This window comes from Oncorhynchus keta, chromosome 22, assembly GCF_023373465.1.
Source record: "Oncorhynchus keta strain PuntledgeMale-10-30-2019 chromosome 22, Oket_V2, whole genome shotgun sequence".
Classification (NCBI taxonomy): domain Eukaryota; kingdom Metazoa; phylum Chordata; class Actinopteri; order Salmoniformes; family Salmonidae; genus Oncorhynchus; species Oncorhynchus keta.
In genome coordinates this window covers 28,066,017-28,347,975 of record NC_068442.1, presented here as the reverse complement: position 1 = coordinate 28,347,975, position 281,959 = coordinate 28,066,017, and the positions used below count along the sequence as shown (strand labels likewise).

Genomic DNA, 281,959 nt, shown 5'->3' with positions numbered 1-281,959 from the left:
CTCTCTGTCATCACACCACTCTGACATCTATCCCGACTCTCTGTCGTCACACCACTCTGACATCTATCCCGACTCTCCAAACAAACAATACTTCTTCTTCCCTGGTAACTAACTGTCCTCCCTCGTCTCTCTCTCAGGATCACACCCCACACCTCAGGTTCTTTACTAGGGTTCCATTGCAAGAAGTATTCACATTTCCACTTTACACCAGGGATAAAGAGAAAACTAAGCCCATTCCAACTGCCTCTGAAAGCACTGAATCAATCGATTTACACAGGTTTAAATTAATCAAAGCAAATATTCCATCTTTTCACTATCAACTGAATAGATCTAGTACACAAGCTGCACCTAATACACACTACACGAAACTACACTAAACTACACTATACTAACTACACTGAACTACACTACACTAAACTTCACCACACTATAACACAGTGTTTGACAAAGGCATATAGGCTACATGCATTAATGTGAACTAATGTGAAATCTGCACCACAGCACAGGCACATGGTTATGCATGAGATGAAACGCAAGGACTTAAATGTGCACCATAAGTGGTTCTGAGAATCCATACACTATGGGGCAGTGAGTTTAAAATAAACAGATGAATGTCTGGTTACATATATGTTTATCATTTTGGACTCCATTTTGGACTCCACCTTTTTGTCCCCCACCGGCCAACTTAAACAAAGCTTCCCCCCAACCAATGCAGGCCTTTTAGCCATCAATAACACATTTAAACAGTCTTTCTCTGGTCTTTCCAGAAGGAACATTCAGAACTCCATCACGCTAAACACACAGTTTTTATTGGGGGGATCCCAACAATGCAGACATGAGAAAAGCAGTTATACTCAAATCCTACCCCTCTTTCCCCCAGGTTCATTTGAGGTGATATATATACTGTAGACATACATACATATATTCTCTATACACCAGAGAAGCTCAACCCATCCCCCCCTCACAACTAACAGGGCACTGTGTTTAACAGGAAGGCTTAGTGATATCAGAGAAAATCTGTTATAGCTATATGTATACATATATGATTTGTAATTTGATGTGTATGAACGGAACTCTCTAACCCTGACCTACTGTCTCACACTAACCCTACTGGGTTTTATGTGGAGCCAGACCATGCAACTTAGAGAAAGGAGAGTGAGGAGTGGGACAGATTGAGTCTGGTTGAGGGGAGGTGGTGTTGCAGTGGTTTATGGCCTGTTGAGTGGTCACTGGTGTCCTGGAGAGATAATTGAGTTTGACTGCAGGGAGTGAAACACAGGGGGGTTTATTGGTACACAGGGGTTTATTGGTTGGGTAATGTTATAGTTAATCTACAGTACCTTCTTATCACAGACATAATGCCCATAGACTTAAAGGGGAAGGATGGAGACACGGGAAAGCTGAATAACAATAGTTACAATACAGAGGAAGATAGACACAGGCAGTGTGGCGCAACAAGTTTGGTGGAAGGCTGCTTGCTGCCTGCTCAGAGAGAGGGTGGGACTGGTTTAAGGGATCACACACAGAGGATCAGTGTGTTTGTGAAGATGGGTGGGGGAGTGTGTGTATGTTTGTGTGAGTGTGTGTATATGTGTGGGTGTGTGTGTTTGAGTTCCTGAAAGAAAGAGGGCGAGAGAGAGAGGGTGGGGGTTAATACTGGGATTCAATTCATGGGAAGCTTTTGATTCATACAGCCAAAACAATCCTGATCTTCTCTTTGAGACACTATTTGCTCATAAATGCCCTCAGGGACCAGGAGCTCATTTAGATGCATCTGCTCCTCTCAGTCTCTGTCTTTGAAAAATGCTTTGAATAAGTGCAGTGAAGTGAATAAAATGCTTTGAATAAGTGTTCCATATATTCCCGTCCAGTGCAGCTCACAGGTGTATTTTCCTTTGGCTCAGGACGTTATGTACAGTATGTGTTTATAGTCAGGACGTTATGTACTATATGTGTTTATAGTGAGGATGTTATGTACAGTATGTGTTTATAGTCAAGACGACCCAGACTCTGTAATGATATAGTTACACAAGACCACTACAAACAAGAAGCACAAATGAATGTGCTCATGAACAAATAACATGGGTGGATTTTCGACACAAAGGCATATATGAGTAACAAGCTGAGACACACAGAGAATAAGACAAAGCTGAGGCAGAGAGGTCTGAACATGTTGGTCCCCTGGGTCCTTATACGTATACACAGAGGAGTAGTGAGAGGCATGGTAGATATGCAGACTTAATGAGATACATTAAGTCACACTCAAGGCAGTGTGTCTGAGATGAGAGAGAGTGGTGGGGCTGACTAACCAAAGCATACCAGAGTAGTCATAACGGGGCCTTCATACTAGAGAATGTAACAATGCACTTTTACACTTAAGACGACTTGACTCTGTTAAGGCTAGATACTGTATAGGCCTATATGTCCTCCGCCAATCAACCACACCCACAGTATAAAGAGCAGGAAGTAGAAGACAGACATGTGCCACCCAATGTGACATCCTGTTTCCCACGAGGCAGTTCCCTACAGAGCAGAGCACAGGAGACAGACTCGAGGCAGATGTCATATCCTCAGGCAATGTGGAAGTGATCAATGATCAATTCATCCTATTACACTCACCCTGGAGAGTGGGGAGTTACCCTCATCTGCAGTATCTATCTCAGAGACATTAAGGAGGTGTGTGTGCGTGTGTGTGGACATGTTTAACTACATTTGTGGGGACCAGAAGTCATGGGGACATTTTGTTAGTCCCCACAAGGTCAAATTCTATTTATAGGGGGTTTAGGGTTTCGGTCAGAATTAGCGTTAGGGTTAGAATTAGGTTTAGAAGCTAGGGTTAGTTTTAAGGTTAAGGTAAGGGTACAGGTTAGGGATAGGTTTATGGTTGTACAAGACTGTGTGTGTGTATGTACAGTGCATTCAGAAAGTATTCACACCCCTTGACTTTTTACACATTTTGTTACGTTACAGCCTTATTCTAAAAAAATATTTTTTTCCCTCATCAATCTACATATAATACCCCATAATGACAACGTGAAAACAGACTTTCAGACATTTAAAAAAAACTAACAGAAATACCTGATTTACATAAATATTTAGACCATTTGCTATGAGACTCGAAATTGCGCTCAGAGGCATCATGTTTCATAAGCAATCGGGGGAGAAGGGCTTTGGACAGGGAGGTGACCAAGAACTCGATGGTCACTCTGACAGAGCTCCAGGGTTCCTCTGTGGAGATGGGAGAAACTTCCAGAAGGACAACCATCTCTGCAGCACTCCACCAATCAGGCCTTTATGGTAGAGTGGACAGACGGAAGCCACTCTTCAGTAAAAGGCACATGACAGCCTGCTTGTAGCTTGCCAAAATGAACCTAAAGACTCTCAGACCATGAGAAACAACATTTTCTGGTCTGATGAAACCAAGATTGAACTCTTTGGCCTGAATGCCAAGCGTCACAAGTGGAAGAAACCTGGCACCATCCCTACGGTGAAGCATGGTGGTGACAGCATCATTCTTTGGGGATGTTTTTCAGTGGCAGGGCTTAGGAGACTATTCAGGATCGAGGGAAAGATGAATGGAGCAAAGTACAGAGAGATCCTTGATGAAAACCTGCTCCAGAGCGCTCAGGACCTCAGACTGGGGCGAAGGTTCACCTTCCAACTGGATAACGACCCTAAGCGCACAGTCACTGTCGGAGCTAGGACCACAAGCATTTCACTACACCCGCAATAACATCTGCTAAATATCTGTATGTGACCAATAACATTTTATTTAATTTGATTTGATTTGAAGCACACAGCCAAGACAACGCAGGACTGGCTTTGGGACAAGTCTCTGAATGGCCTTGAGTGGCTCAGCCAGAGCCCGGACTTGAACCTGATCGAACATCTCTGGAGAGACCTGAAAATAGCTGTGCAGCGACACCCCCCATCCAACCTGACAGAGTTTGAGAGGATCTGCAGAGAAGAATGTGAGAAACTCCCCAAATACAGGTGTTCCAAACTTGTAGCATCATACCCAAGAAGACTGAAGGCTGTAATCGGTGCTTCAACAAAACATTCAGTGAAGTGTCTGAATAGTTATGTAAATGTGATATTTCACATAAATTTGCTAACATTTCTAAAAAACAGTTTTTGCTTTGTCATTACGGGGTATTGTGTGTAGATTGATGAGGGGGGAAAAATAACTTTATCCATTTTAGAATTTAACATAACAAAATGCGAAAAAAATGTCAAGGGGTCTGAGCACTTTCCGAATGCACTGTATGTGTGTGTGTTTGTGCGCTTGTGCGTATGTGTTTGTGTGCGTGTGTTTGTATGTGTGTGTGTGTGTACATATATCTAGAAAGAAAAAAAAATATGTACATCCAAGTTATCAGGTGCAGGACAGAAGAACCTATCAAATAAAAAAGGAATGCCTGCAACTCTGGTATGTTCTCATGCTCATTTATTCAGACGGACAATACATATATACCCTTGCCCAAAGTGTAGACACTGTCAGACAAACATTGAGGGTAACACAGTGCCAGCTTTACAGCTGGGGAATGCAGTATTTTTTATCTAGTAAACAAATGATCATGAATACATTTGAAAATGAAAACACAAACACACGCAGTGTTAGTTGCGGATTCTGTTGGTTTTCTGTCATATACATGGCCAGTCCCACATTGTTGCATTTCCTTACAGCCTGGAACAGGGGCTTTATTTACGAGAAGGCCAAGCCTAGACCTTCTCATGCTGCCTTGGGGCGAGGAGGGGGAGCCCAGACCCAGCAGCATCTCAATGCAGAACAAAAACTCCTCCAGTCGTTACACAAGCACTGCTGAAATGACTTCCACATCTGTAAGAAACTGCATGGCTTTTAAAAAGCACGGCTACATGGAGAGGAAAAATGTGAACGGGAGCACAGAACCAGTCTAACCACAAACTTCCTCTGCAGAAATAGATGTCAACCCCCACATCCCCCACACCCCCGTGACTGACACACCATCATGTGTATGCAGACACACACGCATACACACATGCACACAAGCATGCAAACACACACACACACACGCACACACACACCCACACACACGCACACACCCACACACACGCAAACACACACACCACGCACACGCAAACACACACACACACAGACACACAGACACACACACACACATACGCACAAGTGCACAAACACACACACATACAGTGCAAAGATGGGAACACAAACACACAACCACTGGTTGGGCCCACAGGCTCTGGCCTGAGAGGTCCACTGTTCACACATCCACACAGGAAATGAGATGAAACCACCACAGCCATGATTTGTGAGACAGACCCAACTGTGGACCAAGTACCTCCATAAAGATGGCCGAAACCACTGGGTGGAAGGGAGCATCCCTGACCTCTAAAACACAAAAGATTATATGTAAGACCTGGAATTGCATTTTAGTTACACTGTTAAAAAAAGTATTATTATTATTATTTGTGTACTTGCTTGACATTTTACTGCATTGTTAGGAGCTAGGTAACATTTCACTGCACCCGCGAGAACATCTGCTAAACTGTGTATGCAACCAATAAACTTCGATTTCAACTTTGACTCTACAGAAATGCCATAGATGGAGCCACAGGGAGGGAGGACACAGGATACTAGCGTAATGTCCCAAAGTTAAGTTTGGATTTGATCAACATTCTGCTGTGGTCTAAGCAACCGTATATCATATTAGAAAAGCACACAATGAGTGGGACTGTATACTGCTCTGTGGTCAGTGTGGTGTCCCAGCCCTGACCAGCCCTGACCAGCCCTGGGAGACCCTGACCCCATCCCAGGTCAGCTTCACTCCACTGGGCCACTCCGTCCCTCCCTCCCCTCTACAGCCCAATCACAACTGGCCTGAGGCTGAGCCAACCCATCCCATCCCAGCCACCCTCAGTCTCTCTGTGAGACTATGTGCTTATAAAAGCAGTTGCACAACAATTATGCTCTTAGGGAACGCCTTTGATATGAAAATCAACAGATGCAGGAATGTAGGGACTGGAGATCAATCACTCAATATCACACAGTAGGACAGTGTGACCGGAGGGATAAAAATCCCATATTTCTGAGGCCTTGTTTCGAATTTGTCAATAACAATCATGTTGGATGACAACAGGACGCTGGTATACTCAGAGGAGAGTGGAGGAAAAGTTGTCTCTTTCAGGCTGTGCCTATGGTGTGTTGGCAGAGCCTTGGCACAGTGGCTGGCAGTGAGCGTGATGCAGCCTGGCACGTTGGCACAGGGCTCCTCATTTAGACACGTGCCAAAAGCTCGTCAGCAGATCTGGATGCTCTCGGGGTAGAAGAAAAACAGAGAGTGCTTGAAAGGAGAAGAGTAGGGCTGCTGTCCCAGCCGCAGGGGGCAGAGGGCAGAGAGCCCGCACACAGAGGACCATTGTCCTCACACACCTCGTGGGTGTTAATATGTGTGAATCAGTCTGTCTGTCTGTCTGTCTGCCTGCCTGTCTGTCTGTCTGTCTGTCTGTCTGTCTGTCTGTCTGTCTGTCTGTCTGTCTGTCTGTCTGTCTGTCTGTCTGTCTGTCTGTCTGTCTGTCTGTGTGTGTGTGTGTGTGTGTGTGTGTGTGTGTGTGTGTGTGTGTGTGTGTGTGTGTGTGTGTGTGTATGCAGGTGTGAACGCTAACAGCCAACTGATATAACACAGTACTAATTATGATATTAGCAGAAGGAATGCTACATCACTGAGTGTCTGGGACGTGTGTGAGTGTATTATTCACACAGTGAACATGAGTGTGTGGGAGTGACTCAGATCCCACTCAGGGCCTGAGCTCTCTCTCTCTTTATGTCTCTATCTGACTCTCTCTTTCTCTCTCCCTCTGACTATCTCTCCCTTAATCCCTCTTTCTCTCTCTGTGTCTCAGTGTAAGTATGAGGTGGTTCCCCCTGTGGTAAGTGTGTATTTCCAGGCAGTCACCATGCTGTTTCATGGCTGTTTTGATTCTAGTCTCATGGCGCGACACCCTCTGACCCCCACCACAACCCCACAATACTGTGCTCTGGGCAGCAGGGCTACATCTGGGCTCTGAGTCTTCAGGTTCCGATCCACAATCACACATAGACAGATGCCCTTGTTCCCTTCACCTCTCCTGTCCTTTTGCCTCCAGGTCTGTGGAGCCATGCCAGCTGCCTCCCCCGCACCCCTCTCACCCCTTCCCCCTCACCTTGCCCCCTTGCTGGGCTGTGACAGCTGCCTCTGTGACCCCCTGGTGACTCAGCCACCCCCACTGGGCCAGACAGCAACCGGCAGGAAGTGACAAACACACTGGGGCCCAGTTCTGGTACCCAGCCACCTGCCCCCTGGCACCACCACCTCCTCACCACATACTGTAAACTCCCACCCACATAGCCAGCCTTAATTAATGAGTAAAACAGGAGTCACAAACCCCTTTATGAACTTAAACTCTCACTGATGCAAGGTCTTGAATAGGTAGAAGTGCCCACATACTAATACTGGCGATGGTAACTAGAGAATAGAAAACCCATACATATAGGCTGTAATGCCATACTACACAGTGTGAGTGACGTCACCTCTGCCCCTGTGATAACTGGTGTGTGAATGTGTACAGTGTAAGAGTTTGTGAGTAAGGCCCCTCCAGGCCCAAGCCATCAGCCTGCCCCCCTACAGACGAGGACCCAGAGGGGCCGGCTAGGGACTCCTGGTGTGGGAGGGAGGGACCCTACTAGACTGTGCTGACTGACACTCATTGTCTAGAACAACAGATCTACAGCTGCTTCTCAACCTGGCTACCCAACCACCAGCCTCTTTCTACACCTCTCCCTCCATCCCTCTATTCCAGTATCTTTATCTGTTCCCTTCCGTCTGCTCAGCTAGATATGGAGAAGCAGGAAGTTCCTGGGAGTTGAGTCAGCACAATTCCCTTACGGGAGCAGTGTGTGCAATCCTGCAATCCTAGCCAGTGCTGAGCTGTTTTTCCAATATATACACATCTATGAGCACACACACATCCTTGAGATCACACACATCCACACATCACCCCCCCCCCACACACACACACAAACAAACACACAGCACAGGTGTGACCAAGTGAGGTGAGACATACATAGAGAAAGCAGGTTGAGCTAGAAGTTCGGCTGAAGTTTAACATTTACCCGATTGTTTCAGGCACATATACCCACACAGACCCACACATATACCCACCCACACCCACACATATACCCAACCCCACCCAGACATATACCCAACCCCACCCACACATATACCCACCCACAACCACACATATACGCAACCACAACCACACATATACCCACACAGATCCACACATATACCCCACCCACACATATACCCAACCCCACCCAGACATATACCCAACCCCACCCACACACAACCACACATATACCCAACCACACCCACACATATACCCACACAGACCCACACATATACCCACCCACACCCACACATATACCCAACCCCACCTAGACATATACCCACCCACAACCACACATACACCCCACCCACACATATACCCACCCACAACCACACATATACCCACACAGACCCACACATATACCCACACAGACCCAGACATATACCCACCCACAACCACACATATACCCCACCCACACATATACCCACACAGACCCACACATATACCCACCCACACCCACACATATACCGAACCCCACCCACACATATACCCAACCATACCCACACATATACCCAATACCCAACCACACATATACCCACCCACACCCACACATATACCAAATCCCACCCACACATATACCCACCCACACCCACACCCACACATATACCCAATCCCACCCACACATATACCCACCCACCCACCCACACATATACTCAACCCCACCCACCCATATACCCACCCACACCCACACATATACCCAACCATACCCACACATATACCCAATACCCAACCACACATATACCCACCCACACCCACACATATACCAAATCCCACCCACACCCACACATATACCCAATCCCACCCACACATATACCCACCCACCCACACCCACACCCACACATATACCCAACCCCACCCACCCATATACCCACCCACACCCACACATATACCCTACCACACAAATGCTCAGACACAGACACACACTCAGAGACAAGTCTCTGTTCCTCCATACACACCACCTGCCACAGAGACGGCTGTATTAGACTTGTTGTGCCCCGTGCGCTCACCCATTCTCCTGCCCCTTGTCCGTCCAAGCCCTAAAATTACCCCTAACCACCGAGTCACGACACCCCGGTTATAGTCCCCTAACTGACCCCCCTCAAACCCAGTTATAGCCCCCTAACTGACCCCACCCCAAAACCCAGTTATAGCCCCTAACTGCCCTGCATTCACCTGACACCATGCCAGCGCAGAACTCACAAACAAACAGACAGACAGACAGACAGACAGACAGACAGACAGACAGACAGACAGACAGACAGACTGACTGACTGACTGACTGACTGACTGACTGACTGACTGACTGACTGACTGACTGACTGACTGACTGACTGACTGACTGACTAACTGACTGACTGACTGACTGCCAGACAGACAGACAGACTGACTGACTGACAGACTGGCAGACTGGCAGACAGACAGACTATTCCTCTGATATATGTTCCTATTCAGAGAAGAACTGGGCCTGCTAAGCCTGATTATGTTATGCAGTAACACTGACTCATTCAATAAAGCTTCCTCTATTAGGTCATTTTCCCAATTTGATTGTAAAAGTAATACAAATGTATTTGATTGCTTCTAGCTTGCCAATCCAACCAGTGATATAGCTCTACTTTATCAATTATATTTTAAAAAAGTGATAAAATGTAATAAAGACCAACCCAGTCTTAGTGATAAGAAAAAGTTGGTCTGTGTCACTTTGTCAGTCAGATTATAAATCAGATTGGTTGTGATGCCACTTGATGGAAATCATTTGTACTTTTATTGGGATTAAGGAATAGGGTAGTTGGGGACACCATGTACACTATGTCAAATAAGTTCTCACATGAACACCATACAAAGGATATCCATTTCTCTGTTTTTACAGATGGCTGTTTAACTTAAGTAAATATCATGCAAAGGCAAATCCAGTATTTGGATGAAGTTTCTAACCACAGGAGAATGGGAGAGCAGGGACATACTGCAGGGGCTGCTGGGACATACTGCAGAGGCTGCAGGGGAGTCTACAAAACCCCAGAGGACTCTGAGAAGTCACATCAGATAGTCACAGACACTAATATACACATATATTTTGAATATGGAATCGTTATAATCTAAAAGTAATCAATTAACTACATTTACAACAATAAATGAACAAATTAATAATATACTGGTTAGAAATACACAAGAAGAATATTTTCATTTCAAAAGAAAGTAATGGCTCGGTTTTCATGGGAAGAGGTGAGGATAGACAAAATAAAGAATCGGCAGGCTTGCCAAGAGCATCTTAAGGGACTTGAATTCTCAGGCACTCTAGCTATACTTGGACCCAAGTCCAGTTTCACATCTGCCATTTTCCCTCTCTGTACAGGAAATACTGGGTTGTAGGTGGGCCCTTGGCCCCTCCCACTCAGGCACCCATCACAGTCAGGTTGGAGGCAGAGAGACGGCCCTCCAGGCCAGGTAACCACCCTTGTCCCCCCCCTGCGGCCTGGAGAGAACATAGTTCCTGGAATAGTGACCAGGAATGCAGTCGGCACATACACGCTGTATTTCTCACCTGTGTCCTGACAGTCCTGGAGAATCAAATCCCCAAGCAGGATGCTTCCCTCTCCTCCCTCCTAGACAACGCTGTCTGACTGCTCCCACTCAGTGGGATGTAGGGAGGGTGGGGAGTCTCAGACTTACTTCAGTACAAACATAGACACTGAAGTCTTTCACCTACTCATCTGGGCTATCCATCCATTACATTTACGGACGAACAATTTAGTGTAATTCATATTTAATCCCTTCATGAAATGGTGAATAAGTGATCTGCTCAGATGCAACATCACCATCATGTTAGGTGATTTACAACAAGTCCCCATGTTCCAAACTCCCATGAATCAGAATCAGTTGAGTAATTCCACAGCATCATGGAATGTTTATTACTCTGGAGGGCAAGGTGAAGGGAAAACAAATTAAATTAAATGTTTTAATTGGCAGGAGGAGAGAGAAGGAGAGGAAGGGGTGAGAGTGGTCAACTGCAACACCTCCATCTGCAATGTCAGCACTCCTGGTGGAAAAGAGTGATGTCTGCATAAAGAAAACAAACTAAATCAAGAAGTCTAGTAACTCTCGCTATTAGCTAACCCTCAGACTGAGAGATATATGTTCGAAGACCCAATGGGGTCTGTATGGACCGATGATGTCTCAAACAGCTTAATGGGATGAGAGGCTGTTTGTTGCACATTAACAGCCCTCAGTTTCTATCAGTTTCACATTGTTAATATAATATGAGCTCATTTAGAAGCGTTGAAAAAAACTACTTCCTGGTGCAGAAAGACTCTTTCTCCAGTTATGAGTGAACACACTCTCTCATTTCATTGTGAAATTAACACTGCTACTGTAGGTAGCAGAACCGTAAATCATAGGGAAATGTCACATTTATCCTTAGAAAGTAGTATTTGTATTTTTGTATTATTATTATTATATATTTTATTAACCTTTATTTAACTAGGAAAGTCCGTTGAGAACAAATTCTTATTTACAATGATGCCCTACCCCGGAGAAGCCCTAACCCGGACGACACTGGGCCAATTGTGCGCCGCCCTATGGGACTCCCGGTTGTGATACAGCCTGGAATCAGACCAGGTCTATAGTGACACTTCTAGCACTGAGAAACAGTGCCTTAGACCGCTGCGCCACTCGGGGGCCCAACCAGAGCTCCACTGTTTAATTTTACTGTAAGATGAACCTTTTCAGGAAGCCATGTGACATTTAGTATATTTGCACCCCACAATAAAGCGTGGGAGTGGTCATTGATCTGAGGCCTGGGATAAAGGAAGTGGAAATTTGAGCTGGGAGCTATAATGAAAACCCTATGGCAAAAATAGAGGCAGGAGTATGATTGACTAGTGCTGGGAAAAACAAAGCTTCTCTTTCCCCAGCAGAGACAGTTCTGTCCCAACAGGCAGTCAAAAGAGGAGCATTTCTGTTTTTTTTTAAATCAACAAAAGGACATGGCATAGCCAAGGACACAAAGAACCCCTCTTTTTAACAAACATCAAACAATCAACATCAGATGAGAGGAACACGAGGAAGGCTCAGTGAACAATGGGCATGACAGAGCAGCATGAATCAATTAGTGGGCTCACTTTGATGATGTCATTGACAAGTCATCTGCCAGTGGAGCGGCTTCCGTTTGAGGGAGATGGAAACAACAGCCCCCGTCGCAAAACGAGCCCGACCACTGCGCTCCTCACAGAAATGCTCGTCCATCATCCTCCCTCCACCCTGGCCTTTGCCCAGTCGCCTCTCTCCTCATCAGTGTCAGGAGTGAGGGCTGATGCCTCCCTACCCCCTCCCCCATCATACACACATTACTACCAGGTTCACTTCAGCTAGACTTGAGTATAAACTACATTAACTAAATATGGAGTAACTACAGTAGCTTTATGACATTAAGTTCATAACCTTTACACTTAGCAACCAACTAATGTGCATTTGTGTGGCTCTGTGAGATAATTCAGAGCCCCTCCCAAACACCACACCCTGCTTCATGTTGGGGCTGAAGATGGGAGAGATTCATCTGCTCCTCATTTTTTCCCCTTCAATAACCACCAGCAGCAGCAGTGAGCTGTCCCCCCTCTCTGGCTCTGTAACAGGGTTAAGTGTCAAGCTGTTCCCCCTCTCTGGCTCTGTAACAGGGTTAAGTGTCAAGCTGTTCCCCCTCTCTGGCTCTGTAACAGGGTTAAGTGTCAAGCTGTTCCCCCTCTCTGGCTCTGTAACAGGGTTAAGTGTCAAGCTGTTCCCCCTCTCTGGCTCTGTAACAGGGTTAAGTGTCAAGCTGTTCCCCCTCTCTGGCTCTGTAACAGGGTTAACTGTCAAGCTGTTACATACATACATACATACATACATACATACATACATACATACATACATACATACATACATACATACATACATACATACATACATACATACATACATACATACATACATACATACATACATACATACATACATACATACATACATACATACATACATACATACATACATACATACATACATACATACACAATACACAGACACACAAACACCCTGGCTGGTCTTGGGAACAAGCTTTAACACCAAACTATTAAAACTCCAATTCCTGTGGTGACGCCTCTGACTGAAGTCCCTTTCATAATGGATTCATTTACTGTGAATCTTCCCTGTGCTATCTGCCCCGAGCGAACATTCTTACATCCAGAGACAGGCTGAAGATTTATAGTCTGCTGCCTCGGTATGGCTGCACGTTAAGGGCCTTCTCTCTCTCTCTCTCTCTCTCTCTCTCTCTCTCTCTCTCTCTCTCTCTCTCTCTCTCTCTCTCTCTCTCTCTCTCTCTCTCTCTCTCTCTCTCTCTCTCTCTCTCTCTCTCTCTCTCTCTCTCTCTCTCTCTATATATATATATATATATATATATATATACCAGGCTGAAGGTGAAAGGTTTACCAGGCTGTAGCTAAAAGGTTTACCAGTCTGTAGCTGAAAGGTTTACCAGGCTTTTACCAGTATTTATGCTGCAGTAGTTTATGTGTCGGGGGGCTAGGGTCAGTTTGTTATATCTCTAATTCTTTCCTTCTCTCTTTCATTCTCTCTCTCGGATGACCTGAGCCCTCGGACCATGCCCCAGGACTACCTGACATGATGACTCCTTGCTGTCCCCAGTCCACCTGGCCATGCTGCTGCTCCAGTTTCAACTGTTCTGCCTTATTATTATTCGACCATGCTGGTCATTTATGAACATTTGAACATCTTGGCCATATTCTGTTATAATCTCCACCCGGCACAGCCAGAAGAGGACTGGCCACAACACATATGCTCTCTCTAAATCTCTCTTTCTTTCTCTCTCTCGGAGGACCTGAGCCCTAGGACCGTGCCCCAGGACTACCTGACATGATGACTCCTTGCTGTCCCCAGTCCACCTGACTGTGCTGCTGCTCCAATTTCAACTGTTCTGCCTTATTATTATTCGACCATGCTGGTCATTTATGAACATTTGAACATCTTGGCCATGTTCTGTTATAATCTCCACCCGGCACAGCCAGAAGAGGACTGGCCACCCCACATAGCCTGGTTCCTCTCTATGTTTCTTCCTAGGTTTTGGCCTTTCTAGGGAGTTTTTCCTAGCCAATTGCTTCTACACCTGCATTGCTTGCTGTTTGGGGTTTTAGGCTGGGTTTCAGTACAGCACTTTGAGATATCAGCTGATGTACGAAGGGCTATATAAAGAAATTAGATTTGATTTGATTTGTAGCTGAAAGGTTTACCAGGCTGTAGCTGAAAGGTTTACCAGGCTGTAGCTGAAAGGTTTACCAGGCTGTAGCTGAAAGGTTTAGGAGTCATTCTATAACTTTCTTCATGTAGAGTAGCAGCACACTCTGGAGGGTCTGTAACAAGGGGACTATATCAGGAGCTCTCCCCCAATCAGTGGGCAAACCCAACCTTCTGGCATGGCTTCTGGATGGACCCAATTTATGCTTTGCATAAAAGGAAACCACACACAAGCTCTACAGATGAACAGAGCAGAGGGGGAGCGGGAGAGAGGGGAATATGGAGAAGAGGCCAAACACCAGATCTCTTAAACCCTTACAGCTGAACCCCGCTCCAAAACCCTAAAAGTCTCCAATTTAAACAAGATTGAGTTAAAGTTGAGGAGTGTTCATATATAAGAGCAGTGGCGACCCGTATTTCAGGGCAGGAAGGGCAGAACTCGGAATTGTAAGTCGGGAACTCGGGCCTCTTTCTAGAGCTATGACCTGAAGATCACTGACATCATCATGATTCGACCTTGTTTTTTTTCAGAGTTCCCAGTTGTCTTGAAAGCAACATAAATGCAGAGAATGCCAGACTTTGAAGACAAAGTTTAATGATAAAATTTGCCCACGTAGGACCACCGCGCCACCTTCCTGTTCAAGTGAGCACAGCACAACAAGGTGAGTCCAAAATGTCTTGTATGCTGCATAAATTATGTAATATTACGGCGAGATATGTATACTGTAGCTAAGAAAGTAATACTAAGTGTATGTTGTGTAGTAAGCTGTTAGTAGCCCATGTGCCTCACCCTAATAATTTGGTCCCTTTTCCCCTCCTAATTTCACCTACTGTTCTGACTTGGTGGTGCACATGTAGCCTATAACCTGCTTTAGAGAAATGTAATCATTGAATATTGTAAGAGCTTTCATTGTCGGCTTATATGCACCCTTTATTTATCCTACAGTTCTGACTTGGCGTACAGTGAGAACACTGTAAGAACAGCCCATGTTCTGAATTCTGTCGCTGTACATTTCAAAAGTGCTGAACAAATAGTTATATTGACTACGTCCATCCTAGCTCGCTCATTAATGTCTTAATCAAAATTACGGATGGCCTCTTATCCACTTGTCGATCCTTTATGCCATAGTTTGTACATCTCAATTGTCAGTAGAAACTACATTAGTTTAAAACCTCTTAAGGATCAAAGGTGCCCCTATACCGGGACAGTTGTTGCTAACGTGCGGTAAGGTGACTAGAATGACGTTGTAAATAACAGCAATCTTTCCAGGACATAGACATGTCTTATATGGACAGAAAGCTTAAATTATTGTTAATCTAACTGCACTGTCCAATTTACAGTAGCTATTACAGTGAAATAAAAAATACCATGCTATTGTTTGAGGAGAGTGCACAACAACAGCAAACTTGTATCACGGCAACTGGTTTGATACATTCACCTCTGAAGGTAAATAATGTACTTACATTCAGTAATCTTGCTCTGATTTTTCATTCTGAGGGTTCCAGAGATTAAATGTAGCATAGTTTTGTTTGATAAAATCCATTTTTATATTCAAATGTAGGACATGGGTTCCTATATTTGGGTATGTTATATTAGATGAGAATTGAAAAAAAGTGTCCGATCCTTAAGAGGATCAACCATATCAGCCAAGTTTTTTTAAAGGCAGTAAATGAGGCTGAATGAACTGTTTCGCTGCCAGACAAGGCTCCACTGATAGCCAGGTGTAGCAGTGGTAAGGTGTTGGGACTGCTGTCAGGACAGCTTTATGTAGGCCCTAACAGTTTGCGGGCACCATTTGTCACCGTTATAGTGCAATTCATGTATTGTTTAGTGTTGTGCTGTGTTGTGTAGTGGCTTTTCTGGCATGCATACCCCAATTTTAGTTTCTGTTTACCCCACCAGGATGTACATGCTAAAATAGCCACTGTATAAGAGTCTGTATTGCCTTCTCTCTCTGTTAGAGTAAAAACCCTATTACATCAAATGGGCAGGACTTCAGTCCAGGTACTCACTGTACTCTGTGTAGAGGTTCTTGACAAATACAGTGCCTTGCGAAAGTATTCGGCCCCCTTGAACTTTGTGACCTTTTGCCACATTTCAGGCTTCAAACATAAAGATATAAAACTGTATTTTTTTGTGAAGAATCAACAACAAGTGGGACACAATCATGAAGTGGAACGACATTTATTGGATATTTCAAACTTTTTTAACAAATCAAAAACTGAAAAATTGGCCGAATACTTTCGCAAGGCACTGTATATTCTTCAATCCCATGGTGAGTCATCAGTATCCATGGAGTTCCATTACAACAAAGCACCAATGGAGGATCTTCATCAGAGACCCACTACCTCTCTGAGCTCTTGTCTGAGCTAAGCTAACTTCACTTGGAGCAGATTAATAATTTACTGAGACACAATGAATCATCCCCCTCCTCCTGTCTGCTACTGTAGCAGTTCAAACACTCTGCACTTCTGCTGCCTGTCACAGTAAGAAGACCTGATTTAAGGACTCTACTCCACTGGCCTTCTCTCAATGTTCCTGTGGCAGTTATACAACTTCCTGTTCTGCTCTGTGAATTTTGAACAGTATGCTGCTGTGTATTCATTTCTGTCTGATGATTCTCTAAAGGCACTGTTAGATATCATTTGTCCCTCCAATCTAATGAATTTAAGGTTGGACTCAGAGTCAGAGTCCATGGCCATTAGGGCAGTGTGGATGATTCATGGGACTGACCAGTGACCCGGTACGAGGCAGTCCACTACCGGGAGCCCCTGGCTGGGACAGGGTTAACTGCTCCTCCCCAGTCCCTGCTAGCTACCGCTAAAATTAACCTCCCACACAGCTGGTTCCCATTAGCCTGTAGTGACACTCAGAGCCTGTACTTAAGTTCTACTGCGGGGGCTCCAGTGGAGCAGGGCTCACCGCCCCACTCAGATAATACTACTGTCCCCCGCCAGCGGCCAAGTTTAAACTGGCCCCGTTCCGCTGGCACCGCCTGTGTTTTCAAATGAGGGAGGAGGAGAACGAGGGGGTGTGGGGGAAGGATGGAGAAACGCAATGGTTTATTCACTCGCGCACGAGGGAGAAATGAGAGAGAGACCTAAAAAGCGAGTGAGAGAGTGACCAGAAGAGAGAAATCGAGACCTAAAGAGAGACCAAGAGAGAGTGAAAGTGAGAAAGAGAGTGAAAGAGAGAGAAAAAGAGAGTGAGAGAGACAAGAAGAGAGAGAGAGAGAGCGAGTGAAAGTGAGAAAGAGAGTGAGAGAGACAAGAAGAGAGAGAGTGTGTGAGAGAGAGGGAGAGGGTCCCAGAGAAAGGAGACAGACAGAGACAGCGAGTCCCTGGGCTCACACTGGGCTGGGGTTGGTTCTGACTCCATCAATCAAAAACGGCAAGACCCATAAAATCACTACCTTTTCATGGAAAGATTATTATAACTGTTCCCTATTCATCTGTTACTCTGGACTGGCATTGGGTGGTGGTGAGGAGAGAGCTGTATGCTATATGCTCTTTATGGACCTCACTCTTCAACTGGGCATAGGGGGATCATGCCATAGTGAGACATGGCTGATGTATCTATAGGCTACACCTCGACAGTTCCCTCATGAAAACAGCTTGGCCAGGATGCTTTGTCAAATCATACAGTGCAGATTCCACTAGCTAAAGGACTTCAATATTTCACCTCTACAATTTGCTATTTTATTTCAGACTTTTTACAATTGATTCAATTCATAGAGCAACAGCCTGTTGACCTGGAATATTTCAGTAACATTTCACATTTCCTCTTCCGACCCCACGGCACACACTTTCACTTTCACTGCAGACATTCTTTGGGGTTTTCATTCAGTCTATTAACATCTCCTAGCCAGGCAGTGTGAGATGTGTTTGTGTAAAAGGTTAACAATCAGAGTAATTAAGAGCAGAGGTTGCAGCGTACGCAACATCTCTTCCAGCCTGACACCACTGGTCTGCAGGGAGTTAGAGAGAGGGAGAGAGGGAGGGATGGGGGGTAGGTAGCCCAGAGAAAAATCAGACGTTCTCCAAATAAGTTCCACCTCAGTTCCTAAAGATAAGTATTCATGTCAACGAGCAGAGCAGTAGCACCTGTCTAGGGATTTACTCACTAAATGAAGAAGCCTGAATACACAGCATTGTGGAAAGGGTCGAGAAAAAACCCAAGCCAATAATTGAGCCCTGTTCTCCAATGTTGCAACATGAGAATACGACGCGTGCTGATAGTTCACTGGATACTGAAATGTTGATGGAGGGGGTAAGTGTGTGTGTGTGTGTGTGTGTGTGTGTGTGTGTGTGTGTGTGTGTGTGTGTGTGTGTGTGTGTGTGTGTGTGTGTGTGTGTGTGTGTGTGTGTGTGTGTGTGTGTGTGTGTGTGTGTGTGTGTGTGTGTGTGTGTGTGTGTGTGTGTGTGTGTGTGTGTGTGTGTGTGTGTGTGTGTGTGTGTGTGTGTGTGTGTGTGTGTGTGTGTGTGCTTCTGTGCATGTGTGTGTACGGTGACAGTGCTGGTGTGACTGGGAGCTCCGTGGGGTTTATGTTGGATGTGGAGGGGCAGAAGGACGGAGGGCCCAGGGCTCATTAAAGCTGCATGGCCCTGAGCCTGCTAGAGGTGACAAGGGATAGGATTACTATCAGGCCCTGCCCCAGACACCCATCGCCTCATCTGTAAAGTGCCCGGCATGCCTGACAACTCCCCGTCACGCCTTTTTAAATAATTAACGGGCAAAGATTAGTCCGTCAGCCTTGGGCCGAAAGGTCCATCGATTTCCCAAGGATGCATTTTTAATGAGCACATTTCAGCGAGGCACTGTCCGTGAACAGGGGCCTCTGGCACACCATACGTACGGCAACAACTACGAGGTCTCTAGGGGACCAAATGAATACACAAACAAAACAGTAACAAAAAATACAATCCTTCTAAACACTGCACCATTAAAACAAAGGTGTCAAGGGGGAATTCAAGTTTTAAGAGTCCATATCTAAACTTTTGGTAAATCATTTTTATCTAAAATGTTATCGCTTTAGGTCATCTTTATACAATGACTAGTAAAATGTTCAGGGCTAAAATATTGAGCATTTCCATAGTTTTATTGAGGTCTCTCTGGGAAATGGAAGGGATGTGATCAGACAGGGGTGTTTAATGGTTCAGATAATCAATTTATGACCCACTTTATTCGGTTCTTTGGTGACACTAACAGAGTTGGCAGGACCTGGAGAAAGGCCCATGGGCTATCAGGTGTCATGGCTGTATCACCTTAACACGCCTGTAGTAGGATCTGAATCACAGGAGTAGCAAGGCTTTACTATATAATTACTAGAAATATATTGTACTATACTATATTTATATGATTACTATAGGATTGTATTTCTATGGTTGGAACATGGTCACCATCTTCCATCCCTATGGCTTTGAAAGAAACCACATACTGTAGTCGTGTATTCATTGAGTTGGTAGATTGTGTTGGAATTACAGAAAAATGGGCATGTTTAAAAAAATAAACAAAAGTAGGAACAGTGAAATATTTAATTGAGGAGAAAGGTGTTTTTTTAGTGGACGGCAGGGTGATGTTTAGCGTGCTCCATGTGAAGCGATAACATCTTACAGAAAGCATAGAGTTTATCCCAACCAGAGAACATATCACTCTGAATCAACAGCCTGCATTCAATCAAACTGTCGTGAGATTCAACCTCAATTTTGAGTGAAAAATGCTAGGAATACCTCAATGCCCATACCAAGCTGTTTACGGATCATTATCGTGTGGTTACACGAGTTTACAGAAATGCCAGAGAAATAAAAAGAGTGTCATGGATGAGTACGTCAGAGACAAATCGTGAAGAGGTTAACCTAAATCACCTCTCAAGAGAGATGAACAGATGAGATTAGAGAGAGGAGAAAAGAGAAGAGAGAATAAGAGAGAAAAGAAAAGAGAGAGATGTCAGGATTACCTTTCCCGTCTCCCGATCAAAGTCCACATACTCTCGTGTGGGCGTCTGCCTCTGCTCCCCGTGCAAGTTGGCTGGGAAGAACTGCAGCGAGAGGTTGGTGCCCGTCGCCACAAAAGCCTTTTAGAGGAAAATCAATACAAACAGGATCAGAACGCTGGGCCCGAGCATAAATTATGCAGCCCGTCATTTCTATTTCACATCAGAGAGACGAGTGCCTGGAGCCTGGAGCCAGGGCTCCCAACACTCAGAAAAACAGGGAAAAAACACAAGAGTCATCATTTTCTCTATTTGAAGTATAGAGTTACGCACATCTGATTCTATTTTACCAACACAATGTTGGAATACTGGGCTACAGTGAACTGACTTTAGGAAAGACAGAGAGACTGAAGGAGAGGGTGATGGAGTGAGTGAGAGAGAGGAGGAATACAGTAAAAAACTCAGGACAAGAAAATCGATAATAGTTTAAAAGCAGACCCTGCACTGACACATCATTTATTAAATTAGGATTTTTACATGACTTGGCTTTCCAATGATTCCAGGCTCCCTGTGCTTGGTTGATGTCATGGAATTTACTGGCATATAGACAAAGATTTAAAACAACTGAGCTCCAAATATGGACACAATGTTTTGTATTGTTTTCATAGCATTACTTCAAACATAATATAGGAAAAAAACAACACAGGCAGAATGCACACAACATATACTAACACAAAATACAGTGTCATTACCATGTCATTGCTAAGGCTATAGGAACATAGCACATGTTCATAATAAAAGTAATACAACTATTGTGTATTCCTATTCTGCCTTATTGAATTAACAAAGTCCTTTGCATCTATTTAATTTACAAAAATCTGAGGTACAGTGAGGATCATTTCTCATGTCTTTCTCTGTCGGAATAATTGCATTTTGAAATAGACACACTCTGGTGAATGGTAGGGTTTGGACAGACAGTGACAGTAACATATCAAACAATTGCCATAATGCTTCAAAATACTTCAATCACAGAAAATAACTGATTATACAAGTAGGCCTAGTCACAATGTTATTATTGTGAATATCTTTTCGAATCTGCTTGTCTGAAAATTGAATTGAATTTGGATACACTACCTTGTCACTTTATTATTTCATGCCATAATCAGACTCAACAAGAGTGTAATTTTAGGCTACTCTAAGAATAAAAGTGTTAGGCCTACATAAAATGAATAGTACATTTTACTTTATTACAGCACATACAGTAGACAACGTGAAAATATTACGACTGAAAAAGGGAGTGAGAAGAGGGGCCGTTTTAAGTAGCCACCGGCAAGCCCGCCAGCCCAGCTCAGTCCTGACTTCACTCATTGTCAAATGGCCATGTCGGGTTTCTCTCCTCAAAAGACTATTGAGACAGACGCAGACCTTAATAGCTTTGTCTGTAGGACACCTGATACACAGGCTTATGGCATTTCTGGACAGTGAACTAATCATATTATAGTATAATGTAATTTTAGTGAAATGAACGTTAAGAGGATGTTTTTGTGTTGTTTGTCAGAGAATAAAGGAGGAAGTAATGTTTTGGCTGATGTAAAATGTCTAGTTCCGGTTGTCTATTTACGCAAAATATTGACATAAACCCAAGGTTAGTGTAATGATGTCTGATTATAGTGTTATTATCTCAAGAGTTGTATGCTGAACAGAAATGGTTTACTCACTATTTCTGAACGACCGTCCCTACAAGCGGTGTGAAACCTGGCTTGCCTCTCCTCATGCGGTCTGTCTCGGAACCCTGTGTATTTTATCTGAAAATATGAAGGATCAAATGCATCAATAAAGTTAATCTCAGAGAAGAAGAAAAACACAAAAAATAATAAACTTTACTGTGAATGTCATTGATCATGGTTCACGTTCAAGATTTTGAATTTGAGACACCTTTCTTTTTATGAAGTCTAAGTGTCCCGAGGCATCAAATAAAATTCCCTCAAATTCATCTCCATTTAGTCCTTTGAAATGATAAATTATGGGAAATGATTGTAAACTACATTAGCCATGAGTCAGTCAACGTAAATGTCAGAGCATCGGGCTGAGGTGATACGCGACTCAGATGAGTTGACAGACTTACAACAAACCAAAACGAAACACAATTTCATAACTGTCTCCTTCCTCTTTTTTGAAAAGTGTATTTAGACATTAAAATATGAAAAAACGTATCACATAAAATCCACAGTGCTTTCATATTGATATTTGGAAAACATCACTATATTTCAGTAAAAGGCTAGATAGAGTTGGGTCTTTATCAGCGCAACGTGCATTTCCACGTTATGAGCTACTTTGTTTCGCCACCAGATAAAATGTATCCAATGAATAGACTTGCCTCGCACTCCCGACTGAGTTTCCTGAAGAACTCTTCGTTTTCAAACTTGCTCCTTTGATCCGGGACCACCCGAGGCATCTTGAAGATTTTCTGATAAACTTTTGTTAATATTAATTGTTTGTGAGAAAGAAAAACCTTTGCAACACTGATTTTATTCTCTTCCGTCTTTTTTGATGGGGTGTGTAGCAATGTGCTAATGTAATATTTACCTTATTGTAAGCAGAGTGGTGATCTCTCCCTGCTCTCAAGTCGGAACTACTGAGCGGTCAGTCTCTGCCACTGCAATGGATTAGGCTCAATTTCGCAATTGGCTATAATTCCCTTTCACCCTGAAGCGTATGATCCCTGTCCACTGACAACAAACGCCCGCTCTCTCGACTTTATCAGTCGCGCTGCATGGTTCTGAGTTACTTCCTGGCTCCTCGGAGTCCGACTTATGACTGTACACCCAAAATACTCCCCCCATTCACAATTCTCCTCACTACTGATCCCTAGTGCGCAAGCGTATAACTCACCAACACTTCAGAGAGCAAGAGCTTTCATGCTATGTATGCGTCCATGTCTCATGTTCCTTAGCCCAGAGACAGACAAAACAAATTTACATCTCTCTTTGTAAATTGTTTGGACCATAAGCCTACTTCGTGAATAACTTTTTCCATAGGCATAAGACTTTTGGAAAAAGACAAATCTTCTTAAACTCTGCAATTACACAAGGCTCATTTTTTGATGGGAGGCACATGAAAAGGCATATATGAAAGTAGCCTAATGTCTTAGAAAATTAGAATTTGCTGCATATAAAGCTTATGTTTTGAAAACTTAGTCCTCTCCTTATATCAATCAAGGCCAAGGGCAGCACCCTCTTGGTGATACTTGGGACTGTTGAGACACTGTGATCTACAACCCCCCTGCGCGCTCTCTCTCTCTCTCTCTCTCTCTCTCTCGCTCTCTCTCTCTCTCTCTCACACACACACACACACACACACACACACACACACACACACACACACACACACACACACACACACACACACACACACACACACACACACACACACACACACACACACACACACACACACACACACACACACACACAACTTTGTGTGAAATATCATCTTTGTTTTTACTGTCCTCTTAATGATGATGATTATGATTTGTATGATCTCGTAGAACATATTGGCAAACTCAAGCCCTCCCTTAGGAATGATTGCAAGATTATGCAAGGCATATAATAACTTGCCGGTGAAATTAAATGTAGCAAAACATCATTCCAGTTAATAAACAGCACCAATCATGACTCTTTTACTGTAAACAAAACAATTAACTTAGAGGAGTTTATTACTATACTTAACCACATATACTAATTCATTACATTTCTGTAGATTATTCTGATTAAAAGAAACTCATAGAAAATAGATGACTAATGTTGTGAAATGTTTGGAGTATGTGTTTTTAACTAGTCTCCCTGAGGACAGAGGGAGGGGACAGGGAGTGGGAGCAAAACACTGAGGGAAAGCAAGAGCAACACAATGACGAGAGACCATGTACAGACGTCCTCGTCCTGTTCCAAGGATTTAAGTTATTACTTCACTCAATAAAGTTTTCCACTGCTTTCAATGTTGTACAACATGAATTATCTAAAGCCTCGGACACACTTGTGGTTACAATGTTTTGAAAAACAATGTTTGCTCCAAGTGTGATGATGAACTTGACCACTGACAAACAGTTTAGATGTTGTCCAGTGTGTTTGGTGTGACTTCTGCTGTGGTGTACAAATCTATAAGCACTATGTCCTTGAGTAGGATATGGGTTCAAAATAGACATATCAGTGGCGAAGGGCGAATGGCCCATTCCATAATTCCAATTTTAAAATCAACATAAATTATAGAACATTGAAGAAATATGAAGAAACATTTCATCACTTGGGTTTGTGATGTCTGCATACTTAGCACTTACGTAAAAGACAACTCTTAACCAAGGTTTGTGATGTCTGCAAACTTAGCACTTACGTAAAAAAGACAACTCTTAACCAAGGTTTGTGATCTCTGCAAACTTAGCACTTACGTAAAAGACAACTCTTAACCAAGGGGAAGCAGTTATGTGGCAGACAACTAGACTGACTATGATTGGGCAATTTGAACCAATCCCATACAGTATGTGTTTTCTGGGCATTGCTGCTTTTAATTGCAGATTCATTTATTTGATGCACATTGGATTGAGATTCTGAGTGAGTAAATGTGTTAAAAGGAAAGGCTTCAGGCCAAATGGGGCGTGTGAGTGCTTTAATAGCACCACAAAATGCTCATTAAGTAATTAAATATTCTTGGGTCACCACCGTTCTGACAGACGGCCTCCCAGTCAGGAGCTGAGTGTCTGCTCCAATCCTCCTCAACAGGATGGACACAGAGGCAGAGCTCTGGTGGAGAGGGAGAGACAGGCAATACACTGGTTCTGCTATAAAATATCCTACTGCAGTTGAAATGTTCTGACTTGTATTAAAATGATTTACTATCATCATATTTTATTGCTATTCAAGGCCCTATTTACAGCCTGTTTTCTTGTTTTGCAAAAACTATAGTTCAGGTTTGGTATTAAATATTAAATAGCGTCAAGTCAAGCAAGCGGCTGTGCTGCACAGACAGAGCTGAGCTGACTAAACACATTCCCCTTTACTGAACTAAAGAGAAGTATTGTATTTGTGCGGCTGTTAAATAATGATCATGTGAAATCTCGATATGAAATGAGGTGCTTTGAAGTATCTTGACTGCTAACACTCCAACTTGAAGCTAAACTCAAAGGATCTAAACTCAGCTGTACATGTCTGAACACATCTTCTGCAGTCACCGCCAGGTAGACAGCAGAGAACAACTAAAGGGGAAACGCTGTAAATAAAAACAGAAAGGTAAAAAGGGCAATAAAAAAAGAGAAAAAGATAGTGTATATTTGTCATTCACTTTGTAGTATGAAATGCCTGAAAACCTAGAACCCCATAGATAGGCTTAAAAGTCATGTCTATCTGATAATTCTACTGGGACAATTTCATTATTTATATTTCACTTGGCCCTGACTGATGCAGTCAGAAAGGCAGATTGAGTTGGTGTGAATAGTAGTATTGGCCCGGGTTTTAGGTCATATTCTACTTGATGAAACTGTTGTTGTCATGTATGATTGTTGATGCAGGACAAGATGGTAGATAGACGGTGGGAAATGAAGATAACATCTGAATATTGTGGCTGCCATGGGCATCACAAGGTATTAACCCGAGCATATCGAGCTACATAAGAGGCTGAGAATCACGACGTCTCAGTGCCGGGGATAATTAATGATGTTACCGAATCTCCTCGGCTTCCCTGCCTCCCACGCACCGCACAGAATAGTCGCGCAAACTGCAGCTAGAGCGGTGCCCTCTGAAACTGAAGGGAAGGGGTGTCTCGAGGTCAGACGGCTAGACTGGACGAGGTTGGGGTCGTGCGCAGCGGCAGTCTGTTAGTCTGACGATCTCCTCGTGAGAACAAAAATAACATCACACACTGATACAAAATATAGATTAGACTTCATGACTTTGAGCGGGAAATCTTTCATGCTAGAACAGGACATAGACTTTTAGAATATGTTGATAGATGTAGGGTATAATGGCTGAAAAAATAAAGTTGGGAAGTTATTTGATTGGCCAATCTAAATACACCATTTGCATTCCCCATGATATAACGATCAATTACATATCAAAATGTTGACTTAGATGTTGATGTGCAATTATTATTTAATAGGGTGGATATGCTTATTTTACAAATGATTTTACAATATTTGGAAACTTATTAAATAACAAATCAAATTTATTTACATCAGCTGATATGTCAAAGTGCTGTACAGAAACCCAGCCTAAAACCCCAAACAGCAAGCAATGCAGGTGTAGAAGCACGGGCAGGTGGCTAGGAAAAACTCCCTAGAAAGGCCAAAACCTAGGAAGAAACCTAGAGAAGAACCAGGCTATGAGGGGTGGCCAGGCCTCTTCTGGCTATGCAGGATGGAGATTATAACAGAACATGGCCAAGATGTTCAAATGTAATAACATGAATCATTAGTGATGCATACCCTATGCATACCCTATTTCACAAAACTTAAATTTTATTATGTGTTTTGTACACTTCTGAATTTCCATTAGAATTTAATATAATATATTTTCATTGTAAGGAATTGTAGTAGCATTTCTGTCCACCAGAGGGAACACAACCATACCATCAGTTATTTCCACTGTGCAACTATAGACCAGTGGCCTGTCCTGCAAGAGAGAACTTCCCACCAACATCTCAAGAGAAATGTATCGTCATTTTGGTTCATTAGCATAGCTCCAGGAAGTAGTTTGGGGGTGGAGGTGTGGGTTTATCTTTTCAGATTTTTTTATTCAGATTTTTCAGAGGGTGCTGCACCCCTACTTCCCACAGCTATGCCCATCAGGTATATTGTAAGCTCAGCTCGACTGTTTATATAAACTAATGTCTATTCAAAGCAGGATTCAATGAGGAGTTCTCCCAGGAGATACAGCACAGATTGAGGGAGGGCAGGGAAGTGAGAGAGAGAGAGACAGCACAAACATTAATCTTGTTCACTGAATTTACCTTACTGAGGTAAGGGGCGGCAGGTAGCCTAGCGGTTAGAGTGCTGGGCCAGTAACTGAAATATTGCTGGATTGAATCCCCGAGCTGACAAGGTAAAAATCTGCTGTTCTGCCCCTGAACAAGGCAGTTAAAACTTACTATGGCTGCAGGGGCAGTATTGAGTAGCTTGGATGAAAAGGTGCCCAGAGTAAACTGCCTGCTCCTCAGTCCCAGTTGCTAATATATGCATATTATTATTAGTATTGGATAGAAAACACCGTTGACGGGATTTCAGCCCTAAGACGTTTTAACCCACTGTTCCTAGGCCATGTAAATAAGAATGTGTTCTTAACTGTCTTGCCTAGTTAAATAAAGGTAAAATAAAAAATTCTGGAAACAGTCAAATATGCAGCAAGCAGCACAAACCAAGAACAATCAGTGTGTTACTGAGCTTGGGATGAAGCAGACATCCAGGTAGTTTCCCTAGCAACCACAGGTTGAGGGCCCTGACTCTTGAGAGATAAACATTTCTCTTCATTCATGGATCATTCAATAACGATGACACCACCCTCCCCGAAATGTGGACACACCTTCAAATGAGTGGATTTGGCTATTTCAGCCACACCTGTTGCTTGTGTAAAATTGAGCACACAGCCATGCATTCTCCATAGACAATCACTGGCACTGAAGATCTCTGTGACTTCCAACAAGTCAGTTCGTCAAATTTTGGTCAACTGTAAGTGCTGTTATTGTGAAGTAGAAATGTTTAGGAGCAACAACGGCTCAGCCACAAAGTGGTAGGCCACATAAACTCACAGATCGGGACCGCCGAGTGCTGAAGCACGGAAAGCATACAAATCGCCTGTCCTCGGTGGCAACACTCACTACCGAGTTCCAAACTGCATCTGGAAGCAACGTAAGCACAATCCATTTTTCTCGTAGCATCATGAAATTGTTTTCCATAGCCAAGCAGCCGCACACAAGTATAAGATCACCATGCAAAATTCCAAGCGTCGGCTGGAGTGGTGTAAAGCTCGCCGCCATTGGACTCTGGAGCAGTGGAAACGCATTCTCTGGAGTGATGAATCACCCTTCAATCTGGCAGTCCAACGGACTAATTTGGGTTTGACGGATGCCGGTAGAACAATACCTGCCCCAATGCATAGTGACAACTGTAAAGTTTGGAAGAGGAAGAATAATGGTCTGGGGCTGTTTTTCATGGTTCCGGCTACACCCCTTAGTACCAGTGAAGCAAAATCTTAACACTACAGCTGTCAAACCCTGACCATAGTTTGCTTTGTATGTTTCTATGTTTTGTTTGGTCAGGGTGTGATCTGAGTGGGCATTCTATGTTGTGTGTCGAGTTTATCTGTTTCTATGTTTGGCCTGATATGGTTCTCAATCAGAGGCAGGTGTTAGTCATTGTCTCTGATTGGGAACCATATTTAGGTAGCCTGTTTGGTGTTGGGTTTTGGTGGGTGATTGTTCCTGTCTCTGTGTTTGCACCAGATTGGGCTGTTTTGGTTTTCCACGTTTGTTTTGTATTATGTTCATGTTTAGTTGTCTTATTAATTAAACATGAATAGAAACCACGCTGCATTTTGGTCCGCCTCTCCTTCACCACAAGAAAGCCGTTACAACAGCATACAATTACATTCAAGTTGATTCTGTGCTTCCAACTTTGTGGCAACATTTTGGCGAAGGCCCTTTCCTGTTTCAGCATGACAATGCCCCCGTTCACATAGCAAGGTCCATACAGAAATGGTTTGTTGAGATCAGTGTGGAAGAACTAGACTGGCCTGCACAGAGCCCTGACCTTAACCCCATCAAACATCTTTGTGATGAATTGGAACGCCGACTGCGAGCCAGGCCTAATCGCCAGTGCCCAAACTAACTAATTGTGGCTGACTGTAAGTAAGTCCCAGCACCAATGTTCCAACATCTAGTGGAAAGCCTTCCCAGAAGAGTGGAGGCTGTTATAGCTGCAAAGTGGGGACAAACTCCATATTGATGCCCATAATTTTGGAATGAGATGTTCGATGAGCAGGTGTCCACATACTTTTGGCCATATAGTGTATGACACAAACAGGGGACTTGCTATAAACATGTGATCAGATGAAGTCTTACAGGCAGCAGTCTGACTTTCTATCTAAGAAGACTCCCAGGACATGCCATTTTCAGAGGAAACACTACTACCCATGTCCATTAGTGGGCAGTAATCTATTTATTTGTGTGAGTGTTAGGCACTGTTTTAATGTAGTAGACTACTGTTCAGAATGTTGAGGCAAAAGCCCTGTGGCTTGGAGAAATAGGCCTACAGCTCAGATGCATTCACACCGTACAGACAAATAAATGGGTCAGGAGAATATACAATGATTGGAAATAGTGGCAATTTTCATGGAACATCTCACTTTGTAGACAAAAAGGTTACCGCTTGCTTGAGAATTCTGCAGCAGGCGGTTTCCTAGCAACAGGCAGACAGCTCTGCTGTGCTATAAATATCCTGTTGGTTAGTGTGTGATGTAAGGCTGGGGGACGGATGGACAGGAATAAGGGAATGAGGTACATGAGTTTTGGGGCATTCCGAGACTCTAAATTCACTCGCCCCACACTCTGACTGTTCCCTTTAGACACAGCATGCTGGGATCATCAGTTAGATTCAGCCGTCGGACCACTTTTTCTTGAGCTGATTGTCAGGGGGCTGGAAGATAATTACAAATAACTGGCAGACTGCTAGTTGACCGCAAGAAGCCCAACCAGATATAATATTTGACTAAAACATAATCATTTCGAACCTTGCTTACATTTGTATACGATCACGTGTCTCTATTTTGCATGTGAATACTTGGGAACAGATTCCCAACACTAAAATCACATGGAGCTGATGTCCTGTTGTTTTTACAGTCTTTTACGAGCATGAAAATTTACATTTAAAAATAAAAAAAAACCTCGGAAAACTTCGGGACCAAATAAAACCATCTGTGGCTGCCAGGGAACCCTGGCCTACTGTATTGAGCCTCAAGAACCAGAGAGAACAGCTCTTTCTCAAATAGCATGTGATGCAACCTGAACTTAGGGATAGATGTAGCAAAGTAAATGAAAATCCGGGACACTCAAAGTAGTATGATATTTCTATGTTTGGTATGGTAGCCTATGTGTTATTTTGTAGCTCTACATCATCCATTTTGTATGATATGTTACGATTTACAATTTGTATGACATGTTACGAATTGCAATTTGTACAATATGTTAGGAATTTACAATTGTATGATATGTTAGGAATTACTATGTTATGTCTCGTCTATGGGACCAACCTGTGTGATAATACTGCATCGACTTTTCACCTCCCACCCTGAGCTCAAAGATGTCTCAGCCTTTCCAATCACAAACTAGTCTTGATAGATGAGCGCATAGTGTTTGTGTGTGTGTCTTTGTCTTATGTCTCTATGTCTACGTGAGTGTAGGTTATGTGGCGGACAGGTGAGTAAATGCAATGCTCCACGTTTTAAAAGTGTATGTCACTGTTTTTGTTAATATACTAACGCTCATTGACATAGTATGGTAATAAGCTAGCCAAACAGCCATGTTTACTGGTTTAAGTGTTTAAAAATAAGTATATTGCAATTGATTTGCAATGATGACACAAACATTATATTAAGCATGACATTCATATGAGCCTTACAATCTAATTATAATCCAAAAGAATGGGAATTGGAGGCTTTTTTTGATGGCAGTCTATGAGAACTCCCCCTTGTGAATAGGATCTAGGATATACATACACTGCATGACCAAAAGTATGTGGACACACCTTCAAATAGGGGATTCGGCTATTTCAGTCACACCTGTTGCTGATACATGTATAAATCTCCATAGACAAACATTGGCAGTAGAATGGCCCATACTGAAGAGCTCAGTGACTTTCAACGTGGCACCGTCATAGGATGACACCTTTCCAATAAGTCAGTTCGTCAAATTTCTGCCCTGCTAGAGCTGCCCCCGTCAACTGTAAGTGCTGTTATTATGAAATGGAATTTTCTAGGAGCAACAACGGCTCAACCGCGAAGTGTAGGCCACACAAGCTCACAGAATGGGACCGCCGAGTGCTGAATCGGGTAGAGCGTAAAAATGATCTGTCCTTGGTTGCAACACTCATTACCGATTTCCAAACTGCCTCTGGAAGCAACATCAGCACAAGAACTGTTCGTCAGGAGCTTCATGAAATGGGTTTCCATGGCTAAGCAGCCACACACAAGCCTAACATCACCACTCACAATGCCAACCATGTAAAGCTTGCCACCATTGGACTCTTGAGCAGTGGAAACACTTTCTCTGGAGTGATAATTCACACTTCACCATCTGGAAGTCAGATGGACAAATCTGTGTTTGGCGGATGCCAGGAGAACGCTCCCTGCTCCGATGTATAGTGCCAACTGTAAAGTTTGGTGGAGGAGGAATAATGGTCTGGGGCTGTTTTTAATGGTTCTGGCTAGGCCCCTTAGTTCCAGTGAAGTGAAATCTTAACGCTACAGCATACGATGATATTCTAGACGATTCTGTATTTTCAACTTTTTGGTAACAGTTTGGGGAAAGCCCTTTCCTGTTTCTGCATGACAATGCCCCCATGCACATAGCAAGGTCCATACAGAAATGGTTTATCGAGATCGGTGTGGAAGAACTTGACTGGCCTGCACAGAGCCCTGACCTCAACCCCATTGAACACATTTGGGATGAATTGGAACGAGCCAGGCCTAATCACGCAACATCAGTGCCCGACCTCACCAATGCTCTTGTAACTGAATGGATGCAAGTCCCAGCAGCAATGTTCCAATATCTAGTGGAAAGCCTTCCCAGAAGAGTGGAGGTTGTTGTAGCAGCAAAGGGGGGACCAACTCCATATTAATGCCCATAATTTTGGAATGAGATGTTCGACGAGCAGGTGTCCATATACCTTTGGCCATGTAGTGTAGCTACAGTACTTAATCACTGAGTTAAGCACGTGTACATGGAACATAATTCCCTTTTTATTCCCTTTTCTCTCTATGCGTATTCTGATCTTGGATTTCAGCACGAGAAAAGCATGCTATTCACCCACTCACTATTCCTTTGGGGTGGAGTATCTACAGATATGCTGTATTCTGACCTTCACTTAATTCCCTAATAATTCCACTACCTTTACGCGCAAGGAAACCTGGAATCATTTATAGTGAACCTACCGGTTCCAAGTGGAAAAAGCATCTACTTAATTTTTTCACCATTCTCCATGCACTGTAATTTGCAAATTGATAAGAGTTATTGATAAGACCTAGGTAAATGAGTAATCCGTTTGGATAAGGGAATTGTATATATAAATGACACTCGTTTTTTAAATCATTTGACCTTATAGTCGCTGGAGACAAAAAGTAATACGGAAGCAAACTGAAGCATATCAACATAGCAACTTTCCCACTGTAAAGTTTATGAAATTCTGTGCCATTATGCATCATTTAAATTGTATGGCATTTTAACTTGCAGTCTCCTGTTTCTATCATGTAAAATATTATCCACTATCAGTATTGATCGTTAGTAGGCCCAATAATCACACACATTCAACTGCCAATCATTCCATTTAATTACATTGTTTCAGTACCATAATTGACTTCCTCTATAAAAGCTGTCACGACCGTGTGGTTGTTGCTGAGGATCATTAGTAACAGTTGATAATATAAAAAAAGACATGTCGGTTAATGAAATCGTTATGGAGGGGAGCACAGACAAAGCCATAAAAGTTTGAACCCGACACGACACAACACTTGGCTGTCATCACACAGCTCCATAGTTAATCTAGGAAATAGACAAGGGTAATGCCCACTAATGTACATTATTCTCCCTATTATAATTCTATGTAAACACTAATCATCCAACATTACCATGGGTTGAAGAATCAATCAAACTATTGTTTTCTTTCTTTCCTTCTGAAAGGCTCTCCAACGCTGTTTTTATATGATTCATAAATACTTTCCTAAACCTACAGTAAATAATCTACAAGATCAAAGTATTTCTAAATCTACCAATTGGTGCTGAAACAATTTAGATGACTTTCTTTAATTGATTCCTTACATTCTGAACACGTTCTCTCTGTTGGCCAGCAATTCGGGGGGTTTTCAGTGGTTGAATGAAATGTATTCAGAGCACACAAGGTAGACACACCTGCAAAGCATGTTTCGCAAATTAATAAGGTAAGTCTGAATACCAAATACTGAGAAGTGCGTAGGGAAGGTGTGCATAGGAAAGGTGTAAATTCCTAAGTCGAAATCGGCTCCCAAGAGAGGTAAGGCGACAAACCAACATTAGGCTACCCTTTTGACCAGAAGGTGGTGCAGTTGATACACAGAGCTCAGACCTTAGCACCCATATACAGTAACCTACCCACCCCTCTGCTAGTGCCATCTTTGAAACAAGGCAACAGCAAAGATGTTGTCCTCCACAAGTCTCTTCCCCAATTTAATCGCGTGGAACAATAAACACCTCTTTCTCTATCTCTCACTCTCCAACAGTGATAAAACAGTCTCTCACGCTAAGCAAAGGGTTTCTTAAACTCGGTCCTTGGGACCCCAAGTGGTGCACATTTAGATTTTTACCTTAGAACTACACAGCTGATTAAAATAATCAACTAATCATCAAGCTTGGACAATTCGAATAAACTGTGTAGCATTGGAGCAAAAACCAAAACGTGCACACCGTGACACTCTAAACCCATTCGAAGATGGCCAGAGATACAGTGCCTTCAGAAAGTATTCATACCCCTTGACTTATTCCACATTTTGTTGTGTTCCAGCCTGAATTCAAAATTGATTAAATATTTTTTCTCACACATCACACAATTCAGCAATAAGGCACGCGAGGCAGTGCTGTATCATGGATATGGTCACAGGTAAATTTAGTTGTTCGGCCCGACGCAATAGCCATTCTACTTCCAATGTTTGTCTATGGAGATTGCATGGCTGTGTGCTCGATTTTAGACACCTGTCAGCAACTGGTGTGGCTGAAATAGCCAATACCACTAATTTGAAGGGGTGTCCACATACTTTGTGTATATAGTGTATTTTCATTAAAACTTTATTTTGATAAGTCCGACCATTTAATTCTTCCACAAGAAGATATAGTCCGGACATAAATCAGGTTGCTACAGGTTGCTACAGATGCGACCCAGTTCTTCATTATCTTTGCATAGCTGCTATGCAAAAGGACTTTCTAAACCAAATGGTTACTTTGCAGCCTAGATAACATTCTTGTCACTTGCTAGCTAGCTAGCCAACTTCAGCTAACTCGAACATTGAACTTGGAATGACAATACAGTAGCTGCATTTTCATTTGTTTGAGTTTTTTTTTCAATTGGCATTTACTTGGATATGTCCATGATAATGACGTTGATGCGTGATTTCGACTGGCTCAGAAAAAGTTGTCTCGTCTGGGAACTGTTCACTCTATGTATATATAGTACTACAGACAGGCAGACAGCGAGGTTTATATTAACTAACCCCCGCTGTACCAAACTAAATGCTAGGCTGGAAACAACGGGAAATAATGCGCAAGTTCAGATAAATACAAGAGATTATTTGGACAGCAACATGAACATGATATTCTTATGGAGGCACAGTGATCATTTTCAGATGGAACTATTAGCAGGCATCGGTGTCTGTGATGGCCAAAACAGCACAACTTGGAATGCTGCTCGTTCAATCAGCATCCAAGATCCAAACAACCAGTTATATAATTAATCAATAAGGCCTGAGAGGCAATGTTGCCAACTCCTCAGTAAGGAAAGCAGCTATTGGTTGTCCTAAAAGTCGCTAGAAGTTGCTAAATGACGGCATCACCTAATTTGCATAATTGGCCATGTGCATGTAATTGTGATGGACGCTGTAGGAGAGAGGAATAACGTCGTGGGAGAGACAAAAAGTGAGTAAAGAACACCCTAAATATGTTTAGAACTACAAATGGGCAAGCTGCAGGGTGTTGCACACACAGCGAATAAGAACCAGATATTTGAGGCCATACTCCTCCTTCAGCACTTTATGGACCCCATTGTTAATCTCTGTCATAACAGAGGCATTGTCAGTCCCTATCCCCAGGAGTTTCTCTTTTTTAAGACCACTTCTCGAGGAAAGCCACAACAGCACAGGCTACATAGATTTGGCATCTCCTCCCTCCAACTCAACAAGCCCCAGAAATGTTGTTACAATTGTCTGCTTGGTGTCACTAAAGTACCTTATAACAGCCCCCAGGTACTTAGAAACACTGAGAAAGCAGTCTGAGAAAGCAGCTCTACATGCTTCTCCAATGTGATCACATGCCAGCATGGAACAGTGTTCAGCGATAGCTAATGCCATGGTGGCCTCAGCCTTTTCTGCAGAGTCAATTTTTTAACCATAAATGTCAGCTTGTTTTGGGTGGAACTGTTATAAGGCTGTGCCTTTTGAGTATGTTTTTGAGTTGTCATGTGTTTTTTTACATCACTAAGTTTGGTGTTTAAATCAGCCTTACAATACAGGCAGTATGCTCGTGTATCATCTCCAATAAATGGCCTCAACCAGCCTTTGAATTCAGGGTTTGATTCCCACTCCTTTCTGTATTTTTGAGAGTACAGTTTAGACTGAGACATGATGAGATAGCCAGCCAGATGTTTAGCTTATGTCACAGAGGCACACACACAGTGGATAAGGTGAGTAAGTGACTGAGGCTGTGTGAGTCAAATGCAGTGATTTATTTTTGTGCAGTGATTTATTTTAGACAAAGAACATTTTACATTTACATCCCGCCCTGAATGTAAGCCAGGGCGTGATCAGCCAGCGGCAGCTTCCCGCATGCAGATTCATTTTCAGTCTGGACATGGAGGGGTGAACATCTTCTGCTCTGACTGCTGCGCCGCCTGTGAGTGCTTTGGGGGTGGGGCCGTCGCTAGAGGGGTCTGAATACTTGCTAAATATAGCGACGAAGTCGCTAAGTTGGCAACACTGCTGAGAGGGTGTGATATATGGCCAATATACCTCGGGCTGTTCTTAAGCACGACACATCGGAGTTGCAGGACTGATGGCAGGTTGACTTTTAAAAGATGCATCTCTCTTCTTGATCAATTAGACCTAACTGCATTATGAAAATGGCAGAGAGCTCATAGTGAGGATGACTACTGCTCTGGACTGATGTGTGGTGGGCTTTTTTGCGCTATAGCAGCAGCAGAGGCATCACCCCAGTGGATGCTACATGTTAGTTGTGGTGGAGTTTAAAGTCCAGGTTATAGAGCGACTGAGCTGAGGACGACATCAGGGCCAGCAAGCCAACCCCATCACCTGGCATCACAAGGCTACATAGAGACTGAGCTGAGGACGACATCAGGGCCAGCAAGCCAACCCCATCACCTGGCATCACAGGCTACAGAGAGACTGAGCTGAGGACGACATCAGGGCCAGCAAGTCAACCCCATCACCTGGCATCACAGGCTACATAAAGACTGAGCTGAGGAGGACATCAGGGCCAGCAAGCCAACCCCATCACCTGGCATCACAGGCTACATAGAGACTGAGCTGAGGACAACATCAGGGCCAGCAAGCCAACCCCATCACCTGGCATCACAGGCTACAGAGAGACTGAGCTGAGGACAACATCAGGGCCAGCAAGCCAACCCCATCACCTGGCATCACAGGCTACAGAGAGACTGAGATGAGGACGACATCAGGGCCAGCAAGCCAACCCCATCACCTGGCATCACAGGCTACATAGAGACTGAGCTGAGGACGACATCAGGGCCAGCAAGCCAACCCCATCACCTGGCATCACAGGCTACATAGAGACTGGGATGAGGACGACATCAGGGCCAGCAAGCCAACCCCATCACCTGGCATCACAGGCTACATAGAGACTGAGATGAGGACGACATCAGGGCCAGCAAGCCAACCCCATCACCTGGCATCACAGGCTACAGAGGCAGAGGATAACATCAGCTCCAGCAAGCTAACTGTAACACCATCATCTGGCATCAACTGCATCACCTTTATCTGGCATCACCATCATCAAACCATCATCTAACACCGTTTAGGAGCCTGAGATCGCTGATCTACTGTTCCAGGATGATTTTTGTGAAGTCAAGCGTTTAAAATGAACGGCCTTCTGGTAAAACTATTAATGATCTGCACTGTCTAAGCTCAAGTCTCTAATCAACAGATTAAGACACTCAACTGCAACTCAACACACCCCTCTATTTAATCTATCACTCAATCAATCACCCTGTCAATCTCCATCCCCGTTCACTTCCTATCTACCATCTCCCTCTTCTCAGCCACCATCATTTGCTCTCTCCATCTCTCTCTGTGCCATGGCTGAACCTACTGAACTTGCAGCCTCAGCAGTCTGCCCAATCAGAAACTGAGCCCCATTTATGGCATGTCTCTCTGGCTTATTCCACTAAATACTTAATTTATCCGATTTGCCGTGCCGTTTGCGCATCCATGAAAAATGGCAGAATTGATACTAGAATGTTGATATGTTTTAAGTTACCATGTATGACCAGGGAACTCTGGGCTCATGGATAGTCTGTGTTTTAGTTTCATGGATGGTGTGTGTGTGTGTGCTCACATTGTGTGTGTATGTATGTGTGTGTGTGAGTGAGTCAGCGTAATGCATAGTGCGTGTAGCCTATGTGTGAGGTGTTGCTGCCCCCCCTAGGTTGAACCAGCTCCCTCTACTCCCATCCCAGCAGAGACATCAGCTAGAAGCAGGACATCCTCCCTGCACGGGGCAGGAAGCAGGGGAATGGATGGCGCCGAAGTGATCATTTCATCCTCTCTCACCCTCCCTCCTCAGCCTACAAATATACTGCACTTAACATGGGCCACCATCACACACTCATTCTAACGTAAAATTCAGATCCAACATAGTTTAACATTGTGGAATGATTGGTAGTTAGTTAGTTTCCTACATTCCTACTTTCCTCCCTTGTTCAGTTTGACAAGGTTTTGTATATCTTATTAGCTGTTTGTCAGTAGCCAGAAGATATCAGGTCTGTGAAGAAAAGGTGGTACTTATGAATGATAATAAGAATCAGAAGGCCCCAAGTTGTAGTCATGAAAACGGTGGGTTTTAATGTAAACACTACATTCGATTGGTATTCCAGCACGAACATCCCACATGAAAGAACAACCATTCACTAAAAAGGAGGGAGAAAAAAGCAGCACAGAAAAGCATTCACTGGGATAAAAAGCAGGGATAATTTAAAAAAGGAGGCGAACAAAGGAAAGATAATGCCAAACTGGTATGTGTAATAATACACAGTATTCTTAAAAAAAAATGTAAATCAAGAAAGGAGATATACATCTTTCCAAATCTTTGTGTGAAGTGAGAGCTGTGCTTTTCTATGAAGACCTGGAAAGTGTTTTGAGTACAATTCCCCAAAAGTAAAAGAAAGAGCTTGAATCTGTACAGCCATGTGGACACCCCGCCCAGCAACGGGGCAGGATGTGCTCCAAAGTGGTTCTTCCAAAATAAAAATCAATTATATGATATATATATATATATATAAGTCAGGCTAAGTAAAGACACTGTACTGCATGGAGAACAGGCAAAAATAATCAGTACAGTTCATAAACATGGGTAAGTCAGTAAGAACAGCTCAAGAATGGATCACGGGAACCCTTGTCAACTGTTTTCCTTTAAATGGAAAGAGAGAAAGAAATGTTCTGTAGCTACAAAGCACAAGAAATATACTTTAATAATAATACAGAAACATCATTATCATTGATATTGTAATTATTATCATTGTCCTTTTCGTTATTGTTTTTATTGTCATAATCATACTTTTTTGTAGATTTTTTCTTGAATAGTTCTACATTGAAAAGATCCCAAGGATCTACAGATTTCTACCAAGACACACAGCCCAATGACCCTTGACCTCAAATCTCCACATCACTGGTCAGCACGGCTGTTGGTTCGCCTCCCTAACTCCCTCCCGTCTCGGCCCTTCCCAGTCCATAAGATGGTTGTCTCTTTATGATGCTGTTGTCTTTAGATTTTTTTCTTCTTCGGTTTTTCAATTTTCTTTGACCTTTGTTTTGGATAAAAAATAAAAAATCTCAATATTTTCTATGTGAAGCATTTAACTGTCTCTTTATACAAAGGCTGAAGGGTCGATCATGCTATCTGTGTCAGGAGGAGTGACAGGGACACCACTACCAACCAAGTGGACTACCCAAAACAAGAAAACCATGGGGGCGCTAGAAAAAAAATAAGGATGATAAAGTAGAGGAATAAAGTACAAGGTGTGTGGTGTGTGGTGAGTACAAGGTGTGTGGTGAGTACAAGGTGTGTGGTGAGTACAAGGTGTGTGGTGAGTACAAGGTGTGTGGTGAGTACAAGGTGTGTGGTGTGTGGTGAGTACAAGGTGTGTGGTGTGTGGTGAGTACAAGGTGTGTGGTGTGTGGTGAGTACAAGATGTGTGGTGAGTACAAGATGTGTGGTGAGTACAAGGTGTGTGGTGAGTGTGTGGTGTGGTGAGTACAAGGTGTGTGGTATGTGGTGAGTACAAGGTGTGGTGTGTGGTGAGTACAAGGTGTGTGGTGTGTGGTGAGTACGTGGTGTGTGGTGAGTACGTGGTGTGTGGTGAGTACGTGGTGTGTGGTGAGTACGTGGTGAGTACAAGGTGTGTGGTGAGTACAAGGTGTGTGGTGAGTGTGGGACAGACGATAAATAAATGAATCAATGCTAATAAAAAAAGTAGAAGTTCCTTACATGATAGTGTTAATAGGTATTCATTACAGTAACAAAGTGTTCCTAGGGCCATCTCCAAACCTGTCATTTTCAGGGGGTTGGCAGCTTTCAGATATCTGATTGGTTTAGAGGCTTGTGGTCACGTGCTGTGACTCACTGCTCCAAAATCCACACAGCCAATGGCAAAGGCCCACCGGAGTGACAGGAAGGGATTGGATAAAACAAAGAAAAAAGATGGGTGCTTCTGTTGATCTCAACGATCAAATAGCTGAACAGAATTTCTAGGATTACCATGACAACCAAGTTCGGTACATAAGAAAGTAAAGAGGACAGGAACACACAAACACATCAGCTTGTTTCAATTGATCTTGACCGTGGTACTCATGACCATCATACCTGTCATAGCCATTGTTAGAGCAAGAAATGTTTTTTAGCGTCATTACATCATTACTACAGTAACGTACTCAGGCAAACGTGTACAGGTCAGTCAATGGACTGAGATTCATGTAATAAATATACATATGATAAACAAAAACATACAAGAATGACAAAAAGAAAGACATTATGTAAAGTGAGGGTTGTTTTGTTAAAAACAAAAAGACACAGTTGGGAAGTGGAGAAAACAAACATTAAACAAGTTCTCAACTTTGTTCTAAAACTTTAAAAGCTGGGTTTCTATAAGAAATCAGTTCTGTTGGCAGCTCTTTGAAGTCAAACTAAAAACATTATATATATATATATATATTGATATATACGTATGCCTATTTTAAAACAATCATTATTATTATTTACCAAGTTGCATTTTCAATTAGAATAATTTCCAGAGGTGAGGCGAGGGGCGGTCAGGGCTCAGTACAAACCACAGCCTCGCAGGTTGTTGGCGATGATGATGTCAGTGACAGCGTCAAACACCACCTGGATGTTCCCTGTATCTGTGGCACACGTCAGGTGACAGTAGATCTCCTTATTGGGCGAGCGGTTCTTGCTCTCAAATTGTGCTTGAATGTAGGCAGCTGCATCATCATAGGTGTTAGGACCTGTGCAGGGAGGCAGTGCAGAACGTGAAAGAGGGAAAAAGGAGGGAGGGAGGGAGGGAGGAAAGAGGACGGAGAGAAAGGCAACAAGAAAGAGGAAAAACTTTCAGGGCCTAAACTAATTCCATTGAATAAGTTTTATATTATCCTATGTAAATGATTAGCTCTATTACAATCACATTCTGGTGTGGTAACCCATGTGACTTCAGTTAACATGAGGATACAGTCACAATGGCTTGGCTGTGTGTGTCAGATGTGGAAGGCAGAATAATGTGTCCCTGTGGGCAGCTCTCTAACGCTGGGAAAGGAAATGGTATGGTGTCTGTCTGACTGTCTGTCTGTGCCTAAGCGTACAGCGATGGGGACAGCTCTCACTGGTCATCCTTTCTCCATGACTGCTCAAGCGTGGCTGTGATTTTATTCTCTCTCGGGCTATGGTTGACCATCTCCCCTTGTCAGAGAGGGGAGGGAGGAGGCTGAAGGCTGAAGAAATTTGGCTTGTCACCAAAAGCACTCACAAACTTCTACAGATGCACAATCGAGAGCATCCTGTCGGGCTGTATCCCCACCTGGTACGGGCAACTGCTCCGCCCACAACCGTAAGGCTCTCCAGAGGGTAGTGAGGTCTGCACAACGCATCACCAGGGGCAAACTACCTCCCCTCCAGGACACCTACACCACCCGATGTCACAGGAAGGTCATAAAGATCATCAAGGACAACAACCACCCGAGCCACTGCCTGTTCACCCCGCTATCATCCAGAAGGCGAGGTCAGTACAGGTGCATCAATGCAGGGACCGAGAGACTGAAAAACAGCTTCTATCTCAAGGCCATCAGACTGTTAAACAGCCACCACTAACATTGAGTGGCTGCTGCCAACACACGGACTCAACTCCAGCCACTTTAATAATGGGAATTGATGTAAAATATACCACTAGCCACTTTAAACAATGCTACTTAATATGATGTTTACATACCCTACATTATTCATCTCATATGTATATGTATATACTGTACTCTATATTATCTACTGCATCTTTATGTAATACATGTATCACTAGCCACTTTAAACTATGCCACTTTGTTTACATACCCTACATTACTCATCTCATATGTATATACTGTACTCGATACCATCTACTGCATCTTGCCTATGCCGTTCTGTACCATCACTCATTCATATATTTATGTACATATTCTTCATCCCTTTACACTTGTGTGTATAAGGTAGTAGTTTTGGAATTGTTAGGTTAGATTACTCGTTGGTTATTACTGCATTGTCGGAACTAGAAGCACAAGCATTTCGCTACACTCGCATTAACATCTGCTAACCCTGTGTATGTGACAAATACATTTGATTTAATTTGATTTTGAGATACTAAATACAGTATTTGTAATCCCCTCAGTTGTATGTACCACAATGTCAACTCATTTCAACATCACATGGTCAAGACCTAAGTGGATTTTGCAGACTAAAGAGCAGGCTTTCAGCTAGCAAATATGTTTTGGCCATTTCTGACATTTACAAAGGTACAACATCTTACCTGTATACTCAGGGAAACAGATACTCAAGGCAGATTTCTTGATCTTTTCAGCAAATAGATCTTTCTTGTTGAGGAAGAGAATGATGGAAGTGTCAATGAAGAATTTGTTGTTACAGATGGAATCGAACAGCATAAGAGACTCGTGCATGCGATTCTGCAGTGGAGAGAAAAGGAGGATAGAAGCAGAGGGAGGAGGAAGAGAGAGCAAGGATGAAGAAGAGAGGGAGGGAGAGAGAAAAGGAGGATAGAAGCAGAGGGAGGAGGAAGAGAGAGCAAGGATGAAGAAGAGAGGGAGGGAGAGAGAAACAGAGAACGTGGAAGGTTAGCCTCAGACCAATAAAAACCAAGCAGGAATAGTTGAACCGAGCTTCATGACTTGAGGACAGTAAGCCGACAGTAGAGAGAGTGAGCATCGCAAAGCACCCGGATAGAAACTGCTACGTAGGAGAAGGGTCTATGTGACTGAGTTGAACCAATCAGAATAATTGAGCTCTGCGATAAAGAACATGGAATAGTTAGAATCAGAATGAGGCATAATGAAAGGCAGCTGGCAGCTGCTGCTTTGGTCAGTGGATGTGTGTCTGACAATGATCCTGTTGACAGACAGGGGGCAGGGGAGAGAAAGAGACCAGACGACTTATCCATTCACTGCCATTCTTATCAAGATTCATACAGGGAGAGAGAAAGGAAGAGGATAGAGAGAAATAGTTCAATATTGTGTTTCTGTAAGTGTGCATGGTGTGTTACTGAATGAGGCATTGTGTGTTAGTGTAAAGTGTGTTACTGTGTTAGTGTAAAGTGTGTGTTACTGTGTGAGGCATTGTGTGTTAGTGTAAAGTGTGTGTTACTGTGTTAGTGTAAAGTGTGTGTTACTGTGTTAGTGTAAAGTGTGTGTTACTGTGTGAGTGTGCTGTGCAAAGGACAGTAGTTCAGTAGCATTCCCATTGGACAAGAGAAAACAGAGAGCGAGAGAGTTTTTTAAATGATTTATTTCACTTCTGTTAATTATCTATTTCACTTGCTTTGGCAATGTAAGCATACATTTCCCAAGCCAATAAAGCACTTTGAATCGAATAGAAAGAAATAAAAGAAAGAAAGGAGACACAGACAGACAGACAGACAGAGACAGATAGACAGGAAGAGCAAAACATTCACTGCACAGTGCATACACAAACTTGATCAGAGAGAGAGAGCGAGTGAGAGGGGAGGGAGGGTCAGACACAGTTTCATGGGGTGCTTTATTATTTCCTTCATATAAACACAGCCTTCAATAAATAATCACAACAACGAAAGAAGCGAATGAGCAAACAACAATAATTACAGCAGTGAGACACAAACACCTACTAGAAAACAGGTACTTCAATCATATCATGACGTACTGTACTGTCAGCATCCTCGTGCTGCTTGTGTGGGGTGTAAATTGAAATTCTTCATGGGGGTTGTGGCAAGCTCCAGAGAATAGTTTCCAATGTATTCCTCCCATGCTGATGCAGAGGCAGTCTTTGTGTAACACAAGGTGAAATGCATTCGGGGAAAGTCGAAGGAGGATTTAAGAATTCTGCTTTTCAAAGTTCTATTGTGCCGACTGTTTTATTATTTATGGCTGCAGTCAAAATACTGGTATGTTTTGCCTGCTGTGATATGGAGCTTGTGTGTGTGTGTGTGCGTGTGTGTGTGTGTGTGTGTGTGTGTGTGTGTGTGCGTGTGTGTGTGAGAGAGAGAGAGAGAGAGAGAGGATTGGGACTCACAAACTGGGGACTCGGAGACACTGACACCCAATCAACTGTACTACAGCTACATACCTGCAGTACATGAACTATCTCAGCCTTCACCAAGGTACATCTCTACTACATCAGGGGACTCCACTGCTGTACATGATATTCACTACTATTTCTCTCTCTCTCAGTACCCACTAGACCTGAGATCCAGTTTAATCAGGGCAACATATTGTACCTCCCATCTGTTTCTCTCCAGCAGACAGACACACTTACACACTTTACCTTGGCCCTAAGACTTCATTATCCATCAGTCTCACTACTGTGGACATAAACTCTATTACCCAGCGTTGTCTCTGCCCTGGACATAGGTTTTATTTGCCATCAGTCAGGTTTAAGGCAATGCTATAAGATGAGCAGAGAGACAGACTGTCTGGGTGTGTGCTCTGGGACATACACATGCCCTCCAGAATCTGAATCTGATGGCTTCTGTCTTAGTTTAGTCTCTGGTAAAGAACAGATTATAACTCCAGCTGGGAATCTGAGAGCTTGCTGACAGCGCAGCACGGACATGCTTCTTATCAATGAGTACGGTTACATCTACACAATAATTCCATTATCGTGGATAGTCAGATTCATATAATAGTTTGATTAAAACGTTTAAATGCTTTGCAAGAAGAACGATTTTCCTAATAAACCTGTTTACATGAACACATCTGAAATCAGGCTGCCTGATGGCACTCTGATAAATGTAGAAAACCGCCAATCAAAATAAACATTCTACCACATTGACCATGTCATTTTTGGGAAACATATTTTATTCTGATTTCAGTCATAAAAAGTTTACATATGAAAACTACTTAAGGCGCTTACATTCAGTTGTTCCGCTCACTTCATTCGCGGAAGAGGGAGGCTCGCTTGGCAGGTGCTAGAACATGCACAGATCAAATACACAGCTGGAGCGCCGATTAAGATGTTTACAGGTCCTAATGATTCAGAAGATTGCTCAGAAAACCAGCATATGCCTACTTTGATTTTGACCTGACACCGATTTAAGATTAGCAGAGTAAGGTGTTTTCATGACTATTGCATAATCTGCCTACTGCCATAATCAGTTTAATATCTAATTATTACTGTGCATGTAAAGATACTCAATGACTGTATATATGAATGGACAAGGCCATTGATCATGTGACACCATTATTTAAGATATAGATATAACACAAGATATAACATGCGTAGTTTGAGCAACTCCAGGAAGTGGCATTGCAGGATAGCTCAGTGTTGCCCCCTCTCACTGAGTAACTCCAGTAGAAGGTCGACCGGGGTACTGCAGGCTGCAATTAGCAACTGAATTATACTTATAACTTGTTCTGTGTGCGATTGTAAAATAATCGGTTTAAGGACATACATCTGTTGTATTAGAAGCAATTATTGGTACCAAGATTGTCTTAAAAAATCTGTTTCTTTACATGAAGATTCACCACAAGTACCACGGTAGGCCTTGAACTTCTGTGGCTTCAATGAAAGGGGGCAGTCATTCTCCCCTGCTTCTTATTGTTCATAAAATGTCAAATGTAGCACATGAACACTGTCTCAACAGATTTGGCACAGAATGAGAACTTGTCTGCTCATGGCAATTTAGAGTTCATGTCCTGTTGTGGAGAACTAACTGGCCTGAGGGTTGGCACAAGCATTTGCCTCCCATGTCCTGTGTATCTACCGAAGCAACACACAGTATCTTACGGCAATGACATTTTAGTGTACAGCAGTACAGTCAACAAATCTTTTACAGAGCCCCTAGAATCACTGCAGTGACTAGAGTATCAGAGTCATCTAACACACGAGGCTGTACCTACCAGCTAAGGCAGGCGTGGTGATAAGAACGATCATCATGGTAACATCTTCCCTACCCCCATTCACCGGGTACCTACATGGGTGTGATGCTGTGAGGCAGACAAATTAGTACTTTCTAAGAGATGGCGATTCCTACAGCCATGACAAGAAACGAGTACAGGTTTTTGTACAGCTAAACGAGGAGGGTGGTATCAGACCACCCCCTGATTTAGGAAGCGGCATATTATTTGGCAAGAAACCAAGAAGTTTTGACCCTTCTTAGAGTGGTTTGGCATTATTTGGCAGAAGAACAGGGAGGGTGTTGTGACATTTGGTGTCCTCCCTGAGGGTCTGTGTAATGGGGAATGGAGCAGCTGTTTTCTGGATAATTATTCCACAGATACCTAATCCGCTCTCTTACAGTATACCACAAACAGATACTACTTTATCTGCTCTAACACACACAGAAACGTCCTGCTCCTTAGCCTATTCACTCTCCCATTAAATATGGCATTGGCACCAGTAAGATAAAATAGCTACTGACATAGCCAAGCCAATCACCATAAGGTAAACAACTCCAAGTGCTTGATTGAGACTGCTGAGGCACCTAAATTGCAACAGGAAATGATAGACTAAATATGACAGTTGAATATTTCTACATCTCTAACTATCAGCTCTAACTCAACTTCAGGCAGTGACTATGTTGATTGTCACTCCTGCCAATTTGCATGATAAATGGTCTCCATTTCTTACCCAATTACACTGTTTAGTAAAAATGTACCCTTCAGGCCACTATAGTGTAAATTAAATATTTGGTTGTACTTTCAAACCTTACACATTTCAAACCCAATCATTGAATCTCACAAAACTTATAGTGACAACAAAAAAAAAGCCTTCCAAGACTAAAATCTCAGAACCTACATGACATATGAGCAGAACAGAAGAAAAAATATCCACCCAAAAATTCACATTATTTATACAGTACCATCTTCCATTAGCCGCAAACAAATCCCCAACTCATCAACTCCAATTCCAACTTAAGTGTTTCACAAAACCGTCCAGGCACAAATTCCTTTCATATCAGATGACTATTACTCAATAAGCAAAATGCCAAATTATAATAGATACTTTGTTGGTAAAGATGAGCAGTTTTCCTTGTAACCTGTAGATGATGGTTTATCTTTGGTGGTGACCCAATGCCACTTACACACGGTTACACAACAGCAATAACTGCCTTAGTGTTTTAGTAAAACAGCATATCTTCTGAAATAACCTACCGCTAACATGACTTTGCTACAAATGTATCAAATGCATGTCTATAATATCTGCATTCTTTCTTCGGAAATGTGGTTCACCATGGATGTCCAGATTGTCTTGAACAGTTTTGCAGGTGAGTGATTGTCAAAATGTATATTCTTTATGACACTAAACTAATTGTTCCAGTCAAGGATTTTCTCTCTTTCCTGTATTCACTTCGACGGATGATGTTCAATGCCTGAGGCACAAAATACAGCTGTCTCTCTTTATACAATGGAATTAAAATGTCTTAATATTTAACAAATCTAAAAGGTGAATTAATTTGATATGTGGGTGAGGGAAAAGTGGAGGAGAAGGGTCAATCCAGGGACACACTGGGTCTATCCTCTGGGTTAATACAGGCCACAACCACGCAGGTTGTTGGCGATGATGACGTCGGTGACAGCGTCAAACACAAACTGGATGTTGTTGGTGTCGGTGGCACAGGTGACGTGGGCATACACTTCCTTCTGGAGGGACTTGTTCCTGCTCTCGTACTGAGACTGAATGTGGCCCACTGCCTCTATGAAGGTGTCCGCGCCTGCAGAAAGGTTTGAAAGGGCAAGACAAAGAGGAAATGGAGAAAATATATTTACAGGACCAGAGAGAGGCAGGATGTGGAAAGAAGGTGGGGTGAATAAAATATAATAGAAATAGAAAGAGGAAAATAAAAGTGGAAGAAAAGCAGACAAAACAAAATAAGGATATGAGGACAAGAAAAACTGAAGAATGGATTAAAAAAAATATATAGTTTTTTCAAATATTTCACACCTAATGTAAAACCAAATGTCTTTCTAAGTGGCTGGATTAGTAACTGCGGAGGGAGGCCTTGGTTTACACAGAGAGTACAGCAGGCCAGACAGACTCCTTGGCTGCTCTGCACTATAAGCCCTAAGATGATAACATGGAGTCATGCCAGGTAAGGGATGAGTAACTTCTGATTCCAAATGCTAATCATCCCTCTTCAAGCCTTTCTACACATTATCCCTCCCTCCCACACTAGCCCTTCTTCTATTTGTCCCTCCTGCTGCTACAACACCCCTCTCTTTTCTCCTAGCTCAGCAGCCTCCACTCTTCATCAATTACCTGTGTACTCCGAGAAGCAGATACTAAGGGGAGATTTCTTAATTTTCTGCTCAAATATGTCCTTCTTGTTGAGAAATAGAATGATGGAGGTGTCTGTGAACCATTTGTTGTTACAGATGCTGTCGAACAGCTTCATAGACTCATGCATGCGGTTCTGTGGGTAGAGAAAACAACATGTCAGGCAGTCTGCTGTGTGGCTCTCTTTCTAACTATGTCTCACACACACACACACACACACACACACACACACACACACACACACACACACACACACACACACACGTACACGTACACAAAATGAGAAGAATCAAGTGAAGACAGGAAACTACAAAGCAGAACAGAAACTAAACTTTAGATGCCCTTTCCAGGAGTTTTCTGTAAGAGCCCAGAACATTCTAGAATACAGTGTCTACATTATTTCATTATCATTATCCTGTTTGCCACAGTGTCATGGTAATATGTTAAGTATGACAAGTACGCAGCATCCTGGGAGGTTAGCCAAGTTCATGCACAATGTTATTGGGTAGGTCGTTCCACGAAAAGAGTGCCTTTTGCGTCCCTTTAATATTTTAAGTAGAAATAGTGCACCAATATTGAATTTTAAAAGCCTATATATATTAAATTAAGTGCCCTTTTAATGTAGACTACATGGATAATTCAATCAATCGGATTTTAAAAATATGAATAAAGGCTTGCCAAAGTACCAAAATGTAACATCTTCAAATGTCCCTCCGTCAACACTGTGTCACTTCTAAGATTTTAACCCACTACATCCTAAAATAAGTCACCATCACTCTACTTATTGTGTTGCTTTGAAAAAGTAATTTCTAAAGATGATAATTTATTTAATGTGATTAGTGGTTATTTTATGTCTGTCCCTCATTTGAGGCCAACCCTTTTATGTGAACTGAACTTTCGGTTTTAATATGGTGAAACTATTCCTTTTTAAATATATTATTTTAAAGAAACACTGAACATCTAATAGTCAAATCATAGTTTAAAAGCAGGTGAGCTGGTTCTACTCTTTTTGGCAATTTTCAGGTGTTTTGTGGTGGAAAACTGAGCCGGTCAAGCATAACAGGTCAACCCTGATACCCATAGATAGACAGCATAGACAGGTTTTACAAATAAAACATTTTGTGAACCTTGCATTCAAGTAAATTAAGTGAAATCAAAAGTTTGTTTTGATCAAGTTATACTTCTCAAAAGACACAGAATTGGTGGAACGACCCAGGTAGCCTAAGTCTAGGACAAACCCTGTATGCTTCTCTCTAGAACAGAGATGGGAAGGCATGCAAATACATTTCTAGGTATTTTATGTTATTTAAAAATTGTGTTTGCCCGTTTAAATATTAATTCAGAGTTGAAAGCAGACACTCTCTCTGATGTGAGTGAATTGTTGCCTTGTTCTCAATCACAGTGGAAAAGACAGAGAACACAGTCATGACACCTCCTTCACAGCCAATCACAATCCACTTAGAGCACCAGAGAGGGCTCGCACAGCCAATCAGATCAAGAGCAGAGGAAAGCCCTGAGACAGCCAATCAGATTAAATAGAGCAGAGGGAATCACTGAAAGAGCCAATTACAGAACAACCCAAAAGAGTACATAAGATAAGTCAGACTGGAGTTCTTGTAGAAAATATAAGAGAAAGAAAGAGAGGAAATAAGAAAACGAATAACCATAATTAAACATGTATCTCATGAGGTGAATCAGCATCTGATGTGTAAAACTTTGAGAACAAGGCAACACATACATAAACCAGTGTCATATATACATTTTTACAGACACTCTTATCCAGAGCAACCTACAGGAGCAATTAGAGTTAAGTACCTTGCTCACGGCACATTTACAGATGCGTCACCTAGTCAGCTCAGGGATTCTAACCAGTGACCTTTCCGTTACTGGCACAACGCTCTTAACAGTTAGGCTACCTGCCGCCCATATACATACAATCATATCCTCACAGTGAAAATCCCAGGTAAACACACACACATGCTGAACACACACACATAATTACATCACAACCAAAAGGAGTGCTGCTTTCAACTCTTTCCAGATGATTTTGGATTCTTTGTCCTTGTGAAAGGTTTCATACCTGTGCATATGTTTGGTGGGAGGACCCTCTGTGGAACCAGGTGGGTTTTTAGCATTTGCCGATTGGTTAGAGAGGACAGCCGATGGCGAGAGATGACAGGAGAGGAGCTGAGACGAGAAGACGTTGAAGGAGAGACGAGAGCTGCTGGGGGGTTGGGGGAGCGCAGTGGAACAGAGATGGACATGCACGAGAGCCCAAATCAACTAATCTCCCCCCTCTCAAACACAACGCATGTATGCACAAACAAAAACACACGCATAGTCATGTGCACGCACGCATGTACGCATGCTTGCTCACGCGCACCCCCCCACCCACACACACACACACACACACTCCCCCCAACGGTGAATGGAAAAAATTGTAGAGCAGGCAGGAAGAACCCAAACCAAACTTCGCAGTCAAATTAATGGACAGAATTGCTGTAGAAAATCTGCACTGCTGTGCACATCTTTGAGGGTGTGCCAGTACTTGCATGAAGAGGAAAAACAGGAGAAGACAGCCAGAGAGCGAGAGATAAATGCAAATTTGTTTGTTGAAGTAGTGTGTGTGTGTGTGTGTGTGTGTGTGTGTGTGTGTGTGTGTGTGTGTGTGTGTGTGTGCAGTCGCACACGCGTGCGGGCCTGTGCATATGAGTCCAGGAGTAAACAAATATGACTTTGATTTAGGAGTCTGTCAATCTGTCAGACGCATAGTTCAATAGAGACTGTCAGACGCATAGTTCATATTTCAACAGAGCCTTCCTTTTTTGGTTTATCATGTCTGTAAATCTACTCTGATACATTTAGTTGTGTTTTCAAATAGGATTATCCTGACCTCGCTATATTAATATTTAAAAAATGAACCCATAAACGCACGTTCTCCTCTCCTGACTGCATGTGCTGCCATAAAAATAGAATGAATACATGGACATCCCCATTCCAGTCAATCATGACATAATGGGTGGACTGGCGGCCATTGCCAGTGTACCGATAGCAGCAAAGCAGGAAGTAAAATATGAGCTGAAATATGTGCTGCGATTTCTTAATTCAACTCAACTGACATTACAAAAATACATTAAATTGTATGAGCCACATCAGTTAACATTTGAAAGAACATTGCATCGCAATACCAGGCAGCCATTGCAAGTGTACCGATGAGTTTACCTGTGAAATCAATGTCTATCTGCAGACAGTGGTTACTGCATGCTGTGCCCACAACATGCCGCGCCCACTGCTAGCGCTGTCTCTGGCCCACACTCCAGCACAGTAGGTGGCGGTAATGCACCAACCGCCAAAAAAAAAACACAGAAGAAGAAGGAGGCTTTTAGCTAGCTAGGGGACACGGGTACGCCGTGTCTTTCACCCCGCCTGCAGAGCACTGCTTTCTGCAGTTCTGTTAACGTTACTGATAGGAAGGTAACGTTAGCTAGCTAGCTAGCGTAGCCATCCCAACTCTCGCATGGCACTACCCTAGTCTCAATCAATGGCAGTGGGCACGTGGTGGGCGTGGCATGTAGTTTTCTTTTTTTTTCTTTTTAAATGTACCTTTATTTATCCAGGTAGGCTAGTTGAGAACAAGTTCTCATTTACAACTGCGACCTGGCCAAGATAAAGCATCGCAGTGCGACACATACAACAACACAGAGTTACACATGGAGTAAACAAACATATAGTCAATAATACATTTGAAAAAGTCTATATACAGTGTGTGCAAATGATGTGCAGAAGATGAGTGTGCAAGTAGAGATACTGGGGTGCAAAGGAGCAAGATAAATAAATACTGTATGGGAATGAGGTAGGTAGATAGAAGGGCTGTTTACAGATGGGCTATGTACAGGTGCAGTGATCTGTGAGCTGCTCTGACAGCTGGTGCTTAAAGTTAGTGAGGGAGTCTCCAGCTTCAGTGATTTTTGCAGTTCGTTCCAGTCATTGGCAGCAGAGAACTGGAAGGAAAGGCAGCCAAAGAAGGAATTGGCTTTGGGGGTGGCCAGTGAAATATACCTGCTGGGGCGTGTGCTACGGTGGGTGCTGCTATGGTGATCAGTGAGCTGAGATAAGGCAGGGCTTTACCTGGCAAAGACTTATAGATGACCTGGAGCCAGTGGGTTTTGCGCTGAATATGAAGCGAGGGCCAGCCAGCGCGAGCATACAGGTCGCAGTGGTGGTTAGTATATGAGGCTTTGGTGACCAAATGGATGGCACTGTGATAGACTGCATCCAATTTGCTGAGTAGAGTGTTGGAGGCAATTTTGTAAATGACATCGCCGAAGTCAAGGATCGGTAGGATAGTCAGTTTTACGAGAGTATGTTTGGCAGCATGAGTAAAGGATGCTTTGTTGCGAAATAGGATGCCGATTCTAGACTTAATTTTGGATTGGAGATGTTTAATATGAGTCTGGAAGGAGAGTTTACAGTCTAACCAGACACCTTGGTATTTGTAGTTGTCCACATATTCTAAGTCAGAACCATCCAGAGTAGTGATGCTGGACGGGCGGGCAGCAATTGGTTGAAAAGCATGTATTTAGTTTTACTTGCATTTAAGAGCAGTTGGAGGCCACGGAAGGAGAGTTGTATGGCATTGAAACTGGTCTGGAGGTTAGTTAACAGTGTCCAGAGAAGGGCCAGAAGTATACATAATGGTGTCGTCTGCATAGAGGTGGATCAGAGAATCACCAGCAGCAAGAGCAACATCGAGCCTGCCCGAGAATTGTACCCTGTGGTAGTCCCATAGAGACTGCCAGAGGTCCGGACAACAGGTCCTCTGATTTGACACGGCAGTCCGACCGCAGATAGACCCTACTCAGTCAAATTGCCAGGGTTAGAAGTTCCAAGCCTGTTCTAGTCATTCTATTTCTATTTGTGATGTTGCTGCTTCATTCCAGGGGGAGTTGCCTAGGCAACCCAAGACTCATTTTCTTGTTTCAGCAAGGAGGAACAATTTCATCATCTTGAAAAGAGTCCATGTTACGACAGAGACGTACTCAAACGCAGGAATGCCCGGCCCTCCAGTCTTCAGTCAGTCCTTTGTTCCATACACACACAGCAAAAATGTTTTTTACAGTTATGACGGTTTATTTTATTTTCATGACGGTCTACACCATAACCTTCTGTTACAAGGTTATACGGTTATGCCAACCCTAGCACAAACACCAGCTGATACAACTAGAGGTTATGGTAAAGGACTGGGTGGAACCAGATGGGAAGTGTGACTGCTGTGTTTGCATGGAGAGAAATAAAGTAGCCTAACTGTGTGGTCTAATTTATAATGTTATGTTATGGACAGCACCTCACATATTTTACGTATCAAAAAATGTAAATTCAAAATGAATCTATACTTACATGTAAATGGTCATATCATTAAAAGCTACTGTACATTTTCAATGTGTTTCGTAGCATAGCTAGCTAAACCTGTTTACAGTTCAGGAAGGAGGATCCACGGATAAAAGGCATGGTAATTGTGAACCCTAACCTCAACATGAGTAGCAGGAAACCAGGGATGTGTACAGTACAAAGCTCCTGCTGTTCATTATGTTGATGTCTTCAACGAAGGAAACATATATCACTAATATGCTGCACTACCGAGTGCTGTACGGAGATATGGACACAATTAATTAATGGGTTGTTTGCGTGTGTGTGTGTGACTTACCGTGGTCTCATCTTCATGCAGGACCTGGTCATACCCACTCAGTGCCACACAGAAGATAATGGCTGTCACGTCCTCAAAGCAGTGGATCCATTTCTTCCTCTCCGACCTTTGTCCTCCCACATCAAAGAGCCTACAGAACACACACACCATACGTTACACGCTCACAGAAAAACACATTTTTATTTACAATACTAGGCCTGCCCTAGCCAAACCCGGGCAACATTGGGCACCGCCCTATGGGACTCCCAATCGTGGCCAGATGTGATACAGCCCTGATTCAAACCAGGGACTGCAGTGACATCTCTTGCATTGAGATGCAGTGCCTTAGACCGCTGCACCACTTGGGAGCCCAATTTTGAGCCCCTCCCTACATCTGAAGAAACTTGGGGTTTCAAAGTGTTTGCACTTATTTTCTTTGCATTATTCGAGGTATACAACACTACATATTTTTAGTTATATATGACCAGTTGTCATTTTCTGCAAATAAATGCTCTAAAAGACAATATTGTTATTTGGAATTTGGGAGAAATGTTGTCAGTAGTTTAAGGAATAAAACTCAATTTTAATTTTACCCAAACACATAGCTGTATATACAGTATTTAAGGTCAGGACAACCTCGAGCTGCTGGGGTAACTGGAAAAAGTCCTGGACCACTAAACTAAAACAGTCTTTCTTCAGTACCGGAACATTATGTTAGCGTTAGTAAAAAGCCTGTCAGAGAGACAGTCTTAGGATCAGGAATGAATGGAACACTACAACCCGACAGCTCTGCAGCCTCTCTCTGCACACCAATGATTTAAACATATTATATTAACACTTTATTTTCATCCTGTCTTTTATGTTCTCAATCAGCTGACTAAGTGAGGTGAAGGAGATAAACAAAGAGCTGCTTTGTGCTAGCACTTAGTAGGCAGCCAGGCAGGCCACTGTGAGGAACAGAGGAAAAATACAAGCTCTCTGACATTTTTTTTTATAGTAACATGATTGTGTTAAAAAATCTGTCATTTCTAGCTACAATAGTGATTTACAACATAAACCATGTCTACACTGTATTTCTTTTCAATTTTATGTTATTTTAATGGACAAAAAAAATGTTTTTCTTAAAAAAAAAAAAAGAAGACATTTCTAAGTGACCCAAACTTTTGAACGGTAGTGTATATATTTTTTTCTTTGCTAAGAAAACATGGGTGGCCAAATAAAATCCCCCATGGGCCACCAGTTGGGGAAACCTGCAGAAGAATATTTGAGAAGGAAGAGGAGCACTGAGCTAGTGTCTCACCTGAAGTGCAGGTTCTTGAAGACAAAGTGAGTTTCTACGATGCCAGTGGTCTTGACTCGGGTTCTGAGAATGTCCTGCTCTGTGGGCTGGTAATCAGGAGCACCGATCCGGTCTAAACTGTCTAGGTAGCTGGGGAGAGAGATGCCAGTTAGGATAAATGCATTGGACTCTTCTTCTGGGGCCACAAGTGCACAATGGTTTCATTCACCACAGAATTTAATTAATTTACTTAAATCATCGATTGGAGAAGGAGTAGTCTGCCCTGCTCCCCTGAGCCTGGATGAGGGACTGACAAAAAGCTTATAGCCTAATGACAACCTGGCATTGGAATCTGAAGAGCTGGAGCAGTGCACTACAGTTACGAGGGCCATCGTGGACATTTTGGATAGGAAATGTCGAAGACTATGCTACATTTGAGCTATGGGCCCACATCAGCTAGAGTAGCTGGGATTGCTTAGGACTGGGTGCAAACCTGCTGCTCCACATGCAGGAGAGGTAACAATCAAGAGAGGGAAAATAGACAATGATGACATCCATCTTGCTAGGGGTCAACAAAACATTACAGGAAGTACCTCATGATGTTTCTCACACAAATGCACGCACACACACGGAGACACATTTTTTACAAACATATTCTATTTTCATTTTCTAATCACATAGGGATAATAACAAAACAATAACAATTCACAGAGTGCCTCACGTTGTTTCTCTCGCTCACTCACTCACTCACTCACTCACTCACTCACTCACTCACTCACTCACTCACTCAAATAGAAACATATTCTCTCCCGCCATCTGTGTTTATGTGTAATGGTGTCATTCACTGATCTGAGTCCAGTTGAGAGCCGTGGGGTTTCGCTTGGCAGCTGCAGTATTCAGCAGCAGTGTGTGAACATTCCAACCTGGCCACAGCCTGGTGACACAACCAACTGAGGGGGGCATTTACACTGCATATAACGCAACCATAAGCTGCATGGAACCACAGTGCAGCATGTTGCTGAATGGTTTTGAATGTATGTACATGTGAAATGAGTGATAAATGAGTGATAAATGAGTGATAAATGATTAACAAGTCGATGTCCAGCGGTAGATGTGCTGCATCCGTTGCCAAGCTCTCAGTTCGGGTGGCAGGGTGCCAAGCACTAATGCAGCTCATTAACAGTAGTGCCTAAATACCTGGGCTGTGTCCACACTGTCTGCCTGTCTGTCCATGACATAGGGAGGGGGGCAGAGAGAATGACGCAGAGAGAAAAATAGGAAGAGGCCCGAGGTCAGGGAGATAGAGGAATGATATGGTCAAAATATCACATCACTGTATTTGACGGTATTTTAGGTTTTTTAATAATAAAAGTTCTAAATGTACTTCATGAGTAGTGTGTGACCCTAGGGTGTCAACACATACATTCAAAGTGATTTCAATGGGTCTTTCTCCATTCTGATTGTTATAGTGTTCTATTCAACCCCACAAATATTTCAGCATTTTCAATTCCTGCACTCATTTGAGATAATTTCCACTCTGCCACGTGGGGTTGCACTATATCTGCAAACAATCTAGGCCTTATTTTTAACCAAATGTTACTTCCGGCGCCGACAGATGGCCGCCTCGCTTCGCGTTCCTAGGAAATTATGCATTTTTTTTTTTTCACGTGTTATTTCTTACATTGGTACCCCAGGTCATCTTCGGTTTCATTACATACAGTCGAGAAGAACTACTGAATATAAGAGCAGCGTCAACTCACCATCAGTACGACCAAGAATATGACTTTCCCAGAGCGGATCCTGTGTTCTGCCTTCCACCCAGGACAACGGAATGGATCCCAGCCTGCGACCCAAAACAACGACCTCGTAAAAGAGGCAAACGAAGTGGTCTTCTGGTCAGGCTCCGGAGACAGGCACATCGCGCGCCACTCCCTAGTATACTACTCGCCAATGTCCAGTCTCTTGACAACAAGGTTGATGAAATCCGAGCAAGGGTAGCATTCCAGAGGGACATCAGGGACTGTAACGTTCTTTGCTTCACGGAAACATGGCTCACTCGAGAGACGTTATCGGAGTCGGTGCAGCCAGCTGGTTTCTCCACGCATCGCGCCGACAGAAACAAACATCTTTCTGGTAAGAAGAGGGGCGGGGGCGTATGCTTTATGGTTAACGAGACGTGGTGTGGTCACAACAACATACAGGAACTCAAGTCCTTCTGTTCACCTGATTTAGAATTCCTCACAATCAAATGTCGACCGCATTATCTACCAAGGGAATTATCTTCGATTATAATCACAGCCGTATATATTCCCCCCCAAGCAGACACATTGATGGCTCTGAACGAACTTTATTTGACTCTTTGCAAACTGGAATCCATATATCCTGAGGCTGCATTCATTGTAGCTGGGGATTTTAACAAGGCTAATCTGAGAACAAGACTCCCTAAATTGTATCAGCATATCGATTGCGCAACCAGGGCTGGAAAAACCTTGGATCATTGCTATTCTAACTTCTGCGATGCATATAAGGCCCTCCCCCGCCCTCCTTTCGGAAAAGCTGACCACGACTCCATTTTGTTGCTCCCTGCCTACAGACAGAAGCTAAAACAAGAAGCTCCCACGCTGAGGTCTGTCCAACGCTCGTCCGACCAATCTGATTCCACGCTCCAAGACTGCTTCCATCAAGTGGACTGGGATATGTTTCATTGAAGATGTCATTCCCATAGCAACGATTAAAACATTCCCAAACCAGAAACCGTGGATTGATGGCAGCATTCGCGTGAAACTGAAAGCGCGAACCACTGCTTTTAATCAGGGCAAGGTGACCGGAAACATGACCGAATACAAACAGTGTAGCTATTCCCTCCGCAAGGCAATCAAACAAACTAAGCGTCAGTATAGAGACAAAGTAGAATCGCAATTCAACGGCTCAGACACAAGAGGTATGTGGCAGGGTCTACAGTCAATCACGGATTACAAAAAGAAAACCAGCCCAGTCACGGACCAGGATGCCTTGCTCCCAGGCAGACTAAATAACTTTTTTGCCCGCTTTGAGGACAATACAGTGCCACTGACATGGCCCACTACCAAAACATGCAGACTCTCCTTCACTGACGGCATCCCAGACGGCATCCCCAGCCGCGCCCTCAGAGCATGCGCAGACCAGCTGGCCGGTGTGTTAACGGACATATTCAATCGATCCCTATCCCAGTCTGCTGTTCCCACATGCTTCAAGAGGGCCACCATTGTTCCTGTTCCCAAGAAAGCTAAGGTAACTGAGCTAAACGACTACCGCCATCATGAAGTGCTTTGAGAGACTAGTCAAGGACCATATCACCTCCACCCTACCTGACACCCTAGACCCACTCCAATTTGCTTACCGCCCAAATAGGTCCACAGACGATGCAATCTCAACCACACTGCACACTGCCCTAACACATCTGGACAAGAGGAATACCTATGTGAGAATGCTGTTCATCGACTACAGCTCAGCATTTAACACCATAGTACCCTCCAAACTCGTCATCAAGCTTGAGACCCTGGGTCTCGACCCCGCCCTGTGCAACTGGGTACTGGACTTCCTGACGGGCCGCCCCCAGGTGGTGAGGGTAGGTAACAACATCTCCACCCCGCTGATCCTCAACACTGGGGCCCCACAAGGGTGCGTTCTGAACTGCGTGGCCATGCACGCCTCCAACTCAATCATCAAGTTTGCGAACGACACAACAGTGGTAGGCTTGATTACCAACAACGACGCTTACAGGGAGGATGTGAGGGCCCTCGGAGTGTGGTGACAGGAAAATAACCTCACACTCAATGTCAACAAAACTAAGGAGATGATTGTGGACTTCAGGAAACAGCCGAGGGAACACCCCCTTATACACAGCGATGGAACAGTAGTGGAGAGGGTAGTAAGTTTTAAGTTCGTCTGCGTACACATCACAGACAAACTGAATTGGTCCACCCACACAGACAGCATCATGAAGAAGGCGCAGCAGCGCCTCTTCAACCTCAGGAGGCTGAAGTAATTCGTAAGGCTCTCCAGAGGGTAGTGAGGTCTGCACACCACATCACCGGGGGCAAACTACCTGCCCTCCAGGACACCTACACCACCCGATGTCACAGGAAGGCCACAAAGATCATCAAGGACAACAACCACCCGAGCCACTGCCTGTTCACCCCGCTATCATCCAGAAGGCGAGGTCAGTACAGGTGCATCAAAGCTGGGACCGAGAGACTGAAAAACAGCTTCTATCTCAAGGCCATCAGACTGTTAAACAGCCACCACTAACATTGAGTGGCTGCTGCCAACACACTGACTCAACTCCAGCCACTTTAATAATGGGAATTGATGGGAATTGATGTAAAATATATCACTAGCCACTTTAAACAATGCTACTTAATATAATGTTTACATACCCTACATTATTTATCTCATATGCATACGTATATACTGTATTCTATATCATCTACTGCATATTTATGTAATACATGTATCACTAGCCACTTTAAACTATGCCACTTTGTTTACATACTCATCTCATATGTATATACTGTACTCGATACCATCTACTGCATCTTGCCTATGCCGCTCTGTACCATCACTCATTCATATATCTTTATGTACATATTCTTTATCCCTTTACACTTGTGTGTATAAGGTAGTAGTTTTGGAATTGTTAGCTAGATTACTCGTTGGTTATTACTGCATTGTCGGACCTAGAAGCACAAGCATTTTGCTACACTCGCATTAACATCTGCTAACCATGTGTATGTGACAAATAAAATTTGATTTGATTTGACTTGCGATTTAGAGCAAAACACTTGGGTGAACTGTTGGAATCATGGAAATATAATGATTATTTTAATTCTATAGTTAGAATATAATAGTGAGCACTTTGAATACAGTATTGTTTGACATGACAACAAATTAAAATGCCAGGGAGGAGTTATTGTGACAAAGTAGGAACCAAAGTGTTGATAAGTGTTTCCTAGGGGATCCTATAATCTTTGGCTACATTGAATGTTTACTCTTAGCTACTTCATGTAGCTAACATATTCTTGCTTTGTGTATTCCTCTTTGATTTAGAGGATACTGTTGCACAAACAACATGCTGATTTAAGCCTACAACATCACTGGTATCATCAGGCTGTATAGCTAATTACATTTGCTCTGACATTTATTAGCTAGCTAGCGAATAGCATTAGGGGCTAACAGGATGTAGGCCAAACTTGCTAAGAAAAGACAAACTAGCTGTTTGCAGATGTTGCGAAGAAACAAACAAATAGTCCATTTATATTAAGAAGCAAAGTAAAAACAGCATTGTTGGGGGGGCTAGGTCTGTGTCATGTGGCATGGAGAGAGATTAGTAACATTTTACATCTGGCTAGAAATGATTAAGGAAATGATTTCTCAACAGAGAACAATGTCCTCATGTATGCTACCTATATCCCCCCAATAGAATCCCCATACTTTAACAATGACAGCTTCTCCCTCCTAGAGGGGGAGAGCAAAAATGTCCAAGCTAGGGGGACATGTAGTCTGTGGCGAACTAAATGCCAGAACTGGACAAGAACCCAACACCCTCAGCACACAGTGGGGCAAACACCTACCTGGAGGTGAGAGCATTCCCTCCCGCCCCTCTAGACAGAACTACGACAACATAACCAACAAAAACGGGTCACAACTTCTGCAGATCTGTCAGACGCTGGGTATGTACATAGTCAATGGTAGGTTTCGAGGGGACTCGAAACTTATGATAGGTACACCTATAGCGCATCTCTTGGCAGTAGTACTGTAGACTAATTTATCACTGACCTCAACCCAGAGTCTCTTAGAGCGTTCACAGTCAGTCCACTAACACCCCTATAAGATTACAGCAAAAACACACTCTACTTGAACAGAGCCACGCTCAATTACGAGGGATCAAAGCCAAAGGAACTGAATTAAAAAATGTGATAGATGGAAGGAAAATAGGGTGGAAATCTACCAAGAAACAATTAGGCAACAACAAATTAAATTCCTTCTAGACAATTTCCCAGACAAAAGGTTTCACTGTAATAGTGAAGGTGTAAACTTGGCAGTAGAAAACCTAAACAGTATTTGACCTCTCAGCTTACCTATCAAATCAAGAAACTCAAGCAGACAACCTATGAAAATGAACAACACTGACAAATGGTTTGATGAAGAATGCATAAACCTAAGAAATTGAGAAACCTATCCTACCAAAAACATAGAGACCCAGAAAACCTGAGCCTACACCTTCACTATGGTGAATCACTAAAACAATACAGAAATACATTACGGAAAAAGATGAACAGCACGTGAGAAATCAATTCACTTCTGGTCAAATTGCAAAACTCGAAACAAACAACAACACAAATAGTTATCAAAAACGGAGATGTATGGATAAACCACTTATCTAATCTTTTTGGCTCAATAACAAAGAACAAATAGTAAAAACATATACAGTGGGGCAAAAAAGTATTTAGTCAGCCAATTGTGCCAATTGTGTAAGTTCTCCCACTTAAAAAGATAAGAGAGGCCTGTAATTTTCATCATAGGTACACTTCAACTATGACAGACAAAATGAGAAAATAAATTGAAAATAAGTATTGGGTCAATAACAAAAGTTTATCTCAATACTTTGTTATATACCCTTTGTTGGCAATGACAAGTCTTCACAAGGTTTTCACACACTGTTGCTGGTATTTTGGCCCATTCTTCCATGCAGATCTTCTCTAGAGCAGTGATGTTTTGGGGCTGTTGCTGGGCAACACGGACTTTCAACTCCCTCCAAAGATTTTCTATGGGGTTGAGATCTGGAGACTGGCTAGGCCACTCCAGGACCTTGAAATGCTTCTTACGAAGCCACTCCTTCGTTGCCTGGGCGGTGTGTTTGGGATCATTGTCATGCTGAAAGACCCAGCCACGTTTAATCTTCAATGCCCTTGCTGATGGAAGGAGGTTTTCACTCAAAATCTCACGATACATGGCCCCATTCATTCTTTCCTTTACACGGATCAGTCGTCCTGGTCCCTTTGCACAAAAACAGCCCCAAAGCATGATGTTTCCATCCCCATGCTTCACAGTAGGTATGGTGTTCTTTGGATGCAACTCATCATTCTTTGTCCTCCAAAGACGACGAGTTGAGTTTTTACCAAAAAGTTATATTTTGGTTTCATCTGACCATATGACATTCTCCCAATCTTCTTCTGGATCATCCACATGCTCTCTAGCAAACTTCAGACGGGCCTGGACATGTACTGGCTTAAGCAGGGGGACACGTCTGGCACTTCAGGATTTGAGTCCCTGGCGGCGTAGTGTGTTACTGATGGTAGGCTTTGTTACTTTTGTCCCAGCTCTCTGCAGGTCATTCACTAGGTCCCCCCGTGTGGTTCTGGGATTTTTGCTCACCGTTCTTGTGATCATTTTGACCCCACGGGGTGAGATCTTGCGTGGAGCCCCAGATCGAGGGAGATTATCAGTGGTCTTGTATGTCTTCCATTTCCTAATAATTGCTCCCACAGTTGATTTCTTCAAACCAAGCTGCTTACCTATTGCAGATTCAGTCTTCCCAGCCTGGTGCAGGTCTACAATTTTGTTTCTGGTGTCCTTTGACATCTCTTTGGTCTTGCCCATAGTGGAGTTTGGAGTGTGCCTGTTTGAGGTTGTGGACAGGTGTCTTTTATATTGATAACAAGTTCAAACAGGTGCCATTAACCTGTTACTCGTACCCCCACTTTTTTGAACATTCTGTTAAAAATCGCGCATATGATTAGTATGTGTGGATACAAAACACTCCGACGTTTATAAAACTGGTTAAATCACGGCTGTGACTATAACAGAACGTGAGTTTCATCGAAAAGTGCAGGAAAATCTGATCACTGAAAATTGAAAAATATATCCATGCGCCACTTCAACCGATTGATAAAGGTGAACCGCATTAAATGGGGCCGAGGTTGCAATACCTACAGCTTCCAAACGATGTCAACAGTCTTGTCATTTGCCTACGATTTGTTTCTTGGTCAAACGAACAAGAGACAGCGCATTTCTTCAGGTCTCCGACCGGATATTTTGGTTGAGATTTACCCGGACATTATTTCCAGACTTACAGCTATAGAATATACATCGCCTCGTGATCAATTTGATCGCTTATTAACGTTTACTAATACCTAAAGTTGCATTACAAAAGTATTTCGAAGTGTTTTGTGAAAGTTTATCGTCGACTTTTTTCATTTTAAAAAATGACGTTACGTTATAAAAGCGCAATTTTTTTTCGTTGATCACACAGTCTTCATAGATCGATATCTAGGCTATATATGGACCGATTTAATCGAAAAAAAGACCCAATAGTGTCTATGGGACATCTAGGAGTGCCAACAAAGAAGATGGTCAAAGGTAATGAAGGTTTTATATTTTATTTTGAGTTTTGTGTAGCGCCGACTATGCTAATTATTTTGTTTACGTCCCCTGCGGGTCTTTTGGGGTGTTACATGCTATCAGATAATAGCTTCTCATGCTTTCGCCGAAAAGCATTTTAAAAATCTCACTTGTTGCCTGGATTCACAACGAGTGTAGCTTTAATTCAATACCCTGCATGTGTATTTTAATGAACGTTTGAATTTTAACGAGTGCTATAAGCATTTAGCGTAGTGCATTTGCATTTCCAGATGTCTAGATGGGATGCCTGCGTGTCAGGTAGGAGCAAGAGGTTAATACAGGTAATGAGTGGAGGACAGAGGAGCCTCTTAAAGGCCTCTGGCCTGCTCGCCTCCCTACCACTGAGGAAGTACAGTTCCCGCTCAGCCCAGTCAAAACTGTTCGCTGCTCTGGCCCCCCAATGGTGTAACAAACTCCCTCACGACGCCAGGACAGCGGAGTCAATCACCACCTTCCGGAGACACCTGAAACCCCACCTCTTTAAGGAATACCTAGGATAGGATAAGTAATCCTTCTCACCCCCCTTTAAGATTTAGATGCACTATTGTAAAGTGACTGTTCTACTGGATGTCATAAGGTGAATGCACCAATTTGTAAGTCGCTCTGGATAAGAGCGTCTGCTAAATGACTTAAATGTAATGTAAATGTAAAATGTTAAAGAAGAAGTTACAGGTCTGTGAGAGCCAGAAATCTTGCTTGTTCGTTGGTGACCAAATACTTATTTTCCACCATAATTTGTAAATAAATTCATAAAAAATCCTACAATGTGATTTTCTGGATTTTTTCTCTCATTTTGTATTTCATAGTTGAAGTGTACTACCTATGATGAAAATTACAGGCCTCTCATCTTTTTAAGTGGGAGAACTTGCACAATTGGTGGCTGACTAAATACTTTTTTTGCCCCACTGTACATGATCAAATACAAATCTTAGAATCAACTATTAAATACTACCAGAACACACTGGATTCTCAAATTACATTGAATGAACTACAAGACAAAATACAAACCCTCCAACCCATAAAGGTCTGTGAGGTTGATGGTATCCTAAATTAAATGGTAAAATATACAGCACACAAATTCCAATTGGCTATACTTAAACTCTTTAACATCATCCTCAACTCTTGCATCTTCCCCAATATTTGGAACCAAGGACTGATCACCCCAATCCACAAAAGTGGAGACAAATTTGACCTAGTTGGTATGTTGAATGTTACGTTCCTTTTGATGGCATAGAAGGCGAATCTTGCCTTGTCTCTCAGATGGCTCACAGCTTTGTGGAAGTCACCTGTGGCGCTGATGTTTAGGCCGAGGTATGTATAGTTTTTTGTGTGCTATAGGGCAACGGTGTCTAGATGGAATTTGTTTTCGTGATCCTGGCAACTGGACCTTTTTTGGAACACTATTATTTTTGTCTTTCTGAGATTTACTGTCAGGTTCCAGGTCTGACAGAATCTGTATAGAAGGTCTAGGTGCTGATGTAGCTCCTCCTTGGTTGGGGACAGAAGCACCAGATCATCAGTAGACATTTGACTTTAGATTCTATTTGGGTGAGACCGGGTGCTGCAGACTGTTCTAGTGCCATCACCAATTCGTTGATATTTTGAAGAGGGTGGGGCTTAAGCTGCATCCCTGTTTCACCTCCCGGCCCTGTGGAAAGAAATTTGTATAGCAGACCCTCAAGCCAAATTGAATCGAAAGCTTTTTTGAAATCAATACAGTATGAGAAGACTTTGCCTTTATTTTGGTTTGTTTCTTTGTCAATTAGGTTGTGCAGGGTGAATACATGGTCTGTCGTACGGTAATTTGCTAAAAAGCCAATTTGACATTTGCTCAGTACATTGTTTTGGCTGAGGAAATGTACGAGTCTACTGTTAATGATAATGCAGAGGATTTTCCCAAGGTTGCTGTTGACACATATCCCCCGATAATTATTTGAGAAACAGATGCTTCACAAATCAAATCAAATGAAATGTATTTATATAGCCCTTCGTACATCAGCTGATATCTCAAAGTGCTGTACAGAAACCCAGCCTAAAACCCCAAACAGCAAGCAATGCAGGTGTAGAAGCACGGTGGCTAGAAACTCCCTAGAAAGGCCAAAACCTAGGAAGAAACCTAGAGAGGAACCAGGCTATGTGGGGTGGCCAGTCCTCTTCTGGCTGTGCCGGGTGGAGATTATAACAGAACATGGCCAAGATATTCAAATGTTCATAAATGACCAGCATGGTCCAATAATAATAAGGCAGAACAGTTGAAACTGGAGCAGAAGCACGGTCAGGTGGACTGGGGACAGCAAGTCCTCAACTGGCAGCGTCATTAAATAGTACCCACAAAACACCAGTCTCAACGTCAACAGTGAAGAGGCGACTCCGGGATGCTGGCCTTCTAGGCAGAGTTGCAAATAAAAATAAAATATTAAGATTAGCAAAATAACACAGACACTGGACAGAGGAACTCTGCCTAGAAGGCCAGCATCCCGGAGTTGCCTCTTCACTGTTGACGTTGAAACTGGTACTATTTAATGAAACTGCAGGTTGAGGACATCTGAGGTGTCTGTTTCTCAAGCTAGACACTCTAATGTACTTGTCCTCTTGCTCAGTTGTGCACCGGGGCCTCCCACTCCTCTTTCTATTATGGTTAGGGCCAGTTTGCGCTGTTCTGTGAAGGGAGTAGTACACAGCGTTGTATGAGATCTTCAGTTTCTTGGCAATTTCTCATGTGGGATAGCTTTCATTTCTCAGAACAAGAATAGACTGAAAAGTTTCAGAAATAAGTTATTTGTTTCTGGCCATTTGGAGCATGTAATCGAACCCACAAATGCTGATTTTGTATTTATTTTTTATTTCACCTTTATTTAACCAGGTAGGTTAGTTGAGAACAAGTTCTCATTTGCAACTGCGACCTGGCCAAGATAAAGCATAGCAGTGTGAACAGACAACAACACAGAGTTACACATGGAGTAAACGATAAACAATAAACAAGTCAAAAATAACATAGTAGGGAAAAAATTATCTATATACATTGTGTGCAAAAGGCATGAGGAGGTAGGCAATAAATAGGCCATAGGAGTGAATAATTACAATTTAGCAGATTAACACTGGAGTGATAAATGATCAGATGAACATGTGCAGGAAGAGATGCTGGTGTGCAAAAGCAGAAAAGTAAATAAAATAAAAACAGTATGAGGATGAGGTAGGTAAATTGGGTGGGCTATATACCGATGGACTATGTACAGCTGCAGCGATCGGTTAGCTGCTCAGATAGCAGATGTTTAAAGTTGTTGAGGGAGATAAAAGTCTCCAACTTCAGAGATTTTTGCAATTCGTTCCAGTCGCAGGCAACAGAGAACTGGAAGGAAAGGCGGCCAAATTAGGTTTTGGCTTTAGGGATGATCAGTGAGATACACCTGCTGGAGCGCGTGCTACGGGTGGGTGTTGCCATCGTGACCAGTGAACTGAGATAAGGCGGAGCTTTACCTAGCATAGACTTGTAGATGACCTGGAGCCAGTGGGTCTGGCGACGAACATGTAGCGAGGGCCAGCCGACTAGAGCATACAGGTCGCAGTGGTGGGTGGTATAAGGTGCTTTAGTAACAAAACGGATGGCACTGTGATAAACTGCATCCAGTTTGCTGAGTAGAGTATTGGAAGCTATTTTGTAGATGACATCGCCGAAATCGAGGATCGGTGGGATAGTCAGTTTTACTAGGGTAAGTTTGGCGGTGTGAGTGAAGGAGGCTTTGTTGCGAAATAGAAAGCCGACTCTAGATTTGATTTTGGATTGGAGATGTTTGATATGAGTCTGGAAGGAGAGTTTGCAGTCTAGCCAGACAACTAGGTACTTATAGATGTCCACATATTCTAGGTCGGAACCATCCAGGGTGGTGATGCTAGTCGGGCGTGCGGGTGCAGGCAGCGAACGGTTGAAAAGCATGCATTTGGTTTTTACCAGCGTTTAAGAGCAGTTGGAGGCCACGGAAGGAGTGTTGTATGGCATTGAAGCTCGTTTGGAGGTTAGATAGCACAGTGTCCAAGGAAGGGCCAGAAATATACAGGATGGTGTCGTCTGCATAGAGGTGGATCAGGGAATCGCCCACAGCAAGAGCAACATCATTGATATATACAGAGAAAAGAGTCGGCCCGAGAATTGAACCCTGTGGTACCCCCATAGAGACTGCCAGAGGACCGGACAACATGCCCTCCAATTTGACACACTGAACTCTGTCTGCAAAGTAGTTGGTGAACCAGGCAAGGCAGTCATTAGAAAAACCGAGACTACTGTGTCTGCCGATAAGAATAAGTTGATTGACAGAGTCGAAAGCCTTGGCCAGGTCGATGAAGACAGCTGCACAGTACTGTCTTTTATCGATGGCGGTTATGATATCATTTAGTACCTTGAGCGTGGCTGAGGTGCACCCGTGACCGGCTCGGAAACCGGATTGCACAGCGGAGAAGGTACGGTTGGATTCGAAATGGTCAGTGATCTGTTTGTTGACTTGGCTTTCGAAGACCTTAGATAGGCAGGGCAGGATGGATATAGGTCTGTAACAGTTTGGGTCTAGAGTGTCACCCAGGCTGGTAATAGGGGTTGGGACAATGGCGGCGGAAAGTTTCAGAAATAGAGGGTCCAGATTGTCAAGCCCAGCTGATTTGTATGGGTCCAGGTTTTGCAGCTCTTTCAGAACATCTGCTATCTGGATTTGGGTAAAGGAGAAGCTGGGGAGGCTTGGGCGAGTAGCTGCGGGGGGGGGCGGAGCTGTTGGCCGAGGTTGGAGTAGCCAGGAGGAAGGCATGGCCAGCCGTTGAGAAATGCTTGTTGAAGTTTTCGATTATCAATGATTTATCGGTGGTGACCATGTTACCTAGCCTCAGTGCAGTGGGCAGCTGTTAGGAGGTGCTCTTGTTCTCCATGGACTTTACAGTGTCCCAGAACTTTTTGGAGTTAGAGCTACAGGATGCAAATTTCTGCTTGAAAAAGTTGACTGCGTGTATTGGTTCCTGACTTCCCTGAACAGTTGCATAATCGCGGGGACTATTCGATGCTATTGCAGTCTGCCACAGGACTGATGCTCCAGATACTAAACTAGTCTAAAGAAGGCCAGTTGTATTGCCTCTTTAATCAGGACAACAGTTCTCAGCTGTGCTAACATAATTGCAAAAGGGTTTCTAATGATCAATTAGCCTTTTAAAATTAGCCTTTTACACAACGTGGCATTGGAACACAGGAGTGATGGTTGCTGATAATGGGCCTCTGTACACCTATGTAGATATTCCATAAAAAAATCCAGCTACAATAGTAATTTACATCATTAACAATGCCTACACTGTATTTCTGATCATTTTTTATTTATTTTAATGTACAAAAAAAAGACCTTTCAAAAAGAAGGACTTCTAAGTGACCCCAAACCTTTGAACTGTAGTGTATGTTTCCCATGTCAATAATGCCCCTTAAATTCAATTGAGAGCGGAGAGAGATGACCCAAGTAGCAAAGTAAACTATAAAAATGGACGTTACACATGGTGTATCACATTTAACAAACTAAACATTCAAATACCGGTATAGAAGGTAAAGTAAAAACCCAAACCGTTCCGTGCATCAATACCGGTATATCTTAAAATACAGTATACCGCCCAGCCCTACATCCACATCATATTCACACAGCAATATTATTTACACAATATATGAACCAGCACAAACAAAAAGCTAATTTCCCCTCTGGAAGTTCAACTTGTAACCCCAAATCCAATAAACATGATGAGAATATAGGTTACAGCCTCCTGTGCTTCCTTGAATTGACTGTTTCATTATTCCAAGGTAGCACACTTTCCTCTCCAACCTCTCTGTATCTCTCCTTTCTGTCCATCACTGATATGTTCTCTCCTTTTCTGTTTTCCTCACCCAGTTGACCATTGCTCTTATCTGTATTTGCCTTACCTTTCTCCCCCATTGGGATGTATTGTTTAACCTCAAATAGGAGCTGCCAATGCAAATTTCAGCCGGCTGTAAGAGAGGGATTTCCATAAAGGACTGTGAGTGGTCTGTTGCAGTCTAGTCTCATACAGTGTCATAGTCTCAGTACCAGCTACAACAAGTGCTCTATGAAATTAAGTGTGAATCTCTGTTTACTTTGGAACAGAAAGGGCACAATCCAATGAGGAGTAAGCAGCAGAAAGTGTGTTTATTCCTCTGCCATGACACAATTGACATTTTCTATCCAACTGGATATCAGTGTGCTCTTCAATGAAATACTATCTCTCCAGTGTCTTCCAGCCAAACCTCCCTTGAAATATCTACTGGAGTTCATGAAACCAACATCCATATTTTCCACCAGTAACTAATATGATGAATAAAATCCCAAGGGAAGTCTTGGGGATTTGAAGTCTGGTATTTTATAATAATAATATATGCCATTTAGCAGACGCTTTTATCCAAAGCGACTTACAGTCATGTGTGCATACATTCTACGTATGGGTGGTCCCGGGAATCGAACCCACTACCCTGGTGTTACAAGCGCCATGCTCTACCAACTGAGCTACAGAAGGACGTAGTATGTCACAAAAATGTAGTTGCTCTGTGGCTCTGCAACCCAGTGGTGTTCTATAGAAATGAGGTTCTGTGCTGTTAGGATTAGGCTGGGTCATCTGGGGTCTGTTCAAGTGGTGTAGAGGTGGAGTGCAGAGGGAAGGGGGCTCTCTCTTTGGTATGGGGGACTCATATCTGTCCCTCACTACTTTGGCTCCCTGCCAGTAACATCCTCCCCCTCCCACACACCATCCCCCCTCTTCCGTCACTCTCCTCCCTCCTCTCCTATCCCTCCTCTTCATAATCCAGTTTGAGTGCTCTGCCTGGCAACACTTCTCAGCATCAATCCTGCTGTCGGCTGCTTCCCTTACATAGCAGATAATTAATGTTGCAGGTTAGGATAATTAGGTTAAGGTTAGGAAAAGGGTTATGGTTAGCTAAAATGCCCAAAAATGCAACTTTTGACATCAATTTGACTTTAAGAGAAGAACAGAGAGAACAGAGATAAATAAGTGTCCTGTGGTACACCACAGTGGCATGGTAGGGCTGGAGGTGGGGGTGAGCCACACATGGTTACAACCTATCTGATGGGTACCTCTGGTAAAGTTGAAAGTTGATGTGGTAAAACACAACACTGCTTCAGTGAAGTTGATGGGTGGTGAGCTCTGTAGCACAAAATGGCTGCCATGCATGGTTTTGTTGGGAGCTATGATATGCTTGTTCATGGGTATTCTTTCAGTATCAGCTAATAGTTTTAGTTGATAAGATGAACACTGTATTATTAACTGGGAATCTTCAAATGGGTTATTTTGGTCCCTTGGGGGAGAAGACATACACTACCATATAAATAGCATTCTAATGAATATGCACATTGTGAATAAATGGGTCACAAATGAAGGGCATCCACGTTCAGAGAGAGAGACAGAGACGACTGTCATGTGGGCTACCTTCAGACATATACAACTCAATGAGTTATACAACGTTTTCATAAAGCAGACTGGGATAAAACAACCCAATCTAATCTGTACGATAACATAATCATGCCAGACATTGGCATATCAAAGTCTACATGGTGTGTCTTGAGTTTCATGTAAATGTGAAATAAATGTGTTTCATAAACATATTGTTGATTGAAAGAAAATGGAATGCGATACTATGGGCTTAAGCTACCCACCTCCTTTGAGAAGCTGAGCCACTTGCCACAATCATTGTCTCTCTCTCCTGCTCCGGTGTCATGGTGTATCGCTGGAGCTCTCCATACTAGTCCTCATGATGACTTACTGAACCACCACACTCACAAAGACAGCTGCCTTTAAATGTCTGATGTTTTGCACTTAATCAATGCAGCATTCATTGATGATTCAGATTGGGTTAGCTGGGATGGGAAAGGGGATACCTAGTCAGTTGTACAGCTGAAAACATTTAACTGAAATGTGTCTTCCACATTTAACCCTCTGAATCAGAGAGGTGTGGGGATGATGTTTATGTATGTGTGATCCACAAACAGGAGCATCGTTTGAACAGAGTAATGAGAGTTGTATTGATCCTGCAGCACCCGGCCCTCCTGTAGATGCCTCCTGTAAGGGGCGGTAGAGGTAGAGCAGTACTCACTATTGGGCGGAGTCATTGAGCTGATATTCTCGGGCGCGGCTGAAGCACTCCTGGATGCCGGAGTCGGACCACAGGTGGATCATAGCCCCCAGGAGCTCAGGAGAGTATGGCTCGGTGTCCTCCATACGACTCACCACGTCACACACCAGCTTAGCATCAGCCTGAGGAGGGAGAGGAACAACAGGTACATTACAGCACCTACAGTACAACCTATACACACAAGCCTGTAGAGAGGAACAGGCAAAGCACTCACATTAAGTATTCATACCACAGAATAAAACCAGAGAGGTATTTCCTGTGCAGAGATAAAAAATACTCCTAAAATAACAGTGTAAATAGAAAATAGATACAGTTGAAGTCGGAAGTTTACATACACCTTAGCCAAATACATTTAAACTAAGTTTTTCACAATTCCTGACATTTAATCCTAGTAAAAATTCACTGTCTTAGGTCAGTTAGGATCACCACTTTATTTTAAGAATGTGAAATGTCAGAATAAAAGTAGAGAGAATTATTTATTTCAGCTTTTATTTCTTTCATCACATTCCCAGTGGATCAGGAGTTTACACTCAATTAGTATTTGGTAGCATTGCCTTTAAATTGTTTAACTTGGGTCAAACGTTTTGGGTAGCCTTCCACAAGCTTCCCACAATAAGTTGGGTGAATTTTGGCCCATTCCTGACAGAGCTGGTGTAACTGAGTCAGGTTTGTAGGTCTCCTTGCTCACACCAGCTTTTTCAGTTCTACCCACACATTTTCTATAGGATTGAAGAAGGTAGGCCTTGAAATACATCCACAGGTACACCTCCAATTGACCTAAATAATGTCAATTAGCCTATCAGGAGCTTCTAAAGCCATGACATAATTCTCTGGAATTTTCCAAGCTGTTTAAAGGCACAGTCAACTTAGCGTACGTAAACTTCTGACCCACTGGAATTGTGATACAGTGCATTATAAGTGAAATAATCTGTCTGTAAACAATTGTTGGAATCACTTGCGTCATGCACAAAGTAGATGTCCTAACCAACTTGCTAAAACTATAGTTTGTCAAGTGGAGTAGTTGAAAAACAAGTTTTAATGACTCCAACCTAAGTGTATGCAAACTTCCGACTTCAACTGTTCATCCAATCTAGGCGCTGAAATGAAATAACTGTTTTCATTCCACTAGTGTCAACAAATGCAAGGGTCACAGTAGAGGAGCATCCTGGAAGGAGTGACCAAACACTAGTCACGATGCCCCGAACTACACAAGGGTTCTGGGAAACCTGAGAGTGTGTTAGCCCTTACTGCCGACTCTCCACTGCCTGGCCAGAGAGGCCTGCAACAGTAACTCAGTTACAGGCTGGGCATCCTGTGTGTGTGTGTATGCCCCACTACTCTGCCTCTCTCCTCTGCAGCTGCTAATCGCACCCTGTGGCCTGTGGGCTCGGACCCCTATTCCCCACTAAAACCTGACACACACACCACACACACACACACACGATACACACGATACACAGATATAAAGGACACATTAAATAAAAATTACAAATAGAGACACTGAGACAGCGGTCCTCTGTAGCTTAGTTGGTAGCGCATGGCGTTTGCTATACCAGGATAGTGAGGTCAATTCCTGGGACCGCCCATACTTAAAAAGTGTCTGCTAAACAGCATAAACAATATATACAGTGGGAGGGTCACCACGACAATAGAGTGCAGCTGTAATCTCTGTTCCTCTCTGAGGACAGAGTGAGAGAAGGCTGGAGGAGGGCAGACACTTGTTCCTCAAAGGCTTGAGATCAGAACCCAGTGGTTTCTCTGTAGTGAGTATTGGGGTGTGATAACATGGGAGTGTAGAGAGTCATTGACCTGTATGCCCTCTCTGAGTGACCATGTGCAGTTGACACTAGAGGTCGACCGATTAATCGGAATGGCTGATTAATTAGGGCCGGTTTCAAGTTTTCATAACAAACAAACATATTTTACATGGCACATGCAGGGCACATATTTGATATTGGCACATATTACTTTCTTCTCCAACACTTAGTTTTTGCATTATTTCAACCAAATTTCATTATTTATTTGAGGCTAAATTGATTTTATTGATGTATTATATAAAGTTAAAATAAGTGTTCATTCAGTATTGTTGTAATTGTCATTATTACAAATACATTTTTTTTTAAATCGGCCGATTAATCGATATCGGCTTTTTTGGTCCTCCAATAACCGGTATCGGCGTTGAAAAATCATAATCGGTCGACCTCTAGTTGACACCAACCATAGTACTTGACTAACAGGCTCTAGTCTGTCCTGTGACATGTTCTCCAGCCTGTCTGCAACTCACAGCACCAATAAGGAGCGTAGTTACCAACAGAGCAAAGGTTATGGGGCATCACTAAGAAAAAAAGAAAACCCTCCTCAGCTTCTGTTTCACCACCTGCTCCTGCTCTGAAGCTGATCAATACCCAGTCATTGATAATGACCTACACACTGGATACACATGTTGTGTGCACACACACACACCCACCTTCTAGCTGCGATCTCCTCTATAATGGTAGAGAGGATGAGGCAAGAAGATGTTACAGAAAAAAAAGATGGCGGGAGAAATGGCTCTTTCTCTCTTTTTCACTTCCTCTAATCTCCTCACTTGCTTAACACTTCCCCTCCTTACGTCATTTCACCAATGTCCTTCAGTCCTCTTTATGTAGCATCGATCCAAAGTTACACTCAAACACAAAGCCATGCAGTGTCTGCAGCCAAGGCACTGAAAAGAGTGTTTTGTTCCTTTAAGCAGGAGAGCCAGGCAGCTTAGCTTTGACAAAGCCCAGCGTTTTAGGGCCAGACTCCCTCAGCAGTCCTAACCTGGGGGAGAGAGGCTAGGCCAGCCAACTGAGCAGGGAGAGGGAGGAACACTTCAACCCAAATCAGCACAAAAACAAGTGTGAGAAATGGAAGATAGAGTGTTGATAGCAGAGAGAGAACTGAGAATCAGGTTGGAATCTGTGATCTCCGTAGATTCTCTATGCTATACAGTGTTATCCCTGGTGGGAGACAGAGGCTGCATTGTTCACATCGGCATGAGAGCACTGGAGACATCTGGAGCCCAGCACAGGAGAAGTGACAGGAACTGCTATCACCAATTAAAGTATGACACTAAAATACCTCTCACTGTGAGATGAACTGAGACTAGGAAACCAAGAAGCTGCTGTTGTAGCTTAAATGATTATACCACCTGTATTACCACATTACCTGTTCCAAGATGGCTGCTCAAATAAAGCTTGCCAATATACATTCAGGACGTGTCTGAGAGCATCAAAACTGTGATGTATCATGGGTAAATTGTGACTGACTGATCACCAAATAATATTGATGAGTTATTTATGATGCAAGGTGATTTGACTCACCTTTAAAGTTGACTGCAATGTCGAAAGCTCCCAGTCTTTCGACAGATCAACATGGTGATTGATGACAGAGTTGGGTAAAATGTTTTTGATTGGACAGGGGAGACTCTCTCTCCTCCTTCCTAGTAAGCCTCAGCTTTAAGTACAGGCCCTGTGAACTCTGTAGGTCGCACCTCTTCCACTATAGACGGTTTCAACAGTCAAAACAAAAACAAACCCACGCATGGCCTGAGAGGAACCAACTGCACTGACCCCTGACTGATATCAGCCTGAGTGGGCATTTATCCACATTCCTTACCCCAATCCTAAATGGATGTTTTCCAAAGTGAAGAGAAGAAACGTGAATAGCCCAATACAGGGAAAGGCTGATAGCACCTTCAAGCATAAACCTCATCCCACCTTTGCAGCATGGAAACCTAGGGACCGTGAAATGTAAAATTCTGGACTGTGAACTGTGGCGCATTATAAACTCCATGGGCCCAGTCTAGTCAAGATAGCCTCCATTGATTTAGCGTTAAGCAAGTGGAGGCTGCTGAGAGGAGAACGGCTCATAATAAAGCTGGAATGTAGTGGTATCAAACACAAACACGTGGTTTCCATGTGGTTGATGCCATTCCATTGACTCCATTCTAGCCATTATTATGAGCTGTCCTCCCCTCAGCAGCCTCCACTGGTGTTGAGGCAGCGACAAAGGCAACCTTTCCTTCCTAACTAGGGCAGGGCCATCAGAGACGATCTACTTACTGCTGAGATACTGTATATATGGTCCCTGGTCCCTTCCTGAGCCTGGCTGCTACCTGCACCCTGCCTGCCTCCTGGTCTTGTGTGGGCCCACATCAAACAGGTGTCTCCCTGCTTACCCTTCTCACCCAGCACCACTACACCCCAGCACCAGCACAGATTAGGATTAAAACAAGGCCGCAAAGTGCCCGTTTATTGGTATGATGATAATCCCTTCTCAGACTGTGTCATTACGATGCCTCGTGTCCTACTGTACTCCCATTCTAAGCTACTGCTACCTTGTTATCTTCAAGAATAAACCTTTTGACCACAGCTAAAAACAGAGGATTAGAATAGGGATGGGGATAAAGGGGTGCAGGTTAAACATAGTTTAGGATATGTTTAGGCTACATGCAATACTATACTAGCCTGGTCCCAGATCTGTTATGTTTGGCATAACAAGGACCATACTGTATGACTTGGCTATACAGCACAAAGAGATCTGCGATCAGGCTAGTAGGCTAGTACTTTACCCCTGGGTTACATAACTTCCTGTTCCAATGTAACAGTATGTGTGGTGGGTGAGCTGAACAGCACTCCATTCCATTGATGATCCTGAGAGGATGTACAGTAATTATGGATGTGATGCTGTGATGACTGTGTGTGTGTGTGTGTGTGTGTGTGTGTATTTGTGCTTGGACATGGATCACTGGGCCTCATGGCCCTACACAAGGTACAATACAGGGAGATACTGTGGCAGCCGCCTGCACTGAGCTCCTCAAAGGAGAGATGCTACTCTGATTACAGCAGAACCACAGCAGAGGCTGTTAAAACCCCTGGAGCCTCTATTATTGGCCTGTAACAGATAAGGAAAATATTGATCACTTCAGTTTACGTCTCTCTCTTTACCACATGTTGTGTCCTGTACTGTACAGTAACTATACAAACAGATGATTGGTCTGTGGACAAACCGTCATGACACATTACAATTAGACAGTGGGCTAATCAGAGCCAGAGAGATAGAGGGGTCAGCTATGGGCCATAGACAGGCTGGGAGCCTCTAAACCTAGAACATGCAGGAAACAGAAAGACAGACACATACGCTTGGCAGGTCAAATGGCTGCTTCCTCTGCCTCTCCCAGGAGAGACCAGTGGCCTGATTCAATTTCCTGAGACCAAGCTCTGATACTACTGTTATTTACATAAACCTCTCCTTTCTCTTTCTCTGTCTTTTCCTTGTCCTTTATTCCCCTCTCTGTGCTTGTGAATTTGGCCCCACAGCTGGAGTGTGAGGCCAATGAATGGATGTCTTTCTGTGAGCAGCACACAAAGTTGAATTAGCCTTGGAGGAAAAGGTCAAAGATCAATGCTCAATAGCATTAGCTGTCCTGGGGCACAAAATGGGCCCCAAAATGGGCATTCTTCAGGAAGCTCCATATGAAAACAAAACTGCATTCGGTATCAACATCTATGATAATCACCTGGCCACACATAACTGTAGAGCATAATCCAGCAGAGAAGAATGTAGCTGAAGGTAAACCAGCATGAAGCCAGAGAAAGGCCACTCTGATCAATAGCTCTGCGTGGAAATCCTATAGCCAGCATATTCAATAGAAAAGAACACAGTACATTAGAATACGGGTCATTCCATGTCATTTCAGCAGGCCATGACACCCACCATCTCAGATTGTTCTGAAATTGTTTCTGTAGTTAGAAACAGATAAGATTAGCATTCCTGCAAAATTATTTTGTTGAAATATAATTGGATCTCTGAGAAATTAAGCTAATTGATTGCACACAAATTGGCATTTTTAATTTATAGGATTCATATAATATTCAATAAATATATTCCCTAACTTTTGATTTGGACCAAAGGTTTTTTCTAACAATGAGTAAGACGAGGAATCCAAAGAAATGGTCAAAAGTCCCCCACGGACTGATGAACCCATATACAGATAAGCATATGTTGGTCACAGTAGGGGCATGGAAGACCAGTCGGTATCAGAAAACCAGTCAGTATCTGGTGTGACCACCATTTATCATGCTGAAACATGAGGTGATGGCGGTGGATAAATGGCACAATAATGGGCCTCATGGTCTCGTCACGGTATCTCTGTGCATTCAAACTGCCATTGATAAAATGCAATTGTGTTCGTTGTTCGTAGTTTATGCCTGCCCATACCATAACCCCACTGCCACCATGGAGCACTCTGTTCACAATGTTGACGTCAGCCAACCACACACCCACACATGATGCCATACACGCAATCAGCATGTCAATTGCACACTCCCACAAAACTTGAGACATGTGGCATTGTGTGGTGTGACAAAATTGCACATTTTAGAGTGGCCTTCTATTGTCCCCAGCACAAGGTGCACTTGTGTAATGATCATGCTGTTTATTCAGTTTCTTGATATGCCACACCTGTCGGGTGGATGGATTATATTGGAAAATATAAATGCTCACTAACAGGGATGTAAACAGATTTGCACAAAGAAATGTAGAAAAATACGCTTTTTGTGCATATGGAACATTTCTGGGATCTTTTATTTCAGCACATGAAACATGGGATCCTAAATGATTTTCCAATCGTTTTTTTTTCGGAACAGAACCATCAATGTTTTTGTTCCGTTCCACTGTTCCGACCAGCCAAATAAAGTTCTGAACCGGTTCGATCCCCCCAAAAAATACATTTTGCTTGACATTAAATGACTCCACCAATCAGTGCAGATAGAGCAGCTTTCTATGGAGCGGGCAAGCTATAGTTGTTTACATGCATTGGACAAACAGAAGTGTAGGGTGCAAGATGCGACTGAAATTGTGTGGGTGGGGAGAGAGTGAGAGAAAGTGGTGGAGGAGGCTTTTCTTGAAGCGCCGGGCATCTTGTTATGACAAGCATTATCTGAATTAAAACCACAAAATTATACCTATGGAGGAGTGGCTTCTATGAAGGAACTTTGAATGTCTTTGAACTTCGGAGAGTTGACTTAACGTTGGACCAGAGCTAGCTAGCTAGCTAGCTAACAAGCTTGTGTGTGCAGAGTGGCACCAGAATTGAAATATAAACACGTCTTACCTTAATTAATAAATCCAATGTGAAAAGTGATAACCATAGTATCCTTAACTAGTTAACCATTCTTCTCTAATTAAAAATCTCTCTCTCTAATTTCTGAATGATGTTTGTAATGTCAGTAGGCGACAGTAATCTATGCTTCAGAGCGGGAGGAGCAGGTAGCCTACACATGCACACACACTGGTAAAGATTTCCAACTGGCAGGCAGACACTGGAATAAGTTTCTGAGTGACAGAGTGAGGGCTTTAAATAGACCTTCTCGCTTTTGGGGGGCTGGAAAAAAATGCCCGGAGCATAAAAGAATGGTTCTCATGATTTTAAATAACTGTTCTGTTCTGGAACAGTATAGATCACTTTCGTTCCCGGTTCTGATTTTCAAAAATATTTGTTATTTTTCTGGATTGAATAATATTGCAGGAGTGCTAATCTTTGGTTTCCAAAAACAGAAAGAATTTCAAAACAATCTGAGATGGTGGGTGTAGAAATCCTCTTTCTTGTGTTTTTTGAGGTGGAATGACCTATACAGTATCTACAGTTATTCTCAAAGCACACAATACTGTACCATCCATGTTGAAGAGGAGGTTTGTCCTTGTCTCTGTATGAACACTATATATTCAGAGGTATGTGGATACCCCTTCAAAACAGTGGATTCAGCTATTTCAGCCACACCTGTTGCTGACAGGTGTATAAAATCAAACACACATCCATGCAATCTCCATAGACAAGCTCAGTGACTTACAGGGTGGCACCATCGTAGGATGCCACCTTTACAACAAGTCAGTTAGTCAAATTTCGGCCCTGCTAGAGCAGCCCCAGTCAACTGTAAGAGCTGTGAAGTGAAGTGGAAACGTCTAGGAGTAAAAAAGGCTCAGCCGCAAGCTCACAGAATGGGACCGGCGAGTGCTGAAGCACGTAGTGCAAAAATCGCCCGGTCCTTGGTTGCAACACTCAATACCAAGATCCAAACTGTACCTGGAAGCAACATCAGCACTAGAACTGTTCGTCGGGAGCTTCCTGAGATGGGTTTCCATGGCCGCACAATGACAAGCGTCGGCTGGAGTGGTGTAAAGCTCGCCGCCATTGGACTCTGGAGCAGTGGAAACTCGTTCTCTGGCGTGATGAATCAAGCTTCACCATCTGGCACTCTGACAGACGAATCTGGGTTTGGCGGTAGCCTGAAGAACGCTACCTGCAAGAATGCATAGTGCCAAATGTAAAGTTTGGTAGAGGAAGAATAATGGCCTGGGGCTGTTATCCATGGTTTGGGCTACACCCCTTCGTTCCAGTGAAGGGAAACCTTAACAGCATACAATGACATTCTAGAAGATTCTCTGCTTCCAACTTTGTGGCAACAGTTTGGAGAAGGCCCGTTCCTGTTTCAGCATGACAATGCCCCCGTGCACAAAGAGAGGTCCATACAGAAATGGTTTGTCGAGATCGGTGTGGAAGAACTTGACTGACCTGCACAGAGCCATGACTTCAACCCCATCGAACACCTTTGGGATGAATTGGAACGCCGACTGCGAGCCAGGCCTAATCGCCCAACATCAGTGCCCGACCTCACTAATGCTCTTGTGGCTGAATGGAAGCAAGTCCCCGCAGCAATGTTCCAACATCTAGTGGAAAACCTTCCTAGAAGAGTGGTGTTATTGCAGCAATGGGGGGACCAACTCCATATTAAGGCCCATGACTTTGGAATGAGATGTTCGACGAGCAGGTGTCCACATACTTTTGGTCATGTAGTGCATGTATGTATGGTGATAATGACATCACAGTAGGCTGTGTCCACTGAGACATGACTGGAATTCTGAAACAATACCAAGTGGCCTCCTTCATTCCCCATTTCTTCACCTTTCTCCCTCTATCGCTCTCTCTCTCTCTCTTCATCTCTATCCCTCATGTCCTTCTTCACCTGTCCCTTCTGCTTTCTTTCTTCACCCCTCCCTTTCCATGTGTGTTTTTTTCCATTTACCTCTCACCTCTCTCATCATCTTTGGATAGACCAGATTGTTATGTCATCACACTCCACGGGGCACTTCTGATTCACAGATAGGCATAGAGCCTTTTCTAAACGGACACTGAGCTGAAACTCAGATATTTACTACCCCCCCTCGCTGCTGCCAGCCCTCCTCTTCACTTCATTATCGTGTCTCTCTTTCTCTGTCACTGGCTCACAGGTTCCACCCTCCCTGCCTTCCTCTTCACTCCTCCGCATCATGTGACAGTCAGCAACAGTTGCCATGGTTACCAGGCCCTTCCTGGGGAATGCAATCTTGGGTCTCTCTCTGTCTCTCTTGTCTTTCTCTCCCTCCCTCTCTAAATTATTGATCTGATAGAATATTTAACTGGTATTCTGCTTTCTTGCTGAATGGTCCAGTTGTGGCCTAATGGCTGCCAGCCAGGCCTTAAAGGCCCTTCCATGTGGTAGGGTACTTGGCGTTGTGGCTCAGCCTCTGTTGCCACACTAAGTGGAGCCCATTGGCCATGCCCACCATGGATGCCTCTCATCTCACATACACAGAGCTGAGCTACAGAGCTCCAGAGCCACTGCCAGCCCCGACCCCCACATTGCCTCACCATTAACCAGCCAAGGGTGGCTCCTTCTCCTGCTTCGCGCTGCTATATCACCCAGCACAGGGAATACACACACTCCCCACATCATGTCCAAAAGGACATGTGGTGATGATACCTGTCTGCGTAGTGAGACATTTCTGTGCATGCCTACGATAACAGGTATATATATCAAAGAGTGTCTCTAGCTAATTCAGGCACCAGATGATGTAGGGTTAGTAAAATGAGACACAGAAGCTAAATGGTGGATAGAAACACATGAGCCAAATTAGTCTTCCATGTGCCAGATGTTCACAATCAGAGCAATCCAGAAGCCAGTATGACCGCAGACTGTTTTAGTGAAACATATCAAAGAAACATTAAGTTCATATTCAAACAGACCAGAACAAAACTAGAAACATCCTCAATGAAACGTCACAAGGCCAGGTGATGTGCTGTTTTTGTGCTGTTTGGTTTTCTGTTTCCATACTAACGTTAACCAGACGTTCATTTCACCATGCATGTCATGTCTTGTTTCACTTATGTACCTAGAGTTTGAACCTCTATTGTCAGATCTATGTCTCTTTCTCTCTGTAATAATATAATCAGGGACATTATCCTCATTGTCAGAGACCTACAGTACATGCACACCACTGAGTGGCTGGAAACTAGATCTGGATCTGGATCACACTGCCATGCTGCCTGCTCTGCTGCCTGCTCTGCTGCCTGCTCTGCTGCTAGCTCCCTGACCTATGAGATGCCACAGAGAAACTTGTGGAACTCTGGACTTTTAGAGTTAAAGAGCGCTCCACACTGCTCTGCTTGTCTGAGTCTCTCCACTCCACTGCTGTCTCCAACAACATCAGCCCGGCCCGCTCCTCCCCACTTCTCTCTGCTCAGTTTTCATTTCAGCTCCTCTCTGTCTCAGAGACTTCATAGACTTCACACAAGCCTCCACCTTCACCCCTCTGAAACACACCTTAGTGAGACTCCGCCCTTTTAGGTGTCAATCTTTCTCGCCATTCTGCACAGACAATAGGCTATGTGGTTAATATTACACCTACTAGTAGGCAGGTAGCTACATGGCTTCAGTAGGGTTGCTGGATGCACCATGAACATTACCAGAGGATCTCAGCGATCTCACTCCTCACTCTCTGTCTAGGCGCAGGGCCACAATATGCAGGATATACAGCATGCAGGAAAAACATGACACCATTCTGTTGCACCCCCATACGGAACTATCCCCAACCCTTAACCCCACCCCTCTCAGGTGTCCCAGAGAAATTTGAAGGGGGAAATCAAATTACATTTTTTTTCGATTGCTAAACGACAGTGGGCACAACTGGAGTCACATGTGCAAAACTCTAACTACAGTCTGCACTACCAACAGTCACCTGAGCTAAACAGTTCACATCACCTGCAAAACTCATTCCAAGCAACACAACTCTTAACACATGGCTCAAAACACGCTCAGTGCAGCCAAACACTATGCACAACCCTCACTGAGGTAACACACACTGTCACTCAGAACACACTGAGAGTAAAAACACTAGCATCAAACACCAATACAGAAAATACTAACGTTTCATCTTTACAGTTTGAACGATTTCAGTGACTTCATACAAAGTAATATTTTCTTCAAAGAAAATAGTGACATTCTTTTACATGATTTATTAAAATTTTTAGAACATAACAATTCTTTAAGGTAAATGAAAATTAGCAGTTTGCTTCAATAGTCTGTAGTAATTTACGGAATTACAGTAATGAGAAAAAAAAGGTAGAAACTAAAAGTACATACTGTAATTCGAACAAATAATTGAGGGGCTAATCCTGCCTCTCTCTAGCATCAGGCCACAGGTTTTCTTCAACATCACATCTAATGTTTTCTCTTGCCATGCACCTGGGGAAGAACCTATTGGAGTGCCTTATCCATCCCTGGCAGTCCTCTGGACTCGTGTCCTCACATCCGGCACGCATGGCTTCCAAAAGAGACATTTGGTCATGTGGGTGGTGACCAAACACTTTCCACCTCCAGGCAGAGAAAAACTCCTCTATTGGGTTGAGGAAGGGTGAATATGCAGGCAGGTACAAAACCATAAATCTGTGATGTGCTGCAAACCAATCTGTGACAGCTGCAGAGTGGTGAAAAGCAACGTTATCGCAAACTATGACAAAAACTTGGGGGTTTCTTACTGGCTCCCCCTGTTCTGCTGGCACTAGCTGAGCATAGAGCTGTTCTAGGAAAGCTATAAGCCTTTCTGTGTTGTATGGGCCAATGAGTGGTGTGTTGAGAAGCAAACCATCATTGACATTGCTGCACACATGGTGATATTTCCCCCCCTTTGGCCTGGAACCTTCATCGATAAATACAAATGAATGTGGTCTTTCCAGTGCTTCCACCTCAATTACTCTCTGAAAAACAGTAAGTGCACAGTTTTACTGTAGAAATGATAGTGTTTTTTTTACTGTAAATATTTTGTATAGCTGTGTACGTAACCTCAGACATCTTACCTGGACATATTGGTATCTTTGCTCTTTTACCCGTTCACTGTTTCTCTCGAAAGGTACAGTGTATAACTGTTTCATTGTAACTTGGTGTTTCTTTAGGACTCGAGCAATAGTTGTTGTGCTGACAGAATTAACATTTTCAAATATATCATTATCAGCCAGCACTCTATCTTGAATCTCCCGCAGTTTTATTGCATTGTTGACAACAACCATGTCAACAATAGCATTTTCCTGCGCATCTGAAAATATTTTTCCTCTTCCCCCTGTTGGGGGCAGCCTTTGGGTCCTGTTGTAAAAATATATTTTACAGTCAAACTTACTGTAATATATATCTGTGTAAATATTCTATAATTGCAATACAAAATAGATTCCTGTAATGTTTTCATTTACTGTAAGGATGTAACTCTCACCTGTTTGCATGATGGAAAATTCACATTACAGATGCTACTGTGGATCTTTGCAGATTGGGTTGCACCCTCAACCGTGCCTCTCTCAATGAGAGACCATGGTTCACGTCATGGTCTTTAAGTGTAGTCCTTATTTCATCTGAAATAACAGCTCTTTGTCTTCTTTGTCTTCCTCCACGCATCCGCCCTCTCCCTGCCACCCTTCTCCCTCCACGAACCCATCTTCCTTGTTCCATTTCCAAAATGAGTCTTTCTGAGCTCTACCTATATATACTGTAATATGTGTGTGACTAACAAGTCTAAAACAAGACACCTGCTTAGCCTTTCAGCTGAAATTGCAATCAGCAGTGTTTGAAAGGCACAAGGCTGAAATCCATTCCGTTTTGAATGTGTGGTTCACAGTTTTGACAGCAGTGTGTTAGCATTTGAACAAAGTGCTGTAAATCCACAGTGTTGTGCAGGTTGTGGTTAAAGTCATGGGATAAGTGTGTAGAGTTTTGAAAACTGTGTTCAAGCAATGAAAAACGAACTAGAGTTTGGTCCACATCAACTGCTGCTGTGCAGACTGTAGTTAGAGTTTTGCACATGTGACTCCAGTTGTGTCCACTGTCGTTTAGCAATCGAAAAAAACTGTAAGCCTGCGAATAACAAACAACATGGGCGTTGGCTCATTGCTATGGCAGGCTGGCCAGTAATTAGACAGGCTTGTGTACCCAGCCAGGTGGAAATGACGTGCCCACAGGTGGGGGTGGAGTTGGCCCACAGTGGCGCCCGCCTGACAGGACCCCCGGGACACCACATACGGAGGGGTAATTAGACAGAGTGCAACAGGATCCATATCTTCTCCTGTCTTAACGTTATTGCTTTGTCATCATCCTGACCTATAACTTTTCATTTCATACTCAGGTTGTAGTAGTAGTGGTGGTCCATTAGTGAAGTAGGGAGTGAGAGACGAGTGCAACAATGGAGAAGGGATGTGTTTCCATATTCTCTCTATGTACAGTATGTAAGTATTGAGGTACCGATCACAGAGGATAAACTCTGATTTAAAATCAATCCAATGCAATTCCACCCCTTAAACCACTCCAAATAGCACCAACAGGAAGCCATAGTATCCCCCCACTTAAGCCTCTGAGAGAGATGGTGTTATATAGGGAGAAGGGAAAAGAAAAAAAAGCAGAGAAAATGTAAAAAGAAAGAAAGTCCGGGCCCTATTCAGAGCCATCCCGGCCAATGAAAGGCTGAGATCACATAGATGTACTGTTCCTGTTCCTCTTCAAGTGTCCGATGAGCTGTGTCTCTGTGGCAACCGCCTGTTTCCTAGCAGTACAGCACAGCTTATGGAAAAATGAATGAAAATCCACCCTGAGAGAGCGGGAAGGCCAGAAAACAAGATGTCCATAGTGTTACTGACAAACCAGGAAAAACAAGCTGGTGCTCCCTCTGTGTGGCGAGAGGAACATAATCACACCCAAGACTAACAAACCATCAGTAGCCAGTGGTGTGGAAGAGAGGACTGGACACACAGCACACTTAAACTGGCACACACACACATACACACACAGACAGCAGAGACAATTGCTGCTCATCAGCTAAATATACATCTCAGCTCTGAATGCATTAGTTTGATAGCTGTAAGATAAGAATTAGATTCTTATTTTCTCAGTTTGTTAGGTGAAAAAGTACACACAGTACCCTTACAGTGAGAATGCTAATGCATCTATAAAACACTGAGAAAAGTAGTCACTCAAACCACCATTGTCCCAAGTGCTCTGTCTGTAACCCACACACAAACACACTAAAACACACATGCATATCTCAAATCAAATCAAAGTTTGTATGCATACCCGTGTGTGTGTGTGTGTGTGTGTGTGTGTGTGTGTGTGTGTGTGTGTGTGTGTGTGTGTGTGTGTGTGTGTGTGTGTGTGTGTGTGTGTGTGTGTGTGTGTGTGTGTGTGTGTGTGCAAGCAGTGTATTCCTGCTGTCTTTGCGAAGCTCTCAGGCAGACAATTAAATACAGTATAAGCGTTTATTGCCACAACTACCCACCTCCCACACCAAGCCTAGGCTACAGCTGCCTTTTCTGGAAGTAGCATTAGCCACACTGTGGCAGTCAATCACCAGTTGAACTGGAACATACTGTTGGGACCAGGGGAAACAGGGCAGGATAGGACGTCTCCACTGGACATCATCCATCTACTACTTTTAGCTACTACTGCTAATAGCCTACTGCTACTGTTACATCTGCCCCTGCCACGCCCTCTACTTCTCATCCTGTGTCTCCCTAATCTGCCCCCACTCCCCCAGTGCTCTCTCCCGCTCTGTGTGGGTGTATATGATTGTGTGAGTGGAGACAGATGTGCTGGAGTCAGAGCAGATCCCCACCAGCTGCAACTTGTTCCATAATCAAGACCTCTACAAATACTCAGCCCTGCCACTTCCACGCTGCCAGATCGTAGCCTCTGCTCAGTCAGTCTGCATTTCAAGTCGTTTGTTCCTGCATAGATCTTGTTATCCTGTGGTGCCTGTTTTCCCTAGCCTGGCGCTGCTTTTCTCTCCACTACAGTTCCGTCCACTCTGACTCTGGTCCCTGCCTCCAGTCCCTTGTCTCATCAGTCCTGCTTCCCTGCCCTGGACCCCCGCTCTACTGCTTCCTTGGATTCCGCTCTGGACCTGCTTCCCCTGCCCCTACTCCCCTCGCCCCGGCCGCAGCCTCAGTTCCTGGTTCTCTGTTACCTGCCTGAGCTCCCCCTGGCTCCCCCCACTTGCAATAAATACCTTGGTTAACTTATCCCTGTCTCCTTGTCTGAGTCTGCACTTGGGTTCACCAGCTACTATTACTACTATTACTACTACCACGACTAATAGTGCTACTAATAGCCTACTACTTTTACTACTACTACTACTAGCCTACCACTTTTACTACTACTACTACTACCACTAACTACTCGAGGTGCTAATACCCTACTACTACTACTACTGCTAATATCCTACAACTTCTACTACTACTACTACTACTACTACTATGACTACAACTAACTACTCCTGCTAATAGCCTACTACAACTACAACTATGACTATAACTATAACTACTACTACTACTAACTTCTAGTGCTAATATCCTACTACTACTACTACTGCTGCTACTACTACTACTACTACAACTACTACCGCTACTAATAGTCTACTTCTTTTACTACTACTACTACTACTACTACTACTACTACTACTACTAGCCTACAACTTTTACTACTATTACGACTACTACTAATTACTAGTGGTGCTAATAGCCTACTACTAACACTGATAATATCCTACAACTACTACTACAACTAACTACTACTGCTAATAGCCTACAACAACTATGACTATACATATGACTACTACTAACTACTACTGCTAATATCCTACTACCACTACCACTAATATTCTACTATTACTATTACTACTGCTTATAACTTATTTCTACTACTACTACTACTATAGTATTAGTAATCATAGTTGTAGTCATAGTAGGTTTGTTGTAAGGCAGGACGGGTACCACATGAGGGAGGAGGATGTCTTCCCTATAACGCACAGCATTGAGATTGCCTGCTATGACAACAAGCTCAGTCCGATGATGTTGTGACACACCACCCCAGACCATCATGGACCCTCCACCTCCAAATTGATCCCGCTCCAGAGTACAGGCCTCGGTGTAACGCTCATTCCTTCGAAAGATAAACGCGAATCCGACCATAACCCCTGGAGACAAAACCGCAACTCGTCAGTGAAGAGCACTTTTGCCAGTCCTGTCTGGTCCAGCGATGGTGGGTTTGTGCCCATAGGCAGCATTGTTGCCGGTGATGTCTGGTGAGGACCTGCTTTACTCCCTGTAGCGCTGTCTTAGGCGTCTCACAGTAACATTGCAATTTCTTGCCCTGGCCACATCTGCAGTCCTCATGCCTCCTTGCAGCATGCCTAAGGCACGTTCACGCAGATGAGCAGGGACCCTGGGCATCTTTCTTTTGGTGTTTTTCCAGAGTCAGTAGAAAGGCCTCTTAGGTGTCCTAAGTTTTCATAATAGTGACCTTAATTGCCTACCGTCTGTAAGCTGTTAGTGTCTTAACGAATGTTCCACAGGTGCATGTTCTTGAATTGTTTATGGTTCATTGAACAAGCATGGGAAACAGTGTTTAAACCCTTTACAATGAAGATCTGTGAAGTTATTGGGATTTTTACAAATTATCTTTGAAAGACAGGGTCCTGAAAAAGGTACTTTTCTTTTAGTGCTGAGTTTACTACTACTACTAATAATAATAACCTACTACTATAACTACTGCTACTAGCACACAACTATTTACTATTACTACTATTACTACTACTACGAGCCAACTACTAAGAGCATACTACTACTACTACTACTATGACTACTACTATTAGCTTACTCATACTAATATCCTACAACTACAACAACAACTACTACTACTAGCCTACTGCTACTACTAATAGCATACTACTACTACTAACACTACTACTACTACTACTAACACTACTACTACTACTACTAATAGCATACTACTACTACTACTACTAACACTACCACTACTACTACTAGCCTACTACTACTACTACTTCTACTACTAATAGCATACTACTACTGCTACTACTACTACTACTACTACTACTACTACTACTAGCCTACTACTGCTACTTCTACTACTAATAGCATACTACTACTACTACTACCACTACTACTACTTCTACTACTAATAGCATACTACTACTACTAGCCTACTACTACTACTAATAGCATATTACTACTACTACTACTACTACTAGCCTACTATTACTACTAATAGCATACTACTACTACTAGCCTACTACTACTACTAATAGCATACTACTAACACTACTACTACTACTACTACTACTACTATTAAGCTTACTAATACTAATAGCCTACAACTACAACACCAACTACTAAGAGCCTACTACTACTACTAATAGCACACTACTACTACTAACACTACTACTACTACTACTAGACTACTACTGCTACTTCTACTACTAATAGCATACTACTACTACTAACACTACTTCTACTACTAATCGCATACTACTACTACTACTACTAGCCTACTACTACTACTTCTACTACTAATAGCATACTACTACTACTAGCCTACTATTACTACTAATAGCATACTACTACTACTACTACTACTACTACTACTAGCCTACTACTACTACTAATAGCATACTACTACTACTACTAACACTACTACTACTACTACTACTAGCCTACTACTACTACTACTACCACGTCTACTACTAATAGCATACTACTACTACTAACACTACTACTACTACTACTAACACTACTACTACTACTACTACTACTAGCCTACTAATACTACTAATAGCATACTACTACTACTACTACTACCACTGCTAGCCTACTACTACTACTACTAATAGCATACTACTACTACTAACACTACTACTACTAGTAGTCTACTACTACTACTTCTACTACTAATAGCATACTACTACTACTACTAATAGCATACTACTACTACTACCACTACTACTAGCCTACTGCTACTACTAATACTCTACTACTACTACTACAAATACTACTACTACTACTAACACTACTACTACTACTACAAATACTACTACTACTACTAACACTACTACTACTACTAGCCTACTACTACTACTTCTACTACTAATAGCATACTACTACTACTACTACTACTACTACTACTATTAAGCTTACTAATACTAATAGCCTACAACTACAACACCAACTACTACTAGCCTACTACTACTACTAATAGCATACTACTACTACTAACACTACTACTACTACTACTTCTCCTTCTAATAGCATACTACTACTACTAATACTTCTACTACTAATAGCATACTACTACTACTATTACTAGCCTACTACTACTACTTCTACTACTAACAGCATACTACTACTACTACTACTACTACTACTATTAAGCTTACTAATACTAATAGCCTACAACTACAAATACTACTAATAGCATACTACTACTAATACTACTACCACTGCTAGCCTACTACTACTACTACTAATAGCATACTACTACTACTAACACTACTACTACTAGTAGTCTACTACTACTACTTCTACTACTAATAGCATACTACTACTACTACTAACAGCATACTACTACTACTACCACTACTACTAGCCTACTACTACTACAAATACTACTACTACTACTAACACTACTACTACTACTACAAATACTACTACTACTACTACTAACACTACTACTACTACTAGCCTACTACTACTACTTCTACTACTAATAGCATACTACTACTACTACTAATAGCATACTACTACTACTACTACTACTACTAGCCTCCTGCTACTACTAATACTCTACTACTACTACTACTGTCTGATCCTAAGTGTCTAATGGTAAGACGAGCTGTCCCTTGATCATGGGCAATCCCATCCACATTTCATTGAATTCATTGTTCCCTTATGCTTATTTTAATCTGCAAACAATTTTGATTACACAGAGGCCAGATTATTTGTGATGACAATTTCGATTCAATCTGGATGAAAGCAGGGTTTGGCGATGGTATTTAACTGTTTAGGTTTAGCAATTGCTTTTTAATTCGGAGTGATTGTCATTGATTGCTGATGATGGCTTCTTTTCTCATCTGCCCATTGAGAGTTATGGTGCAGTAGAGCTGACCCTGGTGAGGCTTTAGATATTGTATCTGCTGCTTTTCTAATGTTTCCCATGCATTTTCCATATTGAACATGACTAAAAATGACTTTATTTGGAATACTGACAGAAAATGACTTAAACTGAATAAGTTAAGTGGGCTGAATAACATCTACTGTGGCTGCCAAACACAATGTAATTAATTGAAATAGTGGCACAATTTGCTTGGTCAAAAACCCTCCAACAAAAACTATTGAGTGTGTCTGTCTCTGTGTGTGTTTACAGTATGTGTGTATGTGTGGTTTGCGCCCATGCATGTGGTTGTGTGTGTGTGCGTGCATATCTGTGGCCGTGTGTGAGTGTGAGAGAGTGTATGTGTGTGTAGAACTCCTGGAAGACAGCCCAGGGGCTCAGCTCTCTGCAGCAAATGGTTAGAAAGCACCAGCTGGCCGGCTAGCTGGGCACTTTGAGACTACATCTAGCCCCACCCCTCCCCAACAAATTAAACATCTTCCATCCTTTTCTGTCCTTTCGCTTCCATTCCATTCCTCTCCTCCCCATCCCCCACTCCATTCCTCAGCCAACCCATTCACTCCAGCTCTATTCAGCCTGGGCCTCACACTAGCTACCCACACTCTCTATCCAGTCTGCTCTCAGCTGGGCTCTGCATGGAGCACTGCTGTCGGGGGCTAGATGGAGAAGATAAAAGAGTTATACATTAACCCATAGCTACCGGCAGGAACTGTTTTCACACAAAAACACACACACACACACACACACACACACACACACACACACACACACACACACACACACACACACACACACACACACACACACACACACACACACACACATTTGCAGAGCAGTGCTATTGTTCAATTCACTGGATGTGAGCACGAACAACTGACTAAGATAATGTTAAAATATTCGTTGAATAATGCAGAGAGATCATACTGCAGAATGCCTGAGTTTTTCACCAGGGCCTAGGGTCGGGTTTTAAAGTGATGGGTATGGCTGAGTTGATGTGGTGTTAGAACTGCTCTGCTCCTCTAGAAGTTTTAAATACAGCTTCTACATCAGCATGAACTGCACTTATCCTGATCTATAGTCAAAAAGCTGGCAGAGGGGATACATACTTCCATAAATATTGTTGTCTTTTGGCGAGCAGTGGACAATTCAACCATGGCCGGCAGTATTGATGGCCCACTGAACCACAACTAGATCTGTATATCTATCACTATGCTGATGGATGGCTCGTATGGTTGACCAATTCTTTCCATGTGTTTTAAATGGTATCCATGGGTGGCAACACGAGTCAGATTATTTTCAGTTGCATATTTTCCCAATCCTTTTCAGACTGGGCAAAACTCCGTAAACCGTTTCAAGGAGACTGCTATTTGATTGTTTGCTCTTCCATAATTCAAACAGCATCTAAATAAGTAAACAAGTGGGGTCTAGCATCAGAAATCTGTGAATGGTGGCATGGATGTTCAGATAGGAGTGCAAACAGGTCAATGTAGGCCCGAAGGTTAGGAGCAGGTCACTGCCTGGTCTAGCTGCCTGTCATCAACACTGCCCAGAGGGTTCTGCCTAATACCAGGGTGTGTGTGTGTGTGTGTGTGTGTGTGTGTGTGTGTGTGTGTGTGTGTGTGTGTGTGTGTGTGTGTGTGTGTGTGTGTGTGTGTGTGTGTGTGTGTGTGTGTGTGTGTGTGTGTGTGTGTGTGTGTGTGTGAGAGAGAGAGAGAGAGAGAATGTGTGTGTGTGTGTGTACTAAAAAAGTACAATGAGAAACAGAGAAAGAAAAATTGGAGAGAAAGTGAGAGAGAGAGAAAGAGGGTGAGAAAGTAAAAGGGAGGCGAAGTAGAGAGAAAGATACTTGTAGAAAAGCACTCCATTAAGAGTCCAGACATGTTGGGGCCATCTTCTTATGTCATCTTACACTCCCCTTCATTCCCCCTTCAGCCTCTTCTCCTCCCCTTACACACCCCTTCATTCCCCCTTCAGCCTCTTCTCCTCCCCTTACACTCCCCTTCATTCCCCCTTCAGCCTCTTCTCCTCCCCTTACACACCCCTTCATTCCCCCTTCAGCCTCTTCTCCTCCCCTTACACACCCCTTCATTCCCCCTTCAGCCTCTTCTCCTCCCCTTACACTCCCCTTCATTCCCCCTTCAGCCTCTTCTCCTCCCCTTACACACCCCTTCATTCCCCCTTCAGCCTCTTCTCCTCCCCTTACACTCCCCTTCATTCCCCCTTCAGCCTCTTCTCCTCCCCTTACACACCCCTTCATTCCCCCTTCAGCCTCTTCTCCTCCCCTTACACTCCCCTTCATTCCCCCTTCAGCCTCTTCTCCTCCCCTTACACACCCCTTCATTCCCCCTTCAGCCTCTTCTCCTCCCCTTACACTCCCCTTCATTCCCCCTTCAGCCTCTTCTCCTCCCCTTACACACCCCTTCATTCCCCCTTCAGCCTCTTCTCCTCCCCTTACACTCCCCTTCATTCCCCCTTCAGCCTCTTCTCCTCCCCTTACACTCCCCTTCATTCCCCCTTCAGCCTCTTCTCCTCCCCTTACACACCCCTTCATTCCCCCTTCAGCCTCTTCTCCTCCCCTTACACTCCCCTTCATTCCCCCTTCAGCCTCTTCTCCTCCCCTTACACTCCCCTTCATTCCCCCTTCAGCCTCTTCTCCTCCCCTTACACTCCCCTTCATTCCCCCTTCAGCCTCTTCTCCTCCCCTTACACACCCCTTCATTCCCCCTTCAGCCTCTTCTCCTCCCCTTACACTCCCCTTCATTCCCCCTTCAGCCTCTTCTCCTCCCCTTACACACCCCTTCATTCCCCCTTCAGCCTCTTCTCCTCCCCTTACACTCCCCTTCATTCCCCCTTCAGCCTCTTCTCCTCCCCTTACACTCCCCTTCATTCCCCCTTCAGCCTCTTCTCCTCCCCTTACACACCCCTTCATTCCCCCTTCAGCCTCTTCTCCCTCCCCTTACACTCCCCTTCATTCCCCCTTCAGCCTCTTCTCCTCCCCTTACACTCCCCTTCATTCCCCCTTCAGCCTCTTCTCCTCCCCTTACACTCCCCTTCATTCCCCCTTCAGCCTCTTCTCCTCCCCTTACACTCCCCTTCATTCCCCCTTCAGCCTCTTCTCCTCCCCTTACACACCCCTTCATTCCCCCTTCAGCCTCTTCTCCTCCCCTTACACACCCCTTCATTCCCCCTTCAGCCTCTTCTCCTCCCCTTACACACCCCTTCATTCCCCCTTCAGCCTCTTCTCCTCCCCTTACACTCCCCTTCATTCCCCCTTCAGCCTCTTCTCCTCCCCTTACACACCCCTTCATTCCCCCTTCAGCCTCTTCTCCTCCCCTTACACACCCCTTCATTCCCCCTTCAGCCTCTTCTCCTCCCCTTACACTCCCCTTCATTCCCCCTTCAGCCTCTTCTCCTCCCCTTACACACCCCTTCATTCCCCCTTCAGCCTCTTCTCCTCCCCTTACACTCCCCTTCATTCCCCCTTCAGCCTCTTCTCCTCCCCTTACACTCCCCTTCATTCCCCCTTCAGCCTCTTCTCCTCCCCTTACACTCCCCTTCATTCCCCCTTCAGCCTCTTCTCCTCCCCTTACACTCCCCTTCATTCCCCCTTCAGCCTCTTCTCCTCCCCTTACACTCCCCTTCATTCCCCCTTCAGCCTCTTCTCCTCCCCTTACACTCCCCTTCATTCCCCCTTCAGCCTCTTCTCCTCCCCTTACACACCCCTTCATTCCCCCTTCAGCCTCTTCTCCTCCCCTTACACTCCCCTTCATTCCCCCTTCAGCCTCTTCTCCTCCCCTTACACACCCCTTCCCTTCCTCCAGCCTTACAGCAGCACAGTACTCTACCATTTAACCAATAGCAACAGAAAAAGCAGCCAGGGAAAGGCCTAACTGCTCATTTTGCTCATAATGTAAGAGTTTTGGAAGGGAGGGATAGCTCTGAAGATGGAGTATGGAGATTGAGTCCACACACCATCCGGAATGACGCTCCCACAGATATTAAACATTATTATTACCACTACTGAAAGGTCCATGATGATCCGGAGGGATACAAATATTGCCTACGATAGTGTAAATGCTGCTGAAGCATCATGATTATATTGGAGCATGTTTGTGTTGTTGTATACTGAGAAATTCTACTGACTATATTCAGTGGTAGTGTGTGAATCAGCAGCCAGCAGGTTTTCTAATTGTGAACAGCTCCACAGTTACACAGCATTGATATTATCTCAAACCACAACAATCAATAGCCTACCATTTATCATTCTGTTCGAGGGCAATATCAGCTAATAGGCATTCTACTGGGTTCACTGGTTTAGATAAGCAAGCAAGGTAATTTATTTCAAACAGTAGGATACTCAAATTAGCTTCACAATCATTTGTATTTGTCAGCCAGTTGGCTAATCACACGGTAATGGGAATTATATCTGCCAAATATCTGCCTTTGAATTATTCTGGAAAATGAGTCAGACTTAGAGCACAGATCTCTCTTGGTGTGGAGCTGTGGACTGGTGGTGAGAGCAGAACAGTATAGCACCTATCTAAGAAGAATATTACTGGGCTCAGTAACGAAAGGCTGCAACATTCACACGTGTTTCTCCAGCCCTGTCGGCTCTGATCCTACCACCACTACCGCTAGATCTCCCCTGTCTGCTGGGTGGAAGGATGGATGGAGATCCAGTATACAGAGTATTCAGAAAGTATTCAGACACCTTGACTTTTTTCACATTTTGTTACATTACAGCCTTATTCTAAAATGTATAAAATGCTAAATTTTTCTCATCAATCTACACACAATGACAAGGTTTTGACAAAGTTTTGGAAAGAAATACCTTATTTACATAAGTATTCAGACTCTTTACAAAGAAACTAGAAATTGAGCTCACGTGCATCCTGTTTCCATTGATCATCCTTGAGATGTTTCTACAACTTAATTTGAGTCCACCTGTGGTAAATTATATTGATTGGACATGATTTGGAAAGGCACACACCTGTCTATATAAGGTCCCACAGTTAACAGTGCATGTCAAAGCAAAAACCAAACCATGAGGTCAACGGGATTGTCCGTATAGCTACAAGACAGGATTGTGTCAAGGCACAGATCCCAGGATGCGTACCAAAACACTTCTGCAGCATTGAACATCCCCAAGAACACAGTGGCCTCCATCATTCTTAAAATGAAGATGTTTAGAACCACCAAAACTCTTCCTAGAGCTGGCCACCCGGCCAAACTGAGCAATCGGGGGAGAACGGCCTTGGTCAGGGAGGTGACCAAGAACCTGGTGGTCACTCAGACAGAGCTCCAGAGTTCCTCTGTGGAGATGGGAGAACCTTCCAGAAGTACAACCATCTCTGCAGGACTCCACCAATCAGACCAGACGGAAGCCACTCCTCAGTAAAAAGCAGACGACAGCCCGCTTGGAGTTTCCCAAAAGACACCTAAAGAAGTCTGACCATGAGAAACAAGAATCTCTGGTTTGATGAAACCAAGATTGAACTCTTTGGCCTGAATGCCAAGCGTCATGTGTGGAGGAAACCTGGCACCATCCCTAAGGTGAAGCATGGTGGTGGAAGCATCATGCTGTGGGGATGTTTTCAGCGGCAGGGACTGGGAGACTAGTCAGGATCGAGGCAAAGATGAATGGAGCAAAGCACAGCAGATCCTCAATGAAAACCTACTTCAGAGCTCAGGACCTCAGACTGGGGCAAAGGTTCCCCTTCCAACAGGACAATGACCCTAAGCACACAGCCAAGACAACACGGGAGTGGCTTCGGGACACGTCTCTGAATGTCCTCGAGTGGCCCAGCCAAAGCCCAGACTTCAACCCAATCTAAAATCTCTGGAGACCTGAAAATAGCTGTGCAGCGATGCCCCTAATCCAACCTGAGAGCTTGAGAGGATCTGCATAGAAGAATAGGAGAAATTCACCAAATACAGGTGTGCCAAACTTGTAGCGTCATACCCAAGAAGACTAAAGGCTGTAATCACTGCCAAAGGTGCTTCAACAAAGTACTGAGTAAAGGGACTAAATACTTATGTAAATTAAATATTTCAGTATTTTTTTATAAATCTGAAACAAAAAATCTAAAAACCTGTTTTTGCTTTGTCATTATGGTGTATTGTGTGTAGATTGAGGAGGGAAAAAAACAAGTTTATCCATTTTAGAATAATACTGTAATGTAACAAAATGTGGAAGAAGTCAAAGGGTCTGAATACTTCCTGAATGCCCTGTATGTGGCTGGCTGATCCCCCTGGTACACCCTCCTCTTCTCTTCCCCTGGTACACCCTGCTCTTCTCTTCCCCTGGTACACCCTGCTCTTCTCTCCCCCTGGTACACCCTGCTCTTCTCTTCCCCTGGTACACCCTGCTCTTCTCTCCCCCTGGTACACCCTGCTCTTCTCTTCCTGCCACTCCTCCCCTCCTCCCCAGTGAAACACATTTTAAGAGTAAATAATTCATCTGCAGACAGATGTTGCTTTTTGTTGAGTTAATAATTCAAAGCCACTCCCACCAATGTAGATCTGTACTGCCTGAGCCTCGGCAGCAGCCCCCTATCCTAGTCTCTCCCTGGTGGGGCCTGCTCAGTGAGAGAGGGAATGCAGGCCTATTGGTGCCTCAGAACTCACAACTCATCATGGTGCCCCTCCCTGGCTGCTGTTTCATTTCCCCTTTTAACTTCACTTGCTGCACATAATGAACGAGAGGCTCCTCCACTTCTTTGTTGCTCTGTGTTTCCCCTCATTTACTAGCTTATGCAAATACATCTGTGGCTTGTTATCGGACCAGAAAACACACACACACACACACACACACACACAAATGCATGCATAAACACACAGATACACAACAAGCATAATGCACCCATCTTAGTTAAGTCATGGTGAGCGCCTGCATTTTTTTCACATAATACAACACTGTACAAGTGTGTGCATTTCCCAGCCATGATTCTGGGGTGTGTCTATTGTTGACAAGCTAGTCAGATGGATGGGGGTATCACACACTGAAAGCTATGCATGAAACCAAATCTCAAGAGCAACTGCAGTCATTAACCAAATCCAATTATACAACACTGTAATGGTCCAATTCACAACAGCCATTTCCATGCAATTATGCACTGTCTCTCTTTTTCATTGTGGGAGTGTGTGAGTGAAGGAGTGTTTATTCTGACAGTGTGTGAGTGAGGGAGTGATGGAGTGTTTATTCGGACAGTATGAGTGTGTGTGAGTGGGAGAGTGAGGGAGTGTTGACTCTGACAATGTGTGAGTGAAGGAGTGAGGGTGTGTTGACTGACAGTATGTGTGGGAGAGTGAGGGAGGAAGTGTTGACTGACAGTTTGTGAGTGGGAGAGTGAGGGAGTGTTGACTGACAGTTTGTGAGTGGGAGAGGGAGGGAGTGTTGACTGACAGTTTGTGAGTGGGAGAGGGAGGGAGTGTTGACTGACAGTTTGTGAGTGGGAGAGTGAGGGAGTGTTGACTGACAGTTTGTGAGTGGGAGAGGGAGGGAGTGTTGACTGACAGTTTGTGAGTGGGAGAGTGAGGGACTGACAGTTTGTGAGTGGGAGAGTGAGGGAGTGTTGACTGACAGTTTGTGAGTGGGAGAGGGAGGGAGTGTTGACTGACAGTTTGTGAGTGGGAGAGGGAGGGAGTGTTGACTAGATTCTCACTGTAGTTGGTTGGATGAAATAATGAGAGATATACAGTTATTTACTCTTAAGCACCACTGACCTGGAACCGAAATGACAGCATGCTGACAATAGGTTGTCAGATTAACCTCACACAGTTAGACATATTGTGCCATAACTCTTAGTCACACAAAGACAAGGCCAGTCAGGTCCGTTCATTTGTCTTAACATCTCACCCTATGTCTCTATCTAGATTTGGTCTATTCCTCTTCTCTCTCATTCCCTCCAATCTGAGACCCCATCTAGAAGCGGAGGGCAAGAGAGAGAATGCTTCCAGGTGGTACGGTTGCCATGGAAACCACCAGCCATCAGAATGAATCATCAGTCACCTGCAGCAGGGTTTTTTAAATCTGTTTCTCTGCTGCTGCTGACACCGTGCAGCATAACAGTCCTATCACAGCCAGCAATCATTATTCTCTGTGTTCTGCCCATTTTGTCAGCAGAGAATTGACAGCTCAAATTCATTTGTAAACCCCTGGATCACGTGACCAGCAGTGGTGAGGTAGCCCAGAAATAAATGGCTATGTAGCCTACACTGAGTGTACAAAACATAGAGGACACCGTCCTAATATTGAGTTTCACCCCCCTTTTTGCCCTCAGGAAAGCCTCAAAGCGTTCCACAGGGATGATGGCCCATGTTGACTCCAATGTTTCCCACGTTGTGTCAAGTTGGTTAGATGTCCTTTGGGTGGTGGACCATTCTTGAAACACACGGGAAACAGTTGAGTGTCAAAAACCCAGCAGCGTTGCAGGTCTTGACACAAACCGGTGTGCCAGGTACCTACTACCATACCCCGTCTTTTGTCCTGACCACTCACCCTCTGAATGGCACACGTACACAATCCATGTCTCAATTGTCTCGAGGCTTGAAAATCCTTCTTTAACCTGTCTCCACCCCTTCATCTACACTGATTGAAGTGGATTTAACAAGTGACATCAATAAGGGATCATAACTTTCACCTGGATTCCCCTGGTCAGTCTATGTAATGGAAACAGCAGGTGTCGTTAATGTTTTATACACTCAGTGTATGTATTGATTTCAAAGAGAAGGAAAAATGTCATGGATATGAGTGTGTGAGGGAGAGGCTGTGGCTGGCAGTGTTCTGCTCTGTTCCACAGTGAACACCGGCTCATGCTGCTGTTATATCTTAACCTTCCATTAGCAGCGCCAGGCAGCGCTGGGGAATGATTAGGTGCTAAATGCCAGCGCGCACCCGCACACCAGCTCTACTCTCAGCCACATAGGCCATGCATTATTAAAGAGCAGCCACTAATTGCAGCGCCAGAGAGGAGAACAGAGGCACGAACGCACACACACACACACAATAGCAAACAACAATACCAATACTAACATGCTCATCAACACATCATATCACATTCACATCTTTGAACATAACACATAAAAATCACTTGCACTGTCAATCACAATACATGAATCACACAAACAAGCTGGCTTGAATGCGAGGGCTTGCGTGGCATCAGCCTCAGGCAAACAGGCAATGGATGTAAGAGCCTTCCTTTTTACATTTATTATTTTTTGGTTTATTTTTTAATGTCATTTTACCCTTCACTCAGCAACTTCACTCCCACTCATCTACGGTTCCAAATTCCAACCCTCGGTTTCCCTCAGCCCATCCCACCTATTCCTGCTGGCTAGAAGACTCTTGTTTCTTTCTCCTTTATTTTAGAACCATCAAATGTGCTTCTATAATGATTTGTGAGGCGGATAGAGAGCTAACTCTGGGGATGTACTGCATCTCATTCTGGACGTGAGCAGCGGGCCTTGGAAAGCACTGAGTCAGTTTGTTCATTACCTGCAGTAGCACAAGGCCAAGGATCATTAAACTGCCTGTGCTGAATCAACTTTACACACACATCTCACAAATGCAGGGACGAACACACACACACACACACAGAGAAAACAGAAACAATACATACTAATGGTATCATCAGGGAAACTCTACAAACATCTTGATAACAATAAGTACAGAATATGCCTCAAAAGACAGGCCCAAAGACTACAGAACCTGTGTTTAGATTCACTGAAGGCATCCTAGAAATGAATCATTCTGACATTGGAGAAATCCAGTGGAAGGTCGTATTAATAAAGCTGAATAGTAAGTCAAGGCTGATCTGCTCAGAGGAAGAGCTCTAACCTCTGCCCTGTGGAAAGCTGGGAAAATGAACGTGTTTTCTTATCATGAAGGAAGTTTAACAAATGGTCACATGTTCAGTTCTCTTTTCCCCACAGAAGATGGTAAAGACCCCTCAATTTAGTCCCAAACCAGACGCAGATGTTTCTACCGGTCCAGTCTACAAAGACAGCATAGTGTCCCTTACCTGCCTACCTCTTACCCAGTGCAGTCAGACTGTTCAATATGCATATCACTGCTGAGAAGTGTGTGTGTGTGTGTGTGTGTGTGTGTGTGTGTGTGTGTGTGTGTGTGTGTGTGTGTGTGTGTGTGTGTGTGTGTGTGTGTGTGTGTGTGTGTGTGTGTGTGTAGTTCTCAGGAGACTTAAAATGGCTTAGAATCCAAAGCAAAGACAAAAGAAAGAGCAAAGAGTGTGGAGAAGTGGTACACAATGACTTATCCACTGTACTGCGGTTCAATAACACTGTCAGGGTCTGAAAGTGATCCTGGCAAGATGAATTTGTTTGTCTTTGTCAAGGACGCTGATCTATCAATCAGTGTGGGAGTGGCAGAGGTGGTTCTAGCTTGTATGGCTCCCTCAGTGACATCCCCATTCTGCACTAATTGTCATTTTTATTCAGATATTTGGAACAACACAAATAAATAATCATAACATTTAAAACAACATAAACATATACAACAATAAGACTCATTAATATCAAAAAGAAATAACAAAGACAAATAGAAACAAATGTGTGTTGACTTGGCATTTGAGCATCAATACATTACCCATCCCCCAACACTGTCAACCAAGAGTCAAGACTACATTACCCATCACCCAACACTGTCAACCAAGAGTCAAGACTACATTACCCATCACCCAACACTGTCAACCAAGAGTCAAGACTAAACCAATTCACCTTTGTGGTGTGCAGACTGGTTTTATAATGTTAACGATTTCACACAAACCAGAAAAAAATGCAACAATATTTCTGTGAAACTATATATTCACAGTATTATGAATTAATTGTGGTTTATTTTTGACTTCCGAGAACACAGACACTCACATCTGTCATAGAGAACTAACGAGGGACGGAGAGAGAGGGGAGGGGACAGTACAGACAGGTCGGCCACCGAGTCAGAACCGCAAGTCTATCGCCAATCAATTGCTGTATTTTGTCATTTCTTGGCTTGCAATGTCAGTAAAGCAGGGTCTATCATCAATGAACAGGCTAGGATATTTTACACGCAACATACCGAAGACGTAACACATATTCGCATTGTTAGCAAAGAGAACGAGCAGGTGAGAAAAAATTATCCTTAACGTTAAGGATCCCAATCTAGTTTAAATGGTCACACCCCAATTGTACACAGATACACATACACATTAACACTCGTGCAAGTGTCTACATCCTGTATGGTTGATGGCATTTCTTGGAAAATGTAGGTTACGGTAAATCATCTTCCATCATCATAATTTACATTTTTTATGCAATATTGGAACAGCTACTTAGTATTTAATATATTCAGCTCCTGTGAGTAACCCTCCTCCTACAGTCATCCCCTGTACTGCATACCCTCTACAGACAAATTATTCTACAGACATGTCATGGCACGGGAGGTGACAGCTAAGCATCATTTGGGAAAGACACTGGTTGTTGTTAGGTAGAAAGGCAGTCTGATCTGTGGGTCCGACAGAGATCATTGCAGCGCTGTCTGCATTTTATGCTGCGGTTGGGAGCAGGTGGTCAGAGTCAGACAGGATGAAAAGACTTTAGTTGTCCTGCAGATGATGTGGAAACGGTTGTCCTTCTGCTTTGTACTCGTTATCCTGCCTATTGTATTCAATGCACATCTTCTGTCGCATTCTTCACACACTCACAATTCGCTGCTTCAAGTTAAGTAGCCTACCTTTCCCCCTCGCTGGGCGCACCAGATCAAGTGCTCCTAATATATGTGTGGTCTCAATGAAATAAAGTATAGGCTGCCTATATGGGTGGAGAATCACATTGCATTTATCATTCCAAGGAAATGAACTTAAATATGATTAGACTATAGTTTACTACAGTGTCTGTACTGTACTGATAATGGAAAGAAGTGGAGGGCGCTCAACATTTGGATCATCACTGAAAAGGAAAAGGCCTTCTTAATTTCAATAAATATTGATTGGATACCCATTTGTTTGTCTCTGCCTGCAAATCCTTCCCATAAAAGGTAGGCGAGCTATATCCTATATGCAAAACGTAGCTCAAGAGAAAGTGCAAGTGTCCGTTCTCATCATTCTTGCTGCTTCAAGTTCACTAGCCTTAACATGCCACATCAGCTGTGCGTGTGGTCTCAATTAAATATAGTAGGTTATAGCATGGGCAGAGAAGCACGGGGCAGTTATCTTTCCAAAGAAATGTACTTCCTTAATATGATTAGGCTATAGTTTACTACATTGCCTAGAAATAAATATTGATCATCCAAATTTGTCTCCTGAAAATCGCCCCACTCCTAAAAGGTTGGATATAAAACGTAGCTCAAGAGAAAGTGCAAGTCTTTCCAACTGTGCTCTCTTCAAACTAGGTCTAGCCTATTGGCTGATATAGTTCAGTAATACAGATAGCCTAATATAATGGTCTGCGTGAGAATCTTTGGTAGTTTAAGCTACACTATATGTCCAAAAGTATGTGACACCCCTTCAAATTTGTGGATTCGGCTATTTCAGCCACACCCGTTGCTGACAGGTGTATAAAATCGAGCACACCGCCATGCAATCTCCATAGACAAACATGAGCAGTAGAATGGCCTTACTGAAGAGCTCAGTGACTTTCAACGTGGCACAGTCATAGGATGCCACCTTTCCAACTAGTCATCTCTGCCCTGCTAAATCTCCCCCTGGTCAACTGTAAGTGCTGTTATTGTGAAGTGGAAACATCTAGGATCAACAATGGCTCAGCCGCGAAGTGGTAGGCCACACACACGCTCACAGAACGGGACCGCCAAGTGCTGAAGCGCGTAGTATGTAAAAATCGTCAGTCCCTCGGTTGCAGAAATCAGTCCCACGCAGACCTCTAGTCTGAGGCTCTCTGGAATAGGCTGGAGGGGAGAGCTACAATACATCACATACACATGCACTGTACACAATTGTTTACACATGCACAAAACCACATTGCCCAAAGTCCCTACTGTGTAGTGCATTTTGTGCCCGTAACAAATTAATCTTAGCCCCCACAAGAACATACAACATACTGACTGACAGAACACTCAGTCTGCCACCGTGACAGGGAGCCAACCTTCAGAACAGAAACAGTAACTGACTGAAAGAACACTCAGTCTGCCACCGTGACAGGGAGCCAACCTTCAGAGCAGAAACAGTAACTGACTGACAGAACACTCAGTCTGCCACCGTGACAGGGAGCCAACCTTCAGAGCAGAAACAGTACCTGACTGACAGAACACTCAGTCTGCCACCGTGACAGGGAGCCAACCTTCAGAGCAGAAACAGTAACTGACTGACAGAACACTCAGTCTGCCACCGTGACAGGGAGCCAACCTTCAGAGCAGAAACAGTTACTGACTGACAGAACACTCAGTCTGCCACCGTGACAGGGAGCCAACCTTCAGAGCAGAAACAGTAACTGACTGACAGAACACTCAGTCTGCCACCGTGACAGGGAGCCAACCTTCAGAGCAGAAACAGTTACTGACTGACAGAACACTCAGTCTGCCACCGTGACAGGGAGCCAATCTTCAGAGCAGAAACAGTTACTGACTGACAGAACACTCAGTCTGCCACCGTGACAGGGAGCCAACCTTCAGAGCAGAAACAGTAACTGACTGACAGAACACTCAGTCTGCCACCGTGACAGGGAGCCAACCTTCAGAGCAGAAACAGTTACTGACTGACAGAACAATCAGTCTGCCACCGTGACAGGGAGCCAACCTTCAGAGCAGAAACAGTTACTGACTGACAGAACAATCAGTCTGCCACCGTGACAGGGAGCCAACCTTCAGAGCAGAAACAGTACCTGACTGACAGAACACTCAGTCTGCCACCGTGACAGGGAGCCAACCTTCAGAGCAGAAACAGTAACTGACTGACAGAACACTCAGTCTGCCACCGTGACAGGGAGCCAACCTTCAGAGCAGAAACAGTTACTGACTGACAGAACACTCAGTCTGCCACCGTGACAGGGAGCCAACCTTCAGAGCAGAAACAGTTACTGAATGACAGAACACTCAGTCTGCCACCGTGACAGGGAGCCAACCTTCAGAGCAGAAACAGTACCTGACTGACAAAACACTCAGTCTGCCACCGTGACAGGGAGCCAACCTTCAGAGCAGAAACAGTTAGTGACTGACAGAACACTCAGTCTGCCACCGTGACAGGGAGCCAACCTTCAGAGCAGAAACAGTTACTGAATGACAGAACACTCAGTCTGCCACCGTGACAGGGAGCCAACCTTCAGAGCAGAAACAGTTACTGACTGACAAAACACTCAGTCTGCCACCGTGACAGGGAGCCAACCTTCAGAGCAGAAACAGTAACTGACTAGGCACAGACACACATGACTTTAACCTTGTCTCCTCTCATTCTTCTATTCAGATCCAAATGTATCAGCCAGTTTTAAATAAGATTAAATCATTATAGAATTCTGTATTATTTAGTGCTACAAGAACAATCCTCTTCCATCGGCAGCTCAGTCGGGACACAAATTGGAGACAGGGGGAAAGGAGGAGTTTAGGTGGGATGGAGGCGGGGGATACGAGCGTCATGAAGTAGGAAACTAGGGTAACGGGACAAGCATGGCCAAAAAGCTCCTTCGCTCAGCGTGCTCTCTCCTGGTCCCCATTTTCCCCGTTCCAACTCTGGGTTTACTAGGCCCAGTCAGAGGGACGGGGGAGATTACTCGCCTCTCTAAACCCCTCCTTCCACCCCCCAACCCTTGCCTCAGCCTCAGTAATGGAGGAGAGCGGTTCTCTCCACTCCTCTTTTATCTTTCCTCCCCACCTGCTGGGAGTTGCCTTCACTTCCTCTCTGTGATGTGTCGGCCTTCTCAGACTCCTCAGAGCTCCAGCCAACACCCCATCCCTGCCTCGCCCCACAACCCCCTTCACCCCTCTCCTCAGCTTCCACAACACCCCATCCCTGCCTTGTCCCACTACCCCCTTCACCCCTCTCCTCAGCTACCTAAACACCCCATCCCTGCCTCGCCCCACTACCCCCTTCACCCCTCTCCTCAGCTACCTAAACACCCCATCCCTGCCTCGCCCCACTACCCCCTTCACCCCTCTCCTCAGCTTCCTAAATACCCCATCCCTGCCTCGCCCCACTATCACCTTCACCCATCTCCTCAGCTTCCTAAACACCCCATCCCTGCCTTGTCCCACTACCCCCTTCACCCCTCTCCTCAGCTACCTAAACACCCCATCCCTGCCTCGCCCCACTACCCCCTTCACCCCTCTCCTCAGCTTCCTAAATACCCCATCCCTGCCTCGCCCCACTATCACCTTCACCCATCTCCTCAGCTTCCTAAACACCCCATCCCTGCCTTGCCCCACTACCCCCTTCACCCCTCTCCTCAGCTTCCTAAACACCCCATCCCTGCCTCGTCCCACTACCCTCTTCACCCCTCTCCTCAGCTTCCACAACACCCCATCCCTGCCTCGCCCCACTACCCCCTTAACCCCTCTCCTCAGCTTCCACAACACCCCATCCCTGCCTCGCCCCACTACCCCCTTCACCCCTCTCCTCAGCTTCCACAACACACCATCCCTGCCTCGCCCCACTACCCCCTTCACCCCTCTCCTCAGCTTCCACAACACCCCATCCCTGCCTCGCCCCACTACCCCCTTCACCCCTCTCCTCAGCTTCCACAACACCCCATCCCTGCCTCGCCCCACTACCCCCTTCACCTCTCTCCTCAGCTTCCTAAAGACCCCATCCCTGCCTCGCCCCGCTACCCCCTTCACCCCTCTCCTCAGCTTCCACAACACCCCATCCCTGCCTCGCCCCACTACCCCCTTCACCCCTCTCCTCAGCTTCCACAACACCCCATCCCTGCCTCGCCCCACTACCCCCTTCACCCCTCTCCTCAGCTTCCACAACACCCCATCCCTGCCTCGCCCCACTACCCCCTTCACCCCTCTCCTCAGCTTCCACAACACCCCATCCCTGCCTCGCCCCACTACCCCCTTCATCCCTCTCCTCAGCTTCCACAACACCCCATCCCTGCCTCGCCCCACTACCCCCTTCACCCCTCTCCTCAGCTTCCACAACACCCCATCCCTGCCTCGCCCCACTACCCCCTTCACCCCTCTCCTCAGCTTCCACAACACCCCATCCCTGCCTCGCCCCACTACCCCCTTCACCCCTCTCCTCAGCTTCCACAACACCCCATCCCTGCCTCGCCCCACTACCCCCTTCATCCCTCTCCTCAGCTTCCACAACACCCCATCCCTGCCTCGCCCCACTACCCCCTTCACCTCTCTCCTCAGCTTCCTAAAGACCCCATCCCTGCCTCGCCCCGCTACCCCCTTCACCCCTCTCCTCAGCTTCCACAACACCCCATCCCTGCCTCGCCCCACTACCCCCTTCACCCCTCTCCTCAGCTTCCACAACACCCCATCCCTGCCTCGCCCCACTACCCCCTTCACCCCTCTCCTCAGCTTCCACAACACCCCATCCCTGCCTCGCCCCACTACCCCCTTCACCCCTCTCCTCAGCTTCCACAACACCCCATCCCTGCCTCGCCCCACTACCCCCTTCACTCCTCTCCTCAGCTTCCACAACACCCCATCCCTGCCTCGCCCCACTACCCCCTTCATACCTCTCCTCAGCTTCCACAACACCACACTGTCTTAATATTTAGCAGGAATTCAGTTAGAGAGGTTTCATATCTTAATTATATTCCAGTTAGAGTTATCTTTAGGCTCCTTAATTAACGGCAGGCATTCACATTCATTAACGACACACTGGTTTTATATTTAGATCGGCTGCTGGCTGGTTGAGGGCTAATGCATTATTAAAAATACATTTCTCTGTTGCTGGATTCTGGAAAATCCACTCTTTTCTGTTCTCTCCCCCCACACACACCAAACACAGTGAGGCACTTAAGAGATCACAATGATCCATCTCTGTTTTGTTCTCTAGTCTTCTGTACTGTATTTCTCTCTCTCGTTTCTATCTCATCCATCATCTCTTTCCCTCTCTCTCCCTTCACTGTCTTCCTCTGCTTGCTCTCATCTTCTCCCCCTGTCCCTCTCTGTAACTCTCCTCTCTGTGTGTCTCATGGCTGAGGCTGAGGGAGACAGAAGCGGAGCCCTGTAGTCCCCAGTGTGTGGAGCCGAGCGTGTAGATCCATTGAGAAAGCACTGTGGCCCCCTTGTCCTGCCAGCTCTGGTTAACAGTAGGAGCCATGGAGGCTCAGCTGTTTTTTAGGGGGATTAATCCAGTTCAGCAGACAGCTCTGTTTCCCCCTGACCTCCTTGATATGACAGTGCCAGTCAGCAGCATTGTGCGGAGCAGAGTTGTGTGATGAGGAACTGTTCACCGGGTGCACTTAATTCTGGAACGCATGCCGCAGCCCAACCAAAGCCCTTACTCTTCAGAGGAATGGCCAATTGGGTTCTGAGCTCCATGTCTCATGGGAGAGAGCAATGTTCATCTTTCCCTGACTGTCGTCAACTACGACCATCCCTGATGGCATGTTATTCCCCATAGGTATCTGACCTGACATACACTAACACACACTGACGTCAAGACCCCACCACACATATGAAACAGACATGGGATACAACCCGGAGATGCTGTGTGCATGTCTTCTATGAATGACCAGAATACTACAACTGACCACGTCTGACTTGCTACATCGACTGTTCAGAGCCAGAGACATTGAATAAATAATGAGGGTATCATGTTCTGTATAGATCTGGACCAACCACTACTATACACTACTCCATAGTGGGTTGGCGCCTGCGGCACTTTAATAACTCGCGAATTTGTAAGTCGCTCTGGATAAGAGCGTCTGCTAAATGACTTAAATGTAAATGTAAATGATGTGGATCATTTGGAAAGTCCTTAAAATTTCCAGTCTAATGAGTGACAGGGTGAAGGAAGGAGTGCCAGGCAGTGTCTCCTCCTACTTCTCTTCCTCCTCCTCCTGATCTCCCAGAGGTCCCAGCAGTAGTGATGTGGTGACAGAGAGGCCCCAGCACGCAGTGGGCAGAACTGGGCCTTGATCCACAAAGCGTCTCAGAGTAGGAGTGCTGATCTAGGATCAGTTTAGCTTTTTAGATCATAATGACTTTGATTATATGGACAAAATCCTAGATCAGCACTCATACTCTGAAATACTTAGTGGATACGGGCCCATCACTCTGCTGAGGAAAGGAGCTGAGGTGTACATTGTCTAATGGTTTGACTGAGCTGTGAGCCCACTGAGCCATGGGAGAGCTCTTCAGAGACTGAGCCACAGCACTGCCTCCAACAAACCCACCGCTACAGAGTAAACAAGGAAATAAAAAAGAACCAACAGGGATAAGAAGGAAAACAGGCGGTGTCTGACAGTTAGTCCACACCCCCGCTCTACTCTGCCTCCCCTCCCACAGTCTACCTCCTCTCCTCCCTCATCCCATCGCTCTGCTGTCCATTAGGATGCAGCTCTTCAGCTCACTCAGGCCACATGACTGATAGATGGCATGCAATAAACACAGGAGAGGCTCAGAGACCCTGAACACAGGGAACCAATCACATGGACATGAAGGCCAAGGTGGCTAATGAAGGGAATCCGTCACCTGGGGGGTAGATCTGAGACAAGCAGTCAAAGGAGGAAAGGGAAAGGGGGATACCTAGTCAGTTGTCCAACAGAAAGGGGATACCTAGTCAGTTGTCCAACAGAAAGGGGATACCTAGTCAGTTGTCCAACAGAAAGGGGTATACCTAGTCAGTTGTCCAACAGAAAGGGGGATACCTAGTCAGTTGTCCAACAGAAAGGGGATACCTAGTCAGTTGTCCAACAGAAAGGGGTATACCTAGTCAGTTGTCCAACAGAAAGGGGGATACCTAGTCAGTTGTCCAACAGAAAGGGGATACCTAGTCAGTTGTCCAACAGAAAGGGGTATACCTAGTCAGTTGTCCAACAGAAAGGGGTATACCTAGTCAGTTGTCCAACAGAAAGGGGGATACCTAGTCAGTTGTCCAACAGAAAGGGGGATACCTAGTCAGTTGTCTAACAGAAAGGGGGATACCTAGTCAGTTGTCCAACAGAAAGGGGGATACCTAGTCAGTTGTACAACTAAACGCATTCAACTGAAATGTGTCTTCCACATTTAACCCAATAAGGAAAACATGCCTTAAGGGAAACGTGCCTCAAGGGAAACGTGCAACGTGCCTTAAGGGAAACGTGCCTAGATGAACTAAAAACTAACACAGTCACAACAAAGCAGTGGTGGAAAGGGGCTGATTTACAGTGGGCTGATTTACAGTGGGCTGATTTACAGTGGGCTGATTTACAGTACTGAGCAGGTTTGGAGCTTTGCATACCCCTCCTTATAAGGTGTGGAGAGTGACTGTGGCTCACATAAACATGTAGAGTGATGTAGAGCAGAACATCCACCATCTGCAGCACTAACCCACCTCCAAAACTTCCCTTCCTCTCATCTCCTCTCCAAAAAAAAACACCTCCTGTTTCTCCTCTGTGAACCCCAGCTAATTTCACCACCTTGTGATTGTGTCTGGCAAACAAGGAGAGACAGGAGCAAATCATCAGGGGTCTGTTTTTAGCAGGAATGTCCACATTGGCTTGGATGTACTTTTCATGAGTAGATCATATGATGTGAGCGGTCGTTCCTGGCAACAAAGACAAAGATGTCTCTCAGGCAGCTCCAAAGAATAATCCTAAAAAACAAGTCAGAGTCGATTCAACTCAACCTGGCCTCCAGCCGGAGGGGTTGTTCTTACAGGATAAGTGCACATTGATTTCTGAATGAGGGCTGAACCCACCACAACCCAACACTCCAAACCTGTCACGACACAGACACTCAGCAGACACACAGGAGCAGATCTATGACCCAGACTGTCCATGACTTGAGCTACACCTGAGTTAATAACACCACAACCACAACCAAGGTGCTGCTGACTGATGAAGGTAACAAATCACTGTTTTTTCTTATTTGCATGGTATCTGTGCAGTGGTGGAAAAAGTACCCAACTGTCATACTTGAGTAAAAGTAAGAAACCTTAATAGAAAATGACTCAAGTAAAAAAAAGTCACCCAGTAAAATATTACTTCAGTAAAAGTCTAAACATATTTGGTTTTAAATATACTTAAGTATCAAAAGTACATGTAATTACTAAAATATACTTAAGTATCAAAAGTAAAAGTATAAATCTTTTCAAATTCCTTATATTAAGCAAACCAGACGTCACCATTTAAAAAAAAATTACAGATTGCCAGGGGAACACTCAAACACTTAAACATAATTTACAAATTAAGCATTTGCGTTTAGTGAGTCTGCCAGATCAGAGGCATTAGGGATGACCAGGAATGTTCTCTGTTTAGTGAGTCTGCCAGATCAGAGGCAGTAGGGATGACCAGGAATGTTCTCTGTTTAGTGAGTCTGCCAGATAAGAGGCACTAGGGATGACCAGGAATGTTCTCTGTTAAGTGAGTCTGCCAGATCAGAGGCATTAGGGATGACCAGGAATGTTCTCTGTTTAGTGAGTCTGCCACATAAGAGGCACTAGGGATGACCAGGAATGTTCTCTGTTTAGTGAGTCTGCCAGATCAGAGGCATTAGGGATGACCAGGAATGTTCTCTGTTTAGTGAGTCTGCCAGATCAGAGGCATTAGGGATGACCAGGAATGTTCTCTGTTTAGTGAGTCTGCCAGATAAGAGGCACTAGGGATGACCAGGGATGTTCTCTGTTTAGTGAGTCTGCCAGATCAGAGGCAGTAGGAATGACCAGGGATGTTCTCTGTTTAGTGAGTCTGCCAGATCAGAGGCACTAGGGATGACCAGGGATGTTCTCTTGATAAGTGTGTGAATTGGACCCGTGCTGAATCCTGCAATATTGTAGGTGTAGAGTTAGGCAGTATAAACTACCATGTCCAAGATGCTTCCATCCTACCCTGTCTGTCTGCCTTTCCCACAGCCTCTTCAGCGACTGACAGAACTCTAGTGGATGTTGACACGACCAGTGAAGAAGGTCTTGTAAAAACAAGAGACATTCTGTCCTGTCATGTCCTTGGAGCACTAAAAAGGCGAGCTCACGCCTACATCTATCGACTTCTTATTACCAGCAATTTTTTCTCATTTGTGTCATTCTGCTTTTGAAGCTGGGCCAGCTCTTGGCCACTCTCCATGACAGTTTAATTTAATGCAGAACGTTGGTTCGCCTGGGGAAGGATGGAAGAAAGACCCTGGCCTCGTCTACCACTAGGGCTGGGAATTTCCAGGGACCTCACGATACGATATTATCCCGATATTTAGGTGCCGATAAGCTATGAATTGCAAATCTCACGATTCTCAAGATTCTATGTATTACGATTCGATACTGCGATTTTATTGCGATTTGATGTTCCAAACATATTGTTCACTGTATGTCTGATGCAGAGAGACGAGAGAGCATGAGAACGTTTGTTTTGATCAGTCATGGAAATAAAAGTCCTGAAAACATGTTGGCTCACTTTTTTTTTTTAAGTTGGAGAACAATCTATAGGACGAAAAATTCTGGCAAGCGCAAGCTACCGCCACATTGCAAAGATCTTACACGTTTTTTTAAACAAATGATTTCACCTTTATTTAACCAGGTAGGACAGTTGAGAACAAGTTCTCATTTACAACTGCGACCTGGCCAAGACAAAACAAAGTAGTGCGACAAAAACAACAACACAGAGTTACACATAAACAAACGTACGGTCAATAACACAATAGAAAAATCTATGTACAGTGTGTGCAAATATAGAGGAGTAGGGAGGTAGGCAATAAATAGGCCATGGAGGCGAAATAATTCGAATTTAGCATTAACACTGGAGTGAGAGATATGCTGTAGGGCTGTAGACCCTGCCACATACCTCTTATGTCTGAGCCGTTGAATTGCGACTCTACTTCATCTCTATACTAACGCTTAGCTTGTTTGATTGCCTTGTTTGAATAGCTACACTGTTTGTATTCGTCATGTTTCCGGTCACCTTTCCCTGATTAAAAGCAGTGGTTCACGCTTTCAGTTTCGCGAGAATGCTGCCATCAATCCACGGTTTCTGGTTGGGGAATGTTTTAATAGTTGCTGTGTGTACGACATTGCCGATACACTTGCTAATAAACTCACTCACCGAATCAGCGTATTCGTCAATGTTGTTGTTTGACGCAATGCGGAACATATCCCAGTCCATGTGATCAAAGCAATCTTGAAGCGTGGAATCAGATTGGTCGGACCAGCGTTGAACAGACCTGAGCGCGGGAGCTTCCTGTTTCAGCTTCTGTCTAGGTGGTCAGCTTTTCTGAAAGTAGGGAGGGGGAGGGCCTTATATGCGTCGCGGAAGTTAGAATAACAACGATCCAGGGTTTTACCAGCCCTGGTTGCACAATCGATATGCTGATAGAATTTAGGGAGTCTTGTTTTCAGATTAGCCTTGTTAAAATCCCCAGCTACAATGAATGCAGCCTCAGGATATGTGGTTCCCAGTTTATATAGAGTCAAATCAAGTTCGTTCAGGGCCATCAATGTGTCTGCTTGGGGGGGAATATATGCGGCTGTGATTATAATCAAAGAGAATTCTCTTGGTAGATAATGCGGTCAACATTTGATAGTGAGGAATTCTTAGTCAGTTGAACAGAAGGACTTGACTTCCTGTATGTTGTTATGATCACACCACGTCTCGTTAATAATAAGGCATACCCCTTATATCCAAAAGTTCCTCCCGACTGTATGTAATAAGATTACCTAAGATTACCTGGGGTACCAATGTAAGATATAATACGTAAAAAAAACAAATTACTGCATAGTTTCCTAGGAACGCGAAGCGAGGCGGCCATCTCTGTCTGCGGGGGAAGTAGTATGGGGATGAGGAAGTTGGGTGTGCTATTTACAGATTGGCTGTGTACAGGTACAGTGATCGGTAAGCTGCTCTGACAGCTGATGCTTAAAGTTAGAGAGGGAGATATAAGATTCCAGTGGGTTTGGCGACGAATATGTAGTGAGGGCCAGCCAACGAGAGCATACAGGTCGCAGTGGCAGTAGTCAGTGTTACGAGGGTATGTTTGGCAGCATGAGTGAAGGATGCTTTGTTGCGATATAGGAAGCCGATTTTAGGTTTAATTTTGGAATGGAGATGCTTGATGTGAGTCTGGAAGGAGAGTTTACAGTCTAAACAGACACCTTGGTATTTGTAGTTGTCCACATATTCTAGGTCAGAACCGTCCAGAGCATTTAAGAGCAGTTGGAGGCCACGGAAGGAGAGTTGTATTGCGTTGAAGCTCGTTTGGAGTTTTTTTAGCACAGTTTCCATAGAAGGGCCAGATGTATACAGAATGGTGTCGTCTGCGTAGAGGTGGATCAGAGAATCACCAGCAGCAAGAGCGACATCATTGATATATACAGAGGAAAGAGTCGGCCTGAGAATTTAACCCTCTGGCACCCCCATAGGGACTGCCAGAGGTCCGGACAACAGGCCCTCCAATTTGACACACTGAACTCTATGTGAGAAGTAGTTGGTGAACCAGGCGAGGCAGTCATTTGAGAAGCAAAGGCTATTGAGTCTGCCAATAAGAATGCGGTGATTGACAGAGTCGAAAGCCTTGGACATATCGATGAAGGCGGCTGCACAGTACTGTCTTTTACCGATGTCGGTTATGATATCGTTTAGGACATTGAGCGTTGCTGAGGTGCACCCATGACCAGCCCGGAAACCAGATTGCATAGTGGAGAAGGTACTGTGGGATTCTAAATGGTCGGTGATCTGTTTGTCAACTTGGCTTTCGAAGATTTTAGAAAGGCAGGGCCGGATGGATATAGGTCTATAACAGTTCGGGTCTAGAGTGTCTTCCCCTTTGAAGAGGGGGATGACCATGGCAGCTTTCCAATCCTTGGGGATCTCAGACGATACGAAAGAGAGTTGAATAGGCTAGTAATAGGGGTTGTAACAATTTTGGCAGATAATTTTAGAAAGAGAGGGTCCAGATTGTCTAGCGCAGCTGATTTGTAGGGATCCAGATTTTGCAGCTCTTTCAGAAAATCAGCTGTCTGTATTTGGGTGGAGAAGCGAGGAGGGGGGCCTTGAGCAAGTTGCTGCAGGGGGTGCTGAGATGTTGGCCGGGGTATGGGGTAGCCAGGTGGAAAGCATGGCCAGCCATAGAAAAATGTTTATTGAAATTATCGATTATCGTAGATTTATCGGTGGTGAAAGTGTTTCCTAACCTCAGTGCAGTGGGCAGCTGGGAGGAGGTGCTCTTATTTTCCATGGACTTTACAGTGTCCCAAAACGTTTTGGAATTCGTGCTACAGGAAACACATTTCTGTTTGAAAAAGCTAGCCTTTGCTTTCCTAACTGACTGTGTATATTGGTTCCTGACTTCCCTGAAAAGTTGTATATCGCGGGGGCTATTTGATGCTAATGCAGAACGCCACAGGATGTTTTTGTGCTGGTCAAGGGAGGTCAAGTCTGGGGTGAACCAGGGGCTATATCTGTTCTTAGTTCTACATTTTCTGAATGGGGCATCCTTATTTAAGATGGTGAGGAAAGCACTTTTGAAGAGCAACCAGGCATCCTCTACTGACGGGATAAGGTCAATATCCTTCCAGGATACATGGGCCAGGTCGATTAGAAAGGCATGCTGCTGAAGAGTTTTAAGGAGCGTTTGACGGTGATGAGGGATGGTCTGGGGGGGGTTTGACCGCGGACACATTACGCATGCAGGCAATAAGGCATTGATCGCTGAGACCCTGGTTAAAGACAGCAGAGGTGTATTTAGAGGGTAAGTTGGTCAGGATGATATCTAAGACGATGCCCATGGTTACGGATTTAGGGTTGTACCTGGTAGGTTCCTTGATAATTTGTGTGAGAATTGAGGGCATCTAACTTAGATTGTAGGACGGCCGGGGTGTTAAGCATGTACCAGTTTAGGTCACCTAACAGTATGAACTCTGAAGATAGATGGGGTGCAATCAATTCACATATGGTGTCCAGGGCACAGCTGGGGGCTGAGGGGGGGGTCTATAGCAAGCAGCAACAGTGAGAGACTTGCTTCTGGAAAGGTTGATTTTTAAAAGTAGAAGCTCGAATTGTTTGGGCACAGACCTGGATAGTATGACAGAACTCTGCAGGCTATCTCTGCAGTAGATTGCAACTCTGCCCCCTTTGGGAGTTCTATCTCGTCGGAAAATGTTATAGTTAGGGATGGAAATTTCAGGATTTTTGGTGGCCTTCCTAAACCAGGATTCAGACACGGCTAGGACATCCGGGTTGGCAGAGTGTGCTAAAGCAGTGAATAAAACAAACTTATAGGGAGGAGGCTTCTAATGTTAACATGCATGAAACCAAGGCTTTTACGGTTACAGAAGTCAACAAATGAGAGCGCCTGGGCAATGGGAGTGATGCTGGGGGCAAAGGTCCTGGGTTAAACCTCTACATCACCAGAGGAACAGAGGAGGAGTAGGATAAGGCTATAAGAACTGGTCGTCTAGTGCGTTCGAAACAGAGAGTAAAAGGAGCAGATTTCTGTGCACGGAAGAATAGCTTCAAGGCATAATGTACAGTACATTGGAGGTAAACCTAGACATTGAGTCATGAAGAGAGGCACCATTTAAGCCAGGTGAAGTCACAGCATGAGCGGAGGGGTGGAACAAAAGGGCTAGCTAAGGCATATTGAGCAGGGCTGGAGGCTATACAGTGAAATAAGACAATAATCACTAACCAAAACAGCAATAGACAATGCAAAATGACATTAGGGAGGGCATGTGTAGCCGAGTGATCATAGGGTCCAGTGAGTAGCTAGGCGAGCTGGAGACACAGCGATTCAGACAGTTGGCAGGCCGGGGAGAGCAGGCTAGCAGATGGGCTTCAGGGGGACGTCGCAACGGGAGAGGCTGTTGAAAACCCCTCAAACGGTTATGTCGGCAGACCAGTCGTGAGGGATCGGCGGGGCTCCGTGTCGGCAGCAAAGGGTCCAGGCCAATTGTCAAAAGAGGTATTGAAGCCAAGGAAATGTCTGATTTGATTTCTTTGGCTAGCCGGGAGATGGGCCTAGCTCGAGGCTAGCTCCAGGCTAACTGGTGCCTGCTTCGGGACAGAGACTTGAAGTCAAAGTATTGATACAATTCCGAAAGGCCAAACAAAATGAAGAGATCCAAAAGGCATCCAATGATGGAAGCAATCCAATGTTGAATGAATGCAGAGTAACCTTTACAGTAATTCCTGCTCCATCATTCCCATCACAAAGGCTCTACATCAGAGGTGGGCAAACTACGGCCACATCCGGCCCGCAAGCGGATTGAACACGGCCACATCCGGGCCCGCAAGCAGATTGAACACGGCCACATCCGGCCCGCAAGCAGATTGAACACGGCCACATCCGGGCCGCAAGCGGATTGAACACGGCCACATCCGGCCCGCAAGCGGATTGAACACGGCCACATCCGGGCCCGCAAGCGGATTGAACACGGCCACATCCGGGCCCGCAAGCAGATTGAACACGGCCACATCCGGCCCGCAAGCGGATTGAACACGGCCACATCCGGGCCCGCAAGCGGATTGAACACGGCCACATCCGGGCCCGCAAGCGTATTGAACACGGCCACATCCGGGCCCGCAAGCGGATTGAACACGGCCACATCCGGCCCGCAAGCGGATTGAACACGGCCACATCCGGCCCGCAAGCGGATTGAACACGGCCACATCCGGGCCCGCAAGCGGATTGAACACGGCCACATCCGGCCCGCAAGCGGATTGAACACGGCCACATCCGGCCCGCAAGCGGATTGAACACGGCCACATCCGGGCCGCAAGCGGATTGAACACGGCCACATCCGGGCCGCAAGCAGATTGAACACGGCCACATCCGGGCCCGCAAGCGTATTGAACACGGCCACATCCGGGCCCGCAAGCGGATTGAACACGGCCACATCCGGGCCCGCAAGCAGATTGAACACGGCCACATCCGGGCCCGCAAGCGGATTGAACACGGCCACATCCGGGCCCGCAAGCGGATTGAACACGGCCACACTTGAACGTTTAAAACTAGATAGAAAGTATGTAAAATGATAATTGACCTATATATTTTCAAATAACTGCCTTTTTCTTGCCCGCAAATAGTTTTTGACAAACAAATCGGTAAAAAATATACATCTGTGCGACCCACCGTTGAATTTGGAAATCCTGAAGCCAAAAAGTTTGCCCACCTCTGCTTTACATTAACCCGATACCACAGAGGTGAATAAGCACCTGCCCTCTGATTGGTTGAAACGGTTAGATGTAGACCTAAGCCTGGGATGGTGGTTGCCTGGTGATAGCGCTAGTCTCTGTGAAGAAGGGAGGCCTAAAGGAAATATTCTACAGAGTCTACTGGAGATATCAAACAGCTGCAGAAATAAGATATTTATTTCCTTAAAAGTGCCTCTTTCTTGCTCAGGCATCTGAGAGAGAGAAAACTCTTCCTAAATGAAGCAAAACCGCACCCTCCATTTCATAGAGTGGTTACTACAGTAGTACCATGACAAACACACACACACACACACTCACACACACACACACACTCACACACACTCGTCAGCACTCAGAAGACCATCTGGACGAGGTACCGTTTGTTGCTCTGACCGCTTTATTTTTGTCCCTCAAATTAAAATCCCCATGGCAGCGGCATCATCACTGGCAGAGTCCCATGAAAATCACTGAAGGTGCCTGATACCAAGCTGAGAAAATCGCAACTCTCCAAGTACAAGTGCATTGCCACACTGTCATCGTACATAATAATTTATTCTCAATTGACTTGCCTGGATAAATAAAGGTAAAACGTTATTTCATTTTTTTGTACAAGGGAGTAGAGTGGTGATGAGTGTGGGGGGACGGGAGCTCCGACTACATCGAGTAAGCTGTCCGTCGGTACTTGTACATTTTCTTTACATCTTAAACCCTTACTGCGTACCTACAGTATGTTTCTCATTGGGGTGGCAGTGGTTAGAGCATTGGACTAATAACCGAAAGGTTGCAAGTTCAAATCCCCGAGCTGACAAGGTACAAATCTGTCGTTCTGCCCTTGAACAGGCAGTTAACCCACTGTTTCTCGGCCGTCTTTGAAAAGAAGAATTTGTTCTTAACTGACTTGCCTAGTTAAATAAAGGTCAATTAAAAAATACAATGTGTAAAGTCGGGCCTGTCTTTGTTTTCCGAACTGTATTATTTTTAATAAAACTTTCATCAAATCAACCACAGATGTTTTCTTGTCAACTCAGTGTGAATGTGCATGTGCCAATTGAATCTGATTACGTAGAATCTGATTACTCTACATTTTAGAGACATTTTAGAGCAACAGAAACTAGGTAACGGTCGGTGGTTGTATTTGATGAAAGTTTTGTTAAAAAGCATTGATTACTTAATAAATATGAATAGATCTAATGTAGGGTTAGGATAAAGGATTCTATAATTAAAAACCTGCCTCGGCTCTCAATTGGTGTAGGCCTATACAATCCTAAAATAATTGGTGTCATTATCCTTTTACATTTAAATAAATAAATCTCAATAATAAAATGTCAAGGAAATATTATTGTTCCGATATACACAATGGCAAATGGCTAGGTATTGTCAACAGGGCTATTGTCTCTTATAAGTGTGTTTTAACTGGTTAACTGGTTGGTTAACACTGGGATAAACTGATTAAAGTTAACGGTAGAACCAACACAATAACTGGCTTATGGAAGCACTTCTCTAAGCGAGAGGTATATTATATATTTCTATACAAGCTATTTAACACTACCTTTCTAAATGATCGATCCTAATGATATAGACCTAGGTGTAAAACAACCCAGGTGATAGAGCAACCACCCTGGAATATAAACAAGATGTGTGTGGGTGGAGAGAGGGTTGGTTTTTACAGATTTACTCACTCTGGATTGTCAGTACTGCATGTATTCTTGGCTATCGTGCCATAGCTGTGTCCGAGTCGATTGTAAGTTCAACTTAGGTGTTCCTTTATGGGCAGTGTGATGCCTAAGACACATTTTTACTGGCAGTCATTAGCGGCTGTGAGAATCTATGTTCCTTTTTCCTTCTACCTTTTTTGTCTGAATAAAACAGGATATAATACGGACTACATGAAATATGTCTTGCATGTAATGGACATAAAGAACTGGTCTTGCGATGTACAGTACCAGTCTAATGTTGGGACACACCTTCTCATTCAAGGGTTTTCCTTTATTTTGACTATTTCCAACATTGTAGGATAATAGTGAAGAGATCAAAACTATGAAATAACACATATGGAATCATGTAGTAGACAAAGTGTTAAACAAACCAAAATACATTTTATATTTGAGATTCTTCAAAGTTTGCCTTGATGACAGCTCTGTACACTCTTGCACACTAATTATGACAACAACATATCACGTATTGGATCGTTAAAAGACAGTGTTTACACTACCTTGTAGTTTACCAATAAAATGGGCTTGGTATTCACATCTCAAAAAATATAAATCAACTTATCACAATCCATTTCAATAGAAAGTTAAGATAGATAAGATTCTGCAACAATAGAGAGGTAAGTACTTGTCTATAAATGGAAAAATCACATTGATTAACTCTTTGGTTCTATCACAGTCTACTTACTTACTAATAGTGCTGCCTACTCCAGACAACTCATATTTGAAATCATATGAGCAAAAAATATTTCATTTTATTTGGAATGCTTAGCCAGACAAAATTAAACGTGCCTATTTATATAATGAAAATGAGTTTAGTGGCTCACTCATACATAAGTTATACTTAAACCCAAAATGTTTATTTAGTAGACTATTAAGAAAGGCTCATCCTTAAGGATCCACCCATTTCTTTCATTGTAGCTCAGGCCCTGAAGCAAGGCTATGCATATTCTTGATACCATTTTGAAAGGAAACACTTTGAAGTTTGTGGAAATGTGAAATGAATGTAGGATAATATAACACATTAGATCTGGTAAAAGATAATACAAAGGAAAAAACAACCGTTTTTATTTTTTTTGTACCATCATCTTTGAAATGCAAGAGAAAGGCCATAATGTATTATTCCAGCCCATGTGCAATTTAGATTCTGGCCACTAGATGGCAGCAGTGTATGTGCAAAGTTTTAGACTGATCCAATAAACCATTGCATTTCTGTTCAAAATTTTGTATCAAGACTGCCCAAATGTGCCTAATTGGTTTATTAATAACTTTTCAAGTTCATAACTGTGCACTCCCCTCAAGCAATAGCATGGTATTATTTCACTGTAATAGCTACTGTAAATTGGACAGTGCAGTAAGATTAACAAGAATTTAAGCTTTCTGCCAAAATCTGATATGTCTATGTCCTGGGGAATTTTCTTGTTACTTACAACCTTATGCTAATCACATTAGCCTACGTTAGCTCATCCGTCCCGCGGATGGGACACCGATCTGTAGAGATTCTTATGAGCTAAATAAATGGCCTTTTTGCCTTCATACAGATTACAAATGATAATTTCCGACTAATTGAAAATGACATTTTGTTTAAAGTATCGCCCTTTTTTAATTAAACAAGCCAACCTGTACGAAGCTGGTTAAAGTGTCAGTTTTATCCTCCAGATAAGATAGAACAAATATTACAACAAATGTTATAGTTACTGATTAATAAAAAAACATTATTAATGAATTTTTTTTATTTTAAATGTATTATATTTATGAATTATATTATGAATAGATACGGTGGAGTTATGTCACATATGCAGCTATAGAAAATATATGGGAATGTCTGCTCAATTCAAACTTATAACCAACTGATTACAGCATTACCACAAGTGGAAAAGGAAGAAGGTAGGGAACTTGTTTGCCTGACATATATTAAAGATACAAATTGGCTGAAAGGAATTAGCATAAATAGACAAATATACCAATTTCATTAGAGGACAAAAATGTTGGCAGCAAAATAAATGGGAGGAAATTTTCGATGTTCAGATTCTATGGCACATTGTTTATGAACTGGTATAAAAACACACCACTTGATTCAACATTTAGAGTTTTTCCATTTAAATTATTATACAAAATTCTTGCCACCAACAGAATGCTATATATATGGGGCATATAACAATCTCAGCTCTGTAGATTCTGCTGCGAAGAGACAGAATCAAGAGATATTCTGGTATTGCCCCTTTGTAGCTTGCTTCTGGTCACAGGTACAGGAATGGTTCAAAAATCACAACATTTACTGAGCAGTGCTTGGCCATTTGGATAGCCAGAGTCAGTCAATAAATAATATAATAATAATACTCCTAGGAAAGGTTTTCCTCTTTAGCTCACAATCTGTGGATACTATACGATTAGAAAGGTTCAACATTGATGTAAAACATTATAGCACAATTGAAAAATATATTGCACATGGTAACCAAACGAGGGTGGTCTATGGTGATAGGTGGGGTGGCTGAGGGGTGGGATTAAAGAGCTTATGTTTGGTAATAAAAAAAAAAGAATTGTAATTGCTTTTTATAAAAGTATGTAAAATGTGTATGCAAAATGTAACCTTTTGTTTTCAAGCAATGATTTCAGCAAATAAAGACCGGCCCGGCTTTACACAGGACAAATAGGTACATGGTAGGAATTTAAGATTTTAGTATCGACTGACAGCGACTCGATATAGTCGGAGCACCAGGGACCAGATGACCATACAGAAACTGAACACCAGTCATCCCCTGGAGGAATATTACGAGGGTCTGGGCTTACCTTACCTTACCTTACCTTACCTTACCTTACCTTACCTAGCTGAGCTCCATACATTGGATGAAACTATTCTGATAATTAGAGGACTGTGGATTTCCCTCTCAACCCTCTTTTCATACCTATTACTGATTAGTTTACAACATCTATTCTGATAATTAGAGGACTGTGGATTTCCCTCTCAACCCTCTTTTCATACCTATTACTGATTAGTTTACAACATCTATTCTGATAATTAGAGGACTGTGGATTTCCCTCTCAACCCTCTTTTCATACCTATTACTGATTAGTTTACAACATCTATTCTGATAATTAGAGGATCTGTGGATTTCCCTCTCAACCCTCTTTTCATACCTATTACTGATTAGTTTACAACATCTATTCTGATAATTAGAGGACTGTGGATTTCCCTCTCAACCCTCTTTTCATACCTATTACTGATTAGTTTACAACATCTATTCTGATAATTAGAGGATCTGTGGATTTCCCTCTCAACCCTCTTTTCATACCTATTACTGATTAGTTTACAACATCTATTCTGATAATTAGAGGACTGTGGATTTCCCTCTCAACCCTCTTTTCATACCTATTACTGATTAGTTTACAACATCTATTCTGATAATTAGAGGACTGTGGATTTCCCTCTCAACCCTCTTTTCATACCTATTACTGATTAGTTTACAACATCTATTCTGATAATTAGAGGACTGTGGATTTCCCTCTCAACCCTCTTTTCATACCTATTACTGATTAGTTTACAACATCTATTCTGATAATTAGAGGACTGTGGATTTCCCTCTCAACCCTCTTTTCATAGCTATTACTGATTAGTTTACAACATCTATTCTGATAATTAGAGGACTGTGGATTTCCCTCTCAACCCTCTTTTCATACCTATTACTGATTAGTTTACAACATCTATTCTGATAATTAGAGGACTGTGGATTTCCCTCTCAACCCTCTTTTCATAGCTATTACTGATTAGTTTACAACATCTATTCTGATAATTAGAGGACTGTGGATTTCCCTCTCAACCCTCTTTTCATACCTATTACTGATTAGTTTACAACATCTATTCTGATAATTAGAGGACTGTGGATTTCCCTCTCAACCCTCTTTTCATACCTATTACTGATTAGTTTACAACATCTATTCTGATAATTAGAGGACTGTGGATTTCCCTCTCAACCCTCTTTTCATACCTATTACTGATTAGTTTACAACATCTATTCTGATAATTAGAGGACTGTGGATTTCCCTCTCAACCCTCTTTTCATACCTATTACTGATTAGTTTACAACATCTATTCTGATAATTAGAGGACTGTGGATTTCCCTCTCAACCCTCTTTTCATACCTATTACTGATTAGTTTACAACATCTATTCTGATAATTAGAGGACTGTGGATTTCCCTCTCAACCCTCTTTTCATACCTATTACTGATTAGTTTACAACATCTATTCTGATAATTAGAGGACTGTGGATTTCCCTCTCAACCCTCTTTTCATACCTATTACTGATTAGTTTACAACATCTATTCTGATAATTAGAGGACTGTGGATTTCCCTCTCAACCCTCTTTTCATACCTATTACTGATTAGTTTACAACATCTATTCTGATAATTAGAGGACTGTGGATTTCCCTCTCAACCCTCTTTTCATACCTATTACTGATTAGTTTACAACATCTATTCTGATAATTAGAGGATCTGTGGATTTCCCTCTCAACCCTCTTTTCATAGCTATTACTGATTAGTTTACAACATCTATTCTGATAATTAGAGGACTGTGGATTTCCCTCTCAACCCTCTTTTCATACCTATTACTGATTAGTTTACAACATCTATTCTGATAATTAGAGGACTGTGGATTTCCCTCTCAACCCTCTTTTCATACCTATTACTGATTAGTTTACAACATCTATTCTGATAATTAGAGGACTGTGGATTTCCCTCTCAACCCTCTTTTCATACCTATTACTGATTAGTTTACAACATCTATTCTGATAATTAGAGGATCTGTGGATTTCCCTCTCAACCCTCTTTTCATAGCTATTACTGATTAGTTTACAACATCTATTCTGATAATTAGAGGACTGTGGATTTCCCTCTCAACCCTCTTTTCATACCTATTACTGATTAGTTTACAACATCTATTCTGATAATTAGAGGACTGTGGATTTCCCTCTCAACCCTCTTTTCATACCTATTACTGATTAGTTTACAACATCTATTCTGATAATTAGAGGATCTGTGGATTTCCCTCTCAACCCTCTTTTCATAGCTATTACTGATTAGTTTACAACATCTATTCTGATAATTAGAGGACTGTGGATTTCCCTCTCAACCCTCTTTTCATAGCTATTACTGATTAGTTTACAACATCTATTCTGATAATTAGAGGACTGTGGATTTCCCTCTCAACCCTCTTTTCATAGCTATTACTGATTAGTTTACAACATCTATTCTGATAATTAGAGGACTGTGGATTTCCCTCTCAACCCTCTTTTCATAGCTATTACTGATTAGTTTACAACATCTATTCTGATAATTAGAGGATCTGTGGATTTCCCTCTCAACCCTCTTTTCATAGCTATTACTGATTAGTTTACAACATCTATTCTGATAATTAGAGGATCTGTGGATTTCCCTCTCAACCCTCTTTTCATAGCTATTACTGATTATTTTACAACATCTATTCTGATAATTAGAGGATCTGTGGATTTCCCTCTCAACCCTCTTTTCATAGCTATTACTGATTAGTTTACAACATCTATTCTGATAATTAGAGGATCTGTGGATTTCCCTCTCAACCCTCTTTTCATAGCTATTACTGATTAGTTTACAACATCTATTCTGATAATTAGAGGATCTGTGGATTTCCCTCTCAACCCTCTTTTCATAGCTATTACTGATTAGTTTACAACATCTATTCTGATAATTAGAGGATCTGTGGATTTCCCTCTCAACCCTCTTTTCATACCTATTACTGATTAGTTTACAACATCTATTCTGATAATTAGAGGACTGTGGATTTCCCTCTCAACCCTCTTTTCATAGCTATTACTGATTAGTTTACAACATCTATTCTGATAATTAGAGGACTGTGGATTTCCCTCTCAACCCTCTTTTCATAGCTATTACTGATTAGTTTACAACATCTATTCTGATAATTAGAGGACTGTGGATTTCCCTCTCAACCCTCTTTTCATAGCTATTACTGATTAGTTTACAACATCTATTCTGATAATTAGAGGACTGTGGATTTCCCTCTCAACCCTCTTTTCATAGCTATTACTGATTAGTTTACAACATCTATTCTGATAATTAGAGGACTGTGGATTTCCCTCTCAACCCTCTTTTCATAGCTATTACTGATTAGTTTACAACATTGTTGAGGGAGATGGCACAAGCATTCCACTGCACCTTTAATACCTGCTGTAAACTGTGTGTGACGATGTGATAGGACATAAAACATCTAAAAGCAGTACGAGGCAGGAACCTGCTGTAAACTGTGTGTGACGATGTGATAGGACATAAAACATCTAAAAGCAGTACGAGGCAGGAACCTGCTGTAAACTGTGTGTGATGATGTGATAGGACATAAAACATCTAAAAGCAGTACGAGGCAGGAACCTGCTGTAAACTGTGTGTGACGATGTGATAGGACATAAAACATCTAAAAGCAGTACGAGGCAGGAACCTGCTGTAAACTGTGTGTGACGATGTGATAGGACATAAAACATCTAAAAGCAGTACGAGGCAGGAACCTGCTGTAAACTGTGTGTGACGATGTGATAGGACATAAAACATCTAAAAGCAGTACGAGGCAGGAACCTGCTGTAAACTGTGTGTGACGATGTGATAGGACATAAAACATCTAAAAGCTGTACGAGGCAGGAACCTGCTGTAAACTGTGTGTGACGATGTGATAGGACATAAAACATCTAAAAGCAGTACGAGGCAGGAACCTGCTGTAAACTGTGTGTGATGATGTGATAGGACATAAAACATCTAAAAGCAGTACGAGGCAGGAACCTGCTGTAAACTGTGTGTGACGATGTGATAGGACATAAAACATCTAAAAGCAGTACGAGGCAGGAACCTGCTGTAAACTGTGTGTGACGATGTGATAGGACATCTAAAAGCAGTGGGAGGCAGGAACCTGCTGTAAACTGTGTGTGACGATGTGATAGGACATAAAACATCTAAAAGCAGTGTGAAACTAGGACATAAAACATCTAAAAGCAGTGGGAGGCAGGAACCTGCTGTAAACTGTGTGTGACGATGTGATAGGACATAAAACATCTAAAAGCAGTACGAGGCAGGAACCTGCTGTAAACTGTGTGTGACGATGTGATAGGACATAAAACATCTAAAAGCAGTGGGAGGCAGGAACCTGCTGTAAACTGTGTGTGACGATGTGATAGGACATAAAACATCTAAAAGCAGTACGAGGCAGGAACCTGCTGTAAACTGTGTGTGACGATGTGATAGGACATAAAACATCTAAAAGCAGTACGAGGCAGGAACCTGCTGTAAACTGTGTGTGACGATGTGATAGGACATAAAACATCTAAACATCTAAAACCTGCTGTAAACTGTGTGTGACGAGTGATAGGAACATCTAAAAGCAGTGCTGTAAACTGTGTGTGACGATGTGATAGGACATAAAACATCTAAAAGCAGTACGAGGCAGGAACCTGCTGTAAACTGTGTGTGATGATGTGATAGGACATAAAACATCTAAAAGCAGTACGAGGCAGGAACCTGCTGTAAACTGTGTGTGATGATGTGATAGGACATAAAACATCTAAAAGCAGTGGGAGGCAGGAACCTGCTGTAAACTGTGTGTGACGATGTGATAGGACATAAAACATCTAAAAGCAGTACGAGGCAGGAACCTGCTGTAAACTGTGTGTGATGATGTGATAGGACATAAAACATCTAAAAGCAGTGGGAGGCAGGAACCTGCTGTAAACTGTGTGTGACGATGTGATAGGACATAAAACATCTAAAAGCAGTACGAGGCAGGAACCTGCTGTAAACTGTGTGTGATGATGTGATAGGACATAAAACATCTAAAAGCAGTGGGAGGCAGGAACCTGCTGTAAACTGTGTGTGACGATGTGATAGGACATAAAACATCTAAAAGCAGTACGAGGCAGGAACCTGCTGTAAACTGTGTGTGACGATGTGATAGGACATAAAACATCTAAAAGCAGTACGAGGCAGGAACCTGCTGTAAACTGTGTGTGACGATGTGATAGGACATAAAACATCTAAAAGCAGTACGAGGCAGGAACCTGCTGTAAACTGTGTGTGATGATGTGATAGGACATAAAACATCTAAAAGCAGTGGGAGGCAGGAACCTGCTGTAAACTGTGTGTGACGATGTGATAGGACATAAAACATCTAAAAGCAGTACGAGGCAGGAACCTGCTGTAAACTGTGTGTGATGATGTGATAGGACATAAAACATCTAAAAGCAGTACGAGGCAGGAACCTGCTGTAAACTGTGTGTGACGATGTGATAGGACATAAAACATCTAAAAGCAGTACGAGGCAGGAACCTGCTGTAAACTGTGTGTGACGATGTGATAGGACATAAAACATCTAAAAGCTGTACGAGGCAGGAACCTGCTGTAAACTGTGTGTGACGATGTGATAGGACATAAAACATCTAAAAGCAGTACGAGGCAGGAACCTGCTGTAAACTGTGTGTGATGATGTGATAGGACATAAAACATCTAAAAGCAGTACGAGGCAGGAACCTGCTGTAAACTGTGTGTGACGATGTGATAGGACATAAAACATCTAAAAGCAGTACGAGGCAGGAACCTGCTGTAAACTGTGTGTGATGATGTGATAGGACATAAAACATCTAAAAGCAGTGGGAGGCAGGAACCTGCTGTAAACTGTGTGTGACGATGTGATAGGACATAAAACATCTAAAAGCAGTACGAGGCAGGAACCTGCTGTAAACTGTGTGTGACGATGTGATAGGACATAAAACATCTAAAAGCAGTACGAGGCAGGAACCTGCTGTAAACTGTGTGTGATGATGTGATAGGGCATAAAACATCTAAAAGCAGTGGGAGGCAGGAACCTGCTGTAAACTGTGTGTGACGATGTGATAGGACATAAAACATCTAAAAGCAATGGGAGGCAGGAACCTGCTGTAAACTGTGTGTGACGATGTGATAGGACATAAAACATCTAAAAGCAGTACGAGGCAGGAACCTGCTGTAAACTGTGTGTGATGATGTGATAGGACATAAAACATCTAAAAGCAGTACGAGGCAGGAACCTGCTGTAAACTGTGTGTGACGATGTGATAGGACATAAAACATCTAAAAGCAGTACGAGGCAGGAACCTGCTGTAAACTGTGTGTGACGATGTGATAGGACATAAAACATCTAAAAGCAGTACGAGGCAGGAACCTGCTGTAAACTGTGTGTGATGATGTGATAGGGCATAAAACATCTAAAAGCAGTGGGAGGCAGGAACCTGCTGTAAACTGTGTGTGACGATGTGATAGGACATAAAACATCTAAAAGCAGTGGGAGGCAGGAACCTGCTGTAAACTGTGTGTGACGATGTGATAGGACATAAAACATCTAAAAGCAGTACGAGGCAGGAACCTGCTGTAAACTGTGTGTGACGATGTGATAGGACATAAAACATCTAAAAGCAGTACGAGGCAGGAACCTGCTGTAAACTGTGTGTGACGATGTGATAGGACATAAAACATCTAAAAGCAGTGGGAGGCAGGAACCTGCTGTAAACTGTGTGTGACGATGTGATAGGACATAAAACATCTAAAAGCAGTGGGAGGCAGGAACCTGCTGTAAACTGTGTGTGACGATGTGATAGGACATAAAACATCTAAAAGCAGTACGAGGCAGGAACCTGCTGTAAACTGTGTGTGACGATGTGATAGGACATAAAACATCTAAAAGCAGTACGAGGCAGGAACCTGCTGTAAACTGTGTGTGATGATGTGATAGGACATAAAACATCTAAAAGCAGTACGAGGCAGGAACCTGCTGTAAACTGTGTGTGACGATGTGATAGGACATAAAACATCTAAAAGCAGTACGAGGCAGGAACCTGCTGTAAACTGTGTGTGACGATGTGATAGGACATAAAACATCTAAAAGCAGTACGAGGCAGGAACCTGCTGTAAACTGTGTGTGATGATGTGATAGGACATAACACATCTAAAAGCAGTACGAGGCAGGAACCTGCTGTAAACTGTGTGTGACGATGTGATAGGACATAAAACATCTAAAAGCAGTACGAGGCAGGAACCTGCTGTAAACTGTGTGTGACGATGTGATAGGACATAAAACATCTAAAAGCAGTACAAGGCAGGAACCTGCTGTAAACTGTGTGTGACGATGTGATAGGACATAAAACATCTAAAAGCAGTACGAGGTAGGAACCTGCTGTAAACTGTGTGTGACGATGTGATAGGACATAAAACATCTAAAAGCAGTACGAGGCAGGAACCTGCTGTAAACTGTGTGTGACGATGTGATAGGACATAAAACATCTAAAAGCAGTGGGAGGCAGGAACCTGCTGTAAACTGTGTGTGATGATGTGATAGGACATAAAACATCTAAAAGCAGTACGAGGCAGGAACCTGCTGTAAACTGTGTGTGACGATGTGATAGGAAATAAAACATCTAAAAGCAGTGGGAGGCAGGAACCTGCTGTAAACTGTGTGTGACGATGTGATAGGACATAAAACATCTAAAAGCAGTACGAGGCAGGAACCTGCTGTAAACTGTGTGTGATGATGTGATAGGACATAAAACATCTAAAAGCAGTGGGAGGCAGGAACCTGCTGTAAACTGTGTGTGACGATGTGATAGGACATAAAACATCTAAAAGCAGTATGAGGCAGGAACCTGCTGTAAACTGTGTGTGACGATGTGATAGGACATAAAACATCTAAAAGCAGTACGAGGCAGGAACCTGCTGTAAACTGTGTGTGACGATGTGATAGGACATAAAACATCTAAAAGCAGTGGGAGGCAGGAACCTGCTGTAAACTGTGTGTGACGATGTGATAGGACATAAAACATCTAAAAGCAGTGGGAGGCAGGAACCTGCTGTAAACTGTGTGTGACGATGTGATAGGACATAAAACATCTAAAAGCAGTACGAGGCAGGAACCTGCTGTAAACTGTGTGTGACGATGTGATAGGACATAAAACATCTAAAAGCAGTGGGAGGCAGGAACCTGCTGTAAACTGTGTGTGACGATGTGATAGGACATAAAACATCTAAAAGCAGTGGGAGGCAGGAACCTGCTGTAAACTGTGTGTGACGATGTGATAGGACATAAAACATCTAAAAGCAGTACGAGGCAGGAACCTGCTGTAAACTGTGTGTGACGATGTGATAGGACATAAAACATCTAAAAGCAGTACGAGGCAGGAACCTGCTGTAAACTGTGTGTGACGATGTGATAGGACATAAAACATCTAAAAGCAGTACGAGGCAGGAACCTGCTCTAAACACCAGAGGTGATTGATCATTGACTGATTGTTTAAAATACTATTGGATGAATTTAGGGACTGTGTGCTACTGTGGACATCTGGAACCTTCTCTGGCAGATAGCTGCGGAAGAGTAGAGGGGAGGAGAGGAGGAAATAGGAAGGCAGAGGAGTGAAAGGGAGAAGAGGGGAGGGAAGAAGGGAAGGATGGGAGGGAAAGGACAGATGAATGGTTCCCACCTCTGCTGGACTACAGCAGGTTGCACCACACACTTAATTTTAAAACAAACATGAGCCCCCTAAAAATGTGGAGGGCTTTTTCTTAAAAAATTACCTTCATTACCTGGTTAGAGAATCCATACTGCTTTCTAGGGATGTGCATCTCTCATTTCATGAATAATTCGATAAGTATCTAGATACACGGGCTCTGATACACTACAGGAACGATACATTTTTTAGTTTGAAATGATTCGGTGCAATTCGGTCTGAATAGAGGAACAAATTGATGCGATTCGATTCACACATTAATTTTGCATGAACACATTGACTTTCTATTTTAAATGAATATCTGCTGCTGAATGGAGTTCAGGAGCTGGGCCTCTCTGAGCTGGGTCTGTCTTAGATTACTTCTCTAAACTGAGTGGCCCTCTTACTGTCAAATCTCATTTTAAATACAATGTTTTTGTTGTCTCATGCTTCGTAAACAACAGGTGTAGAATAACAGTGAAATGCTTATTTAAGGGCCCTTCTCAACAATGCAGAGAAAACGATAAGCGACCGACACATATCAGTTTGCTACTAGCAAATTTTGCAGTCTGGTCGACATGGATCGATTTATTGTAAAAAAATAAACATAAATCTATTGACAATGAGCTGGAGAACAACGTGACAGCTATGAACATACAACCACTGGAGAACCAGGACAAATCAGGAAGATGGCGGCGGGGAAATGTAGCTATCGAACGTAGCTAACATGGCTCCAGTGGTGAAGACAAGGATACGGTCGATTCAAGAAGAACATAGAAAAGTTCCAAGAGAAATGGACAGAAGTATTTTATTGTACTGCATGATGGGACTTGATCACTGTCTTATTTGTTTTCAACGAGAAAATGTAGAGCAATTTCCAGTCACACCATGCCCACTTTGACAAAACATATCCACCTCAAAGCAACCTCAGAAACAACCAAATAGAGCAACTCAAAGGACAACAACCAATGATGGACAGATATAGCACTGTTGCAGAGAAATCCACAGAGGCAACATATGAGATTGCTTGGCTACTCGCGAGAAACAAGGCCTTCACTGACGCAGAGATGGTCAAATAATATTTTTTGGCCTCAGCCTTAACATTGTATGGTGATTTACATTTACATTTACATTTAAGTCATTTAGCAGACGCTCTTATCCAGAGCGACTTACAAATTGGTGCATACACCTTATGACATCCAGTGGAACAGCCACTTACAATAGTGCATCTAGATATTTTTAGGGGGGTGAAGCAAGGAAGCTATTTTAAATCAAATTAAGGGACTGCAACTCTCAGACTCGACCATCCTCATGGGGATAGGGCTGTCTACTGCCCCCGCTGGAGTAATTGTGTGCCCATAGTAAACATAATTTTTTTTTGTCAAAAGTTGCTAATATATGCAAATAAATATTATTGAATAGAAAACACTATAAAGCTTCTAAAACCGTTTAAATTATGTCTGTATGTAAAGCAGAACTCTCAGGGCAGTCATTCTCCCAAACTCTCTCTTGTCATCATAAAAGTTGGCCCAACGTTGACGTCATCGCCCCCACCCTTCCCAAGCAGTTACAGTTCTGGGAACAGTCTCTCTGTCTTCAGCGCGATCTCAGCTTTCAATGGGGCTTCTCATTGTGAGAATCGCGCGCTCACGAGAGTTTTGGCGGGCCGAAACCTTTTGGTCACGCGAAAAAACAGGTCACTTTTATGCGCGCTCTGGTCAGGTCCTGTCTTTTTTCCAAGATCGATTAAACGGTGCCTGTGTTTCTGTTTGTCCTCACGATTGCTGTACACCTTTATAACATGTTAAAGCTTGATTATGAAGTTAGTTTGACAAGTTTAATCGACATATAATATGTAAGTTCGACGTTTTGGTGCGCATCCACTTGACTTTTGGCTACATTTCAACCGAAATGTGTCGTTTTTGAGAACCGAAAGACACAGACTGCAAAACTAAACACTGTTTTTGGTAAGTATAATTCCTTCCAGGTCTTCTGATGGAAGAACAGCAAAGGTAAGGGAATATGTATGTGGTAAATTTGGGTTTATGTGGACTCCAAGATAGAGGAGCCATAATGCTACTTTTTGAGCCCTGACTCATAGTATAGCCTAGTGAACGAAACCTGTAACGTTAAAAATAAATATAACACAGCGATTGCATTCAGAAGAAGTGTATCTAACTATATATATGTAGAACATGCATATTTAGTCAAAGTTTATGATGTGTATTCCTTGTTAGCTGACGTTATCTGCCGGAGCTATCGTCATTTCTCAGGACATTTGAGTAGCATGTTTTGAACGATGCATCATTGTAAACAGAGATTTATGGATATATATAGCATATTATTGAAAAAAACATAAATGTACTGTGTAACATGTTATATTACTGTCATCTGATGAAGATTTCAAAAGGTTAGTGCATTATTTTTCTTTTAATCCTGCGTTTGTTGATTGCATATTTTTTTCAACTTGGCTATGCAAATTAGCCGTGTCTTCGGTGGTGGTTTGACATAAATATGTGCTATGTTTTCGCTGTAAAACATTTTAGAAATCTGAATCTGACAAGGTGTTTATCTTTCATTTGAGCCATTGGACTTGTTAATGTATGGAGGTTAAATATTTTTAGGAATATTTTTGCGTTCCATGCGCCACCTTCCAGCTGAACGTGGGGGGTGTTCCAAAATTGTAACCCTAGTCCCCAACAAGATAACAAAATGCATAGAAGACATCGGCGAGGACGTCGATAAGCATATCCGTGGCGCCTGCTTTAGTATTGCGCATGACGAAAGTAGTGATGTAAGTGACATTGCCCAATTATGTGTTTGTGTCCTCTTCCCTCAAAACGAGTTGTTCAGAGAGGAACTTTTATGTTTACTGCCCCTTCAGGGACAAACACGAGAAGAGGCTATTCTGAAAGCCCTTGTTACATTTTTTGCTGATAATAATATTGACTGGTCAAATCTGGTATCTGTCTGCACTGACGGCGCCCCAAACATGCGAAGGAAGGAGAAGGGACTCATAGGCCTGATGAGAAAGGGAGAGGATATTCCCCAATTTGTTACTTTTCATTTTATCATTCATCAGGAAGCACTTATGGCTAAACTCAAAGATTGTGACTTACAGAATGGACATTTTCGCTCATCCAACTACTGAGGTAACCCTTAATATGGGTCTTTATACATGTGATGTAGCCTATTTGATGTGTGTATGTATATATTTGTGAGGACCGGGCTGATGTCATGACCAGGCTGATGGAAAAGGGATATGCCGGTACAATTTCACAAATGCCGACAATTTGGCCGTTTGACATGGTGCGATCTTTTTGTGTCTGTAAAATTAATTATGCAAGAAACAGCAATGGCTTTATGCACAAACATTGATACAATAACCATCATATTGAAGTAAACTTGGAGTATGTTGTGTGGTCCTCCCACTACGACTTAGGCTACAGATGGAATAATATATGATGAACTTCAAAGGGTGGTGAAAGTGCACTTGATTAGCTTGATGCTTCTTTAAATTATCAAGGGTCTTATTCTGTTGACATGGTCAATGCTTGGCTGCCTTTTGACAAATAAAAATAATATCGCTCTAATCCATAACAATCTCATAATGTAGGTAGCCTACCCACACTGTATCTGTGAGCTGTTGGCTGGAGTGCACGAGCCAAGACCAGAGTGGGGTCGTTTACTATATAATGCAACACTTTTTGTGACAAAACCATCAATTGCATTGAAAATACGATGGAAACCCATTTGACTGGTATTTTTCATTTGGTACATTGGAATTTAACCGCAGATTGATGGAAACACATATCTGGTGGGAAAATGCGCGTATTGTTTTATACACATTTTTGAATATTCACATGAACATTTTTCGCAAATTGGATGGAAACCTAGCTAGTGACACAGCAAATTATGTTGGTTGTCACTCAACTAATAACGCCGATGATTTGACATTGCGAAAGCCATTTTACATGCCTACATGCCATTTTACATGCCTAAATGTTTGATGGGCTACTGAACTGAAGGAGAGGACGCATCATTTCAGTCACAACAGATAGGAGGTATTTCCGGAATAAAACAATATGAGTAAGAAACATTACTGAACCAAAAATTCGTAACACATCTAACCAATGCGTTCTTAACTTCTTGGTGACAGGGGGGCAGTATTGAGTAGCTTGGATGAATAAGGTGCCCAGAGTAAACTGCCTGCTACTCTGTCTCAGATGCTAATATATGCATATTATTAGTAGTATTGGATAGAAAACACTCTGAAGTTTCTAAAACTGTTTGAATGATGTCTGTGAGTATAACATAACTCATATGGCAGGTGAAAACCTGAGACAAATCCAACCAGGAAGTGGGAAATCTGAGGTTTGTAGTTTCATTTAAGTGATTGCCTATCCAATATGCTGTGGCTATGGGGCCAGATTGCACTTTCCAAGGCTTCCAACAGATGTCACCAATCTTTAGAAAGTTGTTTGAGGCTTCTGTTGTGGAAGGGTGTCGAATAAGAGCTGTTTCAACAAGTGGAATAGGCTGAGGCCAATCAGTTGTTTACTGCGCGGTCACGCGGGTGCGCCGTGCCTTCTTTTTCCTCTGTAATGAATACGCTATTGTCCGGTTGGAATATTATTGAAGATTTATTATCAAAAGACCCTAAGGATTGATTGTAAACATCGTTTGACATGTTTCTACAAACTGTAATGGAACTCTTTTGACTCTTCGTCTGGATTTTGTGCTTACGCATTGTGCCTTTGGAATAGGGAACTAAACACGCAAACAAAACAGAGATATTTGGACATAAATATGGACGAAATCGAACAAAACAAACATTTCTTGTGGAAGAGGGAGTCCTGGGAGTGCATTTCCGGCGAAGATCAGCAAAGGTAAGTGAAGATTTATAATGGTATTTATGACTTTTGTTGACTCCACAATTTGGCAGGTAACTGTATGGCTTACTTTTGTGGCTGAACTCTGTTCTCAGATGATTGTGCTTTTGCTGTAAAGCTTTTTTGAAATCTGACACAGCGGTTGCATTAAGAACAAGATTATCTTTAATTCTATATAAAACATGTATCTTTCATCAAAGTTTATGATGAGTATTTATGTTATTTGATGTGGAGGCATTTCTGCACAATGGGGTTTTTGGATATAAATATGAACTTGATCGAACAAAACATAAATGTATTGTGTAACATTGAGTCCTGGGAGTGTCATCTGATGAAGATCGTCAAAGGTTAGTGATTGATTTGATCTATATTTCTACTTTTTGTGACACCTCTCTTTGGTTGGAAAATGTCTGAATGCTTTCTGTGACTAGTTGATGACCTAACATAATGATATGTTCTGCTTTCACCGAAAAGCCTTTTTGAAATCGGACACTGTGGCTGGATTAACGAGAAGTGTATATTTAAAATGGTGTAAAATGCTTGTATGGTTGAGGAATTTTAATTATGAGATATCAGTTGTTTTGAATTTGGCGCCCTGCAATTTCACTGGCTGTTGGCGAGGTGGGACGATCCCAGAAAGGTTCATTTGGATCGGTTTGGGCTCCTTAAACATATCGTGAACATTTGAACCTGGGACCGATGCGTAATGGTGAATCGCTACATCCCTACTATTTTCACTCCCACAGGGGCCTTCAAAGCACCACACACACTCATCAATAGCCTCCACTGTCTGTCACACACACGCAGGGACGCACTCATACCAGGAGGACATTTTCCAGGTGAAAACTTGACTAATAATTCAACTCCTACAATGCAATTGGCACGAAGCATGGGTTTTCAGTAGGAGGCAGGATGTCAACAGAACAGTGATATATGAACCAATAAACACAAATAGGCTGTGTTCCCAGGGGAGGGACAAAAGTCTGGCTATACCAGGGAATTATATTTTGACAGGTTTTGCAGTATATGCACAAACAAAGCCTTGGTGATAACGGAAAAGCGAAGCTCTCATAACAAATAATAACACATAAAACAAATGTTTGCAAAATACAAAAGATATGGGGGCCATCTTTCAGGCTGAGCAGGCAGTTGCTCTCAAAATGAAGACTGATTTGTGTTGCTCTGACAGAGCGAGTTGTGTGTGTGTTTTTACCTCACCCTTTGTCTCTCTGTCGGTGGTTGTTTCCTCTAATGAGGAGTGGGATCATTATCAGCACCAGGGTGTCCCTGTGACATGTGGGAATAGACAGCCTCCCCAGGCATGGCACCCAATCTGCCCTCCACCCACCTAACACATGGGGGAGGCGGGGGGGAATGGCAAGGAGGGGCCAGGAGCTAAAAGTCAGCAGCCAAGAGGGCAAGCAGGATCCAGGGGCAGTGGGGAGCAGGATCCAGGGGCAGTGGGGAGCAGGATCCAGGGGCAGTGGGGAGTAGGATCCATGGGAAGTGGGGAGCAGGATCCAGGGGAAGTGGGAAGCAGTATCCAGGGGCAGTGGGGAGCAGGCTCCAGGGGCAGTGGGGAGCAGAATCCAGGGGCAGTGGGGAGCAGGATCCAGGGGCAGTGGGGAGCAGGCTCCAGGGGCAGTGGGGAGCAGAATCCAGGGGCAGTGGGGAGCAGGATCCAGGGGCAGTGGGGAGCAGGATCCAGGGGCAGTGGGGAGCAGGATCCAGGGGCAGTGGGGAGCAGGATCCAGGGGCAGTGGGGAGCAGAATCCAGGGGCAGTTGGGAGCAGGATCCAGGGGCAGTGGGGAGTAGGATCCATGGGAATTGGGGAGCAGGATCCAGGGGAAGTGGGGAGCAGGATCCAGGGGAAGTGGGAAGCAGTATCCAGGGGCAGTGGGGAGCAGGATCCAGGGGCAGTGGGGAGCAGGATCCAGGGGCAGTGGGGAGCAGGCTCCAGGGGCAGTGGGGAGCAGGATCCAGGGGAAGTGGGAAGCAGTATCCAGGGGCAGTGGGGAGCAGGATCCAGGGGAAGTGGGGAGCAGGATCCAGGGGAAGTGGGAAGCAGGATCCATGGGAAGTGGGGAGCAGGATCCAGGGGAAGTGGGAAGCAGTATCCAGGGGCAGTGGGGAGCAGGATCCAGGGGAAGTGGGGAGCAGGATCCAGGGGAAGTGGGGAGCAGGATCCAGGGGCAGTGGGGAGCAGGATCCAGGGGCAGTGGGGAGCAGGATCCAGGGGCAGTAGGGAGCAGGATCCAGGGGCAGTGGGGAGCAGGATCCAGGGGCAGTGGGGAGCAGGATCCAGGGGCAGTGGGGAGCAGGATCCAGGGGCAGTGGGGAGCAGGATCCAGGGGCAGTGGGGAGCAGGATCCAGGGGCAGTGGGGAGTAGGATCCATGGGAAGTGGGGAGCAGGATCCAGGGGAAGTGGGAAGCAGTATCCAGGGGCAGTGGGGAGCAGGATCCAGGGGAAGTGGGGAGCAGGATCCAGGGGCAGTGGGGAGCAGGATCCAGGGGCAGTGGGGAGCAGGGTGGATTCTGCTCCAGATTCTCCAACCCAATAGCGCCGTAAGGTAGCCTAGCCAGAGGAAACGCTGGTGTTCGAAAACGGTATGAATGATTATTAGATCTGTTACCCAGTATAACTATTAGGCTAGGTCTACTGTGTTGTGTTGTTCATGTTTTTACATGTTTTCAAACTTTTTTGTGTCATCCTCGATGACTTTAAATGCATTATCCACTTCTGTGGTTGAATTGTGCTATAAATGGTCAAATAAATCTATGTCTGTGTATATCGGCAGGGGGGATAAAAGCAGAAGACACATTTCCATCTCACATGGACTAATAAACTATAGTTTATCTTACTATACCATTTAACCATCACACCACTCCCCCTTCCAGATCTCCACCCCAGACCACAACACCACTCGTCTCCAAAACAACAGCAGACACCCAGACTCCCTGGCTGGATGAGCCACGTCTGCCACCCCCTCTCCTCACTGGGGAGGCCGCCTCTCCTCCCTCTGTTCACCTGTCCACAGGGTAAAGTGTATAAACAAGATAATAAATGGCGCCATGAGCAATTGCATGTTTCAGTCAGAGTCAGTGACTCTACTGGGGGAATTATTTAGATGGTGACTCTCTCTGAGTCAAACTCACAATTCAAGAACTGTTCCTATTATAATGTCAGTGCTGCCAGGTCTATTTCAGATCCCTTCTGCATATATTTGCATGTGGAGCACACAGTCTGGAGCTTCCCAGATGGGGGTGTTGGTCAACCCTGTTTCCAATGAAATGAAAGGCCATATGGATGCCATCGGATGGCCAGCAGTCGTGACCAGTGCCAGAGACTGGCTTTCTGACTAGGTTATCATGGCACGGCACCAGGCCACTACCACCGACACAGGCAGACCACGCTCCAGGAATACAGAGTGAAAGTATAGGGGTTTGCCTCACCTTAACTTAACCTTCCAGGGCAGATTTGCAGTCTTGAATGCTCCAGTATGGCTGCTTGAGTGAGCAGAGCCAGAACAGAGATGAGATGAATGTGAGACAGAGTCAGTTGGCTGGACAGAGGCAGCGAGCCAAGGAGGAAATGGATGGAGGCTGGCTCATTGGGGTTTTATTATGTGTGGTGAGCACAGGGAAATGAATCATAAAGAGTGAAGAGCTCCGGAAGGTAGAACAATGGAGAGAGCTCTGCCAGCTATTGGACTTGAGATATCCACAATCTCTAATGAGCAGGGAGAGGACAAACTGGCAGCCCACTGGGCAAAAACTGGTTGAATCAACGTTGTTTCCACGTCATTTCAACCAAAACATGTCATGTGATGACGTTGAATCTATGTGGAAAACTGATTGGATATGCAAAAAGTAATCAACTTTTAACCTAAATCCAATGACACAGTGACAGTTTTGGTGGATTTCACATTGAATTCACGTTAAGTAATGTAAATCAAAATTAGACATTGAACTGACGTCTGTGCCCAGTGGGCTCAAGAGTCAGAACATCATGACATCATGCTGATCGAAACACATCCAAGTATGTATGGCTACATACATAGAGGAGTGGGTGTGTCATGGCTGCGTACATAGAGGAGTGGGTGTGTCATGGCTGCATACATAGAGGAGTGGGTGTGTCATGGCTGCATACATAGAGGAGTGGGTGTGTCATGGCTGCATACATAGAGGAGTGGGTGTGTCATGGCTGCATACAGAGAGGAGTGGATGTGTCATGGCTGCATACATAGAGGAGTAGGTGTGTCATGGCTGCATACATAGAGGAGTGGGTGTGTCATGGCTGCATACATAGAGGAGTGGATGTGTCATGAATGCATACATAGAGGAGTGGGTGTGTCATGGCTGCATACATAGAGGAGTGGGTGTGTCATGGCTGCATACATAGAGGAGTGGGTGTGTCATGGCTGCATACATAGAGGAGAGGGTGTGTCATGGCTGCATACATAGAGGAGTGGGTGTGTCATGGCTGCATACATAGAGGAGTGGATGTGTCATGGCTGCATACATAGAGTAGTGGGTGTGGCATGGCTGCATACATAGAGGAGTGGATGTGTCATGGCTGCATACATAGAGGAGTGGGTGTGTCATGGCTGCATACATAGAGGAGTAGGTGTGTCATGGCTGCATACATAGAGGAGTGGGTGTGTCATGGCTGCATACATAGAGGAGTGGGTGTGTCATGGCTGCATACATAGAGGAGTGGATGTGTCATGGCTGCATACATAGAGGAGTGGGTGTGGCATGGCTGCATACATAGAGGAGTGGATGTGTCATGGCTGCATACATAGAGGAGTGGGTGTGTCATGGCTGCATACATAGAGGAGTGGGTGTGTCATGGCTGCATACATAGAGGAGTGGATGTGTCATGGCTGCATACATAGAGGAGTGGGTGTGTCATGGCTGCATACATAGAGGAGTGGGTGTGTCATGGCTGCATACATAGAGGAGTGGATGTGTCATGGCTGCATACATAGAGGAGTGGGTGTGTCATGGCTGCATACATAGAGGAGTGGGTGTGTCATGGCTGCATACATAGAGGAGTGGATGTGTCATGGCTGCATACATAGAGGAGTGGGTGTGTCATGGCTGCATACATAGAGGAGTGGGTGTGTCATGGCTGCATACATAGAGGAGTGGGTGTGACATGAATGCATACATAGAGGAGTGGGTGTGTCATGGCTGCATACATAGAGGAGTGGATGTGGCATGGCTGCATACATAGAGGAGTGGATGTGTCATGGCTGCATACATAGAGGAGTGGGTGTGGCATGGCTGCATACATAGAGGAGTGGGTGTGGCATGGCTGCATACATAGAGGAGTGGGTGTGGCATGGCTGCATACATAGAGGAATGGGTGTGGCATGGCTGCATACATAGAGGAGTGGGTGTGGCATGGCTGCATACATAGAGGAATGGGTGTGTCATGGCTGCATACATAGAGGAGTGGGTGTGGCATGGCTGCATACATAGAGGAGCGGGTGTGGCATGGCTGCATACATAGAGGAATGGGTGTGTCATGGCTGCATACATAGAGGAGTGGGTGTGGCATGGCTGCATACATAGAGGAGCGGGTGTGGCATAAATGCCAAAATAGATGGATGAGGTATGCTTGGTCAAGCAGCACTAAGTGACTGCATGGCCTGCCTCCACAGTTTCAGGCCTGATGTTTTCGAGTGGTTTCTCCCTTCATGTGAGTGACATTGCCTTTGGACACGGACTTGCAGAATGTGTTGAGAGGAATGCAAAACACAGGGTAGCCATGGCAACAGGCTTGGACTCAGAGAAAGGATAGGTTGAGAGATACTAATGAGGGAGGGAGACAATCAGAGATGATTAGTGAGAGGGCAGGAGAGAGAGAGAGGCAAAGGATGAGGATAGCAGGAGGGGAAAATAGAGGAGAGAAGGAAAGGCAGAGAGAGAGAGAGAGGCCAACCAAGGAGGGCCTACAGCACCACCTAGATCTTCTGCACAGATTATGTCAGACCTGGGTCCTGACAGTAAATGTCAGTAAGACAAAATAACGGTGTTCCAAAAAAGGTCCAGTCCCCATTCCATCTAGACACACCGTTGCCCTAGAGCACACAAAAAAACGATACATGCCTCGGCCTAAACATCAGCACCACAGGTAACTTCCACAAAGCTGTGAACCATCTGAGAGACAAGGCAAGAAGGGCCTTCTATGCCATCAAAAGGAACATAAATTCAACATACCAATTAGGATCTGGTTAAAAATACTTGAATCGGTTATACAACCCATTGGCCTTTATGATTGTGAGGTCTGGGGTCTGGTCACCTACCAAGAATTCACAAAATGTGACAAACACCAAATTGAGACTCTGCATGCAGAATTCTGCAACAAATATCCTCTGTGTACAATGTAAAACACCAAAAAATGCATGCAGAGCATAATAAGGCCAATACTTGATAATTATCAAAATCCAGAAAAGAGACGTTAAATTCTACAACAACCTAAAAGGAAACAATTCCCAAAACCTTCCATAACAAAGCCATCACCTACAGAGAAATAAACCTAGAGAAGAGTCCCCTAAGCAAACTGGTCCTGAGGCTCTGTTCACAAACACAAACACACCCCACAGAGCCCCAGGACAGCAACACAATTAGACCAACCAAATCATGAGAAAACAAAAAGATAATTACTTGACACGTTGAAAAGAATTTACCAAAAAACAGAGCGAACTAGAATGCAAACTAGAATGCAGAATACCTTACCACTGTGACTGACCCAAAATTAAGGACATCTTTGACTATGTATAGACTCAGTGAGCATAGCCTTGCTATTGAGAAAGAAGGCAGACCTGGCTTTTAAGAGAAGACAGGCTATGTGCACACTGCCCACAAAATGAGATGGAAACTGAGCTGCACTTCCTAACCTCCTGACAAATGTAAGACCATATTAGAGACACATATTTAGATGCACTATTGTAAAGTGGCTGTTCCACTGGATGTCATAAGGTGAATGCACCAATTTGTAAGTCGCTCTGGATAAGAGCGTCTGCTAAATGACTTAAATGTAAATGTAAATGTAATATTTCCCTCAGATTACACAGACCCACAAATAATTTGAAAACAAATCCAATTTTGATAAACTCCCATATCCTCTTGATCTTACCCATCCCGGATCCGGGATCGTGAATACACCCTCAGGCTCATTACCATAACGCAACGTTAAACGATTTCTAAAAATCGCAAATGAAATGAAATAAATATGCCTGCTCTCAAGCTTAGCCTTTTCTTAACAACACTGTCATCTCAGATTTTCAAAATATGCTTTTGAACCATAGAAAATCAAGCATTTGTGTAAGAGTATTGATAGCTAGCATAGCATTTATCGTAGCAATTAGCACGCAACATTTTCACAAAAACCAGGAAAGCAATCAAATAAAATAATGTACCTTTGAAGAACTTCAAATGTTTTCAATGAGGAGACTCTCAGTTACATAGCAGCAGATGTCCAGTTTTTCCTGAAAGATTCTTTGTGTAGGACAAATCGCTCCATTTTGTGCATCACATTTGGCTACCGAAACGAACCGAAAATTCAGTCACCAAAACGTCGAACTTTTTTCCAAATTAACTCCATAATAGCAACAGAAACATGGCAAGCGTTGTTTGAATCAATCCTCAAGGTGTTTTTTCACATATCTCTTCATTGATATGCCGTTTGTGGAAGCATGCTTTCGTCTCAGAATCCCATGGAAAAATACCAGCCGCTGAGTTTTGCGCACCAATTTCCACACAGGACACCGTGCGGACACTTGGCAAATGTAGTCTCTTATGGTCAATCTTCCAATGATATGCCTACAAATACGTCACAATGCTGCAGACACCTTGAGGAAACGATAGGGCAGGCTCATTCCTGTCGCATTCACAGCCATATAAGGAGATAATGAAAAACAGAGCCTCAGAAATCCTGCTCATTTCCTGGTTGCAGTTTCATCTTGGTTTTGCCTGAAGCTTCTGTTCTAGGGCACTCACAGTGAATATCATTGCAGTTCTGGAAACATCAGAGTGTTTTCTTTCCAAATCTATCAATTATATGCATAGTCGAGCATCTTTTTGTGAAAAAATATTGCGCTTAAAATGGGCACGTCTTTTTATCCAATAATGACACAGCGCCCCCCTAGGATGAACTGGATATCTATTGGGTGAAATACCACAGTGTGCCATCACAGCAGCAAGATCTGTGACCTGTTGCCACAAGAAAAGGAAATTTGCACATCATTACCACTGTATATATACATAATATGACATTTGAAATGTCTTTATTCTTTTGGAACTTTTGTAAGTGTAATGTTTACTGTACATTTTTAATGGTTTATTTCACTTTTGTTTATTATCTATTTCACTTGCTTTGGCAATGTAAACATACGTTTCCTATGCGAACAAAGCCCTTGAATTGAAATTGAATTGAAATTGAATTGAGAGAGACAGAAGGAGCGAGAGTGGCTGCTTGGCTGTTGAGAGAGCAGCTCCAATAAAAGCTTCACACTTCAGATTAAAGAGGTGTGAGCCAGCTGGCCAGCCCAGTAAGGAGCAGAGAGATGGGGAGAGAGAGACACATTGAGATAGGAAGAGAGAGACACAGAAAGAAAGAGAGAGAGAAACAGAGAAAGAGGGAGGGAAAGAGATAGCGAAAGAAGGGGCACTCTGTTCCATGCTGCCACACCCGTCTGCACATACAGGCTATATCCACACGCTGGAGAAACATTCACACTAGGCTTGGGCGGTATACCGTATACCGAGGTATTTGGAAATAGCCACAGGATGGTTTTTCAATATTGTTAATACCGTTTAAACTACTTATTTGAAGTTTAAAAAAATATATATATATATTTGTAGCTTTTTAGAAAATAACTGCAGACAACTTGTGCGATACGTTAGGAGATAAAACAGATTGCCATCTTAATTTCTGTCACGCCCTGACCTTAGAGAGCTTTTTATGTCTCTATTTTTGTTTGGTCAGGGTGTGATTTGGGTGGGCATTCTATGTTCCTTTTTCTATGTTTTGTATTTCTTTGTTTTGGCCGGGTATGGTTCTCAATCAGGGACAGCTGTCTATCGTTGTCTCTGATTGGGAACCATACTTAGGTAGCTGTTCCCCACCTATGTTTTGTAGGTAATTATTTTCTGTTTAGTGTTTTCTGCACCTTACAGGACTGTTTCGGTTTCGTTCATTCTCTTTGTTATTTTGTTATTCGTGTTCAGTTTAAATAATAGCATGAACACTTACCACGCTGCGCTTTGGTCCGTTTATTCTTCATCAGACGAGGGTTACAATTTCACCTGTCACATTATTTTACATTGTGAAGCTCATGGTAGTTCCCCTGAACAGTCAAGTGTTTGTTTGTAAATAGCACAACAAGTTAAAGTGGGAGCAGGTGGGTCCAGCTGTGTGTTGACAGAGGTCGCACTTTATATTGAAAGTCAGCAGTGGTTTTTTGCTTCAATAGAGTGATCAGGGACGTAACTATAGTTATTCTTCACAGAAAATACATTAGTGCAACACATTCGGCAGAAAATAGCTTCATTTTCATCAGACGACAACAGAAGCGCAAAACTTTTGGCTGGCAGCCACACAAGTAAATAAGCAAGGTCTTTTTTGCGAAACGATGCATGGCCATCATATTTCTATATTTCTATATATTTCTAGAAATAATGTAGCCAACTACATTTCCTAATGTTTTTCTTAAAGTTAATCTTGCATTTTACTGGAGAAAAGTAGGCTCGCTACACTGAGAAAACCGGAGTAGCTACACATCAGTTAGAGGGTTGTCTGCTGATAGAATGCCATTGGTGAATTCTCATCTGAGTGGAGAAGTTCAACTGAAGCACAAAATGTGTCTGATGGCGAGCAGAAATTACAATAAGAAGAATTTTAGATGCGCGTTTACAAAACGCAGCAAGATATTTCTTGTTTCTTTCCTGTGTGAAAAATTAACAATTGTGCATTAACGCGACCCCTAAGTTTAACTTGCTAGGTATCTAAGTAAGTGGCTAGATTAATAAGGTTAAGGGGTATCATATTGTGATATCTTTCTGCTGTGTTTGAGAAGTCAAAGCCCTTTGGATGAGTTAGTTATTTGTACAGCTGCCACTGCTATCTTGATTTCCTTGCATTCTTTCTCCTTTCTGTTCTTGGCCTGTCTGCTCCTCCCCCATCTTTTCAGAGCAGAGCAGGAAGTCCCGTTTCCCTAGCGACTCCAGACTCCACACAGACACAGCATGTACATATGCTGCTCCAGAGCCAGCACTGTTCTTCCTTCAGACAAGCATGAGTCAAAACTTTGTTCACTTTGTTCAATGTCTCTCGTTCACATTTGCTTGGAAATGTCCAAACGCACCAAAAATTACATTTGGTAGCTCCTATCTATATATGTATACCTTTATGAGCTGGATTGCCTGTCTTTGCAATTTGTTTATTTTCGTTTCGCTCATTACATATTTTTCTAGCAGCCTCCATGGAAATTTGTGAATTTTGTTACCATTCTGTTAATAGACGGCCAATGATTTTTTCTTTTTTTTTTGCACCCTTGTGTACTAAGCCAGTAATACCGTAAATCTCGGGATGCGAGAAGGACGGTAATGATGATAAGAAAATCTGGATACCGCCCATCCCTAATTCACACTAACATACAGGTAAACAGGGGTCCTCAACAGGACACACCCCAGTTAGGAACTCACCTCCCTGCATTCTCTCTTTTCTCCATTCTATTTCTCTCTCACACTTATTCTCTCCTCTCATTCTCTCTGCACGCCTGAGCTTTTTTCTCTCTTTCTGTGGCGGTCCTTCGTTTTCTCTCTCCATTAGGCAAAGAGATTCACTGCTTTGGGACAGTGACCTCTGACCTATTTCACAAATTACTTTTGAGAGGTTACTTTTGGGTCACATGCACAGACGCACACACGCACACACACTGAAGCACTCTAAATGATTTCTCTGAGAATGACACAACCATAGAGTTTGTACACAACCCCTGCGGCTGTCAACTCTCAAGCACTCCAGTTTATTGGGACAGAAATACAGTTATTGTCTAAAGAAGCGCTCTGGTTCTAGCAGAAGAAAGAGATAATATAACAATCAATAGCAGCTGGGTATTTCAGACGACTTGTCCCAGGGTATTGATAGCATTGGTTTGATTCAAATATAAAGACCTTCCTGGAAAGGTCAGAGTCAGTGGTGTGCCTCCTGTTTTAGAAAGGGAACAGAACACAGCAGGGGAACAGATACCAACACAACACATGAAAGGATGCATTAGGACAGCAGCTCACATATCCTACTGTACACCTTCCTTCACCCTGTCTGTCATCTTAAGGTCACTCTGAGGCCATGTACTGACACAGCTGATGACCCATGACCCCTGAAAGAGACATGACTCACACTCCAATCCAGCCTGTCAGCAGTTTGACATTGTGGACTGAACCAATAACCAATGCCAAACTATTCCCATCATCTTCATCATTCATCATCATTATTGTTGGCACCGCCATCATTTAACAATGCTGTTATATACAGGGTACATGTATGTATCATCAACACTATGAATGTCATCTCTACTAAACACATTCACCTTCTCCACTAGAGTGTTCATTCATCATGGTCTGAATACATTATTCCAAACCTGTCTGATTCCCTCCTTGGTACAAGATGCTCCCCTCCTCTCAGTGGGTGATTTATAGAAGCCAGTCAACAAGCTGAGACTAATGTGCTCTGTTCCACATCCTTTCAGAGCCTTGTGGCCAATTACCTGTTACAACACTGGGGTTATGGATTTTCATAGATGGATAAGCATGAATGGTTGTGTTTATGAACACTAGATCTCTAGAACCGCTGAGGCTCCAGGGTCCCGCCTCCAAGCTAATGAGCAGTCATTTTGACTGCAACATTCTAATAAATGTCATATATGCTATTGCAAAAATTATAATTTGGTTATGTTTATGAAGGCCTTACGAAACATTAGAATAATACAAAAAATGTCATTAGTTTATGTTACTGTAGGCTTTATGTAAAAACAAAAAAACACAAATTACGTTGAACCAACGTGGAATAGACATTGAATTGATGTCTGTGCCCAGTGGGATGTGTTGGAACACGGTAAAAACATATTTTATGACCACAAAATAATACAAATTCCCGAACCACAAAGACGAATGGTCAGCGAGGTCAAATTATGAAAATATCAGTAGCCTAAACATAATTATAAGCGCCAAGTGTGAAAATGAGCAGAAGAGCAATAATGCCATTATAATGAATATAAGTGTCGATATGACAGCTGTCAAAAATATTACATTACTGTCAGCTCGTGCTGACATGGTGTACGTTTTCATGCAATGGCATCAGTTGGATTTAATTTAGCAGCGATCCCTTGTCCAAACAATGGACACATCTTTGCCACTTTCACTCGATTGACACACTTCCCACAAACACATGGCTTGCAGGTGACACAGGTGTCTTGGGTTCTGTTCTTAGCTCATCTGTCCACCTGACACTGTCTCCTCCCCGGGAGCTGTGCGCAATTTGCCTTGCGTGGAATCTTTGCTGCTGCCTTGGACCTCATATCTCTCATGCACTGCTGCCATATACCTCATATCTCTCATGCACTGCTGCCATATACCTCATATCTCTCATGCACTGCTGCCATATACCTCATATCTCTCATGTACTGCTGCGTTGGACCTCATATCTCTCATGCACTGCTGCCATATACCTCATATCTCTCATGTACTGCTGCCATATACCTCATATCTCTTATGTACTGCTGCGTTGGACCTCATATCTCTCATGCACTGCTGCCATATACCTCATATCTCTCATGTACTGCTGCCATATACCTCATATCTCTCATGTACTGCTGCCATATACCTCATATCTCTCATGTACTGCTGCCATATACCTCATATCTCTCATGTACTGCTGCGTTGGACCTCATATCTCTCATGCACTGCTGCCATATACCTCATATCTCTCATGCACTGCTGCGTTGGACCTCATATCTCTCATGCACTGCTGCCATATACCTCATATCTCTCATGCACTGCTGCCATATACCTCATATCTCTCATGCACTGCTGCGTTGGACCTCATATCTCTCATGTACTGCTGCCATATACCTCATATCTCTCATGCACTGCTGCCATATACCTCATATCTCTCATGCACTGCTGCCATATACCTCATATCTCTCATGCACTGCTGCCATATACCTCATATCTCTCATGTACTGCTGCGTTGGACGTCATATCTCTCATGTACTGCTGCCATATACCTCATATCTCTCATGTACTGCTGCGTTGGAGCTCATATCTCTCATGCACTGCTGCCATATACCTCATATCTCTCATGCACTGCTGCCATATACCTCATATCTCTCATGCACTGCTGCCATATACCTCATATCTCTCATGCACTGCTGCGTTGGACCTCATATCTCTCATGTACTGCTGCCATATACCTCATATCTCTCATGCACTGCTGCCATATAACTCATATCTCTCATGCACTGCTGCCATATACCTCATATCTCTCATGCACTGCTGCCATATACCTCATATCTCTCATGCACTGCTGCCATATACCTCATATCTCTCATGCACTGCTGCGTTGGACCTCATATCTCTCATGCACTGCTGCCATATACCTCATATTTCTCATGCACTGCTGCCATATACCTCATATCTCTCATGCACTGCTGCCATATACCTCATATCTCTCATGCACTGCTGCCATATACCTCATATCTCTCATGCACTGCTGCCATATACCTCATATCTCTCATGCACTGCTGCCATATACCTCATATCTCTCATGCACTGCTGCGTTGGACCTCATATCTCTCATGTACTGCTGCCATATACCTCATATCTCTCATGCACTGCTGCCATATAACTCATATCTCTCATGCACTGCTGCCATATACCTCATATCTCTCATGCACTGCTGCCATATACCTCATATCTCTCATGCACTGCTGCCATATACCTCATATCTCTCATGCACTGCTGCGTTGGACCTCATATCTCTCATGCACTGCTGCCATATACCTCATATTTCTCATGCACTGCTGCCATATACCTCATATCTCTCATGCACTGCTGCCATATACCTCATATCTCTCATGCACTGCTGCCATATACCTCATATCTCTCATGCACTGCTGCCATATACCTCATATCTCTCATGCACTGCTGCGTTGGACCTCATATCTCTCATGTACTGCTGCCATATACCTCATATCTCTCATGCACTGCTGCCATATAACTCATATCTCTCATGCACTGCTGCCATATACCTCATATCTCTCATGCACTGCTGCCATATACCTCATATCTCTCATGCACTGCTGCCATATACCTCATATCTCTCATGCACTGCTGCCATATACCTCATATCTCTCATGCACTGCTGCGTTGGACCTCATATCTCTCATGTACTGCTGCCATATACCTCATATCTCTCATGCACTGCTGCCATATAACTCATATCTCTCATGCACTGCTGCCATATACCTCATATCTCTCATGCACTGCTGCCATATACCTCATATCTCTCATGCACTGCTGCCATATACCTCATATCTCTCATGCACTGCTGCCATATACCTCATATCTCTCATGCACTGCTGCGTTGGACCTCATATCTCTCATGTACTGCTGCCATATACCTCATATCTCTCATGCACTGCTGCCATATAACTCATATCTCTCATGCACTGCTGCCATATACCTCATATCTCTCATGCACTGCTGCCATATACCTCATATCTCTCATGCACTGCTGCCATATACCTCATATCTCTCATGCACTGCTGCGTTGGACCTCATATCTCTCATGCACTGCTGCCATATACCTCATATTTCTCATGCACTGCTGCCATATACCTCATATCTCTCATGCACTGCTGCCATATACCTCATATCTCTCATGCACTGCTGCCATATACCTCATATCTCTCATGCACTGCTGCCATATACCTCATATCTCTCATGCACTGCTGCGTTGGACCTCATATCTCTCATGTACTGCTGCCATATACCTCATATCTCTCATGCACTGCTGCCATATACCTCATATCTCTCATGCACTGCTGCCATATACCTCATATCTCTCATGCACTGCTGCCATATACCTCATATCTCTCATGCACTGCTGCCATATACCTCATATCTCTCATGCACTGCTGCCATATACCTTATATCTCTCATGCACTGCTGCCATATACCTCATATCTCTCATGCACTGCTGCCATATACCTCATATCTCTCATGCACTGCTGCATTGGACCTCATATCTCTCATGTACTGCTGCCATATACCTCATATCTCTCATGCACTGCTGCCATATAACTCATATCTCTCATGCGCTGCTGCCATATACCTCATATCTCTCATGCACTGCAGCCATATACCTCATATCTCTCATGCACTGCTGCCATATACCTCATATCTCTCATGCACTGCTGCGTTGGACCTCATATCTCTCATGTACTGCTGCCATATACCTCATATCTCTCATGCACTGCTTGAGCAACACGTGTGCGTTGATAGCAACCAAGTCAAGCATGTTGTAGAACACAGCAACAGGCCAGCAGTGGGTGCCTCCTTTCACCGAGTACAGACGTGCCATCTGATCCAAAACATTCACACCGACCAGAAATACTCTCTTTCCACTGAATGCTCCACGGAGGATTCCAGCTCAAAAATTACACAGCTATCACTGTGTACTCCAAGTAGGCCATAGTAGACTGATAAGATGTGTTGGACTGATACAGGGTACATACCATTTTGAGATTATGATAAGAATGTAGAATACCCCTTCTTCTTCTTCATTCACAATTGGTGATTACATAATTATAAATCTCTCGCTTCCCCTCTCCAATCAACTCCCCCATTCTCCCCCATCATGCTTTACTTCATCTGTTATATACTGTATGTGTGAAATTCATTTCAGTATAGTTTTGGTTCAGTTTCGAGGCAATTATCGGGGTGATTATCAACTGGGCACAGCACCTTCCACTGTCGGGAAAAAGAGTGGAGCAGGCCTGACAGTCGGGAGAAAGAGTGGAGCAGGCCATACAGTCGGGAGAAAGAGTGGAACAGGCAATACAGTCGGGAGAAAGAGTGGAGCAGGCCATACAGTCGGGAGAAAGAGTGGAGCAGGCCATACAGTCGGGAGAAAAAGTGGAGCAGGCCATACAGTCGGGAGAAAAAGTGGAGCAGGCCATACAGTCGGGAGAAAGAGTGGAGCAGGCCATACAGTCGGGATAAAAAGTGGAGCAGGCCATACAGTCGGGAGAAAAAGTGGAGCAGGCCATACAGTCGGGAGAAAAAGTGGAGCAGGCCATACAGTCGGGAGAAAGAGTGGAGCAGGCCATACAGTCGGGAGAAAGAGTGGAGCAGGCCCTACAGTCGGGAGAAAAAGTGGAGCAGGCCATACAGTCGGGAGAAAGAGTGGAGCAGGCCCTACAGTCGGGAGAAAGTGTGGAGCAGGCCATACAGTCGGGAGAAAGAGTGGAGCAGGCCCTACAGACGGGGAAAAAGTGGAGCAGGCCATACAGTCGGGAGAAAGAGTGGAGCAGGCCATACAGTCGGGAGAAGGAGTGGAGCAGGCCATACAGTCGGGAGAAAGAGTGGAGCAGGCCCTACAGTCGGGAGAAAAAGTGGAGCAGGCCATACAGTCGGGAGAAAGAGTGGTGCAGGCCCTACAGTCGGGAGAAAGAGTGGAGCAGGCCATACAGTCGGGAGAAAGAGTGGAACAGGCCCTACAGTCAGGAGAAAGGGTGGAGCAGGCCCTACAGTCGGGAGAAAGAGTAGAGCAGGCCCTACAGTCAGGAGAAAGAGTGGAGCAGGCCCTACAGTTGGGAGAAAGAGTGGAGCAGGCCCTACAGTCGAGAGAAGGAGTGGAGCAGGCCCTAAAGTCAGGAGAAGGAGTGGAGCAGGCCTTACAGTCAGGAGAAGGAGTGGAGCAGGCCCTACAGTCGAGAGACGGAGTGGAGCAGGCCCTACAGTCAGGAGAAGGAGTGGAGCAGGCCCTACAGTCGAGAGAAGGAGTGGAGTAGGCCCTACAGTCAGGAGAAGGAGTGGAGCAGGCCCTACAGTCAGGAGAAGGAGTGGAGCAGGCCCTACAGTCGAGAGAAGGAGTGGAGCAGGCCCTACAGTCAGGAGAAAGAGTGGAGCAGGCCCTACAGTTGGGAGAAAGAGTGGAGCAGGCCCTACAGTCGAGAGAAGGAGTGGAGCAGGCCTTACAGTCAGGAGAAGGAGTGGAGCAGGCCCTCCAGTCGAGAGACGGAGTGGAGCAGGCCCTACAGTCAGGAGAAGGAGTGGAGCAGGCCCTACAGTCGAGAGAAGGAGTGGTGCAGGCCCTACAGTCGAGAGAAGGAGTGGAGTAGGCCCTACAGTCAGGAGAAGGAGTGGAGCAGGCCCTACAGTCAGGAGAAGGAGTGGAGCAGGCCCTACAGTCGAGAGAAGGAGTGGAGCAGGCCCTAAAGTCAGGAGAAGGAGTGGAGCAGGCCCTACAGTCGAGAGAAGGAGTGGAGCAGACCCTACAGTCAGAAGAAGGAGTGTAGCAGGACCTACAGTCGGGAGAAAGAGTGGAACAGGCCCTACAGTCAGGAGAAGGAGTAGAGCAGGCCCTACTCGAGAGGAGTGGAGCAGGCCCTACAGTCAGAAGAAGGAGTGGAGCAGGCCCTACATTCGAGAGAAGGAGTGGATCAGGCCCTACAGTCAGGAGAAGGAGTGGAGCAGGCCCTACAGTCAAGAGAAGGAGTGGAGCAGGCCCTACAGTCAGGACAAGGAGTGGAGCAGGCCCTACAATCGAGAGAAGGAGTGGAGCAGGCCGTACAGTCAGGAGAAGGAGTGGAGCAGGCCCTACATTCAGAAGAAGGAGTGGAGCAGGCCCTACAGTCGAGAGAAACAGTAGAGCAGGTCCTACAGTCAGGAGAAAGAGTGGAGCAGGCCCTACAGTTGGGAGAAAGAGTGGAGCAGGCCCTACAGTCGAGAGAAGGAGTGGAGCAGGCCCTAAAGTCAGGAGAAGGAGTGGAGCAGGCCTTACAGTCAGGAGAAGGAGTGGAGCAGGCCCTACAGTCGAGAGACGGAGTGGAGCAGGCCCTACAGTCAGGAGAAGGAGTGGAGCAGGCCCTACAGTCGAGAGAAGGAGTGGAGTAGGCCCTACAGTCAGGAGAAGGAGTGGAGCAGGCCCTACAGTCAGGAGAAGGAGTGGAGCAGGCCCTACAGTCGAGAGAAGGAGTGGAGCAGGCCCTACAGTCAGGAGAAAGAGTGGAGCAGGCCCTACAGTCGGGAGAAAGAGTAGAGCAGGCCCTACAGTCAGGAGAAAGAGTGGAGCAGGCCCTACAGTTGGGAGAAAGAGTGGAGCAGGCCCTACAGTCGAGAGAAGGAGTGGAGCAGGACCTAAAGTCAGGAGAAGGAGTGGAGCAGGCCTTACACTCAGGAGAAGGAGTGGAGCAGGCCCTAAATTCAGGAGAAGGAGTGGAGCAGGCCTTACAGTCAGGAGAAGGAGTGGAGCAGGCCCTACAGTCGAGAGATGGAGTGGAGCAGGACCTACAGTCAGGAGAAGGAGTGGAGCAGGCCCTACAGTCGAGAGAAGGAGTGGAGCAGGCCCTACAGTCGAGAGAAGGAGTGGAGCAGGCCCTATAGTCGAGAGAAGGAGTGGAGCAGGCCCTACAGTCAGGAGAAGGAGTGGAGCAGGCCCTACAGTCGAGAGAAGGAGTGGAGCAGGCCCTACAGTCAGGAGAAGGAGTGGAGCAGGACCTACAGTCGGGAGAAAGAGTGGAACAGGCCCTACAGTCAGGAGAAGGAGTGGAGCAGGCCCTACTCGAGAGGAGTGGAGCAGGCCCTACAGTCAGAAGAAGGAGTGGAGCAGGCCCTACATTCGAGAGGAGTGGAGCAGGCCCTACAGTCAGGAGAAGGAGTGGAGCAGGCCCTACAATCGAGAGAAGGAGTGGAGCAGGCCGTACAGTCAGGAGGAGTGGAGCAGGCCCTACAGTCAGAAGAAGGAGTGGAGCAGGCCCTACAGTCAGAAGAAGGAGTGGAGCAGGCCCTACAGTCGAGAGGAGTGGAGCAGGCCCTACAGTCGAGAGAAGGAGTGGAGCAGGCCCTACAGTCAGGAGAAGGAGTGGAGCAGGCCCTACAGTCGGGAGAAGGGGCATGAATGACATGCCCTCCTAAAACTGGATATTACTCTAGTTCTGTTTGTAATATTTAGATTCTAACAACGGCAGTGTGCTATATAGACTTATTTAGGAAAAGTCAAGGACAGAGGGGAGCATGACTTTAAAAATGGCAGTTATAAATAAAATACAATTATGAGCAGTAAAAATAACTGCTTTAGCAGTTCTTGTGTTAAAATTCAGTGGCTGAATATATTGGTGTCTGTCGGTGTGACAGTTTGTGTATTTCTTTCAATAAATGTGTTTGGGAGGCCATCGCTACAGTAGAGTGGCAGGAGCACGCAATGCTCTGCTTACTAATGTGTGTGACTGTGTGTGTGTGTGTCTGTGTGTGTGTGTGTGTGTGTGTGTGTGTGTGTGTGTGTGTGTGTGTGTGTGTGTGTGTGTGTGTGTGTGTGTGTGTGTGTGTGTGTGTGTGTGTCCATGCGTGCGTCTGTCTGTCTGTCTGTCTGTCTGTCTGTCTGTCTGTCTGTCTCTCTCTCTGTCTGTCTGTCTGGCTGTCTGTGCTGTCTGTGCCTGTGTGTGTGTGTGTGTGTGTGTGTGTGTGTGTGTGTGTGTGTGTGTGTGTGTGTGTGTGTGTGTGTGTGTGTGTGTGTGTGTGTGTGTGTGTGTGTGTGTGTGTGTGTGTGTGTGTGTCCCTGTCTGTCTGTGCCTGTGTGTGTGTGTGTGTATGTCCATGCATGCGTCTGTCTGTCTATCTGTCTGTCGGTCTGTACCTGTGTGTGTGTGTGTGTACGTGCGTCTGTCTGTCTGTCTGTCTGTCTGTCTGTCTGTCTGTCTGTCTGTCTGTCTGTACCTGTGTGTTTGTGTGTTTACGTGCGTCTGTCTGTCTGTCTGTCTGTCTGTCTGTCTGTCTGTCTGTCTGTCTGTCTGTCTGTCTGTCTGTCTGTCTGTCTGCCTGTATGTCTGTCTGTCTGTCTGTCTGTCTGTCTGTCTATCGGTCTGTCGGTCTGTACCTGTGTGTGTGTGTGTGTGTGTGTACGTCTGTCTGTCTGTCTGTCTGTCTGTCTGTCTGTCTGTCTGTCTGTCTGTCTGTCTGTGCCTGTGTGTGTGCAGTTGTAGTCCATTCCCTCAGTGCTACACTCTACAGAGTGGTAGAGAGACTCACTTTTCTCTCCTTGTCTCCGTACTCCAGGCCAAGGGTGTCCATGGCACGGACGATGGCAGCCAGGGACTGGATTGTGTTGCTGTAGACCACAGGCTTGTACTGCTTCACATCATCACCAGAGAAGCCATCCTCGTGGATAATCCTGCAAACATGAACATGATTCATAGGTCAAATAGGCATTTACCTAAACAGGGACATCATGTCCATGGCACACTGTCGACAGGCACGCAGAGGCACACATGCTGTATCACACATAAAGCACGCAGGTACAACCACATGCATGCCCCTCCCCCCCCACACACACACAACCCTGAGCTCCTCTCCCTTCCTCAGCCTGGCTCCATTTTAATTCTGTTTTCCTTTCTTTTGCTCTGTTGCTGCTGTAACTGGCCGGGGGAGAAAGGGGCAGATCTGAGAGTTTCTCCCCCACCCAGCAGACAGAGACAGAACCAGTCCAGGACCAGATGTAGAGAGTGTGCCCCATTAGGCAGAGACACATCGACCCCAGGCCTGAGATCTCCTCTTCATGACACAAACAGCACAGCAGGGAGAGGCTCAGCCTATTAAACCTCGGCTCCACCAGAACACTACAGGCACCATTAACACCTGAGCCCCACCCTCCCATTGGCCCTGATATCCAGTCTCCCATTGGTCCTGATATCCAGCCTCCCATTGGCCCTGATAGCCAGCCTCCAGTCCACTCAATGGGTCAGATAGAGCATGATCTCCTATCAAGAAAGAGTAAAGTCTGAGCATTGTGTTTGTGAAAGTGAGTGTGAACTTTGTAGCAGGCCAAGCATATAAAAAGAAAGAGCAGAGAAATGTCAGTGCCCTAAGCCATGACTTACTGCGTGAGAGAGAGGGAAAGCAGCCCAGCTGTGGAGCCTGCCACTGCACACAGATACTGTTTGTGATCCTCCGACAGCAACCTGCTTGCTCTGCGGTGGCCTTTCCTGAGACTCTTTCCAATGACTTCCAATGAATCACTACTCTCTCAATACACTGACAAGCCTAAACGTGCCCTGTTCCCCTACTGCTGTGTGTGGGTGAGTATGTGTGTGTGCGTGTTTGTACGCGCATGTGTTTAGTGACAGCGACTTATCAACAGCTCAGTAGTAATGCTGCTGTGACTCAGACAGGTGTGTGTCAACGGCAAGGGGACACTGCCTCTTATCTCCCCTGTGCTTTCCCTGTCGTCTCTGTCTCTCTCTCATTCAATAATAATCACCCCATCATGAAGGCTTTATCTCTGGGTGTAATAAACAGCAGGGCACACACTGATCCTGCACTGCTGGGACCTGGGGACCTGAGAGGGGAGAGGGTTCCTACTCTTCCCAGCACAGAGCACACGTGGAAGGGGTGAGTAGAGAACAGGTGGGATGGGAGCCTATTGTCAACTGTGTGTAGTTGTGACTCATTACTTTGACATCACATAATGCTGTGGTCAATGACTCTGGTATCGATCACATGACCTTAGGTCCTCTCCAGGAGAAATGAAAGCTCTGTAGGTTGGACAAACTGTTTTCCTTCCTCCTTAATATACAGTGGGGCAAAAAAGTATTTAGTCAGCCACCAATTGTGCAAGTTCTCCCACTTAAAAAGATGAGAGAGGCCTGTAATTTTCATCATACATACACTTCAACTATGACAGACAAAATTAGAAAAAAAATCCAGAAAATCACATTGTAGGATTTTTTTATGAATTTATTTGCAAATTATGGTGGAAAATAAGTATTTGGTCACCTACAAACAAGCAAGATTTCTGGCTCTCACAGACCTGTAACTTCTTCTTTAAGAGGCTCCTCTGTCCTTCACTCATTACCTGTATTAATGGCACCTGTTTGAACTTGTTATCAGTATAAAAGACACCTGTCCACAACCTCAAACAGTCACACTCCAAACTCCACTATGGCCAAGACCAAAGAGCTGTCAAAGGACACCAGAAACAAAATTGTAGGCCTGCACCAGGCTGGGAAGACTGAATCTGCAATAGGTAAGCAGCTTGGTTTGAAGAAATCAACTGTGGGAGCAATTATTAGGAAATGGAAGACATACAAGACCACTGATAATCTCCCTCGATCTGGGGCTCCACGCAAGATCTCACCCTGTGGGGTAAAAATTATCACAAGAACGGTAACACACTATGCCGCCAGGGACTCAAATCCTGTGGTGCCAGACGTGTCCCCCTGCTTAAGCCAGTACATGTCCAGGCCCGTCTGAAGTTTGCTAGAGAGCATTTTGATGATCCAGAAGAAGATTGGGAGAATGTCATATGGTCAGATGAAACCAAAATATAACTTTATGGTATAAACTCAACTCGTCGCTTTTGGAGGACAAAGAATGCTGAGTTGCATCCAAAGAACACCATACCTACTGTGAAGCATGGTGGTGGAAACATCATGCTTTGGGGCTGTTTTTCTGCAAAGGGATCAGGACGACTGATCCGTGTAAAGGAAAGAATGAATGGGGCCATGTATCGTGAGATTTTGAGTGAAAACCTCCTTCCATCAGCAAGGGCATTGAAGATGAAACGTGGCTGGGTCTTTCAGCATGACAATGATCCCAAACACACCACCCGGGCAACGAAGGAGTGGCTTCGTAAGAAGCATTTCATGGTCCTGGAGTGGCCTAGCCAGTCTCCAGATCTCAACCCCATAGAAAATCTTTGGAGGGGGTTGAAAGTCCGTGTTGCCCAGCAACAACCCCAAAGCATCACTGCTCTAGAGGAGATCTGCATGGAGGAATGGGCCAAAATACCAGCAACAATATGTGAAAACCTTGTGAAGTCTTACAGAAAACGTTTGACCTCTGTCATTGCCAACAAAGGGTATATAACAAAGTATTGAGATAAACTTTTTTTATTGACCAAATACTTATTTTCCACCATAATTATACAACCATAATTCATTAAAAATCCTACAATGTGATTTTCTGGATTTGTTTTCTAATTTTGTCTGTCATAGTTGAAATCTACCTATGATGATAATTACAGGCCTCTCTCATATTTTTAAGTGGGAGAACTTGCACAATTGGTGGCTGACTACATACTTTTTTGCCCCACTATACTTGGTTTACCATTGCTGATACAGTGTCTGGTAGACCAGGTGTGCCCTGGCAGAGATATGTGTGTGCCAGCCAAGCCTCTGTGCCAGGGGCAGGTGCAATGGTTTTCTTTTCGGAGGATATATTGAGCCATGCTGCACAAAGACACCCCTCCCTCCTATCGTTCCACTGGGGGAACTAAGAGGCAGGTTAACACCAACCAACCCTGAGTCTGTTACTCTGCTCTGAACAACATGTTCCAATGGACCACCATCACCCTGGACATTACATTTACTAAACAAACACTGCTGCTCAATGTTTTAACCCCAGAAACAACAGAAAGCAGAATATACATCTCTTCACACTGACCCATTGGGGTGTCCAATACTGACCACAACTCTACTTGGACCATGACCCCACACAACCACATGTCTCTAAATCACCATTAAAACAACCCTCTACAGCTGCCACCTTGCCAACCTTCAGTCAATATCAAGTTATATAGTCAATATCACCCAGCACTGCTGCCAGCTGTGCCTCTGTTTACCAACATGCTGAAACTGAAGTCAGTGCACCCTCTCAGGTGACTGATAAATGATTCAGTTAATAAAAATAAGACATGTTTAAGTCATCTGTAAGTCACAATAAAGCGAAGGACACGTTCCAGAGGTTTCTGATTCCCACACGGGTTGACTGGCTCATCGATCTGTTTCTGATAGGAGACAATGAAAGGACTGCAAGGCCTTAAGGCGTCTTCATACTAGGTTGGTTTGCTCCTAATAAAAACACGGCTAGGCGTAAGCCAACGTCGGTGCTTCCAGACTCCCTTAAAAGACCTCCCTCTTGAGACACAGTAGCAACAACATAGCCAGTAACACTTCCTCAAAATAGTCTGAATTAATGTAAGATAAATCAAGAAATCTATTTTTGCCGAGGTCTTGGTCACGCAATTTTACATGTAGCTAAGATATTTGGTGCAGTATTTCGCAAGCAAAACATTTGCATGAAAACGAGTCATCTCTCGTTGAATGTCAACAAACAATGAATTGAAGAATCTTGTCCGTAGTTCCTAACCCCTCTACTGTTGACCAATCATAAACGAAGGGTCGTAGACTTTGGCTACCAAACTTCGACTTGCCTCAAGAAAATAATGTGTGTGCAAACAGCTGAAAAAAAAACCCTGCTGAACAACAAAACAAACAAAAACGTAACAAAATGTAATTCTAATATATGTCCGAACTGGCGCTCCCCGTTTTGACTGGGAAGCTTTATACCAGACCACCTGAAAGAGCAGGCCCAGGCCCACACAGGAGAGCATCCTGACTGGTTGCATCACTGCCTGGTATGGCAACTGCTCGGCCTCCGACCGCAAGGCATTGCAGAGGGTAGTGCGTACAGCCCAGTACATCACTGGGGCCAAGCTTCCTGCCATCCAGGACCTCTATATCAGACCGCACAGCAAGCGGTACCGGAGCGCCAAGTCGAGGTCCAAAAGGCTTTTTAACAGCTTCTACCCCCAAGCCATAAGACTCCTGAACAGCTAATCAAAGGGCTACCCAGACCTCTCTTTTACGCTGCTGCTACTCTCTGTTTATAATCTATGCATAGTAACTTTAACTCTACCTACATGTACTGTACATATTACCTCAATTACCTCGACTAGCAGAAGTGGCCTCACTTGTTATTTTACTGCTGCTGTTCAATTATTTGTTACTTTTATTTTCTATTTTTTACATAAGACTTATTTTTTATTGATATTTTCTTAACTTCTTAAAGCATTGTTGGCTAAGGGCTAACACCTGTTGTATTCGGCGCATGTGAAGAATAAAATCTGATTTGATTTGAAAGGTCAGCTAGCTGCAACACACAGTGCAGTCTGCAGAGAGCATGTCAGGAGTTGATACAAGGGTGATAACATGTTGCTCTACTTACAGGTATTGTTTTTACCCCTGCGTCCCCTCACCCATCACTCCTGTTACAGATGTAGGGACCTATGAAATCAGTTTTATTTTTCCCAAATTCAATTTTTACCATTTTGTTTTTGGTTTTGTTTCCGTTTTCACTGTTGTTGTTTATTTTTTTTTGGGGGGTTGCTCTTAAAACCACACTTTTTAAATAGAAAAACAACTAAATAGGATGTCTTAAGCCCACAACAATGCTTAAACCACATCAGGAGACCACTTTTGAGGTCAGGAAACATTAGAAATCAAGATTTTTGGGTGTAGCTACCCTTTCATCCCAGTGTGCACCAACCAAGCAAGAGTTTGTTGTTCAGCGATATTTTTGTAGCAGACATTTTGAGAGCCTTTGTGGCTTTCATTAGAAACACCGCAAGAGAGCTCAAATCATTATTACTGTCTTCCCTTCTCACCAAGTATATAAAGGAATCCTCATTAAGTCACGGATAGAGAGCGAGAGAGTGTGAGGAAGGAGGGAGTGGGAGAGAAAGAGAGGGAATATATGTACAGAGTAATGGCAGCGAAATTTTGGGGGTCATTAGGGCTGGCACGGTAATTGTATAATAGTGTAACCGATGATTACGGATGAGGACCGCCCTGAAAATGTACTGTTTTAATAAAAATTATATATATATATATATATATATACACACAGTGGGGAGAACAAGTATTTGATACACTGCCAATTTTGCAGGTTTTCCAACTTACAAAGCATGTAGAGGTCTGTAATTTTTTATCATAGGTACACTTCAACTGTGAGAGACGGAATCTAAAACAAAAATCCAGAAAATCACATTGTATGATGTTTAAGAAATTAATATGCATTTTATTGCATGACATAAGTATTTGATCACCTACCAACCAATTCCTGACATTTAATCCAAGTAAAAATTCCCTGTCTTAGGTCAGTTAGGATCACCACTTTATTTTGAGAATGTGAAATGTCAGAATAATAGTAGAGAGCATGATTTATTTCAGCTTTTATTTCTTTCATCACATTCCCAGTGGGTCAGACGTCTACATACACTCTATTAGTATTTGGTAGCATTGCCTTTAAATTGTTTAACTTGGGTCAAATGTTTTGGGTAGCCTTCCACAAGCTTCTCACAATAAGTTGGGTGAATTTTGGCCCATTCCTCCTGACAGAGCTGGTGTAACTGAGTCAGGTTTGTAGGCCTCCTTGCTCGCACACGCTTTTTCAGTTCTGCCATCCAATTTTCTATAGGATTGAGGTCAGGGCTTTGTGATGGCCACTCCAATACCTTGACTTTGTTGTCCTTAAGCCATTTTACCACAACTTTGGAAGTACGCTTGATGTCATTGTCCATTTGGAAGACCCATTTGCAACCAAGCTTTAACTTCCTGACTGATGTCTTGAGATGTTGCTTCAATATAGCCACATAATTTTCCTCCCTCATGATGCCATCTATTTTGTGAAGTGTACCAGTCCCTCCTGCAGCAAAGCACCACAACATGATGTTGCCACCCCCTTGCATCATGGTTGGGATGGTGTTCTTCGGCTTGCAAGCCCCCCTTTTCCCTCCAAACATAGCTATGGCAATTATGGCCAAACAGTTATATTTTTGTTTCATCAGACCAGACCATTTCTCCAAAGTATGATCTTTGTCCCCATGTGCAGTTGCAAACAGTAGTCTGGCTTTTTTTATGGGGGTTTTGGAGTAGTGTCTTCTTCCTTGCTGAGCAGCCTTTCAGGTTATGTCGATATAGGACTCGTTTTCCTGTGGATATTGATACTTTTGTACCCGTTTCCTCCAGCATCTTCACAAGGTCCTTTGCTGTTGTTCTGGGATTGATTTGCACTTTTCGCACCAAAGTACGTTCATCTCTAGGAGACAGAACGCGTCTCCATCCTGAGCGGTATGACGGCTGCGTGGTCCCGTGGTGTTGATACTTGCGTACTATTGTTTGTACAGATGAACGTGGTACCTTCAGACTTTTGGAAATTGCTCCCAATGATGAACCAGACTTGTGGAGGTTTTGGCTGATTTCCTTTGATTTTCCCATGATGTCAAGCAAAGATGCACTGAGTTTGAAGGTAGGCCTTGAAATACATCCACAGGTACACCCCCAATTGACTAAAATTATGTCAATTAGCCTATCAGAAGCTTCCAAAGCCATGACATCATTTTCTGGAATTTTCCAAGGTGTTTAAAGGCACAGTCAATTTAGTGTATGTAAACTTCTGACCCACTGGAATTGTGATACAGATTAAACAATCTGTCTGTAAACAATTGTTGGAAAAATTACTTGTGTCATGCACACAGTAGATGTCCTAACCAACTTGCCAAAACTTTAGTTTGTTAACAAGACATTTGTGGAGTGGTTGAAAAATGAGTTTTATGACTCCAACCTATGTGTATGTAAACTTCTGACTTCAACTGTAAATACAGTACCAGTCAAAAGTTTGGACACACCTACTCATTCAAGGGTTGGCTACTTTGAAGAATCTGAAATATAAAATATATTTTGATTTGTTTAACACATGGGATCTTTACAGCGTGATCAAAATGTGCTTCAGCAAGGTGTCATAGCAAACGAGTATCATGAAATACATGCTTACCAAAAACAGGGCACACTGTGACTTGACCATAGATCGTATATATAAAGGACTTGACAGAGAAATGTCAGCTAGTTAGGCTAGCAAACTTCAGCTAGATATACCTTGCTAGCTGTCAGCTTGGCTAAACAGTAAACACAGAACATCACGTCCCTGATTTGAGTCGTCGGCATCGCATGCAGTCAGGAGCGGAGGTCAGGAGCAGAGGACAGGAGCGGAGGACAGGAAAACATTAAATGTGTTTTTAATCTGCTGATTATAATAGTGACCATGGTCATATGGCTGACAAATAACCGTCATCCAAAATTCCATGACCATCGCAAAAGGTCTTTGCTTTTCATGAATGAGGACGTTTCTCATTTGGGTCTCTCTGGGCCGTCTGTCAGGTAGAGGGAGGGGAGATGAGGGGAGGGAGTGGGGAAGGTAGCCACTGGGGAGGACAGAACAAAGCACATGAAGCCCTCCTGTGTCTCTGGAACGTGGAGATCTGTGACCTGTTACCTCTACAGTACCACCACATTACTCTCACTGCCTTTCACCAAACACGGAGGGAGGGAGGGAGGGAGGGAGGGAGGGTGGGAGGGAGGGAGGGAGGGAAAACTAAGGCTGAGGAAGTGATAAGAGTTCTTCCAGGAAGTGGTGGTGATTTTGCATTCTAGCCATGTACTGTACTGACTGACTAAATGCTATACTTGTTTTCCCCACAGGAAAAACTGTTTACATATTGCTTTTTGTCTTGCAGTAAATTAGAGCTTTGCATTCTGTTCAGGTTCCTTCGACCCATTTCACTGTTGAGAGAAGTACGAGGAGAGAAGTGTGGATTTTTGAGCCAGAAATCTTGAGTTTGCAAATCATCATGCCACACAATTATGCAGTATGCATGAACACACAAACACACCCACCGACACCCATTCAAGGGTACACACACACCCTCCCTGTTAGTCTTTATCAATCTTAGTGCCATGTGGTTTCCGTGCTGCTCACTAAGAAGACCCTTTGTCCTCACAGCACGCTCGAGTGCTGTTGCTGTCATCAGCCCCAGGACACAGCTACTTATCCCCCGTTTCATTCCCTACCAGCGTGGGGGGGCTATTTATAACCTCTGCAATCAGAGGAGCGCTACCTCCCTAGCATCAGCTGCTCCAGCCTTTAGCACCAATCTGTCCCCCACACCCTGAGGTCGACCCACAGACACACACACAATGGCACCCTATTTCCTATTAAGTGCACTACTTTGATCAGGGCCCATAGGGGTCTGATTAAAAGTAGTGCGCTATATGGGGAATACGGTGACATTTGGGATGCACGACAGACACAGCCAGGCCTACGACAGCACCACACTAATCCCACGACAGGAACAGGCACACAGCATCACTCCCTCTCTGCTGTCAACTTCCATCTCACATTGACTTTCTGCTATATTCATACAAACACACAACACTAATTGTGTATAGGGTGTTCCTAAGGACCCACTGTATTTTCTCCTTCCCCCATCTCTATCACTCACTCTCCCTCTCCATGACTGTGTCTGCTGATCCCTCCTCTCACCTCCCAGTCATCCACTTACACCACTTTGACAACACATATCAGTCCCAGGTACTTTTGTATAAAATAAAATACAAATCTTCCCACAAGTGAATCTAGCGGATCACTGCTCTAGTCTCTCCCTAGATTTAAATTTCTAATTGAGAGATGTCTTCCAGCCTACCTCCGGAGGTAGTGTTGGAGACATCTACACCACATACCCTCCTCTGAGTGGTATAGTGTAAAGACAATGGGGGTTTCTCGTTTGGGCAAAAGACCGTCCTCCGTCCTCTCTCCTCCGTGACCCAGGAAATAAAGTGGTTGAGTGGTCGAGGAGTGTGTCAATTCGTTAGTAGGCAAGCGGTAGTGTCCTCCCCTTCTTGACAGCCACCTTCCATCAAGGATACTCATGTGTATCCTACTGTGGATCCGCCCCCCTTTGAATCAGCTTTTGTTTTGTCAGAGGAGAAAAACATGCACACATTTAAGAACAATATGCTACTTATCATTTTATCTATAAATGTCTTGCACAACTAATTTGTTTTGATCACTTTACACATTTATTTTGGGATAAGTGTTGCAAATCTGTTGTTGAACAGAGATAGATCTTACTACACATATTTTACTAATGTAAATCCACCCTAAGAGACAAATCCTGCAATTGAGATGATGAAGTGTCCTCCATGAGTTGGGACGTGGAAGCAGGGTGCTGGGTGCTAGAGAGGGTGACAGTGATTTGGAGTTTGCTTCATACTCGGCCTTGAACAGTCACAAACACGGAATAATTAGTCAGAGGTCTGCATGTGTACAGCTATCATTAAATACTTCTATCTCCCCAGCCCCTCCCTAAACAGCAGCTACTTGTTCCCTCATTCACAGTCCTCTGCCTCAACCTCTCCTCTTCTCCTCTCCTCCTTTCCCTCATGGCTGTTTGTAATCCTGTAATTATATCTGCCATTGTCATCTCTCCTGGAACCCAAGGAGGAGGAGAAATAGTCTGTGTATTGCTGAGACAGCAGAATGTCACCCTAGAGGCCTGCAGAGTTTTGGGCTCCAACCCACCAGCCTGTTCTAATCACAGCCATATTTAACCAGCGTGGAAGATCCAGGGTTCCATCTCAGCCCTGCAGACACCAGAGACCACACTGCCACATAGGAGGAGGACGAGGAGGAGGGAGCTGTTCACACCTACTCTGATGCCCCTAAACAGGACATACCAGGCCTGGAGTGTAGAGGTGCTGGTACAGGGCAAAGCACTGTGACTCCACATAGAATTGACTGCCTCTGCTCTGCCCCTCACCACACCCTCCTCTCCTCTAGGCTGCTCCACCTGCATCTGCAATTAACAATTAAGTAAAAACAGCCAGAGTTAATTATAGCCTCTCCCCTGGAGGCTAGGCGCTGCTGGGAGGGCGTCGCCTTCCACACAGGCCAATTTATCTCCCCACACCCAGTAAACACAGTCACAACCTCCTCCAATTAACGCTTCTCACAGCAACACCAACACAGACCAGAACAACTAAGTAACTGACTATTACTCAGAGCAGCTACAGAAGCCTGTCAACAAATACATTTACACCATTCTGATTAGTCCACACCTAGAATGTCAACAATGTCAAACAGCTGTTCAAATTCACACAGTGATATAACAGCCCCGTGTTGTAATGTACCTCACTGTGTACAGCATATAATTAGACTATTCACAGTGACAGTAGGTATGTCCAGGCTAAGTTCAAACATCAGACATTACACAGCCATGTTCCGGATCACCTGACCTCAGATCAGCTGAGGGGCCCAACACAAACAGACATTCCAACAAAGCCCCTTTGTCTGGCCTGCACAGGACCTGACCTGGGATCTGCTGCGTGCTGCTTCCCAACACAAACACATCCCAGACCACAGACAAAGGCCCTTTATTCCCCTGCAGGGACCTGACCAGCACATGGACTCACTGACTGGCCGGTCGGTCTGCTCTGGCTCTGCCGTGTCGGCACTCTGCAAGCTACCACTGCATGTGGACTTACTGGACCCACCACAGTGAGAAACGGAGGGAGGAAGGGAGAAAGGGGGAGAGATTTAACCATTTGTACATGGTTACAATACTGTATATACTGTATACATAATGACATTTGCAATATCTTTATTATTTTGGAACATCTGTGAGTGTAATGTTGACTGTTAATTTTTATTGTCTATTTCACTTTTGTATATTACCTACCTCACTTACTTTGGCAATGAGAGAGTGAGAGAGTGAGAGGGTGGGAGGGAGGGGACAGAGAGAGAGAGAGAGAGAGAGAGAGAGAGAGAGAGAGAGAGAGAGAGAGAGAGAGAGAGAGAGGAGAGAGAGAGAGAGAGAGAGAGAGAGAGAGAGAGAGAGAGAGAGAGAGAGAGAGGAGAGAGGAGAGAGGAAGAGAGAGAGAGAGACTGAGGGGAGAGAGAGAGAGGGAGAGGAGAGGGGGGATAGAGAGAAAGAGAGTGGTAGATACTGTAAGGGTAGACACAGGAAAACCTGGCTCCCTGTAGAGGAAAGGCTGTGCAACCACTGCACAACAGCAGAACCTGAGACAGAGCTGCCTTTCCTGACAAAATATAAAAAATATAAAACAATTAGTGTCATATACCCAAATTTGAAACCCTCATTCAAGGTTTCAAAGACCTCTCTGATGAGGATAGGCTACCCGCACTGTTGGGGGAGGACGCAGAGAGCTGTGGGTTGGAAGCGCACTACATTGTTGCCTGCCATAAGATGAGGGACAGTGTCTAACAGAAAAATCAACTTGCACATGTCCTCTACTGTATGCTTATTATTATTGTTCAATGTATGGTTATTGTTGTTACTGTTGTCCTTTTGGCAATTTTGATTCTTATTATTTTAATATTGTAAATCTCCAAAGTAAGCTTTGGCAATATGTACATTGTTATGTCATGCAAATAAAGCAAATTGGATTGAATTGAATTGATTCACAGATTAGACCATGTTGATACAGTATGATCCCCTTTCAAACAACCCCATCTTTAACTATTTCTTGTCGGAATTCACCTTTTATATAGCTATTACATAGGCAGCAAGTGAGCAAGAGACATTCAACTTTGTCCTTGTTGTTGCGACCATTGTCATGGTAACCTGACAGAGCAAGCAGCATTAATCCAGTTCTAAATTCCCCCGATAGGACAGAATGCAAAAGCACTGCTTTCATTTCTGCACATTCACAAACAGTAAGTCAGCAGCTCCAGATACTTAATTTGTAAATAATTACCTTGTAATGGGTTTTAAATTAAACTTATGCTTTTTTTTGTGCAAAAAAGAGCCGGTAATATTGCTATTTGGGCCAGGCTTCTGCATGCAGACTGCCATTTTGATTATACTTTTTCATAACGACAAGGACAAATTTGATGTTGGAGAACAAATATAGAATGTTCCGGATTGAATGCGTGCCAAAGCCGGTAAGATGATAGGGGACATTTCTACTGAGGGGTTGGCAGGATGTTTAAACATACAATATTACTGCAATCAGGACAAGGTCAGTTCGGCGGAAATAAATGTAAAGGTTTTATACTTTTCAGATATAAAGAAAAGTAATCAAAAGTTGGCGGCATGCTAATGTTGACGACAAAACATCTTGGTTTGAAAGATGTATGAGAGTGACACCCCACAGACACAGAGAGAGACAGTGAGAGTAGCAGAGATATGGGGAATATGACACATGCCTCTTGACCTTTCCAGATACTAATCATACCCTCCAGGCAGCCTTCCCGACAGTAGCAGCAGCAACAGAGCCAGCCAGAAGTGAGTCCCCCGGCCCAGACTTCAACACCCTGTCCCACTCCATCCTGTTACCAGCGCCTTGATTTACACACTGATAAATGAACTGTGATACGCTGTAGTGGAGATCAGTGGGGAAAGAGCGTGGCCACTGACCTAACATTAGCTAAACCCTCACAAGCAGTGTATCTCCTCACTCCGTTTAACCTATAGATGAGCAAGAGCATAAATATGAGCCGGATGAGGTAAAGCAACAGAGTGCAGGACTAAGCCTATATTGCACTGTAGCTCCTGGCTACATATCTCACGTGAACTACAGAGGAAAACATTTGTCCACAGAATGAACGCTGATGATTATTGTGAGTTATAATGCAGTGCAGACAGACACAAGGGGAATCTCTTTAAGCGAATCTCAGATGAATATCTGGCTGAGGTGCAGTGAGGCCATGAGTGGCTCCAACAGCTTAAGATTCCTTTGAAGCAGGGGTTCTCCACCTTCTTCTCTCTCAGACCCAATGACATTCCTCCAGAAACCTGGGGCCCCATTACGGACAACATCTTCATCCAAATTCTATGAATGCTATAAAGTGCTGGTTGAATTCATTGTTGGCCCAAAATGTGAGTAAAGATTGTGTTATTGTGATTTTCACTGACCCATTGAAACCCCAATCAGGTCCCTTAGGGATCTCTAACCATCTGAGAAAAGGTTAAGAGGACGCAGGAGGCTGGAAAAAGTCCAGGTCTGAAGTGATGATGTGAGGTCTGACGTGTTTCTGGTTCCACTATGGTTAGAATTAGTTCTAAACCAAACATTTATTGCACTGCGTTTTGCATGACTCTCTCTATGACAGTAGTTAATGCAAAGTGGATGCAAATAGGGTATGATACGGCAACACAAGGGCAGCTATCTAGAGATACTGTATGTTACCATGAGGTCAGTGTTCTGTAGCCCTGGTGTCTGTTACTGAATCAGCAAACAAACACACACCTATGGGAGAACTCAGGCAATGTGTGACGAGCATGGGACTGGCGACTCTGTAGATGCAGGGTGTGAGACAAGCATGTAGGCTACATTCAATTTGTGACTTCCCTTTATGTAACACTGGAGTTAATGTGGCCATCCTGGCATACCATCACCCCCCTTCTTCCTGCCGATAACCCCAATTTTGGAAGGAGGACAGACCCTCAGTGCCAGAGCGGATCAGCACCCGCTAACCCCCCACCGCTCCAGGCCTCACTGTGGGAAAATTACAGTACGGGGATGGGAATGGTGCAGCCGGGCCGGTCGGCTCTTGTTTGTTCTTGCTCCGGTAAGTCGCCTCCAATCACGTCATCAGAGGTGGTTGGACTGGCCCTCTTAACACGATTAGCATCCCCACACTGAGTGTGTGAGCGGCACGGAATGAGGAACAGAGAGAGACTACAGAAAGACACGGCCAGGAGCAGGGTTGGGGAGTAACGGAACCCTTTACATGTAACTGATTATAAAAACAACTGTAACTGTAATCATTTATGTTACCAGCAAAAATATTGCATTCAGATTACAGATACTAAACTAGATGATTACTTCTAGAATTATGTTTAAATACAGAAAGGATGTTTACGAAAAATATGCTGTTTCTGTTTTCTCAATGACATTCAAATCGGCATTGAAAAAAGTCTCAATTGCTTATTCCAACTGAGTGTAACAGTTTAGCTTCCGTCCCTCTCATTGCCCCTAACTTGGCTCAAACCAGGGACCCTCTGCACACATCGACAACAGCCACCCTCGAAGTATCGTTACCCATCGCTCCACAAAAGCCGCAAGGGGAACAACTACTTCAAGGTCACAGAGCGAGTGACGTCACCGATTGAAACGCTATTAGCGCGCACTCCGCTAACTAGCTCGCCATTTCACATCGGTTACATGAGCACCTGACCACAAGTCAGAGAACACTATGGATGGATCGCGGGAAAAGGGCTTTTGTAGGCTACAGTCCAAGCTGTCTTCCAATGGTATGAATGCTGTCGACATCCAAAGATTATCCAATTTGAATAAACGCTTGGAGGTAAGGACGACAACACTGGTGTTGTGCCAGGACAACAACCTCTCCCTCAACATCAGCAAGACAAAGGAGCTGATAGTGGACTACAGGAAACTGAGGGCCCAACACGCCCCCATTCACATCGACAGGGCTGTAGTGGAGCAGGTCAAGAGCTTCAAGTTGCTCGGTGTCCACATCACTAAGGATCTATCATGGTCCACACACACTAACATAGCCATGAAGAGGGCACGACAACACCTCTTCCCCCTGAGGAGACCGGAAATATTTGGCATGTGCCCACAGATCCTCAAAAAATTCTACAACTACACCATTGAGAGCATCTTGACTGACTGCATCACCACTTGGTATAGCAACTGCTTGGGTATTGTGTACGGCCCAGTACAACACTTGGGCCGAGTTTCCTGACATCCAGGACCTCTATACCAGGCGGTGTCAGAGGAAGGCCCTAAAAATGGTCAAAGACTCCAGCAACCCAAGTTATAGACTGTTATTTTTACTGCAAGGCAAGCACTACATATGCACCAAGTCTGGAACCAACAGGACCCTGAAGAGCATCTACCACCATAAGAGCCATAAGACTGTTAAATAGTTAGTCAACTGGATACCCAGATTGGTAGCACCATTGCTTGTTTCCAACCTCTTTTGTACTGCTTTGACAGTACTACTGATAGTAGAATTCAGCACACAACATTCTAGAACATTCTAGAATAGAATTGTGTTATTTGACATGTCAAATTAAAAGCTTATAGAGTTATATGACATGTATGTTTTTTGACACGCAAAGACCCAAACAGAGTTCAATGTGCCTCACCCTAATATTTTGGTCTATTTTCACCTCCTAATTTCGCCTACTGTTCTAACTTGGTGGTGCACATGTAGCTTATAACCTGTTTTAGGTAAATGGAATCATCGAATATTGTAAGAGCTTTCATTGTCTGTTTACATGCCCCCTTTATTTATGCTACAGTTCTGACTTGTTGTACAGAGAGTACTCTGTAAGAACGACCCATGTTCTGAATTCTGTCATTGTACATGTCAAAACTGCTGAACAAATGCTATAGCTATATTGACTATGTCTGTCATGGCTCATTAATGTCTTAATGGGGACAAAAATCATACTTTTTGGAGAAATGTCCTCTGATCTGGTGAAACAAAAATAGAACTGTTTGGCCATAATGACCATCGTTATGTTTGAAGGAAAACGGGGGAAGCTTGCAAGCCGAAGAACACCATCCTAACCATGAAGCACGGGGTGGCAGCATCATGTTGTGGGGGTGCTTTGTTGCCGGAGGGACTGGTGCACTTCACAAAATAAATGGCATCATGAGGAAGGAAATTTATGTGGATATATTGAGGCAACATCTCAAGACATCATTCAGGAAGTTAAAGCTTGGTCACAAATGGGTCTAAAGCTTGGTCGCAAATCACAAAGCCCTGACCTCAATCCCATAGAAAATGTGTGGGCAGAACTGAAAAAGCGTGTGTGAGCAAGGAGGCCTACAAACCTGACACAGTAACACCAGCTCTGTCAGGAGGAATGGACCAAAATTCACCCAACTTATTGTGGGAAGCTTGTGGAAGGCTACCCAAAACGTTTGACCCAAGTTAAACAATGTAAAGGCAATGCTACCAAATACTAATTGAGTGTATGTACATTTCTGACCCACTGGGAATTAAATGAATGAAATAAAAGCGGAATAAATCATCCTCTCTATTATTATTCTGACATTTCACATTCTTCAAGTAAAGTGGTGATCCTAACTGACCTAAGACAGGGAATTTTATTAGGATTAAATGTGAGGAATTGTGAAAAACGGAGTTTAAATGTATTTGGCTAAGGTGTATGTAAACTTCCGACTTCAATTGTATGTTTTTTTTAAAAGGCACTACATGAGGCTGAATGAACTGTTTGGCTGCCAGACAAGGCTCAGCTGAAAGCCAGGTGTAGCAGTGGTAAGGTGATGGGACTGCTGTTGGGACTCTGCTGTTGTACCTTAGGAGAATGGAAGAGTGGCCATAGAGAAACAGGAGGAAGAGAGGGAACAGAGGGAGTGAACGAGAGCAGAGCGAGTGCTTTAAAGAGAGCGAATAAAGTGCCAGGGAGAAAAGAGAGAAGTTCAAGAGATGAGAGAGGTAGAGTAGGCATGGGGGAGTGGCCAGTGCTTAGTGACAGAGATAGCAGTGGTGGAGAAATTTCAATACAGACTTTACAGAACAGAGTATCCCAAACCAGCAGTATGCCACGCTGCATCTCTCTGCTTCCTTCTCCTTCTGTATGTCAGCTCAGCTCAGTGAGTCAGAATTTCCTCTGAAGGCAGAAAGAGGGAGTGTTCCTACCGCCCAACCACAGCATCACCCCCCTCTCAACCCTCCACCCTTCACCCAGTAACTCTACCCAACCCAGGGCAGCTAGGCCACCCAGCATGGCCACACACTGGTCCTCCTAGCCCTCTTTTTACACAGGGTCATCCAGATGAGAACAAACACATTTTATGGTGTCTATTTGTTTTGTCCCTTGCACATTTCCCCATAGAAATGAGAAATGAGCTCCTGCTAAAGCATGCTGGTTCCATACTCCCACACGTCTTCACATAGTCTGCTCTCCACATAGTGTTCCAAAGCTTTTCATCTCGGCACTGCATTGTGGAAAGATTTCAATTCACATTTGGGACTGTCCTCTGGGACTAAAAAAGGGCAATTCCACGGTAACAAAGTGATGGCTTGTGCGGTTCGTGCCGGCATTCTGTTACCAAACTTTGTATCTGCACTGTTCTTCAACTAAATGTATTTTTGTAAACCTTTCAGGTTAAATTGTCAAAAGTCGTACTTGTGCATTGAGTTGTATGGTTTGTTTAACTGTGCAATCATTGTTTTTTGTTTGGCATTCATTTTAAAGTGAAAAATATGAGTCTCAAATTACTCTGTTATTGTGGAATTTCCCAGAATCCACTCATTCCACAGTTCTCCTTTTTATACTCAAGAAAAGGGAACCATCCCCATTGTGTTCAATGAACTGATTCTTCAACTAGACTTTCTATTAGACAATAGGCAAACTAAAGTGGGCGAGTGAACAGAAGTGAGAGGATCGACAAGAGTGCGTATATGGAAAGCGAATCAGCTAATTGGGCAGAATTGTTGCCACTCAAGACCGTTTTTCTTGGCTGATTGTGCTGCACGACGAGTCGATTGTTGAAAACTGAATTTTAGCTAAGCCTAACTAACCCTTTTCCTAATTCTCCTAAACTGCCACGTTAATTATCCTAACCTGCTACGCATTTTAGCTAAGCCTAACCCTAAGCCTAACCCTAACCCTAAGCATAACCCTAAGCCTAACCCTAAGCCTGACCCCAACCCTAACCCTAACCCTGGCGCTGGAGGGAATAGCGGACGTTTTACGTACTCCTGACCAATTGTGCTATTTTGTGTATTTTTTTGTGCTGATCTTAACGTTTTTTGTTTCCACCATTGTTTCCTATGATCGGAAAGAGCTTCTGGACATCAGAACAGCTATCATTAACCTTGATTTGAACAAGTACTTCTACTTCAATGAGTCAGAGGTGAAAGACATAGTGATTATCCCGGATCAGGCCCAAATCCCTGACACTCGAAGAAAGAGGGGTGTCCGTAAAATGTATATAGTATGTATAAGCTGGAACTAGAAGCCTAAGTATTGTTGTTCATTAGTTTACTCCAATTATGGGAGGGGTGGTAGGGTTAGAGGAAAATAAGAAAGAAGGAAAACATGAAAAAAAATATATATAAATGCAACATGTAAAGTGTTGGTCCTATGTTTCATGAGATTAAATGAATGATCCCCAAAATCTTCCAAGTGCACAAAAAGCTAATTTCTCTCAAACTTTGTGCACAAACTTGTTTACATCGCTGTTAGTAAACATTTGATCCTTTGTCAAGATATTTCATCCACCTAACATATGTGGCATATCAAGAAGACGATTAAAAGGCAAGATCATTACACAGGTGCACCTTGTGCTGGGGACAATAAAAGTCCTCTCTAAATGTGCCGTTTTGTCATGCAACACAGATGTCTCACGTTTTGAGGGAGTGTGCAATTGACATGCTAACTGCAGGAATTTCCACCAGAGCTGTTCCCAGATAATGTAATGTTCATTTCTATACCATAAGCCGCTATAACGTTGTTTTACAGAATTTGTCAGTATTCACAACCAACCTCACAACCGCAGACCATGTGTAACCACTCCAGCCCAGGACCTCCACTTCCAGTGGGAGGGCTGAGGAGTATTTCTGTCTGTAATAATGCCCTTTTGTGGAGAAAAACTCATTCTATACCCTCACAGACATAGACTGGGCACCCCTGCCCAGTCATGTGAAAGCCATAGATTAGGGCTTCATATTTATTTTCTCCAAATAACTGATTTTCTTATATGAACTGTAACTCAGCAAAATCTTTTAAATTGTTGCATTTTGCGATTATATTTTTGTTCAGTATATACTGTATACACTGTATATAGATATATTGCTGAAAGGCCCAGTGCAGTCAAACATGTGATTTCCTGTGTTTTATATACATTTCCACACTATGAGCTGGAATAACCCTATAAAATTGTGAACATGATGATAATGCACTTTTAGTGTAAAAGCTGTTTAAAAAGACCACCGGAAATTTCAGCCTGTTCTGGTGCAATGGAGTTTTGGCCTATTGAATAGACCAAACCTCTCTGCCAATAACAGCTAGTTTTCAGTTGTCCCCTCCTCACTCAGACCACTCCAAGACAGTACTAGAAAAAGTATTAGTTGAGAAACTGCTCTTTGCTAAGAAGTTATTTTTGTTTCTTTTTGACAATTTTAACTGAAAACAATCACAGTAAGGTACTTAAAGAGCGACCTCCCCTAAAAACCAATTATGCTCTTTGAAAACGGCCTATGTGGCATAGATATGAGTCAGAAACATTTATTCTAGTGTCAAAATGGACTACAAACGGTAAATAGGATCATTTTGGTCATAAAGTGAGCCTCATCTAAAACAGAGTTTGGAACATCAGTGCGTCACAACGATTAAATGAAGGTTGGGTTTGGATTTAAATTATGTCAATAAATCATGCCCCCTTTTGCCAAAAGCCCCATGTGAAAATCACCCCTCTGCCTACTTTGCTGAATTTTTCATCGCCCCAAACGCGTTCAAAGGATCACGGCCGTTATAGGATTGGCCATCCAATGCATGCTTCCAGCACGATGCACAGCCAACTATGGTTTGCATGCCCTGCCGAGGACTATATCATAAGGAATAGGCGGTTGGAGTTTATTGGTCCCCAGTGGTGGCGAGTATAAACCGCTAGACCATATACCGCTGGTTATGTATCTGGTTAAGTATATTTTGATAATTATTATCCCTATCATCGCAAGCAGACTTTGCTCTAGCTAGCCACCACCTAGCTAGCTGGCTAACGTTGGCAAACCTCAATACAATTCACGGTATTATCTTAGTCAGCTAACTAACATTGAGGGGACCACCGTATTTTAGCTCGCTAACATTAGCATTACTAGCTATATTTGACAAACTTAGCTACTAACAGTCATCAAAAAGTAAATTTGATGATATCACAATATGGCAAAGTTGTTTAGCAGGCTTCCAGCGGCTTCAGGCACCGACAGAGATGGCCACCTGCTTCGCATTCCTAGGAAACTATGCAGCATTTTGTTTTTTTATATGTGTTATTTCTGACATTGGTACCCCAGGTCATCTTAGGTTTTATTACATACAGTCGGGAGGAACTATTGGATATAAGAGCAACATCAACTCACCAACATTACGACCAGGAATACGACTTTCCCGAAGCGGATCCTCTGTTTGGTCCACCACCCAGGACAAAGGATCGAATCCCAGCCTGCGACCTAAAACAACGACACCATAGAAGGGGCAGACGGAGCGGTCTTCGGGTCAGGCTCCGGAGATGGGCACATTGCGGGTAGATGGAATCCGAGCAAGGGTAGCATTCCAGAGAGACAGCCTAGACTGTAACGTTCTTTGTTACACGGAAACATGGCTCACTAGACACGCTATCTGAGTCGGTACAGCCACCTGGTTTCTCCACGCTTCGCGCCGACAGAAATAAGCATCTCTCTGGTAAGAAGAAGGGCTGGGGTGTATTCCTTATGATTAACGAGACGTGGTGTGATCATAACAACATACAGGAACTCAAGTCCTTTTGTTCACCTGACTTAGAATTCCTCACAATCAAATGCGACCGCATTATCTACCAAGAGAATTCTCTTCGATTATAATCACAGTCATGTATATTCCCCCAAGCAGACACATCGACGGCCCTAAAATAACTTTATTGGACTCTATGTAAACTGGAAACCACATATCCTGAGGCTGCATTTATTGTAGCTGAGGATTTTAACAAGGCTAATCTGAAAACAAGGCTCCCCAAATTCTATCAGCATATAGATTGTGCTACCAGGGCTGGTAAAACCCTAGACCACTGTTATTCTAACTTCCGCAACGCATATAAGGCCCTCCCCGCCCTCCCTTCGGAAAAGCTGACCACGACTCCATTTTGTTGCTACCAGCCTATAGACAGAAACTAAAACAGGAAGCACCCGTGCTCAGGTCTGTTCAACGCTGGTCCGACTAATCGGATTCCACGCTTCAAGATTGCTTCGATCACGTGGACTGGGATATGTTTAGCATTTCGCAAACACCAACGCTGTTGTACCCACAGCGTATTAAAAACATTCCCCAACCAGAAACTGTGGATTGATGGCAGCATTCGCGCAAAACTGAACACGTGAACCACTGCTTTTAATCAGGGCAAGGTGACCGGAAACATGACCGAATACAAACAGTGTAGCTATTCCCTCCGCAAGGCAATCAAACAAGCTAAGCGTCAGTATAGAGACAAAGTGGAGTCGCAATTCAACGGCTCCACTTCAATTCAGATGCTCACATGCTTCAACAGCTATGGTGGTACTAGCTAACTCATGTCTAGAGCACAAATAAATATAGACTGCAGCTATGGTGGTACGAGCTAACCCATGTCTAGAGCACAAATAAATATAGACTGCAGCTATGGTGGTACTAGCTAACCCATGTCTAGAGCACAAATAAATATAGACTGCAGCTATGGTGGTACTAGCTAACTCATGTCTAGAGCACAAATAAATATAGACTGCAGCTATGGTGGTACGAGCTAACTCATGTCTAGAGCACAAATAAATATAGACTGCAGCTATGGTGGTACTAGCTAACGCATGTCTAGAGCACAAATAAATATAGACTGCAGCTATGGTGGTACTAGCTAACCCATGTCTAGAGCACAAATAAATATAGACTGCAGCTATGGTGGTACGAGCTAACCCATGTCTAGAGCACAAATAAATATAGACTGCACCTATGGTGGTACTAGCTAACCCATGTCTAGAGCACAAATAAATATAGACTGCAGCTATGGTGGTACGAGCTAACTCATGTCTAGAGCACAAATAAATATAGACTGCAGCTATGGTGGTACTAGCTAACCCATGTCTAGAGCACAAATAAATATAGACTGCAGCTATGGTGGTACTAGCTAACCCATGTCTAGAGCACAAATAAATATAGACTGCAGCTATGGTGGTACTAGCTAACCCATGTCTAGAGCACAAATAAATATAGACTGCAGCTATGGTGGTACTAGCTAACCCATGTCTAGAGCACAAATAAATATAGACTGCAGCTATGGTGGTACTAGCTAACCCATGTCTAGAGCACAAATAAATATAGACTGCAGCTATGGTGGTACTAGCTAACCCATGTCTAGAGCACAAATAAATATAGACTGCAGCTATGGTGGTACTAGCTAACCCATGTCTAGAGCACAAATAAATATAGACTGCAGCTATGGTGGTACTAGCTAACCCATGTCTAACCCTGCATGTGGTACTAGTCTAGCACAAATAAATATAGACTGCAGCTATGGTGGTACTAGCTAACCCATGTCTAGAGCACAAATAAATATAGACTGCAGCTATGGTGGTACTAGCTAACCCATGTCTAGAGCACAAATAAATATAGACTGCAGCTATGGTGGTACTAGCTAACCCATGTCTAGAGCACAAATAAATATAGACTGCAGCTATGGTGGTACTAGCTAACCCATGTCTAGAGCACAAATAAATATAGACTGCAGCTATGGTGGTACTAGCTAACCCATGTCTAGAGCACAAATAAATATAGACTGCAGCTATGGTGGTACTAGCTAACCCATGTCTAGAGCACAAATAAATATAGACTGCAGCTATGGTGGTACTAGCTAACCCATGTCTAGAGCACAAATAAATATAGACTGCAGCTATGGTGGTACTAGCTAACCCATGTCTAGAGCACAAATAAATATAGACTGCAGCTATGGTGGTACGAGCTAACCCATGTCTAGAGCACAAATAAATATAGACTGCAGCTATGGTGCTACGAGCTAACCCATGTCTAGAGCACAAATAAATATAGACTGCAGCTATGGTGGTACTAGCTAACCCATGTCTAGAGCACAAATAAATATAGACTGCAGCTATGGTGGTACTAGCTAACCCATGTCTAGAGCACAAATAAATATAGACTGCAGCTATGGTGGTACTAGCTAACCCATGTCTAGAGCACAAATAAATATAGACTGCAGCTATGGTGGTACTAGCTAACCCATGTCTAGAGCACAAATAAATATAGACTGCAGCTATGGTGGTACTAGCTAACCCATGTCTACAGCACAAATAAATATAGACTGCAGCTATGGTGGTACTAGCTAACCCATGTCTAGAGCACAAATAAATATAGACTGCAGCTATGGTGGTACGAGCTAACCCATGTCTAGAGCACAAATAAATATAGACTGCAGCTATGGAGGTACGAGCTAACCCATGTCTAGAGCACAAATAAATATAGACTGCAGCTATGGTGGTACGAGCTAACCCATGTCTAGAGCACAAATAAATATAGACTGCAGCTATGGTGGTACTAGCTAACCCATGTCTAGAGCACAAATAAATATAGACTGCAGCTATGGTGGTACTAGCTAACCCATGTCTAGAGCACAAATAAATATAGAATACAGCTATGGTGGTACTAGCTAACCCATGTCTAGAGCACAAATAAATATAGACTGCAGCTATGCTGGTACTAGCTAACCCATGTCTAGAGCACAAATAAATATAGACTGCAGCTATGGTGGTATTAGCTAACCCATGTCTAGAGCACAAATAAATATAGAATACAGCTATGGTGGTACTAGCTAACCCATGTCTAGAGCACAAATAAATATAGACTGCAGCTATGGTGGTACTAGCTAACCCATGTCTAGAGCACAAATAAATATAGAATGCAGCTATGGTGGTACTAGCTAACACATGTCTGACTTCAACAGTGTACTAACTACAGACTATCCAGGCTGCATCACACCCGGCTGAGACTGGGAGTCCCGTAGGGCGGCACACAATTGGCCCAGCATCGTTTGGGTTTGGCCGTGGTAGGCCGTCATTGTAAATAAGAATTTCTTCTTAACTGACTTGCTTAGTTAAATAAAGGTAAATATATATATATATATATATTTATATATATATATATAAGTATTCTGCCCCCTTGAACTTTGCGACCTTTTGCCACATTTCAGGCTTCAAACATAAAGATATAAAACTGTATTTTTTGTGAAGAATCAACAACAAGTGGGACACAATCATGAAGTGGAACGACATTTATTGGATATTTCAAACTTTTTTAACAAATCAAAAACTGAAACATTGGGCGTGCAAAATTATTCAGCCCCTTTACTTTCAGTGCAGCAAACTCTCTCCAGAAGTTCAGTGAGGATCTCTGAATGATCCAATGTTGACCTAAGTGACTAATGATGATAAATACAATCCACCTGTGTGTAATCAAGTCTCCGTATAAATGCACCTGCACTGTGATAGTCTCAGAGGTCCGTTAAAAGCGCAGAGAGCATCATGAAGAACAAGGAACACACCAGGCAGGTCCGAGATACTGTTGTGAAGAAGTTTAAAGCTGGATTTGGATACAAAAAGATTTCCCAAGCTTTAAACATCCCAAGGAGCACTGTGCAAGCGATAATATTGAAATGGAAGGAGTATCAGACCACTGCAAATCTACCAAGACCTGGCCGTCCCTCTAAACTTTCAGCTCATACAAGGAGAAGACTGATCAGAGATGCAGCCAAGAGGCCCATGATCACTCTGGATGAACTGCAGAGATCTACAGCTGAGGTGGGAGACTCTGTCCATAGGACAACAATCAGTTGTATATTGCACAAATCTGGCCTTTATGGAAGAGTGGCAAGAAGAAAGCCATTTCTTAAAGATATCCATAAAAAGTGTTGTTTAAAGTTTGCCGCAAGCCACCTGGGAGACACACCAAACATGTGGAAGAAGGTGCTCTGGTCAGATGAAACCAAAATGGAACTTTTGGCAACAATGCAAAACGTTATGTTTGGCGTAAAAGAAACACAGCTCATCACCCTGAACACACCATCCCCACTGTCAAACATGGTGGTGGCAGCATCATGGTTTGGGCCTGCTTTTCTTCAGCAGGGACAGGGAAGATGGTTAAAATTGATGGGAAGATGGATGGAGCCAAATACAGGACCATTCTGGAAGAATGGTGGAGTCTGATGGAGTCTGCAAAAGACCTGAGACTGGGACGGAGATTTGTCTTCCAACAAGACAATGATCCAAAACATAAAGGAAAATCTACAATGGAATGGTTCAAAAATAAACATATCCAGGTGTTAGAATGGCCAAGTCAAAGTCCAGACCTGAATCCAATCGAGAATCTGTGGAAAGAACTGAAAACAGCTGTTCACAAATGCTCTCCATCCAACCTCACTGAGCTCTAGCTGTTTTGCAAGGAGCAATGGGAAAAATTTTGGAATGGGGAAAAAAAATTCAGTCTCTCGATGTGCAAAACTGATAGAGACATACCCCAAGCGACTTACAGCTGTAATCGCAGCAAAAGGTGGCGCTATAAAGTATTAACTTAAGGGGGCTGAATAATTTTGCACGCCCAATTTTTCAGTTTTTGATTTGTTATAAAAGTTTGAAATATCCAATAAATGTCGTTCCACTTCATGATTGTTTCCCACTTGTTATTGATTCTTCACAAAAAAATACAGTTTTATATCTTTATGTTTGAAGCCTGAAATGTGGCAAAAGGTCGCAAAGTTCAAGGGGGCCGAATACTTTCGCAAGGCACTGTATATATATATATATATAGCAGCAGAAATTCAAACCAACCCAGGGCCATAGCAAAAACATGTCAGTTGGTTGCATATTAAAAACAACATCACCGGCCTGAATCTAACCCAATCTGGAGCCAGTTAGTCTACATCGGTAAAGCATAGTTAGCTTCCAAATGAGATTAAGTTATTTCTTAAACTATGTTTATAATTGAGGGATGATGACAATCGTTGACCCTGTTTTTCTGTTCGACAAAGTGCAGTCTGGGTGCCAGACCGATCCCCTGGTTATGAACGGATGTGAGACCTAGGAGGAAAGGTGGGTATCATAACATGGCCAGCAATGTGATTGCAGTGGTTTAGCAACCTCCAAAAATGATTTCATTCACTGTTCACTTGCTATTTTCACAGCTTGTCAGGCAAGAGTGGGTCATGCGACACAAGTAACCTTGTGACACCTATTCCATTGTTGCCAGAGTCTCCCTTGACTTTTATGAAAAAGACACGCCATCATGAGGCCTCTGATAGTGACCAGAGTTACTGCTCTGATTGCACAGACTGCTTCATCAACAATGACAAGTAATGTGTGTTATGTGAAATGTGAAAAGTTGCATTAAAAAATACCCCCCTTGATAAACTAGTAGGCTAATTCCCCAGCCAAGCAGATACAACTCGTAGTCATTTTGGTTGTGAAGTGCATTAGCAAAAAGCTTTGTCCTTTCTTTAGAACAAAATGCTATTTACCACTTGGCTGTCTATTATATCCCCCTGTCACAGGCCCTCCCAGTCAACACCACCTCACAAGATTGCCTGCTGCAGTTGTTCGAGAGATGTCCAGTTTGCAGCCGAACATACAGCATAGAGAGGACCAGCATGGAGGCCCTCATCAGCATCATGCAGACATGCCCTCGCTGTGAACATTCCAATGAATGGAACAGTCATTAGATGTTGGCAAATATCCGGCCAGCAACCTTCACCTGCCAGCGGCAATAGCTTTCACAGGCTCATCATTTGTACAAATACAGAAGGTAACCCACTTCATTACTTTGATACATTTAACGGGTGATCTACGCTGCTATGCCCATCAATGGGGCTCTGGCAAAGACCTCACCTCTTGCCTGCTCACCAAAGGTCATCGAATGGGAGAACAGAATAAGGTAGATTTAGTCTGACTTGTTCAAACTTTAACATAGTATATGTTTGTGTATCAGAAATCACCTATCCCTAACTGCCTTTGGTAATAAAACAGGGACTGTGCATGTGTGTGCAGAGACACCTGACACTCAACACATCCACTCAACACATCCACAATGAGCTGAATGCTAATAATACAGTACAGCACAAATGTCCAGTAATAGCAACACCCTTTTCATTCCATGTGCCCCTGATGAACTCTGCCTTAGCTTTGCCTATTTCTACAGATAGACTGGAGATGCTTTCGCCAGACTGCAGCCTCAGTCATTTGACGGGGAAACCATCATTTTACCTGACCTGTTCACACTTCAACATAGTACCTGTTTGTGTGTCAGATATTGTGTGTCACAGCCTCACAGTAGCAACATAACTTGGTGAACTACAAGATAATATATTTCAGGCATTCACAGCTTATATTTGTAAATGCATTTTGTCTTATTTTACTGTTAAATGAATCTTGCATTCTTATACATAGATGCTATTTTTTGTAAATTTGACATTTATCTCAAGTGGGCTTAAAGGGTACAGTAGCAGAAAAATCACTCCCTCTATACAGAATGTAAAGGTCAATACATATTCAATGAACATGAGCATAAATACATGGTCACATTTAAGTTGATTCAAACACACAAATACATATTGTGCATCTAGCCATGGTGCCTTTACCAAGATTATAAATAATGAGGAATAATTAGAAAGCTCTGTACTCTCTCCAAGACGTTTGGAGTGGACTGGTATTCGTTAATGCAGTCGTTAATGGTAGAATAATAAGATCAGGGTTGAGGTGTATTAGGGATTGAAGAACAACAAGTGGTGGATAAAAATGCAAACAAATGAGAGACAAGAAGATTACTATTGGGCGACTACTCATGCACTTTTGGGTGGGGACATTGTCATATTGTTGTCTTTCATTCATCCAGGTGATTCTTTTTTGGGGTCCACCTTTTTAATACAGTAGAGAGGGAGATGTGAAGCTGTCCTCAAATATAGTTTAGGAAGACATGTTGAACTAATTAAAAATAATAGCAGTACAACAAATGTGAATCAGCTTTCAGATAACTCACTGAAAGATGTGTGTATTATAGTCTTTTTATCCACAGGAGGCCAGTGTGGGTGCAGGTTTGGGTTGTAAACCAAGCAATAACACACCTGATTCAATTAATCATGTCTTGATTGAAGTCTATGATTAGTTGAATAAGGTCTGTCTGTACTGGTCGGCAAAGAACAAAAGTCCACATTGATCTCTGTGGATACGATTGGACACGCCCCTGTTATGAGTGCTACTTACATGATGAATAGTAATGATCCGAATTAGGCCAGTATATGTTAGAAATGTTTCAACTTAGATTTTTAGTGGGCTTAATAGGTATATTTACATATTCAAAGCTTCCTTAGGCATCTCGCCATACATCTTTACTGAACTCAACCTACAGGAGGTTTGTTTGTTGTGATTGAATGGGGGAAACAGCTGCGGGCAATGTTTTGAAAGGTGGGTGTTTCTTGGGTGTGTCCTTGCCAGCCCCAAGACACACCCACATCAAACCACACCCCCAAGCTAACTCATGCTTGGCTTCTGTCATGGCTGCCAGCATTTCTTGAAGAGCAAGTCAAAAAACAAGACCAAATAAAAGGGTGCAGTTCCCATTTAATTGTTGTTCAGAAATGATTTGATATTGAGATAAAACGGCTGCATTGGACCTTTCACTTCTTAAAAATATGAACTGCCCATGTTGGTGCTCATGGGTCCTTTTACATGGAAATGGCCAACATGAACACACAATCTCTTTTTCTGATATGGTGACAGTCGGCTCAGAAAGCTTGAGTTATGAAGTGTGTTCTACACCGAGATGGTGGAGACTATGGTATACTGTGGACGTTTTAGGATGACAGACAAGACACTAGTGGTGTGTGTGTGCATGCATATGTTTGAGAGAGAGAGAGAGAGAGAGAGAGAGAGAGAGAGAGAGAGAGAGAGAGAGAGAGAGAGAGAGAGAGAGAGAGAGAGAGAGAGAGAGAGAGAAAGGGAGACTGGACCACAAATGGAGGATACCTCAAACAACAGAGCTTGCTAATGTGCAGAACAGAGAACCATGGTGACTAATACAGATATATATGCTGAGGAGATGTCAAACCTCTCCTACTGTTCTTACTGTTTTCATTAACAAACGAGGGCTGGGCGATATATATTAATTTGATTAATTCAAATGCATGTTTTAGTGCAATGTTCCAAATGCCTGTGTCGCAAGAATCTAGGGTTTTATTTGTTTTATCGTTTTTATGAGCGTTCTGCGTCTTTTTGGTCTTGCCTCCTTCGCTCCTTCTGTGCTGTGCACCTTCCCACTTGTACACAGACACCAAGCCCCCTCCCTTGCCACTTACAAAGACGGACAAGAAGGTGTGTTCATAACAGTTCAACTGTTCTACCTTCTTAGCAAGCAAATAGATCCATTTGGCTAGACTTTAAATATAAAGATTAGCTGGCTACTCACTAGCTCGTGGGATTGTTAATTTTCTATAATGCCTGCTACAATAAGTGTGTCATTATTAGTGGATGTGCATTGTGCACGATTCTGTTTAAATGTGTAACAAAAAGGCATTTTCATAGACAGATTTGAAAGCCAGATCAGTGATTATTGCAAAAAAAAGCATGTTAAACTAATTTGATGAATGAATAAAATTATTAGTGGAAAGTTTATATTTTTCCGAGGTATAATTTCACAGGCCTTGAATTCATTAGGTTATTCCTGACTGTTTGAAATGCAGTGTACAACGGAAAGTCTTGAGAATGTCTGAAGAGATACAATTGAGCACACAGGCTGTGGGGGATGTCCACCACCAAAACCACCTGAAATTGTGACTCGTTTCAGGAAACTAGGCGTATGTTGCGGGTCACTACTTCACAGGAGAGCCGTTTGAACGTAAACGTTCTCTTTTTTTCAGGTTGTGTGATCCTCCTAATGTTACGTGGAAAACACAACTAATGGGACGCAGATTTAAATCTATATCACACTCGCACAAATGTGACCAGTTATTTTTTGTATTTGCATTTCATTTCATTCACTAGCAAATTCGAGTGAACTGCTGGCACTTTAGAGCCCACTGAATGTCCGTTTTATGTTCGCTAACGTTAGCTTGAAATAATTAGTTTACCTTTCCACAACACACGGAGTCGAAAGGGATTTGTCCATGTGTTTATGTACAGTTGACAGTCGACAAACTCAGCATCACAACAAACAGGAGGAGGGGCAGACACGGGGTAGCTACGTTGAATAATTATGTATTAATCTCCATGTCCGTGTGTTGCAGCTCGAGAATCGGGATGTTAGATTTACTCAGTGGATGTATTTTTGTATTAAAATGCAAAAAATTAAATAAATAAAAAATCAGCCCTATTCATTTCTGCGTACTTTTAACTCTGATCTCGTACCTGTGTACATGGACAGAGAATTGCATAGTTGGTACGCAAAATGCGTACATGTTGGCAGGTCTGGAACTTGCTTAGGCAGGGAAGAAGAAGAATTTCATTAACTGTTTTCAAAAATGTAGACAGATCACCAAGGGCAAGGGGATAACTAGTCAGTTGTCCAACTGAATGTATTCAACTGAAATGTGTCCTCTGCATTTAACCCAACCCCTCTGAATCAGAGAGGTGCAGGGGGCTGCCTTAATCAACATCCACAGCACCCAAGGAACAGTGGGTTAACTGCCTTGCTCAGGGGCAGAACAACAGATTTTACATTGTCAGCTGGGGGATTCAATCCAGCAACCTTTTGGTTATGGCCCAATGATCTAACCACTATGTCCATTTTTATGGAGCAGTCTGGGGCTGCTCTCAGTCTTTACTGAAGACTCATCTCTTCAGCATTGATTGAGTGTAGTCTGGCCCAGGAGTGCGGAACCGCCCTTGCTGTCTCTGCCTGGCCGGTTCCCCTCTTTCCACTGGTTCTCTGCCTCTAACCCTGTTACGGGGGCTGGGTCAAAGCTGCAATATGTAGCTTTTTGGGTGACCTGACGAAATTGACATAGAAATGTGTGTTATAGATCTGTCACTCATATTGAAAGCAAGTCTAAGAAGCGGTAGATCTGTTCTATGTGCGCTATTTATATGCTTCCCGTTCTTAAGTCTTTTACTTTTGGTTTTGTACACCAGCTTCAAACAGCTGAAAATACAATATTTTTGGTAATGGAAAATATGTTTAGATGGTACAATGATTCTCTAAATGATTCTTGCTTTTATGTCACATAAACTGAACTATTAGAATTTGTGCAACCAGGAAATAGCAGAGTGATTTTTGCATAGTTCATCTTCAAGGAAAGGCACCACAGGCTGAAAATACATTTTTGCATCAACTTATCAATTCTGAGATTTTGGGGTATTTTGGTCCTTTAATATCAGTACTTTCAAAACGTTTACATAAAAATGACAAAAACTTGGCGTGAATATATATTTCCCAAATTTCATGAATTTTAACCACATTAAAACTAACATAAATTGATAATTTCATAGCTCACTACATTTAATCATCTATCATTCAAAAGCCCAGCTTATAGAGAATGTTACAAACTAGACAAAATGTAGTAACTTACTTTGAAAATATTGTGTTTGGGTCTAAATAGGCATTTGGCAATTGGTAGGCTAAATAAATACCCTATTAGGGTATGGTGACAGAGCTGGTGTCACTGAGTCAGGTTTGTAATTTTATATAGGATTGAGGTCAGGGCTTTGTGATGGCCACTCCAATACCTTGACTTTGTTGTCCTTAAGCTATTTTGCCACAACTTTGGAAGTATGCTTGGGGTCATTGTCCATATGGAAGACCCATTTGCGACCAAGTTTTAACTTCCTGTTTCAACTTCCTTTCTTGAGATGTTGCTTCAATATAGCCACATAATTTTCCATCCTCATGATGCCATCTATTTTGTGAAGTGCACCAGTCCCTCCTGCAGCAAAGCACCCCCATAACATGATGGTGCCACCCCCGTTCTTCACAGTTGGGATGGTGTTCTTTGGCTTGCTAGCCTCCCCCTTTTTCCTCCAAACATAACAATCGTCATTATGGCTAAACAGTTCTATTTTTGTTTCATCAGACCAGAGGACATTTCTCCAAAAAGTAGGATCTTTGTCCCAATGTGCAGTTGCAAACCGTAGTCTGACTTTTTTATGGCGGTTTTGGAGCAGTGGCTCCTTCCTTGCTGAGCGGCCTTTCAGGTCATGTCGATATAGGACTTGTTTTACTGTGTATATAGATACTTTTGTACCTGTTTCCTCCAGCATCTTCACAAGGTCCTTTGCTGTTGTTCTGGGATTGATTTGCACTTTCTTTTCAAAAGTACATTCATATCTAGGAGACAGAGCGTGTCTCCTTCCTTAGCGGTATGGTGACTTGCATACTATTGTTTGTACAGATGAACGTGGTACCTTCAGACGTTTGGAAATTGCTCCCAAGGATGAACCAGACTTGTGGAGGTCTAAAATACAAATCTGAGGTCTTGGCTGATTTCTTTTGATTTTCCCAGGATGTCAAGCAAAGAGGCACTGAGTTTGTAGGTAGGCCTTGAAATACATCCACAGGTACACCTCCAATTGACTCAAATTATGTCAGTTAAACTATCAGAAGCTTCTAAAGCCATGACATAATTTCGGGGAATTTTCCAAGCTGTTTAAAAGCACAGTCAACTTAGTGTATGTAAACCTCTGACCCACTGGAATTGTGATACAGTGAATTATAAGTTAAATAATCTGTCTTTAAACAATAGTTGGAAAAGTGACTTGTGTCATGCACAAAGTAGATGTCCTAACCGACTTGCCAAAACTATAGTTTGTTAACAAGAAATCTGTGGGGTGGTTGAAAAACGAGTTTTAATAACTCCAACCTAAGTGTATGTAAACTTCCGACTTCAACTGTACTTCTCAGTTGTCTGAAAAACTACCAAACAATTACTAAGTCAGTTTTCCTAGCCTTGGCCCAGGCCTGGTTTCTCATCAGAATGACTTCTGATAGTTCTGTAGAGAACCAAAGATTCATTCTATTTTTGACTTTGAGACCTTTAAAAGGGGAATGTTTATCTTCTAGAGGAATACATATTGATGAGAAGTGTTCTATGGCCAATTCAGGGTCAGGAATGCAGGCGATAGTGGAAAGACAGAGTAGAACATGCCATATAAAAACCCTTAAGGATAAAACATTTTTAAGTTTCTCTTCAAGGGATAGTTCACACAAACTCCAAAATTACATATTTGTTTCCTACCCTGTAAGCAGTCTATGGACAAGGAATGACAGCAATCCATGCTTTGGTTAAGTTTCCCTGGCACTGTTTCCACATGCTAACGTTTTAGCATTTGTGGAACAAATCCTATTCAAGTCATAGTATCGATATTAGCCATTTTTGTGCATCATGTTGTGTGTGTGTGTGTGTGTGTGTGTGTGTGTGTGTGTGTGTGTGTGTGTGTGTGTGTGTGTGTGTGTGTGTGTGTGTGTGTGTGTGTGTGTGTGTGTGTGTGTGTGTGTGTGTGTGTGTGTGTGTGTGTGTGTGTGACAACAGCAAACCAAGACGCACAGACTACATTCGGTAACACAATTTTAAGGGATCCTTAAAACAGTGTCATTACATATGTAATGACACTGTAACAAGTATTGTAATTAATTGTGATAATTCATAGTTACACTGAACTAATAACATGTAACTAGTGGTAATTGCAGTCTGCGATCAGAGGAGTAACAACGAATGCTTATTACTAGGGATGTAACTTACTAGGGATTCACTACTATTACTAGGGATTCACCGATAAGCATCGTTCCCCAGTTCAAATGTTTATGATGTGAGTGAATTGGTCTGTGGGAGCCCAAACTGATCCAAATGAAGCATTCGTCAGTAAGAAAACTGATTCAAATGTTATGAATCAAATGTTTTACTCATATTATTTATTTCTGCCTTAATCTGAAAATATTTCTAATCTGTTGTGACTGAATTAATGTGTCCTCTCCATCAGCCTATCAAACTGTTTTGTATGTAACTGCCTATGACATTGATCTACAAGTCAAATAACAACTGTGCGCACAGCACAGGAGACGCAGCTGCTCGCGCCAGCGAGAGGTAGGCCTACCCTATACCTGTTCTAATATTTGTCGGCAACATTTGCAAAATTGCAGATGTTTGTCAAATGGCATTCGCAATATTAAATCATAGGCTTAATTAATTGAGGGACAACCAATGTAATTTACTGGGTCATTGTTACCAAACACACTGTATAATACTGTGTTTTACCAGCACAGCTTTGAAGGCTACAGGAGTGGACAAAACTCACATCTTACTGATTACACATCGATTGCCAAGTTCACCGTACTAAATATTTATGGTAGTTTTTGGTAGTTCTGTTTAAACAATCAGTGTATTTGTTCATTTCTACATGAACAGGATAAATATGTAATTTCATAACAAGGGCAGCAATCATTTCTGTGACACGCAAATGATCAAAGCCATTCGCTTTGCGATGGGGGTGAAATCCCAAAATGTGTCAATGAATTAGCTATGTATGACAGAACATTTTTTATGATAGATATTGACATATTACTAGCTCAAAACATTTTCATCTGCTATATGACAAGTTAATCATTGGGTTTCAGATTTTAAAAAGTGGGGGACATTAACATAAATCCCCCCCGATAGGTGCATTTAAATGTGTTGTTTTACAGGATCAGCTATAGTAGTACGGCGCCCCTGAAGCAAATTAGGGTTAAGTGCCTTGCTGAAGGACACAACGTCTGATTTATCATCTTGTCGGCTCGGGTATTCGAACCAGCAATCTTTTGGTTACTGGCCCAAACCCAGCGTTTCCCAAACTGGGGATCTCAAGGGGTGAACTCATCATCAAGCTTTGATTATTTTAATCAGCTGTGTAGTGCCAGAGTAAATCAGCTGTGTAGTGCCAGGGTAATTCAGCTGTGTAGTGCCAGGGCAAATCAGCTGTGTAGTGCCAGGGTAAATCAGCTGTGTAGTGCCAGGGTAATTCAGCTGTGTAGTGCCAGGGTAAATCAGCTGTGTAGTGCCAGGGTAAATCAGCTGTGTAGTGCCAAGGTAAATCAGCTGTGTAGTGCCAGGGTAAATCAGCTGTGTAGTGTCAGGGTAAATCAGCTGTGTAGTGCCAGGGTAAATCAGCTGTGTAGTGCCAGGGTAAATCAGCTGTGTAGTGCCAGGGTAAATCAGCTGTGTAGTGCCAAGATAAATCAGCTGTGTAGTGCCAGGGTTAATCAGCAGTGAAGTGCCAAGATAAATCAGCTGTGTAGTGCCAGGGTAAATCAGCTGTGTAGTGCCAGGGTAAAAACCAGAACGTGTGTCCCTTGGGGTTCCCAGGGTCAATAAGTTTGGGAAACGCTGCTCTAACCGCTAGGCTTCCTGCTGCCCTATGGCTCAGCTCACACACACACACACACACACACACACACACACACACACACACACACACACACACACACACACACACACACACACACACACACACACACACACACACACACACACACACACACACACCGCCAATCAGCTCAGAGAAGTCAGCTCAATCAGTATTAGATATTAATTGAGAATGGAAGAATGGAAAATAAATGTGTTCATTCAACAATTGTTAGTGCATCGATTCATTCCACAAATCAAATCGAATCGCTTAAAACTAAAAGTATCGTATCAGACGCCATTTAGCTATATGCGTATCGAATTGTGCTTTGAAGGAGAGGAACATCTCAGTGTGCAAAGCTGTCATCAAGGCAAAGGGTAGCTATTTGAAGAATCTCAAATATAAAATATATTTTGATTTGTTTAACACTTTTTTACTTACTACATGATTCCATATGTGCCATTTCATAGTTTTGATATCTTCACTATTAGTCTACAATGTAGAATATAGTAAACATAAAGAAAAACCCTTGAATGAGGGTAAAACTTTTGACTGGGATTGTATATCTTTAAGCTTTCTTATATCTCTCAGATATACAGTGCCTTCAGAAAGTATTCACACCCCTTTACCTTTTCCACATTTTGTTGTGTTAGTCTGAATAAAAAAATATATATTTTATGTCACTGTTCTACACACATAATTTATTTTCGAAATGCTGAAACATCTTGAGTCAATAAGTATTCAACCCTTTTCAGTAGTAAAAATGTGCTTAACAAATCACATAGTAAGTTGCATGGAATCATTTCAATTATGCTGTGTTCAATTATAGTGGTTTACCCCAAAAAATGTATGACTACTCCATCTCTGTACCCCACACATACAATTATTTGTAAGGTCCCTCAATCGCCTAGTTAAATAAAGGTTAAATAAAAATAAAAAATATTGAGTACTGAATTTCAAGCAGAGATTCAACCACAAAGACCAGGGAGGTTTTTCAATGCCTAGCAAATAAGGGCACCGATTGGTAGAAAAAAGCAGACACTGAATATCCCTTTCAGCATAGTGAAGTTATTAATTAGGCTTTGGATGGTCCTTCCTAACTCAGTTGCCGAAACTCCCGGAGAAACTGCTCAGGGATTTCACCATGAGGCCAATGGTGATTTTAAAACAGCTACAGTGTTAAATGGTTATGATATGAGAAAACTGAGGATGAATCAACATTGTAGTAACTCCACAATACTAACCTAAATGACAGAGTGAAAAGAAAGAAGCCTGTACAGAATAAAAAATATTCCAAAACATGCATCCTGTTTGCAACAAGACACTTAAGTTATACTGCAAATAATTTGGCTAACAAATTCACTTTTTGTCCTGAATACAAAGCGTTACGTTTGGAAGAGTACCACTCTTCATATTTTCCAGCATAGCGGTGGCTGCATCATGTTATGGGTATGCTTGTCATTGGCAAAGACTAGGGAGTTCTTTAGGGAGTTCTTCCAACAGACACTGGGAGATTAATTAACCTTTCAGCAGGACATTAACCTAAAACACAAGGCCAATTCTACACTGAAGTTGCTTACCAAGAAAACATTGAATGTTCTTGAGTCGCCTAATTACAGTTTTGACTTAAATCAGCTTGAAAATCTATGGCAAGACTTGAAAATGGTTTTCTAGCAATAATCAACTACCAACTTGATTGAGCTTGAATAATAAATTAAAAAATAATGGGCAAATATTGTATATATCCAGGAGTGCAAAGCTCTTAGAGACTTAAATGATGACCAATCTGGCTCTGCATATATGCGTCCGCATGCGCATGTTGATTTTGTCTATCCCCACTAGACTTCATGACACACAGGTTAAAATACCAAAACCAACTGTGTACTATATTCATTTCGGGAGAGGTCGTTAACACATTTGAAACATTCATGGACATTTAGCTTGCTGTTGCTAGCTAATTTGTCCTGGGAGATAAAGATTTGGTTACTTTACCTGAAATCTATTTGCTTGATGTTTGTAGAATTTTGACCCATTTTGAGTCACACAAAATTGTGTTCTCTCTACTCTGACAATAAATCCACAGATAAAAGGGGAAACCGAATGAGCTTTTAGTTAGTTATTTTTTATTTATTTTTAATAGGGGGTAGATCAGCTTTAATATTGCAGATAGATTGTGGCTTCTATCAATGTAATTGTCTGCATTATTTCCAATCCCCATATCTTTTTTTGTAAAAAATATACACTACCATTCAAAAGTTTGGGGCCACTTAGAAATGTTCTTGTTTTTAAAAGAAAAGCACATTTTTTGGTCCAAAAAAATAATAATCAAATTGATCAGAAATACAGTGTAGACATTGTTAATGTTGTAAATGACTATTGTACAGTGGTTCCTCCTTTAGAACTTGCGTCATACTGGGGCACACCTTGCGTGCTGTCACAGCATTCTGTGGCATGTCATTTAATTCTCAGCGATTTTTCTGTTAGTAGTTTGACTAGCATATTTGAGAAGCATTTGATAGTATTCCATATTGGCATTACCAGATCATTTAAAATATATTTTTTTAATAACATAGTATATGGGATTGATTTGAAGAAATTTGGCTTAATTAATTTGATTAATATTATGGTGTTTTTATGGCGCTGTGCAACATGAAGTTGGGAGTAGGCTACAGGATTGGAGGATTCTAAATTGTTTGCCTTCATTAGACAACTTTGTTCCAATATTTCTGTAAATCAGTAATATTTATTCCCATAGTAATTTGTTATGGGTCCATAACTAAATCAACATCTGCATTTTGAAAGAGTATTTTTTATAATTATTTTATTAACAAAATGTGTTTATTTGTTTGATAGCCTACTGTGCAGTCTACAATACATACTGTAGTAAACATGAGAAAGTGCAAGTGGGAGACCAGCATTCAAATCCCTGTTGGGGAGGAAGGAGTAGGCTGTCCCCGTAAATAAGAATGTGTTCTTAACTGGTTCCATATGTGTTATTTCATAGTTGTGATGCCTTCACTATTATTCTACAATGTAGAAAATAGTACAAATAAAGAAAAATTCTGGAATGAGTAGGTGTGTCCAAACTTTTGACTGGTACTTGCTTAATTAATTGGAGGATTCTAAATTGTTTTCCTTCATTAGGCATTACTCAACACTAGTGAGACTCATTTCACCTATGGTAGGCCTACAGTATATCGAAACATTATTTTGTTAATGACGTGACTCTGTCAATAATTACATTTAGAGGATTGGAGGACTCTAAATTAACATCTACGGGGCATTTTCCGTTAGATATTCTCACAGATCCTAAGCAGGTTTTATATAATTCTAAATTAATTAATAATAATAATCACTTTGTTTAAAAAGTAACAATATTTTGGAGATTTCGTTTTTCATTTAATTTAGAGCGAGAAAAAGGCAAAAACGCAGACATCACTTCCTTATATTCAGTCAACACATATCTCAAGAATATCATGGCATATTTGAACAAGTAATTCGTTATGGATCCATAACTAAATAAACATCAGAATTTTGAAATAGTAGTTTTAGATATTTTATTAACAAAACATAGCATACAGTACATACTGTAGTAAACATGGGAAAGTGCCTAATTCCTTACATAAGGGAGAGCAGGCCATGTCCAGACTTACTCTGTGAACTCAAGTGCTCATTAACTCTGTCTTTAATGCTTTTTCGGGTTGCATCAGTCATGGCTGGAAACTTCTGAGACACAGTATTAATGATGAACACCCAGAGGTTCACTGGTAAGCCACATTTGCCTCGGGATCCATCCCAGTTTGTATTCTGTGCCCACTCGTGGTATCTCTCTTCGGTTACACATCTCCACCTGACTCTCCGCTAATGAGGAGTGACTCTCCTCCAATACCACCTGGCTCTGGACCTTCTGCTGGGCTCCCTTCAATGACTCGATCTCGGTCTTCAAAGTTTGAATCTCACCCATGAGCACCTTCATCAGATGAGCAGAATGGTACCGCCCTGAGCCCCCATCAATTACAGTGGCCTATGATAGAAACGGTAGATCAATTAAGAATTAAAAGTGACTCCAACACACAAATGCTGCCTACACATTTTAAGAATCTAGCTTTACTAACTGGTTTCTCTCGGCTACCATGTGTTTTTTCGGTGTGGCCCGTTGTCCAGCCCTTTGTCAACTGATCTCCACGGATGGTTGTCGGCATGGTTGTAAGCACTGCAAAAACACATTCATGTTTTTAGTACACAATTATCGATTTTATTATACAGTATGCATACACATTGATAGGCTATATACCTTCTCTTTTTTATATAAAATGGTCTGAAACCAAAATACCTTTCGTTTTGGTGATCCTCTCAGCTCCAGCTCATTTTCAAGTCCTCTGGTGGTTACAGTCCTAAACCTGGAATGGGTAGCACCATAGAAAGAAGCTGGTGGTTACAGTCCTAACCCTGGGACGGGTAGCACCATAGAAAGAAGCTGGTGGTTACAGTCCTAACCCTGGAACGGGTAGCACCATAGAAAGAGGCTGGTGGTTACAGTCCTAACCCTGGAACGGGTAGCACCATAGAAAGAGGCTGGTGGTTACAGTCCTAACCCTGGAACAGGTAGCACCATAGAAATAAGCTGGTTTTTACAGTCCTAACCCTGGAACGGGTAGTACCATAGAAATAAGCTGGTGGTTACAGTCCTAACCCTGGAACGGGTAGCACCATAGAAAGAAGCTGGTGGTTACAGTCCTAACCCTGGAACGGGTAGCACCATAGAAAGAAGCTGGTGGTTACAGTCCTAACCGTGGAATGGGTAGCACCATAGAAAGAAGCTGATGGTTACAGTCCTAACCCTGGAATGGGTAGCACCATAGAAAGAAGCTGGTGGTTACAGTCCTAACCCTGGAACGGGTAGCACCATAGAAAGAAGCTGGTGGTTACAGTCCTAACCCTGGAACGGGTAGTACCATAGAAATAAGCTGGTGGTTACAGTCCTAACCCTGGAACGGGTAGCACCATAGAAAGAAGCTGGTGGTTACAGTCCTAACCCTGGAACGAGTAGCACCATAGAAAGAAGCTGGTGGTTACAGTCCTAACCCTGGAACGGGTAGCACCATAGAAAGAAGCTGATGGTTACAGTCCTAACCCTGGAACGGGTAGCACCATAGAAAGAAGCTGGTGGTTACAGTCCTAACCCTGGAACGGGTAGCACCATAGAAAGAAGCTGATGGTTACAGTCCTAACCCTGGAACGGGTAGCACCATAGAAAGAAGCTGGTGGTTACAGTCCTAACCCTGGAACGGGTAGCACCATAGAAAGAAGCTGGTGGTTACAGTCCTAACCCTGGGACAGGTAGCACCATAGAAAGAAGCTGATGGTTACAATCCTAACCCTGGAACGGGTAGCACCATAGAAAGAAGCTGGTGGTTACAGTCCTAACCCTGGAATGGGTAGCACCATAGAAAGAAGCTGGTGGTTACAGTCCTAACCCTGGAATGGGTAGCACCATAAAAATAAGCTGGTGGTTACAGTCCTAACCCTGGAACGGGTAGCACCATAGAAAGAAGCTGGTGGTTACAGTCCTAACCCTGGAACGGGTAGCACCATAGAAAGAAGCTGGCTTGATGAAAACGATGTCCATTCCGTCTGTTCTTTTTAGTCTCAATGTGATTTTTACATTTTCATTAACAACTCGTTTTGGAATAGTAACTGTTTTTAGGGTGTCGTTTTGGGCGGGGTGAGGAAAGGCATGACTTTCAGGTTACAATAGGCTATAAGTATACAGCAGATTGCAGACGGCCATTGAGCAATTTGCTCAAAGATGAACTGGTCAAGGCCATCAAGATGTTTTGACTAGAGAAATTGACAATACAACAATACAACAAATACATTGATCATCTCAGTAAGGTTTTACCTGTGGTCGTGGAGCTGGGTGGAAGTGCGACTAAAATTTAGTTTATATAAACATCCGCATTTCAATGTCTTTTTCTCATTATTTTATTTTATTAACAAAAGCATAAAGATGTTGCTGAATAAATACTGTACTGTTGCTTTGAGTTAGAAATGTAACACTTTAGAGGATTTAAGCATCGAATACTTTTCAATGACGGCCTGGGAACAGTGGGTTAACTGCCTGTTCAGGGGCAGAACGACAGATTTGTACCTTGTCAGCTCGGGGGATTGAACTCGCAACCTTCCGGTTACTAGTCCAACGCTCTAACCACTAGGCTACGCTGCCGCCCCATGATGGGCTACACCTGCTACAGATGTGAAAAACAAGTGTTTGAAAACCTGTTTTCAAAATGCCTCCAGTTGTCCATCACTACTGTAAATAAAAACACAGCATCTTGTTTACATCTTGTTTACATTCTGTATTGTGTCACACATAATTGGCCTTTCCAATTACTTTTAGAGTTTGGGATTTACAAATGTGCGCTTTTAATTATTAGTTACATTGTTTAGATCTAAAGTGCAGACTTTTTTCTTTAAATGATTGTTTTATGTAGCATGCTCCAATTTTGACCAGTTGCAGTTTAGTTGTAAGTTGTCCTAATAAAGCCTCATAGCCTGCCTCAGCCAGTTAAGTTCATTTATATAGGTCTATGCCCCAAAGAAATAGACTCCAATTAAGCCCTCTTATTGTTCGTGAGGTCAAATTAAAATGAAGATTATTGTTGAAATTAATTTCTCAACTGGTGTAGGTTTTCTCCATCTGTTGGTGTGCAACACTGGCATAACAAGTTAGCTATATTTTCAGCACCAGCCTACCCCAGCACCAGCAGACCCCGGCCAAACCTGCTGGCCAATTGTGCGCCGCCCTATGGCACTCCCAATTACGGTCGGATGTGATACAGCTCTGAACTCAGACAAATAGCCTGGATTGTTACTCCTATCTCATTCCTCACTCTCTTTTCCACGCGTCATTCAGCACGCTTATGGGCGTGCTGGCAGGATGTACTGTTTTTTATTCTGTATATGAATTACAAAATAATGTTTCAAGTCTATTGCATAGCTACAATGTGTAATCATTGATGTCCCAGGATCAGGAGTGGTAAACACTGTTGAAGTGTATAATTGTAATACATACATGCAGACACATCATTCACAGAATGGCGTTTGATACACCTGGTGTTGGATATGACAGAAGAAAAATGTGCAAAATAGCGATTTTTGTAAATTAACTTTATGACAAAAAAATATGTACATTCATTTGTTTCTACATTAACTAACATATTCCTCACAATTGTATTTTTTTTTGCTTGACTCGTTATGACGTTATAACTACTTACATTTGCCTCCCCGTAATGTTTTGTCAGCCATCTTTGCTGAAAAAAGTCACCAGAGAGGGGTGGCTCCGTGTCAAATTCGTCATTGGAACGACTCGATATGATTGGTCATATAAAAACCTTGGGACCCAAATGCGTAATGAGTGCTCTAACTCCCCCTTGTGGTGGTCTGGAGCAATGAAGCCGTGACGCTGGGTACCTCGAAGTCCTGCGGTGTAAGTTCGCAACTTTTGTAGGAGGAACCACTGTAGCTGGAAACGGCTGATTTTTAATGGAATATCTACAATTGCCAAGAAACTGAAGATCTCGTACAATGCTGTGTACTACTCCCTTCACAGAACAGCACAAACTGGCTCTAACCAGAATAGAGAGAGGAGTGGGAGGCCCCAGTGCACATCTAATCAAGAGGACAAGTACATTAGTGTGTCTAGTTTGAGAAACAAACGCCTCATAAGTCCTCAACTGGTAGCTTCATTAAATAGTACCTGCAAAACACCAGTCTCAACGTCAACAGTGAAGAGGCGACTCCGGGATACTGGCCTTCTAGGCAGAGTTCCTCTGTCCAGTGTCTGTGTTCTTTTGCCCATCTTAATCTTTTATTTTATTGGCCAGTCTGAGATATGGCTTTTTCTTTGCAACGCTGCCTCGAAGGCCAGCATCCCGGAGTCGCCTCTTCACTGTTGACGTAGAGACTGTTTTTTTGCGGGTACCATTTAATGAAGAACACAGACACTGGACAAAGGAACTCTGCCTAGAAGGCCAGCATCCACTTGCAAATTTAAGGAAAGTTGGTGGGTGCACAGTGCACTGTTCGGATGCTGAATTATTTTGGATGAATGTGCGAAAGTAACCTTTTTTAAGTGATTTTCTTGACAATCAACATGTGTTTATGGCACACTAAAAGTGAATAGATTTTAACAATTAAAGCATGTAAAGACATGAGACGAGCTGGGGGGGTTGCTTGCATGCTGGCTGTGTGGGAGTGCTTGACGCGCTTGCTGAGGCAACAAGTCGGGCGAGAGGCAGCGCTGCATGGCACTGGCTGTATTATGCCAGCAGCAAATTTTGTAAGTGATGGTTTTATTCTTTCAAGTAAAAACTACCTATATTCAGTGGCTAAAGCCCTACAATCGCAATAAAAATATTGCTAAATACCAGTAATTTGAAAATGTGTCCTATCTATCTTTCTGTGCAGCTGGCTAGCAGGTAGCTCACTCAGTCTATTCTGTGCCTAGGCTAATTATTTTCTGCAGTTTATTCTCCCATCACTATAGCAACTCATCAACACCAAAAATAACCCTACAATGTAACCTAACCAAAGAGGTTCTTCTCCAGCGAGGAATGTTTGTATGGAGGTCAATGAGAGTATCAAATTTGGTGAACAAAAAATGTAATGGCTTATTTGGTACGTGTGGCTTATTTGATAGAATAGATTTTTCGTAATGATTAGGTTGTTACGAGTGTACTGATATAAGTAGGACACGTGACATCCCGGCAACTTTGAGAAAAAACACTTTATATTAGAGGTGTGCCTGGTCGTCACTTTACCACAGCCACAAAGTCATTAACCGTGCCTATTTCTAGAATTTCTCTTCTTAAAATGTGATTTTAAACCTAACCCTAAACTTTTATTTATTTTTGTATACGTTTTTATATGACCCTAACCTTAACCACACTGCTACCTTATACCAAACCCTAACTTTAAATTAAAACCCTCAAATAATTTTTACGACATAGCTAACGTTGTAGCTGGGGTAACTACTGCACCAGTTGTTCAAGCGCATATCTACCCTCTCATTGGTTAGGACAGACCTACCTGATCTTGCCTCCTCCCGACTGCCTCCATTTTTTAAAAACATGTATTTTTATTGTCACAGCGGCCACTAGAGTATCTGATCAATACCATGGATAATCTGTGACCCAACTCAGGTGTAGGCCTACTTAAAAGTAATCTATGCTATTAGACTAGTAGCCTTCTGTGTTGCAGTTCAGACTTAGTGAGAAAAGTTAGGCTGTGTGTGTCAGTGTTAGGCTTTGTGTCTGTCTGTCTGTCTGTCTGTCTGTCTGTCTGTCTGTCTGTCTGTCTGTCTGTCTGTCTGTCTGTCTGTCTGTCTGTCTGTCTGTCTGTGTGTGTGTGTGTGTGTGTGTGTGTGTGTGTGTGTGTGTGTGTGGGGGTGTGAGAGTGTGGGGGGCTGTGTGTGACTGTGTTGGTGGGGGTAGTGTGTAAGTGTGTGGGGATGCATAAAGTAGTATATTTTTTCAATTCTAATTTCATAAATTATTTAAAATTGTTATAAACTCTCAGTTTTTCACAAAGCATGAAGATTTGTTAATAATATGACGACCATATCTTAAATTATTGGGTTTAAATTATTGTAATTATGTATCCCCGTACCTCCTAAATTGCATATTAAGTGCACAATTTGCATAAAATAGCATTTTCATTTAAGAATCTTTACTTTTATTTGAATCATCTCTGTGTTCGACATCAGCCCTGAAAATATAATAACAATAATACCACATTATCTTGAGATATTGGACAAAACGTGTTGAATTTAAGAATCCAGACAGGTGATTTGGTGCCATTTGGTGCCATTATTGACTAGGGCTTAACATTGAACTGTCCGTGACCTTTTTGACGTTTTCTGATCACTTACAAATTAGATATTGAAACAATGGTAAGTCCTATCCTCATGAATTGAAAGGGTATGTTCCTGAGAAGCTTCTCTGTAACACCAGTTTAATTTTGTCCCCTAACACATCAGTATGCTAAATCCAGACAAAAGATTCAGTCAGCAAAAGAAACAAAGCACCAACACAGGAGAGAGAAGGTATGTTTTTCATGCAATTTATTTTGCTTCATTGGATACAGAAATGATGCTGGACGATTTCCCATAGGTAGTTAACTAGCTAATGTTTGCCAGCTCGCTTAGTGTTAGACTTTCCATGCAACTAGTAGAGTTTTTTGTGATTAGCTAGCACGCTAGCTAGTTTTCTAACCAGGGCCGTTTCTAGCTCTTTGGGGGCCCTAAGAGAGATTTGGTTGCCCCCCCCCCCATTTTAGTGACCCCCTCTTGACGGTGGAGAAAAACATTTTAGTTTTTATGCAATTCTACTCATTTTGCCATGGGGCAGGGAGAAGGGAAAAAAACAGTTTTACAGCTTATTTCCTACCATTCTACCCATTTTGCCATGGGGTGGAGAGAAATTTGCAGTTTTAAAGCAAATATCCTTAAATGTTACACATTTTGTAATGACATATGCCATGTTAATAGTTAATAGTTAATAGTGAGAATGATTAATGGGGCCCCCTGGAGGTCAGGGCCCCTGGGCACGTTTGGCATAGAAACGTTTGGTGATCAACTACGAATGTCTCGGAGATCAACCAGTCGATTGCAATTGACCGGTTGAAACCACTGTTATAAGGTTAGATAGCTAGCTACCTTTTGTCAACAAACCTATGAGTAAGGTTAGTTCATTTCCAATATAAACACTCGCTACCTTAATGTTAGCAAGTACTATTATTGCTAGCTGTATAACGCAACATCTAGTTAGGTAGCTAGGCCTAGCTATAGGCCTAAACTATAGAAATCATTATAATGATAACTAGTATAAGTAGGTTAATGTAGAGTGTCTATGCTAAATTGTCATACATTCTTCTTCTCTACCGCAGATTCACATAAGGTTTTTTTGTAAACATTTTATTTAACCTTTATTTAACTTGGCAAGTCAGTTAAGAACAAATTCTTATTTCCAATGACGGCCTACCCCAGACGACACTGGGCCAATTATGCGCCGCCCTATGGGACTCCCAATCACGGCCGGATGTGATTCAGCCTGGATTCGAACCAGGGACTGTAGTGACGGCTCTTGCACTGAGCTCAAGTTCTCAGACTGCAGAATGGGAAAATGCTTAGAAGAAAAGAAACAGATGAAGACAGAGACGTTGTTGATTTCCATTGTTACTTGTTACTTCCATTGTTACTTGTAATGTTAAAAAGGAGATAAAAAGAAGGGCTGTCCCCGACTAAAAATAATCTTGGTCGACCGAGAGTCGTCTGTTTTTTCGACCAATCGATTGGTCAAAACTTTAAAATGTGTATTTTTCCATATATAGACACACCCTAGGTTTGAGTAAAATCAACTGCTGAGCTTGTTAAATGCTTTAAGACACGCAAATTACTAGAGAGGGAGCTAGAGATCAAAAACCAGAAGAAAGAAACCTGTTCCCACCCTCCTCCTCCTGCTGCCCGCTGCTGGCCTTCACAGATTCTGCCTTTAAGCTCCTGAAGTTGCCGGTAATAGGCCACACCAGCGGTCGGCAACCTTTTCCATTTGGAATGCCCAGTTATCTAAACATTTCGACTGATCTGTGTGCCAGTTATGATTTACATATTCACATTTTTATGGAACAGTTTTATTTAATTTATAATAAGGTCTTCATATCTCAAAATCAATGTAATGTGGTTAAACAAAACTCTATCTAAATGAAAATGATACAAATATAAAACGAACTTCTATTTCCATTGCCAGTATGTAAAAATAGCCTATATAAAGCAAACAAATAAAAATATTGCAGCCTGCAAATTTCCTGATAAAAATAAATATCTTACAAATCACATTGGCTACGCATGGCCTGTCTGCAAGGAACTTGAAACATTGTATCAACTATTAACTTCGTCAGCCCCAAAGCTCATGCTAGCAAACCTTCAACATTGCATAAAATATTCTTGGCCTTCAGAGTTTCCTGCCCCAGTGAGCTCCAGACAAGCAGACACAGCTGTAGGCTATTTGCGCAAGGGATAAGAAGTAATCAGGAAGGCCAATTTTATGACGTTTCCACCCGACCAGAGTATAACATTTGTCCCCCTTTCATTCTGAGTGGTTATCGAAAGGGAGAGAGCTGTAAAGATTTTTCAAATTGGCTACTTGAGGAACTATTTTCATTCTTAATGGATGTAAAAGCAGACTTTGTTTACTTACAGTTAGAGGTGAAGAAAAAAGCCTAAGCCAAGTTTTATGTGTAATCAAGTGCGTGTCCTTACTCAAGATTGACAGAAGCCCAAATTGACAACTTGTAAATGGAATTAAATAAACCCCCCCAAAATTCTCCACGGCCTCTGCAATGGATGAGTCCACTCAGACAGGCGCGAATCAGACAGATTTCTCATGTGCCATCATTTCTTTATATACAGTGGGGAGAACAAGTATTTGATACACTGCCGATTTTGCAGGTTTTCCTACTTACAAAGCATGTAGAGGTCTGTAATTTTTTATCAAAGGTACACTTCAACTGTGAGAGACGGAATCTAAAACAATTTTTTTTATGTATGATTTTTAAGTAATTAATTTGCATTTTATTGCATGACATAAGTATTTGATCACCTACCAACCAGTAAGAATTCCGGCTCTCACAGACCTATTCGTTTTTCTTTAAGAAGCCCTCCTGTTCTCCACTCATTACCTGTATTAACTGCACCTGTTTGAACTTGTTACCTATATAAAAGACACCTGTCCACACACTCAATCAAACAGACTCCAACCTCTCCACAATGGCCATGTCCAGAGAGCTGTGTAAGGACATCAGGGATAAAATTGTAGACCTGCACAAGGCTGGGATGGGCTACAGGACAATAGGCAAGAAGCTTGGTGAGAAGGCAACAACTGTTGGCGCAATTATTAGAAAATGGAAGAAGATGACGGTCAATCAACCTCGGTCTGGGGCTCCATGCAAGATCTCACCTCGTGGGGCATCAATGATCATGAGGAAGGTGAGGATTCAGCCCAGAACTACACGGCAGGACCTGGTCAAGGACCTGAAGAGAGCTGGGACCACAGTCTCAAAGAAAACCATTAGTAACACACTACGCGGTCATGGATTCAAATACTGCAGCGCACACAAGGTCCCCCTGCTCAAGCCAGCGCATGTCCAGGCCCGTCTGAAGTTTGCCAATGACCATCTGGATGATCCAGAGAAGGAATGGGAGAAGGTCATGTGGTCTGATGAGACAAAAATAGAGCTTTTTGGTCTAAACTCCACTCGCCGTGTTTGGAGGAAGAAGAATGATGAGTACAAACCCAAGAATACCATCCCAACCGTGAAGCATGGAGGTGGAAACATCATTCTTTGGGGATGCTTTTCTGCAAAGGGGACAGGACGACTACACCGTATTGAGGGGAGGATGGATGGGGCAACCTCCTTCCCTCAATAAGAGCATTGAAGATGGGTCGTGGCTGGGTCTTCCAGCATGACAACGACCCGAAACACACAGCCAGGGCAACTAAGGAGTGGCTCCGTAAGAAGCATCTCAAGGTCCTGGAGTGGCCTAGCCAGTCTCCAGACCTGAACCCAATAGAAAATCTTTGGAGGGAGCTGAAAGTCTGTATTGCCCAGCGACAGCCCCGAAACCTGAAGGATCTGGAGAAGGTCTGTATGGAGGAGTGGGCCAAAATCCCTGCTGCAGTGTGTGCAAACCTGGTCAAGAACTACAGGAAACGTATGATCTCTGTAATTGCAAACAAAGGCTTCTGTACCAAATATTAAGTTCTGCTTTTCTGATGTATCAAATACTTTTGTCATGCAATAACATGCAAATTCATTTCTTAAAAATCATACAATGTGATTTTCTGGATTTTGTTTTAGATTCTGTCTCTCACAGTTGAAGTGTACCTATGATAAAAAGTACAGACATGCTTTGTAAGTAGGAAAACCTGCAAAATCGTCAGTATATCAAATACTTGTTCTCCCCACTGTAGCCTATATTTGCCACTGCTCGACTAAAACTATATTTGCCACTGCTCGACTAAAACAATCTCGGTCGACTAACAGCTTATTGACCAAACAATCGACCAGTCGACTAAATGGGGTCAGCCCTAATATTTTTTAGGTATTAGGTATTTTCACTTGGTAATGAGTAGTAAGTAATTATATGGTAATTATAAAGGTAACTAACTATAAACTTACTTTAAATAGCTAAATCCTGTGTAACAACTAGCGATAGCATTGTACTTATGCAGATATGTAGTCTGTGGTCTATTAGTGTGTTTACCTTACCACTTGGGCGGCGCTTTCAGAACCTGATGATTGGATTGTCAGGATGGGTAACATACTATGTAGGTACACAATAATTACAAGTAAGTGTTCCTCAAGATACACTTCAATTTAACTAGCTAAATCCTGTATAACATATTGTAATTACATAGTACTTATGCAGAAATCAAATGTACTCTGTGGTGTACTAGTGTATTATTTTCTCACTTGTGTGGTGCTTCTAGAAGCCTCAAAATTAGGTCCAGGTTGTCAGGGTGGGTAATCCACTAATAGGTAACAATAATAGATACACATAAATTACTAGTTGTTTTGAGTAAAGTATAATGCCATTCACTTGGTATAAGTTTATAGTGAATCCCATTCCCAAATCTTCAAAACATTTATTATAGAGGCATACGAAGTATGGTAAGTACAGTCTATAAATTACAGTATATTCATCCATCCTCAACAGTAAATTAATTACCTTTTTGGAGGATCAAAACATTCTGGTGGATGAACAAATTGTGTTTTGTAAATCCAGGACATGTATCGATCATATCTTCTCGGTCTGCACAATAGTCAGAAATAGACTACAGGAAAATAAGCCTACTTTTGCATGTTTCATTGATTTCCAGAAAGCTTTTGATTTCATAAATAGGGATCTTTTAGCCTATAGTTTGATAAAAACGGGTTGATTGGACATTTTATCACGCAATCCAGTCCCTCTACCAAGCACCAACTGCCTGTGTGTGAGTTAATGAATTTCGTACAGATTGGTTTCCCACACCGTCGGGTGTAAAACAAGAAAGAAAATGTTATTGGTGCAAAAGATGGAGACTCATGATCAATCAGAAAATAACAGACAATGCATTTTCGAAAACCAGGTACTAAGAAAAGTGTTTTTCAGTTTTGTTTTGGTGAAGAAATGATTGAGTTCACTAGCAATTACAAATATCTGGGTCTTTATTTTGATGAACATATGACCTTTATATACGTCACATCTGCCCTGGCCGACTCAGCAAGTAGAGCTCTTTTTTTAACCTTTACTTAACTAGGCAAGTCAGTTAAGAACAAATTCTTATTTACAATGACGGCCTACCCCAGCCAAACCCGGACGACGCTGGGTCAATTGTGCACCGCCCTATGGGACTCCCAACTCGAATCAGGGACTACAGTGACGCATTTACATTTACATTTACATTTAAGTCATTTAGCAGACGCTCTTATCCAGAGTGACTGACGCCTCTTGCACTGAGATGCAATGCCTTAGTTGGATATGACAATTGCCAGAATAGCCAGTTTTTCAATGGCAATTTCAATAAAACACACACACAATACACACACACACACACAATAACATACGCACTATACATATTGGCCAGTCTGAGATAACTCTGCCTCTTCACTGTTGACGTTGAGACTGGTGTTTTGCGGGTACTATTTAATGAACCTGCCAGTTGAGGACTTGTGAGAGGTCTGTTTCTCAAACTAGACACTCTAATGTACTTGTCCTCTTGCTTAGTTGTGCACCGGGGCCTCACACTCCTCTTTCTATTCTGGTTAGAGCCAGCTTGCGCTGTTCTGTGAAGGGAGTAGTACACAGCGTTGTACCAGATCTCCAGTTTCTTGGCAATTTCTCGCAAGGAATAGCCTTCATTTCTCAGAACAAGAATAGACTGACGAGTTTCAGAAGAAAGTTATTTGTTTCTGGCCATTTTGGGCCTGTAATCGAACTCACAAATGCTGATGCTCCAGATACTCAACTAGTCTAAAGAAGGCCAGTTTATGGCTTCTTTAATCAGGACAACAGTTTCAGCTCTGCTAACATAATTGCAAAAGGGTTTTCTAATGATCAATTAGCCTTTAAAAATGATAAACTTGGATTAGTTAACACAACGTGCCATTGGAACACAGGAGTGATGGTTGTTGATAATGGGCCTCTGTACGCCTATGTAGATAATTGTTGCCGTTTCCAGCTGCAATAGTAATTTACAACATTAACAATGTCTACACTGTATTTCTGATCAATGTTATGTTATTTTAATGGACAAAAAATATATATATTTTAAAAACAAGGACATTTCTAAGTGACCCCAAACCTTTGAATGGTAGTGTATGTAAATAAGGTATTTCTGTTTTTTTGTTTTATACATTTGAAAACAATTCTAAAACCTGTTTTTGCTTTGTCATTATGGGGTATTGTGTGTAGATTGCTGAGGATTTTTATTTATTTAACACATTTTAGAATAAGGCTGTAACATAACAAAATGTTGACATTTTCAAGGGGTCTGAATACTTTCCGAAGGCACTGTACCTGCACTAGCTGTACCTGCATATGCAATGGTTAGGAGATGAAGCAGATTACGTTTTTTCATTTTACATTATGAAGCTGAAGTAGTTCCCCAGAACAGTTGAGCAAGTCACGTGTTTGTTTGTAAATGGCACAGTGGGAGAAAGCGGGAGCAGGTGAGTCCAGTTGTGTATTGACAGGGTTGGGTTTTTTGTTGTTGAATAGAGTGATCAGGGACATGCAGCTATAGTTTTTCTTCACATAATATACATTAGTGCAACACCTTAGGCAGAAAACAGCTTCCTTTTCATCATATGACAACAGACGTGCAAGACTATTTGGATGGCAGCCACATAAGTAAGGTATTTTTTTATGCATGGCTATCATATTTCGAATGTTTAGGCCTATCATATGAAGAATGTAGCCATATACAATTACCAATGTATAGCTTAAAGTTAATCTAGCATTTTACTGGAGAAAAATAGGCTGGCTACCGAGAAAAGTACCAGAGTAAAGTAGCTACTATCAGTCAGAGCGCTGTCTGCTGAGAGAATGCAGTTTGTGAATTCTCATTAGAATTTAAAAGTGCAACTGAAACACAAAATTAGTCTGATGCTGAGCAGAAATTCCAATAAGCATTTTAGATCTACGTTTACAAAATGCAGCAAGATATTTTCTTATGCATTTGATCTTTTTTACGTGGCTGAATTAATAAGGTGACGGGGTATCATATTGTGTTAGCTTTCTGCTGTGTTTGAGAAGTGCTATCTTGATTTCCTTGCGTTTTTCTTTACTCCATTCTCGGCCCATCTACTCCTCCCCCTCTTCTCCGAGCTTAGCAGGCAGGCCCATTGCCCTAAAGAAACATCTGTAGACATGCTGCTGGAGAGCCAGTACTGTTCTTCCTTCAGACAAGCATGCGTCAAAACTTTGTTCATTTGCACAATGTCTCTCGTTCAAATATGCTTGTAAATGTCTGAACTCACCAAAAATTACATTTGGTATCACCTACCTATACTTGGTATCACCCATCTATACTTGTATAACTTCATGAGCTGGATTGCCTGTCTTTGCAATTTGTTTATTTTTTCGTTTGTGCTCATTAGCATATTTAGCTAGCAGCCTCTATGGAAATTCGCTATTATTTGTGCTAATTTTGTTAGCATTTTTGATAATAGATGCCCAATGGGCTTTTTGCTGTTCTTTTGGCAACCCCTTGTGTACCAAGTCGGTAATACCTTAAATCTCGGGATTAGAGAAGGATGGTATAACGATATGAAAATCTGGATACCGCGCAACCCTATCACCTAGTAATTACTTATGCAGATAGTACATGTACTCTGTGGTGTACTAGTGGATTTATCCTCCCACTTCAATGGCAAGGAGGTTCAGGTTGTCATAATGGGCAACATACACATTATTTATAAGTATTTTTTTATATATATAATCTTGGATGACACCCGTATGGTAGACCCCAGTCAGTGAGGTAGACCTAAATCTGATCTGTTTTTCAAACTCAACCGAGTTAACCAAGATGGCAGACTTTTGGGGGCAACGGCTAGCAACAACACTGAGGGGAGATTTTGTAGAGTGCGCATTCATGGGTTGGTAATTAGAGCCTATCCAACCTTTCTAATCTTGGACAGCCAGCGCATCTGTCCACAAGAGATTACAACCTTGCAACAGTTGTTACTGAATCGGATGTTGCTGATAGGAAACAAAACACTAAAATGGTGAATGTAGTGGAAACTTGTCTATTTTTAACAAGCATTTTAATATGGAATTACAGACTGCAATTACCACTAGTTATGAGTTATTACAAGTAACTATAACAATGTAATGAGGACCCCTTAAAATGACAGTCATCATAACATTAATCTGAATTCTTAATTAGTTGAATATCTGAAATGGCATGATTGATTGATTAATTGATTGATTAAAGGCAAGAAAGGATGTTGGCTATAAGGCAGGCAAATAAAAATTGCAGTGTGAAGTTCCCACCCAATTATTCACTCAGATAGCCTACATAAATGTGTTTGAGAAAAAAATGATTTAATCTTTAACATTCATCAATTACAGTAGAGGCTCCAAAAGTATTGGGACAGTGACACCTGTTTTGTTGTTTTGGCTGTGTATTCCAGCACTTTGAATTGATACAATGACTATGGGGTTAACCTGCACTCTGTCGGCTTTAATTTGAGGGGTATTGTCATTCATATTAGGTGAACCGTTTAGAAATTATACCACTTTTTGTACATAGTCCCCCATACTAGTGGACCAAAAGTATTGGGTCAAATGTACTTACATGTGTATTAAAGTAGTCAAAAGTTTAGTATTTGGTCCCATATTCCTAGCAAGCAATGGTTAAATCAAGCGTGTGACTCTGTTTGCTGTTTGTTTTGGTTGTGTTTCAGATTATTTTGTGCACTAATGGTCAATAATGTCATTTTGGAGTCACTTTTATTGTAAAGAAGAATCGAATATGTTTCTCAAGACATGCTAACCTCTCACCATTACAATAACAGGCGAAGTTTGCATTTTATTTTGGGGGGGTATGATATAGCGTCTGTAACTTTCTCACTCATCATTATTCATAATTAATTCAGGATTATCCATAATCATGGTAGCATCCACATTAATGTAGAGGTGTTTAGAAACATATTATATTCTTATTTACAATAAAAGTGACTCCAAAATTGCACAATACATTATTTACTATTGACTTTTATTGGACAGAAAATAATCTGAAACGAGCCTGAGTGCCTGTTTATCGTTGCCTGCTAGGAATAGTTTAATACATATAAGTGAATTTGACCCAATACTATGTACAAAAAGTTCTGACATTTCTAAACGGTTCACGATATGGTAAACAAAAATCTCAAATGAAATCTAACAGTCTGCATTTAAACCTCATAGGCATTGTATCATTTCAAATCCAAAGTGCTGGAGTACAGGGTCAAAACAACAACAAATGTGTCACTGTCCCGATACCTTTGGAGCTCCCTGTAGTCTGCTCCCTGTAGCCTGCTCCTGTAGCCTGCTCCCTGTAGTCTGCTCCCTGTAGCCTGCTCCCTGTAGTCTGCTCCCTGTAGCCTGCTCCCTGTAGCCTGCTCCCTGTAGCCTGCTCCCTGTAGCCTGCTCCCTGTAGCCTGCTCCTGTAGCCTGTACCACTTGGGTTGACTTCACAAAATCAACTCATTTTCCATTGACAGCAGTCAAACGTTAAAACCAGCAGATATCTCCCACAAAAGCTCTCCAGTCTCAATATACACCAGTTACATGTATAGCTTATAACATTCATATTTCTCTCAATTATGAGGAAATGTCGAGGACCAAATAAACCTTTCTCACGCTACTACTGTGTGTGTGTGTGTGTGTGTGTGTGTGTGTGTGTGTGTGTGTGTGTGTGTGTGTGTGTGTGTGTGTGTGTGTGTGTGTGTGTGTGTGTGTGTGTGTGTGTGTGTGTGTGTGTGTGTGTAGCTCCCTGTAGCCTGCTCCCTGTAGCCTGCTCCCTGTAGTCTGCTCCCTGTAGCCTGCTCCCTGGAGCCTGCTCCCTGTAGCCTGCTCCCTGTAGCCTGCTCCCTGTAGCCTGCTCCCTGTAGCCTGCTCCCTGTAGCCTGTACCACTTGGGTTGACTTCACGAAATCAACTCATTTTCCATTGACAGCAGTCAAACGTTAAAACCAGCAGATATCTCCCACAAAAGCTCTCCAGTCTCAATATACACCAGTTACATGTATAGCTTATAACATTCATATTTCTCTCAATTATGAAGCAGTTTGCTTGCCTGATCAAACATTGAAGGGGCAGGAGACATATCTGGGAGATACAACATGCCGAATTGAGAGAGGTGTATTCTCGGGAACTGGTCATTGCACGGTTTATTAATTTAATAATACAGACTGACACAAGCTGTCAGTGAAAGCTAACGTGCATTAGCTGTATAGGCAAAACAGCTTCCGATTTCATCGATATTTCCCTTAACCCGCAACGCTGTCGGTTTAAGCTCTTCTCACCAGAAAAGATCAAACATATTTGGAAATGTCGAGGACCAAATAAACCTTTCTCACGCTACTACTGTGTGTGTGTGTGTGTGTGTGTGTGTGTGTGTGTGTGTGTGTGTGTGTGTGTGTGTGTGTGTGTGTGTGTGTGTGTGTGTGTGTGTGTGTGTGTGTGTGTGTGTGTGTGTGTGTTAAGCCTTTCATGAGTATACATCACACACATTCAATGCAAACAATTATTAGACCGTGGCACTTACTTCATCTGTTTCACGATGGTACTTTTCCCTGACTCCCCAGCCCCTGAAGGGATGAAAAGAGACAAGGGTGTATTAAGTAACGTTACATCAATGCTGTGGTTTTCATTTATATTCATAGTCTAACCAGAAAGCAGGTGTGTGATTTGGACACTTCAGACTATGGACAAGCAACCAGGAAGCCGATCGACAGGGTCCGGCCACCCCTCCTTCCGAAGAATCTTACCGAGCAGGAGTAGTTTTACGTCTTTCGCGGCTGTGACTCCATCTTCTTTGAGGTTTTTCTCGATAGCCTTGCTCCTGTCCAAAGCCGCTCTCTCCTCGGCGCTCAGTGTACATCCCATGGCTACACAACCTCTGATCTTCTTGATATCCAAAGTAACGGTTGGCGAGGACCGAAATATACGAGCAATTATTTCCCCCCTATTCCTTCCTTATCCGTCTCTAGGCTGACTCGCTCTCGTTCTCCCCTCTCGCTCGCGCTCTGCCGATGACTGGTTAAAGCATGAATAAATTCGCCACGACAACGTTTGACACTTGTTTGAAAAAAGGACTTGTCTTCGTATCTTGCGCTCACGCTCTCGTTGTCAGTGTCGTTGTGCTTGGTCCTCGGGCGGGGAAACTCTACTGGGCGGCGGCAACAGCTACGAGCGCTCGCATCGTTCAGCTTGCCACTCACAATGAACGGAGGAAGGAGAGTGCGTTTAGATCCGCACTACACTTGCTGACGTCAGGACCAAAGCGAGCATGCTCGAGCAACCATCCTGGTGGCAGAGTACCGTTATACCTGTTTGGCAGTCTCAAGTCAAAATAATTGTATTTATTCTACAGGGGTTTCGTTTTCGGATGGGCCGCAAGCCAGGTTGTCTGTTAGACGTTGGGCTAGATGTGATCTTATTAAATCATAACTGGCTTGCAATTCACTTATTATGCAAATAGCACACAGTTTATCTAATTATTGGTCAATCACCATCATAAGTCCATCATCACCATCATAAAAACATCATTAGGCCTATCCTATTTGATATACATTTTTTAACTGATTCTTTTCAGGAAAAATAGCTAACTTCCTGCATTTCAACACATGTTGTGATTGGGCACGTAGCGAAATGTGCTGTTTTATAATGCTATTTTACACATTTTGTCATGAGTCTGAGAGAATATTTTGCCATTTTAAAACTAATTTGCTGCAATTCTACACATTTTGCCATCTGGATGAGAGAATGGTTTGCTGTTTTAATGCTGATTTCATGCTACTCAACACATTTTGCTTTGAGGCTGAGAGAAAATGTTCCAGTTTTAAATCTCACTTTTAAAAGTGCTTGTTCTGTTAACTCATAAACAAATAATGTTGTTGACTCATCCTATACTCCCGAGGCATTGCATCTCAGTGCAAGAGGTGTCACTACAGTCCCTGGTTTAAATCCAGGCTGATTGGGAGTCCCATAGGGCGGCGCACAATTGGCTCAGCGTTGGCCGGGGGAGGCAGTCATTGTAAATAATAATTTGTTATTTTGTTCTAAACTGACTTGCCTAGTTAAATAAAGGAAAATAATATATACTTGTATTTGTGACCAAAGCATGAAGTGGAGAAAAAATAACCTTAAAAAATGCTTGCTATTTCCTCATAGAGGATGATGTCATCCTCCTGTGGATGATGAGCTGTCTAATGAGCGGTCTACTCGCATTAATATTTTACGCCCACACAATTCGCCCGGCTCAAACCACCACTCTTCCAGTTAGATGCAGAGAAAATCGTCCACGGCTTCATCTTCTCCCGGATCAATTATGGTAACACTCTGTTCGGGGCCTTCCAGCCAAGTCACTTCAGAGGCTACAACTTCTCCAGAATAGTGCTGCCAGAGTCCTGACCAGGACCAATAAGTCAGCCCACATCTCCCCATCCTTGCTGAACTCTCCTCCTAGTAATTAAAGCTTTGAATGGATTGAGTCAGCGACCTCATATCATTCTGCTCCATTGCCCCTCGCCTATGGAATGTTCTCCCTGACCATCTGAGAGCTGCTGCATCAACCGGGAAACATTTAAAATGGCCTTAAAACACATTTCTACAGACTGTCTTTCTTATAGTCCTAATCTGGAAACTCCTTTTAGCACCTAGCCTACTATTGCTATTTCCTGCCTTGATAGTAAATGTATGATGTTTTTATTGTATTTTGTATTTTATAATGTTTTTCTATGTAGCGCTTTGAGATAACATTTACATTACATTACATTTACATTTAAGTCATTTAGCAGACGCTCTTATCCAGAGCGACTTACAAATTGGTGCATACACCTTATGACATCCAGTGGAACAGCCACTTGCATCTAAATCTTTTTTTTTTGGGGGGGTGAGAAGGATTACTTACCCTTACTTACCCTATCCTAGGTATTCCTTGAAGAGGTGGGGTTTCAGGTGTCTCCGGAAGGTGGTGATTGACTCCGCTGTCCTGGCGTCGTGAGGGAGTTTGTTCCACCATTGGGGGGCCAGAGCAGCGAACAGTTTTGACTGGGCTGAGCGGGAACTGTACTTCCTCAGTGGTAGGGAGGCGAGCAGGCCAGAGGTGGATGAACGCAGTGCCCTTGTTTGGGTATAGGGCCTGATCAGAGCCTGGAGGTACTGAGGTGCCGTTCCCCTCACAGCTCCGTAGGCAAGCACCATGGTCTTGTAGCGGATGCGAGCTTCAACTGGAAGCCAGTGGAGAGAGCGGAGGAGCGGGGTGACGTGAGAGAACTTGGGAAGGTTGAACACCAGACGGGCTGCGGCATTCTGGATGAGTTGTAGGGGTTTAATGGCACAGGCAGGGAGCCCAGCCAACAGCGAGTTGCAGTAATCAAGACGGGAGATGACAAGTGCCTGGATTAGGACCTGCGCCGCTTCCTGTGTGAGGCAGGGTCGTACTCTGCGGATGTTGTAGAGCATGAACCTACAGGAACGGGACACCGCCTTGATGTTAGTTGAGAACGTCAGGGTGTTGTCCAGGATCACGCCAAGGTTCTTAGCGCTCTGGGAGGAGGACACAATGGAGTTGTCAACCGTGATGGCGAGATCATGGAACGGGCAGTCCTTCCCCGGGAGGAAGAGGAGCTCCGTCTTGCTGAGGTTCAGCTTGAGGTGGTGATCCGTCATCCACACTGATATGTCTGCCAGACATGCAGAGATGCGATTCGCCACCTGGTCATCAGAAGGGGGAAAGGAGAAGATTAATTGTGTGTCGTCTGCATAGCAATGATAGGAGAGACCATGTGAGGTTATGACAGAGCCAAGTGACTTGGTGTATAGCGAGAATAAGAGAGGGCCTAGAACAGAGCCCTGGGGTACACCAGTGGTGAGAGCGCGTGGTGAGGAGACAGATTCTCGCCACGCCACCTGGTAGGAGCGACCTGTCAGGTAGGACGCAATCCAAGCGTGGGCCGCGCCGGAGATGCCCAACTCGGAGAGGGTGGAGAGGAGGATCTGATGGTTCACAGTATCGAAGGCAGCCGATAGGTCTAGCACAGTGATGAAAGGCACAATACGAATTAAATGTATCATTATTCATTATTATTCCAACACAGAAATTGTCACGATCGTCGTATGGAGTAGACCAAAGCGCAGCGTGGTTAGAATACATTCTTCTTTATTAATGAAGAACACAAAGAACACTTAAACAAAAACAACAAAACGACTAAGACAAACGTGACCGCTATATAAACAATGTGCTAACATGAAACATAACATAGACAATAACCCACAAAATACCCAAAGAAGATGGCTGCCTAAATATGGTTCCCAATCAGAGACAACGATAAACACCTGCCTCTAATTGAGAACCAATCTAGGCAACCATAGACCAACATAAACAACTAGATGAAAACAACCCCATAAATCTACAAAACCCCCTAGACAGTACAAACACCCTAGAATGAGACAAAAACACACATATCACCCATGTCACACACTGACCTAACCAAAATAATAAAGAAAACAAAGAATACTAAGGTCAGGGCGTGACAGAAATGCTGCTTTTTATATACTTAATAAACTTTTTTTTTTAAGGAAAACACTGGACAGTTACTTTAAAGGTCGGCAAAAAAGCAAAAATGACATCTTTAACTGTATAACTGATGTTCCATTATACCGGGTCATTTAATGCTTAAAAAAATGGATGAATAAAAGATTTGGCTACAGAAGTGCCATTTCCTACCGATCTCTACAGCTTCCGTCCCAAACAGAAACCCAGTGAAATGAAGTCAACATATACCGGAGAAGTTACTGGCTAGCCTCAAGTGGCTAGTTTAGCTAATGAACTAGCTACGTCAGCTGCAGCGCGCATGACCAGAATTACAACTAATTTCCTGCAATTCTACAGATTTTGCCAATGCTTATGAATGATTTGTATTTTATATTAAATAAATTATTTGGGGGGACAAATCAACCTGTACATTGGGGGGACATGTCTCCACATCCCCAGTGGCAATTTCGCCAATGATCAACATATTTTGCATACAGTGTACAGTCGTGGCCAAAAGTTTTGAGAATGACACAAATATACATTTTCACAAAGTCTGCTGCCTCAGTTTGTATGATGGCAATTTGCATATATTCCAGAATGATATGAAGAGTGATCAGATGAATTGCAAAGTCCCTCTTTGCCATGCAAATGAACTGAAACCCTCAAAAAACATTTCCACTGCATTTCAGCCCTGCCATAAAAGGACCAGCTGACATCATGTCAGTGATTTTCTCATTAACACAGGTGTGAGTGTTGACGAGGACAAGGCTGGAGATCACTCTGTCATGCTGATTGAGTTCGAATAACAGACTGGAAACTTCAAAAGGAGGGTGGTGCTTGGAATCATTGTTCTTCCTCTGTCAATCATGGTTACCTGCAAGGAGACATGTGCCGTCATCATTGTTTTGTACAAAAAGGGCTTCACAGGCAAGGATACTGCCGCCAGTAAGATTGCACCTAAATCATCAATTTATTGGATCACCAAGAACTTCAAGGAGAGCGGTTAAATTGTTGTGAAGAAGGCTTCAGGGCGCCCAAGAAAGTCCAGCAAGCGCCAGGACCGTCTCCTAAAGTTGATTCAGCTGCGGGATCGGGGCACCACCAGTACAGAGCTTGTGCAGGAATGGCAGCAGGCAGGTGTGAGTGCATCTGCATGCACAGTGAGGCGAAGACTTTTGGAGGATGGCCTGGTGTCAAGAAGGGCAGCAAAGAAGCCACTTCTCTCCAGGAAAAACATCAGGGACAGACTGACATTCTGCAAAAGGTACAGGGATTGGACTGCTGAGGACTGGGGTAAAGTCATTTTCTCTAATGAATCCCCTTTCCGATTGTTTGGGGCATCTGGAAAAAAAGCTTGTCTGGAGAAGACAAGGTGAGTGCTACCATCAGTCCTGTATCATGCCAACAGTGAAGCATTCTCCCAACCATCCAGGAACAGTTTGGTGACGAACAATACTTTTTCCAGCATGATGGAGCACAATGCCATATGGCAAAAATGATAACTAAGTGGCTCGGGGAACAAAACATCGATATTTTGGGTCCATGGCCAGGAAACTCCCCAGACCTTAATCCCATTGAGAACTTGTGGTCAATCCCCAAGAGGCGGGTGGACAAACAAAAACCCACGAACTCTGACAAACTCCAAGCATTGATTATGCAAGAATGGGCTGCCATCAGTCAGGACGTGGCCCAGAAGTTAATTGACAGCATGCCAGGGCGGATTGCAGAGGTCTTGAAAGAGAAGGGTCTCAACACTGCAAATATTGACTCTTTGCATCAACTTCATGTAATTGTCAATAAAAGCCTTTGACACTTATGAAATGCTTGTAATTATACTTCAGTATTCCATAGTAACATTTCACAAAAATATCTAAAGACAGAGAAGCAGCAAACTTTGTAGAAATTAATATTGGTGTCATTCTCAAAACTTTTGGCCACGACTGTAGTCAATCAATCAATCAATCAATCAATCAATCAATCAATCAATCAAATGTATTTATAAAGCCCTTTTTACATCAGCAGATCAGATCAGCAGAAACCCAGCCTAAAACTACAAACAGCAAGCAATGCAGCAGAAGTAGTACAGTAGAAGCATAGTGGCTAGGAAAAACTCCCCAGAAAAGCAGGGACCTAGAAAGAAACCTAGAGTGGAATCAGGCTCTGAGGGGTGGCCAGTCCTCTTCTGGCTATCCCGGGTGGAGATTATAACAGTACATGACCATTAAAGCTAGATTTTTCTCCAAGATGTTCAAACATTCATATATGACCAGCAGGGTTCAATAATAAACACAGTGGTTGTAGACGTGCAACAGGTCAGTAAATCATGAGTAAATGTCACTTGGCCGGGCATTCAGAGGTTGAAACAGCAGGTGTGGTAGAGAGAGTTGAAAACAGCAGTTCTGGGACAAGGTAGCACGTCTGGTGAACAGGTCAGGGTTCCATAGCTGCAGTCGGTTCATTCTTTGATTTATTTATTGTAACAATTAAGTCATTTTACAAGACCATTGAAAGTATGTCACATGATAGCCATTATCCAATACAGTGGCATGAAATTAATTATTGAGGGCTGTCACCCAGTGCACATGAAGCCAGTTGGCCTGTTGTGCAGTGTGCGATAACCAGCCTCTTCAAAGGCTGTATGTGCAGGGCAGATCCTTGCAGACCGCCCACAGTGCTCCTTACAGCACACACAGTCATCTGAATGACTGAAAATAACTTCCTATAGTGGCCTCCTATATTACTTTAGTCTAGTGCCCTCCTTTATCATTAAGTCTCTGAAGAAGGACACCTGTGCTCCAAATTGATGCATCAACATGTTCACTACATACTACAATTTGCTAGTTCTCATATGACAAATTTAGCCATAGATTTCTGGTCTATGTTCTCCAGTATGACATTGAGTGTTCCTTTCATGATGATAGAGAGAACTGAAACAACACATGCTGGCTGTGGGATGATTGTGGATGTCTGCCCACACACCATTACATAGAAGTCAGCCAGCACTTGTCTTCTGTCAGCCTATGCAGATTACAATGCATTCAATCATATCAGTACATCCGCTTAACAATGACATAGACACAAATACAGTCACACAAGCATTCTTAATTATAAACATGTCAGGTTCTCTTTTACACTCTCTCTTTCTGAAACAGATGTTTCCTTTCCCATGACCTTATTGTCATTTCATTTAATTTAATCCCCTGTGATCATTCAGGGATTTCAGCTGCTATTTCATGGTGATCTCAACAATTGGCTGACCTATAACCTGCTCTGCGGTCCTGTGGAACAAATTAGCAGGTGATAGGTCCATGGGAGATGAAATAAAGGCTTTGTCTATTGTATGGCTTTCTTTATACACTATTACTGAAGTTACCATTAACAACCTCAATATTTCTATGGAACACCATACATTTTTTGTGTGGATATTGCAGATAATGTGCTGATGACAGCATCTTCCTTAAATCAATTACTAGATGCTATTAAGATTACTGTCAGAAAAAATGAAAATGAGCAGTCATTCTAAAATATGATTTTATAATAAACTGTGAAACGTGATGGATATGGGGTTCCAAGTTCAGAGAGTAGATGAGGATGAATAGATTTGTGAAGGGGTATGATTACTAAAAAATAATGTTGGCTGTGAGTGTCAGTCATCTTCCTCTATAAATTATAAACAAGCAAGAGAAAGAGTTCTTGTGAAAAATCCCCCTCTCCAAAGTCACTTGTCTAAGTAACAAGCTGTGATAATATATTTGCTTCTGTTGTACAATGAATACATATGATATGCTGCAAGGTTCCCAGGAACCATGTAAGAGGCAGCCATGAGGGAGATAAACAACAAGGGATGAAACTGATTCAGTCCATTAGATGAAAATGATTCTTTATTCTAATATGATATGCCTTTTTCATAAGCAATCAATTATCAACATTATATTAAATGTTTTGCGATAAAAAATATTATTCCCCAGGGGTGAAGGTCTTTGTGTGTGTGTGTGTGTGTGTGTGTGTGTGTGTGTGTGTGTGTGTGTGTGTGTGTGTGTGTGTGTGTGTGTGTGTGTGTGTGTGTGTGTGTGTGTGTGTGTGTGTGTGTGTGTGTGTGTGCGTGTGGTATGGAAGGATATTGGTCAACATTCAGAACATGTCAAGTTCATGTGTCATCATCGTCACCACAAATTGCAGCCTTTTCGTAATATCGGGTCCTCAATAAAGTTCTATACAAAATAATTAACTCTCAACGAGTTCATCACGTACTGTTCTCAGCAGCAGCCAAATCCAAAATAATGATACCCTAACAGTCACTCATTTGACTAATTCACTGGGAAAGTGCCAGAGGTCAGATTTTATCACAGATATCTCCATCTCTATTTTCAAACTTGATGGAAATGCTGACTCACGACAGTTGACTTTTTCAACATCCAGTCTTGACCTACTTGCTCAATGTCTGGAAATTAAATAAGTACAGTGTCACGCGGGACAAGGTGGGTGAGGAAGGAATCAGGCGCAGAGAGTTCCACTGGGAAAATGTGCTCTTTAATATGTCACAAAAATTGACAAGACCAACAACACAGGGCGTGGACAGTAAATGTGACTACCCAAACACACAGGGTGCCAAGTCCAGAAAATTACAATCCTCTACCTAAACGCACACATGTAACACAAAGACAATCCCGCACAAAACAAGGGCGGGTACACGTACTTTAAATAAGGAAGCTCATTAAGCACATACAACAGGACACAGGTGAAACTAATAAGACAAAACAAATAAGACAAATGAAAAAGGGATCGGTGGCGGCGAGTAGGCCGGTGACGACGACCGCCGAGCACCGCCTGAACAGGCAGGGGAGCCAACTTCGGCGGAAGTCGTGGCAGACAAAGGATTGTAACTTCAGCAGCAGTGTCTGAAGGAGCTCTGTGACAGATCTCTGAGACATGATGAGCAACATTCAGCCCTTGCCAGATGAGCAGTGTCCTTGAGAGTGGGGTGGCCATGGAGTGGCAATCTCTCAGTCCCTGCCGTAAGAGGCAGTATAATTCTCTCCAGACCACTGAGGCTTCTCCCAGGGGAGCTTTTTAATGAATTGTCAGAAAGCTCCAGTATGAACATTCATAATTCTGGTCCTTTTTTAAATTCTCCAACCTCCTCTGTAAACCTCTCTCCTCGAACCTCATTCTGTAGCCTAATGGACAATTAAAAGCAGCCTGAATATACGGCTGGGCTGGCCCCCTTCAGAATGAACATGATAAATCATTGTCATCTAGTGTAGTAATATAACATTTAAGCTGTGCAACTGATCTGGTTGAAGTGAGTTAGTGGTATAATACTTATTATAAACTTGGCAGTTTGGGTCCTGGATGCTGATTGCCTGAAGTGAGTTAGTGGTATAATCAAATGTGTGTAGTGTAGACTTTACAGTGAAATACTTACTTACAAGGCTCTAACCAACAATACAGTTTTAAAAATATGAATAAGAATAAGGAATAAAAAGTAACAAGAGCAGCAGTAAAATAACAATAGCGAGACTATATACAGGGGGTACTGGGACAGAGTCAATGTGCGGGGGCACCGGTTAGTCGAGGTAATTGTGGTAATACTTAGAGTACACAAGCAGTTCAGGTCCCTTACATACAGTGGGAGGGATGACAAGAAAGAATTAAGATAACGGGGAAGAGAGAATGAGAGTAGAGGACAGGAAGCGAGGCATAGATATTGTAACACTGGCTGATGTGAAGGGATTTAATTCACACTCGTCTGCTGCATTCTCAAGAGGGCAAAGCAATATTAACAGCTTTTCTTACCTTCACAAGTCACAGCTGTGGCGAGGAAGGTGGAGAGAGAAAAGGAGCTCTGAGCAGCTACAGAGAGAATCGAGCTGTACAGAAGAGTAACTTCATTAGCATCTCTAGACAGACAGAAAGAGAGGTGTAAGAAATTGAGAGACAAACATAGAATGACAGTTAGCAGTCATTGAGTTACTTTTCAGAACATCTGATGAAATTCATATTTTTTAAATTCTTATTTGCAATGACGGCTTACCCCAGCCAAACCTGGATGACACTAGACCAATTGTACACTACCCTATGGGACTCCCAATCACAGATGGATGTGATACAGCCTGGAATTGAACCAGGGACTGTAGTGACACCTCTTGCACTGAGATGCAGTGCCTTAGACCACTGCGCCACTCGGGAGCCCCGAGTTAATTCATTAAGTTATCGAATGTCAAATTTATTAGCCCTCCTTACAACTCAGCCAAAGCATCACACCACATAATGGAACTGTAACCTAGAATGCAGTGTCTGAGGTCTTATCCCAGAAAAACACTGTTAAAGACCAAGGTCCGTTCTCAGGCCAAAACTGTACAGGGCATCTCTGCAGGACCAAACTCATTTAACTTAGCTTCCTAAAAATATGCTTACATTTTCAAAGAGTATTAATAACTAAGCCCTGTATTTCGCAATATATCAAAAATAATTTAATAAAATGTCTCAAAGGAATGCAAAGCACTGAACTGATTTGACAGCACAATTTTAAATAGCAAACTAATCCATCCACTACAGCTTTACATGGGCATGCTGCTTATGAGTGGATGGTTGAATGTGAAAAGGGGGAGACGGGGAAGAGGGAGGAGGGACAGAAAAAGTTACTTTACTTTTATGTTAATGTGTTACAGATATTTTCTACATAAATTATAACCATGGGATAATTCAATGTCACTTTCAATATTTGCTAAATTAAATACAGTGATATTGTGGAAATCATATTGGGTTCTGTTGATGTAACAAGAGAGGTTCTAGATAGGGCAGGGTACACAGTGTCATGACTGTCCTGTGAGGATCCAAATGGGTCAGATCAGGTTTGCAATGAATGACTTCAACCAGACCCCCTCTCACCCGCAGAGGGGGGTTGAGAGAACGTTTGGGGGTTAACAATTCACACCCTGTTGTAAATCAAACGAAGAAGATTTAGGTCTCCTTCTCCAAATTCACCAAAGGAATGTGTTTCAAGAGACCTTTATTTCAAGAGACCTTTCCCTGCCAAACTCTAACACATTCAAAAGCAACTACTGGAACAATATTTCTAACGTAGGAAGTGGGGAATGGTTAGCAGTGATCTATGGAACCCTAATATCAGGCACAGCCAATCAGAATGATCCCGCAGGTGAAGAAGCTGGATGTGGAGGTCTTGGGCTGGAGTGGTTACATGTGGTCTGCAGTTGTGAAGCCAGTTGGATGTACTGACAAATTCTGTAAAACAAAGTTGGAGGCAGTTTATGACAGAGAAATTAACATTCAATTCTCTGGAAACAGCTGTGGTGGACATTCCTGCAGTCAGCATGCCAAGTGCATGCTCCCTCAAAACTTGCAACATCTGTGGCATTGTGTTGTGTGTCAAAACTGCACCTGTGTAATGATCATGCTGATTAATCAGCTTCTTGATATGCCACACCTGTCATGTGGATGGATTATATTGGCAAAGGAGAAAGGCTCGCGAACAGGAATGTAAGCAAATTTGTGCACAACATTTGAGAGAAATAATATTTTTGTGCGTATGGAAAATGTAGGGGATTTTTTATTTTAGGTCATGAAACATGGGACATGTGTGATACCATTCCATTAATTCCATTCCAGCCATTACAACGAGCCCATCCTCATACAGCTCCTCCCACCAGCCTCCTCTGCTTTGGAGTCAAATCTTAGGAGCACCCCCTAACATAATTGCAAGAGGCTGAACATACAGTATACAATCTACGGAGGAACCTTTGACTGAAAAGCAATGACAGTTTTCACTGACTCAGCCCAACTGTTCACTCAACTGGTTGAGTGCGTGAGCTGATTGGTTGTGTCTGTTGTGTGTCAATGGTTTGATAATTGAAATTGTTTGGGCTTTGACATTTTACTTTCTTAGCTTTGGTTCCGTTCAGTCCCTTTTCCCCAACATTACCGTGTGATGGAATAAATTCATAGTAAAAGGTAAATTCTCTGCCTTTTGTCATCCTCACTCGCACCTACATTCCAATACCTCTTTCACTCCACGGGGAGTTGAGTTGTAAGAGGGTGTTGCGTTCCCTCTACCTAGAGGTGTAACATAATGGGGGCTCACCCGGGATTCCATTAAACCCACCGGACCCTGCTGCTCTGAGCTCTCTGTGGTTAGTGATTGAGGTGTGATGGTAGGTTGTGAGTTTGGATGACTTGTTTAGTTTGTGTGTTCAGTAGACTGCAGTGTATAAGATGGCTGCCTCAGCCATCTCCATGTTTTGAAGCGCCCTCTGTTGATCAATTGGTGGGGTTGCGGAAAGTAGACCTTTTCGCTATAGCTGACCATTATGGACTCTCCATCCCCGAGAAAGCCCTGAAGGCTGAGCTTTTGGTGCTAGTCAGGGAGGGTTTAGTGAGAGTTAGTTGAAGGATGAGAAGGTTTAGTTAGTTGAAAGATGAGAGGGAGGCTTCAGGAGAGGAGACGGGTAGACCTTCCGATGCGAAGTCGGGGGACAGGGCAGAGGAAGGGGTTGCTTGTACCCCCTTTGCATTGCCCCGATTTGACCCTTTATCTTCTGCTTTGGGTCGTTCAGACGGGACCGCTAGGCTGAAGGTGAGGCTGGCCCCTTTAGAAATGCAGCAAAAAGATAGACAGATGAATTTGGTTTTAGAAATGAGGAGAATGGAAATCAACGAGGTGAGGATCCGACAACTGGAGTTAGACGCTAGCTCCAGTGCGACTCCACAACCTGCTCATTATCAAGCCCACTTCGATGTGAGTAGAAATATAGCTTTAGTTCCTCCATTCCGGGAGTCGGAAGTTGATTCCTATTTCTCTGCGTTTGAGTGTGTGGCCGCTGCGCTGCATTGGCCACTCGAGGATTGGCAACTCCTGTTGCAATGTAAATTGTCTGGGAAAGCCCAGGAAGTAGTAGCTGCTCTCTCCCTGGAAGACAGTTTACACTATGATACAGTTAAAACTACCGTGTTGCGGGCTTATGAGTTGGTGCCTGACGCTTATAGGCAGCGCTTCAGGAACCACAAACTCTCTCACCGTGCGTTTGTTGAGTTTGCAAGGGACAAAGAGTCTCTGTTTAATCGCTGGTGTTCAGCCAGCAAAGCTAACACCTTTGCTGATATTTGGGAGTTGATGCTGTTGGAGGATTTTAAAAGTAACCTCCCTGATAGAATTGTAGTTCATTTAAATGAACAGAAAGTGGCGACATTGGCCCAGGCAGCAGTGTTGGCAGATGAGTACGCATTGACACACAAGACTGTCTTTGGTGCACCTCGTTTTGAAGGCCGTACGATTGTCATCAGTGCCTTGTTCAGGTCGCTTTTTCTCTGACAACCCTAAGCGTTTTCATGAAATCCGTGAATGTTTTTACTGTCATCACGTGATTGCGGACTGCCCAGTTTTGAAAAACAAACTGAAACAGTCCCTGTCACCGTCTCCAAAAATGAAAAGTGTGGGTTTAGTCACGTCTTTGACTCATCCGTTGGACCGAGTTATTGATTCAGCAGTTGGGAAATCAGATCCCGTCTATGCTCCGTTTATCTCTGCCGGTTGTGTTTCCTTAACTGGAGAACAAGCGGATCAAAAGCTCATTCAAATCTTTTGAGACACCGGGGAGGCGCAGTCAGTTATCGTTACTGATGCTCTACCCTGGTCTCCTGAAACATATCGTGGCTAGCATGTCATGTTACAGGGTATAGAGACGGTGGTAACATCACTCCTGTGTTAGAGGTAGTAGACAACCCAGAAATCAGAACTACAGATGAGAAATTGGTTCAAGCATTTCCACATGTTTTTCCTGCTTGTGTGTTAACGTGGGCACAATCTCGGAAGCTAGGAGATGCGGTGGATTTGTCTAGTTCCATTTTTGAGAATGTTGAGGTAGAAGACAATGCACTGAGTATTCCTTCTGCAATGCCGACAGTTTTTACCCCCGTAAAAACTAAGGCAGGGGAAAGCGAAATCGCGCCCCCCATTACATTCTTTTGTCTGTCACCCCCGAGAAGGTGATTGAATGTCAAAAAGGAGACACCAGTCTTAAGTGTTTTGCTTCTGTAATTTCCATTGAGGAAGCTAAAACCAGAGAGACCGCATACTTTATGGAAGCAGGAGTTTTGATGCGTAAATGGGCAGCTCATGACACCGTTAGTGACTGGAGTGAAGTGTGTCAAGTGGTTGTTCCTACACTGTTCCGACAGCAGGTGCTGTCACTCGCCCATGACCGGGTGTGGTCCGGACATTTGGGGATCACGAAGACATATAACCGAGTCCTTCAACATTTTTTTCTGGCCAGGTTTAAAGTCTGCCGTTGTTACATTTTGTAAAACATGTCATGTATGTCAACTCACTGGGAAAGTGAATCAAGCAGTTCCTCGAGTGTCACTCTGCCCGATTCCTGTGGTGGGGGAACTGTTTGAAAGAGTGATAATCGATTGTGTAGGTCCGTTGCCGAAAACCAGGTCCGGTAACCAGTTCCTACTAACAATGTGCAGTGCTACTCGATACCCAGAGGCTATTCCTCTCCGTACTATAACGGCTAAGACTGTGGTGAAGGCACTAGTGAAGTTCTTCTCTACGTTTGGACTCCCTAAAGTAATCCAAACTGATTAGGTAACCAACTTTAAGTCAAAACTGTTCTCAAATGTGTTAAAGACGCTGTGTATTTCCCAGCAGATCTCCAGTCCGTATCATCCGGAGAGTCAAGGGGCTCTCGAACGCTGGCATCAGACGCTGAAGGCAATGCTACGCAACTATTGCATGGATACCAGTACCGATTGGGATGAGGGGGTGCCCTTTGTCCTATTTGCCATAAGGGAAACAATACAAGAGTCCTTAGGGTTCAGCCCTGCTTCCCTTGTGTTTGGACACACCCCAAGGGGTACGCTAAAAGTTTTGAAGGAGCATATCTTAACTCCTACACCCATTAGCGCCCCTAAAAATGTGTTGGATTATGTCAGTAAGATACTGGGAGAGACTGCACGCTGCATGTGCGTTAGCCCAAAAGTCTCTCTCCTTGTCTCAAACGCATGAAGTTGCATTATGACAAAAAGGCTGTTGGCCGTTCTTTTGCACCAGGAGATCAAGTTTTAGTTTTGTTGCCAATCCCTGGCTCATCTCTGTCGGCACATTTTTCTGGGCCATATCTTGTGGAAAAGAAACTGTGACACCAATTATGTGATAAAGACACCAGATCGAAGGCGTTCTTCCAGTGTGTGTCATGTTAACATGCTAAAAGCATATTATGTGCGTGATTCTCCCAACAGTTCCTCAGGTAAGCCGGTCCAGCCTGCTGTCTCCAGTGTGGCTGCAGTGGTGCTGAAGCCTGGCTGGGACCTAGAGGAGGATAAGGAGGACGGGTTGGAGTTACGCCATACGTTACAGCAGTGTGAACACTTATGTAATTCGGAGATGCTGAAAAAGTTGCCCTCTCAAATGGAACATTTGGATAACGATCAAACTAATGATCTTATCCTATTGATAAATAGTTTTCTCAATGTGTTCCAAATCGCACGTCCATCTTGGAACATGACGTGGATGTGGGCAATGCTGCTCCTATACGTCAGCATCTGTACCAGGTTAATGCAAAGAAAAGGGAGGTAATGAAAAGTGAGGGACCTTATTTATTACATCATGACATGGCAAAACCCAGTAACAGCTCCTGGAGTTGCCAGTGTATTCTTGTTCCTAAGCCTGGCGGTACTTCCCGCTTATGTACGGACTATCGTCACATAAATGCAGTTACAAAGTCTGATTCTTTTCCTCTACCTCGTTTAGATGACTGCATTGATAGAATTGGCTCTGCTGCTTACGTAAGTAAGTTAGATTTGCTAAAAGGTGCCTCTGACCTCTCGAGCTTCAGACATCTCGGCTTTTGTTACGCCTGATAACTTCATACAATACACTGTGATGCCCTTTGGCATGTGTAATGCACCTGCTACTTTTCAGCGCCTAGTGAACATTGTGTTCGCGGATGTGCCAAATTGTACTGCTTATCTTGACGATGCGGTGATACATTTGTCTACTTGGTCTGATCATCTCGCCACCTTAAAGTGTTTCAGCGGTTGGAGAATGTTTCTTTATCCCTCAATTTGGCCAAGTGTGAGTTTGGGAAGGCTACTGTGACTGACTTAGGGAAACAAGTGGGACAAGGCCAAGTGCGCCCAGTAACTGGCAAAGTGGAAGCAATTGCTGCTTTTCCTGCTCCCACGACTCGCCGCCAGTTGCGCCGATTCCTGGGGATGGTAGGGTACTATCGTACGCTCTGTAAGAATTTTTCAACGGTAATAGCTCCCCTTACATCTCTGCTTAGTCCCAAGGTACCATTTAATTAAGTGGTCCCAGGACTTTAACTATGCTTTTGAGTCCGCAAAAGCAGTACTTTGTAGTGCCCCAGTGCTTGCCTCCCCCAACTTTGACAAATCTTTTAAGTTGGATGCAGACGCTAGTATAGTGGGGGTGGGTGCAGTTCTCTTGCAGGAAGATGAAGATGGAGTGGATCGGCCCGTCAGTTTCTTCTCCCGTAAGTTCAACTCGTGTCAGTCAAGGTACTCCACTATTGAACAAGAGACGCTGGCTTTATTGCTAGCCTTACAGTTCTTTGAAGTACAGTATGTGGGCTCCAGTGCCTTGCCTATACTGGTCTTCTCGGACCATAATCCTTTGTTTTTGAAGCAAATGTACAATCAGTGCCTGCCGCCTTATGTGGTGGGCTCTGATTGTACAAGGATACAATGTACAAATGGCCTGTGACAGGGTCTGCGCATGTGGTTGCCGATACGCTATCACAGGTTTAATAACTGGGGATATGTGTGGTGTTATTGCAAACTATATGTTTGCATGTTTTGTGGTGGGTGTGTTACGTTCCCCAGTTTCTATTGTGGTTTGCATGTATGCGTTTCAGGAAAATGGCTTCCTGGAATCCCCCAAGCAGCTGATTGGTCGACTCCATGGCAAATTGGATCTGACCCTGCCCTCTCGTCACAGGACGCAGCTGTCTTCAATTACCAACTCCTTCTCTAGCTATATAAGCCAGTGCTCTGTTGCTCAGAAGAAAGATTGCTGAGAGATGAGGGTGATATCCTGTGTTGGTTGTTAGGAGAGAGATTAGTGTCCTGTGTTGGTTGAGTGAGAAAGCTGATTGGTTGTGTCTGTTGCGTGTCAATAGGATGCAGTTGTTTGATTACTGAAATGGTTTTTGTTATTCTGTTCCCAGGGGGGAAGGGGAAGGCACCTTGGGAGTGCTGAGGCAAGAGGCCTGCGGGCATACATATACCCGTAGTATATACTCTGTCTATGCACACTAGGTAAGACCTGGGCTGACCATCCCCTGTATTTTGGTTAGTGCAGCAGGTGGTGCTAGTTAAGTAAGTAGTGGGTAGGCAGGTGAGAGGGCTTTGACATTTTACTTTCTTAGCTTTGGTTCCGTTCAGTCCCTTTTCCCCAACATTACCGTGTGATGGAATAAATTCATAGTAAAAGGTAAATTCTCTGCCTTTTGTCATCCTCACTCGCACCTACATTCCAATACCTCTTTCACTCCACGGGGAGTTGAGTTGTAAGAGGGTGTTGCGTTCCCTCTACCTAGAGGTGTACGCAACATGTTACATAATCCTATGCCAGTTTGCATGATGAAAATATTATCAAATCACATATCCTATGCTATTAATGTGAAGATATAGTTAGCTATGTTTTTCTATTTTACTACTGAAAAGTGGTTATAATACATACACTAAATTAATATTTTGTTATAATAGACCTGGTTACATTTATTACAGCGTCAGAGGACTCAATCATCGACAGGTAATTGAACCCTTGCAGAACCCAGAAACCCCACAGAACTACAATATGACTAAGTCATCTTCCATTTACAAGTTGTACATTTCTCTCCCTGACATTATAGGAAAAATACTTATTTTAATAGAGGAGTGGGTGATAACATTCTAAACAGTCACCAGAACACATTGTATAATCCACCAAACACTGTAAAAACACGGCCATCAAATTCCTCATTGTCCATTGAAACAGACCATGTACCTACAAGACCATGCTGTATGAAAGAGTTCAGGAAAAGTGAGGAGGGAGGGGTGGATGTGTGTTGGGTAATCTGCATGTCTCAATGAGAACATACACTACCGTTCAAAAATTTTGGGTCACTTCGAGATGTCCTTGTTTTTGAAAGAAAAGCAAATGTTTTGTCCATTAAAATAACATTTATCAAAAATACAGTGTAGACATTGTTAATGTTGTAAATTACTGTTGTAGCTGGAAAAGGCAGATATTTTATGGAATATCTACATAGGCGTACAGAGGCCCATTATCAGCAACCATCACTCCTGTGTTCCAATGGCACGTTGTGTTATCTAATCCAAGTTCATAATTTTAAAAGGCTTAATTGATCATTAGAAACCCCTTTTGCAATCATGTTAGCACAGATGAAAACTGTTCTGATTAAAGAAGAAAAAAAACTGGCCACCTTTAGACTAGTTGAGTATCTGGAGAATCAGCATTTGTGGGTTCGATTACAGGCTCAAAATGACCAGAAACAAAGGACTTTCTTCTTACACTTGTTAGCCTTCATTTCTCACACCAAGAATAGACTATTTCATGCAACAAATTGCCAAGAAAATTAAGATCTCGTACAAAGCTGTATACTACTCCCTTCACAGAACAGCGCAAACTGGCCCTAACCAGAATAGAAAGAGGAGTGGGAGGCCCTGGTGCACAACTGAGCAAGAGGACAAGTACATTAGTGTCTAGTTTGAGAAACAGACTCCTCACAAGTCCTCAACGGGCAGCTTCATTAAATGAATTAATAAAACATCAGTCTCAATGTCAACAGTGAAGAGGCGACTCCAGGATGCTGACCTTCTAGGCAAGGTTGCAAAGTATAAGCCCTCAGACTGGCCAATAAAAAGAAAGATTAAGATGGGCAAAAGAGCAGACACTGGACAGAGGAACTCTGCCTAGAAGGCCAGCATCCCGGAGTCGCCTCTATTGTACATACACCTCATAACTAAAAGCATACACAAATCGGTCAATGAGGTCATTACTACATTGGGCCAGTAACCGAAAGGTTGCTCGATCAAATTCCAGAGCTGACGAGGTAAAACTCTGTCGTTCTGCCCCTGAGGAAGGCAGTTAACCCACTGTTCTCCGGACGCCAAAGGCTTGGATGTAGATGAAGGCAGCCCCCTGCACCTCTATAATTCAGAGGGGTTGCGGTAAATGCGGAAGACACATTTAATTTGAATGCATTCAGTTATACAACTGACTAGATATCCCCCTTTCCCTTACATTCAACTTAATCTCATTGACCCATAAACATGTGTCTCTCATGGGCTAATCCTTTATTATTCTAAATCGCCACCTTTAGCAAATAGCATTGTTAACTATTATTAAACTACAAACACCCAGACAAATACTGCTCACCAGCAGAGATTTCAAAGGTTCAGGGGCCTATTATTGGTCAAGTAGATATAGGACCGAGCACCATATATGTACAGTATCTCAGGCTGCAGAGGGCTTTTTAATGGCACACGCAGCCCCTGGAAATGGAGACTCATGATGTTTGAGAAGGTTTCATAACAACTACAATGAAAATGTTGACCTTTGAATGGACACCATTGACTGGACCGAAGTACCTTCAGATCAGATGTTCTGAAGGCTGTTTGTTGTTGTTTCCCCTTTCTTTGTTTTCATGGCTTTCATGGCATGTTTAACCACACACCAAGCTTAGCTTGCTCCAGATGTTCCAGGAAGAACTCATGTTTAACCACACACCAAGCTTAGCTTGCTCCAGATGTTCCAGGAAGAACTCATGTTTAACCACACACCAAGCTTCGCTTGCTCCAGATGTTCCAGGAAGAACTCATGTTTAACCACACACCAAGCTTCGCTTGCTCCAGATGTTCCAGGAAGAACTCATGTTTAACCACACACCAAGCTTAGCTTGCTCCAGATGTTCCAGGAAGAACTCATGTTTAACCACACACCAAGCTTAGCTTGCTCCAGATGTTCCAGGAAGAACTCATGTTTAACCACACACCAAGCTTAGCTTGCTCCAGATGTTCCAGGAAGAACTCATGTTTAACCACACACCAAGCTTAGCTTGCTCCAGATGTTCCAGGAAGAACTCATGTTTAACCACACACCAAGCTTCGCTTGCTCCAGATGTTCCAGGAAGAACTCATGTTTAACCACACACCAAGCTTAGCTTGCTCCAGATGTTCCAGGAAGAACTCATGTTTAACCACACACCAAGCTTCGCTTGCTCCAGATGTTCCAGGAAGAACTCATGTTTAACCACACACCAAGCTTCGCTTGCTCCAGATGTTCCAGGAAGAACTCATGTTTAACCACACACCAAGCTTAGCTTGCTCCAGATGTTCCAGGAAGAACTCATGTTTAACCACACACCAAGCTTAGCTTGCTCCAGATGTTCCAGGAAGAACTCATGTTTAACCACACACCAAGCTTAGCTTGCTCCAGATGTTCCAGGAAGAACTCATGTTTAACCACACACCAAGCTTAGCTTGCTCCAGATGTTCCAGGAAGAACTCATGTTTAACCACACACCAAGCTTAGCTTGCTCCAGATGTTCCAGGAAGAACTCATGTTTAACCACACACCAAGCTTAGCTTGCTCCAGATGTTCCAGGAAGAACTCATGTTTAACCACACACCAAGCTTAGCTTGCTCCAGATGTTCCAGGAAGAACTCATGTTTAAACCACACACAAGTTTCGCTTGCTCCAGATGTTCCAGGAAGAACTCATGTTTAACCACACACCAAGCTTCGCTTGCTCCAGATGTTCCAGGAAGAACTCATGTTTAACCACACACCAAGCTTAGCTTGCTCCAGATGTTCCAGGAAGAACTCATGTTTAACCACACACCAAGCTTAGCTTGCTCCAGATGTTCCAGGAAGAACTCATGTTTAAACACACACCAAACTTAGCTTGCTCCAGATGTTCCAGGAAGAACTCATGTTTAAACACACACCAAACTTAGCTTGCTCCAGATGTTCCAGGAAGAACTCATGTTTAACCACACACCAAGCTTAGCTTGCTCCAGATGTTCCAGGAAGAACTCATGTTTAAACACACACCAAACTTAGCTTGCTCCAGATGTTCCAGGAAGAACTCATGTTTAACCACACACCAAGCTTAGCTTGCTCCAGATGTTCCAGGAAGAACTCATGTTTAACCACACACCAAGCTTAGCTTGCTCCAGATGTTCCAGGAAGAACTCATGTTTAACCACACACCAAGCTTAGCTTGCTCCAGATGTTCCAGGAAGAACTCATGTTTAACCACACACCAAGCTTAGCTTGCTCCAGATGTTCCAGGAAGAACTCATGTTTAACCACACACCAAGCTTCGCTTGCTCCAGATGTTCCAGGAAGAACTCATGTTTAACCACACACCAAGCTTAGCTTGCTCCAGATGTTCCAGGAAGAACTCATGTTTAACCACACACCAAGCTTAGCTTGCTCCAGATGTTCCAGGAAGAACTCATGTTTAACCACACACCAAGCTTCGCTTGCTCCAGATGTTCCAGGAAGAACTCATGTTTAACCACACACCAAGCTTAGCTTGCTCCAGATGTTCCAGGAAGAACTCATGTTTAACCACACACCAAGCTTCGCTTGCTCCAGATGTTCCAGGAAGAACTCATGTTTAACCACACACCAAGCTTAGCTTTCTCCAGATGTTCCAGGAAGAACTCATGTTTAACCACACACCAAGCTTAGCTTGCTCCAGATGTTCCAGGAAGAACTCATGTTTAACCACACACCAAGCTTAGCTTGCTCCAGATGTTCCAGGAAGAACTCATGTTTAACCACACACCAAGCTTCGCTTGCTCCAGATGTTCCAGGAAGAACTCATGTTTAACCACACACCAAGCTTCGCTTGCTCCAGATGTTCCAGGAAGAACTCATGTTTAACCACACACCAAGCTTCGCTTGCTCCAGATGTTCCAGGAAGAACTCATGTTTAACCACACACCAAGCTTCGCTTGCTCCAGATGTTCCAGGAAGAACTCATGTTTAACCACACACCAAGCTTAGCTTGCTCCAGATGTTCCAGGAAGAACTCATGTTTAACCACACACCAAGCTTAGCTTGCTCCAGATGTTCCAGGAAGAACTCATGTTTAACCACACACCAAGCTTCGCTTGCTCCAGATGTTCCAGGAAGAACTCATGTTTAACCACACACCAAGCTTAGCTTGCTCCAGATGTTCCAGGAAGAACTCATGTTTAACCACACACCAAGCTTCGCTTGCTCCAGATGTTCCAGGAAGAACTCATGTTTAACCACACACCAAGCTTAGCTTGCTCCAGATGTTCCAGGAAGAACTCATGTTTAACCACACACCAAGCTTAGCTTGCTCCAGATGTTCCAGGAAGAACTCATGTTTAACCACACACCAAGCTTAGCTTGCTCCAGATGTTCCAGGAAGAACTCATGTTTAACCACACACCAAGCTTAGCTTGCTCCAGATGTTCCAGGAAGAACTCATGTTTAACCACACACCAAGCTTAGCTTGCTCCAGATGTTCCAGGAAGAACTCATGTTTAACCACACACCAAGCTTAGCTTGCTCCAGATGTTCCAGGAAGAACTCATGTTTAACCACACACCAAGCTTAGCTTGCTCCAGATGTTCCAGGAAGAACTCATGTTTAACCACACACCAAGCTTAGCTTGCTCCAGATGTTCCAGGAAGAACTCATGTTTAACCACACACCAAGCTTCACTTGCTCCAGATGTTCCAGGAAGAACTCATGTTTAACCACACACCAAGCTTAGCTTGCTCCAGATGTTCCAGGAAGAACTCATGTTTAACCACACACCAAGCTTGTTCCAGGAAGAACTCATGTTTAACCACACACCAAGCTTAGCTCCAGATGTTCCAGGAAGAACTCATGTTTAACCACACACCAAGCTTAGCTTGCTCCAGATGTTCCAGGAAGAACTCATGTTTAACCACACACCAAGCTTAGCTTGCTCCAGATGTTCCAGGAAGAACTCATGTTTAACCACACACCAAGCTTAGCTTGCTCCAGATGTTCCAGGAAGAACTCATGTTTAACCACACACCAAGCTTCGCTTGCTCCAGATGTTCCAGGAAGAACTCATGTTTAACCACACACCAAGCTTGCTCCAGATGTTCCAGGAAGAACTCATGTTTAACCACACACCAAGCTTAGCTTGCTCCAGATGTTCCAGGAAGAACTCATGTTTAACCACACACCAAGCTTAGCTTGCTCCAGATGTTCCAGGAAGAACTCATGTTTAACCACACACTTGCTCCAGATGCTTAGCTTGCTCCAGATGTTCCAGGAAGAACTCATGTTTAACCACACACCAAGCTTAGCTTGCTCCAGATGTTCCAGGAAGAACTCATGTTTAACCACACACCAAGCTTCGCTTGCTCCAGATGTTCCAGGAAGAACTCATGTTTAACCACACACCAAGCTTAGCTTGCTCCAGATGTTCCAGGAAGAACTCATGTTTAACCACACACCAAGCTTAGCTTGCTCCAGATGTTCCAGGAAGAACTCATGTTTAACCACACACCAAGCTTAGCTTGCTCCAGATGTTCCAGGAAGAACTCATGTTTAACCACACACCAAGCTTAGCTTGCTCCAGATGTTCCAGGAAGAACTCATGTTTAACCACACACCAAGCTTAGCTTGCTCCAGATGTTCCAGGAAGAACTCATGTTTAACCACACACCAAGCTTAGCTTGCTCCAGATGTTCCAGGAAGAACTCATGTTTAACCACACACCAAGCTTCGCTTGCTCCAGATGTTCCAGGAAGAACTCATGTTTAACCACACACCAAGCTTAGCTTGCTCCAGATGTTCCAGGAAGAACTCATGTTTAACCACACACCAAGCTTCACTTGCTCCAGATGTTCCAGGAAGAACTCATGTTTAACCACACACCAAGCTTAGCTTGCTCCAGATGTTCCAGGAAGAACTCATGTTTAACCACACACCAAGCTTAGCTTGCTCCAGATGTTCCAGGAAGAACTCATGTTTAACCACACACCAAGCTTAGCTTGCTCCAGATGTTCCAGGAAGAACTCATGTTTAACCACACACCAAGCTTAGCTTGCTCCAGATGTTCCAGGAAGAACTCATGTTTAACCACACACCAAGCTTAGCTTGCTCCAGATGTTCCAGGAAGAACTCATGTTTAACCACACACCAAGCTTAGCTTGCTCCAGATGTTCCAGGAAGAACTCATGTTTAACCACACACCAAGCTTAGCTTGCTCCAGATGTTCCAGGAAGAACTCATGTTTAACCACACACCAAGCTTAGCTTGCTCCAGATGTTCCAGGAAGAACTCATGTTTAACCACACACCAAGCTTAGCTTGCTCCAGATGTTCCAGGAAGAACTCATGTTTAACCACACACCAAGCTTAGCTTGCTCCAGATGTTCCAGGAAGAACTCATGTTTAACCACACACCAAGCTTAGCTTGCTCCAGATGTTCCAGGAAGAACTCATGTTTAACCACACACCAAGCTTAGCTTGCTCCAGATGTTCCAGGAAGAACTCATGTTTAACCACACACCAAGCTTAGCTTGCTCCAGATGTTCCAGGAAGAACTCATGTTTAACCACACACCAAGCTTAGCTTGCTCCAGATGTTCCAGGAAGAACTCATGTTTAACCACACACCAAGCTTCGCTTGCTCCAGATGTTCAGGAAGAACTCATGTTTAACCACACACCAAGCTTAGCTTGCTCCAGATGTTCCAGGAAGAACTCATGTTTAACCACACACCAAGCTTAGCTTGCTCCAGATGTTCCAGGAAGAACTCATGTTTAACCACACACCAAGCTTAGCTTGCTCCAGATGTTCCAGGAAGAACTCATGTTTAACCACACACCAAGCTTAGCTTGCTCCAGATGTTCCAGGAAGAACTCATGTTTAACCACACACCAAGCTTCGCTTGCTCCAGATGTTCCAGGAAGAACTCATGTTTAACCACACACCAAGCTTGCTTGCTCCAGATGTTCCAGGAAGAACTCATGTTTAACCACACACCAAGCTTAGCTTGCTCCAGATGTTCCAGGAAGAACTCATGTTTAACCACACACCAAGCTTAGCTTGCTCCAGATGTTCCAGGAAGAACTCATGTTTAACCACACACCAAGGCTTGCTCCAGATGTTCCAGGAAGAACTCATGTTTAACCACACACCAAGCTTAGCTTGCTCCAGATGTTCCAGGAAGAACTCATGTTTAACCACACACCAAGCTTCGCTTGCTCCAGATGTTCCAGGAAGGACACATGTTTAACCACACACCAAGCTTAGCTTGCTCCAGATGTTCCAGGAAGAACTCATGTTTAACCACACACCAAGAAGATGTTCCAGGAAGAACTCATGTTTAACCACACACCAATCCAGCTCCAGATGTTCCAGGAAGAACTCATGTTTAACCACACACCAAGCTTTGCTCCCAGATGTTCCAGGAAGAACTCATGTTTAACCACACACCAAGCTTAGCTTGCTCCAGATGTTCCAGGAAGAACTCATGTTTAACCACACACCAAGCTTAGCTTGCTCCAGATGTTCCAGGAAGAACTCATGTTTAACCACACACCAAGCTTCGCTAGATGTTCCAGGAAGAACACATGTTTAACCACACACCAAGCAGCTTGCTCCAGATGTTCCAGGAAGAACTCATGTTTAACCACACACCAAGCAACCTCCAGATGTTCCAGGAAGAACACATGTTTAACCACACACCAAGCTTAGCTTGCTCCAGATGTTCCAGGAAGAACACATGTTTAACCACACACCAAGCTTAGCTTGCTCAGATGTTCCAGGAAGAACACATGTTTAACCACACACCAAGCTCCTCTCCAGATGTTCCAGGAAGAACACATGTTTAACCACACCTGAAGTGTTAGCTTGCTCCAGATGTTCCAGGAAGAACACATGTTTAACCACACACCAAGCTTAGCTTGCTCCAGATGTTCCAGGAAGAACTCATGTTTAACCACACACCAAGCTTAGCTTGCTCCAGATGTTCCAGGAAGAACACATGTTTAACCACACACCAAGCTTAGCTTGCTCCAGATGTTCCAGGAAGAACACATGTTTAACCACACACCAAGCTTAGCTTGCTCCAGATGTTCCAGGAAGAACTCATGTTTAACCACACACCAAGCTTAGCTTGCTCCAGATGTTCCAGGAAGAACACATGTTTAACCACACACCAAGCTTAGCTTGCTCCAGATGTTCCAGGAAGAACACATGTTTAACCACACACCAAGCTTAGCTTGCTCCAGATGTTCCAGGAAGAACTCATGTTTAACCACACACCAAGCTTAGCTTGCTCCAGATGTTCCAGGAAGAACTCATGTTTAACCACACACCAAGCTTAGCTTGCTCCAGATGTTCCAGGAAGAACTCATGCTTGGCCTTTGTAACCCAGAAAAGATACAATCAGAATCCCATCTTGTCTATAAAAAGCAACTTCACAAAAAAATGCAACTTTATAAGTCACAGTACCAGTCATACTTCCTTTCCAGGAAAATGTAGTGAGGGTATGATTTTGTTTTTACTCTACAACCGGCAGTCTGGAATGATGTTTTATTAAACATTTGTATTTGTTTATTTTGTGGTGTGTCTTAATTTGTCTGGACCCCAGGAAGAGTAGCTGTTAATGGGGATCCAGCTAATGGGGATCCATAATAAATACAAAATCTGGTCCCAATTAAAGTAACTGTCCAGTGTTTCCATATTTCTATGAATAATGATCTATAATTAATTACAACATGAGTGAAATAGTTTTCCTTAAAAAAAAAAGGTAATGAAGTATGTTGAAAAGCACATGTTCTATGTTGGAATGGTGTGAGCGTACACAAACAACCAAATTGTTGAGAGTAAAAAAAGATTCATGAGAGTAGACCACTGATTGACCAGTTTATCCTCCTCAGGAGGACGACATGATCCTCTATGAGGAAATAGCAAGCATTTTTTAACACTCTGCCTGAAGTGTTTTTTCTCCTATGTAAGCTTTAGCCACAAATATGAGTATAGGATGAGATAAAAACATTATTTGGGTATGAGTTAACAGAATATACACTTTTAAAAGTTACTTTAACAATATATCATGCATCACTATGAGTTGACCTGGTAATTACATATGAAGGTACAGTGAAAGCCCAACATAACAATGTTTCCCTGCATTTCCATTGTACCTTTATAAATAGTTTTAGTGACACGATGTAATTGGAAGGACCAGCAATCCTGTTGCTATCAAAATGTTGGATATTTACTAGAAATCACTTTCAATTTAGACCACAATGTGTCTTGTGTCATATTGTGTCCAGCATCTCTTGTTCTGCAGCTCCAAGCTATAAATAAAAGAGAGGTTCTCTGTTGTAGTCTGTGCTTCTGCTTCTTAAGTGATCTCGGAGGACACCATGCTGTGTTTCCAGCCTCCCGTATTTGGGGAGAGTCTGTGGGGACGGGGGCGGGTGACGGGAGGGGTTCCGGGAGGGGGGAGCTCCTTGAGCAGCTCTGTGGAGCGTGAGGAAAGGAAAGGCACTTTGGGGCCCTCACTCTTAAAAGCACTGTCTCTGAATAATGTAGAGAGCTGGGAGGAAGAGAGGAGGAGAGTATAGAACTGCCTCTTCCAGCTTTCTTCTGAATTAAACACTGAAATGACATTCATCTACAGTGGGGGAGAAATCAGGGACGGAACAAAGTGGATGAGTGAAGGAGAGACCGAAAGAAAAGGCAAGAAAACAGGGACGGAACAAAGTGGATGAGTGAAGGAGAGACCGAAAGAAAAGGCAAGAAATCAGGGACGGAACAAAACGGATGAGTGAAGGAGAGACCGAAAGAAAAGGCAAGAAATCAGGGACGGAACAAAACGGATGAGTGAAGGAGAGACCGAAAGAAAAGGCAAGAAATCAGGGACGGAACAAAACGGATGAGTGAAGGAGAGACCGAAAGAAAAGGGGAAAATATCCGATACTGTACATTCATTTAATGTGTACAAATATGAACATATAAACAGTCACGTAAAGCAATGACCACCATCGTAAACAAGACACAAAACACATTTATGTAAATGTTGGTTTGCTGAAGAGCTTTCATATTGTCAACATATTGTCTTAGAACGTAATTATAAAACTATAATTTTCTTCATCAGTAGGACACTGTAGGTGTGTAACACAAAAGCTGGTCGTTTCAATGTATAAAATCCACAGGAAATCTCTCAGACCAATATCTGGATAAAAGGGTTTAAATCAAATTAAAATTCCACCTACATCGAATGCCAGCTCCATAAAGATAATAATGGAGGAAAGTGGGGTACGATTTCACTAAATAAAGAAGGGAAAAGTATAGTCGGAAGAACACCTGACTCAATATGAACAGGAGCAGAATCAATCCTCTTAACAGACTCTGTTTCAATTTCTGCTGGCTCCAATATCTTCCCACCCTACAACAATACTGTACCTATGGGACCAGTATCTCTCTCATCCCCTCTGGTCTTTGGCATTCTGCAGAGTAACAGCCTGGTGAGGGTCCAGAATCAACTGCTAAAGCTAACAGTCAGCAGCTGGAACTTAGTCTACTGTATCTTATTGGAGTGTCAGGGCAGGAGAGGATCCTATCAATCAATCAAGGGCCAGTCCAATAGTGCTTATCCTACCCATGAGCACCCCATCTGACTCAGCTGTCTAGCTCAGGCTTTGTCTGACTCGAGCTCCAAATAGGATCTATGCTGGCTTGATGAGCGCAATGCAATTGGCCATCGACTGGATGGCTGTTAAGTCTATGAAGCTTGGTTCCAGGGACATTGATTCCTGAATGGTGTGACTCATGAATCACTCTGGCAAAGTTTGACATTTTCACAAAGTTGACTCTTCGCCTCTTCCATGCTGATGAAGAAGACCCTCTCCCCTCTATTGCTCTCTCTCACTGCCCCCTCCCCTCCATTGCTCTCTCTCCCTGCCCCCTCCCCTCTATTGCTCTCTCTCACTGCCCCCTCCCCTCCATTGCTCTCTCTCCCTGCCCCCTCCCCTCTATTGGTCTCTCTCCCTGCCCCCTCCCCTCTATTGCTCTCTCTCCCTGCCCCCTCCCCTCTATTGCTCTCTCTCCCTGCCCCCTCCCCTCTATTGCTCTCTCTCCCTGCCCCCTCCCCTCTATTGCTCTCTCTCCCTGCCCCCTCCCCTCTATTGCTCTCTCTCAGTGCCCCCTCTCCACTCTATTGCTCTCTCTCTCTGCCCCCTCCCCTCTATTGCTCTCTCTCCCTGACCCCTCCCCTCTATTGCTCTCTCTCCCTGCCCCCTCCCCCTCTATTGGTCTCTCTCCCTGCCCCCTCCCCTCTATTGGTCTCTCTCCCTGCCCCCTCCCCTCTATTGCTCTCCCACCCTGACCCCTCCCCTATATTGCTCTCTCTCCCTGCCTCCTCCCCCTCTATTGCTCTCTCTCCCTGCCCCTCCCCTCTATTGCTCTCTCTCCCTGCCCCCTCCCCTCTATTGCTCTCTCTCCCTGCCCCCATTCCCTCTATTGCTCTCTCTCTCCCTGCCCCCTGCCCCCTCCCCTCCATTGCTCTCTCTCCCTGCCCCCTCCCCTCTATTGGTCTCTCTCCCTGCCCCCTCCCCTCTATTGCTCTCTCTCCCTGCCCCCTCCCCTCTATTGCTCTCTCTCCCTGCCCCCTCCCCCTCTATTGGTCTCTCTCCCTGCCCCCTCCCCTCTATTGGTCTCTCTCCCTGCCCCCTCCCCTCTATTGCTCTCCCACCCTGACCCCTCCCTCTATTGCTCTCTCTCCCTGCCTTCTCCCCCTCTATTGCTCTCTCTCCCTGCCCCCTCCCCTCTATTGCTCTCTCTCCCTGCCCCCTCCCCTCTATTGCTCTCTCTCCCTGCCCCCTCCCCTCTATTGGTCTCTCTTCCTGTCCCATCCCCTCTATTGGTCTCTCTCCCTGCCCCCTCCCCTCTATTGCTCTCTCTCCCTGCCCCCTCCCCTCTATTGCTCTCTCTCCCTGCCCCCTCCCCTCCATTGCTCTCTCTCAGTGCCCCCTCTCCACTCTATTGCTCTCTCTCCCTGCCCCCTCCCCTCTATTGGTCTCTCCCCCTGCCCCCTCCCCTCCATTGCTCTCTCTCAGTTCCCCCACCCTTCTATTGCTCTCTCTCCCTGCCCCCTCCCCTCTATTGGTCTCTCCCCCTGCCCCCTCCCCTCCATTGCTCTCTCTCTCCCTGCCCCCTCCCCTCTATTGCTCTCTCTCTCCCTGCCCCCTCCCCTCTATTGCTCTCTCTCCCTGCCCCCTCCCCTCCATTGCTCTCTCTCAGTGCCCCCTCTCCCCTCTATTGCTCTCTCTCCCTGCCCCCTCCCCTCTATTGGTCTCTCCCCCTGCCCCCTCCCCTCCATTGCTCTCTCTCAGTTCCCCCACCCCTCTATTGCTCTCTCTCCCTGCCCCCTCCCCTCTATTGGTCTCTCCCCCTGCCCCCTCCCCTCCATTGCTCTCTCTCTCCCTGCCCCCCTCCCCTCTATTGCTCTCTCTCTCCCTGCCCCCTCCCCTCTATTGCTCTCTCTCCCTGCCCCCTCCCTCCATTGCTCTCTCTCAGTGCCCCCTCTCCACTCTATTGCTCTCTCTCCCTGCCCCCTCCCCTCTATTGGTCTCTCCCCCTGCCCCCTCCCCTCCATTGCTCTCTCTCAGTTCCCCCACCCTTCTATTGCTCTCTCTCCCTGCCCCCTCTCCTCTATTGGTCTCTCCCCTGCCCCCTCCCCTCCATTGCTCTCTCTCTCCCTGCCCCCTCCCCTCTATTGCTCTCTCTCTCCCTGCCCCCCCCCCTCTATTGCTCTCTCTCCCTGCCCCCTCCCCTCCATTGCTCTCTCTCAGTGCCCCCTCTCCACTCTATTGCTCTCTCTCCCTGCCCCCTCCCCTCTATTGGTCTCTCCCCCTTCCCCCTCCATTGCTCTCTCTCAGTGCCCCCTCTCCACTCTATTGCCCTCTCTCCCTGCCCCCTCCCCTCTATTGCTCTCTCTCCCTGCCCCCTCCCCTCTATTGGTCTCTCTTCCTGCCCCATCCCCTCTATTGGTCTCTCTCCCTGCCCCCTCCCCTCTATTGCTCTCTCTCCCTGCCCCCTCCCCTCTATTGCTATCTCTCCCTGCCCCCTCCCCTCCATTGCTCTCTCTCAGTGCCCCCTCTCCACTCTATTGCTCTCTCTCCCTGCCCCCTCCCCTCTATTGGTCTCTCCCCCTGCCCCCTCCCCTCCATTGCTCTCTCTCAGTGCCCCCTCTCCACTCTATTGCTCTCTCTCCCTGCCCCCTCCCCTCTATCGGTCTCTCCCCTGCCCCCTCTCCCCTCAATTGCTCTCTCTCCCTGCCCCCTCTTCCCTCAATTGCTCCCTCTCCCTGCCCCCTCCCCTCCATTGCTCTCTCTCAGTGCCCCCTCCCCTCTATTGCTCTCTCTTCCTGCCCCATCCCCTCTATTGCTCTCTCTCCCTGCCCCCCCCAATATTTATTTTACCGCCTACTCCCCCTCCCTCTATTGCTCTCTCTCCCTGCACCCCTTCCCTCTATTGCTCTCTCTCCCTGCCCCCTTCCCTCTATTGCTCTCTCTCCCTGACCCCTTCCCTCTATTTCTCTCTCTCCGCCTGCTCCCCCTCCCTCTATTGCTCTCTCTCCCTGCCCCCCTTCCCTCTATTGCTCTCTCTACCTGCCCCCCCTCTCCAATATTTATCTTACCCTCTGCTCCCCCTCCCTCTATTGCTCTCTCTCCCTGCCCCCTTCCCTCTATTACTCTCTCTCCCTGCCCCCTTTCCTCTATTGCTCTCTCTCCCTGCCCCCCTTCCATCTATTGCTCTCTCTCCCTGCCCCCCTTCCCTCTATTGCTCTCTCTCCCTGCCCCCCTCCCCAATATTTATCTTATTCCCTGCTCCCCACCCTCTATTGCTCTCTCTCCTTGCTCCCCCTCCCTCTATTGCTCTCTCTCCCTGCCACCCTTCTCTCTATTACTCTCTCTCCCTGCCCCCCTTCCCTCTATTGCTCCCTCTCCCTGCCCCCTCCCCTCTATTGCTCTCTCTCCCTGCCCCCTGCCCCCTCTCCCCTCTATTGCTCTCTCTCCCTGCCCCCCCTCCCCAATATTTATCTTACTCCCTGCTCCCCCCCTCTATTGCTCTCTCTCCTTGCCCCCTTCCCTCTATTGCTCTCTCTCCCTGCCCCCCCTCCCCAATATTTATCTTACTCCCTGCTCCCCTTCCCTCTATTTCTCTCTCTCCCTGCCCCCATTCCCTCTATTGCTCTCTCTCCCCTGCCCCCCTCTCCCCTCTATTGCTCTCTCTCCCTGCCCCCCTTCCCTCTATTGCTCTCTCTCCCTGCCCCCCCTCCCCAATATTTATCTTACTACCTGCTCCCCCTCCCTCTATTGCTCTCTCTCCCTGCCCCCCTTCCCTCTATTGCTCTCTCTACCTGCCCCCCTCCCCAATATTTATCTTACTACCTGCTCCCCCTCCCTCTATTGCGCTCTCTCCCTGCCCCCCTTCCCTCTATTACTCTCTCTCCCTGCCCCCCTTTCCTCTATTGCTCTCTCTCCCTGCCCCCTTCCCTCTATTGCCCTCTCTCCCTGCCCCCCTTCCCTCTATTGCTCTCTCTCCCTGCCCCCCTCCCCAATATTTATCTTACTCCCTGCTCCCCACCCTCTATTGCTCTCTCTCCTTGCTCCCCCTCCCTCTATTGCTCTCTCTCCCTGCCACCCTTCCCTCTATTAGTCTCTCACCCTGCCCCCCTTCCCTCTATTGCTCCCTCTCCCTGCCCCCCTTCCCTCTATTGCTCTCTCTCCCTGCCCCCTGCCCCCTCTCCCCTCTATTGCTCTCTCCCTGCCCCCCTTGGTGCGAAAAGTGCAAATCAATCACAGAACAACAGCAAAGCACCCTGTGAAGATGCTGGAGGAAACAGGTACAAAAGTATCTATTTCGGCCATGTTCTGTTATAATCTCCACCTGGCACAGCCAGAAGAGGACTGGCCACCCCTCATAGCCTGGTTCCTCTCTCGGTTTCTTCCTAGGTTTTGGCCTTTCTAGGGAGTTTTTCCTAGCCACCGTGCTTCTACACCTGCATTGCTTGCTGTTTGGTGTTTTAGGCTGGGTTTCTGTACAGCACTTTGAGATATCAGCTGACATAAGAAGGGCTCTATAAATCAATTTGATTTGATATCCACAGTAAAAAAAAAGTCATATATCCACATTACCAGAAAGGCCACTCAGCAAGGAAGGAGCCACTGCTCCAAAACCGCCATAAAAAAGCCAGACTACGGTTTGCAACTGCACATGGGGACAAAGATCGTACGTTTTGGAGAAATGTCCTCTGGTCTGATGAAACAAAAATAGAACTGTTTGGCCATAATGACCATCGTTATGTTTGGAGTAAAAAGGGGGAGGCTTGCAAGCCGAAGAACACCATCCCAACCGTATACTTCCAAAGTTGTGGCAAAATGTCTTAATGACAACAAAGTCAAGGTATTGGAGTGGTCATCACAAAGCCCTGAACTCAATCCTATAGAACATTTGTGGGAAGAACTGAAAAAGCGTGAGCGAGCAAGGAGGCCTACAAACCTGACTCAGTTACACCAGCTCTGTCAGGAGGAATGAGCCAAAATTCACCCAACTTATTGTGAGAAGCTTTTGGAAGGCTACCCGACACGTTTGACCCAAGTTGAACAATTTAAAGGCAATGCTACTAAATAATAATTGAGTGTATGTAAACTTCTGACCCACTGGGAACGTGATGAACGAAATAAAAGCTTAAATAAATCATTACCTCTACTATTATTCTGACATTTCACATTCTGGTGATCCTAACTGACCTAAAACAGAGCATTGTTTCTAGGATTAAATGTCAGGAATTGTGAAAAACTGAGTTTAAATGTATTTGGCTAAGGTGTATGTAAACTTCCGACTTCAACTGTATGTTTACATGGCCAATGTAAGTGAAATAGATAATAAACTAAAGTGAAATAAACAATAAAAAATGAAGAGTAAACATTAAACTCACAAAAGCTCCAAAAAAATAAAGACATTTGAAATGTCATATGTATATATACAGTGTTGTAACGATGTACAAATTGTTAAAGTACAAAAGGGAAAATAAATAAACATAAATATGGGTTGTATTTACAATGGTGTTTGTTCTTCACTGGTTGCCCTTTTCTCGTGGCAACAGGTCACAAATCTTGCTGCTGGGATTGCACATTGTGGTATTTCAACCATGGGAGTTTATCAAAATGAGATTTCTTTCTAATTCTGTGTGTGTAATCTGAGGGAAATATGTGTCTCCAATATGGTCATACATTTGGCAGGAGGTTAGGAATTACAGATCAGTTTCCACCTTATTTTGTGGGCAGTGAGCACATAGCCTGTCTTCTCTTGAGAGCCAGGTCTGCCATGGTGTCCATTCTCAATAGAAAGGCCATGGTCACTGAGTCTGTACATAGTCAAAGCTTTCCTTCATTTTGTATCAGTCACAGTGGTCAGGTATTCTGCCACTGTGTACTCTCTGTTTAGGGCCAAATAGCATTCTAGTTTGCTCTGTTTTTTTTGTTAATTCTTTCCTATGTGTCAACTAATTATTTTGGTTTTCTCATGATTTGGTTGGGTGTAATTGTGTTGCTCTCCTGGGGCTCGGTGGGGTCTGTTTGTGTTTGTGAACAGAGCCCCAGGACCAACTTGCTTAGGGGACCATTCTCCAGGTTAATCTCTAGGTGAAGGCTTTGTTATGGAAGGTTTGGGAATCACTTCCTTTTAGGCAGTGGTGGAAAAAGTACCCAATTGTAATACTTGAGTAAAAGCATAGATACCTTAACAGAAAATGACTCAAGTAAAAGTAAAAGTCACCCAGTAAAATACTACTTGAGTAAAAGTCTAAAAGTATTTGATTTTAAATATACTTAAGTATCAAAAGTAAAAGTATAAATAATTTAAAATTCCTTATATTAAGCAAAACAGATGGCACCATTTTCTTGTTTTTTAATTTACGAATAGCCAGGGGCAAACTCCAACACTCATATATAATTTATAAACAAAGCATGTGTATAGAGAGTCCGCCAGATCAGAGGCAGCCAGGATGGCCAGGGATAATTGCGTGAATTGGACCATTTTCCTGTCCTGCTAAGCATTCAAAATGTAACAAGTACTTCTGGGTGTCAGGGAATATGTATGGGATTTAAAGTACATTATTTTCTTTTGGAATATAGTGAAGTAAAAATAAAAGTTGTAAAAAATATAAATAGTAAAGTACAGATACCCCAAAAAACGACTTAAGTAGTACTTTAAAGTATTTTTACTTAAGTACTTTACACCACTGCTTTTAGGTGGTTGTAGAATTTAACAGCTCTTTTCTGGATTTTAATCATTAGCGAGTATCGGCCTAATTATGCTCTAATATCATTATTTGGTGTTTTACGTTGTACACAGAGGATATTTTTGCTGAATTCTGTATGTAGTCTCAATTAGGTGTTTTGTTCATTCTTGGTTGGTAAGCGGACCCCAGACCTCACAACCATAAAGGGCAATGGCTTCTATAACTGATTCAAGTGTTTTTAACCAGATCCTAATTGGTATGTCTTATTAGATGTTCCTTTTGATGGCATAGAAGGCCCTTCTTGCCTTGTCTCTCAGATGGTTCACAGCTTTGTGGAAGATACCTGTGGTGCTGATATTTATTTTTATTTCACCTTTATTTAACCAGGTAGGCTAGTTGAGAACAAGATTCTCATTTGCAACTGCGACCTGGCCAAGATAAAGCATAGCAGTGTGAACAGACAACACAGAGTTACACATGGAGTAAACTATTAACAAGTCAATAACACTGTAGAAAGAAAAGAGTCTATATACATTGTGTGCAAAAGGCATGAGGAGGTAGGCAAATAATTACAATTTTGCAGATTAACACTGGAGTGATAGATGATCAGATGGTCATGTACAGGTAGAGATACTGGTGTGCAAAAGAGCAGAAAAGTAAAGAAATATAAACAGTATGGGGATGAGGTAGGTAAAATTGGATGGGCTATTTACCGATAGACTATGTACAGCTGCAGCGATCGGTTAGCTGCTCAGATAGCAGATGTTTGAAGTTGGTGAGGGAGATACAAGTCTCCAACTTCAGCGATTTTTGCAATTCGTTCCAGTCACAGGCAGCAGAGAACTGGAACGAAAGGCGGCCAAATGAGGTGTTGGCTTTAGGGATGATCAGTGAGATACACCTGCTGGAGCGCGTGCTACGGGTGGGTGTTGCCATCGTGACCAGTGAACTGAGATAAGGCGGAGCTTTTACCTAGGCCGAGGTATGTATTGTTGACTTCCACTGAAGCTCCTCCCCCTGTTCGGGCAGCGCTCGGAGGTCATAGTCACCGGTCTACTAGCTGCCACGATCCCTTTTTCTTTTCTGTTGGTTTTGTCTTGATTGTTTTCACCTGTTGCTTACTTTGGTTCATCAATAGTCTATTTAAACTTCTAGTGCCCCTCTGCTTTTGTACGGGCTTATCCTTTCTGTCAGTGGTGAAGTTGTTTTTTGTCTGCTTTTGTACGGGCTTATCCTTTCTGTCAGTGGTGAAGTTGTTTTTTGCCTGCTTTTGTACGGGCTTATCCTTACTGTCAGTGGTGAAGTTGTTTTTTGCCTGCTTTTGTACGGGCTTATCCTTACTGTCAGTGGTGAAGTTGTTTTTTGCCTGCTTTTGTACGGGCTTATCCTTTCTGTCAGTGGTGAAGTTGTTTTTTGCCTGCTTTTGTACGGGCTTATCCTTACTGTCAGTGGTGAAGTTGTTTTTTGTCTGCTTTTGTACGGGCTTATCCTTTCTGTCAGTGGTGAAGTTGTTTTTTGCCTGCTTTTGTACGGGCTTATCATTTCTGTCAGTGGTGAAGTTGTTTTTTGCCTGCTTTTGTACGGGCTTATTCTTTCTGTCAGTGGTGAAGTTGTTTTTTTGCCTGCTTTTGTACGGGCTAATCCTTTCTGTCAGTGGTGAAGTTGTTTTTTGCCTGCTTTTGTACGGGCTTATCCTTACTGTCAGTGGTGAAGTTGTTTTTTTGCCTGCTTTTGTACGGGCTTATCCTTACTGTCAGTGGTGAAGTTGTTTTTTTGCCTGCTTTTGTACGGGCTTATCCTTACTGTCAGTGGTGAAGTTGTTTTTTTGCCTGCTTTTGTACGGGCTTATCCTTACTGTCAGTGGTGAAGTTGTTTTTTTGCCTGCTTTTGTACGGGCTAATCCTTTCTGTCAGTGGTGAAGTTGTTTTTTGCCTGCTTTTGTACGGGCTAATCCTTTCTGTCAGTGGTGAAGTTGTTTTTTGCCTGCTTTTGTACGGGCTTATCCTTTCTGTCAGTGGTGAAGTTGTTTTTTTGCCTGCTTTTGTACGGGCTTATCCTTTCTGTCAGTGGTGAAGTTGTTTTTGCCTGCTTTTGTACGGGCTTATCCTTTCTGTCAGTGGTGAAGTTGTTTTTGCCTGCTTTTGTACGGGCTTATCCTTACTGTCAGTGGTGAAGTTGTTTTTGCCTGCTTTTGTACGGGCTTATCCTTTCTGTCAGTGGTGAAGTTGTTTTTGCCTGCTTTTGTACGGGCTTATCCTTACTGTCAGTGGTGAAGTTGTTTTTGCCTGCTTTTGTACGGGCTTATCCTTTCTGTCAGTGGTGAAGTTGTTTTTTGCCTGCTTTTGTACGGGCTTCTCCTTTCTGTCAGTGGTGAAGTTCTTTTTGCCTGCTTTTGTACGGGCTTCTCCTTTCTGTCAGTGGTGAAGTTGTTTTTGCCTGCTTTTGTACGGGCTTATCCTTACTGTCAGTGGTGAAGTTGTTTTTTGCCTGCTTTTGTACGGGCTTATCCTTTCTGTCAGTGGTGAAGTTGTTTTTGCCTGCTTTTGTACGGGCTTATCCTTACTGTCAGTGGTGAAGTTGTTTTTGCCTGCTTTTGTACGGGCTTCTCCTTTCTGTCAGTGGTGAAGTTGTTTTTGCCTGCTTTTGTACGGGCTTATCCTTTCTGTCAGTGGTGAAGTTGTTTTTTGCCTGCTTTTGTACGGGCTTATCCTTTCTGTCAGTGGTGAAGTTGTTTTTTGCCTGCTTTTGTACGGGCTTATCCTTTCTGTCAGTGGTGAAGTTGTTTTTGCCTGCTTTTGTACGGGCTTATCCTTTCTGTCAGTGGTGAAGTTGTTTTTTGCCTGCTTTTGTACGGGCTTATCCTTACTGTCAGTGGTGAAGTTGTTTTTTGCCTGCTTTTGTACGGGCTTCTCCTTTCTGTCAGTGGTGAAGTTGTTTTTGCCTGCTTTTGTACGGGCTTCTCCTTTCTGTCAGTGGTGAAGTTGTTTTTTGCCTGCTTTTGTACGGGCTTATCCTTACTGTCAGTGGTGAAGTTGTTTTTTGCCTGCTTTTGTACGGGCTTATCCTTTCTGTCAGTGGTGAAGTTGTTTTTTGCCTGCTTTTGTACGGGCTTATCCTTTCTGTCAGTGGTGAAGTTCTTTTTGCCTGCTTTTGTACGGGCTTCTCCTTTCTGTCAGTGGTGAAGTTGTTTTTTGCCTGCTTTTGTACGGGCTTATCCTTACTGTCAGTGGTGAAGTTGTTTTTTGCCTGCTTTTGTACGGGCTTATCCTTTCTGTCAGTGGTGAAGTTGTTTTTTGCCTGCTTTTGTACGGGCTTATCCTTACTGTCAGTGGTGAAGTTGTTTTTTGCCTGCTTTTGTACGGGCTTCTCCTTTCTGTCAGTGGTGAAGTTGTTTTTGCCTGCTTTTGTATGGGCTTATCCTTTCTGTCAGTGGTGAAGTTGTTTTTGCCTGCTTTTGTACGGGCTTATCCTTTCTGTCAGTGGTGAAGTTGTTTTTGCCTGCTTTTGTACGGGCTTATCCTTTCTGTCAGTGGTGAAGTTGTTTTTTCCTGCTTTTGTACGGGCTTCTCCTTTCTGTCAGTGGTGAAGTTGTTTTTTGCCTGCTTTTGTACGGGCTTCTCCTTTCTGTCAGTGGTGAAGTTGTTTTTGCCTGCTTTTGTACGGGCTTATCCTTACTGTCAGTGGTGAAGTTGTTTTTTGCCTGCTTTTGTACGGGCTTATCCTTTCTGTCAGTGGTGAAGTTGTTTTTTGCCTGCTTTTGTACGGGCTTATCCTTACTGTCAGTGGTGAAGTTGTTTTTTGCCTGCTTTTGTACGGGCTTATCCTTTCTGTCAGTGGTGAAGTTGTTTTTTGCCTGCTTTTGTACGGGCTTATCCTTTCTGTCAGTGGTGAAGTTGTTTTTTGCCTGCTTTTGTACGGGCTTATCCTTTCTGTCAGTGGTGAAGTTGTTTTTTGCCTGCTTTTGTACGGGCTTATCCTTTCTGTCAGTGGTGAAGTTGTTTTTTGCCTGCTTTTGTACGGGCTTATCCTTACTGTCAGTGGTGAAGTTGTTTTTTGCCTGCTTTTGTACGGGCTTATCCTTACTGTCAGTGGTGAAGTTGTTTTTTTCCTGCTTTTGTACGGGCTTCTCCTTTCTGTCAGTGGTGAAGTTGTTTTTTGCCTGCTTTTGTACGGGCTTCTCCTTTCTGTCAGTGGTGAAGTTGTTTTTGCCTGCTTTTGTACGGGCTTATCCTTACTGTCAGTGGTGAAGTTGTTTTTGCCTGCTTTTGTACGGGCTTATCCTTTCTGTCAGTGGTGAAGTTGTTTTTTGCCTGCTTTTGTACGGGCTTATCCTTACTGTCAGTGGTGAAGTTGTTTTTTGCCTGCTTTTGTACGGGCTTCTCCTTTCTGTCAGTGGTGAAGTTGTTTTTTGCCTGCTTTTGTACGGGCTTATCCTTTCTGTCAGTGGTGAAGTTGTTTTTTGCCTGCTTTTGTACGGGCTTATCCTTACTGTCAGTGGTGAAGTTGTTTTTTGCCTGCTTTTGTACGGGCTTATCCTTACTGTCAGTGGTGAAGTTGTTTTTTCCCTGCTTTTGTACGGGCTTCTCCTTTCTGTCAGTGGTGAAGTTGTTTTTTGCCTGCTTTTGTACGGGCTTCTCCTTTCTGTCAGTGGTGAAGTTGTTTTTTGCCTGCTTTTGTACGGGCTTATCCTTACTGTCAGTGGTGAAGTTGTTTTTTGCCTGCTTTTGTACGGGCTTATCCTTTCTGTCAGTGGTGAAGTTGTTTTTTGCCTGCTTTTGTACGGGCTTATCCTTACTGTCAGTGGTGAAGTTGTTTTTTGCCTGCTTTTGTACGGGCTTCTCCTTTCTGTCAGTGGTGAAGTTGTTTTTTGCCTGCTTTTGTACGGGCTTATCCTTTCTGTCAGTGGTGAAGTTGTTTTTTGCCTGCTTTTGTACGGGCTTATCCTTACTGTCAGTGGTGAAGTTGTTTTTTGCCTGCTTTTGTACGGGCTTATCCTTACCAGGGCCTTTCTGAGGCTTGACTGTCAGTGGTGAAGTTGTTTTTTCCCTGCTTTTGTACGGGCTTCTCCTTTCTGTCAGTGGTGAAGTTGTTTTTTGCCTGCTTTTGTACGGGCTTCTCCTTTCTGTCAGTGGTGAAGTTGTTTTTTGCCTGCTTTTGTACGGGCTTATCCTTACTGTCAGTGGTGAAGTTGTTTTTTGCCTGCTTTTGTACGGGCTTATCCTTTCTGTCAGTGGTGAAGTTGTTTTTTGCCTGCTTTTGTACGGGCTTATCCTTTCTGTCAGTGGTGAAGTTGTTTTTTGCCTGCGCATTTTGTTGTATGTTCTTTTCATGGGTTTTGGAGGCATACTTGGTTTATGGTCATTGCCTGATTGTTAGCTAGACCAAGCGCAATAATCGCATTCATTTGGAAGTATTGCTCTCTGCGCCTGACTCTACACCCACCACTCCTAGAAATCTGTGACAATTGTTTTTTGTGTGCTCTACGGCAACGGTATCTAGATGGAATGTGTATTTCTGGTCCTGGCAACTGGACCTTTTTTGGAACAACATTATTTTTGTATACTGAGATTTGCTGTCAGGGTCCAGGTCTGATAGAATCTGTGCAGAAGATCTGGGTGCTGCTGTAGGCCCTACTTGGTTGGGGACAGAAGCACCAGGTCATCAGCAAATTTGACTTCAGATTCTAGTAGGGTGAGGCCGGGTGCTGTAGACTGTTCTAGTGCCCTCGCCAAATTCGCTGATATATATGTTGTAGAGGGTGGGGCTTAAGCTGCATCCCTGTCTCACCCCACGGCCCCGTGGAAAGAAATGCTTGTGTTCTTTTGCCAATTTTAACCACACACTTGTTGTTAGAGTACATGGATTTTATAATGTCATGTTTTTCCCCCAACACCACTTTCCATCAATTTGTAAAGCAGACCCTCATGCCAACTTGAGTCAAAAGCTTTTTTGAAATCAACAAAGCATGAGATGATACTCTCTCTCCCTGCCCCTCCCCTCTATTGCTTGCTCTCCTTGCCACCCCACCCCTTGTTTTTACCTTCTTCAATACTCATCACAGGGTTCCTATTTCCCTTCATCTTTGAGTATTTGTCCTCTCTTACTATTCTGTATCTCTCTCCAAGCCACTATTCTCTATCTATTCTTCTGAAAAAAAGAAAAGCACTAACATTTGCAACTTATTTACTGTTGGTGAAAATACACTTTCAATACAGATACAAGTAAAACCACTGGCTGAATAAGACATGTTATTTTGTAATGGAGGATCTGCTAATTGAGATTTGCATGAGCGTAATGCTATATAAATGGTAAGGCACTAAACCGGGTAGTGCTGCTGGGGGACACCATGTTTACGCCAAGCTTTTTACTAGATCATGGCCCAGAGGCTGCACTGGCAACCATAGACTGCTTTAGGTCCTTCGTCATCTTATTTGAGTAATTCCAGGGCCTTTCTGATGATTGACAAACCCAGGCTTGAGTAATTCCAGGTCCTTTCTGAGGCTTGACAAACCCAGGGTTGAGTAATTCCAGGGCCTTTCTGATGATTGACAAACCCAGGGTTGAGTAATTCCAGGGCCTTTCTGAAGGATGACAAACCCAGGATTCAGTAATTCCAGGGCCTTTCTGAGGCTTGACAAACCCAAGCTTGAGTAATTCCAGGGCCTTTCTGAGGCTTGACAAACCCAGGATTCAGTAATTCCAGGGCCTTTCTAAGGCTTGACAAACCCAGGGTTGAGTAATTCCAGGGCCTTTCTGAGGCTTGACAAACCCAGGGTTGAGTAATTTCAGGGCCTTTCTAAGGCTTGACAAACCCATGCTTGAGTAATTTCAGGGCCTTTCTGAGAATTGACAAACCCAGGATTCAGTAATTCCAGGGCCTTTCTGAAGGATGACAAACCCAGGATTCAGTAATTCCAGGGCCTTTCTGAGGCTTGACAAACCCAGGGTTGAGTAATTCCAGGGCCTTTCTGAAGGATGACAAACCCAGGATTCAGTAATTCCAGGGCCTTTCTGAGGCTTGACAAACCCAGGATTCAGTAATTCCAGGGCCTTTGACAAACCCAGGGTAAGGCTTTCTGACAAACCCAGGGTTGAGTAATTCCAGGGCCTTTCTGAGGCTTGACAAACCCAGGCTTGAGTAATTCCAGGGCCTTTATAAGGCTTGACAAACCCAGGCTTGAGTAATTTCAGGGCCTTTCTGAGAATTGACAAACCCAGGATTCAGTAATTCCAGGGCCTTTCTGAAGGATGACAAACCCAGGATTCAGTAATTCCAGGGCCTTTCTGAGGCTTGACAAACCCAGGGTTGAGTAATTCCAGGGCCTTTCTAAGGCTTGACAAACCCAGGGTTGAGTAATTCCAGGGCCTTTCTAATGCTTGACAAACCCAGGGTTGAGTAATTCCAGGGCATTTCTGAGGCTTGACAAACCCAGGCTTGAGTAATTCCAGGGCCTTTCTGAGGCTTGACAAACCCAGGGTTGAGTAATTCCAGGGCTTTCTGAGAATTGACAAACCCAGGCTTGAGTAATTCCAGGGCCTTTCTGAGGCTTGACAAACCCAGGATTCAGTACTTCCAGGGCCTTTCTGAGGATGACAAACCCAGGGTTGAGTAATTCCAGGGCCTTTCTAAGGCTTGACAAACCCAGGATTCAGTAATTCCAGGGCCTTTCTGAGGCTTGACAAACCCAGGATTCAGTAATTCCAGGGCCTTTCTGGCTTGACAAACCCAGGGAGTGACAAACCCAGGGTTGAGTAATTCCAGGGCCTTTCTGAGGCTTGACAAACCCAGGGTTGAGTAATTCCAGGGCCTTTCTGAGAATGTCAAACCCAGGGTTGAGTAATTCCAGGGCCTTTCTGAGGCTTGACAAACCCAGGATTCAGTACTTCCAGGGCCTTTCTGAGGATGACAAACCCAGGGTTGAGTAATTCCAGGGCCTTTCTAAGGCTTGACAAACCCAGGATTCAGTAATTCCAGGGCCTTTCTGAGGCTTGACAAACCCAGGATTCAGTAATTCCAGGGCCTTTCTGAGGATGACAAACCCAGGGTTGAGTAATTCCAGGGCCTTTCTGAGGCTTGACAAACCCAGGGTTGAGTAATTCCAGGGCCTTTCTGAGGATTGACAAACCCAGGGTTGAGTAATTCCAGGGCCTTTCTGAGGCTTGACAAACCCAGGATTCAGTAATTCCAGGGCCTTTCTGAGGGATTCAGACAAACAAACCCAGGGTTGAGTAATTCCAGGGCCTTTCTGAGGCTTGACAAACCCAGGGTTGAGTAATTCCAGGGCCTTTCTAAGGCTTGACAAACCCAGGGTTGAGTAATTCCAGGGCCTTTCTGAGGCTTGACAAACCCAGGGTTGAGTAATTCCAGGGCCTTTCTGAGGCTTGACAAACCCAGGCTTGAGTAATTCCAGGGCCTTTCTGAGAATTGACAAACCCAGGGTTGAGTAATTCCAGGGCCTTTCTGAAGGATGACAAACCCAGGATTCAGTAATTCCAGGGCCTTTCTGAGGATGACAAACCCAGGATTCAGTAATTCCAGGGCTTTTAATGAGGCTTGACAAACCCAGGGTTGAGTAATTCCAGGGCCTTTCTACAAACCCAGGCTAATTCCAGGGCCTTTCTGACAAACCCAGGGTTGAGTAATTCCAGGGCCTTTCTAAGGCTTGACAAACCCAGGGTTGAGTAATTCCAGGGCATTTCTGAACAAACCCAGGCTTGAGTAATTCCAGGGCCTTTCTAAGGCTTGACAAACCCAGGGTTGAGTAATTCCAGGGCATTTCTGAGGATTCCATTGTTCTGTCACAAACCCAGGCTTGAGTAATTCCAGGGCCTTTCTGAGGCTTGAATCAAACCCAGGATAATCAATTCCAGGGCCTTTCTAAGGCTTGACAAACCCAGGGTTAGTAATTCCAGGGCCTTTCTGAGGCTTGACAAACCCAGGGTTGAGTAATTCCAGGGCCTTTCTGAGGCTTGACAAACCCAGGGTTTGATGGATCATTTTTGTCTTTTTCTAATGCCTCTTAAGGGGAGTAAACTGGCTACATTTGAAAAAGTAACATACCCAAACCTAAATAGGCCCTATAGTCTAGCATGCCCATGATATCACGAGAATTCCAGGGCCTTTCTGAGAATTCCAGGGCCTTTCTAAGGCTTGACAAACCCAGGGTTGAGTTGACCAGGGTTGAGTAATTCCAGGGCCTTTCTAAGGCTTGACAAACCCAGGGCTTGAGTACAGGGCCTTTCTGAGAATTGACAAACCCAGGATTCCCAGGGCCTTTCTGAAGGATGACAAACCCAGGATTCAGTAATTCCAGGGCCTTTCTGAGGCTTGACAAACCCAGGGTTGAGTAATTCCAGGGCCTTTCTGAAGGATGACAAACCCAGGGCTCAGTAATTCCAGGGCCTTTCTGAGGCTTGACAAACCCAGGATTCAGTAATTCCAGGGCCTTTCTGAGGCTTGACAAACCCAGGGTTGAGTAATTCCAGGGCCTTTCTGAGGCTTGACAAACCCAGGATTCCAGGGTTCCAGGGCCTAAGGCTTGACAAACCCAGGGCCAGGGCCTTTCTGAGGCTTGACAAACCCAGGGTTGAGTAATTCCAGGGCCTTTCTAAGGCTTGACAAACCCAGGCTTGAGTAATTTCAGGGCCTTTCTGAGAATTGACAAACCCAGGATTCAGTAATTCCAGGGCCTTTCTGAAGGATGACAAACCCAGGATTCAGTAATTCCAGGGCCTTTCTGAGGCTTGACAAACCCAGGATTCAGTAATTCCAGGGCCTTTCTGAGGCTTGACAAACCCAGGGTTGAGTAATTCCAGGGCCTTTCTGAGGCTTGACAAACCCAGGGTTGAGTAATTCCAGGGCCTTTCTAAGGCTTGACAAACCCAGGGCCTGACAAACCCAGGCTTCCAGGGCATTTCTGAGGCTTGACAAACCCAGGGTTGAGTAATTCCAGGGCCTTTCTGAGGCTTGACAAACCCAGGGTTGAGTAATTCCAGGGCCTTTCTGAGGCTTGACAAACCCAGGCTTCAGTAATTCCAGGGCCTTTCTGAGGCTTGACAAACCCAGGATTCAGTAATTCCAGGGCCTTTCTGAGGCTTGACAAACCCAGGGTTGAGTAATTCCAGGGCCTTTCTAAGGCTTGACAAACCCAGGATTCAGTAATTCCAGGGCCTTTCTGAGGCTTGACAAACCCAGGATTCAGTAATTCCAGGGCCTTTCTGAGGATGACAAACCCAGGGTTGAGTAATTCCAGGGCCTTTCTAAGGCTTGACAAACCCAGGGTTGAGTAATTCCAGGGCCTTTCCGAGGCTTGACAAACCCAGGGTTGAGTAATTCCAGGGCCTTTCTAAGGCTTGACAAACCCAGGCTTGAGTAATTTCAGGGCCTTTCTGAGAATTGACAAACCCAGGATTCAGTAATTCCAGGGCCTTTCTGAAGGATGACAAACCCAGGATTCAGTAATTCCAGGGCCTTTCTGAGGCTTGACAAACCCAGGATTCAGTAATTCCAGGGCTTTTCTGAGGCTTGACAAACCCAGGGTTGAGTAATTCCAGGGCCTTTCTAAGGCTTGACAAACCCAGGGTTGAGTAATTCCAGGGCCTTTCTAAGGCTTGACAAACCCAGGGTTGAGTAATTCCAGGGCCTTTCTGAGGCTTGACAAACCCAGGGTTGAGTAATTCCAGGGCCTTTCTAAGGCTTGACAAACCCAGGGTTGAGTAATTCCAGGGCCTTTCTGAGGCTTGACAAACCCAGGGTTGAGTAATTCCAGGGCCTTTCTGAGAATTGACAAACCCAGGATTCAGTAATTCCAGGGCCTTTCTGAAGGATGACAAACCCAGGATTCAGTAATTCCAGGGCCTTTCTGAGGCTTGACAAACCCAGGATTCAGTAATTCCAGAGCCTTTCTGAGGCTTGACAAACCCAGGGTTGAGTAATTCCAGGGCCTTTCTAAGGCTTGACAAACCCAGGGTTGAGTAATTCCAGGGCCTTTCTGAGGCTTGACAAACCCAGGGTTGAGTAATTCCAGGGCATTTCTGAGGCTTGACAAACCCAGGATTGAGTAATTCCAGGGCCTTTCTGAGGCTTGACAAACCCAGGATTGAGTAATTCCAGGGCCTTTCTGAGAATTGACAAACCCAGGCTTGAGTAATTCCAGGGCCTTTCTGAGGCTTGACAAACCCAGGATTCAGTACTTCCAGGGCCTTTCTGAGGATGACAAACCCAGGATTCAGTAATTCCAGGGCCTTTCTGAGGCTTGACAAACCCAGGATTCAGTAATTCCAGGGCCTTTCTGAGGCTTGACAAACCCAGGGTTGAGTAATTCCAGGGCCTTTCTAAGGCTTGACAAACCCAGGATTCAGTAATTCCAGGGCCTTTCTGAGGCTTGACAAACCCAGGCTTGAGTAATTCCAGGGCCTTTCTGAGGCTTGACAAACCCAGGGTTGAGTAATTCCAGGGCCTTTCTGAGAATTGACAAACCCAGGCTTGAGTAATTCCAGGGCCTTTCTGAGGCTTGACAAACCCAGGATTCAGTAATTCCAGGGCCTTTCTGAGGATGACAAACCCAGGATTCAGTAATTCCAGGGCCTTTCTGAGGCTTGACAAACCCAGGATTGAGTAATTCCAGGGCCTTTCTGAGAATTGACAAACCCAGGCTTGAGTAATTCCAGGGCCTTTCTGAGGCTTGACAAACCCAGGATTCAGTACTTCCAGGGCCTTTCTGAGGATGACAAACCCAGGATTGAGTAATTCCAGGGCCTTTCTAAGGCTTGACAAACCCAGGGTTGAAAAAAACAGGACATTAAAAAGCACGTCAATGCATGGGCTTCATTATGGATAGATTTATACTAGACCTTCACTGATAGATTCCATTGTTCTGTCAACACCCACTGGGCACACACTGGTTGAATCAACAATGTTTCCACGTCATTTCAATGACGTGTTTGGGGAGTAATCAGTCTGTAATCTGATTTTTTTTTTAAATGTAACTGTAATCAATTACTTTACCAGCTAAAATATTCTAATCAGATTACTTTTGAAAACTATGATTACTTATTGGATTACTTTTGAATTCAGAAAGGATCTTCACCTTTCTGTTTTCTCAATGACATTCAAGTCCGCATTGAAAAAGGTGAAAGTTTACGTTTGTTCCCCCTGAGCAAGCCTGACCAATAGTCAGAGACCATTATGATGACACACTAAATTGCGTTTGATGGATCATTTTTGTCTTTTTCTAATGCCTCTTAAGGGGAAAGTAATCCAAAAGTAACGGAAAATAATTTAACAGATAACTGTAACTGGCTACATTTGAAAAAGTAACATACCCAAACCTAAATAGGCCCTATAGTCTAGCATGCCCATGATATCACGAGAATGAACATCAATGCAATGCATTTTGATTCTGCTTAGGTATTCCAGCCGGATCTCTCCCAGGCACATGTGGGGTCAAATGCATCTAAATGCAAATACAAGTGATTTGGGAAAAAAAGACTAAGAGTTGCTTTGTAGTTGCTCGCAGCATGTAAATGTTGGGCCTTTCTGAGGCTTGACAAACCCAGGATTCAGTAATTCCAGGGCCTTTCTAAGGCTTGACAAACCCAGGGTTGAGTAATTCCAGGGCCTTTCTGAGGCTTGACAAACCCAGGGTTGAGTAATTTCAGGGCCTTTCTAAGGCTTGACAAACCCATGCTTGAGTAATTTCAGGGCCTTTCTGAGAATTGACAAACCCAGGATTCAGTAATTCCAGGGCCTTTCTGAAGGATGACAAACCCAGGATTCAGTAATTCCAGGGCCTTTCTGAGGCTTGACAAACCCAGGGTTGAGTAATTCCAGGGCCTTTCTGAAGGATGACAAACCCAGGATTCAGTAATTCCAGGGCCTTTCTGAGGCTTGACAAACCCAGGATTCAGTAATTCCAGGGCCTTTCTAAGGCTTGACAAACCCAGGGTTGAGTAATTCCAGGGCCTTTCTGAGGCTTGACAAACCCAGGATTCAGTAATTCCAGGGCCTTTCTAAGGCTTGACAAACCCAGGGTTGAGTAATTCCAGGGCCTTTCTGAGGCTTGACAAACCCAGGCTTGAGTAATTCCAGGGCCTTTCTAAGGCTTGACAAACCCAGGCTTGAGTAATTTCAGGGCCTTTCTGAGAATTGACAAACCCAGGATTCAGTAATTCCAGGGCCTTTCTGAAGGATGACAAACCCAGGATTCAGTAATTCCAGGGCCTTTCTGAGGCTTGACAAACCCAGGATTCAGTAATTCCAGGGCCTTTCTGAGGCTTGACAAACCCAGGGTTGAGTAATTCCAGGGCCTTTCTGAGGCTTGACAAACCCAGGGTTGAGTAATTCCAGGGCCTTTCTAAGGCTTGACAAACCCAGGGTTGAGTAATTCCAGGGCATTTCTGAGGCTTGACAAACCCAGGCTTGAGTAATTCCAGGGCCTTTCTGAGGCTTGACAAACCCAGGGTTGAGTAATTCCAGGGCCTTTCTGAGAATTGACAAACCCAGGCTTGAGTAATTCCAGGGCCTTTCTGAGGCTTGACAAACCCAGGATTCAGTACTTCCAGGGCCTTTCTGAGGATGACAAACCCAGGGTTGAGTAATTCCAGGGCCTTTCTAAGGCTTGACAAACCCAGGATTCAGTAATTCCAGGGCCTTTCTGAGGCTTGACAAACCCAGGATTCAGTAATTCCAGGGCCTTTCTGAGGATGACAAACCCAGGGTTGAGTAATTCCAGGGCCTTTCTGAGGCTTGACAAACCCAGGGTTGAGTAATTCCAGGGCCTTTCTGAGAATTGACAAACCCAGGCTTGAGTAATTCCAGGGCCTTTCTGAGGCTTGACAAACCCAGGATTCAGTACTTCCAGGGCCTTTCTGAGGATGACAAACCCAGGGTTGAGTAATTCCAGGGCCTTTCTAAGGCTTGACAAACCCAGGATTCAGTAATTCCAGGGCCTTTCTGAGGCTTGACAAACCCAGGATTCAGTAATTCCAGGGCCTTTCTGAGGATGACAAACCCAGGGTTGAGTAATTCCAGGGCCTTTCTAAGGCTTGACAAACCCAGGGTTGAGTAATTCCAGGGCCTTTCTGAGGCTTGACAAACCCAGGGTTGAGTAATTCCAGGGCCTTTCTAAGGCTTGACAAACCCAGGCTTGAGTAATTTCAGGGCCTTTCTGAGAATTGACAAACCCAGGATTCAGTAATTCCAGGGCCTTTCTGAAGGATGACAAACCCAGGATTCAGTAATTCCAGGGCCTTTCTGAGGCTTGACAAACCCAGGATTCAGTAATTCCAGGGCTTTTCTGAGGCTTGACAAACCCAGGGTTGAGTAATTCCAGGGCCTTTCTAAGGCTTGACAAACCCAGGGTTGAGTAATTCCAGGGCCTTTCTAAGGCTTGACAAACCCAGGGTTGAGTAATTCCAGGGCATTTCTGAGGCTTGACAAACCCAGGCTTGAGTAATTCCAGGGCCTTTCTAAGGCTTGACAAACCCAGGGTTGAGTAATTCCAGGGCATTTCTGAGGCTTGACAAACCCAGGGTTGAGTAATTCCAGGGCCTTTCTGAGAATTGACAAACCCAGGATTCAGTAATTCCAGGGCCTTTCTGAAGCATGACAAACCCAGGATTCAGTAATTCCAGGGCCTTTCTGAGGCTTGACAAACCCAGGATTCAGTAATTCCAGGGCCTTTCTGAGGCTTGACAAACCCAGGGTTGAGTAATTCCAGGGCCTTTCTAAGGCTTGACAAACCCAGGGTTGAGTAATTCCAGGGCCTTTCTAAGGCTTGACAAACCCAGGGTTGAGTAATTCCAGGGCATTTCTGAGACTTGACAAACCCAGGCTTGAGTAATTCCAGGGCCTTTCTGAGGCTTGACAAACCCAGGATTGAGTAATTCCAGGGCCTTTCTGAGAATTGACAAACCCAGGCTTGAGTAATTCCAGGGCCTTTCTGAGGCTTGACAAACCCAGGATTCAGTAATTCCAGGGCCTTTCTGAGGCTTGACAAACCCAGGATTCAGTAATTCCAGGGCCTTTCTGAGGCTTGACAAACCCAGGGTTGAGTAATTCCAGGGCCTTTCTAAGGCTTGACAAACCCAGGGTTGAGTAATTCCAGGGCCTTTCTAAGGCTTGACAAACCCAGGGTTGAGTAATTCCAGGGCATTTCTGAGGCTTGACAAACCCAGGCTTGAGTAATTCCAGGGCCTTTCTGAGGCTTGACAAACCCAGGGTTGAGTAATTCCAGGGCCTTTCTGAGAATTGACAAACCCAGGCTTGAGTAATTCCAGGGCCTTTCTGAGGATGTCAAACCCAGGGTTGAGTAATTCCAGGGCCTTTCTGAGGATGTCAAACCCAGGGTTGAGTAATTCCAGGGCCTTTCTGAGGCTGACAAACCCAGGATTGAGTAATTCCAGGGCCTTTCTGAGGATTGACAAACCCAGGCTTGAGTAATTCCAGGGCCTTTCTGAGGCTTGACAAACCCAGGATTCAGTACTTCCAGGGCCTTTCTGAGGATGACAAACCCAGGATTGAGTAATTCCAGGGCCTTTCTAAGGCTTGACAAACCCAGGGTTGAAAAAAACAGGACATTAAAAAGCACGTCAATGCATGGGCTTCATTATGGATAGATTTATACTAGACCTTCACTGATAGATTCCATTGTTCTGTCAACACCCACTGGGCACACACTGGTTGAATCAACAATGTTTCCACGTCATTTCAATGACGTGTTTGGGGAGTAATCAGTCTGTAATCTGATTTTTTTTAAATGTAACTGTAATCAATTACTTTACCAGCTAAAATATTCTAATCAGATTACTTTTGAAAAACTATGATTACTTATTGGATTACTTTTGAATTCAGAAAGGATCTTCACCTTTCTGTTTTCTCAATGACATTCAAGTCCGCATTGAAAAAAGGCGAAAGTTTACGTTTGTTCCCCCTGAGCAAGCCTGACCAATAGTCAGAGACCATTATGATGACACACTAATTGCGTTTGATGGATCATTTTTGTCTTTTTCTAATGCCTCTTAAGGGGAAAGTAATCCAAAAGTAACGGAAAATAATTTAACAGATAACTGTAACTGGCTACATTTGAAAAAGTAACATACCCAAACCTAAATAGGCCCTATAGTCTAGCATGCCCATGATATCACGAGAATGAACATCAATGCAATGCATTTTTGATTCTGCTTAGGTATTTCAGCCGGATCTCTCCCAGGCACATGTGGGGTCAAATGCATCTAAATGCAAATACAAGTGATTTGGGAAAAAAAGACTAAGAGTTGCTTTGTAGTTGCTCGCAGCATGTAAATGTATTTTTTTATATCAATAAATTATCAGGATAAGTATCTAAACTATTTCCTGTTTTTTCAGAAAGCAAAAGATAAATGTTGCTTTGAGATATTAGACAGACTGTATCTTTGACAGGTTGCTTCCATTATGTAGCAGCCCTGTAGGTTTCTCTACCATCCATTTCTTCCAAAGCCCTTCTCTACAGAATGGCCTGCCAGACAGGAATCTAATCAATCCTATCTCTATACCTGAGTAGGTTGTAACTCCTTTGGCAACTCGCGTAAATTGGAAATACTCTGACAATAGTAGGGTATAAGAGCATGCATTGCATCACCTAACTCTCCCTTAAGAAACTATTTATTAACCCAAAAGGAGGCGCTTGACTTAAATTCTGTCTGAAGGTCTCTTGTATGTGTTCAGCATACTGTTACACTGACCACATATTTCAGTTATGCAAAGTTCTGTTTCGAATTGCCATAAAACAAATCTACTTTTGACCTCTCGGACCAGTGCAGCTCAATTCATCTCCATTTGACCCAGAGCACAGTGCACTCTGGAAATGGAATATACCAGGGCAGCTCAAGTTTCATCCTCCCAGAGCAGAGAGGGCATCTTTGGCCTGCATGAAGACTCTGATCCTGGCTAGCTGTCGGAGACATCCTGTTGGTTCACCTGGAAGTCATTGTGAAGATCACATTCAAATGTAAGAGGATATCAGACACCTTGTTATTGCAGTACTGACCTTTTCTATAAAGTATGCACTGACTATGAACTGGCCATCTGTAGTAAATGTGATATTGGAATCCATAAACATCGAAGCACTAGATGGCGCCACAATACATAAAAAAGACAAAAAATGAAACTTCCATTATTTTAAAGTTGTCAGCCAGAACAAAGTGAAATATCCCTGTTGTGCCATGAAAAAAGTGTTGGGTGAAGGGCTCTGTTGTCCCTGTTTAAATGGGGACTTTGTATCAGATAAGAGCTTAAGCCACTTTCTATAAAAATGTATTTCACAGATTATTGAAAGAAAAATAGGTCTGTAATGCCACCTTAAAATGAAACATTGATGTATGATCCACATAAACTATCAAAATACTGTCAGTTTTCTCTGTTGGATGAAAAAGTCTATCAATACTCATTTACATTTCCCTTCACCATTGAACTCAGATGACTAGTTTCAGAGGAAGCTACTGAACTCTTAGAAAAAAAGGATTTAACTGGAAAGGGTTATATTTTTATTTCACCTTTATTTAACCAGGTAGGCTAGTTGAGAAGAAGTTCCCATTTACAACTGCAACCTGGCCAAGATAAAGCAAAGCAGTGTGACACAGACAACAACACAGAGTTACACAAGGAATAAACAAGCGTACAGTCAAAAACACAATAGAAGAAAAAAAGAAAGTCTATATACAGTGTGTGCAAACGGCATGAGGAGGTAAGGCAATAAATAGGCCATAGTAGCGAAGTAATTACAATTTAGCAAATTAACACGGGAGTGATAGAGGAGCAGATGGTGATGTGCAAGTAGAAATACTGGTGTGCAAAAGAGCAGAAAAGTAAATAAAAACAATATGGGGATGAGGTAGGTAGATTGGGTGGGCTATTTACAGATGGACTATGTACAGCTCCAGCAATTGGTTAGCTGCTCAGATAGCTGATGTTTAAAGTTAGTGAGGGAAATATAAGTCTCCATATTGCTTGCTTCATATATGGATCCATAAAGGTCATATACACTGTGTGAACACTTTACTAATATTGAGTTGCAACCCCTTTTTGTCCTCAGAACAGCCTCAATTCGTCGGAGCACGGACTCTACAAGGTGTCGAAAGCTTTTCAAAAGGGATGCTGGCCCATGTTGACTCCAATGCTTCTCACAGTTGTGTAAAGTTGGCTGGATGTCATTTGGGTGGTGGACAATTGTTGATACACACTGGAAACTGTTGAGTGTGAAAAACCCAGCAGCGTTGCAGTTCTTGACACCTAATACCATACCCTGTTTTGTCGTGCCCATTCATCCGCAGAATGGCACACATACACAATCCATGTCTCAATTGTCTCATGGCTTAAACATCTTTATTTAACCTGTCTCTTCCCCTTCATCTACACTGTTTTGAAGTGGTTTTAACAGGTGACATCAATAAGGGATCATCACTTTCACCTGGATTTGCCTGGTCAGTCTTGGAAAGAGTGTTCCTAATGTTTTGTGCGGTGAGTGTATAGAACCCTTTGTAGGGTTCTTCTTTACTGAACCAAAACTATTTCCATATAGAACCCTTGGGTTCCATACAGGGTTCTGTATGGAAACCAATTTTGGTTCTATATAAAACCTTAAGCGGTGCCATGTATGAAGAAAGAATTTAACTGTTTTGGTTAAATCCAGAACCTTTTTTTCGAAGCATGCTGTACAAAGGTTGCTGCTCATTCTGAACATAGCCTATATGTCAGCCTTGAATATAAGCTATATTTTTCAGTGTCACTATTTTTGCATTTATGTTTTGTACTTTGGTGTTTCTTTTTCAGTGTTGTTTCAGTGATTTTCATCACATCACAATTGTAGGCCCTACTTCTATTTGTATTTATGTTTCAGTTTTTGTTTCGTGCCTAAGGAGCGTAACTATTTGTCATGTGACTAAACACAGATCAAGATACATAAAAAGGAGCATTCTTCAGAGATGCAAACAAGAATTGCAATTACATGGTCACAAATAAGAACTAATGTGTATTTCTGACTGGGATTTGGAAATGATCCTTATCAGATTTTATCAAACAGTCAGTTAAAATAACTTTATATTTTTGGGGGAAAATCAATAACTTTTGTGACACAAAACCAGTGGGAATTGATACACAATTCATGCAAAGCACATACTGTACTATGTACTCTTTCTAAGGGTTAGATGATGTTGTTATATGATATTTAGGTGTTTTTCTATGATCTGTGAAGATAAGTAATTGAGGAGTCTCAGTATACACACGTATTCACCAGCACTCCTGTGCTGTATTGTCTGGCATGACAGTGTGCTATTATTCTAGGCTTTGTGATGGCCTGTATTGTTTTCCAGTGGGGTCTTTTGTTGTGTTGGAGGGCTATGGTGATGCTGCAGGGGCAGGTTTGTGCTGACGATGGCCTGTAGGGATGACAGGGCCTGATATGGCCGAATGACTGGTCCAGAGAGAGTCAGCAGCAAAGCAGCTCAGAGATGGAGTAGGACCTGTGCACATACACACTCTTACACATATTCTTAATAACACCGCCTAGCTCCAACTGAAGCGCAGCCATGCAGGAATCTCCTGGCTCTATTGGTGTGGATGGAGGTTATGCCAGTAATGTGCCTGCCTTCCTCACCAAACTGTGGACCTTGGTCGAGGACCCGGACACCAACCACCTCATCTGCTGGAGTGCTGTGAGTACCTTGAAGTACTGACTCTTCTGATTGGTTAAGTTGGTTAAAGAGAGTCGGAGTTCTTTCATGAAGTTGACTATATTTAATGTGTTTTATATAAATGACAAGAATGAGAAGATAAGTAATGGTTAGGGGCAGTGGCAAGATAGTACTTGTCTATTACTCATAGTTCTATGTTTGACTATCAAATGAATTGAATATCATGACTGTTTATACTCAGGTTGACTGAAACGTGGATGTGTTTACACCTTTGGTTAACCCAAAACATGTGCCTTGCATTCATCGGCAGCATCAGATAGATCTGGAGGGTAACCAAGTAAATGTCTTCCAGTGTTGTTCCCTTTATAAACTAAGGGTATCGTATAAAAGTCTGATTAGTATCGATCATATCAGTATTGTATCACACATCTTCACAGTGTAAGAAGTGGTGAATGAGACCACATACTAAGCAACCCTTGACATCTTTATCTTTGTTCCTGTTTGTGTTTGTGTTACTGTTTGCCCAAGACTCCACAATCTGGCTTACAGAGTCCTCAAAATGTAAGTGAGTAACCATCTTTGAGAGAATCATGACTTCATCATGTTCATTAACTGATTTTTGCTTACTGGACACATATAGGGATAGAAATGTTGACTTTAACAACATTTTCAAAATCATGTAGCCAACCTGTTTAACACTTAAAGAATGTGCTATTGGACTATGATGAAGTGACAGAAGTCCATAAGCTTGGCATTGATTTAGTGTCTAAGAGGTGTGGGTACAGTTTTCTGGTACATAGTTTTTCCCTTAACCTTAATTTTAGCACATAGAATTTTTAGAACATAGAATATATATATTTTTAATGTAAGTGGCTAAGCTTCCCCTGTTCCGTTTTAATCCAGTTAGCCTGTAAAAAAATAGCTAGGAGATACACATTTCTCAGAACAGATTTTATATGGACTTATTGGTATAAAGCAAAAAATACACTTCCTACTTGATCAATCTTCACAGGATTTATAGGACTGGGCATCATATGTTTTTGACGTTGGTCTGGTTTCCCGGACAGCCTAGTCCTGGACTAAAAAGCATGTTCAGTGAAGAATCTCCATTGAAACTGCCTTTTGGTCCCTTTAACTTTTCTGGGAAACTGGCCCTTAATGTTGAATTGAGGTATTCAATGTCTAACCAGTGTTTCATAGAACTTAAACACGAACCCCTATTTTGGTTATGTCCCTCAGACTGGCACCAGCTTCCATGTGTTCGACCAGGGCAGGTTTGCCAAAGAGGTGCTGCCAAAATACTTCAAACATAACAACATGGCCAGCTTTGTTCGTCAGCTCAACATGTGTGAGTACCTCTCCTCAGCTCTAGAGAATAGAGAAGTACCCTGTCAGATATTTAGCAGTATTTAGAAGTCAATTGTGTAGGAGTGACTTTTGTATTGTTTATGTGTAGGTAGGCTATGCATTCATTTATGTATTTGAGTGTATGTGCCTCTGGATGTGTGTTAGTGCCTCTGGATGTGTGTGTGTGTGTGTGTGTGTGTGTGTGTGTGTGTGTGTGTGTGTGTGTGTGTGTGTGTGTGTGTGTGTGTGTGTGTGTGTGTGTGTGTGTGTGTGTGTGTGTGTGTGTGTGTGTGTGTGTGTGTGTGTGTGTGTGTGTGTGTGTGTGTGTGTGTGTGTGTGTGTGTGTGTGTGTGTGTGTGTCGCTAACCTCTGGCCGGATGTACAGATGGCTTCAGGAAGGTGGTGAACATAGAGCAGAGTGGTCTGGTGAAGCCAGAGCGAGACGACACAGAGTTTCAGCACCTCTACTTCCTGCAAGGCCACGAACACCTGCTGGAGCACATCAAGAGGAAGGTGAGACAGAAACCAAGGAAATAAAACTCACACACACCAACAAAGTACACATAGTGAGACCTCTGTGTCTGTTTGTCTGTGTGTTTAGGTCTCCATCGTGAAGAGTGAAGAGACCAAAGTACGGCAGGAGGACTTGAGTAAGCTGCTGTATGAAGTGCAGGTACTGCGCAGCCAACAAGAGAACATGGAGTGTCAGATGCAAGACATGAAACAGTAAGTAGCAATATGTGCTGGTACATGGCATCAATCATAGTTACAACAACAATTTGCTAAATTATTACAATTACTATAATCAGTACTGTAGTTGGTTTAATGCTATAAAAAAATGTGGTTTAAGGCCACTGAACTGGGACAAAACGTATTACTAACCATACTAAGCCATACTGTATGTAACAGACTCATAGTCCATCCTCAGTAGCCCATGCATTGTCCCTGGACTCATTATATGTTCCAATGGGTTTGGTCTATTGTCTACATTGGTTTAAGAGAACATTCAGCTGCTCACCTGACTGTTGCGCCCTATAATAGCATCAGGTGTGCTGGTCAGGTGGTGCATGTGTCAGGTAGTAGAAAAGGTAGTCTTGTCACGTGTCTCTATCTGATCTGGAATCAGTGGTAGTGAGCCCTCAGATAGGACACATCAGGCTGAAATCAGAGCATCGCCCAGTAATCACACATATAGATCACACACGTGTGGGACGTGCGGGGTGATGAGCGAAGGGGTGATAGTAAACTGGTGAATGTCACAGTGGTCTGTCTTACTCCTCCAGGCAGAATGAGGTGCTGTGGAGAGAGGTGGTCTCACTGAGACAGAACCACACCCAGCAGCAGAAAATCATGAACAAGGTGAGAAATTCTCAGTTAACATGACTATGCAGTGTGTGTGAATTAGAGAGACAGGAAAAGAGAGGGAGAATATGGGGAGTCAGAGTGTGTTAGTTTGGTGCTGAATCATTCTGTTTTTTGCTCCTTTACAGCTGATTCAGTTCCTTTTCAGCCAGATGCAGTCAAACACAACAAGCACTGTAGGAATGAAGAGAAAGCTGTGAGTACACTGCCTCGCTTTGTTGTGCGTGCACACACACACACACACACACACACACACACACACACACACACACACACACACACACACACACACACACACACACACACACACACACACACACACACACACACACACACACACACACACACACACACACACACACACAAAAGGCTAAGATTCACAAAACATGCACTCAAAACACACACACACATACACACTTGTATGTACATACACTCATTAACACACCATACTAACAAATGACAATAGTAACACAAACACACAAACACACAAACACAGCAGTGGGAATGGCCAACTCAGCTGTATGTGGTCAGCTGATGCGCAACACAATCCCAGCTTGGATGAATGGAGCTGAATGCTGAATCAGACCTACTGAGCCCTAAGCCCCACACACACACACACACACACACACACACACACACACACACACACACACACACACACACACACACACACACACACACACACACACACACACACACACACACAATCACTCACCCATCCCTCCCATCCTCTCACACCCACACCACCCCACTGAACCAGGGCGCATGACCCTCTACCCTCTATTGGAAATGCACCATCAGCTTGTGTGACCCGTGTGAACAAATCGGTCAAAGTCAAAGAACAAAGGACAGTGACATAAAACACTCATATTTTCCATCATTTCATCTGTCACATCCATACCGCCAGAAGACTTAGAACTGACATCCCTTTAACTGGACATTTTCAGATCTGTTTATACCGTTTCCAATAACATTCATAACACTGTGCCATAGCTGGCTTCTACAATGCAATTTATGCTGTCGGTGGTTAGTAATGAAACACTCGTAGAAAAAAGATGTATACTGTTGGTGGTTAGTAATGAAACACTCGTAGAAAAAAGATGTATGCTGTCGGTGGTTAGTAATGAAACACTCGTAGAAAAAAGATGTATGCTGTCGATGGTTAGTAATGAAACACTCTTAGAAAAAAGATGTATGCTGTTGGTGGTTAGTAATGAAACACTCGTAGAAAAAAGATGTATGCTGTTGGTGGTTAGTAATGGAACACTCTTAGAAAAAATGTGTATGCTGTTGGTGGTTAGTAATGGAACACTCTAAGAAAAAAGATGTATGCTGTTGGTGGTTAGTAATGGAACACTCTTAGAAAAAAGATGTATGCTGTTGGTGGTTAGTAATGGAACACTCGTAGAAAAAAGATGTATGCTGTTGGTGGTTAGTAATGGAACACTCTAAGAAAAAAGATGTATGCTGTTGGTGGTTAGTAATGGAACACTCTTAGAAAAAAGATGTATGCTGTTGGTGGTTAGTAATGGAACACTCGTAGAAAAAAGATGTATGCTGTTGGTGGTTAGTAATGGAACACTCTAAGAAAAAAGATGTATGCTGTTGGTGGTTAGTAATGGAACACTCTAAGAAAAAAGATGTATGCTGTTGGTGGTTAGTAATGAAACACTCGTAGAAAAAAGATGTATGCTGTTGGTGGTTAGTAATGGAACACTCTAAGAAAAAAGATGTATGCTGTTGGTGGTTAGTAATGAAACACTCGTAGAAAAAAGATGTATGCTGTTGGTGGTTAGTAATGGAACACTCGTAGAAAAAAGATGTATGCTGTTGGTGGTTAGTAATGGAACACTCGTAGAAAAAAGATGTATGCTGTTGGTGGTTAGTAATGGAACACTCTTAGAAAAGTGCAGCCAATTCAGCTGTCCTGCGCACCGGATAGGGAAACAACTGTTGCCATTTTATATGCCTGAAGATACAAACTCTGCCTTCCCGGTGGGCCTGGAGAGGAAATCAAGTGCACTATGCTAAAGCTGGCCAATCAGATTGCTCAGATGACCGAGTCTGCAGTGACGTTGCAGGCATGAAAATAAAGCTTCAGCAATCTTGGTACTTTGAGATTTCAAAACGTTTAAAACCATGAATATTATTATTATTTGCGGCTTGGGTCTTTTTTAATATCAAGGAATATTTTACTTTCTCTGTTCATAGGAGTAACAACATGAATTTGTGCATGAAACAGAAATAATGCGGTGCGACTCGAGTTTCGCCATCAGCTGGAAGATGGTGTCCCTTTTTGGTCAGTGTGCAGGAAAGGGAGAGCAGAGGGATGTTGAGAGGTGGACCCTCAGTCTGCTGCTCTCTCCCTCCACAGAGACTGACCATCAGATGCAGGCACCATCAGCCCAGTAAAATAAAAAGCAAATTATTTAAATGTATGCTCACTCAGCTGTGCCTCACAAATAATACAACAGTGGATCTATTACCGTTGTGATCACATAGCCTACCTCAAATTTTGAAATATATATAAAAACAATGCATTAGCAGGTAAATTCAAGCAAAGCCAGTATGTGGTGATAATGTATTGGGCCTATAGCTTACTGCACAAACCACATTACTACAGTACTGTTTTTAATTAGTTAATGTTGCATAGGCTTACATTTTTTAAGTCATGTTAATAAAAAATCAGAGCGGTAGATCTCGGCAATTTGACTCAGAAAGTGATCTTGACTCAGAGAAGGTTGATGACCACTGCCATAGGATAACCCTTTTTCATTCCAGGTAGAACCCTGTTTGGAAAGTGTTCTACATGGAACCCAAAAGAGTTCTACCTGGAGCCAAAAGGGTTCTACCCAGAACCAAAAGGGTTATTCAAAGGGTTCTCCTGTGGGGAAAGCCAAAGAACCCTTCTAGGTTCTAAAGAGCACCTTTTTAGATATATTACTGATAAAGATATTACATTATGTGCACACTGCTTTTGCAAAATAGAAACAGCAGTGGTTGATATAAGATGAATAAAAGAACATTATCAGAAAAGTCAATGACATAATGTAATTCATAACTTTTCTCTGTTGTCAAAAAGCAAGTAGGTTTTTCAGTGTTTTAATGCCTACATGTTCGATACAAGCGTAGCTTTATTAAAAATTTAGTTTCTCAAAACTACCACTGTTGCGTTTATGCACTGAAGGTAGGTGAGAAGTAAAACGCAGGAGAACAGAGATGTCAGTGTAGCGTATATTTTAATAAGGGCAAGTCCAAAAACACGGTACAGTACAATACCCCAAAACAATGCCCAACACAATGGGAACTAACAGGACTCCCGTAAGGCGCAAAAACACAACGCACCTTACTATAATAACCACCTGCAAAATACACTGAGGAAAGCCTCCACAAGCAACAAGAAAAGAATCCCGCACAAACTTAAGCGGGGAAAATACACACAAAGACAAAACAAACTGAAAAGGAAACATGGATTGGGGATGGCTAGTAGGCCGGCGACCGCCGAGCCCCGTCCGAACAGGGAGAGGAACCACCTTCGGTGGAAGCTCTCATCCAGTAAGGCTATGCTATAGAGGCTATAGACACAGCTGTCTATGGCTCTCAGTCTATAAATGATGAGTTAACAGTTCTAAGGCATTTCATTGCAGAAGTGAAGAGAGTACTTCCATTGATTCACTATTGATTTCTCTATATTCCTCATCATGGTGATGCTTGGCCCTCCTAGTCCCCTTATGTTGGACGATGGTTCAACCACGCCCTCAGCCTCCAAGTTCAGCCATACCCACCAAATGGAGCCCCTGCATGAACCGTTCTATATCCAGTCGGTATGAACCCACTCTACCTTTCACCATTACACTATTACACTATTACACTATTACACTATTTTTACAAAGTATGTGTTTGTATGTACTGTGTTTATAGTTTCCAGCATTGGGACATCATGACTATCATATAAAACATGTTATATTTTTAACTGCATAGTGTCTGTCAGGCTATGAGCTTCACAAACCTTTAATTAAACTATTTTACTGTTCCTTCTCCACAGCCATCCACAGAAACAGCCTCTTGCTCCAATGGTGCAATGACAGGAGGACCAATCATATCAGACGTTACTGAAATGTCACAACCCAGCAACATGCAAATGCAAACAGAGGAGACAAGGTAAGTGTCAAAGAACAAAAGCAAAGACACATTTTATCCTGTAGTGGCTTCCAAAGCATCAAAATCTAGTATGTAGTCGAGATTGGAAGAAATCTGTTGTTGAGAAGCCTTTTTCAGCAGGACTGATATAAACCTCTGCTGTTTTCAACCAAGATCTCAGCGATCACTGCCTCATTGCCTGCATCCGTAACGGGTCTGCAGTCAAACACCGCCCCTCATCACTGTCAAACGCTCCCTAAAACACTTCAGCGAGCAGGCCTTCCTAATCGACCTGGCCCAGGTATCCTGGAAGGATATTGACCTCATATCGTCAGTAGAGGGTGCCTGGTCATTCTTTAAAAGTGCCTTGCTCACCATCTTAAATAAGCATGCCCCTTTCAAAAAATGTAGAACCAGGAACAGATATAGCTCTTGGTTCTCTCCAGACTTGACTACCCTTGACCAGCACAAAAACATAATATAGCGTTCTGCATTAGCATCAAATAGCCCCTGTGATATTCAACTTTTCAGGGAAGTTAGTAACCAATATACACAGGCAGTTAGGAAAGCTAAGGCTAGCTTTTTCAAACAGAAATGTGCATCCTGTAGCACAAGCTCAAGAAAGTTCTGGGACACTGTAAAGTCCATGGAGAATAAGAGCACCTCCTCCCAGCTGCCCACTGCACTGAGGCTAGGAAACACTGTCACTGGCCGATAAATCCACTATAATTGAGAATTTCAATAAGCATTATTCTATTGCTGGCCATGCTTTCCACCTGGCTACCCCTACCCCGGTCAACAGCCCTGCACTCCCCACAGCGACTCGCCCAAGCCTCCCCCATTTCTCCTTCACCCAAATCCAGATAGCTGATGTTCTTAAAGAACTGCAAAACCTGGACCCCTACAAATCAGCCGGGCTAGACAATCTGGACCCTCTCTTTTTAAAATTATCTGCCCAAATTGTTGCATCCCCTATTACTAGACTGTTCAACCTCTCTTTCGTATCGTCTGAGATTCCCAAAGATTGGAAAGATGCCGCGATCATCCCCCTCTTCAAAGGGGGAGACACTCTAGACCCAAATTGCTACAGACCCATATCTATCCTACCCTGCCTTTCCAAGATCTTCGAAAGCCAAGTCAACAAACAGATTACCAACCATTTCGAACTCCACCGTACCTTCTCTGCAATGCAATCTGGTTTCAGAGCTGGTCTCAGAGCTGATCATGGGTGCACTTAGCCACGCTCAAGGTCCAAAACGATATCCTAACCCCCATCGATAAGAGGCATTACTGTGCAGCCGTATTCATCGACCTGGCCAAGGCTTTCGACTCTGTCAATCACCACATTCTTATTGGCAGACTCGACAGCCTTGGATTCTCAAATGATTGCCTCGCCTGGTTCACCAACTACTTCTCTGATAGAGTTCAGTGTGTCAAATCAGAGGGCCTGTTGTCCGGACCTCTGGAAGTCTCTATGGGGGTGCCACAGGGTTCAATTCTCGGGCTGACTCTCTTCTCTGGATAACATCAATGATGTTGCACTCACTGCTGGTGATTCTCTGATCCTCCTCTACACAGACGACACCATTTTGTATACTTCTGGCCCTTCTTTGGACACTGTGTTAACTAACCTCCAGACAAGCGTCAATCCCATACAACTCTCCTTCTGTGGACTCCAACTGCTCTTAAATGCAAGTAAAACTAAATGCATGCTATTCAACCGATCACTTCCCTGCACCTGCCCGCCCGTCCAACATCACTACTCTGGACAGCTCTGACTGAGAATACATGGACAACTACAAATATCTAGGTGTCTGGTTAGACTGTAAACTCTCCTTCCAGGCTCACATTAAGCATCTCCAATCCAAAGTTAAATCTAGAATTGGCTTCCTATATCGCAACAAAGCATCCTTCACTCATGCTGCCAAACATACCCTTGTAAAACGGACTATCCTACCGATCCTCGACTTCGGTGATGTCATCTATAAAATAACCTCCAACACTCTACTCAACAAATTGGATGCAGTCTATCACAGTGCCATCCGTTTTGTCACCAAAGCCCCCTATACTACCCACCACTGCGACCTCTTGTTGGCTGGCCATCGCTTCATACTCGTCGCCAAACCCACTGGCTCCAGGTCATCTACAAGTCTCTGCTAGGTAAAGCCCCGCCTTATCTCAGCTCACTGGTCACCATAGCAGCACCCACCCGTAGCACGCACTCCAGCAGGTATATCTCCCTGATCACCCCGAAAGCCAATTCCTCCTTTGGCCGCCTTTCCTTCCAGTTCTCTGCTGCCAATGACTGGAACGAACTGCAAAAATCACTGAAGCTGGAGACCCATATCTCCCTCACTAGCTTTAAGCACCAGCTGTCAGAGCAGCTCACAGATCACTGCACCTGTACATAGCCCATCTGTAAACAGCCCATCCAACTCCCTCATCCCCATACTGTATTTATTTATTTTATCTTGCTCCTTTGCACCCCAGTATCTCTACTTGAACGTTCATCTTCTGCACATCTACCATTCCAGTGTCTAATTGCTATATGGTAATTACTTCGCCACCATGGCCTATTTATTGCCTTACCTCCCTCATCTTACCTCATTTACACTCACAGTATACAGATTTTTCTTTTTTCTACTGTATGTTTTTTTATTCCATGTGTAACTCTGTGTTGTTGTATGTGTCGAACTGCTGTGCTTTATCTTGGCCAGGTCGCAGTTGTAAATGAGAACTTGTTCTCAACTAGCCTATCTGGTTAAATAAAGGTGAAATAAATCAAATAAATAAAAACTTAAGACTGCTGTGTTTCTGTGCCCACACAGGGATAAGTGTATGATGCTGATCAAAGAGGAGCCAGGGAGCCCAGGGGTGCGAGGCCGGGGGGAGGGGGTCCCACTGGGCTCCTGTGATGTGTGTTCTGAACCCCCCGTCCTCCCTGTTGCCATGGTACAATCCGTCCTGGAGGGCCGAGGGTCTGGAGTAGACAGGAGGCTCAAGAGACCTGCTCTGGAGAGGTAGAGACACACACGCAAACAAATAAACATGTCCATCAGTTTTCCAAGCTCAATAATAAGTTTTACATATGTTTTTTATTATTACATATGAATGTATTGTTTTCCAGTGAAGCCCTAGTAGTGTGACATGATGATATGTGTTGTAGGCCTGAGGTACCTGATGCTGAAGAGAATGTGGACATGAGTCTGGAGGACCTGCAGCTTCTCCTGAGGACCCACCAGCAGAGTGTGGAGCCCACCACTGCTGTCATGGATGTGAGTAATACCCTCCAAAACTTGGCAGACACAGAGTTTGTTCCAGAAACTGTGTCACAAAGGCATGGGACACAAAATGACTGCAGGAACAGATATACTACCTTTGAATATCTCTAGTTTCTCTTCACTAGGTAGAAGTGAGTCAGACAGTAGCTCACAGCAGCTCAGATTGATATGATGCTGTTCTGTCTTTACAGCCATTCAATTTCAACCTGCCCTTGAGTGAGTGGAACTTTACTGATATGGATTCCAACCTGAAATCAGTGAGTGGAATGTGTTTATGGTGTTTGAATTAGCTCTGCATATATTGTCTTAAAGTCTAGTTATATTAAGTGAAATCAACCCACCAGTAAAGTCAGTGCAAGTTGTCAGTTACTTGTCAGCCATACATTTCTATGGCTTTAGTCAGACAAGGACAGGTAATGGTCAAAAAATGTGCCAACAATATGCCTTCTTACTTATTGGGTAGATTAATCAGTGTGTGCTATGCAGGTAGCATCTCTGCAGTTGATTGAAAGTACTGGTCAGTGTTATCTTCAGGTGTATCCCACTCTGCTGTGTCCCAGTACATGTTTCAGAGCCAGGAGGCAGAGGCTTACCCCAACGCTGGTTGTGAGGAACAATGATGGCTTGACAGATCCGCTGGCACATGCTTGTCCTGACAAAGGCAGGTAAAGTATATATATGGCACACACTCAGCTACATCATTAATTTCATCAGATGGCTCATTCATCACAAAACCCACTAATATTGCCAATTACGTTAATGATTTATTTCATTGGCAAGATTAGTAAACTTAGTGATGACATGCCAGCAACAAATGCTGACTACACATCCAAGTATAACTGATCAAATTATAAAAGACAAACATTTGAATTCCTTAAAGTGAGTGTGGAAGATGTCGAAAATGTATTGTTGTCTATGAACAATGACATGCCACCGAGGTCTGACAACTTGGATGGAAAATTACTGATGATAATAGCAGACGATGTTGCCACTCCTATTTGCCATATAGTCCATGTAAGCCTACTAGAAAGTGTGTGTAATTCTGTTACAAAAGAATAGTAAAGCCCCCTTTACTGGCTCAAATAGCTGACCAATCAGCCTTTCACCAACCTTTAGTAAACTTTTAGATTTTCTTTGAACAGATACAATGATATTTTACTGTAAACCAATAGACAACAGACTTTAAGCACGCTTAAATGGAAGGACATTCAAAAAGCACGGCACTTACACAAATGACTGATGATTGGCCGAGAAAAATTGATGATAAAAATATTGTGGGAAATATTTTGTTAGACTTTAGTGTGACTTTTGACATTATCGATCGTAGTCTGCTGATGGAAAAATGTATGTGTTATGGCTTTACACACCCTGCTATATTATGGATAAAGAGTTACCTGTCTAACAGAACATGGAGGGTTTTCTTTAATGGAAGCCTCTCCAACATTCCCCAGGGCAGCTGTCTAGGCCCCTTTACTTTTTTAATTCTTTAATAATGACATACCAGTAAAGTAAGGCTAGTAGAGTAAAGCCAGTGTGTCTATGTATGCGGTTGACTCAACACTATACACGTCAGCTACTACAGCGACTGAAATCACTGCAACAATTAAGAAAGGGCTGCAGTTATTTTCAGAATGGGTGGCAAGGAATAAGTTAGTCCTAAATATTTCCAAACTAAAAGCATTGTATTTGGGACAAATCATTCACTAAACCCTACACCTCAACTAAATCTTGGAATAAATAATGGGCAAATTGAGCAAGTTGAGGTGACTAAACTGCTTCGAGTAAACTGTCATGGTCAAAATATGTTGATACAACAGTAGCTAAGATGGGGAGAAGTCTGTCCATAAGAAAGCGCTGCTTTGCCTTTTTAACAGTACTATCAACCAGGCAGGTCCTACAGGCCCTAGTTTTGTCGCACCTGGACTACTGTTCAGTAGTGTGGTCAGGTGCCACAAAGAGGAACCTCAGGCAATTACAATTGGCTCAGAACATGTACACGGCGAGATAACATTAATAATATCCATGTTAATCTCTCATGGCTCAAAGTGGAGGAGAGATTGACTTCATCACTACTGAATGCAGCGAGGTGGTCTGTTTAAACTACTAGCACACAGCTCAGACACCCATTCATACCGCACAAGACATGCCACCAAAGGTCTCTTCACAATCCCCAAGTCAAGAACAGGCCCAAGGTACTACATAGAGCCATGGCTCCATGGAACTCTATTCCACATCAGGTAACAGATGCAAGCAGTAGAATATGATTTTTAGAAAAATATAAAAATCCACCTTATGGATCAGTGGCGACTGTGAAGAGACACACACAAAGGCACAGACACACATTCACATGATAAGACACGCACACTACACACACGTAGACATGGATTTTATATTGTAGGTATGTGATAGTGGAGTAGTGGACTGAGGGAACACACTTAATGTGTTGTGAAAAGTGTTATGAAATGTAATGTCATGTAATATTTTAAATTGTATATAACTGCCTTAATGTTGCTGGACCCCAGAAAGAGTAGCTGCTGCCTTGGCAACAGCTGATGGGGATCCTTAAAAAATACAAATACAAATGCACACAGCCATATCTCTTACTGGATTCGTGCATAGTTGAATGGCGATTCTATGGACAGCTCAGTTCATGTGTAATAATAACAGCAAATATTGACTTTTCTTTCTTTTGCATGTCCTTTTCAGGCCAGAAAACAAGACATTCCTCAAGACTCTCAGATTTGTTCCATCCCCTGTCGTCATGTCTTAGATCCAGCCTACCTGACCCAATGTGAGCAGAGCAGGAGGGATTCTTGTCACTCAGAACTCTGTGGGCCTATCTTCCATCCACTAGGATGTCCGTTCTGGGGAGTTTTCTTCAGAAGCACTGTATAGCTTTTCAGTGAACCAGAGTTGAATCTATTTGGAATTATTCAGACTTCTTTCACTGATGTTCAACAGTTTTACTGGTGGGGACCCTGGCAGTTGTCACTTCAAAGGCTGACCGCAGGACATCCTAACATAAGCAATGGCTT

The 281,959-nt window shown here is 43.6% G+C and overlaps 3 protein-coding genes across 8 annotated transcripts in view; 1 reads left to right on the top strand and 2 right to left on the bottom strand.

The window, feature by feature from the left end:
- Positions 1-23,252, bottom strand: part of LOC118401277 (core-binding factor subunit beta) — a 33,397-nt gene extending 10,145 nt beyond the window's left edge. Inside the window, exons 1-4 of one of the 5 annotated variants that reach the window (XM_052474986.1) lie at positions 23,007-23,252; positions 22,798-22,895; positions 22,139-22,225; positions 20,445-20,561 (exon numbers count right to left, since the gene is read on the bottom strand). In XM_052474986.1, the coding sequence (XP_052330946.1) occupies positions 20,445-20,561; positions 22,139-22,225; positions 22,798-22,875 (282 nt within the window). In that variant the 5' untranslated portion in view covers positions 22,876-22,895; positions 23,007-23,252. The remainder of the gene's footprint in view (positions 1-20,444; positions 20,562-22,138; positions 22,226-22,797; positions 22,896-23,006) is intronic. The other 4 variants (XM_035798656.2, XM_035798657.1, XM_035798659.2 and 1 more) reach the window with 4 other exon arrangements.
- A 15,228-nt stretch (positions 23,253-38,480) lies between these two features.
- On the bottom strand, positions 38,481-214,493 carry LOC118401275 (guanine nucleotide-binding protein G(o) subunit alpha-like). 2 transcript variants are annotated; one of them, XM_052474984.1, is made up of 8 exons: positions 214,023-214,492; positions 213,800-213,842; positions 157,254-157,395; positions 72,195-72,355; positions 55,640-55,768; positions 54,361-54,490; positions 42,706-42,859; positions 38,481-41,164 (listed from the first exon to the last, which is right to left on the bottom strand). In XM_052474984.1, exons 1-8 carry the CDS (start codon positions 214,138-214,140, stop codon positions 40,977-40,979), a joined length of 1,065 nt encoding a protein of 354 aa, XP_052330944.1. In that variant the 5' UTR covers positions 214,141-214,492; the 3' UTR covers positions 38,481-40,976. The 2 variants fall into 2 exon arrangements, with proteins under 2 accessions (XP_052330944.1, XP_052330945.1); XM_052474985.1 differs by lacking the exons at positions 38,481-41,164; positions 42,706-42,859 and adding exons at positions 45,218-48,093; positions 48,639-48,792 and having other exon boundaries at positions 214,023-214,493.
- Positions 214,494-268,612: 54,119 nt separating this feature from the next.
- LOC118401274 (heat shock factor protein 4-like) lies at positions 268,613-281,765 on the top strand. Its single transcript, XM_052474983.1, has 14 exons — positions 268,613-268,815; positions 269,323-269,355; positions 270,034-270,142; positions 270,527-270,654; positions 270,743-270,867; positions 271,425-271,500; positions 271,632-271,699; positions 275,228-275,327; positions 275,549-275,664; positions 278,472-278,663; positions 278,810-278,918; positions 279,116-279,181; positions 279,485-279,589; positions 281,631-281,765. The coding sequence occupies exons 1-13, from the start codon at positions 268,690-268,692 to the stop codon at positions 279,542-279,544; spliced, it is 1,308 nt and encodes a 435-aa protein (XP_052330943.1). The 5' UTR covers positions 268,613-268,689; the 3' UTR covers positions 279,545-279,589; positions 281,631-281,765.
- The last annotated feature ends 194 nt before the right edge of the window (positions 281,766-281,959 follow it).

Excerpts from the sequence above, each read along its gene's own strand:
- LOC118401275 (XM_052474985.1), bottom strand. The coding sequence starts at position 214,140 with ATGGGATGTACACTGAGCGCCGAGGAGAGAGCGGCTTTGGACAGGAGC. Across the intron at positions 54,491-55,639 it reads TTCAAGAACCTGCACTTCAG|GCTCTTTGATGTGGGAGGAC; the intron begins GTGAGACACTAG and ends TGTGTTCTGTAG. Across the intron at positions 48,793-54,360 it reads TGCATGAAGATGAGACCACG|AACCGCATGCATGAGTCTAT; the intron begins GTAAGTCACACA and ends CTCTACCCACAG.
- LOC118401274 (XM_052474983.1), top strand. The coding sequence starts at position 268,690 with ATGCAGGAATCTCCTGGCTCTATTGGTGTGGATGGAGGTTATGCCAGT. Across the intron at positions 271,700-275,227 it reads GTAGGAATGAAGAGAAAGCT|TCCCCTTATGTTGGACGATG; the intron begins GTGAGTACACTG and ends TGGCCCTCCTAG. Across the intron at positions 278,919-279,115 it reads CCACCACTGCTGTCATGGAT|CCATTCAATTTCAACCTGCC; the intron begins GTGAGTAATACC and ends CTGTCTTTACAG.